Source organism: Caretta caretta, chromosome 1 (assembly GCF_965140235.1).
Source record: "Caretta caretta isolate rCarCar2 chromosome 1, rCarCar1.hap1, whole genome shotgun sequence".
Lineage (NCBI taxonomy): Eukaryota > Metazoa > Chordata > Testudines > Cheloniidae > Caretta > Caretta caretta.
In genome coordinates this window covers 316,260,782-316,497,330 of record NC_134206.1, presented here as the reverse complement: position 1 = coordinate 316,497,330, position 236,549 = coordinate 316,260,782, and the positions used below count along the sequence as shown (strand labels likewise).

The following is a 236,549-nucleotide window of genomic DNA, read 5'->3' as shown; positions in this document are numbered from 1 at the left end:
TGCCAGATTTACTAAAAAGTTAGCTACAGAATCACACTTCCAAAATGTTCATCCCATCAAAGCCACAGCTCAAAATATCTGATTTATTACGAATCTTTGAGAAGTATGTGATAGTGTTGGCATTCATCCTGAAAATAATGAATATATCAACAGAGAGAGGTTGGGGGGAGGTGGGGCAAGGAAAGAGGAATCCTAAATATAATTTGTTAAAATCTGAAGAAACTACAATTCTCTATGCAAGTATGATTCAATTTCTAATGAATTCCTCCAGGATTTCAGTATGTTAATATATAATTCCATACAAAACAGTGTTTTGTATAATCATACTTATTATTTCTCCAGTAATAGTATCATAGGTTTATTCAAAACTATTTGATTATTCACCCACTCCCATCCTCTTTAAATCTCTATTATTCTACTCTGTTTCTCTTTCCAGGAGCAAGCCAGCATGGTGCACAATTCAGTGGAAACAGGATGTAAGGGCAGATCAATAAGCGATATCAACTCGTGTTACGAGAGCTAAGTGAATTTAGCATCTGTCCCATCAAGGCTTCAGCACACTGATATTTCTCAATGTCAAATGACATCTAAGGAAAATTTACATCAACTTGATGAAGATGCAAATGGAAGCTCATTTGGCACTCTGTAAAGCATGTGGAATTGAATCTTCTAAAGAAGGATTTTCTAGTAGACAGTGTATGATACATACCAGTATATCACTATTCCCTATTGTATTTAAATCAAAATTTAAAAAGGACAATGGGTATGTGCTGAAAGGTGCCCAGACACTTCATTCTCACATGGGGAGCAACATACCAGCCTTATCTATCCTGAAGCAGATTAGGTTAGTACAATATATAGCATGGAGTAGCTTCTCAGCAGCTACTCCATAGAGCTCTATCAGCTCATGTAAACATGTCCGTTGACTTATGGAAGTGACCTGAAGGGCCTATTCCCCATTTCAACCTCTCTGCAGGGAAGATTAAGGAAAACTGAGGAGCCCAATTCCCTCTTCCCAACACAGTTTCTTTAAGGAACAATCTGCAAGTTTCACTCCAGTTGCCTACTAGTTCTGCCCAACGGGTCATCTGATCTTCTCTGGAGCCTTCAAGGGGTTTACTTCAGACATGCTTCTTCTCCAGTCCTCTTAGAGAGACGCTTTTAGTGACAACTGGATGGCCTCCTCTGCCGCAGCATAAAGATCAGACTGGAAATAAGGTGTACATTTTTAACAGTGAGGGCAATTAACCATCAGAACAGGGTTGTGACAGATTATCACTGGCCATTTTTAAATCAAGATTGGATTTTGTTTCCTAAAAGATACACTCTAGGAATTATTTTGGGTAAGTCAGACTAGATGCTCACAATAGCCTTCTCACCTTGGAATCGATTAATCTAGGGCAGTACCGGAGGCAGAATCCCTCCCATAGGATCCATACCCACAGCTTTTGCAAAACTGAACTACTTTTCTTCCGAGTGTAAATATAGGGCAAAAAGATGAAAAGTTACCAGCTTTACAAGATTTACAGTTTAGTTTTCCCTTCTCTGTGGCACATACTCAAAAGAGCAGCCTCGTCAACCCAATCCACATCTTGCTTCCACATTTATACATTCAGTTGTGCTGTGATTTTACGTGGCAGCTATAATTCCTGAATTGATTGCAAAATATGCATTCCTACTTCTGAGTGTATCGATTTCATTTTATAATACATGCCATGCTCTAGATTGTTTTCCTTGCACATGGTACTGATGCCAAAACATTACATTAATTATAACTAAGAACCCAGTGCTGGGAAGTGTTGAGCACCAAGTGGGTGGTATTGAATGCCATCAGCTTTTGTTGACTTCAATGAGAGTTCAGGGCATTCAGTAAATTGTAGCACTGGGCCCAGTAGCAGGTAGGGTGACCAGATGTCCAGATTTTATAGGTACAGTCCTGATATTTGGGGCTTTTTCTGATATATGCTCTTATTACCCCCAACCCCATCCTGATTTTTCACACTTACTATGTGGTCACCTTAGTAGCAGGAATGGTAGAGACCACCACAGTCAAGGTTACACAACAGTTCTCATTCTAACCCTTCTTTCAATTGCCTATGACTTTGTGCAACTTTCACATAAGGGGCTATAATTTTCCATGCCTTCCTTTTGTCTCAGACTCGTTTTTGGAAAGTTTGACCACAAACAGACACGCTGGTTTTGAATAGGAAAGTGAAAAAAAAAAAGCATACTTTACTCCATTATGTAAAAAAAAATAAATTATCTTTCTCTGCACATTCCTAGAGCCAAACTGCTGAGGATTGGAAGGTGAGAATTTTGACATGAAAACAACCCAAACTAAAGGAGTGATCTGGAGTGGAGTTACTTCCATTTACACCAGCTCAGGATCTGGCCCAAGTGAAGTAACTTGTTCCAAAGAAAACTGGTTTGGGATTTCACAGACTTCTGAGCCCCTGAAAAAGAGCAGTGGATTCTGCCCTCCCGCCTTCCCGGTCCCAGTACTTATGAAGTGCACAGCTAAGGATTCTCTGGGAAAGTACATGTGGTGGTCTCAGTTGCACAGCTAACAGTGCCGTAGAATACGGTGCTGCAACTCAATACGGACATCTCAGGCTGAGTAAAGGGATCCTCATTCACGTTGTAAGAGGATCTGCATGGATATAGAAGATGATTTGGCTCTTTGTATGAGAGTCTTAGAAGCTCTGCAAGTGGCAGACTCACTGTGGCAAACACTGGCAGTAGAGCCCACAGGACCTAGTCACAAATGTCAAGATTGGCCAGGTTGCCCTACAAAGCCAAGCCCCAAGGACAAGGTGGTGGTGCTGACTCAGGCTCAAGCGGAGGTGAGGGTGTAAGAGTGTCTGGGGTGGATCTGAAAAATGAATCAACTCACTTGGGCCCACATGGGCTTGTGCTCAGATACGGCTTTAAAATTAGACCCAAGCAGACCTCTAATCAAAAGTGTTTGTTAATTAATATTGATCTGGATTCCATGCTGACAGTAAATTTGTCTTCAAATGTTACACTAATAATACCAATAGGACCTTATTAGAGGGATAAGGCAAAATGCTGTGTTTATTGTAAATACAACAGAAAAATCAGCAAATGCAATCACTGTCATATCACTATTCACTCATACAAACATTCACACAAGTTCTGCAAAGTTGTTATAGTTACCAGCCTAAAGGTTGCTCATGTCAAGTCACTGGCCAGGTGGCCTGGACACGAGGGCAGAGCCGAGTTGTTGTCAGATGTGCATCCGATGCTCCTGGAGGGTGGTCGCAGATCCAGACTCAAAGAACCCAGTCCCTTGGTTCTGTTTTTATAGGTCTTTGGCCCAATACAAGTCTATGGAGGTTGCTTCATCATGCTGATGTTGCATTCGAGATTACCATTAATCAGTTCAATCAGCAGATGGTACATTCATGATGGCTCCATGATGGCTGGGTGTTATCTTCAGTTCTTCTAACCTTCCTTGACGTGCTTGGGTGGATTCCGGTTTTCCCTTCCGGGGGTCATCTGGTTATCTCCACTCTGCATTCTCTTCGGCCCATCGATACTAGAGTTATAATTCTTAGGCTGGCACAATCAACCAGGGTTGGCTCTAGGATTTTTGCCGCCCCAAGCAAAAAAAATTTTGGCTGCCCCCGATTTTTTTTCGTGCCTCCCCCGGCTCCACCCCAACTCTGCCCCTTTCCCACCCCTTCCCCAAATCCCTGGCCCCACCTCCTCCCCTGGGCATGCCAGATTCCCCCCCCCCCCAAATTGCTTCCTGCGGCAGTACGTTCAGGGGAGCAGGCAGAGCGCAGGTGAGTGGGGGGGAGCTCAGGGAGTAATGGGGGGGTAGAGGAACTGCTCCCAGCTCACCTCTGCCCCACCACCACCACCACCTCCCCCGAGCGCGCCACCGCTCAGCTTCTCCTCTCTCCCTCCCAGGCTTGCCACGCAAAACAGCTGTTCCGCACGCAGCAAACCTGGGACGGAGGGGGAGAAGCGGAGCGGTGGCGGCGAGCTCAGGGGAGCAGACGAAGGCGGAGCAGAGGTGAGCTGGGGTGATGGGGGCACATTTCTGGGGGCGGTGTGGCCGGCACTGGAATGCCACCCCTAGAAATATACCGCCCAAGCACCTGCTTGTTTTGCTGATGCCTAGAGCCGGCCCTGCCATCAACTAATCAATTACCTGTTTCATACACTCATGATTCTTTCATTTTAAATGCAATTTCATGACTTTCAGGGTGTAACAAATTCAATCCAATTCCCTTACCCTCTCGTTATATAAAAATCTACATAAACATGATACAGCACCCAAGGGGTGAGAGCATCAGTTTGTTGCTTCAAAGAACAGCATTGTTTTCCTCAAAGTTCTCATCACTCCTTGGTACAGACTCTGTCTTGTAACAGCCATTCTTATCACTTTCTAACACAAACTTTAACTCAGTCCCTGTAACAGCCTAAAATAATTAGCGCTTTGGCCTTATGATTCTTACAGGGGCAAGCTCAAAACGAGAATACAGTTTGTGCAGGGAGAGAATAAGAAAGAAAGAAAGTTCTTATAATATATATCAAATTAAGTCCTACCACTACTTATTTATAAATCCAACATAATTCCTTACCGAAAGCAAACAAAAAGCGACGAGCAGTCACATTTACTTGATAATTTTAACACATATTTGTGGAAAATAAGTTGCAGAATTTGCTAGGTTCTAATGAAATCTCACTTCCAAACTTTTAAACTACATTTTAGAATGTGTTTTAACAGCATCATTTAATTGCAGATAGGAGACAGGAAAAAAGCACATGAAAATCATACTAGGAGTCTCCAAAAACCTCCATTTTAGCCACTGCAAAAAGGTTTTCCAAGAACTCGTCTGTAACTATAAATTTTTCCAGTGGAGAGCATGTGTCCTAAATACATATTTACACTATCAACTACAACAGTTCTAAAGAGCCACTTACATTTCACAGAGTGATAGTGTCTAAGTGTGGGCACGTACTTATCTAAGAGAACAAAATGCCTACTTAAAAAGCCGTTCCAGCTGACTGGTTATGTATGCACATACTACGAAATTCCCTGACTACTCTAACATGTTTAGAATCTGTTCCAGTCTGCTGGGTAAACCACTGTTAGGATCTGTTAGGTGCATAAATGCAGATCAATCAACTAAATATATATTTACCCAGTATATAAATAATATAATTTAATTTTCCAGTAAGACAGGAAAATTCCTCCCAAGTTGATTCAGTCTCTCAAGTCTAGGAATATAGAATGTGCTGTATTATATCAGACTTACGCTCCATCTAGTCCAGTATCCTAAGTTAGACAGTGACCAACCACAGTTGCTTCAGTGGAAGTAACCTTACGGTAGACAGTTATGGGACAATGTGCCCCCTGGGGAAAATTTCCTCCTAACTGGAATCTAGGTACTAGGTTTTACATGAGGGTATAGATCCTTTCCAAAGCTCTTAATGCTACTGTTCAACTCTGCAGATTAGGAGTGATCTAAAGAGTTATTTATTCAGTTCCATGGAACACTCTGCATAGAACCTTAAAAAAAAAAAAACCACACACCACACCAGAGTCCACTGATTGACCAAGCCGTGAAGCCTTTTGGGAACATAATGTCATTATTATTCAATGGACCTCAAAGTCATTTTGAAAATTTTTGTATGTTTGGGGAGTTCGTTTTACTTAGCTGAGAGAGTAATGGTGTTCAGAACAGATATGGTTTCCCCCCCTCTTCCAAATTGAGACAGGTCTTAGTGATATTCCAGTTCTATTCCCAGTTCACATGCATGAGCATCAACTGACTCTGGAAATCTATGTTCACTCTTTACCTTGTGCTCCTTAAGCATACAGTATTTAATAGAGGGGAAAGAATGGTTACTAACCTGTCCGGTCACTGCTGTTCAATACATGTTGCACATGTCCATTCCACTTCAGGTCCGTGCATGCCCAGTGCACTGCTGTTGGAGATTTTTCCCTTAATGGTACCCACTGGGACGGTGCACATGCTGTGCGATGGTATAAGGGTAGAGCCCATCCCAGCTCCCCTTAATTCCTTCTTAACAGACAAATTTTGACAGAGGGAAAAGAGGGTGGATCATGGAATGCACATGTGCAACACATCTGGAAGAACAACAATTACAGAACAGGTTAATAAACTGTTTTTTCTTCTTTTAGTGATAACACATGTAGTGTTGCTGTAGCTTTGTTGGTCCCAGGATTTTAGAGAGACAAGATGAGTGCAGTAATATCTTTGCTTGGACCAACTTCTGCTGGTGAGACACAAGCTTTGGAGTTTACACAGAGCTCTTCTTCAGGTCTGAGAAAGGTACTCAGAGCATTGCAGCTAAATACAAGCTGGAATAGATTGTTTAGTATAAGTAATTAACAACATATTTCAAGGGACCATGCAAGGTGAAATTGCATGTTAACACCTCTCCAGGCATAGTGGGGAATTTTCATCCTTTGAACAGACAACCTAAACTGCCTTGTAGATTTCCACCACAACTTCAACAATCACCACCAGATACTAGACATTTTTTGGCTGCTCTATTTTGTGTGAGGCATACAGCATTAAAAAGCGCTGCCCAGCCACCATTAGCTAAAGCAGGGGAAGACTAAAATTTGGGCCTAATCAAACAAGCAGAATAGAGTGGTGATAGTGAATCATAATGTTAAGACCCACATAAGAGCACAGGTTTCAGAGTAGCAGCCGTGTTAGTCTGTATTTGCAAAAAGAAAAGGAGTATTAGGGGCACCTTAAACACTAACCAATTTATTTGAGCATAAGCTTTCGTGAGCTACAGCTCACTTCATTGGATGCATTTGCTTTACAGTTATAAGGATTTAATAGTTAATAAAGATGGTTTATTTATTGACCCAAGACAACAGTACTCCTCTTTAAACAGTACTCCTCTTTAAAAGGTCATCTGACAGTAGAAAGAGTGATAGTAATACAAAATTAACAGTTTGCATAATGTACCTCATCTGAATACTTTGCAATGCCCAGTATGTAACTAAGCTAAGGGGAGCCTACCAAAGAAAAGGAAAAGAAAGCTGAATTTTATATATAAATATAAATCACCACTACTGATTGTGTTATTTGTGTTCATATATTTATTTTTGTCAGCAGATTCCATTTTTAAAATTGCCATGAATCTGCCACACCAGAGTGCCAAAGAAACTAAAGGGCCATGCCGCAGAATTTGCATCCAGCTCACCAGAATGCATAGTTCTCGTATCTTGTCTTAAACTAGATAATGAGCAATTTAGGACAAGGTCTTTTCTCCTATTACTTCAGAATTGCCAACCCCCAAAAAAGCACAAAACTCATGAGTTCCACTCCTGAAAATCATGATTGAAAAGAAAAATGTTTGACCTGTCTAATTTTTCAACTCCTCCACCTGATTAGTATTGCCAATTTATAGTGAGAACAATGATTTTGGTGACTGCATCCCTACATCAATCACAAGTGGTGTATCTGCACTGCTACAAGAAGTTCTTTATACCCAGCATCCTTCATTGACATAGGCCTGGAGAGAGGACAGCGCCAAGGGAGTTCGCCTCTCCCTATTCTCAGGGTGGATGGTATAGGGAAAGAAAAGAGGAGACGAGAAGGGGAAAAGAGAGAAGCCATTTTTTTTTTGCAAGAGAGGAGGGAGGAAGAGGGTGCAGAGCTATCCTGATCTCCAAACCCCCCCTCTCCCCCCCCCATGACAATGGTATTAGCTGCTCCCTCTATCCCTTCTCTTAGCCAAAAACTTCTCTCTGCTCCTCAGGGGTTGGTAGAGCCCTGGCTGCCTCCTACAGCAGCAGCTCTTCCACAGGAGACAGGGAAGTAGGGAAAGCAACCAATCAGATGGGGTTTTCCCCTGGGCAGTCCAAAATCTCATGAAAAGTTGGAGTTTCTCAGGTCAACACAAGACTGGATCAAGTGAGCCAGCATTTGTTACTTTTAAAAAAGTGCTACCACAGTGGGTCTTAGATTTGGATTGGGGCCTCTGGCCCAATCATAATAGGTTACTACCTTGGTATAGCGAGGCGAGACTCACCAGTGAAGCACGTCCTGCTGGCTGTCTTGGGAATTAGCTCTTCCAGCCCGGAGTACCCTCTGCAGGCCAGCGTCTTGCCTACCTCTAGGCCCTGTGTCCCTCCCAGACCCTGGTGCCCCTTTACCTTGGGGTGCTGCCCCCTGGCAGTGACCCCACACTCTGGGTCTCCCCTCCCAGGGGAACCCCCAACCCTCTATCCCCTCCTTGCCTCAGTGGCAACTGCCAGTCACCATCTAGACCCTGCTCACTGGGGCCAACTGCAGTCTGTAAACCACTCATCACAGACAACAGGGTTTGGACCAGCTGCCTCTGCCTAACCCCAGGCTATAACTTTTTAGCCCCAGTATCTCTGTAGGCCTTGCACAAGGCCTGCAGCCTGTGGAGTTACCAGTCTAGAGCTCCCCAGTTCCTCTTGCCTTTCCCCAGCACTACTCTACTCAGGTAACCTACTCAGCTCCCAGACAGCCAGATCCTTCTCTCTCTACAGCTAGAGAGAGACTGACTGAGCTTGTGGCTCACAGCCCTTTTATCAGCCTGGGTGTGGCCCCAGCTGTGGCTGCTGCCCCAATCAGCCTAGCCTTTTCTCTCAGCCGCAACCCTCTCTAAGGGCTGGCTTTTAACCCCTTCTGAGCTGGAGCGGGGTGACTGCCCCGCTACACTTGGGCTCAAATATTTCACCAGTGAAAACTGCACAAATACGTAAGTAAGTAACTACACTTTCAATGTAAACATGGCCTTTGCTACTTTATACCCAGTTCAGACTAACACCGGCCATCAGAAGCTCCTTTTGGGAAATGTTTTCCAGCTACAAAATACTTAGTGATCATTCACAAACATTTACTGAACCTCGTAAGAGTACAGCCTTGAACCTTCAGAATGAGAAGCCCAGATTTTGAATGGTGATATATTACCTATTCTGTAAGATGAGCATTCTCGCCATATCAGCACACTCACTGTTGTAAAGTGCTGAAGAGAATTGACTACAATTAATCTTTTCTAATATTCTGGGATCCCTGATGTGATGGAAGACAGACAGTGTTTCCTCAGCAAAGACACACATGGTATGAGGACTCATAGCTCTGAATCTTAGGCATCTGTCCTTGATGACCCCCCTCTGATGACAGCTAGGAAAATTGAACTCCGCCATCAACAGGCATTTTAATAGACAGAAGCATGTGCCCTTGGAAATAATTTTTAAAAAGTCCTACTGGCACCTATAGGTAAAGCACAAGTATCAATTTGTTTAGTTAGAAAAATGAAAATGAGCTCAAGTTGTCTATCTAAAATGCCTAGTCTCATGTTAAATAAAAATTGAATGTTTTTCGGGAAAGGGGTAGGGGATGGATGAGCTAAATTTATAAATACTTCTCTGCTACGTGATCTTAGATAAATCAAATACCATTATCCATAATTTTACAGTTTTCAAAATAATAAAGTGCATTCTAATTTAAATAAGAAACAATAAGGAGAGGAAGAAGTGAGTAGCATTTACAACATATCTCTTTGTAATTCATGATTATATAAAACATGCAAATCCATTTCAAAGAATGAATATTAAATCAATATTAGTGTTAGGCTCAGACTGCAAAATTCAAAAATGAATGCAGACTCTGAATACTCAGGCTTTGAAGAAGAGGAGGGTGTTTGAATCTACCAATCAAAAAGTTGAGGGCCAAGAGTTAGATTAGGATTGTGATTCCAAACCTCCCGCTCAGAACTGGAGTTTTGGTTCAGCCCCATTTCTACCTGTTACACACGCCATAACCAGCTAGGGATACCATAGATCCTAAAATCAGAGACCAGATCCCTCAAATCTTTTGGTTTTCCCTTTGAAGAGATTGTAATTCTCTCCCAGCTAGCAAAGTCTCAGATAAATGAGTGATATCAGCAGTAAGTTCAGTGTACTACCTATTTCCAATTTCTTACGGTAACCCTTATGCCAGTCCGAGTTGATAGCAGCAAGGGCCGGGTTCAGTACACAGGGGTTCCCTCTCAACAAAGTAAATGCAAAACTGACTTGAGCCCCCACCCAGTGACATGGGAAAATCTTACAAACACCCCTGGGCACCTCAAAGAGGCAATACTTCCCCTCTCACAAGCACAGAGTCTTGGTGTAGCAGAAAATCTTTAATAACATGAGGTAAACAACATCAGCATTAAATTGGGAAAACACCACAACTAGGGTTCATCAACCAAACCATGAGCAAAGACCCACCCCAGCAGATTGGGCCATGTCCTTTCCCTCTGGTTCTTGATTCCAGCAACCCAAACGTCTTGAGTCCAGCAACCCAACGATCACCCAAAGTCCAACAACCCAAAAGCCCAGCCCCAGAGTTCAAAAGTTCATCTGCAGAGTGTTACTCCCCAGTCTGGGTGAGAGAGAGAGTGTTTGTGTAAGAGGTAAGGGGCACCTTACATGATCCAAAGCGGACTGCCCCGCTGCTCCAGAGGGCTTCACTCTGAGACGCTCCACTCTGCCAGCCATCCCACGAGCCGCTCTGCTCTGCCCCACTCCACCAGCCATCCCGTGAGCCACTCCCGCCATCCCATGAACAGCTCCGCTCCATTCCACTTGCCGTCCCGCAAGCAGCTCCCACTGTCCCGTGAACTGCTCTACCAGCCGGTCCATGGGCAGCTCCAGCCATCCCACGAACTGCTCCGCTCCGCACCCAGCAATATATCTTCAGGCTCCCCACTACTTAACACGGTGCTCAGTAATTTTAGCTCTTTAGTGATTTCAGCTTGTACTCGTAGGAGCCTCAGTGCTGGTACACCATAAGCCCAAAGCAAATTCAGCTCAGCACTCATAGCTAGACTCTTAAGAGACCCAAAATTAGCTCTGATATTCCACAGTGGAGCAAGGAGGTGATGCAACTGATGTTTCAGGCCCACACCTCCAGATACTAATACCTATCCCCAGCCTCTCTCTCAATTTACTAAGTTTTGGAACCCATGTCCCTTGCCTCGCAAGTGCTACTTAGTTGATGGCAAGTCCCTCCATCATAACAAAAGGCCAAGTACAGTTCCACTGTCCTTGATTCACATAATCAGGATAACAACAATTTATTCTTCCTGCCCCAATAACAGAGAAACTGGGGATCCCACAGCAGCCAAAGTGACCATTTGGGCAGCTATGGGCTCATGCTAGGCAGGGTGGGTGTGCCTAAGCAAATGAGATCAGCCCCTGAAGTTCTTTTCCACAACTTGCCACAACTCACCACTAGATGTCAGGGTGGAGCTCATCCTGACTCTGCTTACATTCCTGTAGATCTCAGTGCAGGAGTTCTCAGCAAGAACCACTTAGATCATTCAGGCCCTTCATGAGATTAGAGTCATGCAGTCCAAAGAAGGGATATCCTAGTATCATATTTATTCTCCTTCCAACTTTTTAATATGACAACAAAGACCTACCAACTCAAACCAAGGCCTAACTGTAGCGAGTCTTTGGCCATCTAGGGTATGCGTATACTGCAATAAAAACCCCTGGCTGGTCTGTGCCAGCTGACTCAGCCTCATGGGGGTTGGGCTAAGGAGCTGTTTAATTATAGTGTAGATGTTCAGGTTCGGACTAGAGCCCGGGCAGTTCTGATTCTACTGACTGAAGGGCAGAGGTAGACAAAACATTTTAGCCAGTTTGGTATAAGCTCTAGCCTGAAAAGTACCAGCTAGTCACCAGAATAGTTTCTTATCTAAGCTCCATTTATTTCAGTGACATTGTACCTGTTTACACCAAAAAATGAATTTGTCCCGGTCTCCAAACTGCCAGGTCATCTCTTGCTGAAAAGCTAGCTACTGAAAGAAACTATTGCAAACTGCTCAGATACTACAGAGTACAGGACAGGTATTTTGGTTTTTTGTCTGCCTGAAAAGGACATCCTATACATTCTAATACATTAGCAAGTTTCATTTATTTTAAACATTCCTGTAGGTCCAATAAATGTGAACAAATATAATCCTGAATTCCTCTAGGTCCAAAGGATTGACTTCATAAAATGTCATCAGTTTAAAACATATGGAACAAAGTAGAACACATACATCAGTTTCAGATTAGAGAAGGGAAAACTACACTTTCAAACCTTTCTGCTTTATCCACCAGCCATTGAGCCGCTAAGTGAATGGAGCTGCTGCTTTGAGGACTTTATTCCTATTTTAAGAATAGGACAGATTCATAATTATTATTGGCAAGATTGCAGATTGGCATAATGACAACGTTCAATGGATATAAATGTATATTTCTGTAGAGGGGTACCCACTAAAAACCCATGCAAGCAAAACAGTATAACCTAGCTGTAAGCAGATATAAAAGTTTTACAGTCAATTTTATTTCAACCTCTGGAATGTGTGTGTTGATCATGCCTTGGTTCAGTGGGTATCAAACCAAAGAATTAAGCCTATGACATTTACAGAATTTTTATGTGTATGCACACAAATCAACAGAGCATGGAAGCTTGGGAATGTAGCACCTTCAAATCTGTTTGTTTTTTTTTAATCCTTTTCAGAAGAAAGTTGGCAAAACTGAGTTGAATAAAGTCCAAACAATCCAAAGCTAATTTATGTATTTGAAGGATCAATGTATCAAATACAATCTTTTTAAATTATTGATATCTTGAATGTTTAAGACAATCCTGCTGTTGTATTACAAAAATAACCGCTACATAGAGTCTGCTTTACAACTACTGCTGCAGGCAAACTAACACTTCAGGAAAGAAAACCAGTATCAGCACCTACTGCTTACTCTGGGAATTGTTTAAAATTTGGGTTTTGAAAATACAGCCGAGCTTCAATGGGAACCACAGGTGCTCTGCAACCCTAAAAATCAGCCCTCTTATATAGTGGTGTAAATATGGATTTTAGGACCCAAATTTAGGCAGACAGGCCTAGTGTTCTTAACGTCAGCCTTTATATTTATAGTTTTTTAAATTAATTTCATCCTTTAATTTCAATTCCAGTCAGAGACTGAGCCCCTTTGTGTTAACTACCATAGATTCACACAAAATAGAAAGCATATGACAGACTACCTCAATTTGAAATAAGCATGGTTTTACTAGCAACAGAGACAAGGCAAGGCTAAAGGGAAGTATACAAGAGTTTGAAAACTAGTTATTTGAAAAGGAGTAAGAGGAGGGTTGGTGGAGCTAAAATAACAGAACAGAGCCTAAACACTCAGGTAAATGAACAGCTATCATTAAATAAGCACTTACAGAATTTCTGCTGAGAAAAGAAGACTCAACAATGGAATAAATATTTTAATTATTCTCAAAAAGATCTGCACATAAGGAGCAATTTCCTTTTAAAGAAGCATCCTCTCTGCTGTGATGAGAGAAGCCACTGTACCCCTCTCTATTTATTAATACTTTTTGTAGCAAGTCTCTCAGATGACCAGTGATACTCAATTTACAGTAGGAAGTAGTGTTGTGTAATGTAATATTGTTGTGAAAAAGTAAAATTATGTACAGTAAGTTATACATAAAGAAGGCTATAGCAAGACTCTGCATTTAGAATCATCTTTTTACCCTGGCTTACTCCCTTGACATTTCAATTCAGAGGAAGATGTAGACATTTGTTCTGGCTTCTTGACTAATGAAACATTTTAAGGACAGGAAATTTGTGCTGAAAGTGAAGCTCTGTTCAGTAGATGTGTGTTGGTTAGATAATTCATAGCAAATCGAATAGATTCCATTAGAGGAGTCACTGTGGACAGAATAGGTCATCTGTAAAACCCTCAATGGATGTCAAGGCAGGAGGGGAGCAGGCTGGGGGGAGGGTTGCAGGAAGAATTCTGATTTCCCCTAGCCAAGGCTTTTAATTTGGGGGGATGGGGAGGCAGAGTGTACTATCAATAAGCTGAAAGTCTGCAGTTAGATGTCTTAAAGCATCATGAGAAATAATTTAGTTCTTTAGATGATCTTGGCATTAACAGGTGAATTAGTCTGTTTAAAAAAAAATAATATTGTTACATGAATAACTACCCCAAAGTTTTTCTTATGTGATGATGCCAGAGTGCTTCTCAACCAGCTGAATTCAGGCTTGCTGCAGAGGACAACATGCCTGCCATAAGCACAATGCCTTCAGCAGTTCCCACTGAGATAGCAAGATACCAGACACTGCAGTCTGTGGTTTTAAGCCAGTATCTAACCCTAAACATTTTGACGAATATCACAGAGTAGACTGTGGACTTGCTGTACTCAAAACAAGTGGTGATAGGTTATTTACTGAGATACTGTGAAATTACTAAAACTCTATAGGGTAACATCTACTTGGATTCCAGTGCAAACAATGGGCATGCCTGTAATGACTAAAATATAAAAATAAGGTACTGCCAGGATAGTCACTACTGGTGGCAGAAACACTGACTAGTGTACTACTGACTTCAGAGTACAGCACAGATGACTCTGTGGAACAGGTGATGGAGTCTATCAACAGGCTACCATAACTTCACATCTCTGATGGGAGGTTCCAGGCAATCCAACACAACACTGAACAGATTGGGGTGCTACAGACAGAAAAACAATTCCAGGGTTAGCCAGATCGAAAAGAGCAAGTGCCGCAGGAGACTACTCCCCCCCGCCCCCCCCCCCCCCCGCTCCCACCAGTAGGTGAGGGATGAGCTGTGGGCACACACAAATTGGGATTTTGTTTCAACAGGACAAAGCAATATTTGCAGCAGATTTAAGGGCTGACATCACGAGACAGATAGATGCTTCATATCTGGGGACAAAAGCAAGCCAGGGGTTATATCTCTAGCCAGATATGAATGCCCAACTGAGAGCTTACACGGAACAGTGCAAGGTATACAATGTATGGTGATCAACAACAGAAGTATGGTGATCAACAACAGAAGGAGTCTGCACTGCCTCATGAAATCCCAGTCCTACCCTGGGAAAAGGTAGACCTGTTCTCTTTTAATGACAAGAACTACATGACCCAGTGGATTAGTGCTCCAGTTTCTGGGAGGTGAACTATCTGAGATACACTCAGGAAAGATCTGTGTTCAGGAAACTGAAGTCACATTTTGCATGTTATAGCATACACTATCATGCTATACTCAGACAATGGGCTGCAATACAGTGCAGCGAAATCCAAATGATTCTGCACCAAATGGGAATTTGAGCACAAGATATCTTCCCGTGGGTACCCATAAAACAATGGTAAGGCAGAGTTGGCAGTAAAGAAAGCCAAGAGACTAATGGCAAAAAGGCAAACGGGAAGGGCTCCGCTATCTATCAAGGTTGGACCACTGCAATACACCCTCCCTGGGACTAGTCCAGCACATGGGCTGGAGAACCAAGACTCTGCTTCAGCCCAGCAGAGTAGTCTGCTGCAGACCAGCAAGGGAACAACATATAGGACATAGAAGCAGTTATGAGAAAGCCAAGAGAAGCAGGCAGCCCACTATAAACAGAGGAGACAAGTACCTGAGGCCACTATGCACAGATGAGAAAGTCTTGATCCAACCATCAAATAGTCATTGCTAAGGATCCGATTCTGTCACTTCAATGAACCCCCATGACAACTTTGACTTCAGCCCGCCAGAGCAGCGGCCACCACCCCAGGAGCAGCGGCTGAGGCAGGGTCAGCCCCCAGGGCCAGAGCAGCAGCCACTGCGACTGGAGCAGGAACATCGGTTGGGCCCACAAGAGAGGCCTGGGGCTGCAGCACCGGAGCAGCAGCTGCCAGGGCCAGGTGAGCCCCCACGGCCATGGCCACAGGGGCCAAAGCAGGGGCCGCCCAGGCCAAAACAGGAGCAGCCACTGCTAGGGCCAGGGGTCAGCTCCCACGACAGGAGCAGCAGCCAGGCTGGGTCAACGCCATAGGAGGAGCAGTGGGGCTGGAGCAGCAGCCAGTCAGCCAGCCCCTGGGGTTATTTCCCCCTCTCCGAGCGTATTTTTTGGAAACATTAAGGACAGGTTGCAGGCTTCCGTGAATTTTTGGATATTGCCCGTGACCTGTCCGTGACATTTACGGAAAATACCCATGACAAAATCTTAACCTTAGTCATTGCCAATAGCAATGGCAAAAAGCAACAGGTTGCATGAGGTAGCTACACACTTAGGGCAGTGGTGGAGACAAGATCACCAAAGACAGCTGAGAAGTAGCAGCGGACAGGTGGCACACCCTGACATACAGGGTCAAAGTGAAATGTAGAAGGACATAGAAAGAGCCTCAGCCATCAGCTAGTCTAATGTAGGAAAATCAAAGCAAACAACATGCATGAGCAACATAGAGGATCAAAAGGATGCCATCCAACTGAAAGAAGGCAGCAACGGGTGAAAAAAATCCCTCACCAACAGTGATAACACAAACAAAAAGTGAGAGACTGATATGAAGACCAGCATATTTGAAGGACTATGAGGTGGTAAAGGCCATGTCCCTAGGGATGGCTACAGACTAGTAACCTCTAGCCTCATCAAGTCAGCAAACACTTACACAGAAGACCCAACAAAAATTGTTAAAAGGAAAGATGTAGCGATCTGCATGGAATTTATGGTGTTTAATTGCTGTGTAGACATATCCCTAGAGGAAGAAGCACAGGTTGCAGGAGGGAAGAGTTTGGAAGTGGCACCAGGAAGCCAGTCTGAGCACACATGGTTGGAAAACTAGCTGCACCTCTGTAAATAGTTCTCTGAATAAAGAACCAATTTAATTTTAGAAACATGGACTTCTCATATTATCACCCAGAATGCAGTACATGAAACAATTTATGTACTGTACTAGACAAACTATGACTTTCACACAGTTTAAGTTAATTTTAAAGAGGCAGAATTGTTCATTGGTTTGTTGCAATAGGAACTGGAAAGTTGTATCACTCCCACAAGACTCTGTCCTCTCCTGGTCTCCCTAGTGATATTAATCCACATATCTTAGGTGATGCTATTAGGAAGAGGGATACACTTTGAAGAACTTGTCTCCTCTGTAACATCTTGCATAAAGGAAGGCAACTGCCATCTGATAATTTTGTCTTCAGCCTTAAGATCCTTTTGGACTCCTCTCTATCACTGGTTGCCAGATAGCCATGGCAGCCAAACAGGCCCATTTCCATCTATGAATGACCACAGTGGCACCCCCTGTCTGGCTCAAACCTGACCACAGTTACTAACTTTGAAGATTGCAGATCCAACACGCTGTTTTTCATTTAAGGACTAATACTCCCTAGGAAGGGATCAAGGTTAGCATATCTTGAGGGGACATCCTTGTGACCGGGTGCCTGGAATGCATTACACTGAGAATGCCACACTCAGGGCAGACTGCAAGAATCAGGGCAGACAGTCCCCCAAAACTGGTGGTTTACTCTATAATTACATTCACCAAAGAAGTAAGAAAAGAGCTTCTGCAGTACCACACTGGTTACCCAGAAGCGAAACACTGTTTCCTTTAGGCATCCCTGCCCTTAGCTACCATCCAGGCAACCCAATCTAATATAGTGAGAGGTTATTGAAAACCCATTTCACCATATGTGAGGATCTTCCTAATCCCAAAGGATCAGACATGTATCCCCAGGTCAATTTGAATCTCAGATCTTACCCAAATATCACATTGTCACCCAATCCTTAGTAAACTAGCTAAAGATTTAATAAGAAAAAAGAAAAGAAAAGAAAAGAAAAGAAAAGAGTTATAAATGGTTAATAGATCCTATGCATACAAATGATTGCAAAGTCCTTATAGCAGGTTTGTAGCAGTGAGGGAATATACTGTTGGCTTGTAAAGTCTCTGGTAACTTCCAAAAGATTGGAAGGTCCTCAGTGCATAGTTCAAGATGCTACTTTTAGGTGTAAATCCTCGGTCCAGAGAATTTGAGCAGGAAAGAGGCAACATGAAGATGTCTCAGGTGTCTTTTTTATATTCTCTGCCATGTGCATGGAAAATTACTGTCCCACTGCCTCTGTGTGTGGAAAGTTACTGTCCCAGGATGGAGTCCAGGGTCATATGAGTATATCACATGTCCTTGCATTGCTTACTGAATCTCAGGGAGTGGCCATTGGCTCTTTGCTGTCTGAGACATCCTCACAAAGAGCTATCTGGACAGGATGAGTTTTTTACAGCTGTCTAGCCCTAATGTAAATTCTATCTGGGAGGTATCACCCAGGAATACAACACAGGTTTAAGATACAAATACATAACCAATATTCATAACTTCAGATACAAAGATGATACATGGATTTAACCAGGATAATCATAATTGATAGACTGTAACTTTTCCATTGACATCTTACATGATATACTTTGTACAGGAATATAAAAACATAAGAACGGCCATACTGGGTCAGACCAAAGGTCCACCTTTCCCAGTATCCAGTCTTCTGACAGTGACCAGTGCCAGGTGCCCCAGAGGGAATGAATAGATAGAACACGTAATCATCAAGTGATTCATCCCCTGTCACCCATTCCCAGCTTTTGGCAAACAGAGGCTAGGGACACCATCCCTGCCCATCCTGGCTAATAGCCATTGATGGACCTATCTTCCATTAATTTATCTGTCTTTTTTTAACCTTGTTTTAGTCTTGGCCTTCACAACATCCTCTGGCAAGGAGTTCCACAGGTTGACTTTGGATTTATAGTAATTGTATAGGAGTAGTAATATCAATAATATACATGGCCCTCTTTAATCATACAGCATCACAGTCCTACTGAATGCAGTAGTACATCTGTCTCCTCAAATGAGAGTACAAGCAGTTAAGTTTTTCACTTTAGCTTGGAATACCACATGCTTCTATGAATGTGATTCTGAAAAGAATGAAGTAACTGTGATAATCTGAAGTGAAAAGTTTGAATAAGTTAATTATAGCCTCTCTTTTACTGAGAGATATTTGACAGTATTAGGGCTGATTTTTGAAATGCTTATGTTTTTTCAAATTTATGAGATTCATATTTGCTCATGATGAGCATTAGATCTCAGTTAGAAAAACAGACACAAGAAATGTATATTGGAGTGAATTTACAATGTGGACATGTTGTTCCAAAACCTATAAATAGAACAAAGAATTTACTATGAAATGAAACTCACTACCCTAATCAGCAAGCCACTTCAAACTCAATTTCAGAATAAAATGCACTGTCAATCTTTTGATGTTCAGCTGATAAAAAACACATTTTTTTAATCTTTTTATTTCCTGAATTTCTAATCCACAACTGAGTTTTAAATATTTAAACAATAGCTAAATGACACTGATATGAGCTGATGGGGGATGAATATTAGCTTTTGGGAATTGGCATCTTTGTTAATCAATGATGGCTTCCGCATTGAATCACCAGTCTTCCAAGACATAAAACTTTAATCAACTTCAAAGCAGTTTACTGCACACTAACATACATTCTAAGCAGCAGCAGCAGGCCACAGTCCCACTTCAGGAATATACAATTACTGAATTATCACTGCATGCAAACCATCTGTGGATAATCCAAATTACCATTGTTTAGTGACAGGGTGATCTGCTAAAGTCCACTTACATCTGTATCATGGCCATTTCTTTTCATCACATTCTCATTCCATCAGGCTGACTTTATGACATAAGAAACATAACATGATTATCTGGCATAGCCAGACAGCTCTCTCGGGTTCTCAAATAAAAGGCTGTGTCAGAGCACACTTGTCAGTACCATTTGCTTACATATCAATGATAAGCTCTTATTTTGTAAAGCACCTTGAGATTCCTTGAGTAAGATATTGGTGCTATTGAAAATCAGAGTCTATCCTGCAAGAGGTCATAAGGGTAAAAATGAAAGTTTCTTCTCTTGAATACTGTTAGCTATTGCCACAGTGAACAAGGACAGTGCTTGATCTGAATTTGCTTGAAATCACACACTGAGAAATACATGGCTGCAAGTATGCAGTGTTGTTGTAGCCATGTCGGTTCCAGGATATTAGAGAGACAAGGTGGGAGAGGTCATATCTTTTATTGGACCAACTTTGGTTGGTCAGAGAACTTAGCCCAATAAAAGATATGACCTTTCCTACTTTGTCTCTTTAATAGCTGCAAGTAGCATTCATGGGCAATATCCTCATTCTTTTAAAATATAATTACTTGTAATTCAAAGCAGTACACATCCCTGCCAATTTCATCGCATCTTTCAGCAGCCTTTGATCATGGAGGTGCTGTTGATGTGCTTATGGGTCCTGCTAAGCCTGGATGGGATCACGTTACAGTAGGTTGTTCACTCCTTTTGGGGAAAGTCCAGAAGGTTGTTATGGCCAGTTGCTTATTCTCCCAAAAGGCTCTCCTAAGTGGGGTCTTGCTCTATTCTAGTCACACCTCCTGTTCAATATGTATGTGAAGCCGCAAGAAACTCATTGTGAGACACTGGGGCTGCAGTCCATTAGCATGCGTGTTAAATTCAGCTCTACATTTTCTTCTTATTGAGCCAGGATTCTGCAGTCTACTTGCTTCCACAGTGTCTAGCTGAGATAGAATCTTAGATGAAAGACAGATGATTTATGTTTAATCCAAAGAAAATTATGGTGGTGGACAGGGAAAGGAATCTTTTGAAACAGACAGATATGATGATCATTCCTGATACTGATGATGGGTGGGAGGTCAGAGATCTCAGCAATTTATAATATTGTCATTTTATAAGATAGGTGATTCTCCTAAATTCCCACATACTCCAGTGGTAACAAATGCCTATCTTTTGCTGGCTAAGTGATTGTGATTCTTCTCTGATGAGGGTATCATGGCAGTTGTCCACACTGGTTGTTATAAGACTAGATTACTGTTTTGCACATTACATATGAAGATACCTGGAAGCGTTAGAGAAGAGGCAGGCAATGCATTCTGCAATAGCCTATCCTTTGTGGTTTACATGAACTCAAAAATATATATCTGTTTAAGAGAGCAGTGAAAGTTGGCTAGATTGTCGGGCTCGACGGATAGTGATCAATGGCTCCATGTCTAGTTGGCAGCCGGTATCAAGTGGAGTGCCCCAAGGGTCGGTCCTCGGGCCGCTTTTGTTCAATATCGTCATAAATGATCTGGAGGATGGTGTGGATTGCACCCTCAACAAGTTTGCAGATTACACAAAACTGGGAGGAGAGGTAGATACGCTGGAGGGTAGAGATAGGATACAGAGGGCCCTAGACAAATTAGAGGATTGGGCCAAAAGAAATCTGATGAGGTTCAACAAGGACAAGTGCAGAGTCCTGCACTTAGGGTGGAAGAATCCCATGCACAGCTACAGACTAGGGACCAAATGGCTCGGCAGCAGTTCTGCAGAAAAGGACCTAGGGGTTACAGTGAACGAGAAGCTGGGTATGAGTCAACAGTGTGCCCTTGTTGCCAAGAAGGCCAATGGCATTTTGGGATGTATATGTAGGGGCATTGCCAGCAGATCGAGGGACGTGATCGTTCCCCTCTATTCGACATTGGTGAGGCCTCATCTGGAGTACTGTGTCCAGTTCTGGGCCCCACACTACAAGAAGGATGTGGAAAAATTGGAAAGAGTCCAGCGGAGGGCAACAAAAATGATTAGGGGACTGGAACACATGACTTATGAGGAGAGGCTGAGGGAACTGGGAGTGTTTAGTCTGCGGAAGAGAAGAAGGAGGGGGGATTTGATAGCTGCTTTCAATACCTGAAGGGGGCTTCCAAAGAGGATGGATCTAGACTGTTCTCAGTGGTAGCTGATGACAGGACAAGGAGTAATGGTCTCAAGTTGCAGTGGGGGAGGTTTAGATTGGATATTAGGAAAAACTTTTTCACTAAGAGGGTGGTGAAACACTGGAATGCGTTACCTAGGGAGGTGGTGGAATCTCCTTCCTTAGATATTTTTAAGGTCAGGCTTGACAAAGCCCTGGCTGGGATGATTTAGTTGGGGATTGGTCCTGCTTTGAGCAGGGGGTTGGACTAGATGACCTCCTGAGGTCCCTTCCAACCCTGATATTCTATGATTCTATTAAAGGTGCTGGTTGACACAGCCTGGGTCCCGTCCATTTTGGAAATTAAACTTGTAGCTCTTTAAATGGCACTCTTAACATCCCCATCCAAATTATGTTCTTGTGAATTACAGAATTAAGGGATACTGTCATTTTCTATACAACATAATTTGCATGGGTTGTAAGTTGTGATCAAGTCTCATTGTGATAAGGTTCATTATTATTTATGCAATAAAAATATATAATATAAGAATGTCAAATGTGAGAAAGGATTGGATGCTTACACACTTTTGGAAGAGACCACACAAAATTAGAGCTCTTTACAAGGATTCTTAATAAAATGCAGACTATGTATGTGGAGGATTCTTGGGCTCAATAGGATTAATATAAAATGGCAAATGCTATATCCCAAGGATGTCCCTATATATCCACTGAATAATGTACTTAAAAATAAGGGGCCAGATCATCAGCTGGGATAAACTGGTGTAATTCCATTGACTTCAATGAAGCTGATTACATACAACAGATTACATAACAGGCACACTCCTTTATTTTCCCTGTAGCAATTTGACTTTTATTCCTAGCGTTGTTTCCTTCTGGAGAGGAGGATTAAAGATGACTTTGAATAAAAGTCATTTTAAATACATGAAGTTATTAAACAGATTTTTTTTTTATTTAGAGAACAAGGATTGTATGTCTTATCTTCTAAGCAAATAGCAACAATGTACTATTCTGGGATTCATTTTGGTAGTTTCAGTGGTGCCCCTATATACAGTGTTTACCTGGCATACAAGTGTTTGCTGAATAGATTTAAGGCTTGAAGGTACTCCTGGCATCTATTATGATTCTCGGTCAAGAGTAGATGCATCTTTAAGGAAATCATACAGGAAACAATTAAAGGCAGATACAGGGACTTCCAAACAAAGTGATGCTTGTATGGGGTATAAGCTCTTCCTCTTCCATCCACCATTATAAATTGTAAGTTAACATTGCAAACTGTTATGCTTTGACAATATGTCTTGTTTGTTTGCATATACTCTTTTGTTTGTGTAGCTTGTAGGCAGCAGCTCTACCTAAACAGAAATTAAGAAAAGGTTTGCCTTCACTAGAAAGTTAGGTTCTGTTAGTTAAAAAACAACTCAAGGTTGTATTCTAACACAACGTTAAACACAACTTCAGTCAGCACAAGTGTCACAAGCACAAGTCATGTTTAATATGTCAGCAGCTGGTCAAAGCTTTGTTTCCAGTATAGTTCCAGACTGTAAAGTTCTGTTTATCATTGTGTTAGTTAACAGCTCCTCAAGCTTGTGTTCTAACACCACCAAATTGTACAGTGAAGACAAGCCCATAAATACCTCATGCAGAAAAAGATTCACACAGAGAACCAACTTTAAGTGAATCACAGCTGACAAGCAGTTCTCCAAGACTGAACTCCTATATGTTTAGAAAACATAACCAGCAAGAAGCATTGCAATAGATCTTTCTGGTATTGCCATTAATTGTAGATGGGGCTGGTAGCTCCACCTGTTAAAGTTGCCCAGCACTTCAAATTTTAAGACACTGTTTTCAGTTGTTTATAACTTTGCTAAATGTTAACTGTTTGGGCTGGACTTTTCCATGAGGGGTGTCTGCCTTAGGCCGATTTTCAAAAAAAAAAAAAAAAGTCGGTCAAAACAGTTCAACTTTTTCCAAGAACGAGGCTATGTGAAAATACATTGTTTTGCCCATGTTAAAACATCCTGGTGATTTTTTTAAAGCTCTAGAACTCCCTCCTCCACCTGTGGCCACTTTGGATCAGGGACTTATAATTTGGCCAGGAGTGACCTTTTTGTCAAGGATGTGCTTGTGGTCCTCCCAGTGAAAATTTGCCCAAATTATAAGCCTATGAAATATTGCCAATCACACATGCTCTGTACAGACTTTTAATAGCTAAAGTCTCTGAAGATTTCATCCTGACTGAGCATGCTTCAGCCTCACAGCTCCTAGCACTGACCAGTCTGAGCATTCAGCATCCCACAGAGCTATTGAGCATTTTCCAGCCCATGGCTATAGGGGTGCTCTATACTTATTTCTTTAAATAATGGCTGCTCCAAGTCAAAGTTGGCCTGGGCACACACTGGAACTGAGACCAGGGAGCTGTTGTATCCTGTGCTCTCAGTCAGCCTCTATCTCCCACTGTTTGTGCCCAGGCAGTGTGGAAGAGGAAACCATCTAATTCGAACGTAGAGAGGACAAAAGCCTGACCAGGAGGGTGGGAAAGGAGTAGATTGGGACAAGGAGTCTGGTAAGACGGGGGTTGTGCGGAGAAACTGTGACTGGAAGCTAGTGGGGAGAGGAGGCTGACACTGGCTGGACAAGAAGGCTGCGACTCTGACCCAGGAGTAGGGAGACTGGTAGCCAGTGGGAAGAGGGACAGATTGGACAATAAGTTGAAGTGTGACAGAGAAAACTGGAATTGGCTGTGCCTGTGCAACCTATATTCAACCCCCTTGTGTGTACGCATTATGACAGTCTTTAATTATATGATCATAGACAGTACTATTTTTTCCTCCTCATCATAATGCATATGCACAAATGGGCCGAATTTAAGTTGCACAGGCAACCCTAATTCAGGTATTTCCTAATCTTTCAGTGCTCGACTTCACAATCTTAAAACACAGACAAATGACAAAACATAGACGACAAAACACAGACAAAAAAACAATATTACTTTAAGGGAAAGATTGCTGTTAGTTTTGCACCCCTTTTTTCTTCTGTACAGAGCCTGTCACGGGATTCACTCACTGCTAATGGCACCTCCTACTGGCCATCCTGGGAATTAGCTCTACTAGGCTTGTGCTGTCCCTCCTGTGATGTCTTCCCCGTCCTGTCTCACTCTGTGGCCTCACTTGCTCTTAAATCTGCAGCCTCCTCTTTGTGGCTTGGCCCTCCAGTCAGGTCACTAAGGTCCTCCCTTTCCAGGGAATTCAAAGTCCTTCCAGACCTACAGTCTGGCTGTCATCTCCAACACCCTGCACCACTTCCCAGTGGCTGGTAGGAGACTCAGGTCCACCCTCTACACTTGGTTCCAGACCAGGGACCCGATAACAAACAGCCACAGTTCCTGTAAAGTCCAACTCCTTGCTGCTGTTTCCCTGGGCTGCTTCCTACACATCTGGCTTCCCCTCTCTGGGCTTGCTAGCCTCCCAACTCCCTCCACTCAGGGAGTAACTGCAGCCAACTTCCCTGCCTTCCCACAGGCAGTTTGTTAGTTCCCTCCCTCCCACCTCCATCATCTGTAGCCAGCTTCCTAGCTTTACAGGCCCCACCTGTTCCTGCAAAGGTGGGCCTGTGTGCAATCAATTAGTTTCCTGCTCCATGGCTCCAGGTGCAACCTGCCTGAGGAGTTAATTAGCCAACCTGGCCATCTTAACCCCTTCCAATCCCGTGTAGGGTGGACACAGGGCCAGACGTATTTTGCATCCTTTGCGCTCGAGTGCACTAGCTTCTCCAAAATCTATTTCTCCCTCTCCCGCTGCACTATCCAGCAAACTAAGTTGAAAGGAGGTAGTCACTAGAATGAGTCATAATTGCATTAAGATGACAGAAGCTGGTCTAGCCTAGGTCTGTGACTCCCACATTTTATTTCCTTGTCTCTATCACTGCAAAAAAAACCCAAGCTAATGTCATTAGATTTAATATTACTTAACTCAAATATTATATAATCATTTGTGTGTGTGTGTATATATATATATACACACACACACACACACACTCCTTATAACTGCTATGAGAATAATAGAACCAGATTAATGTAACTAGGTTAAACCACCATGCCATTATTCATCTTTGGTGTAACTTCATTAACATCATTGGAAAATACACCAGGGATAAATTTGGCCCCGACACACAACTTCCAGTAAATATGAATCGGTTTGTAACTAGAGATCTTTGATGTATGAATGGAAAAGCAGGGCAGAAACAACAAGGCAAATGCAATGCAAGAATAAAGAGTGGAGTCAGCTCTATCCGTTACTCAACTAAACAGAGAACAACCTGGGATCAAAATAACCTAATGTACATAAGGAATATGATTAATATGAGAGGAAAGGACAAATATGTAGAAAATGGGATGACTAAAATGGAAAACAAAGTTTTCCCTGAAGTTCAGCAGCATGGACAAGGCCTTGACTTCTCTAAAGAACCTAATTCATGAGTAGCCAGCTAGGTTTCTATTCTCAACGAACACCCTTCATGCAAATTATTATTATGCGCTACTATGATTTCTCTAGCACCTTAGGCATACATGATACTTTCAAGAGACAGGTTCCCAACCTGGGAAATTTATCACCTTGAAGGAGTGCCCTCCTTTATTCTCAGTGTAAGGGGTTGGCACACCCATCTCCAATTGACTTCAATGGGAGACAAGGGTATCAGCCTGTCCCAGGAGGCACACACACCTTGCAGAGCTGGGCCCTAAATTAGAAAAGAAGTGTGGTGGGAAGGGTGGGTGAGGTCAAAGGTTACAGTAAATTTTATTATATATAAATCCATCTTGATGGCACCCTTTTTCTAAAGTTTATAAAGGATTAGGGACTGGAATGCCTGAAAGCTCTCTAAGCACTAATATGTGACTTCTCCAAATTAAATTATTCAATATATATAAAAATAGTGGAGAATGTAGAGTAGGGGAGAATGGTAGTAAAATATTTAATACAGTTACCTTTTTTTTTAAGTTAGAGATTTCAATAAAATACCCATAAGATCTTTAACAGTGTATTTTGGAAGTGAGAGAGGTAGACTTAGGTTCCTGACCCTTCCTTCTGTTCCCAAGAAATAGAAACCATAAAAGCAAAGGAACACACAGAAATAAATCCAGATATTTATAAAGCCTTCATCATCACAGTGACTATGTAAATTGTGGGCTAAAAAATCTATTTAAAAAACAGCTAACAAGGAATCTAGCTTTCCAGATTAACTTTCCTTAACATAAATTAGACAAGTAACTAAATCCAGAACAGGTAAAAACAATCATAACAATATTGGATCCTTAACTGGAGATCTGACACTGAAAATTCTTACTTGTACGATTAGTCCAAATTCTTAACTTGTACAAATCAGCATAGCTCCATTGACTTCACTGGAGCTGTATTGGTTTCCAGAGCAGGGCCTTGCTATCCTATATTAAGAAAGTCTTTAAAAGTTTCAACTACTTCTGTAATCTACCAGGAGGGACATACTTGTGAACTGGTTCTTAGATTGTGAACTGGTTCTTAGGTTCTTATATCCAAGCCCGAGCAATCCATCCAAACCTTGCCAAATTCCAGTGGCCTTACTAGTTCAGAATACTGCCAACAAAAAAGCAAATTTTAAAAAGCAACTAAAAAGCAAAAGCCTACATCACTGGTAGTTATTATGCCACATGGCCAACTAGATATCCTGTGTCACCTTCTGGAATTAATCTCACAACTACTAATGTTAATAATAAATAATGCATTTTTAATTTAAGTGCTAATGGCTTAAAGATGTCTAGGCAGCAAATGAAAGACAATTATTACTGTCTGGTGTGGTGGTACTCTGTGAGTCGCCTCCTATAAGTCCATATGGTGCAAGCAGGGGATTGCCTTGTAGGGCAAAGTATGGTGGTGAGCTCTGCTATCCAAGCTGCTATGCTATCCATGAAGGACTACAGGGTTTTACTCCAGAACACCCTGGCTAATGGGATTCTGGCCAGGCAGACTACATTCGTTATTCTGGGCAAATGGTCTAAGAGAAGGTCACTCCAAAAATAAACCTGCAGCCTGCAAGTCTTTCAGTTGTCTCAGGCCTCTTGTTGTGCAAAAGAGAGAATGAGAGTTGCTGAGCAACTGCTCATCCACTTCAAACAAAATCCTCACACATTCTCACAAATTTGACAATCCAACAAACCCCACGGCAATGGCGGAAACGGTGAAGGTAATAGGCAATGGACATTGCTGGGAATCATAGTCATGAACCTGCCTGCGGGCAGGTCAAGACTTTGCTCACTCTGCATTGACCTGGGGAGACACCGTAGCCTGGCAGCATTTTGCTTGACTCAGTTGCTCTATTCCAGTACAGCACAAATGACCTCAATCTAAAAAAGGAGCTAGAAAAGGTGCCCTAAAAAATGCTCATCCTGAAAAGCCTGGACCATGGCTAGAGGGTGTCCCCTCATGCAGTCAAAATTCAAACAAGCCTTGAAAATCTTACTTTTGTCTCAGTGTTGTGACGTGAAATGTTCGTACACTCCTGGATCATCCAAAGCAAACTGATTGTCCTGAAAGGTGAAGTGCTCCAGTTGCTCCAGAGCTGGGCAGATACCGTATTGACACTGTGACAACGAGCAAGATTTGACTTGCTGAAGAGAGTCAACTGACTGGGGAAAGTGTTGGGTATCCTTTCTTCTGGAAGGGACACCCACAAACATGGGTGGTGGGTATAATAGGCCAGGGGAGACTAAGCCTCCCCAAACAGTCAGGCTTTGGCCCCACCCATGCTCCGCCCCGAGCCTCCTCTTCCCGCCCTCACTCTGCCTCTCCCTCAAAGCAAGTGAGGGTTTGGACGGGTCAGCCGGCGGCCTGGGACTCAGGCCAGCTGGGGTGGGCAGGCCAGGGCTTGAGACAGCCAGCGGGCCAGGGCTCGAGACAGCCAGCGGGCCTTGGCTCATGGTGGCTCTGGCCATCCAGGGCCCGGTGTGGGGCTTTGGCTGGCCAGGGGCCTGGGACTCAGGGCAGCTGGGGGTGGGTGGGCTGGGGCTCAGGCTGGCTGGTGGGCCAGGGTTCAGGGCTGAGGATGGCTGGGGCGGGCAGGCGGGCTGGGGCAGCTGGGGCCAGCTTGCAGTCCAGGACTGCAGGCAGGTGGGATGGGTAGGCAGGCCAGGGCTTGGGTGCAAGGAGCAAGGCAGGGGGCTAGCCTCCCTAAATGGGAGGTTAACGTAACGCTCATGCCTACAAAACAAGCCAAGTGGCACAGGAGTCAGCTTTGCAATCAGAAAATTCTTGTCTCTTGTTTGAAGAGCCTATCCAGTGGTGTAGATCAGTGGTTCTCAAAGCTGGTCCGCCGCTTGTTCAGGGTAAGCCCCCTGGCGGGCCGGGCCGGTTTGTTTACCTGCCGCGTCCACAGGTTAGGCCAGTCGTGGCTCCCACTGGCTGCGGTTTGCCGCTCCAGGCCAATGGGGGCTGCAGGAAGCGGCATAGGCCGAGGGATTTGCTGGCCGTCCTTCCCGCAGCCCCCATTGGCCTGGAGCGGTGAACCGTGGCCAGTGGGAGCCGCGATTGGCTGAACCTGCAGATGCGGCAGGTAAACAAACCAACGATCCTGGACTTCAGGAAAGCAGACTTCGACTCCCTCAGGGAACGGATGGCCAGGATCCCCTGGGGGACTAACTTGAAGGGGAAAGGAGTCCAGGAGAGCTGGCTGTATTTCAAGGAATCCCTGTTGAGGTTACAGGGACAAACCATCCCGATGAGTCGAAAGAATAGTAAATATGGCAGGCGACCAGCTTGGCTTAATGGTGAAATCCTAGCGGATCTTAAACATAAAAAAGAAGCTTACAAGAAGTGGAAGGTTGGACATATGACCAGGGAAGAGTATAAAAATATTGCTCTGGCATGTAGGAATGATATCAGGAGGGCCAAATCGCACCTGGAGCTGCAGCTAGCCAGAGATGTCAAGAGTAACAAGAAGGGTTTCTTCAGGTATGCTGGTAACAAGAAGAAAGCCAAGGAAAGTGTGGGCCCCTTACTGAATGAGGGAGGCAACCTAGTAACAGAGGATGTGGAAAAAGCTAATGTACTCAATGCTTTTTTTGCCTCTGTTTTCACTAAAAAGATCAGCTCCCAGACTGCTGCGCTGGGCATCGCAAAATGGGGAAGAGATGGCCAGCCCTCTGTGGAGATAGAGGTGGTTAGGGATTATTTAGAAAAGCTGGACGTGCACAAGTCCATGGGGCCGGACGAGTTGCATCCGAGAGTGCTGAAGGAATTGGCGGCTGTGATTGCAGAGCCATTGTCCATTATCTTTGAAAACTCGTGGCGAACGGGGGAAGTCCCGGATGACTGGAAAAAGGCTAATGTAGTGCCAATCTTTAAAAAAGGGAAGAAGGAGGATCCTGGGAACTACAGGCCAGTCAGCCTCACCTCAGTCCCTGGAAAAATCATGGAGCAGGTCCTCAAAGAATCAATCCTGAAGCACTTGCATGAGAGGAAAGTGATCAGGAACAGCCAGCATGGATTCACCAAGGGAAGGTCATGCCTGACTAATCTAATCGCCTTCTATGATGAGATTACTGGTTCTGTGGATGAAGGGAAAGCAGTGGATGTATTGTTTCTTGACTTTAGCAAAGCTTTTGACACGGTCTCCCACAGTATTCTTGTCAGCAAGTTAAGGAAGTATGGGCTGGATGAATGCACTATAAGGTGGGTAGAAAGCTGGCTAGATTGTTGGGCTCAACGGGTAGTGATCAATGATTCCATGTCTAGTTGGCAGCCGGTATCAAGTGGAGTGCCCCAAGGGTCGGTCCTGGGGCCGGTTTTGTTCAATATCTTCATAAATGATCTGGAGGATGGTGTGGATTGCACTCTCAGCAAATTTGCGGATGATACTAAACTGGGAGGAGTGGTAGATACGCTGGAGGGGAGGGATAGGATACAGAAGGACCTAGACAAATTGGAGGATTGGGCCAAAAGAAATCTGATGAGGTTCAATAAGGATAAGTGCAGGGTCCTGCACTTAGGACAGAAGAACCCAATGCACAGCTACAGACTAGGGACCGAATGGCTAGGCAGCAGTTCTGCGGAAAAGGACCTAGGGGTGACAGTGGACGAGAAGCTGGATATGAGTCAGCAGTGTGCCCTTGTTGCCAAGAAGGCCAATGGCATTTTGGGATGTATAAGTAGGGGCATAGCGAGCAGATCGAGGGACGTGATCGTTCCCCTCTATTCGACATTGGTGAGGCCTCATCTGGAGTACTGTGTCCAGTTTTGGGCCCCACACTTCAAGAAGGATGTGGATAAATTGGAGAGAGTCCAGCGAAGGGCAACAAAAATGATTAGGGGTCTGGAACACATGACTTATGAGGAGAGGCTGAGGGAGCTGGGATTGTTTAGCCTGCAGAAGAGAAGAATGAGGGGGGATTTGATAGCTGCTTTCAACTACCTGAAAGGGGGTTCCAAAGAGGATGGCTCTAGACTGTTCTCAATGGTAGCAGATGACAGAACGAGGAGTAATGGTCTCAAGTTGCAGTGGGGGAGGTTTAGATTGGATATTAGGAAAAACTTTTTCACTAAGGGGGTGGAGAAACACTGGAATGCGTTACCTAGGGAGGTGGTAGAATCTCCTTCCTTAGAGGTTTTTAAGGTCAGGCTTGACAAAGCCCTGGCTGGGATGATTTAACTGGGAATTGGTCCTGCTTCGAGCAGGGGGTTGGACTAGATGACCTTCTGGGGTCCCTTCCAACCCTGATATTCTATGATTCTATGATTCTATGATCCCGGCTTTGAGAAACACTAGTGTAAATGACACACTGATGAAGCTCTGACTGCCACTTAGAGATGGACATTATGCTTCACTGATCAGTGCTTAGGCACCAACAGTGACTAACCTGATGATGGTAAGGAGCAATTTTATTCTGAACTAAATGATCTGATTCTATTGTCTCCCTGTGAAGACAAGTTCATTATTTTAGATGACTAACACTCATGTTGGCCGTAACAATCCATATAAAATCATGAATGATGTGGAGAAAGTGAAGAAGGAAGTGTTATTTACCACTTCACATAACACAAGAACCAGGGGTCACCCAATGAAATTATTAGGCAGCAGGTTTAAAACAAACATAAGGAAGAACTTCACAAAATGCAGTCAGCCTGTGGAACTTGTTGCAAGGGGATGTTGTGAAGGCCAAAAATATAACTGGGTTCAAAACATAATTACATAAGTTCATGGAGGATAGGTCCATCAAAGGCTATAAGCCAAGATGGTTTGGGATGCAACCCCATGCTCTGGGTGTCCCTAAATCTCTTCCAGAAGCTGGGACTGGACAACAGGGGATGCATCATCTGACTATTGCCCTCTGAAGCATCTGGCCTGGGTCAATGTTGAAAGACAGGATACTGGGCTAGATGGTCCATTTATCTGACTCAGTATGGACATTCTTATGTTCTTATTCTGTGTGGCGTGGCATACTTGGCACACATGATGTCAGCCAGATGAACAGTAACAGCCTACTTCTGCTGAGCACCAGCCAGTTATTACAAACACTGTCTTCCAACTCCCTCAATCACATCACTGGCATCTGATCGACGATGTGTTGGTCCGACAGTGCAGTCTACAAGATATGCATACAACTCAGATATTACACACAGCTTATTGTTGGACTGACCACTGATCAAATTTTTCACTCTCTATTCAACCAAAAAATGCACGAAAACCAAGCAGGTAAGTGTGTAAATATTGCCCAGCTGAAATATCTGTCAATTGCTGAACAATCTTCAATACAGCTAACTACTGTTTTAGAAACTCTTCCAACAATCAGTGGTAACTTATCTGCTGACTGTTACCCAGGGTTCTTTCAAACCAAAGCTCCTGGTAACTTTTACTCTGTGCGAGATGGTGTCAGGAAATAAATCAGGGGAGACACGACCGTCCGACCAATAGATGGCTGGCACAAACAGGACAACACAAGAGTGCTTTCACTTAAAGCTAAACTTTACTTAGTCTCAAGCACTTACACATGTCCACAACAGGTTAGTAAAACACCCCCAACCCTTGATAATTACCAAAGCTGAGTGTGGCTCTCAAGTGACACAGCAGCAGGTTTCCAGTGGCCAAATCTTCCGTCTGCTTGGGGACTGCAAGATGTATCCAAAGGGAGAGTCCAAAAAGAGTCCAACTACCTCAAACTTTTTCCCCTTATTTATACATTAGTAATAGAATGACATGTCTCTTAAAGAAAACTTGTTAAGTAAGCAGTTTCAGTGGTCAAGCAAGAGGTTCCTTCTAATTATTGATTAACCAGGTGTGGGTTTTTCCAGAGTTTGCAGCCTTGAGGCCCCCAATAGACATTCCTGGGGCACATCCTGCTCTTCTAAAATGTATGTATCAGCAACTTCAACACAGTTCTTATCAGGAAGGACGCGAGTCAAGCTGCCCTTTCCCATCCACCAACAGTGGCATAAACACTGCTTAATCATTTATCTACTGTTTCTGATGAGTTGCTGGATAATGTCCACAAATTGGTCACATCTAATGCACCTCCAGTCCACCCACATGAAGGTGTTGAAGGCTGCCCTAGTAATGAAAAATGACAAATCTCCTGGTCCTGATGCCATTGCAGCTGAAGTTTTCAAACATGGAGGAAATCTTATCCTTGAATGGCCTTTTGAATTTTTCTTACACGTCTTGCTTCAAGAAATCATACCACGAAAACTGCAAGATGACAACATCGTATCTATCTACAACTGTAAAGGCTCAAAGAGCAACCATGGTAATTACTGTTGTATCTCTTTGCTCTCCATTACCAGCAAGATTCTTGCATGGATCTTCCTGACCCAAATCATCTACAACATCCTATCTGAGTCACAATGCAGCTTTCATGCTCAGCGGAGCACTATTGACATGATTACAGGGAAAATTACAGCACCAACCTTTGTTCTTTGTGTTTCTTGATCTAACCAAAGCACTCAACACTGTCAATCGCACTGGTGTCTGGAAATTACTCACTAAATTTGGATGTCCAGAAAAATTCCATGAAGCTATTCCATGAAGGCATGGCTGGAAGAGTTAGCCTTGATGGTGATTTAACAGACCCATTTCCAATCATGAAAGGGGTGAAGCATGGATGTGTCCTCATTCCTAGCCTTTGTTATCTATTTGCTCTGACACTAGAGGAAGCCCTTCGTGGCTCTTCAAATGACATCTTTATATGCTTCCACATGGGTAAGCTCTTTAGTCATTCCTATCTAAGTGCAAACACCAAAGTGAGAAAAGCATTGACCCAGGAACTGCTCTACATGGATGATTGTGCCTTGATGCTGCACACTGAATCACCGCTTACAAGATCTTACAAACTGCTTTACTTTGGTGACTCATAACTTTGGCCTCACCATCAATTGAACAAAAACCAAAGTTAGGTACCAGCCAGCTCCTCAGCAACTTTACCAAGACACATCAATAAGGTTGGAAGGTATTATGCTCCAAGCTGTGAAACAGTTTCCATATCTTGGCAGCATGTTGAACAAAAAGCTACAATCAACTACAAAGTGGATGTGAGAATTAAGAAAGCCAGTGCTGCATATTGTCTCCTCCAACACTGAACTTTGAAGTAATGTGGAATCTATCTGGAGACAAAAATCCAAGTGTATAACACTGTTATCCTCATGACATTACTCTGTGGGTGTGAAACATGGTGTTTTTGATAATAGGACATTGAAAAGCTTGATGGTTTCCACTTGGCCCCACCTACAACGATTGCTGGGCATGAAACGGCAGGACCAGATTTCCAACACGGAAGTCCTGGTGAAAGCTGGTTTGGTCAGCATCAAGGCTCATTTGATCAGTGCCCAAATGAGACAGACTGGACATGTAATTCATATGCCTGAGACCCATTTTTCAAAATGGGTCTTATATTCTGAATTAAGATCCTCATAAGCATGGGGGTCAGATGAAACACTTCAAAGACATCCTAAAACAAACTGCAAAACAAATATTTCTGACTCAACTTTTGAGCAACTGCCACAGAAACAACATGCAGCTCAATCAACACAACTAGATAAATGATTCTGTGGCCAGTGCAATAAACTTTTTTCTTCCCAACTTGGTCTATGGAGTCACACAAAGACTCATTAGTATAAACTATGATTGTCAATGTTGTCCTTGAAATCGAGGTCACTAGCATCATCGTTACTCTTAGAGTCGCTGTGATGGCTCCTTGGAAGCCTCAAGAAGTTACATAGTCACTGTCTGCATTTTACCATGATGGTTTGGCAAAAAACATATCTGTGCTCCACGCACCATACTGCCTGCCAGGCAGGTTTCTGGTCAAATTCAAGATGCTATTGATATACAGAGCCCTTCAGTGGTCTGGCCCAGCTTCTACAGAGACTGCCTTCCCCTCTGACCCACCACATGAAATGTATTCACTCAAAATGCTTAGGATAATTCTCCTAAGAGAGGGGGGACACAGGTGGAAGAGGCAAGCAGGTTGCTTTTGCCTTGACAGTTAGCTCTTACTGGAAATTCAGCTAAGCTACTGCATGGTCATATTCAGGAAAGTTTGTAAGAGGACCCTCTTTTCTCCATGCTTTCCACTAACCATCAGCTCTAGAAACCCTAACATCCAGCCTACCAGTAGGTTGGTTCTTATTTGTGTCCTTTAAAGTTGCAGTATCAGAAGGCAATCGTGGACCATTTGCTCACTATACCTGGGAAATGTTTACTAGGGAACAAGTAAGGGGCTCAGAGCTATTAACATCAGTTCTCCTGTTTATCCTATTCAGGGAAAGTTAATATAGGGACTTTGACACTTATAGTCCTAACTTATTTCAATGCATTGCAATATAAGACTGAAATTCTAGTTGCTGTTGAACTGCTTAGAGTTAAATTTCATGACTCCAAATACAGTCCTTATATTGTAGAATTGATCATGTACTACTGTAATATACCTATTTATATTTCTACTTTGGTTTTCTGTATTGCAATGAGCTATCCATCTGTGATGTCTCTTTGTACTTTGTAAAGAATTTAAGAAACTGCACTAAAAGGTCCAAGTTTAAAGAGTGAAGTTTGTCCCATAAGTTATTACCAGCCGATCAGTTTCTTATTTTCTCTCTTTTTAAACACTAATAAAAAAGTACTATTATCCTGAACTGTCAGCCCAAAATATTTCATCTTCTCACTGGAAAAAATTCATATCTTAGCTCTGCTTATTTGCCCCTGGTGTTAGATTTTACAAAGACGGATACATGCAAAATGAATATAAAAGAAAAAGATTTAGTAAGAACCATTTCCTCAAAATAAAAATGAATTATTTCTTTGTGGTAATCACCATGAAGTATATTACATTACACAAAAAATTGGTGCTTCTTTGAACATGATAAACAACAACCATCTGTTCAGGAATGACAGATGTTCCGTAGTGTAATTCCTCTTGTAAAGTAATACAAAAGTTTATGCAGCCCACTTTATGTGTACAAGATGGGAAATAGCACCCTCAATGCATCACAAGTACATCAACTAGCAACCCTGACTCAAAGTGGTAGATAGCATCATACACACCAAGTTTTTCACTTCTGTGACATGAACCAATTGTTATGAAAATAACCTGATTTTGAAATCTAACTTCAGGTCCCATTGTGTCAATATGAATTTTACACAAATATGAACAGACCTCAAGAGAAGAGAATTTAAGAAACATCTCTCCTTCATACATTTAAAAATTATATAATACAGAATAATCCCCAAGTGTAGTAGTTGGTGAACAAGGGTTTGGGTGAATTGATGGGATTAAGGGAGGGGAGAGGCAGAAGGGAAAAATAGTAGGTCAAAATCTAGATTTGGGGGGGCGAGGGAATAGAAGAAAAGAATAAGAGGGACTAAAGGGATAATACAGGTTTTCCCCATCATGCCCCTTTCCTGTAAGGTGTCATAGTTTCTCGTTCTGAAAGGAAGAAGGGATGGGAAGAGTACTTCTCCCATCTCTGTAACAGCCCTGACTATTAGATGCAGTTTTCATTTTAAAAAACATGATCATCCTGCAGGGTGTAAAAAGGGGACAAGAAGTATGGGAAAGTTTCTTCCTTAAGTCCCACTGGTTATTTTGGATAACCAAATCCACCACTGATATGGGACAGGCATTGTATAAAAAACCTATGCAGACATCTGAGTTCATCAGGAATGCTGGAGCTACCAGGCTCCTCTGAGGGCCATAGCTATGGGCGCCTCTTCAACCAGTGGTCAGAATGAGCATGGGTTTAATTTTCAGAATTGCATGAGACCACCTAGAGCAGTGGTCCCCAAACTGTGGGGCGTGTTCCCTTGGGGGGGTGCAGAGGAAATTCCAGGGGGTGCAGCAGTAGGCCTGGGCCAGCCCCCCGGGGGGCAGAGAGGGAGCGCCATCCAGCCTCACTCTGCCCCCAGTTCCCCTCTGGCCACAGCCACCTGGACACTAAATGTCTGGTTATCCACAGTAACTGGCCTCCGCCCCTGGGAGGGCGGAAAGAGCAGCAGCTGCTGCTGGAGCCTGGAGGAGCACTCAGGGATAGCTCCAGCAAGAGAGGTATCAACGGTCCCCTATCCTGCCCTGAGAGCAGCTCCCCCTCCCCTGCCCTGTCCCAATCATCCCTCCACCCCCGACGCCCGGCTCCACCTCTCTCGTCCTGCCCCACTCATCCTCACCCCCACCCTGGCTCCTGGGGGGGACACAGACTGGGTAAGGGGGATGGGCGATTGAAAAAGTTTGGGAACCACTGACCTAGAGTGTCAATTGTTCAGGGTAAGAGCCATCTGTGTTATGTCTTTGCACCATCCCAAGCACAACTAGGTCCTGGCCTCTAGCCTACCACGATATAAAAACCCACTTCACCACAACACAAATACCCTCTTCACATGATAAATATGACACAAAAATATATTGAGATGATCTGCAAGAACATTTTGCTTGCATGACAATAACTCTTTTAGTGACCTGTCCAACTTTTTCTCCCCTACTAAATATCTGTGGTTTGCATTATTTTCCCCCCAGATGAGTTAATCATTTTTCTAAGATGAACACAGATGTTTGTGATCAGAGAAAATGGGGGATGTGGTTTGATTTTTAACTTTAGATAGAAAAAAAAATCAATCAATTTGGTCATTACCACTTATTCAAGTACGGAAATACTTCCTTCTGTTTTAGGTAAGTTTTAACATTAACATATTCAAGAAGTTGGTTCAGGTGCCTATAGCTTTGTTTTAAACTTGACAGGCCAGAAGCTCAGCTGGTGTATATCAGCATAGTTCCCCTGCTGCTTCTACATGCATTCTCTCTTTTTGTTGTTGTTGCCAGTTGGGATTCAGGGTCTTCACACACAGACAGACAACGAGCCTCTCCGCTTATGAGAAATAGTTTGCCTCTATCCTGTCTCACTTCCATTTCCTCAGCCCCAGTACTCTCAGACTGCTTCACTGGTGTCTTTTGCTCACTGAGAGGTTTTATCCTCCTGAAGAAATGGCTTCGCAAGTCTGAAGAACGATTGTTCATGTCTTCATTTCCTGGACTGTGCTACCCAGTCTCTTTTACATCACTAGAATCTTGCAGGCTAGGACCTTCTCTTTATGGATTGACCAGGAGATAGAGGGGGAAAGCTGCCTTCTCTCCTTCTGTAATCAGTAGGGTAATGCTGAGGCAATATTGTGTGTAACTCTATTGTACCACCCTTCTTCCCACACCTCAGCTTAATTTGTTGCTGAAGCACAGGCCAGAGGTCTGTCTTTTCAAAAAGCATTACACAGAGTTAAACCTCAGGGCTATGATATGTAGAATCCTAATACACAGGTGTTAACAGTTCCCAATCAGCTTCAAAGAGAGCATACCATGCAGTTTTAGTAAAGAAACATTTACTGCACACGGAAGACACTGTATATAGTATTAGGAATTACTATGAACAACTATTAAACAAAAGTTGCTAGGCAGTAGTCTACTGATGTTCCTCATACAGACACCCCCCTTCCCCTACCCATGGCTGTTACGTATTTAAATTCAAAGGTGAGGTTTCAACATAACATTCACACTGCTATACTTTAGCACACACATAAAACCCATTCCCCTCTGATCTTCTTTTCGAGATGATTTCTCACTCTTTGTAGTGTGACAATAATATGTAACATGTGCCACCTGGACTCGTCAGAGCTTGAGAAGAATGGGAGCATCTCAGCTCCTTTCCGAACACTTCAGAACCCTACCAGCAAACAGAGAGTCTGGGATTCTCTACAGCCAGCAGCATTCCAGCTCTTGGGTTAACAGAGAAGTGGCAGTCAGGTGGTGGTGAAATAAATCTGTAGCCTGTACTCCTAAGTGGCACAGGTATTGGGACCCAGCCCACATCCCTTGATCCTGTATGAATCAGCTGCTGAGTCTAAAGGGCTGTCTGTAACTCCTAGGGTGACCAGATAGCAACTATGAAAAAACAGGACAGGGGGTGGGGGGTAATAGGTGCCTATATAAGAAAAAGTCCCAAAAAACGGGACTGTCCCTATAAAAATGGGACATCTGGTCACGCTAGTAACACCTCTCTTTGTAACCTTCCCCTCCTCCACACCCAAGTTCCAATTGTCTCAGCTCTAAGAGGGTGACTGAGTGTGGATTGTTAGAGCCCTGCGTGGGTACAAAATGTATATCCATGGACGCAGATGTCCAGGGATATAAAGGGGATATCCATGGAGCTGCAGGGCTTTACCAGGACCTGCAGCAGCGAAAGCAGCCGCATGTTAGGCTGCCACACACAGGAGTCAGCGCCCAGCCCTGGCAGTTCCTCCGGCGTGGCTGTACTGCCCCCAGCCCTGCGCACTGGGGCGGGTACCAGGCTCACTGGCAGCTGTCCCTGCTCATGTTTGTGTGTGCAAGGGGCTTGCACGTTCCCGGACAGGAGTCCCTTCCACGCAGCAGTGTGCATTCTCTCCTGGAGTGTGAGAGCCACTTGCACACACTAGTGTGACCAGGGGCAGCTCCCAGTGAGCCTGGTGCCCGCCGCAGTGGGCAGGGCTGGGCACTGGCTCCTGTGAGTGTCAGCCCGACATGCAGCTGCTTTTACCGCTGCAGTTCCTGGTGGAGCCCTGCAGCCCCGTGGATATCTGCTTTATATCCGTGGATATCCACATCTGCAGATATACATTTTGTATCCGCTCCAGGCTCTATGGATTGTCCACAATGAAACTTCCTTTACAGGTATTAAGCATGGCCAGTAACTGCCATACCCTATTCTGGACATTTTTGGGGCTGTCTTCTAGCTGAAATGCCCTGCCCTGCCCCGTACATGTGTGCAGAGAGCGTATCCAAGTAAAATCCATGTCTCCTCCTCCCTTTCTTTGAGCCAAACAAAGTCAAATGCTGCCGTATAAACATGTGGGTTACACTTTTTTTCCAGGTATATTATTTTCTCTACTTTGAAACTGCTATTCTTAGGGAGTCTCAATATTTCAGGATAATTGATGGCTTAGCTTTCTCTTTGGTCGTACAGTGCTGCCATCCTCCGGCTCAAGGTTCTTTTGAGTTTCTTATTCATGGGACCTCTCATTATATTGCTAGAGCTCTATGTCAAGATACACCTGCTAGATAATACTGTGTGTAATGGCACATCTGCTTTGGGAAATCACAGATACACAGCAATCAGGGACTAATGGAATGGCCAGTGTATGTAGTACACTGGGTTTTCCAAGGATCATCCCTTTTTGGGGGGTGACTGTTCTGGGAAATCTGTAAGGGTGCTCAGTACACGCTGCCCGCTGTCCAGTTTTATGGGCTCAGGTTAATTTCAGATGCCCTGTTTTTTTGTATCTCAGAGTGGCAATTATAGTATGTAGAATTTATTCTCTGCTAGCTATATGCTCACAGCACCTTTCTCCAAAAGATGAGTACATGAGGCAGGTTATTAAAGTGCTGTATGACAGCATGGCTAGGTACTTCCTAACTAGCCTTCATCTTAACGAACAGCCTTTGTTTTCAACCCAGATCTAACCCCATGCAACAAAAAGGTTGTCTCCCGGTTGTAAATAATTTACATGAAAAGTGCTAAAACACGAAGAGGGAGCTATAGGAGATGTTACTTTCTTGTATGCTGTTTAGCTTATTCTGCCAACTTTTAAGGTTCTGTCTGTATTAGTTAAACTGCAGAAATTTAGTGTCATTATCCCATGAGTTTTGTTGACAGGGTGAGATGCACTGTATGGATTGGTAGCCTTTTGAATAGCTAACAAGATTTCAACTCCAACCCCATTTGCTCTATCATCTGGACTACTGTGTGCAGCATTGATTACCCCCAACTTAAATGAAGGATACTGCAGAGTTGGAGAGGGGTCAGGAGAATGATTAGGGACATGGAAACAAACTCATGACAAGACTGTGATCATTTACCTTAGAAAGGAGACATGATGAAAGCATAGAATATAATGAATGGTACAGAAAAGGTAAGGAGGGATAACAAAAGCTCAGAGTCTCAACACAAAAACAAGAGGACATTCAATCAAATTAAAATGATGACAAATTCAAGATAAGGAGAAGACACTTTTTCACACAACACTGAGTTAGACTTTAGAATTCCTTGACATGGGAGGTCATTGTGGCCAAGAACCCAAGCAAGATGCAAAAAAGGATTGGACATTTATGTGGATAAGAATAACCAGAGTTATAGTAATTAATATAATAAATTTTGGAAGGGAGATTAAACTGCATGCATCAGGGTTTAAGCCAGTCTCTCACTACGAGGAATTAGGTGGTTCTCCTGAAAGATCTGGTGATGGCCACAGTCAGACACATGGTACTAAACGAGGTGGTCTGTTCCAGTAGCAATTCCTACTTTCTATCCACTTAAAGAGTAGGAATTTGAAGCTATTAGGCTTAAGCATGGAACATTTGACCTTTGCCTTCTTAGGTACAGAACCAGTCAAACTAGAAAAGGATTCACTGTTTCAACACATTCTTATCTCTACTACCCTACCATCAGTAGAGTCAGGAATTGCATTTTTCCACTTAAATTACTATATCATTTCAATCATAAAGAAATGCAATAGTGACGAACTTAAATAATTCAAGGTCAAAAATAGATTTAGCATGCTGAAAAAGATGCATAGCTTCACCTGCTGAAACTAAACCAATTTTTCTCTCATTCTGTAATTAAGTCAGAGTCGTAATATTGTACTTTCATTAGGAATCTGAGAATATGTATGGGAGTTAAAAGGGGTCATAAATGCAGTGTTCTTAAAAATGAGATCTGGTTGGTCTGAGCAAATCAACCATTTGTTATCCATATTAAGAGCTGGAGGGACATCTAGTGGACTCAAAAAGAAAAGGAGTACTAGTGGCACCTTACAGACTAACCAATTTATTTGAGCATAAGCTTTCATGAGCTACAGATCAGGCTGGCCCTTTGCTTTCATTTTAATGCACTATTTCATATCAGTTAATTTTGTTAATGTTAGTCTTTCTACTCAATGATGAGCATATAGGGTGACCAGACAGCAAGTGTGAAAAATCAGAACAGGGGGTGGGAAGTAATAGGAGCCTATATAAGAAAAAGACCCCAAAATCGGGACTGTCCCTATAACATCGGGACATCTGGTCACCCTATGAGCACAGAAGGTGCTGGGTGTGATCGAATGCACCCCTGTATTCTGACCCTACATGCTATTGTAATAATCTTTGTACAAAATATGCCTTGTGAGGTATCATTTGAAAAATAATAACTCACTGGTCAATATCATGGTGAAATGTGTGTAGCAACATTATATGTAAAGTTTTGGACATAAACACACTTCAGTCATGACTTCAGCTTATCAGCAACTCTGAGGAGTGGGTAAACCTGTTTCTCAAAGACAAAATACAAACTGATGCCTCTAGCTAAGTGTCAAAGCTGACAAGGAATCACCTATAAAGTGGCCATTCCTGGGCAAGGAAGGGGGGCAGGCACAAACAGATCTGCATCTTAGCAAACAACAGCAAGCTGTAAGCAAACCCTTTCACCAGTGACTCCTTGACTCTGTTCTCACTGTGGGAATGAACTTTATCTAGGGATAACCCTCCAGAAAATGCATTTCAAAAGGTGATTGAACCATAAAAAGTGAGGAGCAAAAGAACAGAAGTTCTCGCTTCCTATCCATCTCTCTCTCTCTTTCATCTAAGAAGACAAAAAAAAACAACCTTTGGGAGCAGATCCTGGCCTCCAATTTTGGTCGCCAGTGTTACTGGAAACATGTGGTAAGGGACTTCACTTTGAACCAAGTCTAGTTTGTTAAGTTTTAGTATTAGGAAGGGTTTTATCTTTATTTCTCTTGTAACCATTTCTGACTTTAGTGCTTTATGCTTGTATTCACTTAAACCTGTCTCCTTGTAATAATATAAACTTGTTTTATTGTTTAATTAAAACTAATCCAGTGTTGTGAATTGTTTGCGTGACTCCATCTGAGGTAGCAGACTGTTGTACATAGATTCCCTAAGAGGAGCAAAGATCCTCATATATCTGGAATGCCTAGGGTTGCCAGGTTTCCAGTTTTCTATTGGAACGCCTGGTTGAAAAGGGACCCTGGCGGTTCTGGTCGGCACCACTGACCAGGCCATTAAAAGTCCAGTCAGCAGCGCAGCAGAATCCTGGGGCTAAGGCAGACTCCCTGCATGCCCTAGCTCTGCACGGCTCCCAGAAGCAGCCACTAGGTCCCTGTGGCCCCCAGGGGCATGGGCGGCCAGGGAGGCTCGGAATGCTGCCTGCTCCCCGAGTACCGGATAAGCAGCTCCCATTGGCCAAGAACTGCAACCAATGGGAGCTGCAGGGGTGGCACGAGCGCAGTGTGCGGAGCCTCCCTGGCTGCCGGTGTGTCTAGGGGCACAGGGACCCCGCACCCAGCCCTGAGCCCCCTCCTTTACCCCAGACTCCTCACCCCCAGCTCCACCCCGGAGCCCACACCCCCTGCCGGAGTCCTCACCCCCTCACACCTCAACTCCTGCCCCAGCCCTGAGCCCCCTACTGCGCCACAAACCCCTCATGCCTACACACTCACCAACTAGACCATGACAACCATACAAAGCTGTAACAGCGGCTTATCTGGTCTGGCATCAGGATGCATCCTCTGCCTCAATTCCCGTCCCTGCTCTCAGACTGCTGAGTGATTGTAACACTTGGCTGCAGAGCCAAAGCACTAAATCACAACAAAGCAAGAGCCATCTTCTTCCTGGTTCAATCAAAATCCAAAACAGATCTAGCATATCCTTAGTCCTCCAGGGGCTGCAACCTTCACCTCTCAACACACAGCTTCACAAACTGACAGTGTTGCTCCCCAGGTTAGTTAAATATTCCTTCCACCACAGTACAGGGCTCTCCAAGCACTTCACCCTCAGTCACAGGGGTTTTTGCACCACCTCTCCTTGTGGCACTGTTGGGGGATCCGTACCTTCCCTAAACCATAAGGTCCCAGGGTTCAGACCATAACCAGAAAAGGGGCTGTCTGCCCTCCACAGCTTCCCCATTTCCCAGGGCCACTTCCTATGTTACTGGTCTCCCATCCCACCCCCACACCTTCCCAGACTGCTTTACTGCAGCTCTCCTGGACTCCTTCCTGGAGTTCTCGTCACCTAGGCCACTTCTCTGGGCTCAAAACAAACCCCTCCCAGGCCTTTTGCCCAGAGCAATCTCTGACACTTGCCACTACAACTCCCTCCCCAGTTCTCTTAATGGAGAGCTGCACACCAACTGTTGACTTAACTTGAATCTCCCAGACTGAGCACAGAGTTGCCTTATATTGTCCTGCCATCGTTTCCCATCAGAGCTTTCTTTCAGCTTGCTGTTGCACTATCTTTCAGGGGAACTACAAGTCCCAGAATGCATAAGCTTAAAGGGCCAGAACTTGGATCAGGGATGGGCTGGCCACAGATCTGCCCCTAAAGGGACAGCCTATTCTGTGACAAAGACAAAACATGGAGAAGACAGGAGGGGACTTTTATCAGAATAAACCTAATTTTACTTCAAGGTAGTAAAAAATGCATTTCAGATCACTATTAGAATAATTCTCTATCCCACACCCAATCCCCATTCTTAACATTGCCTCTGAAATAAATGCCTAGAAAAAAAAACATGGGATTACAGAGATTTCTTTTTTAGGATTATTAAGCATAGCTTCTAGGTGATAACTAAGTAAAAACCATCCTGATTAAAAGTCAAAAGTGAGCATATAAGGTTCTCATTTGAAAATTTTAGAATATCTTCAGTTATTTCATACCAAATACAGCTGTGGCATAATTACATGGGCATACAGTGAGAATACAAATCTTGTATGTATTATTCATAGGAGAAAAAAAAATCCAATGTCAAAAGAGATACCTGCCTTAAAGAAAATACCAGCTTCAGATTGTATCTGGAGTACCTGGAGAAAAATGCTCACTTCATTTTAGTCTGCCATGCGTGAATAATAGACGTCCATAACCCAAATGCAGTCTACTGCTCATCCTCCCATAACCACTCCCTTCAGCAGATCCAGCGTAACAGAATGTTAAACTGTATTATACTGTTCAGCCACTGGGTGGCGCAGCGTGTAACATATTTTATGTAAGCTGGAAAAGCCATTCCAAAGAGAACCTACTTTTTTAAACAATAACTAAAATCAAAATGCATCTGTCCCAAAGTCCTCCAAATACTTAAAACATACAAACTAAAATGAACTTTTAAAAGGTGTCATGAACAAAAAATAAAGAGCAATTACTCAAGTGGTCATGAGCTATCAGCGATTTGGACCAACCTAAAGGAGACAAAAAGAAAAGGAAAGCTTAGGCCCAAAAAAATGGGTTAGTCTCTAAGGTGCCACAAGTCCTCCTTTTCCTTTTGCGGATACAGATGAACATGGCTGCTCCTCTGACACCTAAAGGAGACAATGACCAAGCCAACTTCCAATATCACTGTAGAAGATTAATTAGTACCAGAACACAACACAGTTCACATCAGTTTTAATCTTCTAACAAGAATAACCCTTGCAGGGCTTGTGTTCAGTCTATCTGGCTGATAAATGAAAGCATCACAACCCTGAGCTACATTGACCAGGAATTTCTCAGATGCATACTCAAGTCAAATCAATAACAAACAAAGGTAAGCAAAACTCATATTTGTTCAGCCTTTAGCAGTCAGCCAGGAAAACCTTTTCCCCAGCCACACTCTTTTCTTTCTTTTCCTTTTTAGAAGAGGCCAAGCTCTTGGTTTAACTCCTCCTTTCCCAGGCGGAGTTCTGGTAAATGCCAGCTATTTCCCATTATCCCATCATTAGAGCAGAGGAAGGAAGCTAGCAATCCCTAGCTAGAGGCTTTTGTTTTCTGATACCCTATGTGAGTTTGGTTATTTTGGTTTGAGAAATGGGCGCTGGGTGTTATTGGCCCACAATAGTTTTTATTGTGCCTTCAATATTGTGCACAATAAATGGTTTTTATTGTGCCTTCAACTACCTGAAAGGGGGTTCCAAAGAGGATGGATCTAGGCTGTTCTCAGTGGTAGCAGATGACAGAACAAGGAGTAGTGATCTCAAGTTGCAGGGGGGAGGTTTAGGTTGGATATTAGGAAAAACTTTTTCACTACGAGGGTGGTGAAGCATTGGAATAGGTTACCTAGGGAGGTGGTGGAATCTCCTTCCTTAGAGGTTTTTAAGGTCAGGCTTGACAAAGCCCTGGCTGGGATGATTTAGTTGGGGATTGGTCCTGTTTTGAGCAGGGGGTTGGATTCTATGATTCATTCTATGATCTATGAGCTTCATGTCCTAGACCATCTTATCAGGGATTTTAGCTTTAATAATCACTGACCAGAAACAAGGACTCTGAGTGTAGATAACCATTTTTTTATGTTAGAAGAGAAGGATAAAATAGCTTCTAGGACCTTTTAAACAAATCTACACCCCCCTCTAACTTTCCCTTGGATCTGGCATCATTTCCCCTGCTTAGTGAGTGAGGTTATAGTTTCAGTGAGGTTACAGATCCAGTGCCCCTCCCTTGACTAGGGTATATTAAGTACAATTCTGATGATCTTTGGTCATACAATAAGAATAACATTATTTCATTTCCCCTTCTTCCAAGACATAAGTGAATTTTAACCTGAAACAGCCAAACTTGATTACTTTGGCAAAGCAAATATGTCTGCTGATCACCTAGGCAAAGTAGGTTTGTCTCTGCAAATACAGTGTGCTTAGAAGGTCTTTTCCTCAAGTTCATCAGTAGATGGCAGGGGAGAGACCACTGGCTTACACAAGTAAGTCTACATAGTGATTACTAAATACATATCATCAATGTGACATTCAGAACTGAGGATCCATGCTTCCAAGCATGACCTCTTACAGAAATGTCCTACCGTATGGAGTACCTATGTCATTCTATAGCAAAGTTAGAGTCTGTTGGTTAGCAAGTTAACCTGGGCTATAGGAAACCTAAGTTCAATTCCCTGGGCTACCACAAACTTCCTGTGTGGCCTTGGACAAATCTCTCTCGGTGGGATCTACGTAGGGGCTTAGATGTTGCAATACTGAGGGCTAGTCTGCACTTACCAGGGGATCAACACCCGGTGATGGATGCATCGGCGGTCGATTTAGCTGGTCTAGTGAAAACTCCTGATTACTCTCCTGTCAACTCCTGTACTCCACCTGAACAAGAAGCACAAGCGGAGTCGACAAGAGAGTGTCTCCAGTCGACATAGCGTAGTGTGGACCCCGTGGTAACTAGATCTAAGTACATCGACTTCAGCTTCATTATTCACGTAGAACTTAGATCGATCTCCCCCTGTAGTGTAGACAAGGCCTGGGTGTCACCATACCTAGACAATCAGAGGAGCAACAGAGCAGTCCATAAAGCTGAATGTGATGCTTAGGCTTCCTATACAATTATTGGGGAGAGAATGCAATCCACAGAAGCCAGCAGGCTCGGCAGGGAGTTACCGAAGCTAGCCAATGGGAGATGCTGATAGGAGGGTTTGTCTAAGCCCTACCTTCTCACAGAGATAGGTGCCTAAATCCAGGTTGCAGGGAGATGCACCGTGTGATCCACAACAGGAACCCACCAACTGGAGTTACACACCTAAGCTTGTGCTTGCGGGAATGAAGTAGGCACCTGCCTCACTCCACACAAAATAGGAGGAAGGGGAGGTGCCTACCTTATAACCCATACAGTGGTTAGATGACTTGCCTGTGATGTAAGAGACCCAAGTTCAATTCCCACCTCTCTGCCAGAGGGGGAGAAATGGTTTGAACTAGGATCTCCCACTTCTCAGTACTCTAATCACTGAGCTAAGGGGTAGTCTGATATGGGACTCTCTCAGTCCCTCCTGTTGAAGCTGTTCTAGTATGGCTAAATTATGAAAGAGTAATTGGAGCAAGAGAACTAGACCTAGGGTCTCCCACCTCCCAGGTTGGTGCCCTGACCACTGGACTACAGAATCATTCTCTCTCTGTCTCTCAGGCCCAATGACTAGTTAAGTCCTTCTCCTCCACCACCAGGCAGACTTTGGATGGGTCCTGATCTGGTAGGCATGCTCAGAGGCCACCTATGCGACTTAAGCAGCCAGATGCCTGACTTCCCTGGGTTGATGAATCACTCTGGGCCTTCGACACGGGATAGGTGTGTGGATGCCTAGAGTAGGGCAACAGTGCACATGCGCCAAAGTCTAAAACTTAGGTGGCTAGGGAACGTTTATAGCAGAAAGTCAGGCACAGAGTGAATTTAGGCACCTGTTGCGTTAGGCCGCAGCCAGGGAGAGTTTTCATGGACCACAGTGGTGCCATGCATAGGGACATAGGTACCTAACGCTTGAGTTTAGCTGTCTAGATTGCTTTGTGGATTGCACCCTTGGTGCCTCAGTTTTGCATCTGTAAAATGGGATAACAATGCTTCCCTATCTCACAGGGATGTTTGTGAAGATAAATACATTTAAGATTGTGAGGTGCTTAGATACTGCAGTAATGGGGGCCATATAGTCCATATATAGGATAAACCAGTAATTCTCTATTAAATGATGTAGGTGGTTCAAAAATCTATAGGAAAGGTATGATTTTCCTGCTAAGAATTCTGTTGGATGGTCTAGAACAGGAGTTCTCAAACTTTTTTTTGCTGAGTCCCCTTTGAAAGTATTTCAGGCTGTGATGACCCCCACAAAAAAGTGAAGACCCCTCCATACCAGGCCACCCTTACTTGGATGATGCTGCTGCCAGTGTCACTGCCTTCAGAGCTGGACATCTGGCCAGCAGCCACCACTCTCCGGTCATCCAGCTCTGAAGGCAGTGAAGGAATAGGGGTGGCAATACCACGACCCCCTCTACAATAGCCTTTTGGGTCAGGATCCCCAGTTTGAGAAACACCAGTCTATAATATAATCTATCAAAGATAAAATGCTCTACTAAGTTCTGTAGGATTTTATTCGTAGAGAACACTATTGGTTAAATTCCTGTTAAATTCCATGGCACTTTTCCATAAAGGAAGCTGCAAGATCAGAAATTTCCCAGTACAGGGCAGCTGCTTTGTACCACACCCCTGGCAGAACTGTGTAGTAAATCAAATGGAACCAGCCTAGGCAGGATCATCCCAGTGCAAAGATAATCCTCCAGGGGTGTACCTCTGACAAAGCAATTCTTACACCACTCCTGCCACTTGCATAGCATTGAATGGAGGCATGGCCAGAGATTACCCTTACAGCATACTAGGTCCTGGCTGCAGTTTCGGCCCCTTGTTTGCAGCTGACATAAAATCAAGCAGCCCTCATGATTGGGTTCACTAGTTCTTTGTAACTGGAAGTGGGACTCATGGCCATATTGGAAAATACCATGTGACTTACCTTTTGTGACTTTTCCCTGCAAAGATAATTCAAAGTCAAGATTCACCAATGAGCAGCAGCCTCACAATACTGGTGAATGTTCAAATAGAGGGCGGGGGGAAAAAAAATCACACAGACATCTCAACAAGTAGCTCATGATCATGAAGAAAGTTGTAACAAATCCCTGCTAGTTTGCAGCTCAGATTCAAAATAAGGCTGATTTTTTAAACAATTCTGTGGTCTGAGTGAAACATTTCACACCATTATACCTGAGATTTTTTCCTATTTCTTCATACGCTGAGTCCCATTGTTGTACAACCAATGGGTATGAATTGCTATGTGCACGTACTAGGTGGAATTAGCCAGTTTGCTGGAAGCTATTCTGAGGGGGTTGGGTTGGCTGATTCTGCTCTCTTCCAGAGGTTGCTGTAGTTAAATCATTTTCATTACTAAAGTGACTTATTACTTAAATTCTATACACTTAGAACTGCTAGTCACAACCAGGTATAATGAGGCTTGATCCTGACTGAACCTTCTGTATGCCAGTCTAAGATAAACATTAATAATATTTATTAATTAAATAATTAATTATTATAATATTCTGAATAGCTTTGAAGGCATTCTTCTGTCTAACCACTAGATGGCAGGGCAGTGTTATTATAATGCATATCCCTGAGCAAACTGACAAATTTCACGCAAAGGATGAGGTGCTGTGATTTTGAAAACTTGGCTTATAATTTCCCTACAACATATGGAAACAGACTTTCATTAACTTTAATAGGCTTTAGATCAGGCTTTGAGAGATAAATATTTATACTAAGGATTGTTTAATTTTACCAGATTAGCATATGTAACATTTCATACCATTACACTGGTTATTTTAACTGCCGACACATCATTCATCATTCTTCAAGTATTTGAACATGTTAATAATAAGGAGGGACTGTTTGGTTTATTTAAAGAGGTCTATGGAGGGGAAGGAACAGCGGGACAATGGTGGTGCTGAATAATATCATTGGCCCATTCAATCTGGCATTCAGTCCCTATACCAAGCTGCCTCTCAGGGCTTTGTATTTCACTGAACAGTTTCCCAGTGGCACTAAAGATAACAGGAGTGACATTTTTAGCATGTGAAGCAGTAGTATACGTCAAGCTGCTAAGCTTCACTGGAGAATATAGGTCCACCCATCTGAGGTGCTGAGTCCCCCCTTGAAAATGTTAAGAACGATCAAATACCATTGGGAATTGAAAAGCTGAGTGCCTCCAAGGAGACAATCATCATGTCTCATGGCCAGAATTAGATGGTCTGCAGAATTTTCAAATATAAGCCTGATAACAGTTAACTAAATTTGCTAGTCTCTAAGGTGCCACAAGTACTCCTGTTCTTTTTAGTTATCTCTTTTGTGATTTTCCCTTTAAATTATGTTCAACGGAACTATGTTTTGGGGGTGAGACTGCAGCAAGTCTTACCAGAGATAGAAGACAGAAATGTGTGACAAGGTTTGTTCTAATAGTACATGAAACCCTGGAATAAAACCCATTTTCAAATTCCCCCGGACGAGGTCAGAGCAATCCCATTTGAGACACACCCTGAATCAGAAGAAGCCTTCTAAGATTTGAAGGAGAGGCTCTAAGGAATAGGAAGTCTGCTGCTAGTGGGTCAAGTTGTGAAGTGGAGTTTATTCAAGGAAATGGTGAGAGCAGGGTTCAACATATCAGGCTTGCGAGGATGTTGATTCAGAAATGATTTTATATCATTTCTCTAAGGCAGTACAATTAGCTGCCTTTGTGGTGGCCCACTTCAGAGTAATAGCTCTCTCTTCTCAAAAAGAGAGTATCTAAAAGGAGAATAGAAACTAGAGAAGTTAGCTGGCTTCCTAATCTCTGGTGTTGATTCTTTCTGTTCAGTCTTACTGGCAAGAGCAGATGAAATCCTAGAAGGTGTATGCTATTTCATGCTGCTGCCAAATAGTACTGAGCAAGTCAAAATGTGGTAATGACTCATGACAGATTAGGATTATCTTTAAGGTAAAATTCTGAAAAGGTTTGTAGGTTTCGGTAAACAGCAAATTTGATTATTTTTTCCCTACAGACTATTCATAGTAAGGGTATGTCTATACTACCCACCGGATTGGCGGGCAGTGATCGATCCAGCGGGGGTCAATTTATCGTGTCTAGTCTAGACGTAATAAATCAACCCACGAGTGCTCTCCCATCAACTCCTGTACTCCAGCACCGCAAGATGCTCAGACAGAGTCGACAGGGGAGCGGCAGCACTCGACTCACCGTAGTGAAGACACTGCGGTGAGTAGGTCTAAGTACGTCGACTTCAGCTACATTATTCACGTAGCTAAAGTTGCTTAATTTAGATCAATTCCCCTCGCAGTGTAGACCAGGCCTAAGAATAATTAATGAAAAAGATTTTATATTTCTTTTTAAACCAGCCTTCCTAGCAAGGACCCATTTACCACTTACATGTGGCTGTTTCATCCCTAGATTTCAAAGCAAAAGGATAGACAAGCCTTGTTCTTTGATGAAATAGCCCCATGTTACAATGTCACTTCCTATTTTTGTATTTACCAGTTCCTCAGAATTGTCCCAGGACAAAAATTGCACGTAGGGCTTCAGAGTTGACTTCCAAAGCAGCTTGAGAAATACCAATTTTTCTATTAAAACTCAAGTTCTTCCGGTTAGATGACACCATTCCCGCAGTCAGCACTGCAGCATTTCGCTTCAGGGCACACCAAGCGAGAAAGAATGATATGCTTGGAGCTAGATTCTGCCCTATGGCACACGGACGCCATTCCCATTTACTGCAATGTCAATTGCACCAGTGTCCCTCAGAGAAAGTGACCCCATGAGTACAGTATAGGAAAATGTTGGGTCGGATGAGCACTATGCTCACTGTACTGTGCCACAAGATAGGAACATCATTCTGTGATCGGGTCATGGGGCAGCAGCTGACATCAGTATGTTTGTTAAGGCAGGACACATTACACTGAAATAGATTTAACATCAGCTGAAGACAGCCCAGGGGATCTGCAGTGACACAGATCAGAGCAGCGGCCCTAGTACTCTATATAGTATATATGAAGTGTCAGTGGCCATTCTTACAGCCTGTAAGCTGGGTAGTACATCAGAAGGGATCACTCTGCAACCACATGGCCTATCCCAGGCTATTCCATCCCCCAGATTCCACTTAACATCCTGCACAAAGCGTAACTAATCAGGTTTGAGGTAGAGAAAGTGAATTCACACCAAATATATACATACCATAAAATATATATTAGATACATAATTATATATGCCCTCTGGCTGTGCATGGGCAGTCCCAGATTAAGACATTGGAGTTGCTACAGGTTTAACTACAAGTTAAATTTGCCACAAAAACCTTTGTAGCTGGTGATATGCAAGCCAGAAGATTCATAGAATGCCCTTCCAATTCCAGATGGAGGCCACATGCTCAGCAGGTAGAAAAGCCATCTTCTTACTTGCAAACTGAGTGAGCTGGATTTGAAAATCAGTGAGAAACAAACACAGGAGCTTGCACTGCCATTGTTAAAGTCAGTCCTTCACCTTAGCCTTGCACATGTAGCCTTAATCTTTGCATTTCCTAACCTTGGGGAGCTTAACTTTGCATCTTTAGCATTGCAACAACAGTTGGGGGGGGGAGGGTTCTGCATAAAACTATAATTTTAAACTGCATAGGAAAGATGCCAAAAGAAACAGGTTAACTAAAAATACTAGAAGTTATTAAGAGGTCTCTTGTAACCTCTGCCCTTCTGCTTGTCACAGGTAACTCCCAATGACAAACTTCTCTGAAAATGTGTCCTTCCCCTCACTACTTCCTTTTTACGGGAATTACACTGCATTGTTTTGATCAATAACTGTCACATTCACGTTAGCATGTGTTTAAGCTTTCCCTATCTTCTGCAAAGGGCACAATAAACATCCACTTGCTATTTCATTATGATTGTGTCAAGGTATCGCGTGTTTGATTAAACATCCCTTCTGTTGCAGTTATATAATTTCTGACATAGCATAGACATTGACAAAGAAATACTCCAGGCTAGTTCTTCCATTTTCTTCATTAGGTTAGCTGAACTATCAGACACATCTTCAATATTTTCCCATTAACTCCCATTTGGAATAGACAAAAATATCCTGCCTGAGAAAGGCTTTGGAGAGTCAGGGGGAATTAGCCTTAGTCCACTCTAATTATTACTATTTAGCAGACCAGTTAATGGCTGTTCATACTGTGAAAGTGAAATCCTTGTCATTTATTCCCAAACTCTGAATAAGGGGCTTTCACTCAGATTTATGCTATTTGTGCTAATATACTCAGAATTTTAAAGGAAATTGAAAGCCCTTCCCTTCCATTACTGAGAACCAAGCAAAAACCGTTATGCCTACACTGGTCAAATGGTGTAACAACATTTGGAAACTTTTAGCCATAGAAAAATGACTAGCCTAAATGATCGTACATATGACAGGTTCTACCCACTTAACTACACTTCATCACTTGTACTGGAAGAAGAAGTTGGATCAGGAAGCCAGCTTATCTGTCAAACTTCTCTTTTTCTTAAACTATATTGCTTTAGTATTATTATTCTGATTCATTTTTCCCCTTTTTGAATAAAAATGATTAAAATGTTCTTGGTTTATCCCATGTGACTTACTCTGTATCTTGGTACCTAAAGTACTTATAAACGAGAAGGATTTCTATCACTCACTTGTGACCAGCCTAGGGGGAAAACATTCTGATCATTTCTCCATGAACATTTGAAACTTCATGGTTAGCTTTCCATCAAGATGACATGTTTCCGTTAATTCTGGGGCCATGGCCTCATTCTTTCAGATAAATCAACCCTAAATATGATGACTCCTGTGATTAGCTAAAGCCTTCCTCTGCATTCTGCTTCTTCTGGTTTGGACTCTTGTTCCTTATGTTTACTATAGTGTAACTCTCCCTTCATCTTAGATGTTTAGTTTTTCTTCTTTTAATATAAATTAAAATGCTACTGTCACCACCAGTCTGAGGCTGCAAGTCAGAAGTGAGATGACAGTTATTTCTTTCAAATCCAAGGAGAAAAATCTCATCAATAAATGACATATGCATTAGGTCTAACTGGTTTGAAATCCAGAATAGCACTATGCTAGTCCTCTGCTAGCACTGCTTGTTGTTGCAGTTGAGCCCTCACTGTGACTATCCACAAATATGCTTTTTCCCAGCTCCTCCTTTGAACCGCTACACAATAGGCTGGAAAGCAGCTACATTTGGCCACTTACTTATCTCTGCATCATTTACATATCTCTGCCTGCTTTGCTGCATATGCATCTGTGGTCTTGTTTGATTTAAGTTTAGTGTGGAAAACCCCTGTTCTACCACTACAGTGCTGCAGGACGAGAACAATAGCCTGTATGCTCCAGGTGGGCCGATCTGTTCTTGGCGCAAGCCCAGATAGAGAGACAAAGGCGACACTACGCCACCTTTACAGCTTCTCAATCTTGGGCTGGCAGGCACCGGCACCAACCCCTGGCACAAAAAAAGAGCAGCCTAAAGGCTTCTCTTTCTTCTACTGGCTACCATTCCTGCATCCAGGGCCATTCCTGCATCCAAGGAACAGTTTCTCCTGACAAAACCTTATATTAGGGCTTGGAACAGTGTAAGAACTGCTATGCTGCCCCTACATCACCAGGATATTCCCCACTTTGGGAGAATCCCCAATTAGCCCTTTAAGCCAGGTTTAAATCTGTTTGGCTATACAAAGCCAATGGAACAGGACCAAGGATTTGGCGCAGTATTTCCACCATTAGGAATATATCCCAAAAGGCAGGTGGCCTGGTGGTTAAAAGTTCTGTGAAATATGCATGTGCAGTGTCATTTGTGGACTTGATGGTATTTCAGGGGCAACCGCTAATGTAGGGCATTCTCCCCTTCCTCCTCACGGACTATCTGTGCTTTGCTCAGCCCCTCCTTCTTCCACCTCTTCCCTCTGAATGGCAGTTCACTGCTTTTGGTCTGCTCAACTCCTTCACCACCACCACACAGAGGCAGTTCAGTTCCCACTCATCCCCAACCAGCTGGGTAATGCCGCTACACCTGATGACCCTCCGCCTACTCCCAGCTTCCCCTAGTGTCTTCTTCTGGCAGCTAATACAGCTGACACTTTGACTAGCTCAGATAGCATTTCTGCTTGCTCCAGGATTCTGGGCAATAGGATATTCCCAACCACTATGTCACCCTAATTAAAATATTCTGAAATGTTTCGTATGTATGTAAATGTTTTGACATTTCCAAATAGAATTTTTTTGGAATTTGGATTCTGTGAAAAATTTCAACATTTCTACTTTTTGACCAAAGAGTAAATGTTGAAATTTCCCATGGGACTGAAATTCAGAATTTCAGTCAGCTTTGCTGATAATACCGTGATTTCAGTTAACCAGGTCTCAAAACTATGCACCAAGGAATTCCAAAAGAGGCATCTACTGTATTCAAATGACTTTGTAGCTTTTTCATTGTGTAACTGGCACTAAAGAGTCATGGCATTAACTGCAGCAAAAGACTCCTTGTGCTAATCGAAGCAGATTCAGGGATTCCCCAAAGTTTGGAGGTTCAGCTCAAATGGACCCTTCATCCAAGCCACAGTTGGCTTTAATTTTATGCAACCAAACCTTACCAATGAAGATTTGGAAAGCCAAAACAAAGCCTCTTCGGCTCACCTCTTTTTATTACCACCAATTTAAGGGGACTCTGAACATACAATTTTATGCAAAAACTGGTAACTTAAAACCTTCAATGCTGCATCAGAAGCCATTCAATTTTGCCTAAGTTTACTGCTTTAATCTTTGAAACAACACTGTTGCAGGGTAAGAGGGAACATTTGCAGATGAAATGAGACCATCATCTGTTTTACAGTGATCTATTACAACAGTGCCTCGTACAGAGCCACTATAATAAAGGATTTATTAGTGTCTGCTATCAAAACTCCTTATCTTGACCATAAAATTAATTCTCAGGCCCAAGCTTCAAAACAGCATTGCTACTCAGCAGCATGATTTTATATTTTTGGCAGGAGTGAATGGAGTATATTTAAATTAATATTGATTTAACATGTTTGGGTTAGTCATTTTTAAGTTGAGAGTTTCCACATGCAATATAGAAGGTTTATAGATTTAGATTTTTAAAAAAGAGCATTCAGAAAAGTCAGTATGTCAAAAAGTGTTTTTCTCAATGAAAGTTTTCTGGATCGGCAATGTGTGATATGGACCAGTACCTCATGTCCAAATAGAAAGCATGTCATTTCCATTTTTCGGCAGCATTGTAACCATCATCCTTACTGTAACCATCACCCTTTTCGGAAGTCCAGGGCACAACTGCTACAGGATTAGTAGCAGCAGCAGCATTAGCCAATTACACCAATTATCGAGTGGGAAACACCCTGGCAGCAGATGGTAGCCCACACAGCCAGACTGTGAGAGAGACATATAAAAGGCTGTGTGGGCTACCATCTGCAGAGAAACATACTGGACAGAGAGAAGTGATAAACTAATTCATTGTGTGTGGTCATTTTATAGAGTGCCTGATGAAATAGCTAATATAATGGCTGCAGAGATTAAAGTTGTTGCAGAGGCATTGGGATCACGTATGAACAATAACTAGTTTGGCAGAGCTAATGCTCAGTTATTAAAATAAAGGCTAAGGAGGCCAGTTTCTAGGAAGGAATCATATTCCAAAGATTTGGAATACAAGTCATCAAAATGGGTTTGGAGGGTGGTCACTGCCCTACTCAAGAACTATTTGAAACTGGACTTGAAAAGCCAGCCAGTAGGAAAGCAAAGGGAGTAACTCACATGAACTGTCTCTCACAGGGAGATAGACAAAACAGGAGCTGAGTGAGACCAAAAAGGAGGGATCTGGCTGACCACAGGATGCAAGTTTTTCAAGTTGTATTGGTAATCCCTCTCTGCCTTCCCACCGCCCACACACACACAGAAAGCCTTTCCACCACAGACTCCTATTGTGATATCTTCTGGATGAACCTTTGTGATTTACTTTTATTATCACTGACTCCCTCTATTTTCCATTGTTATTATTTAAGCTAAATCATAGTTATTGACTAGAGCTGGTTTAGTTTTTCTCCAATTTCTCTCCCATTTCAAAGTTTTCAATATGGAAATAGGGTTTCTTTTTGTTTTTCAAAATTTGTCATGGTTTCCGAAAAACAAAAATTGTTGGTTTTTGGACTGGAAAGAAAGTGAAAATAGCATGTCAGCCATCGTGCCTGAACCCCAGTAGTGAAGAATGGAAGGATCTCAGGGAGAGGAGAAAAAGGAGGACAAAATAACCATGGGAGAGGAGAAAGGGGAAGATTTTCCCATACATACTGCATGCATACACAGCCTCTTCACCAAATAGTCATTCATGAGCAATTGCCAGCTGCAGTATAGTTCCTCACGATTCCCAGCTCCAGATAGAGACAGGAAAATAGGAATGTAGCAATTGTTTACCTGAGGCCAACCCACAAAATGAGACACACGGTTATGGGAAGCAGAAGGAAGTGTTCCTCAGGAATGATAGCCACATGCGATGACTGGGTGCCTCAGACATGCATCTATAATTGCGATTTACAGAGTTTCTCTCCAGACATTTCTCTTTCACTTTACAATTTCTTTACTGATGACTTTTCTGGAATAGGTATATCTTTCCTGGTTACATGTAGGCACAAGCACAATTAATTGTACAAATGCCCACTCTTATTACTACTTAACTCTTTAAATGCTAGGTAAATAATTTAGATATTAGCTCTTTCCTCTTGTTTTCTTAGTAATAGGCTCAGTGAAGCTGAACCTGGTCTCTCCAGAGTTCAGTAGTCCAATTTCTTTATGAACTAGTAGTTTCTCATATTTAATCTTTTCTACATAACCCTGGTTATCAAACACTTACATAGACTATGTGCTTACATTGGTCATAGAGTATGAATATATGTTTTTCTCTTAATTTTATTTTTCCTTTTTAATGTCTTTCACATTTGTTAAGCCTTTATTAAAAATGGGGGAAGGGGGAGAATCAGGAAAGGTCAATGAGAAAAAGAAGAAATTCTCACTTCTTTCACAACAGCATAAACAAAAGTTTCCAATTACCAGACTAGATCAGAGCCAAATTCCATCTAAGCCACTGTCCTGTGTCTGACAGTGGCCAGGATCAGACACTTCAGAGGAAAGTGTAAGAACCCCATAGTAGGCAGGTGTGGCATAATCCCCCTCAAAAATCTCATCCTAATTCCTCATAGTTAGAGATTGCCATTAACCTGAAGCATGAGATTTTTATATCACTTCCAAAACTATACATTTGGTATTCACTATTATAACTCTGGATATTCATGTTATCTAAATAAATGGCTATCTTTGAATCTTGAATCTTTGAATTGTGCTAAATTATTGATATCAATATTATCTTGTGGCAATGAGTTCCACTGTCTAATTACATGTTGAATGGGGGGGGAAATCACATTTTATCACATCAAGATTTGTCCCCTTGTTTTTGTGTTATTAGACTGAAAACAGAAGCTCACACCCTTCTCTAGGCCATTCATTTTATATACTTTTATCATGTTCCCTCATTTGTCTCTTTTCCAAGGAAAACAATCTCAGTCTGTTCAATCTCTTCATATTAGTGATTTTCCAAGGTCTCTAATCATTCTCCTCACCTTTCTCTGAACTCCCTTTAATTTTGCAACATCTGTTTTGAGATAGGGTGACCAGCATTGCACACAGTATTTCAGGTAAGACTGCACCATTGGTTTGTACAACAGTACTGTAATATTCCCATATTATTCTCCATCCTCTTCCTTATGTATCATTATGTTTTCTTTTTTTACCTCAGCTGGACATTGAGTAGAGGTTTTGATTGAGTTGTCCTTACTGATGCTTCATTCCTTTTTCCTGTGTGGATAGTTACTTTAGAACCCTGTCAGGTATATTAGTAGTTTATATTTCACTCCAAAGTTACTTACTTAGCAATACAATGTCAGATAAAGTTCAGTGCAGGTCAATGCAATTTCACCTAGCCATATTACTTCTATTTGAAGTTCTTTGCAGTCTTTGCTGGATTAGACTCACCTAAATTATGTCATCTGAAAATTGTCACCCCATTGCCAACCCCTTCTTCAGAGGATGAATTATTAAATACCAGACCTTATAGAGAACCTCAAGGTATTCCAGTGTTCACCTTTTGCCACAACGAAAGTCCTGCACTTTGTTTCCTGTTTCTTGGCCCACTTTTTAGCCATGACAATACACTGCCTATCACTCCATGACTACTTAGTTTCTTTAGTAGCTTCTTGGGAGGGACTTGGTCAAAGACCTTTTGAATGGCTAAATAAGTTAGGCAACTGGCTATCCTCCATCCACTATATTACTGACACATTAAAAATTCTAACAGATTTCAGAGATGTGATAATCCTTTCAAGATACCATGACAGTTAGATTTTATCAGATCATAATCTCCCAGGTGTTTTACTGTTCTATTCTTAACGATCATTTCCACCAGTTCTGCAAGTTCAGATGTAAGATTTACAGGTCTGTATTTCCCTGGATCACCCTTAGAGCCTTTTAAAAATATAGGAACAACATTTGCTACCCTGACTCCTCAAGTACAGTACATGAACAAGGAAATTTGTCTGGCAGGTGTGTGACAGGTGAAGTAGCCACCTGAAAAGAGTAAAAGGATCCCTGACTATCACTACATAGGGCAGGATATCCAAAGGAAGAGGAGAGTCTAGGGGATAGAGTATGTTCTCTTTCCACTGGCTGGTGGAGGCAAGGGAAATGTCTCCAGGGACTGCAACCTGCATTTGTCAGTTCAGCGGTTTTATTCTGTTATTTATGTCTTGTTTTCAAAGAAGACATTGTACCGTGAGGCAAGGGCCTTACCAGGACTTGGGTGTGGTGTTTGCTTCCCTTCTCTGGTATGGTGAAACAGCCCACCAGCTTACACAGTGCATGTAATAACTTATTTCTCTTCCCCTCTTTACTCACACTCATCTTTCCTCTTAAGAATTTTTTTTTTTTTTGGTAATTTCAAAAAATCATTGACTAATAAGACATATTTTTCCTTAGGGTTTGTAAATACTCCATTTTGGCTCTTGTACTTGCAGTAAACAGGCACCCATGTGCTAAAATTGCCGTGTGAAGGAAAAGAAAAAGAAGTGATGCATCAGTTCAACAGCCAGGCTCTTACAAAAGAGAAACAGCAGCAACAACATTGAAACCTACATTTAAAAATTCGAGTGAGAGAAAGACAGAGCCACAGCAAAGCCTGTGGGGCACACACAGCCAGTCGGCCAAAATGCAATGTTTGTTATTTCAGGTGTGAAAATAGAAGGCAGACAAGGGATGAGATGGCCCCTCTCCTCTCTTTGTCTGTGGTCCCCCACTGAAAAAAAAAAATCAGACATTTGATTTGGTTTCCGTGATGCACAACCTGTATTCCAGAGTAGTCAATGAGGTTAGTTACTTGGAATGCTGGGTCTGGTACAGGCAGGAGTGTATGGAGGAAACTGGTGAATAAATTCACCCACCAGAGCTGAAATATCCCCTCCATGCATCCCTGCTCTTCTTTACCCATGGGCTGCTGTTCATCAGGAAAGCAGCTAGCAACCACGTGCTCTGGTGTAGTGTCTTGCCTGGGCAACAGGTATCCATTCATCTTTATGAATGAAAGTCTCTCCACACACCTTGTAGAGCAGCAAGTGCACCTGTCACTATTGCACGTGCTGTGCTGAACAGGTGTTCTGAGTTGACACAGCCAGCTGGCACAGAGCTAGCCAAGTATCCCTCTTCAGCTGACAATACAGGAGAGAGTAGAATTGTATACACCACATGAGATTATGGCAGCACACCTCCACTATACTCTGTGCTTTCACAGCAGCAGATTGCTCATGATGCAAGTCCATAGTCATCCAGGCTGCCCTGCAAATATTCTTGCTGTCTAGGTCAGTGCAAAAGATGTTTTGTCTCTATAGCGGAGAGAGACTCAACAGCGCAGCACCTCCCGCTGGTCATCCAGGGAATTAGCTCAACTCCAGCTTCAGAGCACCCTCTGCTGGCCAGTGTCTCACCTGCCTTAGGCCCCCATGTCCTTTCTGGACCACGGCACCCCTTTACCGTAGGGATCTGCCACCAGCATTAACCCACAGTCTGGGTCTCCCCTCCCAGGGGAACCCCCAACCCTTTATCCCCACCTTGCATCAGTGGCTACTGCCGGTCATCATCTAGCCCCCGCTCACTGGGGCAGACTGCAGTGTAATGGCCACTCATCATTGGCAAGGGGTTAGGACCAGCTGCCTCTGCCTATTCCCAGGCTGCACCTCTGTAGCCCCAGTACCTCTTCATAGGCCTTCACCAAGGCCTGCAGCCTGAGGGTTTACCAGGCTGAAGCTCCCCTTTTGCCCCAGCACTGCTCTACGCATGGTACCCTGCTCCCAGGTAGCCAGGTCCTTCTCTCTCCACAGCTAGAGAGAGTCACCCAGCTCCTCCCCGAGCCCTTATAACAGGGCCAGGTGTGGCCTGATTGGTGTGTGGCCCCAGCTGTGGCTGCTTCCCCATCAGCCTAGCCTTAACCCCTGTTATCCAGGAGTGGGGCAGTTGCCCCACTACAGTCCCAAGTGCTGCTGAACTGGCATGGCTTGTGCTTCCGCACACCATGCAGACTGACAAAATTCCATGGCACCTAATTCTATGTAAAAATTCCCCCCCATGCAGCAGGCCAGCACAAACCCTACTGGCTGAAACAGGTCTGGAGCAATGGGCAGACCTTGTGCTGGCTATTTGCACAGAGGTAACTTTTGCGGTTAGCATTTATTGTTGTCAAGATTTTTCAAATGAACTTGACCCTTTTCAGGTGATCCCACATCAACATCACTACTAGAGTTGGTCAAAAAATGCACACAAACAAGGAAAATTTAACTCGGGGGAAAACATTTTTGCACATTTTCCTCCAAAATTTGAATTTTTGATGAAATTTGTATGCTATTTTCATTAGCTTTATAGTGGTTCAAAACACAGAAAAAATGTCCAAAACTTCACCAATGTTTTTCATCTAAATTTGGAATTTTGTCAAAAACTTGACTTTTAGAAAATTTAGGACATGTTTAACAAGTCCTGTAGACCCTACTGATAATTATTTTTTGCAAAAGACATCAGACAATAAAGTAGTTGACTCAATTAGTGGATACTCTTTTAATCCCTAGGATTATAAAATCTGTTCAGTGAATATGTGAAAGCTGAAATGCTCACTGGAAAGAGGAAGTTGTATTTCTTATCACCTTTGCTTTGCTCGTGCTAATCATGCTTCCGTATTAACTTAGAGTTTGTGTTAAGTATTTTCATAACTCAAGTCAGCTTGTCATCACTTAGTAACCTGACACAAACTAGACTGCTGGGGAGTATTAAACTAACCACTAAAACATATAGAGCATAGCCATTCCGTAGTGGATAAAATGAGCATGAAGTTCTCTCCTTTTAAAGGGCATAGCTACAGAGCAAGTTACTGCATGGCAAGTCACGGTATGAATCTACAGCTCAGCAGTTTGCCACACAGCATCTGGCCATGTGGACCTGCTACAGCACAGTGAAAGTCCTAATGTGGCTTTGCATACTATGTTTTTAAAATCATGGTTAGTGCTCTCTCTTTCTCTCCTTGTTTTTTTTACTATGTCTCATTAAAAACAAAAAGGGCCAGTTCATCCCCGCCACCCTCACATGCAGTAGATATGAAAAGCCGTGAGGTGTAGAATGGGTGCAGGGTGACTGCTAGCTCTGCGGCCTGATCCCAGCTCTCCAGCACTCCCATAGAAGCTTCTCTGGAGCTCTGTGATAGCAGAGTGTTATGGCACTTTGGGGGTAGGATGTAGGCTCAGTGACTCCCTGTGCCCTTGGATATCCATTTGGAACTCCAAGTAGGCAGCAATGATGGGCTGGTTCCCTGATAGGACTGCTATTGCACAGCCCTTTTGGGGGAAGTCTGCCAATTTTTGCATGGCTCCTGCAGAAGGCAGGCTGCTGGAGGGAGCAGACCCCAGCAACTAGAGACTAGACTAGGATAAAGTTGAAGCCTGTTTCCCCAGAAATCCCAGGGATCCATGGAGTTGGGTTTGCTTTACCTCTGCTGCAGGTAACATGAAGGAAATTCTGCAAAGTAAATCTTGCAGTTTGCAGTACTCCATGGGCCTTTCTGTGGATGTATCCACGGGAGGAGATGGTGTGACTGTGTTTTTACAATGTAAAGTAATTATTTAAGAGGCTGGGAGCAGTATACTTATGACCATGAGCAGCAACGTGACAGGTTTGCCTATTTAATACAACCTCTAGTACTATAGGGTTCTTCCATAACTATATGACTTTTAAATTATAAAACAGATTGGTTGAAAACATTCAGATGTGCTGTTTTAACCTCTGACACCCAAGAATAATGAAAACTCCCTCGGCAAGCGTGGAATTATACTACAATTTGTTCAATATTATCTGCAGAGGCTCCAAGGGGCTTTCTCAGAATCATTCTCATGTGTCCCAGAAAACCCACGACCTGCTTGGAAGAGGAAGTTGCACTTCCTCACACACCCACATGGAAAATGACTGACATCAATGACATTTGTCGTATTGTTTGTGCTTTTCTCTTAATGACATTACGTTGCTCTGTGGTTCTGTCAGGTGTTCCCAGAATTGGCTGGCCAGCTTTTATGATTCATATATTATGGGAAGCACTTTCTGATGGAGGATAGGTTAATTTACAGTGCCCTTTAGAGGAAACATTGTTACCTTTATTGGTCTGACGTTCATAATTACTTGTTAAATGGCGTTTCTTAACTTTGAACCAATCATCCAGACTATATTCTACTTCACGGCAAATGAAGGCGTAGCAGGTTTCTATTAAGCTTTCTTAAAGAGAACTGGAAATTGGTTGTGCTTTTGTCATTACATTATTAGCGGTTTTACTTTATATGAGCCATCATCTTCTGCAATGAAGCAGTGGCATAGCTAGGAGTGGAAATTTGGGTGGGCCCCAAATTTCAGCTGGACAGGCAAGGACAGACTGTGCTAGCTCAGCTTCTCCCCCAGCGCCACAGCCTCTTCCTAGCCCTGGTGCCCCCAGACACAGGGCTTCACCTGCCGAGCTGGGTACGCCCAAGCCTCACCTTGGGCAATCACTACCAGCCGCTCCTTCTCCAACAGATTCAGCTCACCTCTCCTGGTGGGTGCCACGGCGCCTCCTCCTCCCCCCCATGCTCGCAGACGTGGTGCTGCGTGTTGTTGAACCCGTCAGGGACCCGACGCAGCACCCCCGTGTACCGTGACCCCCCTCCCATCAGAGCAGCTGCCGATGGGGGCCCAACCATTCCCCCTCCAGGGGCCGGGGGTAGACATGGCAGCCACCCCTCACGCGTTTAATTTCCCAGCACAAACAGCCCATGCTGTGTTTTGCATGGGGGAGGTCCCAGGCCTCGCATTCTGTGCATAGGGTGGTGGTTCCCGTCCCCTCCTTTTCAATCCTCCTGCTTCCCCACCACCACATATCCCCGATGGTATGGCCGGGAGGAGGGGGGGCAGGGCAGCAGAACAGCTGGGGCACTAATATGTCTCTTCGGCGCTGTCCTTCACCACTTCATTGTGCGTGGCTGCTGCATACCCTGCTCAGATTTGGGTGGGCCTGGCTGCTAAGTGGGTGGGCTCCGGCCCACCCAGGCCCACCTGTGGCTACACCCCTGAAATGAAGTAGAATACAAGTCAAAACTTAATGCCAATGCGAGGGTCAAGTATAATAAACTTTGAAACTGTATGCATAACAAACCCCTATATAGGTTAGCAGCAATGTTTTTGACCTCAGGACCTGCAGCTCCATGACACAGACGCCTACCACTTGAGCTAAGGAAGTAACTCCATTCGTTGTTAGCAGTAGTATGCTATTATCCTTTAGTAGATCAGCCATAGCAGGGAACATGACAGACATTGCTTGTATCAATTACATAGAAAGTATTTGACACGACTCTCTTGCCCCAAATAAACTATTTTGGAAGAGAGTTTGAAACCTAACAGACCATACCAAGCATCCTCCTTATACATTTAACTATTTGACTTGGATGTCAAGACTTTCCATAGCTAAAAACAAAATGTCAGTCTAAGCTACAATTAATATAAAAGATAATTTGTGAGTCTTAGATTTTAAAGTAGTCTATGAACTTAGCCTGAAGCTAACACAGTTACAGATGCTAATTACAACTTTATGGGGAGTTTTTTGGATTGTGATGTTTGTGTTGAAAAGCAAAGATATAAAATAAGTAAAAAAAATAATAATATAAAAAAGAACTGAAACAACTTTTGGATTCCAGAAAATTTTAAAAGTGCAGGATTAAGGGAAAGAAAATACAATTGATCAGGAATTTTTCAACAAAATGGGTTCTCATTAGAAACTTTTCACAAGAACATGGCAGTTTCAACAAAACTTTCAGTGGCAAATGGTCCAGGTCCAAGATGGAATTCCTGGTCAAAATGAGATAGACAGATGCCCTACCCAAGCAACTGGTGATTAGGGCGCTCAGTTGAGAAGTGTTAAATCCATGTTCAACCTGTTCTGGAATAGGGACTTGAGATGGGTCTCCTACATTCCATGTGAGTGCCATAACCAACAGGCTATTAGTTACCCTGGGATGGAGGGCATCCTCTGTTGTTTTCTTTCATTGGAAGGTCTCAGTTTCATCTCAGTGAGGAATAGGAATATTTTTTAAAATCTCAAAAATTTTCATGGCACTGGAAACCATTTTCCTCCCAGCTCTAAAAGTGCAACAAAGTTGTGCTGGGAGCAGGTTCTGCAACTTGGTTTATATTTTCATATTCCTCTCTGATTACAAAAGAGTCTTGCAAGATGACTTCGGATGAAATGAAATCCACATTAAAGTCAAATCATTGAAATCAACATGCCCCTTAGATACACAGTGTCATATTATATTGACCAGGTTTCAGAAAAATGGAATACGGAGGGCGGGGGACGTGGCTAAAACTAAAATTTGATGATTTTTAAGAAAATAATGCAATAGCTACTTAATAAATCTTTATATAGTGCCATTACTTTGGTGCTCTACAGAGAGTTCTTTAACAGCCAGTTTCCACCCCAAAGTGTATATAATGTAAATCTTGAAAACTCTCAGACAAAAGAAGTGAGGAAAAGGGACAAGAGTTAGAACAAACAAGAATAGAGAGCAATCCAATGTAATAATTCCTCATAGTGTCCATACAGAGTGAGACAGGAGAAAAGGGGAAGAATAGACAGCAAAGGACTGAAGTCAGTAGTATTAAACGCGGTGGATTTTGAGCGGATTGAAGGTGCTTGCCATAGAGTGGGGATGATATAATTCCACCTGTAGGGAGCAGCTTTACTAACAGTAACTCATACAATCCCCATTTTGCAGATGAAGAAACTGAGGCAGTAAAGTCAAGTGACTCTCAGAACCAGGACTGAAATTCACACATTTCTGACTCCTTGGACCACACCAACATTCTTTGGGCCTTAGCAGAGAATGGCTTTCAAGCAGCTATGTATATCCTGTACACAACCTCATATGAAAAACTAAATTATAATGATAATGTTTAAAAGCCTAGATTCCTCTGTTACCAGATTTGCCCGTTACTTTGGGGTATGCTCATTTATTAGGGTTACTCTTCTGGCGAGGAGGGGAGCGTGTTCTGTAATTCTATCAATGTACTGCTTGCGTCACTTGTGTTCTCATACGGAGCTCTACTTCTCCCTTCTCCAAGTTCCCTCCCAACAGAGCTATGCTGCAGGACCTAGGATCCCCAGGGCTGGGTTCCTCCAGCCCCAGAATCAAACCAACACACACACACACACTCATTAACAGAGCACGTCTGAGAGGACCGGGTTAATCAGCACTCCCGAGCTGACTGGCTCAAGTAGCACTTCCAAGCTGCCACCCTCATATGTCCCAGGTTCATCACATCCCTATCCCCACTTTCCCGTTACAATTGTTATGATAGTAACCCACTTGATGAGCAAACCCCACAGGATTTTGGGGCACTCCATGAAGCTTGACTTGATCGGGGGTCCCAGATGGTGGTGGTAGCTGAGGGTCCAGAATGCTGGAGTCAGGTAGAGACCCCAGCATGATAAGTCAGGAGAAGATGAAGTCCCAATGGAACTGCTGCAGATTTTGAATCGAGGCATCAGAACACTTACCTGAACATGGGTAGGGGTTTTTGGCTCAAGGGAGAACACTAGATTTGTTTATGGATAAACTGATGGCTCAAGGGAGTATACCAAAGTTGTTTTGTTCAGGCTAGGCAACAGGAACTGATCATTCCTGGCTATTGGCAGTGTTCCTTGGAGGCAGCTCACAATGCAATTAGGGAGCGTCACTATTTTGGATACCAATAAAGGATTTATTACTAGAATTGGTCTGATAACTACTGACGTGGGTGTGTGCAGGTATGGGTTCATTAACATCTGGAGCAGAGATCCCCCATCATTCAGTGCTTCCCTGCTTTTCAGGTCCCAGAGTTTCGTGTGGTTCTTGCCTTGGAATCTTTGTTCTCCATTCTGTATGCTAGTGGAGATGCCTCCTTTTCCCATATTCAAAGCAAATGAGGCTAGGGGAGTTTCCTTAATCCTGTCACCCTTGTGCCAGGGATTTAGGTGTGTCTCCCACTGCCTTTTCATTGCTTTTTGTAAGTCTTTCTTTTGATCGGTTTTGGTTCAAGCAGAGGCTGGGGTTGGAAGGTCTTTTGTGAGTCTGGCCACTGTGCCCTGGTTCCCCAAGAACACAGAGCTGATAGGCAACACCTCCTCTATATCATCAGCTAGAGACTATGTGCACCAAATTAAGCATAGGCTGCACCTTCCTCCTCTTTCCTTATTCTCTCTCTTATCCCTTGTTTTAGTTTACATTCTTTAGTCTCCACCTGAAACTACGTAGAATTGTGATTTCATAGCAAGATGGCTAATAAATTTTCATGTGCTATCTCAGTCTTCTCTCTCTGAAGTGGATGGATTTCTCTTGCAGTCTATGTTCCCTGTCGCTGCATTAAAAACAAACATAGGTTCATAAGTAAACTACAAGTTAACCCTAACCCTAAATTAAAAGTTAATTACAAATTAAACAGGTTAGTGACTGAAGTGCATAGTAACACCAGAGATTTTTTAAAAATCCCCTATTAGTCAAGTCATAAATCCAGGTCCTTGGAAAGATGCACTACCATGAGCTTATTTCCTCTCTAGAATCTAAAGCTGGAGTAACTCTACTGACGTCAGAAGACCTGCACTAGTGTAAAAGTAAAATCAGGCCCCACAGCTATTATAGACAAAACCACCTCTGCCTTTTGTGAAGACATTAATTAATTATGGGCAATGCATCTACCGTGAATGCCTGCTAGCTTTAGTTAATCAGGTGCTAGTTCCATTTATCAAACTCTCATCTGGGAGTAAGAGGAACCCAGGTGAAGTGCCCCACCTTGGTCTTCTCCTGGAAATGCTTATATTAATTGGTGTTGCATGAATGCATTGTTATTTCATTTGGTGCATGTTGCAACAAGAAGATAAGGCCCTTCATTTATACCACCACCTGGCCTTCTCCCACACACAGCAGAATTATTTAGAAACATGCTCCTGGAACACCTGGGGTTTTCTCAGGAGCATGCCCCAGATTACCCCATGGCTGGATTTTAATGACACACAGCATGTGGTAAGAATCTTCCTCTCCTCACCTGGTTTGTCATTCACTCACCTGTAGATACTATTCTGTCTTAACAAATATGACTACACAGTCAATTGCTCAGCTTCCTGCTGAGAGTGGACTTCTCTCCTCTGTACCTGCTGGTGCCATGCAAACCACAGGCTTTTCAGTTCAGAATGGTGCTCATGAACTGAACCCTGCAGATCCATTTGCAGGGGGTTAGCCACAGTCCACTCCCCTTCAGACTGGCTTTGAACCTCAAGGTATTCAGGTCTCCAAAGGGAATTCACATTACCATTGGCCACTCCTCATCAAATCCTAAGACTCCTTGTTTATATTTGCCAGGAAATTGGAGATCTCCTTCCCTCTCCTACTCTCTGGTGGGCCCTGTCAGTGCTGTGGAGGGGTGCGCTAATCTAGATGTGGGGAGGGAGCATTAGACAAGGTCATTTTTTCCCCTACAAGAAAGTGTTGTTAGAAAGCACCTTGTAGGTCAGGAGGAGAGGAAATCCCTCCTCTCATTGTGTTTGGGGCTATGCCTCAGGATGCAGCTATGGCCTAATACTATAGCTTGGGAACTAACTGCATGCTTCCAATAATGGGACTTCACTTTCTATCATAGAAGCTTGTAGAAAAACTCCACCACTCAAGACCTTACAATATACAACCAACCCCTAAGACTCAGTTCATAACTTCCAAGGCCAGAAGGGACCATTTTGATCATCTAGTCTGCCCTCCTGTTACAGCAGGAGAGAGAGGGTTTCCCTGACCCATCCTCTGCCACCGCCCTGTCAAGGAGAGGGTGAGTCAGGCTGCTTATGAGAGCCCCCACAAGGGCCTTAAGATTATGGAGGACAGTAGCCACCCAAGAGGTATGTCTGAGTGGCCTGTCAGTGCCTCATGAAGACTCAGCAGGCAGTGGGGAGGTGGTGGGCTACAGGACAGTCCAGAAGATGGAATGAATAAATAAGGGGTGTCAGGTCTTGGCCAGAGAAGCTGGCTGTGCAACTCTGGGAAAAATCTTTGAATGGGAAAGCAAATTTCATCACAGGGTAAAATTCCTCCTCTCAGGCACCTGAAATGCAGCAAACCTTGAACCCAGACTCAGTGTGTTTTTTGTTGGCTACTTTCCAAACATCTCCCACAGCTCTAGCTGGGTTTGGTTGTGGTGTTAAATGTTTCATGTTTAATCAACTAAGTGTTCAGCTCCCGCAGCTGCCAGAAAACACCTGATAGAAACTGCAACTGAAAAGATGAAGGGGGATGATTCATCCAAAGCAAACAGTACTTTGCATAATTTAAGGAAATAATTATCAAGTGACATGTTAAAGAATAAATGTTACTGAACACTTCCCTTTGGAGCACATTATGGAATGAATGACTGGTTGAATTCAGTGACATATTCCAGCCCTTAGCTTTATTTAATGTCACCAGTTGTATTATTCAGCAATACATAGGGAGACAAGAATAATTACAGGTGCAGTAAGTTGTGGACAGGAAGGGGACATGCAGGCCAAGAAAATAACAATTTTGGTTAAATGTTATAAAAATAGGTACATTGCATTGATACAAATAAAGGGCTAGATTGTGTCATTGCGGGACAGCCTTGTGTGGGGAGATATGGGGTGTGGAAGAGCTCTGTTAGTAGTAGGGAGGTACCAGTGGAATTCTGCCCTCTGTACCTAGCAACCTCCTGTGGACAATGGGGGGGAGTGGGGGCCACAAAGGCTATGACTCAACCCCTTTCAGATGGCTAGCACTTCCCGGGAAGACAGCAGAGAGCCCATAGGCTTATAAAGCCTTATCTAAATTCTAGCATGTGTCTTGCCTTTACAAGGGGAGGATCCTTGAGTCCTCTCCCTTTCTTGCACACCCATAAAGGCAGTAGCAAACCTAGCTAAAACCTGATTGGTTGACAAGCTGGTCCTTATGTTGCGTAGCCAAGGGACTACACGGCATTATAATTACTGGGAAATGAGTACTGAATTTCCCAGGAATTTGTCCTTTCAGGAAATAATTTGTGGCACACATTGTCAAGTAAATTAGCATAAAAACACATTTAATTCCAATTATTGTGAACTACCAATTACTACTAATGAATTGCTGAATAGGTATATTCTTTTCCTGAGCCTAATGAGGTCTGGCCTTCTTCATGACATAATTTAGGGGGTAGTGGAATATCCTCTCTAGGAGATACATGCACTGTTGATCGCAAGCTGCAGCTGAAGGGGCAATGTCTACAAGACAGAATGTGTTTTGCTGAAATTTTTCTTTCACTCAAACAGACATGACCCGGACCTCGCTCCCCCTCCTATAAGACTGGGGTTTGACGTTATCTGATAAAATATGACCATGTAAATCATTGTTGCTAACACTGTTATATAATTGCAACAAATCTTGTACAAAGTATGTTGAGTAAAGTGTCTAGGGAAAGGTTATGATTTGCTGAATATGATTATGCTATTTGTATGCATGTATCATTTTTGTATTTGAAGTTATGAGTATTGGCTCTATACCTGTACTTCAAATATGTTTGCTCCTGTGGCAATGCCCACAAGGTATTTAGCTTGCACATCTTGAAGGGACTATTCAAGTTAAATGACTCACTGAGGAACACTTAACTCACAATGGGCCATGGAAGATGCCTATCTACACTTAATAGCCTTTCCTGCGGTGACCTCTGCTAATACTAAGCGAAATCATGCGTGGACATATGACTCCAAGCACCATCTTGTTACCTGTAATTTTCCACAGTGAGACAGTGGTTTCCCTTCACTTGGCAGAAGCTATAAAAGGCTCTGGAAACAGCTCCATTTTGCTTTTTCCTGCTCAAACCTCTGAACTATGAACTTATACTAATGGGAGCATTCTAACCAAGGGACTCAGGATATTCCAATGATTCGGAAGCCAGCAGTTTATTCCATGTAGAGGAGTGATCACCCTGCTCCTGCCCTGAAGGGGTTAAAGCAGTCCTGGAGAGGGCTGTGGCTGCGTAAAAGGGATTAAGAACAGCTGGGGAAGCTGAGTGAGTAGCTGCCCACAGCTGTGGCTAGCTCAATCAGGGCCCAGCTGGCCCTTATAAGAGGGCTGTGGGCCAGAAGTAGAGGAGTCTCACTCTAGCCCTAAAGGGAGAAAGGCTGGCTACCTAGGAGCTGAAGGTTCCTGAGTGGAGCAGGGCAGGGGTTTAGGGCAAAGTGAGCTGGGGAGCTCTAGCCTGGTAAACTCCTAGGCTGAAGGCCTTGGTAAAGGGCCCAGATAGGTACTGGGGCTGTAGAAGGGCAGCTTGGGAATAAGCAGAGGCAGCTGGTCCTAACCCCTTGCTAATGACGAGTGGCTATTACATTGCAGTCTGCCCTAGTGAAAAGGGGCTAGATGGTGACTGGCATTAGCCACTGAGGCAAGGTGGGGATAAAGGGTTGTGGGTTCCCCTGGATGGGGAGACCCAGAGTGGGGATACTGCTGGGGCAGACCCCCAAGGTAAAGGGGCACTGGGGTCCAGGAGGTACATGGGGGGGCCAGCAGCAAACGAGACATTGGCCTGCAGTGGGTGCTCTGGGCTGGAAAGACTTAATTCCCAAGATGACCAGCAGTGAGTCTTTGCTCCTCTACATTCCATCACTCCCATAAGCTTAAACCAAGAACTTTGTAATTAGTGTATATATTTGATTCCTTTAACCAATTTTAACACTCACCTTTCTTTCTATAAACAAACTCAGATTTTTAGATACTAAAGGTTTGGCAACAGCATGATTATTGGGTAAGATCCGAGTTGCATATTGACCTGGGTATGTGGCTGGCCCTTTGGGATCAGAAGAACCTTTTAGTTTGATCAAATTGGTTTTAAAGAACCACTTATCTTTAAGTCTAGTGGCTGGGTGTTGACTACAGGACTGAAATGCCTAAGGAGACTGCTTTTCTGGCTTCTTGTTAGCTAGTGTGGTGAAGCAGAAATTTACTTTTCTTGCTGGTTTGGTATATCTTATGGGAGAATAACCACCAGTTTTGGGGTGTGTCCGTCCTATTTCTCAGCAGTTTGTCCTGAATTTGGTATTCTCAGTTGTGACCCACAAAGGCACGGTGACATGGGGATAGGAGAGAAATTCTGTGCACAACATTTTAGGCCCGCTCCAATTTTTGCTGTGTTTTTCTAAAAGCCATCAATTCTAAATTTTCATTTTAAAAAATCTCTCTGCAGCTATTACAATGAATGCTGCTGCCTTTTTAACCCAGCCTTCCAGAACTCTGCCTCTGGGAAAGCACAGCACCAACAATGGGAACTGTCACAGACCCATCAGCCCATCATTTGCCTTTCTGAGCAGGGAGGTAACAGAAGAGTGTGGGTGGGTTTTGTGAAGGATCAGCAGGGCGACCTCCCATATGCTTTTGAGGATCCCATCCATCAACTGAGAAGAGCTAAGCAGCCAGAAATGCAGGCGCTGATTCGGTTTAACCAAAGCATAAGTCCCGCAAGTGGTTGGCCCTCTCCTACTGCAGTTACTATATCTCCTCTGCAGAGGGCACTGACTGCTGCTGAGCATGGCTGGTGCTTTAGGGTCACTCTAATAGTTGGCCACCCCTCTGGTAGCAGCATGATAGCAGCTGTTCTGGTGCAATCATTTCCCACCAGGCATTGTGAGCTTGTCTACATGGCCCCACAGTGCAGACTGCAGGCAGCGGGGGGGGAAATGAACTGCAGTGCACACGGAGTGTAGAGCCGTAACTGCCCCATGTAGACCCTCCTACCACAAACGAAAAAGTGCCTAGTTTGCATGAACATAGCCCCATTTACAGTTGGTTCTGGCAGGTTCTATGTGGGGCAGTTACAGCTCAACACTTCAGTGGGCATTGCAGCTCACACTGCAAGGCCAGGTAGACAAGCCCTATGTCTCTAGCAAGCATCCAGGATCAGCTGATAGCAGGCTACTCACAAAGTAAAATGCCAAACATTTACTAATCAAGGAAAATAATGAAACAGCCAAGAACTTCATAGTTCCCCCATGGCTTGAGAGCAGATGTAATATGGACTTCCAAACTAATCTTCTCTGAATTGTCCCAGTCTCAGTTCTAGTTTCCTCATCCAGTTTTTATAGCAACTGGAACACATTATCTAAGCATCTTGGGAGCGCTTGCCTCTCCACAGGATTCCTTAGCTCTAGCTGGTCCTAATTGAAAATGCAGCCTCTTCAGGTCTCGGAATACAGAAAAGAGGGTCTAGATGAACCCGAATGAAACAAAGACAAAAGAAAAGGGAAGCTTCTGAATGTGTGCTGGGGTGAACAGGTGACAGAGAGGAAAGGAGAGACATTCATTCCTACTTCATAGAATATCAGGGTTGGAAGGGACCCCAGAAGGTCATCTAGTCCAACCCCCTGCTTGAAGCAGGACCAATTCCCAGTTAAATCATCCCAGCCAGGGCTTTGTCAAGCCTGACCTTAAAAACCTCTAAGGAAGGAGATTCTACCACCTCCCTAGGTAACACATTCCAGTGTTTCACCACCCTCTTAGTGAAAAAGTTTTTCCTAATATCCAATCTAAACCTCCCCCACTGCAACTTGAGACCATTACTCCTTGTTCTGTCATCTGCTACCATTGAGAACAGTCTACATCCATCCTCTTTGGAACCCCCTTTCAGGTAGTTGAAAGCAGCTATCAAATCCCCCCTCATTCTTCTCTTCTGCAGGCTAAACAATCCCAGCTCCCTCAGCCTCTCCTCATAACTCATGTGTTCCAGACCCCTAATCATTTTTGTTGCCCTTCGCTGGACTCTCTCCAATTTATCCACATCCTTCTTGAAGTGTGGGGCCCAAAACTGGACACAGTACTCCAGATGAGGCCTCACCAATGTCGAATAGAGGGGAACGATCACGTCCCTCGATCTGCTCGCTATGCCCCTACTTATACATCCCAAAATGCCATTGGCCTTCTTGGCAACAAGGGCACACTGCTGACTCATATCCAGCTTCTCGTCCACTGTCACCCCTAGGTCCTTTTCCGCAGAACTGCTGCCTAGCCATTCGGTCCCTAGTCTGTAGCGGTGCATTGGGTTCTTCCGTCCTAAGTGCAGGACCCTGCACTTATCCTTATTGAACCTCATCAGATTTCTTTTGGCCCAATCCTCCAATTTGTCTAGGTCCTTCTGTATCCTATCCCTCCCCTCCAGCGTATCTACCACTCCTCCCAGTTTAGTATCATCCGCAAATTTGCTGAGAGTGCAATCCACACCATCCTCCAGATCATTTAGGAAGATATTGAACAAAACCGGCCCCAGGACCGACCCTTGGGGCACTCCACTTGATACCGGCTGCCAACTAGACATGGAGCCATTGATCACTACCCGTTGAGCCCGACAATCTAGCCAGCTTTCTACCCACCTTATAGTGCATTCATCCAGCCCATACTTCCTTAACTTGCTGACAAGAATACTGTGGGAGACCGTGTCAAAAGCTTTGCTAAAGTCAAGAAACAATACATCCACTGCTTTCCCTTCATCCACAGAACCAGTAATCTCATCATAGAAGGCGATTAGATTAGTCAGGCATGACCTTCCCTTGGTGAATCCATGCTGGCTGTTCCTGATCACTTTCCTCTCATGCAAGTGCTTCAGGATTGATTCTTTGAGGACCTGCTCCATGATTTTTCCAGGGACTGAGGTGAGGCTGACTGGCCTGTAGTTCCCAGGATCCTCCTTCTTCCCTTTTTTAAAGATTGGCACTACATTAGCCTTTTTCCAGTCATCCGGGACTTCCCCGGTTCGCCACGAGTTTTCAAAGATAATGGACAATGGCTCTGCAATCACAGCCGCCAATTCCTTCAGCACTCTCGGATGCAACTCGTCCGGCCCCATGGACTTGTGCACGTCCAGCTTTTCTAAATAGTCCCTAACCACCTCTATCTCCACAGAGGGCTGGCCATCTCTTCCCCATTTTGTGATGCCCAGCGCAGCAGTCTGGGAGCTGACCTTGTTAGTGAAAACAGAGGCAAAAAAAGCATTGAGTACATTAGCTTTTTCCACATCCTCTGTCACTAGGTTGCCTCCCTCATTCAGTAAGGGGCCCACACTTTCCTTGGCTTTCTTCTTGTTGCCAACATACCTGAAGAAACCCTTCTTGTTACTCTTAACATCTCTGGCTAGCTGCAGCTCCAGGTGTGATTTGGCCCTCCTGATATCATTCCTACATACCCGAGCAATATTTTTATACTCTTCCCTGGTCATATGTCCAACCTTACACTTCTTGTAAGCTTCTTTTTTATGTTTAAGATCCGCTAGGATTTCACCATTAAGCCAAGCTGTTCGCCTGCCATATTTACTATTCTTTCGACTCATCAACTGTTACTTCATTCATAGCAGAACAGATTCCCAAAGCAGAAAAGGGGCCCATCCCCAGGCTACTGAAAAAAGAAAGGACTAGACTCTTGTCCTTCCCCTCCAGGACCACTACTTTCAGTGTAGTCAAGGAAGGGTGGTCTACTGGTTGGGAATGACCATGGGGTTTGGGTAACACAGGTTCAGGTCCCTGCTTTGCCTCAGACTTCATGCATGATGTTGGACAAATCATCTAGGGCCAGATTTTCAAGGGTATTTAGGTATTGAAAGAAGCAGACAGGCACCTCGTGTGGTTTTTCAAATGTGCGTAGAATTCATACTTCAGTTAAATGCAACCTGAATAGTCCATCACTTTAGGCTGAACTCCCTGTCACGCAGTGGTGGAAGCAAAGCCTTTGCAGAAGGGGAGCCACAACTATTCTTCAGGAGAGAGATGTTCAGGAAAAGGCTGAAGGCTCTTCCCCAGAAGTAGCAGAATCAGCTACTGTAGATTTTTCCTAAATCTAGGACTTCTTTGGGGCAGGCCCTTGAGATGAACCCTCAACAGCATGATGAGCTTCTGGGAATCCCCAGATTGCAAGAAGTCTTTCCTTTCTCGCTGAAACTGCTAATCGCACATGGACAAAAATCTCATATGCTTTAGGCACATCATCACAATTGGTACTGTGGGGCCCAACTCACTAGGGAAACCCCAAAGTGACCTCTAAGTGCAAAGAAGCAATAATGGGTTTAGCAGACAGACTGCTGGATTTCACTGGCAGATCTTCAAAGGTGGTTGAGAGAGGCTGTCAGGGTTCCTTCCCCACTCTGAACTCTAGGGTACAGATGTGGAGACTCGCATGAAGGACCCCCTAAGCTTATTCTTACCAGCTTAGGTTAAAAACTTCCCCAAGGTACAAACTTTGCCTTGTCCTTGAACAATATGCTGCCACCACCAAGCATTTTAAATAAAGAACAGGGAAAGAGACCACTTGGAGATGTCTTTCCCCCAAAACATCCCCCCAAGCCCTACACACACCCTTTCCTGGGGAGGCTTGAGAATAATATCCTAACCAATTTGTTACAAAAATCATCAAAGACCCAAACCCCTGGATCTTGGAACAATGGAAAAATCAGTCAGGTTCTTAAAAGGATTTTATTTTAAAAAAAGAAAGGTAAAAATCACCTCTGTAAAATCAGGGTGGAAAATACTTTACAGGGTATTCAGATTCAAAACACAGAGAGTCCCCCTCTGGGCAAAACCTTAAAGTTACAGAAGACAGGAATAAACCTCCCTCTTAACACAGACCCAGGAAGGTGGAAGCTGTGTGAGCTTTGTGTCCCAAAGATAGGCTGCTCACAGGATTCTGTAACAGGGTTCCCCTGGGGATTGTAGTGAGCAGTCCCAGGGGCAGAGGAATCTACAGCTCGACCCTGGCAAAGAGGTGGTGACCTCGAGAAGGGCTGGCGCACTAGGGGTTCTCCCTGGAAACCGTGGGGAGCTGAGAGCACACAGGCCTGTGAGTCCACAGCAACTTGGGAAGAGCGGAGTGATGGCCTGGCACCATCTCCTTAAGAAGGACATTGTAACCCTGCGCAGAAAGAGAGGGTTGAGCAGTGGAAAGTTCACCAAAGCATAGTTAATCGTGCAGCTGGAGGAGGATGATCACTCTAAGGAGCAGATTCCTGACCCCAGATGGGGCTATAGCAGGATCTGGGTGAGGCCTCATCTGGAGTACTGTGTCCAGTTTTGGGCCCCACACTTCAAGAAGGATGTGGATAAATTGGAGAGAGTCCAGCGAAGGGCAACAAAAATGATTAGGGGTCTGGAACACATGAGTTATGAGGAGAGGCTGAGGGAGCTGGGATTGTTTAGCCTGCAGAAGAGAAGAATGAGGGGGGATTTGATAGCTGTTTTCAACTACCTGAAAGGGGGTTCCAAAGAGGATGGCTCTAGACTGTTCTCAATGGTATCAGATGACAGAACGAGGAGTAATGGTCTCAAGCTGCAGTGGGGGAGGTTTAGATTGGATATTAGGAAAAACTTTTTCACTATGAGGGTGGTGAAACACTGGAATGCGTTACCTAGGGAGGTGGTAGAATCTCCTTCCTTAGAGGTTTTTAAGGTCAGGCTTGACAAAGCCCTGGCTGGGATGATTTAACTGGGAATTGGTCCTGCTTTGAGCAGGGGGTTGGACTAGATGACCTTCTGGGGTCCCTTCCAACCCTTATATTCTATGATTCTATGATTCTATGGGAGCAGCTGGAGTGGTAGCAAGGCACCGCCAGGACTCCTGTCCCCAACCAGAATTAGTTCTAGAAAAGGGTGTAGTTTTGATCCAGTTCTTATTTTGCTTTAGCCATTATTAGCCAGTAAGGAGCTGCGTAGTGTCATCTGGTTAAGTCTCCTAAACCAGCTGTAACTGGCAGCATTAGTAAACTGTTATCCTTTATGTGGACCAGTTATTAAAAGGGTGTGGGGACATAGCATTCCTCTACTTCCAGGAAATAGCTGTGAAAAATACTGGAAAACTGAGACTGAGGACTCCTGGGTCCCATTCTAGGTTCTGGAGGACAGTGTTCTATAGTGGTTATAGACCCTTCCGCCTCTGCAGCCCCCGCCTGCCTCTGTCCCCTTCTATTCCTATCCCACCCCTCCAGCTCCTGCCCGAATCCCTCTCTGCTCCTGTTCAATGCTCCCACTCCCTCTCCCCCTTCCTCCTTTGCTGCTATCCCCTTTCTCTTCTGCTCCTCCCCATCCTCTGACTTTTGCAACCTGTTCCCCCAAGCCCTCATTTCTCACTACTCTGCATTCCTACATAACTAATTCCACTTTCTCCTTCTCCTCCCTGCTCTCACTTCCGGTACTTGCTGCCACAGCAGCCCCTGGCTGCTGGGAGAAGCAATTGCAGGGGAAGTATGGCTTAGCTTCTTCAAAGAATTTAGCTGCTAAACTCTAACATCTCTAGTGAGCATGTACCAAGTGGAGTTTTCCAAAGGCTCATAGCTTGGCCATGTTGTGCAGCTTTTCATAGGGATAGCAAAAGGCACATCCCTGACAGTAGGGATGGTTAAAGTTTGAAAAAAATTATAGGCAAATGAAAACAGGGTCATAAATTGGGAAGTGTCAGGCAACCTTAACTATAGGCATAGCCATCAACTCTCCCTCTCAGAAACTAGTAATTGGAGGCTACATTTTCTGTAGTTACACCCATGTAAATCCATCTTAATTCCATTAAGTTCAGTGCAGTTTTACACAAGCACAGGGGCCAGATTCCACCACATTTACTCATAGTGAGAAACCCCAATTCAATTTCAGTTTGAAGGGTGACAGGGTCACATTGTAGGCTAAGATGTTATTGCAACAAAGCACATTGGACCCAGTCCTTCCTTCCTAGTGAACAGGTTTTGGCTTTGGGTAGGGGTTCTCTGCTGGGGACAGATGAAGAGAATACTAACCCATATACCCAGATTGTGACACACCACTGAGAAGTGGGAGGAGCCAGGATTTGGTCCAATATGAGCAAAGAACTGTAAAATATCAGGAGGGTATTTATCTCCACTGTCCTGCATTGATTCTGATAGAAGTGTGTATACAGTTATAGGGGGAAAGAGATATGTAAATTAACCAGTGCTTCAATTATAAATCCATTTCATAGTGCAAAGCTCCACACTTTCAGCTAACTGGAGGGTTTAGAGAGGCTATCTGTGCCCCCCTGCTCCTTGAGCTCCAGTCCTGCATAAGGCAGACCTTCCCCAACCCCAATCCTCCCTACCATCTCAGTAAAATGCACATTTGGTGTAATAGGCTTTAACATCAAAGAAGCCAAGAATTTTTTTTCCTCCCTCAGGCTCCTAGCGAACCATATGTTTCAGCTCGGCAAACATGTCTTCAATTGACACACTTTTTTCTTTTCTTTTTTAAATTGCCCCTGGAGGATCCTAAAACAAAAAGGCATGCAGATGGAAAATATATTTTATTGATCAAACACTTGTTCCACTCCCTCCTTCCCTCCCCTGCTCCCAACCTCCCATAATCAATCCCACATGGGTTTCAGGCATCAACATTGTTCATGTCTTTGTTAATGTCACTTCCTTATTACACAAAAGGAATTAACAATGTTTGATAGGAGTTTGGAGAGTTTTAAAAGAAATAAATGACAAACACTAAACATTTTGTATCGTATGTGGTATTATTTTCAGTTGCAAGTATAAATAGTAGCATTATAATACAAGACAAACACTTCAGTTCATTATTTTGACAAAATACTTTTCTTAAGAACTGTATTTCATGTAAAAGTTTTAAACAACCAAGAAACCAGAAGCCTGATCTGCTTCTCTTTGAAGTCAATGGGGGTTTTCCCATTAACTTAATGGGAGGAGGATCTAGTTCCCTAGAGAGGAAATGTCATTTTAATTTGGAATTATTTAACAAAGCTGTAAAGTTGTTTCCAGAAAAGAAAACAGGAAAAATGCCTTTGACTCAAAGAAATACAATACATAAAATACTGAATGCAGTTATGAGATAGACCTGAGAAGAATTTCAGGGATACAGGTCTGTCTATGGCAAGATTTGCCACAGTGCTCTAAAGTTATCAGAAAGGCTCTAGAAAATAAAGAAAGCTACGGTTCAGTTCACTAGAGGGAAGTAAATGTATTAACATTGATAAGAAATCTCTTCCATTCCATAACTTAGTAATTTAGGTTTATGGTTCTAAAAGGAAGATTAGAAATGTGTAATTCTTGAAGTACCCATAATACGGCAACTAGAGTGCAAAACTTGCCCATTTCTGGCATCTTAAATAAACCATTCAATTCACAGGAAAATGTGGGACAGATTCTCTGCCTATATCTCAAGAACAGTAAACGTTGGTTAGATCATGTGGGTAAACAGACTGATACTCCCTCATCTGAAGATGTAAAATGTTACACTCTGCACTTGTAAAGCCTTTTACACTTGTGAATAGTCCTATCAAAGTCGGTTTGCATGAGAGTGGACTATTCATGTGAGCAAGTAACATGTAAAGTCAACCTGATATTGAGAAGGACGCTGAGGATCTTGAAAGAGTTCTGCTAAATTCACCAGCCACCATCATCAATGCAAGGAAGAGGTACTCTTCGCTCTAGTGGAGAAACTAAACAGGACAGGAGATTGGCATTTCCCCTCATTTGGAACAGTCTATTGCAACAGTATAGCATTAGGATTTATACAGTTCTAAGCCCTTCTCAGCAACTCAGGGACTTGGCTGCTTGAGTGCACAGGTGTCCAAAAGAAAGAAATTATTACACTTCATGCTAAGTGGCATAGTTTTCCTTCTGGAAAGGCAGCGATTGGCATGGTGTGAGAATGGGGGCACCCTCTCAGCTGAGCAATGATCCCTCCACATCAAGCTTAAAGTATATTTTTTTCCTCTTCCCTGACTGTTTCCCTCTCTCCCCCTGCCCTCCTTTGCCTCCCTCTTTGGGCTGGGCCTTTTCAGTTTGAGAGCTTGAGGTGCTCTCTATCTCTGTTCATCTCACCTCTTCTGGGGGAGGGTCCAGAGCTTCCTTCTACTCTTATTATGGAGAAGTCTACTTTCCCCTCTTTCTCTTCCTTTATTCATTTATTCTTTCCTTTCCCTGCAATGGTACCCAGTCAGTTCTGACATCATGAGGTGCAGGCAGGAACCCAAAGAGAAACATGTGCTTCCAGCAGGGGCAAGAGTTTTATCAATGACAGAGAAATATCGGGACCACTTCCAGGTATAATGGGATCTACAATACTAACTCCAGTACAGATATTACAAAGCCATTGCCTCTGCTTTGTGGACAGAGGGTTTTACCAAGGCTTCTTCAGGACTGTCAATCCCACATCTCTCACGAACATTAAAAAACTGACATGCTGTACACTGAAGAGAATAGCTGACTACCTCTGCCTTATGATCTGTGCTGGACTTCTGCCTTCATGTTTCTTTCTGTGAAAAACTGAGAAATAAATCATAATGTAAGATGCCATTTTATTTTCACTTTAATTCATACATTTATTTTTGCAGTAGCTGATTGGAAATATTCATATCCCTTAAATTGCAGAGGGGAAAGCAAACAGCGGTCAAATGGAAAAGAATGTATAAATTAGAGAAGCCTTGTGTCTTAGGCAATGCTTTTAAAAATGAGGGTCTGACTACCCAGTTCCTTAAGCTCTGTTGCTTCAGAGGGAAAGTCATGCTGAATACAAATTTCAATGTCTGATGAAAAAAATATAATGTATTAAATATGCCAGTTGGACACCTTGCCTTGAATTTGGAAATAGATTAACCTTCATGAGCATGAACTAATTTTACCTCTGATATAAGGGTTTTGTAATTATTGGATGCTGAATTTCTGGCAGAAAAATAGAGTGGAAACATTAAAACCATTTTGAGAGGACTGCTGCTGGATGATGCTTTTACAGATGTACATGATAATTTCATTGTAAAGACATGCAATATATCTGGTATAAAACTATAAAGATGATCTTTTCTTCTCAATCCCATGCCACAGCAAACCAGGAAAAATCATTTACAAATATTTGCACAGTGATCTGATTGGGAAAGGGTCGGATAGTCATTCTAGCACCATGAGTCACAACTGAAAAATAGCATGGCCGCTGACTGTTACCAGCGAGAAAGCGCAGTGTTAATGGGGGAGTTTGAAGTATCTACTTTGACTAAAGTTTTTTATCTCTTTGTATGGTTTTGCACCCCTTACATAGCTCCAACAGTACTTATACTGATCATTACAACAGCCACCCTCTGCATGAAAACCTCGGTTACAATGTAGGACAAATCCTACTCTTACCCAGTAAAAAAAACGTGAGATGAAGTATGAATGCTGAGGGCCAGATTTTGATACCTAAACTCATGCTCAGAGTATTTTCTACAGTTTTTACTCCACTTTCTCTGCCCTGTATTGACTGGCTGTTTTCTCCAACCCCATCCTGCTCTCTCCCAGTCTCCTCACCTCTGCCTCATTCCTCCCCTTCCCCTCACACACTTCTCTCTCTCCTCAAGGTCTTTACTGCCCTGTCCCCCTCAGTCACCTCTTCTCTTCACTGTTCCCTCTCCCTTCCCTTGTTGTGCTGTTTGGCTAATCCCCTCCAACTAAGCCCCATCCCCCACCCATGAGAGAGAGAGAGAGAGAGAGATTATGGAATTAACAGGATATTTGCAGGCCATCACACTGATTACTCTGTGTATGCTATTTCCCTTTCCCCCACTCTTTGCCTGTCTTATCTAGTTAGGCCATGTCTACCCAAGCACTTATGTCAGCAAAACTTTGTCACTCAGGGGTGTGGAAAACACACACACACACCCCTGAGCGACATGTTTTGCCGGCATAAGTGCTCATGTGCACAGCGTTATGTTGGCAGGAGATGCTCTCCCACCACTCATTAAGCTGGTTTTATTATATCAATGGGAGAGCTCTCTGCACGAGCACTCTTAGGTCACGTCTACACTACCCGCCGGATCAGCGTGTAGTGATCGATCTATCGGGGATCGATTTATCGTGTCTAGTGTAGATGCGATAAATCAATCCCTGATCGCTCTGCCATCGACTCCAGAACTCCACCAGGGCGAGAGGTGGAAGCAGAGTTGATGGGGGAGCGGCGGCCATTGATCCACGCCGCGAGGACGCAAAGTAAGTGATTCTAAGTCGATCTAAGATTCAGCTATGCTATTCTCATAGCTGAAGTTGCATATCTTAGATCAATCCCTCCCTCCCCCCCAGTGTAGACCAAGCCTTACAGCAGCACAGCTGTATCGGTACAGCTGTGCCACTAAGTTTTTACGTGTAGACATTGCCTTAGACTACAAGTTCTTTAGGGAAGGGATTGTCTATTACACCATATTTGTACTGTGCCTAGCACAATGGGGCCTAATTTTGGTTGATCCCTAGGCACTACCATAATAAATAATAAAATGCTGATTAGCACCTTGCTTCACAAATAGTACCATTGAAATCAATAGGTCAACTCTTGGAGTAAGGCACTATTCAAGGTGATTAAGGATTCCAGAATCTGGCTGGGAGTAAATGAAGTCTAATTGTCCTGATGTTTTGCAGACATAAACTTCTTGGTACATACTTGGGAGCAAGTTTTGTTTAAGCTAGCTGCTTGAGAGACTGCCTCTCTCTCTGTGCAATACCCTGGCACCCATGACCATCGCAGAGACTTCAGCAAGCAGTCCCCTTGTTTAAGAAGAAAGGGATTAGCAAGAGGACATTGTCAGTTGCAGGCCCTGAGCTTTGGCATTAACTTCCTCTCCCTTAGTTCACCAGAGCCCAGATCTAGAGACCCTCAGCAGATGCTACAAAACATGCCTCTTCTCCCAGGGTTTTATCTGGGGCAGGAGTCCAGGGTACTGTGTGAATGATCAGGTGGGGCATCTGGGCATGGATAATGAGGAAAGCTTCATTCTGGAGGCTAGGGAAGGATTTTTAACTATTTTTCCACTATATACCATTAATGTCCATTTGTTTTTAAATCTATATTCCAGATTGTCAAGAAAATATGGACTGATTCTCCAATTAACATTCCCTTGATTATGTACCTGTTAAAATTTTATGTCCAAGGAGAGCCATCATTGTCACCAGGATTAAAATTATTGCTGTCAGGGACATGATCCTTATGGAGTTTTCATCATCTTCTTGACTCTCGGAAGATAATGCTGGGAAAAATGTATTTGTTGTTATGGAAAATGCACATCTGAGAATAAATAATTTCTAAATAGTGACTCTATTCACTAAAAACATAACACTTGCTGCAGACCACAAAGTGCATTTCTTTTAGCCTCCAAACAAATAGCTGGAACTAGGCACCCATACTGGATCACAGTGAGGTCCATCAAGTCCAGTATCTTGCCTCTGAAGTAGACAGTTTCAGTTGCTTCAGAGGAAGGTATGTGAACATTGCAGTAGGCAAATGTGGGATAATCTGCATGACACATTAGATCTTATCTTGATCTCTAATAGTTAGAGATTGGCTTAGCCTTAAAACCTAAAGCATGAGGTTTTGTAGTCCCTCTACAAAATTTTAATTAGCTTTAATTATAACTGGATATTCTCAATATTCATATATGTGTCCAATGCCTTTTTTTAATCTTGTTGAGTCCTTTGTCCAAAAAACTTCCTATGGCAAGGAGTTCCACAGTTTAGTCACATTATGGGGGAGAATATTTCCTTTTATCAGTTTTTAATTTCCTACCTTTCAATTTAATTAAATGTCTCCTTGTTCTTATGTTATAAAAGACAGAGCAGAATCTCCCAGTCCACCTTTTCTAACCTTTCATTATTTTATATGCTTTTATCATGTCCTGGAAAGTTATATCCTGATAACCTCAACTGTAGTGATGAATGTGTTTAAGTATTTGACTTCATGCGGTATTGTATTTTTCAAAGAAAATGAGTTACCAAGTCCCATACAAGCACTCCCTCAGAGCTCTGCCACCAGGATACAATTATAGGCCCCAACGTTTTTAGAGCCAGGCTTCTTAAAGTGAACTGTGAAGAGCTTTTATGGTACAACCAAAATGTGTACTAGGAATTATATCTCTAAAGCTATGTTTTTCAAAGGGCCTTATGAGCAGGTGATTTTCGCATCTGCTTTTAACACTCCATAGACCATGTATGGTCTCAACCCTCACTCCCTTCCTGTGATTTGATTTGATTTATTACAGCAACTGAACAATAAGATGACCAAGTGCAATTGGAGTCTTCTTCCCAGCTTGACTGCACCTAGAGTTCTCAGTTCAGCGCTTCTCCTATTGTGCCTTAGATCCAAAATCCCTGTCTCAGGGCTATCCCTGCTGTGAGCCCTGATCTGACCTCACTATTGCTTATTGCTAGGACTTAAACTTAAACACAGTTGAGCCCATCATTGTATCTGAGAACTTTTCAAACCATTAATTAATTTATCCTTGCAATACCTCCATGAGGTAGGGAAGTGCTATTATCCCCTTTGTACAAATGGGGAACTGAGTCACAGAGGGATTAAATGACTTGCCCAGAGTCACACAGAAAGTCTGTGGCAGTGCTGGGAATTTACCCTTGAAGGTTTACTGAGTTCCAGTTCCGTGTCTTAGTCACAATGTCACCCTTCCTCCTTTACTTACGGAGTAAAGAGATCAGGATTTGACTCTGAAATCTGCAGCCCAGAAGGATGGGGATTGTTGTGTCAGTCCCAGGAGACCCTAATTCTGCTGTCAAACCCATCTCATCTTCTATCTCAATCTTTCATGTGACACATTATTAGTACTTACTGCATTGGATATCGCAGATCTGTAGTGGAACAGAATAATCTACATCTGTCCTCCCCACCTTTTATAAAAGAAAGAAAAAAATGGTTATATCCCTCTCAACAATATTGTTTATGATCATTTGTTTTGGCAAAATAAACATTGCCTTGTTAGTTTACTGAAATGAATGCAGATTTAAAAAACAAACAAACATCTGTTTAATGGTTTAGCTTATACTTGTGTCACTCTTAGTCACTTTCACAGTTACAGAAGATGTAGCTACCAGGGAATTTTCTGCTGGAATGATTTTCTGATGGAAAATAAGGGTTCCCTAGTTGCCTTTCTAGATGGCCCTTGTCACTTTCACTTTCTGACTAAAGACAGAAAGTGACAACAGCCTTCCAGGCCAGCTGCCAGAAGAAGAGCACCAGAAGAACTTTCTACCTCCCCATGCCTCCAAGCCCATCTGACTCTGGATGTTTAGTTTTAAAAAAAGTGATTTTTGTTTTCCAGTGTGCCTAGCATACTTTTGGGTGCTATACAATAATAAAAATAGTTCTAAGTTTCTGGTGAAAATACTCATAAAAAACAAATGTAACACTCACTTTCCAGGTGGAATCAGACCTTGGAGTTTTAAATTCATTTTCTATGAACATATCTGTTAGTAAAACTCAGTTCTACAGATATGTGCTGGCATTTTTGCATATTATTTGCCCAGCTCTGTTTCAATAATAGTCATTTAAATATGTATCAGTACACTTAGTATGCTGCATGTCTCCTTGTTTAATATTGTATACATATGCCTGAATGCGCTAAAGTCCTTAGACTTGTTTTTTAGAAAATGTTAATACATTTGTTACTTCCCTCTGCCCTTCTGACTCCAATCTTTTCATCATAAGAGGTTTTATAGATGGAGGGGTTAATTTAATAGCCCTTAATATTCCACTGTTGCCATCTACAAAAATAAGAGATCAAGAATGGACCTTAAATAATTAATACAAGCTCAGCAAGGGACAACAGCAGCACATTCAAACTATTAATAATGCTCTTTGCAACCTACAAGTGGGTCATGGTCAGATTTGGATGGGAGGAGGCAGCTGCGACACTGCCCACAGTTTCTTATTTCCATGCCAGCTTGTTTATTTAGTGCAGAGTATATCTACAAATCAGCAGACCTACCTGAATGCAAACTTCTGAGCCACATATTTCACCTGAAATATTGACAGATGTGGGCTGAGAGTCACCCTGATGAAAACAAAGTGGAAAGCTGTTAACTTCAGAGCTTGTGGGCAACCAAAATGCATAGTCTCCCTCCAGCTCTTTGGCTCTTTTGTCAGTAATGTTATGTATTTAACTACCTTAAAATATGTGGCAGATTGTTTTCATTATTGAAGGTTCTTTTCCTTTTAAGGACTTCCCTCCCTCGGGGGTACGGAACGCCGTGAGCACAGTGCAGCCAGTTTGGTTCAGGAGGTGCAGGATTTGAGGAACCCATGAAGAGGGCCCATATCCCAGCACATTATGGAGCACAGCACTGTGTCGAAGTGCATAAGGTGGATTGGGGGGTGGACCAGGAAGGGAGACTGGGTAATGATCCACTTTCCATTTCCCCCACACTCCCAGAAGGGGAGGATGCCAGTTGTGGAGGTTGCTAAAGATGGGAGGCTATGGCAGAAGCCATCGAAGGCTTCTACTTGTACTCCATGGCCTAGCTGGGCCAGAGGGGAGAGCCCTGTGTGCTGCAGATCTCCCCATCCCACAGCCAGCTACTCAGGCTGTGTTCTGAGAAAGGATTACCCTGATAGTAAATTTCAGAGTAGCAACCGTGTTAGTCTGTATTCGCAAAAAAAAAAGGAAGACTTGTGGCACCTTAGAGACTAACCAATTTATTTGAGCATAAGCTTTCGTGAGCTACAGCTCACTTCATCACGAAAGCTTATTTGAGCTTATGCTCAAATAAATTGGTTAGTCTCTAAGGTGCCACAAGTACTCCTTTTCTTTTTGCAAATACAGACTAACACGGCTACTACTCTGAAACCTGTCATTGTGCAAGGCACTGAATTTAGCTGTATGGAGTGGAAATCTATCAACTTCATGAAAAAACTTGCACCTGATGGTAAAGTTACCCTAAAAAAATTGTTCTGCTGCTTAAAATAGTTATTTGTGGCTTGTGCGCAAAAAGGAAAATGACTATTTCTCTGGAACTATGGGCCCTGTACTGCTTTTCTTTCCTCAACAAAGCTCCTGAAGACGACAGGGATAAATTAGGTAAATATGGCCTTAACCCAAAACTATTGTGAATACATTAATATTGAGGCTATGAACAATTGTTTATGAGAACAATAGCTCAGTGTTAAGTCATCATGAGACCCTGGTGGAAATTGCTCATGGTCTTGGGGCAGGGAACCATGTGTAATCTACGCGAGTTCCCATTCTATCGTCACTAAAGAGACCAGGTCAATCTCTACCACAGGACAATGGAAACAATGGACATTTCTGAACAGACTGGCACCCTGTTTGATATGTCCAGTTTCACAATAATATCTGGCTCGGATCCAATCCTACTTAGCCCTGGTCTACACTATGAGTTTAGGTCAAATTTAGCAGCATTAGATCGCTTTGACCCTGCACCCATCCACACAACAAAGCCATTTTTGTCAACTTAATGGGCTCCTAAAATCGACTAATATCCGACGAGGGGATTAGCGCTGAAATAGACATCGCCAGGTTGAATTTGGGTTAGTGTGGACGCAATTAAACTGTATTGGACTCCAGGAGCTATCCAACAATGGTCCATTGTGACCGCTCTGGACAGCACTCTGAACTTGGATGCACTGGCCAGGTAGACAGGAAAACCCCTGCGAACTTTTGAATTTCATTTCCTGTTTGGCCAGTGTGGAAAGCTGATCAGCACAGATGACCGTGCAGATATCAGCAAAGGTGACCATGGAGTCCCAGAATTGCAAAAGAGCTCCGGCATGAACCGAATGGGAAGTACTGGATCTGATCACTGTATGGGGAGACGATTGCGTGCTATCAGAACTCTGTTCCAAGAGATGAAATGCCAAAATATTTGAAAAAAAAAAAAATCTCCAAGGGCATGAAGGACAGAGGCTATCACAGGGACCCACAGCAGTGCCACGTGAAACTTAAGGAACTTAGGCAAGCCTACCAAAAAACCCAAGAGGCAAAAGCCTGCTTGGGGTCAGAGCCCCAGACATGCTGCTTCTAGGATGAGCTACATGCAATTCTAGGGGGTGCCCCTACCACTGTAGGTGCCCCACCCCTATACATGAACTCCTGCAAGGGTGGGGAGTCTCACGCAACAGGGACGAGGATTTTGGGGATGAGGAAGATGAGGGGGAGGTTGAAGATCGCTTGCCTGGTGTGCACTGAGAAGCCATTCTCCCTGACAGCCAGGAGCTGTTTATCACCCGAGATCCAATACCCCTCCCAATCTGGGCTCCCAGACCTTGAAGGCAGAGAAGGCAGCTCTGGTGAGTGTACCTTTATAAATATAATACACGGTTTAAAAGCAAGCGTGTTAGTGATTACTTTGCCCTGAAGACTTGGGATGTATTCGTGGCCAGCACAGCTACTGGAAAAGTCTGTTAATGTGTCTGGGGTTGGGGCGGAAATCTTCCAGGGACATCTCAATGAAGCTGTCCTGGAGGTACTCCCAAAGCCTTTGCAAAAGGTTTCTGGGGAGGACAGCCTTATTGCGTCCTCCACGGTAGGACACTTTACCACACCAGGCCAGTAGCATGTAGTCTGGAATCATTGCATAAGAAAGCATGGCAGCATGTGGTCCCGGTGTTTGCTGGCATTCAAGCAACATCCGTTCTTTATCTCTCTGTGTTATCCTCAGGAGAGTGATATCATTCATAGTCACCTAGTTGAAATAGGGGAGTTTTATTCAGGGAACATTCAGAGGTGGCCGTTCCTGTTTGGCTGTTTGCCTGTGGCTGAAAAGAAATCATCCCTGCTGTTAGCCACGGGGTCGGGGGAGGGGTGAAGCGATCATCTCAGAGAATTGGGGGGGGGAGTAGTTGTGTTTGTGCTGCACATTAACCCGAAAACATCAGCCCTTCCTTTTAAATGGCCAATGTGTCTTTTTCAATTTTAATCTCCCTTTTTTCCTCCCACAGCTGCAAATGTTTCAACGCTGGGACTAGCATCTCTGTCCCAGAGGCTAGCACAGATAAGAAGGTGAAAAAAAACGCACTCGCGATGAAGTGTTCTGAGCTCATGCAGTCCACCCAAACTGAAAGAGCCCAGCAGAATGAGTGGAGGCAGACAATGGCAGAGGCCAGGAAAGCACAAAATGAATGAGGACAGCAGGGATGCACGAGAGGATAGATGGCTGGAGCAACAGGAGAGGTGGCAGCAGCATGATGAGAGGAGGCAGGATGCAATGCTGAGGCTACTGGAGGATCAAACTGATATGCTCTGGCATATGGTTGATGTGCAGGAAAGGCACAGACTGCCACTGCAGCCCCTGTGTAATCAACCGCCCTCCTCCCCAAGTACCATTGCCTCCTCACCCAGACACCCAAGAACATGGCGGGGCCTCTGGGCACCCAACCACTCCACCCCATAGGACTGCCCAAGCAACAGAAGGCTGGCATTCAATAAGTTTTGAAGTGCTGTGTGGCCTTGTCCTTCCCTCCTCCCCTACCCCACCTGGTGCTTCCCTCACCCCTCCCGGGCTACCTCGGCAGTTATCCCCCTATTTATGTGACAAATTAAGAATGTTTCAAATTCATGCAATGACTTTATTGTCTCTGGAAGCGGTGATTGAAGTAGGGAGGGAAGGGTGGTTGGCTTACAGAGAAGTAGATGGAACCCAGGGGGTGGGTTTTCCTCAAGGAGAAACAAACAGAACTGTCACACTGTAGCCTGGTCAGCCATGAAACTGGTTTTCAAAGCTTCTCTGATGCGCAGGGCGCCCTGCTGTGCTCTAACTGCCCTGGTGTCTGGCTGCGTGTAATCAGCAGCCAGGTGATTTACCTCAACTTCCACCCCACCATAAATGTCTCCCCCCTTACTCTCAGATATTGTGGAGCGCACAGCAAGCAGTAATAACAGTGGGAATATTGGTTTCGCTGAGGTCTAAGCGAGTCAGTAAACTGCGCCAGTGCGCCTTTAAACGTCCAAATGCACATTCTACCACCATTCTGCACTTGCTCAGCCTGTAGTTGAACAGCTCCTGACTACTGTCCAGGCTGCCTGCGTACGGCTTCATGAGCCATGGCATTAAGGGGTAGGCTGGGTCCCCAAGAATAACTATTGGCATTTCAACATCCCCAACGGTTATTTTCTGGTCTGGAAAGTAAATCCCTTCCTGCAGCTTTTGAAACAGACCAGAGTTCCTGAAGATGCGAGCATCATGCACCTTTCCTGGTCATCTCACATTGATGTTGGTGAAAGGTCCCTGGTGATTCACCAGTGCTTGCAGCACCATTGAAAAGTACCCCTTTTGGTTTATGTACTGGCTGCCTTGGTGTTCCAGTCCCAAGACAGGGATGTGTGTTCCGTCTATCGCCCCACCACAGTTAGGGAATCCCATTGCAGCAAAGCCATCCACTATAACCCACACATTTCCCAGAGTCACTACCCTTGGTAGCAGCAGCTCAGTGATTGCGTTGGCAACTTGGATCACAGCAGCCCCCACAGTAAATTTGCCCACTCCAAATTGATTCCCGACTGACCGGTAGCTGTTGCAAGCTTCCAGAGGGCTATTGCCACTCACTTGTGAGCTATGAGGGCTGCTCTCATCTTGGTATTCTTGAGCTTCAGGGCAGGGGAAAGCAAGTCAAAGTTCCATGAAAGTACCCTTACGCATGCGAAAGTTTTGCAGCCACTGGGAATCATCCCAGACTTGCAACACTATGCGGTCCCACCAGTCTGTGCTTGTTTCACAGGGCCCACAATCTGCATTCCACAGCATGAGCCTGCCCCATTGCCACCAGGATGGCCAAATTGCCTGGGCCCGAGAAGTCTGTGTCCTTGTCCTCATCACTCTCGTCACCGCGCTGCCATCACCTCCTCGTCTGTTTTTGCAGGCTCTGGTTCTGCATATACTGCATGATAATGCCCAAGGTGTTTACAATGCTCATAACTGTCGAGGTGATCTGAGCGGGCTCCATGCTTGCCGTGGTATGGCGTCTGCAGGAGAGCAGAGTGGCAGCGGAAGCGGTCGTTCAGTGACGATGGATTGCAGACCTACTGCACCGTCTGCTGCCAGGACACAACAGCTGAGCGGGCTGCACACTTGCCGTTTTATGGCGAGACAAGAGCAGCGAGCATAGTTGCAGCGGAAGCGGCCCTGCGAGACCACCAGGAGAGCCAGAGAGCAGAGTGGAAGTGGAAGCAGTGGCTGATGACCTGCGAGATGGATTCAGGAGAGTAGAGTTGCAGTGGAAGTGGGAGCCCATGAGACAAAACATGGAGAAATTCGCTATCGAGACAAGAGCAGGAAAGCAGAGTGGCAGCGGAAGTGGTGGTTCGATGACAGTTAGCAGTCCTACTGCACCATCTGCTGAAAGATCAGCAAGGATTTCACTGTTAAGCCAAGCTGGTCGTCTGCCGTATTTACTAGTTTTTCTACGCATCGGGATGGTTTGTCCCTGTAACCTCAATAAGGATTCTTTAAAATATAGCCAGCTCTCCTGGACTCCTTTCCCCCTCATGTTATTCTCCCAGGGGATCCTGCCCATCAGTTCCCTGAGGGAGTCAAAGTCTGCTTTTCTGAAGTCCAGGGTCCGTATTCTGCTGCTCTCCTTTCTTCTCCTGGGCCCAGGTGCTGGGTTCAGGGAACCCAGCCTCACTCTCTTCTTCTCTCTCCTCCATCCTCCTGAGGAGTTGGGGGTGCTCAAGCCCAATGTGGGTTGCCCGAGGGGCAAAGATACGCCTCTGGGTCCCAGAGAAGTCCAGCCTGATTCCTGCCCCATGTGGTGCCCCCAGACCAGACCAGACCAGCTCTCTCCTCTCCCCCACCCAAAACATCTGCTCTATGAGCTCCCAGGACAGTGTCTGCTGCTGATGCTGTGCTGGTAGCAACATGAGGCCAGCCATAGAATGTTTGTGTATAATTATTATTTTGATATGCTGCCAAAACTTCCTGAGGAATGTAAGGGAGAGGAGAGGAGAAACAGCAATTTTTAATCTCAGCAAAAGCTGATCAGAATGCCATGGGACAGGAAGAGGCACTTTGCTAGCCAAGGGCATTCTCCCTGCAGAACAACAAAGGCCTGCTAGAAAGGAAGGCCATGAGAGCGTCTCAAAAAAAGGTTGCAAGAATCCTTTACAATGGAAATTTAAATATAGGGATCGCTAACAGTTTCCCCATAGCAATGCAGAAATGAATACATATATGGCCAAGTGCATCCAGGATCAATGCTTAGCTACCAAGATAGGTGCCTTAGTAATAATAATAAAATAATGGACTTTAGATAACAGAAAATTCACTGATAAAGAGAATATTTTCCTATTTGAATATAGCCAAATACGAATGTGAAACTAGGCATTCCACACAGAGTAGGTTTAGAAACACGCATTGAGCGCTCTAGCCTAATAGGAATATGAGTAAACTACATGGAGTGCCTGTCAGAAGACTGCAAGCATATTCCCCTAGTCTGCTGATGAATTAACCACAAGCTATTATTTCCATAACCATAAACAATGGCTTGCAGCCACAATAACTGAGTGTAACATGTTAACAAGTATAGGTAGTCAGGAATTTTCCAACAAAAATGGTTTTTCCATTGGAAAATGCCAATTCATCAAAAACTGAATGTTGTTTCTAAATGAAACTGTTCAGAATTTCCTTCCTGCAAGAAATTTCAAAACGTCTCATTTCCATTCCAAATCAGAACAAAAGCATTTTTCAAAATGTCGGAATTTCCCACAGAACAGAAATTCTGAGTTACAACCAGCTCTATAAAAATACTGTTGGCTTGAGGATATTCCCGCAATTCTCTCATTGTACTTGTATAACATGCAGTGCATGTTTCTCAGTGACACTAAGGCATCTTTACACCAAACTGGCAAAGAAAGGGGCCTTAACTAGGGTGTTTGGGGGGGGATAATATATGTCCATTTTAACGTTCCTTTACACTGGTGTAAAGATGTCTTAGTGTAAGTGAGAATGAGGCCCACAGTGCTTGCTAATTCTTCAAGAAAATAAGGGTCAAAAATAGCCAGCTGTGTCCATGGAGTTCAAGGATAGGCTGTACAGTGGTACTGCATCCACAAAGCAGTCTATTCCCTCAGGTGTCCTATGAAAAGCCCAGCAGAGCATAAAGCTGCCCTCCCTATCAGAAACCTCAAAGGAGGTCAGACGTGGGATCCACTGTATGGCCCTGTCTTGTGTAAACTGCCTGCAGCACAGCAAATCAAGCTGGCACAGGGAGGTATAGCTCTGGAACATCCCTGCACCAGTGGTAATGAATTGGGCCTATGAAGTGCACATATTTATAATAGTACAACAACAAAACATTAAAAGAACATTCAAGTTACAAAGTCAAGCACTCAAAAGTCACTTCCACTGGTGTGACTCACTTAATTTCAGTGGTTACTCCTGTCTTACATCAGGGTGAGATCAGAACTAGGACTAAATGCTTTAACTATGGATATTGTTCCAAAGTGCGTGTGCCTGGCTTTTGCTAGTTTTGTCCAGGCATCAGAGTTATGGATGGCAATAAATTCAAATTAAACATGTTGAAGCTGCCTTATTGATAGCAACTTCTGATAAATAACGCATACCAACCGCTGAGACTGAGTGGCGTATCCCAACAGAGTCACATGAAGACAGCTGTGCCTTGTTACACACCAGCACTGAAAATTTTGCCTTGGTTTGCGACATGAAGGAGACTTGTATCTGTTCTGCCCGGGCAGCAATTCTCATTTTCCAAGCTTTGAAAATGGGGAGAAAGGCTGTTATTTTGAAATGTAATCACTCACACAATGAATGACATATGAGATACTATAACAGTAGATACCATGCTGTGCTAAAATAAAACCATTATCAGCTTGAATACCGTCAACTGTTATATCAATGGCTATCTTGATTTTGAACAGGTTATTATTTATCTTTACAAATACTTGATTAACTGTGGGAGCTTACAAATGGAAAACCTGCACTGTTAAATATTATTGATGCAATTCAGAGGATATAACAAGACCACAAGCTTTACTCGATGAGAGAGGTTGTAGTCTAGTGGTTAATTTAATTTAATATAATTATTAATGTGTCATTTTAATTTAATAAAATAAAGTTATTTACCTGGGAAATTCCCTTGAGCAAATGGGCATCGAACCCAAGAGCCTTGCTTGGTTGTAAACTGAAAATAAAGAAAGCTGTTAGAAGAACAGAATTTTGAAGTTTGAACTTGTGGCTATAGATCCAGCTAAAGCCAGCCACTGAATTCCAGAAAGCAGCAAAAGAATTATTCACAGCTTACCTCCCACGTTATGCTCCAAGCTCTGATACTCACTAAGGGCCAAATTCTGCAAACATTTATGCAAGTGTTTAACTTTACGTTCCTATGCAGTCCCACTGACTTAAAAAATCCGTTGCTTAAAAGCATTTTAAAAACAACAATAGGGAGCCCTATACTGACTTCATTGGCTATTTTGCCTGAACAGCAGCAGTATGATTTGGTCCAGGGATGCATAGCACAAGTATTCAAAGAATTCACCATTACTCAAGTACATAAAGTTAAACACATGCTTGAGTGCTTGCAGCATGAGGGCATAAAACGTTCTATTCTGCTTTTTTGTATTGTCAGCTTAAAGCTGTGCCGTAACCATTCCTATCTCTTAGGGAACAGTAACTATCCTGATTTCTTCCCCTTAATGAATATTGTTTTGTTTTTATCTTGAGTCATATTTCTTTTATTGGCTGTTAGTTTTATTATTCTATTTTATGGCCTTGATACTATCAAACATTAAAGCTGCATATGGTAAATGTTCATGATGATACTGGAAACATGTCAAATCGCACCTCATTTTGTATTTCACTGCAAACTCAAAAGTCAGACCAGGTCCACTATTAGGACTGGAAACTTTTCCAGTGTGGATGTAGAATCCAACAAAGCCACACTTGGGTGTGGACTCAGGTGAACACTAGGCAAATATTCATATGATTTAATGTAATTTGGTTCAGCTTTACCTATGAAATTCTTATGAGGGTTGGAGAGACACCGAGTCTGGAGTTTTGGTATTTTTCAGTGTCTCAAGTGCTATTTCTCTCATCTGCAGTTGAACACTTGGAATACTGGCTTTGAGGACCTGATTCTGACCTCCCTTCCATTACTTTGATATTGGTGTATTTCCACTGATTCCCATAGGGTTACTTCCAGTTTGCACCAGCATGAATGAGAGGAGTCTTGAATTCTGTGTGCTTGATTTTCCATAGCTTTCTACCTTGCCTAGCGATTTACATCTGTGTAAAGTCTGTATAAAATACTACCCAAACAGAAGCACAGAGCTGCACACCCACTTTGCCCAGGTGTCCATAACTACACACTGCAATGGAGAATCAGGCCCTGAATTTTAATTTCAGTTCTGGTGGCAGGAATAGGTACTAAAGTCCTTCTTTGTAACAGCAGGGAAAACAGAACAAATGAATGGCAATATACATTGCTTTTTATCTACATCTTCTCATTCTCAAATTTGCCGTATTGTAAAAGCACATTTCTATTAGCCATGTTATGCCATCAGCTTTAAAGCCCATTAAAATAAAAAAATTGATGCCAGAATATGGTCCCATATGAGCCATTTTTCATATCTGACATTTTATTGACTTCCTTAACACAACATCCTCCTATTCTAATATTTCATATTAAATATTTCTAAATATTTCTAATATTCTAATATTTCTTATTCCTATTTTCTTTTCATGGGTTATATGGTAAGGAGTATTCTTCCAAAAGATTAATGATGCAACTTTTGTAGCTGATACCTGAAAATGAGGAGGGATGGTGTAAATGGTTAATCTACAAAAAAAGCAATTTACCTTCATGCAAAGTCTTGGATGAGTGTCTACACGGGAATATTTTACCTGCTTGAAAAGAGAGTGCACAGAATTAGTCAGCTTTACAAACCAGTATCAACAGAAAGAACAAACCACTGAGCTGCAAACACTTGTACAATTGATGTATTAGAAAAGGAACTGAAGGTGTTCTCTTTTTTTAAAATGTGTCAATCAGTTAATCACATAAAGCAATTTAATTATAATGGACCAATCACTACCTTCAGTGGGAGTTTTCACTGAATACAAAGGTACCAGGATTTAATCTGGTTACCTAGCATGAGTATAGCATGTCTCATTTTCAAATCACATTACAAACAACTAATTAATTTTGAAGTGAAATGTAGTTAATTTTTTTATAGTATGTTTTATACAATGGGTCATACTCTACCCTCTTAATTAAATAGGAATTCCTATGATGTCAATGGGAGATTTGTGCAAACACGAGAATATGACCCATTGAATCTAAACCTAATTGATTTGGTCATGACTTGCTTTCTTTAATTCAATAACAAACCGATTACACAGCTCTTGTTGTTTCAAGCATGTGCTGAAGTCCCGCTGACTTCAGTTAGGACTTCACACATGCTTAAAGTTCAGCATGCGCTTAAGTACCCTTCCAGAAAAGGTTGTTTTTCAGAATCGAGGCCTCAGTTTTTTTTAAAAAGGGGCCACATCTTTCAAAGACTCATTCAAGTGAGTGACCCTTACTCATGTAAGTAATCCTATTGAAACGAGTGGAAGTGCTCGTGTAGTAAGGGCTTTGTGCCCAGGTAACAGCTTGCAGTGCCATGACCTAAGTTTGATTTCTATGCCGTAGACAGTTTGAGGACAATGTGAAGAATGTCATTGGCTGCACTTCTGTACCCAGACCATGTCCACAACTCAGCTCAAATCCCTTTATAAAGAAAAGAGAAAGAGAAAAAAAAAAAGTGGGGGGGGGAACGCACCCTGCGTTTGAACACTAAAATTAGCCCAATAGCAACAATGGGGAAAGCGTTAAGTGAAAATACAAAATTCACTAGGGCATTTTTATTTTAATATTTATCTTCTGGTGGCAAATCCATTGTCCGTTTGAATGCTGGGTAATTTTACATGACAATTGCCAAGCATAGCAAACTTAGGCCTTTATTCTGTAAAAACTTGTACTGTAAGCACACAAGAAGTCCCACTGGGACCACTGACATGTGTGACATTAAGCATGCATGTGTTTGTGGATCAGGGCTTTATTAAAAGCTAGACATCAGGACAATTGTAAAGGCTGAATAATCACTAACGACCCGGCCAGGATATCATACGATTGGCTTAACAATTATGAGACTTATAAATTAAGAATTTGTGGTTCTTTTTATTTGCCTTCTGGTGTTACAGTCTTTAGGTGTCACATTTTCAATCTTTTCTCCACAACCATCAGAGATAGAACCTTACTTTTTTTTAAAAAAATGAAAGCTGAGATTCTTGTCTAACCATATGAATCCAGAATCTGGGGCTTTAGGAAAAGCACTCAGTATCACAAGACTCATGATTAAATCACAAGAGTTGGCAACACTGCTGAGTTATAAATTCTCTTAGTTCTGAAAATAACTTTTCAGAAAGGATCAAGCCACCCACAATTTCAAGGAGACTGATTCTTATTTACACTAAGGCTCTTTACACCAGTCTGGGAGTGCAACTGTACCTTAAAGTGGGTACAAATGCTAAGGTGCCATAACACTTTCAGTGTGAAGGTTTCAGAGTAACAGCCGTGTTAGTCTGTATTAGCAAAAAGAAAAGGAGTACTTTTGGCACCTTAGAGACTAACCAATTTATTTGAGCATAAGCTTTCGTGAGCTACTTAAGTGAGCTGTAGCTCACGAAAGCTTATGCTCAAATAAATTGGTTAGTCTCTAAGGTGCCACAAGTACTCTTTTTTTTTTTTTTTTTTTTTTTTACTTTCAGTGTGGTGTAAAGGGGCTTTGCTGTACATGAAAATCAAGCCACAGTTATTTTAGGAAACAAAAAAAATTGTTTTCAGCAAAAATTTCTAGGTTCACAAGAATTTCTGCCATGAACCATTTTATCAACAGCATGTATTCAGTTCTCTGAATAACTCATGCTGTTATTATACAATAACAAACTGGCTGCTGTATAAGAACCTGTGTAGATAGAACAGAAACAAGTATTTGCAACTGCCCTTATTCCATATCCTAGCTACTTATGTTATGCATTGGATTTAGGATATCACCCTTAGTCTTACAGTCCTAATGACACTAAATAATGCTTACTTTCTCTGGAGCTGTAGTTGATGCGTTTTGTAGATCTACACATTGGTCATTCGACTGTGTTAACCTGCATAGGTTAACAGTGACGTGCACGGGACAGGCTGGTTTCCAGGCCAGTGTTTGTGTGGCTGAATTATATACAATGTTATCCCACAGTGCCTTTGTATCTATGCACAAACAGTAGAAGCATTTTTTGAGATCAATTAAATGAATCTAAATGGTATTGAAACAAAAAAAATTCATGCATCAGCACTTAAAATAAAACCTAAGGACCAGCTTCTCCTTTCCCTGGCCCCTTGGGTAATCATTTCCACCCATGCAACCTTGGCTCAATCAGAATGGAAGACTTTTTCACGCACTTTAACTGTAAATGACTATGTAAGAGGACATGGTAGTGGTAAATTAGACTCACTCTATAGAGAGCAAATAAACTCAGAGGTGGAGTTCTAGGGCTCTGAATAATGATTAGAGATAAGTGAATAATTCACACAAGTAAACTGATCTGCATAATTAGCTTCTTTTTCTCTTCCCTGAGCATCACAAGCAGACTGCAATTTCACAGATTTATTCAACTTATTTTCGGGGGAGGGGGAAGGTGTGCGTGCTTTCTGGTTTGCAAACAGTGTACTGAACACTCACTGTTGAAAACTGGAGCTGTCTTAATTATTTGCGATTGGTTTTGTTCCCTGATTGGATGAATGTGGAAGAATTTCCAGCATGCAAATTTAAAATTGTAATTCTGCAAATATTCATGTAAGCAACTTGGAAATTTGGATTTGTCTAATACCTAATAAGAGGAAAATATATTTCTGCAAGTAGGTACATCAGTAAAACTAGGTCCTTTGAATGTTCACAAAAAAGTGAACACAAGCATGACCAGCATCATGGGAGATGTGATCTACAATTGGGGATTGGTCCTGCTTTGAGCAGCGGGTTGGACTAGATGACCTCCTGAGGTCCCTTCCAACCCTGATATTCTATGATTCTATGATCTAGCTGAGAAGCCCAGCCTATAGGGGACAATAGGGGGCATGAGGTATCTGAACTACAACTTCCCATGAATCATAGAATATCAGGGTTGGAAGGGACCTCAGGAGGTCATCTAGTCCAACCCCCTGCTCAAAGCAGGGCCAATCCTCAATTTTTGCCCCAGATCCCTAAATGGCCCCCTCAAGGATTGCACTCACAACCCTGGGTTTAGCAGGCCAATGCTCAAACCACTGAGCTATCCCTTCCCCCAGCAGTGCCTGAGGAGTACACAGTTTAATGCTGAATTGACTCAGAACAAAAAAATTTTGATATTTCCTAATCAAAACCTTTCAGAACTGTTTGTTCTGCCAAGAGTTTTGGTATTCTGACTTTTTGTCCTGGTTTGAGATAAAAGCGTATGTTGAAGTATGAGAATTTCCTGCAGGTCAGAAACCCTTCACCACACAAAATAATAAAAACCTATTTCATTTTCAGTTGTTACCACTCCCGCAAGCCAGATTGTGACTTCAGTGGAAGCACCTGTGTGAGTAACTGCTCACCCAAGGAAGAGGTTTGCAATCAGGCTCACAGTCTGCAAATAATTTTACATTTATTATCGGCTTCCTATTTGTTAATGCACCAGATTCAAGCTCTACATGCTTTAAACCGCTACACGTTTTCCTTCACATCATCTCCTACTCCCACTCAGGTTTCCTCTGCTCCTCCCTATTAACTCCTCCCACACTCAGTTCGTCCTCTTCCTTTATCCACCCTTTACATTTGCAACAGCCTCCTCCTTCTTGTCTGCCAGGCCCCTGCCTTCAAATACTTCCTTAAAGCCAACTTTCTTCATGAACCCTTCCCAAAGCTGAGCTCCAAGCTGTTTCATTCTGGCCTCCTTGTGCTTGAATTAGGAAACAAAAATTATATTAGTAGAGCCAAATTCTGCTCCCATTTACACAATTTTGATATCAATAGAGTAACTTAGCATTTATGATGGCGTGAACTGAGAGCACAATTTGGCCTATTAGAAAAAAATAGGACGAAAAATATACATAGTAATACCTCATTTTAAAAATTATTTTCTATATTACAAATAAAAACTGTCACTGCTTAAAATGGAGCAATCCAAGCAGTGTCATTTTATGTACAAGCACATTTAAGGAGATGGTACATGTCAGGAACTGACTAATAATACTCTGCCATGCAATAATTACAATCTACTTGCCATTTTTAAAAGGGCAAAGTTGTGTCCTCCTTGCATCTGGGATCGCCGACCAACCCTGCAACCCAAAGAATTGCCATTAGCTAGTCAATTATATTCTCAAATCTGCTATTTTTGAGGCAGTTCAACCCACATATTCAAAGTCAGAACACATCAAAACATCCCAGCCAAAGATGTGTCACAATAGCTGTTGGATTATTCTGGTTTTCTTTCATATTTTCCATAATTGAATGTCTATGTTTGGATTTTCATTTAATTTACTTGACATTCCAATTTAAGTTTTATTAGTAGCAAACTCTTTTAAATTCCTGAAGTGACACAATATCATTTCTAATATGTAACACTGTTGATTTATAAATTTTGGGTCCCAAGCCTACTCACGTTTAAGGCAATGGGTGTTTTGCCATTGATTTCAATGAGTTTAGGACAGACCCTAGACCTTTTTACTGATAACCAATTGAACACTTATATCCTGATCCTGCGAACACATATGCATGTGCGTAGTTCCACTGGCTTCATTATTTAAGCATGTGCACAAGCTGAAACTATGCAATTGCAGACTGGAAATAAGGCATACATTGTTAACATGAGGATAATTAACCACTGGCCAATTTACCAAGGGCAGTGATGGATTCTTCAGCACTTACAATTATTAAATCAAGATTGGATGTTTCTTCTAAAAGACCTGCTATAGGAGTTATCTGGGGAAAGTTCTATGGCCCGTGTTATACAGGAGGTCAGATGAGAATGATCTCAGTGGTCCTTTCTGACCTTGGAATCTATGAATATAAGTGTCTGCAGGCTCACGGACATAGAATCCAATCGCTGCAGTTTCTAAGCACCTAAGTTTCTAAGTTTCTCACTGATTTGCTAAGCCTGGCTCAGAATCTGGCCATTCATACTACAGAATTTGCTGTAAAGAGATTGGCAGGAATAATGCACTTTTGGTGATCGCCTTTATTTAAGGCTGAGATAGATGCTGAAGGTTATCAAAATATTTTACCTCAATGCAGAGACAAGGCAGTAACTGGGAATATTGCAAAGAAGTTGACTTCAAAGACTCCTTCCTTTTTATCTGAAATTAAATAGAATTACTGGACTCACCATCTTCTATGCAGTAGCTGGCTTTCAATGAAACTACATATAAAAAGATTAGGCCAGATCGTACAAACACATAAATACGAGTAACATTACTCATGTTACTCATTACTCAGAGTAGTCCCACTAAATTCAAACGAGAAAATACTCCCAGCCTGTAATAAATTCTTACTCACCGAAGCAAATGACCCCACGTCTTCACAGGTAAACCATTTGTGACATAAACGAACATAATAGTCTTGGTCTTGAAGAAAGTCTGATACATTCACAGATATGGTTTTCCTCGCCCTGTCCACATTATAATCCAACTTCCCAGCTGAGATAAGAACAAAATAAACACATTAAATTATTATACATAGGTTCCTAGTTACGTTGTCAATCACTGATTTTTTGTGTTTATTCCCCCTCATATTGATACATTTGATTTCATTCAATGTATATTTAAGTCCTCACAAATATGCTCTTCTTTTATGCTACTTAATGATTTTCATGAGATTGAAGTTCAGAGCCATCCAGTGTTAGTTAAAAAAAAAATTAAACTAACAGTTATCAGGCCAAGATAGCTGTTACTGTCCCTTAACAGTGTTTCCATCTGTAAATTCTAGAACTTGAAGAATCTAGTCATGGGTTATTCCCCCTGCCTGTCTCTCCCGAAACTGATTATGGCTAGAAAATATTAAATTTAAAAAAGATGTGCAGCTTTCTCTTAGACCAAAAGCATGTTTTACTTTCTGAACAAAATCTTTTATTGCCAAGCCTCCACGGGCCAGGATAGCTGGCTGTTGGGTAAGTTAATTTCAGTCTAGCTGTGGGGTCCTCTATGGTGGTCTAACTAGGAATCTTCCCAGCCCTTGCAACTATGGTCCAAGATGCACAGAAGTCTGGGTTTTTTTAATATATATTTGCAAATATTAGCATATGAGTGGGAGCATAGTGAGCAGAGTGGTGGCACAAGTAACTTTTTCCCGATACTCAGTCTAAAAATGTCTTTGAATAACAACTCCTATGTATACTTCTTGTGGTCTTTGTCAAAGCTGCACACATCATTGAGAAAAGAAATATTTGTTGTAGCAGCATCAATCTGCTACATGGCTTGAGGGATGAGGATTTTGCACAATGGCTCAGCTCTGGCACTAGAATGTGCTTGTCTGATTTCTTGGATGATAGTACAGTCTATCAACTGAAATAGGGCTTAGATTCCTCTGTAGAACCTTTGCAGCTTGTAGTTTGGCACTAGAGCTGAAAAATTAGGCAACAATTAGGCAAAAATGCAGTTTTCACAAAATCCAAATTTTCCCATGAGAAAATTACTACAAAAAATTGTCAGGAAAATATAAATGAAATATTTTGATTTGGGTCAGTTGGACCCAAATCAGAATATTTTGTTTTGTTGAACTGACCTGAAACATTTAGTTTCAAATCAGTTCAACAAAACATTGAACTACATTTTCGTATCAGCACACTGCCTTATGAGAGTTATCTCTCTTATGGGCTGGGCTCCCCAGAAGAATTCATCTCCCATAATGCAATGCAGATTTCTCTCTGACTGAGCTGCCTGGTACATCAGAGGAGTCACAGGACTCTAGGTGCATCATGGGAGGGATAGCCAGGGAGCCTTGCCCATAGGAAAGAATGAGGCATCAGGCTCCCAAACAACGACTGCCATGAGGCAATGCGCCACTATATGCTTCTTCAGTTCAATAAACTAACACAAAACATTTCAATTTTGGGAATGTAAATAATGTTTTCTTTTGATCAAAAATATCAAAATGAAACAGTTTTGATAGTTTCAGATCAGTTTTTCAGAATTTCTGTTCTGCAAACAAAATTTATTTGTTCACAAGGACAAAAACAAATGTTGAAATGTCTGGCTTTCTGGCTGGACAGACATTCCAAATTTTGCTTAGCTATAGTTGGGGCATAGGGACTTTGTTGGTTGCATCAGGAACCAGGTATATTAGAATTTAACAAGGACATCCTACCTGCTGCTTTTAATTATTCATTGTGTTACATTGTTCAGCGTAAAGTTGGAGCTTTGGTCTTCCAATCATTTGTGTCCATTCATTCATTTAAAGAATGGTATTGATAAACTCCACATTGTCCACTATACATTCTACAAGAAGCTGACCACCTAGTGAAAATACTGCATGTCTCTGAGGGGAACATAAAACTTTTTGGTGGTGATGGAGGGCTATGGAGGTGGAAATTAATAGACACACGTCAAAGGATAAAAATTTAAAAAACAGGTCTATCCTCAATAGGGTTGTTTTTTAAGGCTATCAGCCTTGACACTGCCCCTTGAAGCCCTCTCTCTTTAAAATTACACTTTGAAGCAAATGGGTATTGTTGGCACATGTGATTTTCATTAAACTTTATTCACTGTGCACACATGATTAACTTTCCATTGCCCTTTAAGGAGCAAGCATATGCTAAACTCTTGCCCCCCTTTTTGTTGGTAATGGCATTATATGGTAAGTTCTTTGTTTACATGATCATATAGCACTTGACACAGGGTTATGCCATGTAGGAAATAGTTATTTTATAAACATGCATTAACCACGCTGAAAGTATAGAACAATTTAATATACTAACTGTAGTAGATAAATATGCAAGAGATCCCTTGTCGTGTGGATCTACCATAAGACTTTACGGGGAGTTGCGGGTGCTCATTTTTTAAAATGTGTTTCTTTCCCCTGTTGCTGTGTGAAAGACCCACACCAACAACAGGAGAAACTGACTGATTGACAATATAGAGGAAATTGTGAACCTAGCTGTATACAAAGTTCTGTCAAATGTTCAAACTGCAAAATCACCGAAAATGCTGGGTTTTCCTCTAAGCTCTTCCAGTTATAACCATCCTAAGTGTTACTTGTAAGAATAGTAGGTAGAAAAATATTCAGCATGATTTTTTAAATTGGCCATATCCCTTTAAATAGAAAGGAACCTTTCCTGTAGTCTGTACACTCCAGCAATAGTCACTATAAATTTAACTGATGTCAGTAGGAATACTCCCATGCTAGTTAAAGTCTGCAGCAGAGGTCCCTGAGTGTATACCTGGAGGCCAAACCTGTGTGTGTAAGATTTAATATTAAACAAAGTGTTAACCCCACTTTATCTACAGTTTCCAAGTCAATGTGCCCAAACCCTTACATTTGGCAGAATACCCCATGCTCTACCAATTGTATAATTTTTGTTGATAACAGTTGGAAATGCAGAAAATATTATAGATATACAGGTATAGACATAACAGGGAATGGTCCATTGGAATATTTGGCAGCTGTAAAATATTTATCCATCTTGATTGCTTGACTGTATGCAACTGTACAAGCACAATGACAATGTGATGCATGTGTTTTATGTCCAGTGACGCTCAGCTCACCAAAACAGACTGGAATATGTTTTCCCACATCATTGTTCCTGCAATCTGCAAAATATAGAACAAGAGTTTTCAGCAGTGTTGAGATAACTATATACCTATAAGAAATCTATCTGGTATTTATGGGGCTTTCATCACCATAGTCCTGAGCACCTCCTAGAAGGAAATTGCTCTAATGCACTTGAGGATCATCCCCCTGTTCTGTTTGTTGGTTTGTTTTTGAAGGCAGAACATGTATGTCCAGTACAAAAAGTCATAGAAGATAATGGCACATAGAAAGTGCTTCCTTCCTTCTCACGCACTGATCACTTCACACTAGTATTAAGGAAGTTCTCGCCAGTTTGGGCTCTCTCTCTCTCACTACAAATGTTCATGAGAACCTTAAACAAATTTGCAATCTGGGCTGTTACACCACATTTCTTTATCCATTGTTACCTGCAATTAATTTAAGACATTCCTCCCTAGTTTCCCAACATAATTTATCTTATACAAATGTTTGTGAACATTTTTCATGCTGCTTTCCTCTTAGGTTTATTGTTATGAGAAATGAAACTTCCTAGGAAGTTTGCCCAACATAAAGGTCAATTTAGACCCTGAGCCACATGCAGCTCTTCAGAAGTTAATATGCGGCTCCTTGTATAGGCACCGACTCCGGGACTGGAGCTACAGGCGCCAACTTTCCAGTGTGCCGGGGGGTGCTCACTGCTCAACCCCTGACTCTGCCACAGGACCTGCCCCCACTCCACTCCTTCCTGTCCCCTCCCCTGAGCTTACCATGCCCTTGCTCCTCCCACCCCCCAGAGCCTTCTGCATGCCACAAAAGAACTGATCAGGAGGTGTGGGGAGGAATGGGGAGGCACTGATCAGCAAGGCTGCCAGTGGGCAGGAGGTGCTGGGAGCTGATGGGGGCAGGGGGATGCTGACATATTACTGTGGCTTTTCATCAATGTACATTTGTAAATTCTGGCTCCTTCTCAGACTGAGGTTGGCCACCCCTGATTTAGACCCTGGCAGATAGGACTAATTTCTGACAGCATGTTAAGGATTGATTTAAACATGCACTTAACTAACTCTATACATCTAGACTTAACTTTTTTGGCTAAATCAATACTGGAGCAGGCTTTTGTTTTCTTTTTCCCCATACAATGCCAGGAGCAATTTTCCAGTGTATATCTTTGTTCCTTCTTCCATGTAATGTGGTATAAATGAAAAGCAGGTTTTTAGAAAGTCCAATTTGATGTTACACACTATATTTCTCATGCAATAAAAAGTGAGGTAATGTAACATGAAATTGAAATGTTTGCTAAACATCAAGGTTTTATATTTATGGTAGGGCTGTCAAGCGATTAAAAAAATTGTGATTAATTACATGATTAATTGCACTGATAGCTCATAACGGAATACCATTTATTTAAATATTTTTGAAGGTTTTCTGCATTTTGAAATATATTTATTTCAATACAGAATACAAAGCGTACAATGCTCACTTTATATTTATTTTTTATTACCAATTTGTAAAAAACAAGACATACTATTTTTCAGTTCACCTCACGCACATACTGTAGTGCAATCTCTATTGTGAAAGTTGAACTTACAAATGTAGAATTATGTACAAAAAATAACTGCATTCAAAAACAAAACAAAGTAAAACTTTAGAGCCTACAAGTCCACTCAGTCCTACTTCTTCTCCAGCCAATCACTCAGACAAACAAGTTTGTTTACATTTGCAGGAGATAATGCTGCCCACTTCTTGTTTACAATGTCACCTGAAAGTGAGAACAGATGTTTGCATGGCACTGTTGTAGCAGGCGTTGCAAGATATTTACATGCCAGATGCGCTAAAGACAGGGCTGGCCTTACCATGAGGCAGCCGCCTCAGATGCCAGACTGTGGAGGGGCGCCACTAGGACCCAGAGTGTAGAAAATTGTGTCTGCTGCTGGTGTGTATGCATTCTCTCTGCTCTAGATGCACAGAGATGGTGGAGTGCTGTGCTGGAGGAGGGCACAAGAGACATAACAGGCAGGCAGGAGAAAAGAAGAGAGAATAACAAAGCAGCAGGAGCTGCAAGGAGAGAGAGGAGGAGGAGCCTTTTATATACCTCTCTAGCACCCCCAGGAGCCTGGACTGATTAACACCAGCTTCTCAGGGAGTTCCTGTTTCCTGCTGCTTCCCTGAACCCACTTGAGGAGAACAGGCAGTCAACTGAAGTAGTAGGAGCCAGTTAGGTCCTTAAGACGCTGACATCTTCCCTCACTCAGGACCTGCCACCAGCCTGCTTATTTGTCCCCTTCAACTGAGTGTTGAGAGCCACTCTAGCTGGCACAGAACAGCTGTCATGAGTGAAAGAAGAAAATGCCCCTCTGGGGCAGCATTCAGAAAAAGAAAAAGCAAAGGAAACTTTTCTATCTAAGCAGGAAGGAGCTCTCCTGAGAGACATAGACACAAATGTTCATGGTGAGCCTTACATCCTCACTGAGGCTGGGAGTGGTGAGGAGATGACTGATCTTCCAGATAGTACAGGTGACCTGGCAGCTACTGCAGCATCCATATCTCCATCTCAGAAGGATGTAACCATGCACATTCCTGAAGAAAAGTGTAGATCAGAGAAGAGAGTGTGGTGGAGGTGCAAGAAACAGCTGCTGCTGCATTTAGTTCCTTAAGTCTAGATGATCCAGGATTGTGGACCCACTTGAGCAGTAACCTGAGGGACTTCCTTGTACAGAATGAGCCACAGCAAGTGAAAAACTTCATGTTCCCCAAAGACAATAAAATAGAAGTTTCCATCCAACACATTACTGGTGTGAAATCCCCAATGGTGACAAAGTGGAGAGGCCATGGCTTATGTACTCAAAAAACCCAGAATGCTGCATACTGTTTTTGTTGCAAACTCTTCCAGTCTAACGTTCCAGAAACATTGGGTTCTACAGGAACAAGGGACTGGAAAAAATCTGGCTAGAAATCTGGCATGCCATAAGAAGGCAGCAAAAATCACTAGAGAGCATTCCATAGGTGGAAAGAGCTTGAGATGAGACTAACATTAAAGGCCACCATAGATGATCAGCATCAAGAGAAGATTGCATCAGAGTTTCTTTACTGGCAAAATGTTTTGAAAAGGCTCATTGCCATTGTGAGAATGCTTGCTACCAAAACCTAGCACTGCGTGGCACTTCAGATCAGCTGTATGTGCCAAACAATGGAAACGTCCTTAAAATTGTGGAGCTAATGGCTGAGTTTGATGCTGTACTCCAGGAGCATCTAAGAAGAGTCACCACCCAAGAAATGTACACACACACCACTACATTGGAAAAACAATTCAAAATGAGATCATACAGTTACTGGCAACAAAAGTCAAACTGAAGATTGTGGCAGATCTGAAGTCAGCACAATATTTCTCTGTTATTCTGGACTGCACACCTGACATCAACCATACGGAACAAATTACTTTAATGGTGCATTTTGTAACAGAACCTAGTGAAAATGTCCCTGCAATGGTGACTGTCAGAGAGTATTTTCTAGAATTTATTGACATTGACGATACTACAGGAGCTGGTATGACAAATGTGCTTCTTAAAAAGCTGGAAGATACAGGAATTGCGATGGCTAACATGAGAGGTCAGGGCTATGATAACGGTGCCAAAATGAAAGGAAAGGACAGAGGATCTGAGAGTTAAACCCTCGACTTTTTTTTTGTCCCATGCAGTTCTCCTTCATTTAACTTGGTGGTCAGTGATGCAGCATCAGCTTCTAGTGATGCTGCTGAATTTTTTAATGTAATTCAAAGCATCTATGTATTCTCTGCATCAATTCATCGATGGCAAATTTTGAAGCAACAACATCTGGGAACATCCCCTCTGACACTGAAACCACTGAATGCCACACGATGGGAAAGTTGAGTGGAGGCGATAAAGCCTAACACACACCAAATTGGGAAGATAGATGATGCCATAGTTGCTATTAGGGAGGATAATGCTATAACAGGAACTGTTCCTGGGAGAACAGCGGCAGAGGGAAATGGAATCACCAGAAACATACGTAACTTCAAATTTCTATGTGGCTTAGTGTTGTGGCATGACATACTGTTTGAAATAAGTGTTGTAAGCAACAGACTCCAAGGTGTTGACCTTGATATATCTGGAGCAATGGAACAACTGGACAAAGCAAAGTTAGACCTACAGTCTTACCGGTCAGATGAGGGATTTCAAAACATTCTGAAGAGTGCACAGAAGCTATTTTTCCACCTATTCAAGAATACAAGAGGCACCAAAGAAGAAGACATTTTGATTACGAGGCACAGGATAATCCCATAAGAGACCCCAAACAACAATTCAAAGTTGAATTCTTTAACCAGGTGCTAGATTGTGCAATACAGTCAGTTGAAGGACGTTTCATGCAGCTCGAGGAACACAGCAGTATATTTGGGATGTTGTATGATATTCCAAAACTCCTCACTATACCTGAAGAAGACCTACACCAGCAATGCAGGGCACTAGAGACAGTGTTGACACATGATGACATGCGTGATATTGATGCGAGTGATTTAGGTGACGAACTGAAAGCCCTTTTGAGATACATTTCAACAGGATCAACTCCAAAGGCTGTTCTGGAATATATGTGCACAAATAAGATGACCGTCCTCTTTCCAAATGTTTTTGTTGCTCTGTGCATACTTCTAATACTTCCTGTAACAGTTGCCAGTGGAGAACGCAGCTTCTCCAAACTGAAGTTAATAAAAACACATCTACGCTCCACAATGACACAGGAGAGGCTGGTTGGCCTTGCAACCATCTCAATAGGCATGAGCTGGCCCAGACTGTGGACCTTCTGGAAGCAGTTCAAATCTTTGCAACCAAGAAGGCACAGAAAGCACCACTTCGATTATTAAAACAGATAAAAATGCCAGTGTTTGCTATACAGACAAGAAAAGTTACATTTGCTGTTCAGGCGTTTGAAAGTTAAGTGTTACTTAAAAGTTTTGAACAAGGCATTTTAAGTTGTTAGTTCTCCTTTATTGGGGTAGGTAGCAGAGCAGTACCATTGTTGGATCATATTAAAGAAGTTCTGTATTAAAATCACAAATGAGTTTGATTCCCCAGAGTTTAAATTCCAGGGTATTACTAATTAAGAGGTCTCTTGGTTTTTGGTACTGTTTCTCTCCCTCTATGTGTGAAACTTGCAAGCTGCTGATTGCGTTAGTACATTCTAGGACAGAGTCTGTTCTCAGAGCAATTCACAGAGAGAGAGAGACTCAAAGCAATACTCTGTAACAACAGAAACAGCACCCAGAGACTTCCCACCCTTTTGTTGTATTAACAATTGTGATTAAAATAGAGATAGAGGATGAATGTGGATGGATGCTTGGTGTGGATAATAACTGAATGATCAGGGAGGTGCCAGCCTAAGAATCCCGTGTCCATCGGCTGAAGAAGGCATCAAGTGGAAATAACCAGAGGACCCCCAAACCCGGGAGGGCAGACTGGAATCCACCCAACAGCCTCAAGAATGGGAGCACCAAAGAACAAGATAACATCTAGCAGCACGGAGCCGTCAGGAATGTGCTATCTGCTGACTGATTCAGCAACAGCATGATCAAGCAATTCCCACAGACTGGCATAGGAAGAAATTCCTATAAAAATAGACTCTAGAAAGTGAGAACTTTGGGGGGTCTGATTCTGCAAACCAACTTCCAGGAGCATCAGATGAGCATCTGACAAGGCCCTGCTCCCTCCTCATGTCCAGGCCACCTGGGCAGTGGCTTGGCATGAGCAACTCTAAGGCTGGTAACTATGATAACAACCTTGCAGAACCTGTGTGTGTGTGTGTGAATGAATGTGTGAATAAATATGAAATTGAATGGAATGTTATAGCTATAACTAACTGCTTACTATGATTCTTTCTGTATTCACAATAAATGTGGTATTTTGCCTTTTCCCCTTTAATAAGATCCTGCTGGTTTTTAATTTATTGGCATAACACCATGAGAGCAGTAGAACAGGAAGAAGGCAGAACTGAGACCTTTCAAAGTTTTGGCCCAAGCAAGGGGTCATGGGGGCATCATTTGAGCTCCCTGCCTCAGGTGCCAAAAATGTTGTGGGCCGGCCCTGACTAAAGATTCAGATGTCCCTTCGTCATTCCAGAGGACATGCATCCATGCTGAAGATGGGTTCTGCTTGATAATAATCCGAAGCAGTGCAGACCGACACATGTTCACTTTCATCATCTGAGTCAGATGCCACCAGCAAAAGGTTGATTTTCTTTTTTGATGGTTCAGGTTCTGTAGTTTCCGCATGAGAATGTTGCTCTTTTAAGACTTCTGATAGCATGCGCCACACCTAGTCCCTTTCAAATTTCGGAAGGCACTTCAGATTCTTAAACCTTGGGTCAAGTGCTGTAGCTATCTTTAGAAATCGCACATTGGTACCTTCTTTGCGTTTTGTCAAATCTGCAGTGAAAGTGTTCTTAAACCGATCAGCATGTGCTCGGTCATCATCCGAGACTGCTCTAATAAGAATGGCAGAATGCGGGTAAAACACAGAGCAGGAGACATATTATTCTCCCCCAAGGAGTTCAGTCAAAATTTAATTAACGCATTTTTTTCTAATGAGCATCATCAACATGAAAACATGTCCCCTGGAATGGTAGCCAAAGCTTGAAGAGGTATGCGAATGTTTAGCATATCTGGCACGTAAACACCTTGCACTGCCGCTACAAAAGTGCCATGTGAACGCCTGTTCTCACTTTCAGGTGACATTATAAATAAGAAGCCGGCAGCATTATCTCCCGTGTCAATGTAAACAAACTTGTTTGTCTTAGCAATTGGCAGAATAACAGGATTTGTAGGCTCTAAAGTTTTGTATTGTTTTGTTTTTGAGTGCCGTTATGTAACAAAAAAAAATCTACATTTGTAAATTGCACTTTCACAATAAAGAGATTGCATTATGGTACTTGTATGAGGTGGCATGAAAAATACTATTTCTTTTGTTTATCATTTTTACAGTGCAAATATTTGAAATTAAAATATAAAGTGAGCACTGTACACTTTGTATTCTGTGTTGTAATTTAAATCAATATATTTGAGAATGTAGAAAAACTTCCAAAAATAGTTAATAAATTTCGATTGGTATTTTATCGTTTAAGAGTGCGATTAAAACTGCGATTAATCGAGATTAGTTTTTTTTAATTGCGATTAATTTTTTTTTAAGTCAATTGCATGAGTTAACTGCCATTAATCAACAGCGCTAATTTATGGCAACACGTAACAGGATATAATAAAAATCTGTGAAATGTCATTTAACCAGTTTTATAGACAAGTGTCATGCACTGTGCTTTAAATAGTTTAGAACTGTTATCATCAACCTGTATACAAAGAAACAAGTAGTAGATCAGAACACTAATTGAAAACAAAAAGCTTCCCTAGAAAGCCCTGTGCATTTTTTCTGAATTTCTACGTACAATCTCCCAAAAGGGCTTATTCTAATCTTTGAATATATTTGTTCGAAACTGTTTACATCTAATGTAAAAAATTACTCTTTGAGCCAAACTTTCAAAAGGTACCAGAGTCCCAGGTCAAGGTGCAGAGCAGTTGTGTAACAGCCCCCTCAGGACTGAACTTGAAATAGGGTAACTGCAAATTCAAAAACAAGGAGTCCAGTGGCACCCTAAAGACAAACAGATTTACTTGGGCATAAGCTTTCATGGGTAAAAACCACTTCTTCAGCATCTGTTGTGGCTGCAGACTAACATGGCTACCCCCTGACACTTGCACATTCAAAGACAATTTAACTAGCACAATTGCATTTCTTGCAGATACATTTGTGGTTGCAGTTTCGCAAACACACTTGTGTGTGAACCTTGAGACTCCATTTTGCGCACACCTAACAAAATCATTAAAATAACGGCCGAACGGATCCTCAGCTGTTGTAAATCATCCCAGGCACACTGACTCAGATGAGACTAGGCTGACTTATACCAGCAGAAGGTCTGGCCTTAGTCATTGTTATTTTTCTGATACATCACTTTAAAGATCGTTTCCTACCTTCAACATAGTACTGCTGACTCAACTGGACTTCACAGTAATTTGGTATTGTTTTCATGGTCACATAGATGTGTTGTGCTACATTGACTTCAAAGCAATTAAACTGCACATGCACCTGTTTAAAACATGTATTTAAAATCAAGTTTTTCCATAACTTCCAGAACACAAGGTACATGACATCACAGGTCTAAGCAATGAGTCACTTTTGCTCAAACGGGCTTCTGTTTACAACACCACTATACATTCTTAGAGATCATATGATTGTTTGTTTGTTTGTTTGTTTTTACATTCTTCTCAGACATTTTCAGAAGGGATTTCCAAGAGTTTCTGAATTTCTGATCCAAACTCAGCTAGATTTTGACATTGGATACATAGATCTGGTACAAGTCATTGCTGGCAGAACAAATTCCAATGTGAAATCTGACCTTTTCCCAAAGGATTCCCAAAGATGAGGTCTCTAAAAGGTCATCAGTTGTTTCTCAGATTTCAGAGTCTCTTACATGTGTATTAGAGGTAATAATTTACAATAATTACATTAATTTCATCCAGGAATTATTCATTTTCAGTCTGTGGCATGGAATTGAGGGAAGTAAGGATCAACTGAGGTCACCAGTTCTGTTTACTGGATGTAAGCCAAGACAAGCTGCTGGGAAGTGCACATGAAATTTACCTCAATTTCAATGTTACAGGCAGTTCATGGCCAACTGAATGCTGCACTAGGGTACATTTGATCACAGGATAATATTACAGCGATAGAGGCAAAACACTAACCTGATCAAAGAGACCTCATTTCACCCATCATGAGGCAATATGGTCCTTTCATAACATATACACAAGCACAAAAAACAACATGCTTGAGATATTAATAAAAAGCTATAATCTATCAGTCATTAAAATAAAAAAAAACATCTTGTTTTCCCACATACTAGGTCAGATTTTTCAAAGACACTAATTCTGGATTTAGTCTGCCCCTGCGATATATTTTGCAGTTAAAATTACCACCACCTGACCACCTAAGGTAAGTAGTGAATACACACATACTTAGCTGTCTAAATGACGTGGTCCATAAGCAAGTGCAGGTTCAAAACAGCACACACAGGCACAAAATGAAAGGTCATGTTGAGGCTGGTTTGAAAACTAGGCTCTATAAAGCACACTAGCTCTTGCAAAAGGACAAATGAAGCAAGTATTAAAGGTGGTAAAGAAGGAAGTCTGTAATCGGCGAGACTCACCCCTGTGGCACCTCCTCTCGGTCATCCTGGGAATTAGCTCTTTTGACCTGGAGCACCCTCTGCAGGCTGGTGCCTCGCTGCCGCTGGCCCCCTTGTGTCCCTCCTGGACCCGGTGCCCCTTGTCCTTGGGCCCTGCCACCGGTAGTACACCCGCTTTCTGGGTCTCCCCACCCACCCACTATCCCCACCTCACCTCAGTGGCTACTGCCAGTCACCATCTAGCCCCCTTTCACTGGAGCCAACTGCAGTCTGTATAAGCCAATCATCCCAGGCAAGGGGGGGGTTGGACCGACTCCCTCTGCCTACCCTGGGCTGCGCCCTTGCACCTTTCTGGCCTTTGACAAGGCCGCAGCCTGGGGCTTTTCCGGGCGGGAGCTCCCCAGCCCTATTCCTCAGCCCTGCTCCCCTCAGGTACTCTGTTCAGCTTCCCAGCAGCCAGGCCCTTCTCCCTCTAGAGAGAGACTGTCTGTTCCTGGCCCACTGCCCTCTTCTAAGAACCAGCTGGGCCCTGATTGGGGCATGGCCACAGCTGAGGCTGCTTCTCCATTCAGCCTTCCCCAGCCACAGTCCTCCCTTAGGGCTGCTTTTAAGCCCTCCGGGCAGAAGCGGAGTGACCACCCCACTACAGAGTCTATATGTCATAAAGAAGTGATGCAATTTGAGTTATATTCTCCTATCAGCAGGTTTTCAGGTAACATAATAGAAGTATAATCATCACGTACACACTTTGGCAAAGTCAGTGGTGGGATGAAGAAAAGAGAGGCATTAAATGTATTCTTGTTTTTTTTCCTCCAAAGGCTCACAATATTTTTATGCTAAGCAAATCAAAAAGAGGGAACCTACCTTCCTTCCACCAAGCTTGTTGCTTGTTTTTCTAGAAAATCTCACATTCACACACTGAGACTGCTGCGTGTCCACTGACAGAGAACAGATTTCGAGACCACGAATATTTTCTGAAATTAATTTTAAATATGTTTTAAAAGGATGATCCTCCAACATCTTAACAAAACATAAACTAAACTACAAAACTTGCAGTGCATTCATAGGTTTCCTTCCATGTGCAAGATACAGAGATTTTTCTGAATGTCAAAATAAGGTCATACATATATATGTTCTTATTTTCATAGGGTATAACTATTGCTAGAGATTAAAGCATTGATCCTGCAAACCCTTATGCACATGCTTAACTTTAAGCAGATGAGTAGTCCCATTAACTTTGTTAATCACAAGATTTTGCAGGAGTGGTACCTAAATAAATGCATTAATAAAAGAGGAGGGATATTAGATTAACAATACCTCAAAAATAGCTATGATACTGAACTCCTTTTTTATACATGCTTCACTAAGAAAAATAAAGAAAATACATCTCAGCAACTAGGACCTGTGGAAAAACTTATATTTATGAATCTGCCAGACTTGACAATATACAGCCTGGAATATTAAGAGAATTAGCATATTAATATGTCATTGACAATTATTTTGTCATAAAATAGGGCAGTATTGTCTTGAAGGACTGGAGAAAGTAAATTTACTTCAAAAAAGTAAAGAAGAGTGATCCTGGCAATTACTATCCCATCAGTTTAACTCCCTCCCTAGCACAAAAAAACCTGGAACACAGAATTCAAATCCAAGGTCTTGACTCTGGAAAGTCACAGAGGTGCTTAAAGTTACGCACTTGACTTTAATCAGGCTACTCACAGTTTGCAAAGTTAAGCATGTGAATAAGCCTTTGTTAGGTCAGGTTTCATATTTGGATCTGAATGCACACCACTCCAAAGGTCAGAGGGCTTGGACCCAATGTTCTGGTTGGAATGCATCTTTATCCATGGGGAAATAAAGGAGCAAGTCATGAGAGAAAAAAAAATAATGAAATAGCTAGAAGGTCAGAGAATTGTCCACATAAAGAAGCAAGGTCTTACAAAGAATAGCTCATGCCAAAAAGCTTGATTACTCTTATTTTATTTTTAGACAGAATTACAACTCCAGTGTGGGTGGACTGTTGGGCCATCATGAAGTCAATAGAGTGTCAGACAGGCACAAAGATATACCTATAGAAAGGCAGCCATAGGTTCAAGACTTTAGTGGAAGAATCATAGAATATCAGGGTTGGAAGGGACCTCAGGAGGTCATCTAGTCCAACCCCCTGCTCAAAGCAGGACTAATCCCCAATTTTTGCCCCAAATCCCTAAATGGCCCCTTCAAGGATTGAACTCACAACCCTGGGTTTAGCAGGCCAATGATTATTGTAATATACTTGGGGTGCAATCCTTGTTCCACTGAAGTCAATGGCAAAATTCCCGTTGACTTCCATAGGGCCAGGATTTCACTTCTGGATTTTAGTAAAGCAGTAGATACGCTGTTCCATAAAATCTTACTGATATAGTTAATTCAACTCATCTTGGATATGAACACTGCAATACGGAACAAAATCTGGCTGAAGGACCATAAACAAACAGCAAAACAAACCCCAAAATGGTTTAGTAACAAATCTGCTGGCCTACCATCAAGAGTCAGTGTCGCTTTGATGCTTAAGTGAAGAGAGCATTGGCTTCCCTGTACACACTTCATCACAGTTGAGAGCTTCATGCTTTTCAATACAGTAGAAGATAAAGAGGCAGGAGCATCACGGCAGAAACTGTTAAAAATACCAGCTGTGAATGTCAAAAATACATATAGATATATATAAATCCAGCTGGCCATATGGCATTTTAAAGAAGATCACAAACATGGCCAAAAAAATCCAAAGGTGAAATCCTGGGCCTACTGAAGTCAATGGGAAATTTTGCGGTGACTTCAATGGAGCCTGGATTTCACCCCAATGCTTCTATGAGAAGAATCATGAGTAAAACAGAAGATCAAAGGCCTGAATAGCAAATCATTTGAATTGGTTGTACATTTGGGTGGTGTCGCAGCTTCGGAAGGAAATATCCACCAGTCACAGTTCAGGGACAAATTGCCCAGCTCAAGAGAAGAAAAGGAGGTTCCTACCCACAGTTGCAGTCGCCGAACATGACTGCACTGTCAGTGCTTTTAGGCTTTCTCACAACAATTAAGTGCATTGTTTTGTGATCAGAGGCACTCTTGGGTTTAGTATTTAATTCCATGAGGGCTAGGGGACCGTCTGGGTGGCTAATAAATGTCATTTTTACACAGGGGGGCACCGTTGCTTCCCTATTCATGGGCAAACATTTCATACCTATAGGATTTTCTTTGCCCTTCGGCCCACGAAGCTCACAATCAGTGATAAGTGTGGGGCATATTTATCATGGCTGAGGTTTTGTTCGTGATGTAGATAGTGGTTCATTTCTACATCCAAAACATATTGACTATTTCTTCCTTTATTTTCCTTCTCAGAGTTGTGCATCTCCTACACGTCACTGCTTGGGTCTCCATGCCAATCCTATGTGAGACTATTGTGGAAAGCAAAGAGGGGTTGAGTGGTGGTCGTGTGGCCCCAAAATCCCATGCAACTTGCTGGGCTTCAGCAGCTCTTTGCCACCTCTTCAACTCCCCTAGCCCCCACCACATAGAGCATGATTATTCAGGATTTGTGCAGGCAGAGTTGGTTTCACCCCTCATGTATTTGTTATGCTTTTCTGTCTAAAAGATGTTGTCTTGCAATCATGGGTGAAGAATATCTGATTAATCGGGCTTTGGTATAGATCTGTAATTACATGGGTAGTGTTCTGAAGTGAGGAATTTTAACACATACCCACCTAGAGGTTGTTTGAATGAGTTGCTGGGCTGCATTTGCTGAAATCTCCATTGCAATACATTGGCTTTGCCACATACAGTACAGCACCACTTCATTTTAGCTGTGTTAGTACATAGCAATGCAATGATTACTAATATTAATCATTTCTGCAGAACTACAGGAGTGCATGGCACTGGCCATACAAATAAAAGACAAGGTGCCTGCCCCAAACAGTTTACAATCTAAGGGCTAAAATGTGTCCTTTGGGTATGTGGCCAAGAATAGCTTCCACACATGGATGTCTGTTTGCTCACATGGAAGGTGAATAAGCCATATCCACAACACTAACCCTACAGAGGGAGGTGAGGGGTGAAGGGAGAAAGACATGGGCACATCATCTTCCCACCAATGATGCAGAGAATCACTGATATATTAATACTCAGAGGCATTATCATCTCCTGAGCACAGTCCCCACTAATCTGTGGGGTTCTCACTTTAAGAGGGAGTTTCAGCAGCTGCTGTTGGCAGGTGAACCCCATCATAATAGATCCACAAGAGGCCAAACTGACACCTGATGCAAATGTGTGCATCTCTGTTGATTTCAGTGGAGTACCCCCCACTTACATTGAGTCTGAATTTGACCCCAAACAGAAGAGAGCTATATATCAAATGCAACCACAATACATAAACATTATGGCCCTGATTCTCTACTCCTTTACTCTGATTTTATGCACTTGGAACTCCACTGAACTCAATGGAGATACACTAACGTAAAACCAGTGGAAAAGAGTGGAAAATCAGGCCCTTTTACCCTAGTTCATACAATTTCAGAGCTACCTAGTATTTAACAATATGAATCCTAGATAGCATTCAGCTTTAGTTGCAGCTCTTCAATTAGAAAAAATTGCTGCAAAATCCCGAGATCTTTTCTTGAACAGCATTGTCTGACATGTGATGGTTCATATTCTGTCACGGCAGCCCAGAGTAACCAGGCTGCACTGTTTTCATATGAGCAAATTATTAAACAATGAGTCAAATAATTAATTTTTAGGCACGTGGAGGATAATAGGGTTATAAGTAAGGCTACAGTATTCTCATGGAGGTCGCGGAAGTCATGGAATCCATGACTTCCAAAGACCCCTGTGACTTCAGCCCTGGTGGCTGGGAGCTACAGGGTCCCGCTGCCTCCCGCAGCAGCAGGGAGCTGTGAGGTACCCCCGCTGCCTGAGGCAACAGGCCCCCAAGCTCTCAGACACCATGGGCTGTGGGGGTACCCTGCAGCTCCGAGCAGCGGCAGGCAGGGGGGGTACCCTGCAGCTCCTAGCTGCTGCCAGAGAAAAGGGGATCCCTGCAGGTCCCCACCAGTAGCGATGGCAGGGGGACCCCCACAGGTTCCAGGCCACCGCCACGGGGCAGGAGGACACTGGAAGCTCCCCACCACTGCCGCAGGGCAGGGGGCCCCTGCCACTTCCCACAGCACCCCACTGCTATGGTGGGGCAGGGGGATCCCCGCAGCTCCCCAGACACGCCATGGGGCAGGGGGATCCTGGAAGCTCCCCGCAGCTGTGGCAGGACAGGGTGACCTCCACAGCTCTCCACTGCCATAGCAGGGCTGAGGGACCCCGCAGCTCCCACCATGGTGACAGGAGGGGGACACTGGCAGCTCCTCGCTGCAGCTGTGGGGTAGGGAAACCCTCACAGCTCCCTGCTGCCATGGCAAGGCAAGGGGAGTCCCGCAGGTCTCCGCTGCTGCAGTGGGGCAGGGGGAAACCCACAGCTCCCTGCTGCCATGGTAGGGCATGGGGAACCCTCCACGACCTGTCCGTGGCTTTTACTAAAAATATCCAAGATGAAATCTTAGCCTTAGTTGTAAGAAATAGTCACCATGGATTTGTCAAGAACAAATCATGCCAAACCAACTTCATTTCCTTCTTTGATACGATTACTGACCTAGTGTATAGGGGGAAAGCAGTAGATGTGATATTCCTTGATTTTAGTAAGGCTTTTGACATGGTTCTGCAAGACATTCTCATAAGCAAACTAGGGAAATGTGCTCTAGATTAATTTATTAAAAGGTGGATGCACAACTGATTGAAAGACTATACTCAAAGAGTAGTTTTCAATGGTTTGCTGTCAAATTGAGAGGGCAATAGTGGAACTAGTGGGGTTCCGCAGGGGTCAGTCCTGAGTCCGGTACTAGTCAATATTTTCATTAATGACTTGGATAATGGAGTAGAGTGTTTGCTTACAAAATCTGCAGATGACACCAAGCTGGGAGGGATTGCAAGCATTCAAAATGATCTTGATAAATTGTAGAATTAGTTTGAATTCAACAAGAAGAAATTCAATAAAGAAAAGTGCAAATTACTTCACTGAGGAAGGAAAAATCAAATGCACAACTACAAAACGGGGAATAACTGTCTAGGTGGTAGTACTGCTGAAAAGGATTTGGGGGTTATAGTGGACCACAAACAATGAGTCCTCAATGTGATGCAGCTGCAAAAAAGGCTAATATGATTCCAGGGCATATTAACAGGAGTATTCTATGTAAGACACAGAAGGCAATTGTCCCACTCTAAGTGGCACTGGTGAGGCCCCAGCTGGAGTATTGTGTCCAGTTCTGGGCACCACAGTTTAGGAAAGATGTGGACAAATTGGAAAGAGCCCAGAGGAGAGCAACAAAAATTATAAAAGGTTTAGAAAACCTCAGCTATGAGGAAATGTTGAAAAAAACTGGACATATTTAGTCTTGAAAAAAGAAGACTGAGGGAAAACCTGAAAGTCTCCCAATATGTTAAAGGCTTTTATAAAGAGGATGGTGATCAATTGTTCTCCATATCCACTGAAAGTAGGACAAGAAGTAAAGGGAGATTTAGGTTAGATATTAGGAAAAACTTTCTAACTATAAGGGTAGTTAAGCTCTGGAACAGGCTTCCAAGGAAGGTTGTGGAGTCCCCGTCTTTGGAAGTGTTTAAAAAACAAGTTGGACAAACACTTATCAAGGATGGACTAGGTTTACTTGGTCCTGCTACAGAGCAGCGGACTGGACTTGATGACATCTCAAAGACCCTTCCATCCCTACATTTCTATGATTCTATGAATATAAATGGCAACCAGAAGCAATAACATCTGCATTAAGTCTCCAGGAAATGCTACATGCTTGTTGTACAATATTGCTTTTTCTCATATTTGATTATAGTTAATTTTAGGGAAGATCTATGCATAGTCTATTAAATGGAACAAACACAGAAGAATCTTTATCTTGAAAATTCATATATCTTACAAATATTCCGTTTGGGTGGATTCAACAATATCTCCTTCTGAGTTTCAGTTGGCATTGTTATCACCTTAATTTAATTTGGCCTTTTGCTATATCATCTTGGGGTTTGATATTATTGGATCCCAGAATTTAGATCCCGGGGTTAAAGGCCTATTCCGCAGCTGCATGGGAGAATTTCAGGCAATGCATAGCTGATATGCATTCTTCCCTTTGGCTCAGCATTTGACAATTGCCCAAGAGTGGTTCTAGGGATCAATATTGCGGAAGATGTTCCTTCAGATCAGATCTAAAACTAAGATCTTGACCATTAGTAGTCACTAAAGAGTCATATTTTATGGCTATAAGGGTGATAACTGTAGTGTAGAGGCCAAAATCCAACTTTATTTTACTCTCAGATCCCACTCCATCACAGCTGTCCCTAATAATGGCTATTACATTCAACCCAAGAAGTGGTAGGAAAAGCAAAGTACTGCGTAAAAGTGAAGTGATCCCTTCACATTAGTTTTTTTCAGTTCTATAAAACTGTTTGTAAACAAATAAATAATAATTTTAAATACCTCATAGCATGGATTTTGCATGACTACATATATTTTGTTTCAGAACAAATGGTCAGTAGAGGGAAGAGATGACAGAAGAAAAGAAGAATTCCCTCCTGTAAATGTTCTCAGACACTCCTGAAATCAGAACTATGAGACTGACAGTATCTGCCCTATTTATTTCTGACTAATTCTTCAACATCATAAGTGCTATCTTTATCACCTTTGTTATTTTTCCCCCTCATTAGACAGTTACCTTTAGAAAGTACACACACTTCTTTACATTCCTGATTAGTAATTGAACCTACACTAAAGGACAGCTGTAAGATACACTTTTCTCCACAGTGCAGGTGCAACCTACATTTGGCCTGAACATGAAATATAACTATAATTATGGTTATAATCCCTCTATCCTAGTGTTTTGTTAATAGAAATATTGCTAATTATGGACACCCGTAATTTGGTGGTCTGTCAGACATCTGCAAGGGCTTGCTTTTCAGCATGAACACAATTTCCATGTGGTTTTGCCACCAGTCCAGCCACAGCTGATTCTTTGTTATATGATGCAGCAAGCAAAAAAGAAATGTATGATATCTGGTAGCTTGGAACAACTCAACCCTTTCCAAGTTGGACTGAAGAAACTATGGTTGTGAGGTGAATAAGGAATGGACATATATTATTTCAATCATTTGAAGCCTGGGGCAAGAAGCTCAAATTAGACAATAACCTTAATCAGAGGACATACAAGGTAAATGAATCACAGATACAATCTAGATTCAGATTAGATTCAGATACATCCTAGCATAGTTCTAATTATTTTTAACCTGAAATGTCACCCTTATAAGTGTTTTAAAGTATTGAGTATACTTGCAGTATATCTCCAAATATATCTAAAGGTATACTAAAACTGCTTCACAGGAATATGAACCCATAAAGCCATTTTGCATAGCACTTGTAAATTTACCCCAACATCTTCTGGATCAATTTATTATGATGATTCAACACACTTCCAAATCAACTTGTTATACTCCCACATGAAGACAACTGAAGTTCAACTTGTGGTTAATGAATAGCAAAACATACTTGCTACATACATCAGTTCTGAAGTTAACTAGATTTTCAAGTTGACAAAGTCCGTTTAAAATAGATATCACCATGTAGTAAATTCTGAAAAGTTTGCACTCATGTTTTCATGAATTCATAGATTCCAAGGTTAGAAGGGACCATTGTGATCATCTAATCTGGCCTCCTGTATAACACATGCCTTAGAACTTCCCCAAAATAATACTTAGAACATAGCTTTTAGAAAAACTTCCAATCTTGATGTCAAAATTGTCAGTGATGGAGAATGCTCCACGACCTTTGGCAAACTGTTCCAATGGTAATTAACCTCACTGTTAAAAAATTATGCCTTGTTTCCAGTCTGAATGAGTCCAGCTGTTGGATCGTGTTATACTTTTGTCTTCTATGTTGAAGAGCCCATTATCAAATATTTGTTTCCCATATAAGTACTTATAGACTATGATCAAGTCACCCCTTAACTGTTTCTTTGTTAAGGTAAACAGGTTGAGCTCATAAGAACTTAAGAATGGCCATACTGGGTCAGACCAAAGGTCCATCTAGCCCTGTATCCTGTCTGCTGACAATGGCCAATGCCAGGTGCACCAGAGGGAGTGAACCTAACAGGTAATGATCAAGTGATCGCTCTCCTGCCATCCATCTCCATCATCTGACAAACAGAGGCTTGGGACACCATTCCTTACCCATCCCAGCTAATAGCCATTAATGGACTTAACCTCCATGAATTTATCTAGTTCTCTTTTAAACCCTGTTATAGTCCTAGCCTTCACAACCTCCTCAGGCAAGGAGTTCCACAGGTTGACTGTGCACTGAGTGAAGAACTTCCTTTTATTTGTTTTAAACCTGCTACCCATTAATTTCATTTGGTGGCCCCTAGTTCTTATATTATGGTAACAAGTAAATAACTTTTCCTTATTCACTTTCTCCACACCACTCATGATTTTATATACCTCTATCATATCCCGCCTTAGTCTCCTCTTTTCCAAGCTGAAAAGTCCTAGCCTCTTTAATCTCTCCTCATATGGAACCCGTTCCAAACCCCTAATCATTTTAGTTACCCTTCTCCAAACCTTTTCCAATGCCAGTATATCTTTTTTGACATGAGGAGACCACATCTGTATGCAGTATTCAAGATGTGGGCGTACCATGGATTTATATAAGGGCAATAAGATATTCTCCGTCTTATTCTCTATCCCTTTTTAATGATTCCTAACATCCCGTTTGCTTTTTTGAATGCCGCTGCACACTGCGTGGATGTCTTCAGAGAACTATCCACGATGACTCCAAGATCTCTTTCCTGATTAGTTGTAGCTAAATTAGCCCCCATCATATTGTATGTATAGTTGGGGTTATTTTTTCCAATGTGCATTACTTTACATTTATCCATATTAAATTTCATTTGCCAGTTTGTTGCCCAATCACTTAGTTTTGTGAGATCTTTTTGAAGTTCTTCACAGTCTGCTTTGGTCTTAACTATCTTGAGCAGTTTAGTATCGTCTGCAAACTTTGCCACCTCATTGTTTACCCCTTTCTCCAGATCATTTATGAGTAAGTTGAATAGGATTGGTCCCAGGACTGACCCTTGGGGAACACCATTAGTTACCCCTCTCCATTCTGAAAATTTACCATTTATTCCTACCCTTTGTTCCCTGTCTTTTAACCAGTTCTCAATCCATGAAAGGATCTTCCCTCTTATCCCATGACAACTTAATTTATGTAAGAGCCTTTGGTGAGGGACCTTGTCAAAGGCTTTCTGGAAATCTAAATACACTATATCCACTGGATCCTCCTTGTCCACATGTTTGTTGACCCCTTCAAGCTCCTTAAATGTATCACTATAGGGCACGTTTCCTAATCTTTTAATCATTTATGTGGCTCTCCTTTGAACCCTCTCCAATTTATCAGCACCCTTTCTGAGTTGTGGACACCAGAATTGGACACAGTATTTCAGCAGCAGCTGCATAGTGCCAAATACAGACATAAAATAACCTCTCTCTCCTCCTTGAGAGTTTCCTGTGTATGGGTCAAGCATAGCATTAGCCTTTTGGCCACAGTGTTGCACTGGGAGCTCATATTCAGCTGATCAGCCACCATTACTCCCAAATCTTTGTCTCACTGCTTCCAAGGACAGAGTCTCTCATCCAGTAGGTATGGCCTACATTCTTTGTTCCTAGATGCATACATTCAAATTTTGCCAAAAAATGCATATTGGTTGCTTGTGCCCAGCATACAAAGAGATCCAGATTGCTCACTCTACATGACTTGTCCTCTTCATTATTTATCTCACCTCCAATGTTCGTGTCATCTGCAAACTTTATCAGTGATTCTTTTATGTTTTCTTCCAAGTCAACAAAAAAATGGTAAATGGCATAGGACCAAGATATCACACCCCATTTTAAACTTTCCAGAATATGGGATTACATAGCGATGCACAGATGCCAAACCCTTTTTCTGACAAAAATCTGATTTTATAGACATTGTTATTGAATGGACACCATCAAGTTGAAATCTAATCAGTTTTTAAAAAATGAATTAAAAGTAATTTCATCTATTACACTTGTTCCTAAATCCTCTTGAGCCCCAATTTTTATGGGGATTTTACTATCACATTTTCTTATTTATAAACAGTATTTTCTCTCTCCAGTTGCTGACAAAAGACGCACATAAAAAAAGGGGAAACGAAGACCTCAATCCTGAGAACATTTACACATCTGATTAATTTTACTCACGTGAGAAGTCCCACTGAAGACAATAGGATGTCTCATGCAGTTACAATTAAGTGCATGGTTGATTTTTTGCAAAATTGGTGCTCAAGATTGCAACCTCTGTGAGACAGGGCCCATCTTTTGGCTATGTATGAGTACAGTGTGTTGTACCTTAGGGCTCTAGTACCTGACTGGGGCCATTTTAAGTGTTTTTACAATATAAATAATATATAATAATAATAAATGACTGACTAGACGGGGGAACAGTAGAAATGACAGTACACAAAATGCTGTCAGATGCACAAATGAAATACAATGAGGACAAAGAGAAAAGTTATTTTCTAATCTCTTTCGCTTCTAGCCACCCTTGTGTGTCTTGTAATAATGATAGTGGGTACAAATTTTCAGACAAAAGTGTGATATAGGCCCGATCCTGCTACTGGCTCTGCTTGGCTGGACCCTCACATCCAAACGGAATTCCTTGCAGAACTGGGCCTTCAGTTCAGTGACAGTATCTACCTCTGTGTTTATACAGTATCTAGCACAATCCGGACCCAATTCTAATTCTGGGAACAAACAAACTAAATAAATGTTACAAGTGACCTTCCCTTTAAGGCCAAAACATCATGCTAAAGGGCTTCCTCAGCCTGCCCCAAGAAAGGATAATATGGCTTGCTTTAGCCAAGGCAGAGTACAGGGTCAAAGCCCCCGCTTCTTCTATCAGGTCCTGCACTTCCTTCTGTGAGAGCTACAGAATTCAGTCTTCAGGGAATCGATACCTAATCCCATAGGTGCTAGAACTAGGGTTGCTGGGGGTGCTACTGCACTCCCTGGCTTGAAGTGGCTTCCATCATATGGTTTAGAGTTTGGTTCAATGGTTCTCAGCACCCCCACTATGCAAATTGTTCCAACACCCCTCCCTTATCCTAAGTGAGACTCACTGGTACCTGCCACAAGAACCTGACAGTCCATTCATGCTGGTCAGCAACATGCTGCAAGAATGTTTGGCTGTTTGAGAAGGCAGATGTTTTAACCCCATCCCTTTCAAAGCTTTGCAGATTCTCTTCACTCTATCCTAGAAATCATAGAATATCAGGGTTGGAAGGGACCTCAGGAGGTCATCTAGCCCAACCCCCTGCTCAAAGCAGGACCAGTCCCCAATATTTGTCCCAGATCCCTAAATGGCCCCCTCAAGGATTGAACTCACAACCCTGGGTTTAGCAATGCTCAAACCACTGAGCTATCCCTCCCCCCCAATCTATCTATCACATAGTAGTAGTAGTTGTTGTTGCTATAGATTATTATTAATTATTATTATTATTATTTTACAGCTAATAATAATAATAATAATGATTGTAGGTCATTAAAACCACATTTGGGTGGGGTGGCTGAAGAAATCTTAGCAATGATTATACTAGGTAAGGAAAATTACAAAGCAATAAAGCACAAAATTCAAGAACATAAGAACGGCCATACTGGGTTAGACCAAATGACCATCTAGACCAGTATCCTGTTGTCCAACAGTGGCCAATAAGAACTATTATCCTAACATTTATTGTAACCCATCAGTTTTTAAAATGTTTTACTTTAGGGAAAAATTCTGTGAAACTGGTTTTAAATACCATGTCAAATGATCACGCTGCCCTGATGTGGCCTTGGAGGGGATTTATTACTTGTAGAGATCTTTTTTTTTTGTCCATAATTTAAGAATAACACAAAATGGAATAGCTTATACTTACTGGAAGGTTTGCTTTTACAATGAAAGCCCTGCAAATAAAAATAAGGATAATTAAAAATACTGTTTTGAGGAAAAAAGATGCTTCAAAGTTAGTGTACAAGTAAATATAAACATAGTTTAACAAATAGTCCCCATATTCGCTCATTCGATAAATCATTTTTAAAACTGAAGCATGACTTACCTTTAACAACGCAACGATAGAAACATGCACAATGCTAAGACATAAGGGCCTGAGTCAACCCCCGCAGAGTCAATGAGGCCAATTTGATCAATTTACAATCTGTGTATTAAAGTTCTTTACAAGAACTACATTATAACAATTCCACCAAACCATATCCCTTCACATAACACAAGAACTCCAGGTCACCCAATAAATTAATAGGCAGCAGATTTAATAACAAAGAAAACAAAGTACTTCTTTATGCAACACATAGTTAACCTGCGGATGCTGGAAGGCCAAAAGTATAACTGGGTTCAAAAAAGAATTAGATACGTTCATGGAGGGTAGGTCCATTGTAATGTGCCTCATACCAGCACAGAAGGAGTTAACTCACCTTGTTGGGCTCTGCTAACCCCAACAAGTATAAGAAGTATAAGAACAGAGCTCTGCAGCTCAGTTGGAGCCAGATATCTTTCCTAGAAAGCCAAACTGCCCATGGAGCCCACAACCAGCTTGGCGGGTGACGACTTCCTGAGCCAGCCTGGAGACAAGGCCAGCCACTGCCCCAGGAGACTGAGGAACCCAAAGAGGAAGCAGAGAGTGAGCCACACATCAGGGTCACTGGGTACCAGGCCACAGTGGCCACAGAGCAACCTAACCTGATACCAATAGGAAGCAGCCCAGGGGAATGAGACAGTTGATCCTGTTGTGTTGCCGGGAGGCAAGGCAGCAATCTAACGTTTCCAAACCAACCTAGTGACAGAATCACCCATCCCTTCAAGGTACCTGGGCTAGGACATGGTGGAGCAGGGTAGGCCCAGGTCCCCCTATACTGGGCCCCACACTCATGGCTGGACGAGCGCTAACCCCCACATCCAAGAGGCCTGAGCTATTGCTCATTTGGTTGCCTCACCACAAGCCATGATGCTCACAGATCTGGTGTGGTTGCTGAGTTCCCAGCACTGCCAAAGGAGGCGCCCTGACCCTGAGACGCAGGAATCTTACATCCACCAATGGCTATTAGCCAAGATGGTCAGGGACACAACGCATGCTCCGGGTGTCCCTAAATCTCCAACTGCCAAAAGCTAGAACTGTACGACAAGGGATGGATCACTTGAAATTGCCCTGTTCTGTTCATTCCCTCTGAAGCACCTGGCACTGGCCATTGTCAGAAGACAGGATACTGGGCTAGATGGACCCTTGATCTGACCACTATGGTCATTCTTATGTTCTCATACAACTATGATTTAATAAATTGGCAATGATATTTACTGTGTCAAAGAGTATATTAGACTGTCTGCATTTCCAATACAAGCCGATTGTGCAGGGATCTTGTCCTATTTGTGCTACCCTCCATACACTTTTGGAGCTATATATATCATAATTGATAATATTAACATTAGTCAAATAATTTTTAAAGAGGATTTATGTATATGACAAGTCAAATCAATCACCTCCAAATCAATAAGACTTGCTTTTTTATTTAAGAGTATTCAGGCCCCAATCCCACAAATGGGATTAATCAAGTGGATAAGTGTTTGCAAGGATTTGGGTATAAAACAGTAGGGAGAGGGGGCCTGATTTTCCACTGCCTTCCTCCAGGTATAGTCATCTACCTCAGGGAAAAGCCAGTACAAAGAAGGTGTTAAATGCTACCACTGGTCTGAACAGAGAATTCAGATCTGATAGAATTTTACACCCACTTCACAGAAAAAAGAAAAATCTTAAACTAAATACATGCAAAAGTGGGAGGAAGTGATACCAGAATTGCAGGATGAGATTTCCGAACTCTGCTTGTAAATTTATTTAATTTTTTTTTAAAAATACATGGCAAAGATAGTGAACAAATCTATGGCGCCTGTCCTGCAAATCTATATGCATGCTTAACTTTATGCAGATATCTGAGTAGTAGCCATGTTAGTCTGTATTCGCAAAAAAAAAAAAAAAAAAAGGAGTACTTGTGGCACCTTAGAGACTAACAAATTTATTTGAGCATAAGCTTTCATGAGCTATAGCTCACTTCATCGGATGCATGCAGTGGAAAATACAGTGGGGAGATTTATTTACACAGAGAACATGAAACAATGGGTGTTACCATACACATTGTAACAAGAGTGATCAGGTAAGGTGAGCTATTACCAGTAGGAGAGAAAAAAAACCTTTTGTCATGAATATCAAAGTGGGCCATTTCCAGCAGTTGACAAGAACCTGTGTGGAACAGTAAGGGGGGCGGGAAATAAACATGGGGAAATAGTTTTACTTTGTGTAATGACACATCCACTCCCAGTCTTTATTCAAGTTGAGTGGGAGTGGATATGTCATTACTCAAAGACTGGGAGTGGATGTGTCATTATACAAAGTAAAACTATTTCCCCATGTTTATTTCTGCCCCCCCTACTGTTCCTCCCACGTTCTTGTCAACTGCTGGAAATGGCCCACCTTGATTATCACTACAAAAGGTTTTTTTTCTCTCCTGCAGGTAATAGCTCACCTTACCTGATCATTCTCGTTACAGTCTGTATGGTAACACCCATTGTTTCATGTTCTCTGTGTCTATAAAATCTCGCCACTGTATTGTCCACTGCATGCATCCGATGAAGTGAGCTGTAGCTCATGAAAGCTTATGCGCAAATAAATTTGTTAGTCTCTAATGTGCCACAAGTATTCCTGTTCTTTTTATGCACATAGTAGTCCATTGACGACACTCATGTATCTAATGTTAAGCTCATGAATAAAAGTGTTTGCAGGACCGAGACTAAGAAAATAGCAAGTTTAATGCTCTAAAACAAAACCATTTTTAGTTATCTGAGCACCGAGGAGCATCTGAGAAACCTCTTTACAAGCGAAAACTGATACCCCAAAACAGCTTAAAAGATTTGTATGAAATTTAAAAGAAATCTTTTGAGGAAGTTATAAGCACCTAAAAATAGAAGATTTGAATGGCAAATAATGCATTGAGCAGGGCAGAACCTCTGAGCGAATGGGGGAATAGAAGGGGGAGGGAGGTGAGCTGAGCCCTGAGGGGAGGGAGGGAGGCTCCAGGCTGGGGAAGGGCATCCCAGTAATTCCTACTGCCGCTTCTATGGCAGTTACTTGGTGGGTAGAGCCCAGTGTCCCCACCTGACCAAGTGCTGGCGCCCTATCCCGTCCCTTCCTATACCCCATACGGGCAGCTGGCACACGAGCTCCTGCCCCTCCTTGGGCCAGGTGTCTCCGCTGGGACCCACAGTGACTGTAGGGTGGGACTGGGCTAGGCTGGGGAGTCCCACCTCCTCTCTGATGGTAGGATTGCCAACATTGTATTTCAAACATAAGGGACTGTTTTCTTAGCACCCCTGCCTCCTGCCTCCTCCCAATATTATCATTATTATTAATAATTAATTAATAATAAGCAGTACTCACCTACATTTGCCAGTTGTATTTCTTGCTGCTTTTTGCAGCACTCAGCAACTCCTGATCTTGTTGTACAAAGATGAAGAAATCTTTTCAGGATACTGGAAGTTTATGCAAATTTGGAGTTCGCTTTTAATTAAATCTACAATGCATCTGTTTCGTACGTCAAACTATTTATTCCCCATTAATGAAAAAATCCTCTCTACAAATGCGTTTGATTCTGGCACACTAAGTACAAACAACACAATTGGGAACAAGTTTCTCAAGTTTTCTTTTCCACACTTCTGAAACACGTACACCCATTTTTCACTGATCGATTTGGAAATGTCATTTCTTGATGTTTCGATCACATCTTGACTAGTGCAGAATTCCTCATAGAGCTGGTCCATGTTTACAATTTCCCTCATTTTGATTGCGCCTGTTACATTCTCAAGATCTGAGAGACTAAATTTCTCAGAGAGACTAATGAGTTTCAGCTTCATCACTGCATTGTCAGTAGAGAAATCAAACCATTTATCACTGTACAAAAACACAGAGTCATAAAATTTAATGAAGTCTTCTTTAACTTTACGTTTTGTTGTGGAAGTGGCTTTTCCATCAGTTGTTTGGCTTGGAATAAAAAAAAAAAACACACAATCCTCTTTCTGACTTAGTACCTTCATCTTAAATTGGCAACATTTCAAGTTGCAGTGGGGGAGGTTTAGGTTGGATATTAGGAAAAACTTTTTCACTAGGAGGGTGGTGAAACACTGGAATGCGTTGCCTAGGGAGGTGGTGGAATCTCCTTCCTTAGAAGTTTTTAAGGTCAGGCTTGACAAAGCCCTGGCTGGGATGATTTAATTGGGAATTGGTCCTGCTTTTGAGCAGGGGGTTGGACTAGATGACCTCCTGAGGTCCCTTCCAACCCTGATATTCTATGATTCTATGATCTCTGTGTACATGTCAGTAATGCATAACTTTGATTCCTCCAACTTTCTTACAAATACATCAAAGATACAAGCCACGTTGTGGGAAAAACACATGTAGGTTTCCATAATACAGGCATACTCGCCATCTTCTGCAAAAATATTCTTTAATGCTACTGGACAAGCCTCCCCTAGTGACTTGAAGTAGGCTGTAATTGCTGACCAGTTTCTCAAAAATCGATCGACTGCTGAGTTAAGGGATAGTCATCTTGTATTCACATGTTGCAGTACTTCTTTCTATTCAATGTCAACAAACTCAAAAAAACTTCAGAGTTCTTTTCTGTGTATTGCAGACATAAAAAACGGTTGTAAATTTTCAACACAATTGTTTCTATGTCAACCGACAGAGGATCACTCGCATGTTTGCAAGTATTGTTGACTATGTGTGCAGGTTTCAGAGTAGCAGCCAGGTTAGTCTGTATCCGCAAAAAGAAAAGGAGGACTTGTGGCACCTTAGAGACTAACAAATTTATTTGAGCATGTGTGCAGGGCATTTCACCTTCAAATTGCAGTCATTTTCATAACATCATAACTGATACACCGAACTGTGTTTCCCATAGTTCACATTTGCATTATCAGCAGAGTATGCAGTAAGACAATTAACATGAAGATGGTGTTTCTCTAGGCAGTTTGTTACAGCATGATGAATGCCTTTTGCAGAGTCATCACTGTCTTCATAAAAATCAAGCAGCTTGCACTGAATGCCAGCTGATATGGTGAAATATTGTAGGCACATTGGAAGCATCTTCCTATTCCCCTTATTTGAAGCATCGGTCACTACAGAGAAATACATATGCTGTTATAGTGGCGATGGTAATAAATCCCATAAACAATCCCCCACAGACTTTGGGGCCAAAATATTGGTCACTAATAGCTCTGCTCTGGTACTTCCACAACACAATTGGTTTGCAATATTTGAATCACAAAACTTGATTTGAATCACTGGCAAGCTTATTATCACAATCCTTGCTGTTGTAACATAGGCTGTGTTTTTCTGTGTGGTAAACTGTTGCAATTTCCCATGCCGCAATTCTGTGACTTTCAGTGTTTGAAGAGACAAAGAATTTGCTAATATTTGTCATACCTTTGGCCTGAGTGTTTTTCTTACATTCATTGGCTACTGCGTGCTGCTTCAGGTCAGTTTCACCTCCATGCCTGAAAGGGAATTCACACCAGCACAAAGTACAAAAGGCCCAGTTGTATTTTTTCTTCTCACCGACTTTTATATCTACACAGTCTCCTCATTTTTGTCTCTTTAAGTCTAAGAGACCTGCCTGGTGTTCCCACTACTTCACTCATATGATTAGCCACTAATTATATGATTTACAAATATTAGTTCCGCTATAGCCGGAGGTTCCCAAACTATGGGTTGTAGCCCCCAAAGGGGGCACGATAAGGTTATCAGGGAGGCACAAAGACCTGGGGCCATGCTCAAAGGCAGGAGGGGGCTCTGTCCAGCAGGGGAAGCGGACAGGTCTCTGCAGAGGTGGTCTCTGCTGCCAGAACCAGGCTCCCTGCCCACCTCATTCCCCCCACCGCTGCAGCTGCAGCAGCCAGCCACCAACCAGCAGTTATGATCCTCTGCTGGGGATGTTGGCAGAGACTCTGCAAGTGAGTAGGTTACAGCCCAGAAGTACTGACCCTCTGCCAGACAGAGCCCCTTTCTGACCCTGGCCCTTCAGCACAGCTCCAGGGCACACAGCCCTGTCCACTTGCCCTGCCTGCAGAACCTGCACAGGGAAAGCAGACAGCCCGCACTCTGGGGCTGGAGTCAGCAGGGGGCCCTGTCCAGCAGGGGTCAGTACTTAAACGTGCATCTTTCCACTTCCCACCTGACCCTGGCCCCAGAGCACGACCCTGTCTACTTTCACTGCTCAGCATTAAAGGGCCAGAGTCTGGAGGAGAGTGGAAAGATGCACCCATGAGCGCTGGCCCCCTGCTGTTGAAATACGCGATAAAAGGCATCCTGTATAGTATGGGACAGGCAATTTTCTATTTAAATAAGGGATATCCCTTGTAAGATGGGACTGTTGGCAACCCTACGTTGTGGCCATCCCTATCTCATGCACCACCGTGGCCACTCCAGCCCCTCCTCTGGGTCCCACTCTTGTCTTTGCCCCTCATTCCCGCAACGCACATGTGCATAACATAGCTGGGGCCCACTCTTGCCTCCACAAGATATTGCGGGGGCAGAATCCATTGGGGAGGCGGAAAATAGACCCATCCTCCCAATACTTCCATTGCAGGGGCACACCGTGTTGCAGTGCCATTCGGGTTTGGCCCCGCCACCCCTCTGTCATGAGTGGATTTGCAACATGGCACACAGGGTCACAGCACCACTTGATCCTGTGCAGTATGTCACAATGCCCCAAGCGGGGAGTTGGGCCCAGCCCCACAGGACAGGAGCCACGACTACTGGGTGAGTCTGGAGCAAGCTCACTCTCAAGACCTGTATGAAAAGGTGCCACACATACCCCTAAAGGCCACTGGGGGGGAGGGGGAGGGGAGGAGGCAGCTTCCCTATTAGCTCCGCTACTGGCTTGAGGTAGGCCATCACCTTTGCCATGGGAGTAAGTCAAAAGTGAACCATAAAACCAGACATGCCCGAATAGTTGTGTTTCAAATACACTTTCATCAATGATCAAAAGAAACAGGTGGCCACGAATTTTCATGGGCTAAAAATTTAATCAAAATTTCTCACAGACTGACACTTCTCACAAATTTCTGTTGGCTAGCCAGGGCCTACGCAGTGTAAGTTCCGTGCAAAGGCAGGTACCACCTTTATAAAATACATCAATGTCACCTAATAAAGAACACCTAAGGAAAACCAATCTTACTTTACACAATTGCTACTCGATTGGAATATATCTAAGTCAAAATATTTCAAGTGACTGACATCACTGGGATTTGTGGCTGCCCTGGACCTTTGAAACCCAGATCATGGGAGAATGAAATGAATGCACATATTGGAACATGTGAGATCTTATGTACAAAACCATGTAAAATCATTTCTACTCAGAGAGCATTTTTGCATAACAAAAATTCTTAAACAATATCATCCAATTTCCTTATTTGTATTTCCCAACACAGTATAGTCAGTAGAAAGAAAACTATTACTTTCTCTGAAAAAATGCAATGCAATAGTAAACTTTAAAAAAGCAGAAATGGAACAAGTCATCCAATATAAAGTTCACTCTCTAATTTTAGCTGCTGTTACATATATCTATTTTTAATCCATTTCTTTACTGGACTCTGCAGCTCTATGCAGAAGGACAAGTTTCACTAATTGAATTTCTGGATGTACTTGAAGAATTGCAACTGACTACCTGCAAAATTGACTCAAGCCCCTGATAGGTGTAAAAATTAAGTGGGTGAATTGGGATGTTGGCTTCCTTGGTCAGAGTTCTCAGCAAGATGTTTAAGGCAACTGTTGTTCAAGGGCCGAGCAACTGATCACTGGGGAAGCACTCTCTCTTGCTGCTGACAATCTTGCAAATTACATCCCTGTTTCTAACCTCCCATTTTAGGGTCAGGCTATTGACAAGGCTGTGGTTAAGCAGCTCTGGAGACTTCCCTGACACCTGTCAATATTGTCCAAGAGACGATCACTAGAATAGTTAACTATTTTTCACTATCTATGCTTCCTTTTTGTTTGTTTGTTTGTTTGTTGTGGGGGAGAAGGGCTTAAGATTATTGAGAAGGTTATAGTGCAAAATCTCCCTGGTGAAATCCTGGCTCCACTGAAGTCGATAGCAAAAATCCCATTGACTTCAGTGGAGCCAGATTTTCATCCTCAGAGTGATTAGATGCCTCAGATCTCCTATTAATGGTACCTAGATCACACAAACCATACAGTGATGAGCATGTTATGGCCTTGAACCTATGATGAGAACCTTGCAGGCAGATCCTTGCACCTGCACAGGGAACCAATCACTTCAGTAGGGTTCCCTGCAGATGCAGAGCTCCTCAGACATGGAGCTCTTGCAGAAAATCCTTAGCTAATCAGACAGATTTTCACAAATACCAGACAGTTACAGTGAGCACTTGGTTGCAATTTCTTGTTTTCGTACCTGATTTTTTTCCCCATTATATGGGAGCTGGGTTTTTTCCCCTTCATACACATTTTGACAGAGTCATAGAGACCATTTGCCAAAGAAGAAATCACATACATTAAAGAAGTTCATCTTCCACTTTCTATGTCTTTGTTTCAGGAAATATCTAAACTGAAGCCGATGAAAAAACCCACACATTAATTCAGGAATCTGAATTCTTCTTCCTCTTTCAAAAACACTTTCTGAAAAAGGAAGTGCATTACAGTGTTCTTATACCTATAAAATCTCTGATTCATATCTGTCTTGGCAAAAAGCCTAAGCAAAAAATACTTACGCAACACAGAAACAGTTAGGGGGTTTCCTGTTTCTCTAGGGTTTCCCCCATTTATGCAATTGACCTATTGTAGATAGAGGTTATCTAAACAGATACAGCCAAATCCAGTCTTCTGAATAGAGGGTGCGGGGCAAATAGACTCCTTTTTAGCTAGCACAGCAGGTTCTCAGAGAACGGAGGCTATGTTGACAAGTTTACTTTTTTTGTGGTAGGGAGGGAGTGCAGAAGGCAAAGCGGGATCAGGAGGAGAATGCTTACATTTTTGGGTGGTTTATTTTTTGAATGAAACTGGCAGAGAAAAGAAGAGGCAGAAACGTTCCCCTTTCTGCCGAATGCCCAGAGGAATTGGGGGCAAGAGAAGAAGAGGTGAGGCAGTAGAATGTGCCTTCTGACATGTGACAATGGCAAAGAATCAAAGTAAGACTCAGGCTCAGATCCTCAAAGGTATTTAGGCTCCTATCTTCTATTGAAATCAATGGAAGTCAGGAGCCTAAACACCTCTGAGGAGCTGGCCCTCAGTTTCATGTAACTTTGACCAGCTTCCTTTTGCAGGGGGTGTGTCCAGCTCACAGGTGAAGGTGGCATACTAGAATTCTTAGCAACTTCAGGTCAGTGGGATAGTTGTGTGTGTGTCAGAGGCAGACTTTGAAACTTGCTAAAAAATAATGATTTTTAAAAGATCATGGGCTTGATCTTGGGCCATTCTCTGGTCACTTTACATTGATCCATTAGTGTGGCGGCTTTCAACCTGTGGTTCACGGACCCTTGGGGCTCCACAGACTATATATAAGGGGTCCACGAAAGGTTGCCATTACCATAGAACAATGGTTTTCAGCCCGCGATCTGCAGATGCCTGGGAGTCAGCAAACTATGTCTAAGATTTCCAAAGGGGTCTGCACCTCCATTTGAAATTTTTTAGGGGTCTGCAAATGAAAAAAGGTTGAAAACCACTGCACTGGTGCAAACAGCCCCAAAGTCAAGTGGTCTGGAAACAGAAGTTCTTTGCTATATTGGCAGATCTTTGGGTGAAATAGAGCCACCATAGCAGTTATCACACTACTACCCGCAATGCAGACTGCCAATGTAGAAGGTGTGGCCAGAAAAAAAGGCTTCCCTCCATTCTGGCAATTGCAAATTCCTATGACTGCCCTTTGGGGCAGCTTTACAGCAACCTTTGGGCTATTCTAAATCTGCACACTGGCCAAATGCAGTGACCCCAGAATGTGGGGTGCATAAAGGACACCTTTAAGTTTTCCCTTTCTCCCCAGAGCTGCACCAAAAGCTTCTTGGCTACAACTGATCTTGCCCTTTATATTGTAACTAAGTCTGTCGTTTAATCGCAGTTAACTCACGTGATAACTCAAAAAAATTAATTGCAATTAAATAAATTAATTGCGATTCATTGTAGTTTTAATTGCCCTGTTAAACAATAGAATACCAATTGAAATTTATTAAATATTTTTGGATGTTCTTCTACATTCTCAAATACAGTGATTTAAATTAAAATAACAAACACAAAGTGTACAGTGCTCACTTTATATTTACTTTTGATCACAAATATGTGCACTGTAAAATGATAAACTAAAGAAATAGTATTTTTTCAATTCACCTCATACAAGTACCATAATGCAATCTCTTTATCATAAAAGTTCAACTTACAAAGGTAGATTTTTTTGGTTACATAACTGCACTGAAAAACAAAACAATGTAAAACTTTAGAGCCTACAAGTTCACTCAGTCCTACTTCTTATTCTGCCAATTGCTAAGACAAACAAGTTTGTTTACATTGACGGGAGATGATGCTGCTGGCTTCTTATTTACAATGTCACCAGAAAGTGAGAACAGGCGTTCACATGGCACTTTTGTAGCCGGCAGTGCAAAGTATTTATGTGCCAGATATGCTAAACGTTCGTATGCCCCTTCAGGCTTCGGCTACCATTCCAGGGAACATGCTTCCATGCTGATGACGCTTGTTAAAAAAATAATGCATTAATTAAATTTTGACTGAACTCCTTGAGGGAGAACAGTATGTCTCCTGCTCTGTTTTACCCATATTCTGCCATGTATTTTATATTCTAGCAGTCTTGGATGATGACCCAGCACACGTTGATCATTTTAAGAACACATTCACTGCAGATTTGACAAAACGCAAAGAAGGTACCAATGTGAGAAGTCTAAAGATAGCTACAGCACTCAGCCCAAGGTTTAAGAATCTGAAGCGCCTTCCAAAATCTGAGAGGGACGAGGTGTGGAGCATGCTTTCAGAAGTCTTAAAAGAGCAACACTCTGATGCGGAAACTACAGAAACTGAACCATCAAAAAAGAAAATCAACCTTCTGCTGGTGGCATCTGACTCAGAGGATGAAAGTGAACATGCGTCGGTCTGCTCTGCTTTGGATCGTTATTGAGCAGAATCCATCATCAGCATGGATGCATGTCCTTTCAAACAGTGGTTGAAAATGAAGGCACATATGAATCTTTAGTGCATCTGGCACATAAATATTTAGCAATGCCGGCTACAACAGTGACATGCAAACATCTGTTCTCACTTTCAGGTGACATTGTAAACAAGAAGCGGGCAGCATTATTTCCTGCAAATGTAAACAAACTCGTTTGTCTGAGTGACTGGCTGAACAAGAAGTAGGACTGAGTGGCCCTGCAGGCTCTAAAGTTTTACATTGTTTTATTTTTGAATGTAGTTTTTTTTTTACATAATTCTACATTTGTAAGTTCAGCTTTCATGATAAAGAGGTTGCACTACAGTACTTGTATGAGGTGACTTGAAAAATACTATTTCTTTTTTTTTACAGCACAAATATTTGTAATAAAAAATAAATATAAAGTGAGCATTATACACTTTGTAGTCTGTGCAGTGATTGAAATCAATATATTTGAAAATGTAGAAAATATCCAAAAATATTTAAATAAATGGTATTCTATTATTATTTAACAGTGCGATTAATCCTACAATTAATTGTGATGAATTTTTTTAAATCTCGCAATTTATTGTGATTAAATTTTTTAATTGCTTGACATCCCTAACTGTAACCAAAAATGAGAAACACCACCACATAAATCGCTCCTGGGGCTGAGAACGATGATCCTGAGCCTTCTTCATACAACTGCAACTGCGCGCATTCTAAGAGGAAGAGTGCTTGTGAAAGAGTGTAAAAGTACAGTAATTATACCTCTGGCATTTCTTTGCTGTGTTGCATATTTGTCACACAAATGAAACACCAGTCAAAGCAATTTTGCGTTCAGGCATCACACCCAGGAGGGATATTTTTCCCCTTGCGTTTTTTCAAATGCACTGAATATATGTTGTGATGATAATATTGTGATACAAACACAAAAAAGGGCACTGATAGACACTGTGTCTTAAATTCAGACAGAGTGATGCTGATTTGGAGTGAGGATCTGGCCCGTTGTAGTGTGCCCATAGCTGCTGATGGGACAGAGGTTTGTCTGCAGTGACAGCATGTGCCAACCTCTTTTTCTAAGCATTTGAGTTGATATTTTAGGAAACATGACACCAGTAATGACAGACAAAACAGAATCATATACTATGCACAAAATGCAGCCAAAATGCTCTTAATTGGCCAGATACTCAGCTGGTATAAATCAATGTCACGCCATATCTGGAATGTCAAAAAATTTTACCAGCTCACCCATTTGACAGGCACAACTAGTCTCTCTCTAAGCAACATTTTCATCAGCATTGCTTGTATACTGATGAGACCAGTGCACTTTAATACAGCATTACTAGCTATTTGAATTTGCCACTTTCCACTATGAATGACTGAAATTGTCTCAGATGGAAGGTATCTAGTACTCTGGTGTTACAACGGCCTCTGTACCACACAAATGGGCGCCAAGCACTACTATACAGTACAGTTTGGCCTTCGTAAAAACCAAACACCATGTTGTTTTCACTCATGCTTCTCTAGCTGATTAAGTGTTGAATCCAAAGACCACTGATATCCGTGGAATTCTTTCTTTGGATTAGGCCCCGAATGCAGAACTAGCTTTTTGCCTCTGTTAATTTAACTCACCTGTTAGAACACTGTTACTAATGGCATGAACAAGGCAAATTCTGTAGGTGCATTTAGTATTGCACCAGCAGTGGCTGGTAGATTGTGACACGTCAATCGTAAAACCAAAGTTTGCAATCAGTTGTAAACTGAGATTAAATCAGCTCCAGGTTTTAGACTATAACCCGGAATGGAAAGCAAACTTTAATACTTTCCCTATATTTTTGTTAACCAAAGAACCTAAAACCTGTATTAAGACAAATTATTATTAAGTCAGTTAAACAGTAGGTGACTTCAGAGAGAAGAAGATGGTAAATTCAGGAAATTAGAGATTGTGAAATGGATCCGTGCTCTAGGCATTTATGTTTGGAGACCTAACTTCAAGTTCTCTTTTCATCAAGGAAACTGAATTTGCTGGGCTCATCCCAACTCTTCTGGTGCTTATCACAGAACCACACCTAAATTTGACACTGCAAAGCGCAGCTGGCAATTTCTCAACATAAATACCAGGGATGCTGCATGTCAGGGCTGAGATACATTGGCAGAGCTGTGCAGGGGAATTTTCACAGCACATGCATACACTATTCATGGTTCAATAATTATAGGTCTTCTGCACCCTCAAACAGGGAAAAATATCACCTAACTTATATAGCCTTTGAACCATCACTTACTACTACAATTCCTTCAACTCAGAACTGCACGAAAGTATTTGTTTTTCCCCTAAAGTGCTTTTACAAACTAAACGCTATTCAGATTTTTAAGGACAAGATTGCAACTTCCTTTTAAGTTGCTGCACAGGGAAATAGAAAGGGGTTTTAAGCACGTGGCTTGCCGGGAGCGCTGATCCAGAAGTGGGGTTACACAGTAGGCTGAGCAGGACTGCTACTCCCCACCATGTGCAAATGGACAGAGAAGGGGTGGAGCCAGCATGGTGGGGGAAGTAACCTACATTCTGTGAAGACCTACAGTAAATTACTTCCACTCAGCAACAAGGACGGAGGTGCAACTTTTTGAAGCACAGCTCCTTCCCAGGGCTGTTCCTGGGGTGTCATAACAAAAAGTTGTCCCTTACACAACACAAGAAGTAAAATCTCAGACTTACCCTAAGAGCAAGATTCTGCCTCTCTTACTCACCTTGAGTGGTAATTTACTCTGCAGTTAATCCCATTGGCTCTACTTGTGGCTGCACTTTCAATCTATTGGGAAGCTAATGCTTGTGCAGAAGGTGGCAGCCAGCTTGATAAGCAAATGTCCTGGTAATAGCTTATTCAAACAGTGCTTCCTGCTTTGAACTGGCTGCCTGTGGGTTTCCAGGTGGAGTACGATTTTGATCTCTAAAAATGATCTACACGGGCAATTTAAGATAGACCCATCTCAGTCTGACAGGGTTTCTGAAGAATATTCTCCATATTGGTCTCTTTTGTTAGGAATGTACTCTCTCCTTGATCCACAGCAGCCTGCATTTGTTGACCTTCATGGCACACAGCAAAGCAGACTCTCTCCAAGAAGGTTTCAGAGGAACAGCCGTGTTAGTCTGTATTCGCAAAAAGAAAAGGAGTACTTGTGGCACCTTAGAGACTAACCAATTTATTTGAGCGCTCAAATAAATTGGTTAGTCTCTAAGGTGCCACAAGTACTCCTTTTCTTCTCTCCAAGAAGGCTCTTAAAGAAGTGAATATCACTTAAGGGACAGGCAGAGGGAAAGTGGGGAATTTGTCTTATTTTTGTTTCATGGTTACTTGTTGATTAGCATTTTGTTTGTGGGGCTGCTGGTTATTTTTCTTTTTGACATATTCATCTTTTGTATTATAATTCAGTGTCATAGGTGCCTTGAGCATTAAGATTGGTGCCTCATTGTTATTTCAAACAGCCAGATAAATACACAACAGGCAACTGGCTCAACATAAGGGAGGCCCTAAATATCAAGGTTGGGTGAATGCCCCACTATTCAGTTTTACTGTATATGTGGAGCCACTGGCTCTACCCAATGGATGACATTAAGGACTACTGGAAGGACCTGTTGTGAAAATAATTGAGCTAAAAGCTGAAGAGACGTAAGTCACATCAAGTGTAGTCTAAATCTACCTATTGATTAGCTGGAATGTTTTAGTGAGAATTTAAAACCTTCCTCTGTCTCCTACCTCTGAACACAAAGCTTGTTCTTTTGTATATGCACATTTTCCAAGTTACTATTCAGAAATATTTTACAAAATACAGGGCACCTACTGCTTGAGTAAAACAAGGAAGCAATGAATTCACAGTAGGATATAATGAGAAATACTAAAACAAAGGCTATAAAATGCATAAAAGAGTTTCAAAACAGAGATATGACAATTAAAAACTGTTGCAAATAATGAGTCTGTAGAAAGACGTAACTGCAATAACAGGAGGGAGAACAGCAGGTCAGGGAGGGGAAGAAGCTGGAAAAAAAAACAAGGAAGTTTGCATGTTTAGGGATAAAAGGGGAAAACAAATTGAAGAGAGTATAAAGTATTTAGTGAAATAAATTCTACTTCCTCAATGTTTTTCAAGAGAAGACAATGAATGTACAGAAAGTGCTGTGAAATATTGCCCCGGTGATTCATACTTTCTGGAAAAGGGAAGGCAAGTAGGGGCAACTTCAAATAATCACAGGTTTCAGAGTAGCAGCCGTGTTAGTCTGTATCCGCAAAAAGAAAAGGAGTACTTGTGGCACCTTAGAGACTAACCAATTTATTTGAGCATAAGCTTTCGTGAGCTACAGCTCACTTCATCAGTATGCTCAAATAAATTTGTTAATCTCTAAGGTGCCACAAGTACTCCTTTTCTTTTTCCAGATAATCAGTTTTCCAAAACTAGTTGAAGGTTATCACAGAGAGTTCAAGGCAACTAGACAGAAACCTTTTCCTTCAAGTTAGACAATTGTAGATCATTTGCAGAGTATGAATTAAGCTCTAGATGATTAAGGGGACTGAGAGGATTTTTTATTGTTTCTAGCCATGCCTATCTTAAGTGGGTGTATGTCTCCTACACAGCTCAAAGGGTGAGTACTTTGGCCTATGCTGAAAGGTCAGAATATAGTCAGCCAGATACTCAGCCTTCTTATGTCTGCCTTGAAATGCTCCAGCAGCATGAAGCAGACTTAAATATGGCTTGAATGACCGTCTCATCATTCTACTCTAAGGATATGCCCAGATGATCCGTGAAGATGACTCCAATCCCTTTTAAATCCCTCTTCAGAGATGACTAGAGAATTTGGTCCAATGGATTCACGCTGGTGTAAATCCAAGGTCAGAACCATAATCTCATAATCTAAGTGGAGTGGTTAAATGGAATGTTCCAACACACATTATTGTATCAGTTCAGTGATCGGCTTTAGCCACAAAGTTCCAGTCCAGTTTGGATCTTCCTCAGCATTTCAGGGGATATGTTTTAGCCATAACTTTATGTAAGTGCAGTGTACTCGATTATGGAGAGACTACAGGGTTTTTTCGTATTTAAAGCCTTGATTCTGCAATTAGATACACACAAGCAGACAGCTGAGTCCACCCAGAGCATCACTGAAGTTTCCACCACCGAAGAGGACAAAAACATACAAATTTTCGAACAAAACTATTTTCCAACAGAAAATGACACACACACAAACCATATTCATAAAAAAATTGGGGTTTCGTCAAGAATCAAAACTCTAAAACATTTTCAATTTTTTGACAAAAGCTGGGTAAAGGCTGAGGGAAAAAAATGTTTCATGAGAAAAACAATAATTTTCCATCCAGTTCTAATACTAAAAGATATTATCTTTCTCAAAGCTGATGTATAAAATTGTGTGCAAGCTCTTTGGACATGAACAGCTCTATGTGTGATTGCGTACCTTAAAGACAGGTACCTGGTCCTGCACTGCCTGGACCCTAGTAGTATGGCATCCTGGGACTTGTTTCTTACAACTACAATACCCACCTGCAGAAGTAAAGAAACAGATTGATAGAGCCAGAAGAGTTCCCAGAAGTTACCTACTACAGGACAGGCCTAACGAAGAAAATAACAGAACGCCACTAGCGGTCACCTTCAGCCCCCAACTAAAACCCCTCCAACGCATTATTAAGGATCTACAACCTATCCTAAAGGATGACCCAACACTCTCACAAGTCTTGGGAGACAGGCCAGTCCTTGCCTACAGACAGCCCCACAACCTGAAGCAAATACTCACCAACAACCACATACCACACAACAGAACCACTAACCCAGGAACTTATCCTTGCAACAAAGCCCGTTGCCAATTGTGCCCACATATCTATTCAGGGGACACCATCACAGGGCCTAATAACATCAGCCACACTATCAGAGGCTCGTTCACCTGCACATCCACCAATGTGATATATGCCATCATGTGCCAGCAATGCCCCTCTGCCATGTACATTGGTCAAACTGGACAGTCTCTACGTAAAAGAATAAATGGACACAAATCAGATGTCAAGAATTATAACATTCATAAACCAGTCGGAGAACACTTCAATCTCTCTGGTCACGCAATCACAGACATGAAGGTCGCTATCTTAAAACAAAAAAACTTCAAATCCAGACTCCAGCGAGAAACTGCTGAATTGGAATTCATTTGCAAATTGGATACTATTAATTTAGGCTTAAATAGAGACTGGGAGTGGCTAAGTCATTATGCAAGGTAGCCTGTTTCCTCTTGTTTTTTCCTACCCCCCACCCCCAGATGTTCTGGTTTAACTTGGATTTAAACTTGGAGAGTGGTCAGTTTAGATGAGCTATTACCAGCAGGAGAGTGAGTTTGTGTGTGTATGGGGGTGGGGGGGATGTGAGAAAACCTGGATCTATGCAGGAAATAGCCCGACTTGATTATGTAAAGAGTTGTCACTTTGGATGGGCTATCACCAGCAGGAGAGTGAATTTGTGTGTGGGGGTGGAGGGTGAGAAAACCTGGATTTGTGCTGGAAATGGCCCACCTGTTGATCACTTTACATAAGCTATTACCAGCAGGACAGTGGGGTGGGAGGAGGTATTGTTTCATATTCTCTGTGTGTATATAAAGTCTGCTGCAGTTTCCACGGTATACATCTGATGAAGTGAGCTGTAGCTCACGAAAGCTCATGCTCAAATAAATTGGTTAGTCTCTAAGGTGCCACAAGTACTCCTTTTCTTTTTTCAGAGATCAAGTGACTTTCAAGGAAGAGACATACCCCCTTTGACTTCCCTATTGATATCAGGGATTCAGTTTTGTCTTAATCCACTGAGGACTGCCAGCCTCAAAATTGAAAATTCATGAGTCAGACTTCACAAAATCTTGAGATTGGTCCCAAAACCAAGAGAGGTTTTTTTTAAAAAAAAGATTAAATTGTGTTTTTTTGGCCTGTCTTCTGATTTTTGAAACCCACTTCCCACCTCCAATGTACATATATGAAAGCATTACAGTTACTAATGCTTACAAATGTATAGAATCAAGCTATTCTGACCCCCGTTGCAGCAACTCCAGCTAGACGACACAACTGAGATCAGATTACACCAATGTGTGTAATGCTCAGCATTGTAAACCTCACGAGATCAAAAACCATGAGTCAGAACCCTGAAAATTATGAGATTGGCCCAAAAAACCATGAACTTTTTTTTAAAAAAAAGCTCTATTGTGAGGGTTTTTTGGTCTGTCTTTAGATTTTTGAACTACCCCGCCCGTCTCCAGTGTGTGTGTGCAACAGTTAGTGTCACCCACTATCCCAAAAGCATTAGGTAAGGCGATTTTTGCCCCTTCTGCAGGAGCTCTCACCCCCACATCTGCCCATTCCCTACCCAGCAATTAATCCTGTCCCCCAAGTCCCCCTCAATTCTGTCCACACCCAGCCTCCTCATCAGTTCAGCCTCTCCTTCCCCCATCAACCCCACCCCCTTCAGTCCAGCCCCCACCAGCAGCGCTACTCACAAGCCCCCATCCCCATCAGCTCAGCCCCCACCATCAGTTTAGCCCCCCCCGCACTTCCTCAATTCAGTCCCCACTTCAGTTCACCTACGCACTATGGTCGGCAACATTGTATTTCAAAAATACTGGACAAGCCTCAGATGTCCCCAGTCTTGACTTGAGCCTTTGGGGGCAAGTGCCTTCTTCTCCCCACTTCTCCTAGGGGTTCTTTCTCCCCAGGTCCGGGTGCTGTGCCTGGCAGCCGCTGCAGCTCCTCTTTATGTTCCGTGCAGATGCCGGGAGCTGAGTCAGAACCTCTGGCATGACGGAGGGGAACCTGAGTCAAATTTGAATGGCATCGCAACCCTGTGCACCAGGTCACAACACCACTCACATTTAGTCTGGCTACCCCTCCACCAGCAACGCCACTCACATTTTGTCCAGATGCCTCTCCACCTGGCATGGAGGGGTGCCCAGGCCAAATTTCAGTGGTGGTGCGACCCTGTGCACCAGGTTGAAATACAGGAGAAAAGGCACCCCATACTGATTTAGCAAGGGACAGGCACTTTTTTATTTAAATAAGGGACATCCCTTATATCAAGGGACTGTTGGCAAACTTCCCTCCCACCTCCATCAACTTCCAGCACACTCACCACTGCTCCTGATGGAGTTCCCCATCCTCCTCTCCCAGGCCTGGGGGTGCTGTAGCACGATCACCTTTTCCCCTTTCCCAAGCTGGGAAAAGAAGCTCCCAGGAGCTCTTCACCACGCTCTGGCCAGGGCAGGATTTAGGGGCAGGTGACCCAGGTGACCACCTGGGGTGCTGGGCTTGGGGGGCACCGGGTTCAGGGTGCTGTTTTTGTTGATAGCAACACTTTTCCTAAAGTGCGGGTAGCTTTGAGGATCCCACTTGTGGTGCTGGTCACAATCGCGAGTGGCGAGTGCAGCTTTTCAAAGCTCAGGCTCATTAAAACGTATCTTCAGTCAATGATGGCCGACGACAGACTGACATCGCTTGCTATTTTATCGCTTGAAAATGCCATTGGCCAGTCTTTGGATCTCTCTGACGCTGGGCTTCAGCTCGCGAGGGCAAAGGCGAGAAAAGCGACCTTTTGAACTACAGGACTACTGTTAACATTCTAAGGTTGTCACCTACGGTCACACTATTTAATACTGGTCCGCCCGATGGTCGAGCACAGTTCAATTTCTGGATGTTAGTACATTTCAGTTATTCTTAAAATTAAAAAGTTTCTGTAAGCTTAGAGGAAACATTTATTTTATTTGCTTATATATAGCATAAATACAGATTTACAGATCCTCGTGTGCAAATTTATCATCTTATATGACAGGGATGAATCATGCATGCAAATCGTGCATAAAAGTCATGAAATGGGCTACAAATACAATAAAAAATAAGGTATTCAAAAGTTTAACAAATGGAAGGGGAGTGCCAAAGATGATCCTCACCTGGGGCACCATTTGGCCTCGGGCTGGCCCTGACTCCGTCTGTTCCCAAGCTGGATGCTGCAGGGGAGTGGGCACTGTCTAATCCAGGTTTCTCACAGGAGGGGAGGGGGGAGGAGAGAGCAGAGCTGTCGTGAGCGGCTGGGTTCTTTGCTCACCCTCCTCCTTCTCCTTCCATGAGAACAGCAAGCAGAAGAGAGAGATTTTGTTGACTTCCAGCAGGGCCGAACTTCACTAGGAGGCTGAAGCTTCTTGTGTCATCACGAGATGGGCTGCAGAACCCTCTGAAATCCCACCACTCCCGAAAACACCATGAGAGTTGGCAATGCTGCATGCCACCTGATGGGAGACAACTTCCAGCTTCGCCCAAAACCGACAAACAATTAATTTTACCCCAACTCCGAGATGCCCAGCCCCACATCAGTTAATTTGTATGCCCAGCCCCCAGTCCCACAGGAACTCTGCACACCCACCCCCAGACATACATCAATTCTGTGTCCAGCCCCACATTTCCCCTTTTCCCCCAGTGCACTGCTGCACCTCCTGCAACTGTTGAGATGCATTACCTCCAAGGTCTTCCCAGCTTCCAGGAACAGCTTGGGGGACCGCTCTTCTCCTCCTCCTCCAGTCGGAGAGGTTGCAAGATAAAGGGTGGGCAGGGGGAGAAGCAGGGAGCAGCTGACTCATATTTCACAAGAGAGGCAAGAGCAACTGAGCAGCCCTCAGCTTCTGGGCTCTTTCTGCTCCTTCCTCTACTCTACTGCAAAAATGGTATCAGCTGCTCCGTGTCCCTCTCCCTGCCCAAACACCTCTCTCAATTCCTGGGGAGGAGGGGAGAGCTCTGCCTGCCTTCTGCAGCAGCTGTGATTGACTGTTTTTCCCCAGGCAGCAGGGAAATGGGGAAGACAAAAAAGCAGCGCTGCTGAGAAAGGCTGGAAATGTTGTGAAGATTAGAGCTTCTTGTGCTGTCATCCCCAGACTGGCTGCAGCAGAGCCCAAACTCCTGCTACTCGTGATGAAATTATGAGAGGTTAACAACAGCACCTGTGCGAGAAGCAGGGATGTGGCTAGCCAAGCATGTGGCCAGAACTCAGAATTGGGCCTTCTGTCTGCTCACTGGGTTTTCTTGCACTCTGGTGGCTGGACCAGCCAGTTCATTAAATTGGGGCCCCACTACCTGGACGGAGCAAAGGCCCAGGTCAGTGTACAATGAGGCTGGATTGATAATATTGATCTATGTGACTCAGTGAGGACAAAGATTGTTTCACTGGACTGTCTTGGACCCTGGAAGGGGTGGATTTTATGACATGGCCGGAGAACCAAGTCACCTAAACCCACTAAACTTCAAAACACTGAGCTGCCAGACAGAAATGGTGTCACCACAAGAAAGGAAACCGAGGAAACTAACACAAACCACTGAGATAAGGTTTCACCAGAGAAAGTATTTTAAGTGAAATGACTCCTCCAAATATCAGACTTTACACACAAAAAAGCATGCACTGAATAGTCCCCATGTTCCTTTCATTCCATGCTGCCGTAAGTCTCCCCACATAAGTCTCTGATCCCTGGCCTACATTTTTAATGTCTAAGATTGATTTTCAGAAGTGTAGATTTTTGTTAGAGAACAGCTGAACTGTTAGGGAATGTAATTCGTTATGTATGTTACCCTCGCTTCTCATTTCCATTCCTTTTAATGGTTAGGGGTTTAAAGGCTTTTTTAAAAAAATGTTGATTACTTATTATAGCAAACAATGGAGTTATGCCCACTTATACCATCTGAAGATCTGGCTCGAGGGCTGTATTATGGTATTTGTACAACACTGATTTGATTAGAGGGGCTGACCTTGTTCCAGGAAGGCACACAGTGTCACTAAAAAGAAAAGGAGTACTTGTGGCACCTTAGAGACTAACGAATTTATTTGAGCATGAGCTTTCGTGAGCTACAGCTCACTTCATCAGATGTTTACCGTGGAAACTGCAGCAGACTTTATATACACACAGAGAATATGAAACAATACCTCCTCCCACCCCACTGTCCTGCTGGTAATAGCTTATCTAAAGTGATCAACAGGTGGGCCATTTCCAGCACAAATCCAGGTTTTCTCACCCTCCACCCCCCACACAAATTCACTCTCCTGCTGGTGCTAGCCCATCCAAAGTGACAACTCTTTGCATAATCAAGTCGGGCTATTTCCTGCATAGATCAAGGTAAAGTAAACTTTGCATGAGGTTAACAGGCTGTAGCAGTATCAGATAAGTAAAGAACTCACTCCTGATTCATTGGCTATCACTTAACCTTTATCATTGCAGGGAAATCCCAAAGTGGAATTTAAAGCTTCCTCCTTTATTCCTTCTCCCTGTGAACTTTTGGACACATCACTGCAACTCACTTGCGTCAACACAAACATGATTTCAAATTTTTCAGTTTTTAGTATCTTTTTAATGTAACACTCCTGATTCTTACCAACTGTGGAGCAGAATTTGGCAAAAGTCTAATTCTCTGTGTGCAGTTTTCAGACACTGTCCATTGCAAGATTACTGAGGCGTGGACACAATTACAATCACAGTCTGGGATTCCCCTATGACTTTCACAGTTGAAGCATATTAGATAACAATATGAACTATTATCATACACATGCAGGGCAGGGCCATTGTGTTTATCCTTCAAGTGCCAGAAAGTCATGTGAACTGAGAAGCCAAACTATTTTACACAAGGGAGGAAAGAGCATTCATAATATACCACAAAAACCTACTTGTTCCTTTATCTAGCAGGAAGCCCACAGCTGAGCATTTTCATTATGTTTTTTAAGAGTTCATGTAACTATAATTACTCTGCACCCCAAACCTAGGATGCCAGGAGTGTGCCAGGTTTACTGTGTCTCGGAGGCAACCACTGTAGGTGCTACAGCGGCTAGGCCTTGTAGGCGCTAGCCCTGGTGGGTCCCAATAACCACTCAGACACATGGCTAAGGGAAAGGGCTGGCCAGAAAGGGGAAAGGCATAGGTGTTGGAACTACGAGTGTGGGGAGTGCTGGAGCACCGCCTGGCTTGAAGTGGTTTCCATTATATGAAATGTTTACAGTTTGGTTCAATGGCTCTCAGCACCCCCACTATAAAAATTGTTCCAGCAACCCTGGGGAAAGGTTGCAAATACTCCAAGAACAAGAGCTTTAACAGTTACAATTCAACGTGAGCAATGACGGTTCCTGTTTGGGTTCCTAGGGCAGTCCAATGGAGAGCCAGGGCTCTTCTGGCCTACCACCTTTGGCACTCTCTCCTGTCCAGTCTCTATTCAAGCAAACAGTATTTGTGGCAAGTCAGGCTTAGTTAGTGTTTCTCTTTGGGGCCTCTTTGCACTGGGTCCCTGCCCAGCCACGGCTGTTCCCCCATAAATCCCACATAGACCTGCACCCAGTTGTGATGTCCGGCACTCACAGCCTGTTCCACATGCAGCTCTGTCCACAGTTCCTGGGACTCCTCTGCAGCTCCCTGCTGCCATATGGCTCCCACTCCCCAACACAACGTAGCCACTTCCTGAGCAGGGACCTTTCCCCTTACCACCAGGGAAAAGGGATGTGCTGTGATAAAGGGGCTGATGGGAAACGTGGTCCCTGCTTAGCCCAGAGTAAGGGGCTGTGCCAAGGGAAGGAGGGTACTGGGAGTTATAATCCCCTGCTATGCACATCTCTCACCTCACATTTGAAAAATATGCAATGTCCTTTTACATTTATATTTCTGGGATCCAGATGGCATACAGCATTTTTAATATGACACAGTAATTATGAAACATGGAATATATCCAACAATGGGTGGTGCCTTATATCTATTGTAAAAGGATAGTGATTAAATAAATGGTAATAAAATCAAAATCCAAAACTGCCATTACAGTGTATTTTCAGCATCACTTACCTCAAAACAGATAATTGTCATATCCCTCTTAATAAGTAAAAACAATACTTTGCTCTTTTGCCATATCTCCCAAAGGATCTCAGAACAGCTTAGAAATATTTCAGAGACATAGTCACACTGAAATCTAGTCAACTACCAAAACTACTGAAAAGTAGTTTCAGGTTCCTGAATCCCCCTGCCAATTTTTGTGGTTTTGCAATTGCATTTTTGTATTTTTTTAAAATGCTTTTCCCTTCCCTGTTGCTTGTGAAAGATCCACACAAACATCAGGGGAAGAAACTATCCATACCGAGGAAACAGTGAAACTAATCATAATAAATGGTGTCAAATGCACATAGAGAAAAAACAATATTTTTCCATAATCTTAGTTCTCGTCATCTTGGCAAATTGGTAGGTATTCAGCAGGATGAACTTCAGTAAAGACAAGTGCGAAGTACTTCACTTAGGAAGGAAAAATCAAATGCCCATCTACAAAATGGGGAATAGCTGGTTAGGTAATTGGACTGCTGAAAAAGATCTGGGTGTTATAGTGGATCACAAATTGAATATGATGCAGCTGCGAAAAAAGCTAATATCATTTTGAGGTGTATTAATAGGAGTTTGGTATGTGACACACCAGAAGAAATTGTTCTGCTCTCTGTGGCACTGGTGAGGTCTCAGCTGGCGTACTGCTTCCAGTTATGGGCACTTCACTTTAGGAAATGTGGACAAATAGGAGAAAGTCCAGAGAGCAGAAAAAATGACAAAAGGTTTAGAAAGCCTGACTTATGAGGAAAGATTAAACAAACTGGGCAGGTTTAGTCTTGAGAAAAAAAAAACTGAAGGGAGATCTGATAACAATCTTCAGATATGTTAAGGGCTCTTATAAAGAAGGATGGTGATCAATTGTTCTCCATGTCCACTGAAGGTAGGACAAGAAGTAATGGGCTTAATCTGCAGCAAGGGAGAATTAGGTTAGATATGAGAAAAAGCTTTCTGACTATAAGGGTAGATAAGCTCTGGAATAGGCTTCCAAGGGATGTTATGGAATCCCCATCTTTGAAGGTTTTTAAGGACAGGTTGGACAAACACCTATCAGGGATATTCTAGGTTTACTTGATCCAGCCTCAGCCCCCGGGGCTGGACTTAATGACTTCTCAAAGTCCCTTCCAGTCTGCATTTCCATGATTCTATGGATGCTACTTCTAACAATAGCAGGTTAAAAAAATGTACAGATGTGGATTTTTAATCGATGGTGTCTGATTAAGGGCCTGATCCTGCAAATTGCTAGCCTCAAAGGCCAAGTCCCACATGGCCTTTTTTAAATTCACTAGTTTGTGGCATAATTAACAGCACGGGTGGTGGGTATAATAAACCAGGGACGGCCTTGCCTTCCCTGGAGCTGCCGCCGACCTGCTGCTGGACACCTGGGCTGCAGTGGCCCCGGCCCTTCTCTGAGACCCCCACCGCCTTCTCCACTCCACACGTCCACCCCGTCCCTGCTGATCACCACGTCCCTCCTCCTTGGGACAGGGGAGTGAGGAGGGACGTGGAGAGCCAGCGGCTGGTGGACTGAGCAGGCTTGGCCAGGTGCTGGGGCCGGTGGCTTGGCAAGGGGGCAGGGCCTTCAGGGGCAAGAGGAGCTGGCGCTAGGGGGATGGCGGTTCAACTTGGCCCGACTCTGGCGGGAGGGCCAGCAGCTCGGCCCTGCCCGGCATTAGGGGAGGCAGACGGCTCAGCCTTGCCTGGCGCTGGGCGGAGGGAGGCTGTCAGGGGAGGGGAGGTCGGTGGCTCAGCCTAGCACTCCCGGGGGGAGGCGGTGGGTTGGGGAGCAGCGGCAGCAACTTGGCCTGATATGGCTGGGGCGGGCAGGGCAGGGAGGCCGGGGCTCCTTCGGTCGTGGGGGGGCCCCTCAGAGTCAGGGTTTCTCCTTTTACATGGTGGGAAGGGGGTTCTGTCCTGTGGGCGGGGGGGGCGGGGCCTTGGGTGGAAGGGGCAGGGCTCGCGAGCTTGCCTCCCCAAAGTGGGGATTCACCTTCTACCCATGATTAGCTGCCATGGAGGGAGGTGCTGAGCTGAACCTTGGACCTGCTCGTAGATTCAAGGGTGTATGTTATCCCCCCGTAAGTGTCCCATGTAAAGCCAGTTTACTCAGGTTTCCACAGGAGGGAACTTGCTCCCATTTAAGGCAATGCCAGTGGAAGTGTGTTTGTGTCAGAAAAAATATTCAAATGAAAAGAGCAAGAGGATTTGGTCTAACAAGATGCTCAGGAAACTTTCCAACATCAGTGTGCATCCTGCAGCAAAAACTCCTTGCAGCAGGTTGAAAATGCTACATAAGCTTTACACTATAGGAGAAAGTCTGGGCCAATTGGTCCTACTGGGATAATTATCTTTCACAGAAAGAAAACATCTTTCTGTTGAAATTAATTGATGAATTCAGGATTCTACTAAATACAGCAGAAAAATTACATGCAGAACATGTACACAGTCATATTTTTAAGCATTTCAGGTTACTTTACAGTTGGTTCTGTTATATCAGAGTAAACTATTTTAGTATGCATAATTAACAAAAGTATACTCTATATTTTAAAAATTATCCTAGCCTTCAGAACTAGAAAACGTTTGGATAATATTTTGAAGACGAAGTGCTATTATTATTATACATACCATGGATCTGATTCTCATTTATACTCGGGCAGGGTAAAAGTCTTAAAGTGAGTGCAAAATATCAGTGTAATTTACACCCACTTTAAGGTATCTTTACTCCGCCAGAGATATGTAAACGAGCCTTAGTGTAAAGGAAAATCAGGCCTCCCATATGATTTTTAAAATATTTTGATAGGCTTTAAATATATAAAACTTCATGAACGCATGGACAAAATATAGCAAGGGTTCTTCTCTTTCCAGAACAATAAAACACAGTGGTAAAATAATATTTAAGCACATCGGAATCACATATGATCTGAATTCATGAACACAAAACACATGAAAATGTAAATATACCTTTTTATTATTTTACTCCTAACAAAATATTTAATCTTCCAGGCATTTCTATGTTGCTCATCTCTTTAGTATTGATATAGTCTACTGTATAGTCAGCCTATCAAAATTTAAAACAAACTACTGTGGCATACATTTAATATATATAAGCAGTGGTGAGCTAGACCCGGTTTGCACCGGTTCACTGGAACCGGTTGTTAAATTTAGAAGCCCTTTTAGAACCTATTGTTCCACGAGGAACAACCAGTTCTAAAAGGGCTTCTAAATTTAACAACCGGCCAAAAGTGGCGCCTTAGGCGCCGACTCAATGGGTGCTCCAGGGCTGGAGCACCCAAGGTGAAAATTTGGTGGGTGCAGAGCACCCACCAGCAGCTCCCTGGCCCACCCCAAACAGCTGATTCGCGGGAAGCAGCGGGGGCGCGGCAAAGCAGAGCGGGCCAGTGCATTCGGGGTGGAGGCAGAGCGGAGGTGAGGTGAGCCGGGGCCGGGCGCAGAGGGGGGGGGGAGCTGCCGGTGCGTGCTCTGCACCCACCAAATTTTCCCCCTGGGTGCTCCAGCCCCGGAGCATCCACAGAGTCGGCGCCTAAGGCACCACTTTTGATGTGATCAGTGGGGGGAGCGGCCGCTCCGCCTGCTGCCCCCCAGCTACGCTTCCCCGCCCCTAGGAGCCAGAGGGACCTGCCGGATGCTTCCTGGGAGCTGCCCCAGGTAAGCACCGCCAGGACTCCCCACCTCGCCCCCCGGCAGGTCCCTCTGGCTCTTAGGGGCAGGGTGGGCACCCACTACAGTGACCCACGAGACCCTCCTGCCCAGTTCTGGGGGCAGTCAGGGGACAGGGGAGGGGGTCCTGGGGAAGGGGAACGTCAAGAAACGTGGGGGGTTGGATGGGGCAGGAGTTCCCGGGGGTGGGGGGGGTGGGCCATGACCCCTTCATGGGATGAGGAGGGAACCGGTTGTTAAGATTTTGGCAGCTCATCATGGTACACAAGCCCATGCTTTTGTAATATCTGTACAGTTCAGCCACATCGAAGCAGCTTTTTAGGATATGTCTCAATCCAGCCCCTAAGGGCTTCACAATCCCATGACATTCTCAAGCAGAACTCTGTACATGTAGCCAAACTGTTGTTTCATACCATCACTTCCACTTCTTAATAGCAGCTAAATATTTCATGTCAAGACTGACTTCTATTAAGATAGCAAAATCACAGCATCCTTATTTTTGAATTTTTTTTTAGTTTAAACTTTAGATAAGTTATTCAGTGATTTGTTTTATTATTTCTGTTATTAGTTGTCAGGAATTATTATAAACCAGAACATCTCTATACTGCCCCCATGTGGGAATATATGAAAAAGTACAAAATTCAATTCCCTTTAAGAAATGTCGTGGTTCATTCTCTCTTCTGTGCACACATGTAACTCATGAAAATTAGGAGTTACATTTGCACCTCCTAGCAAACAGGTTTTACTCTTCATCTTCAAACTTTCCAATTCATCACAAGTCAATGGAATTTGTGCTCCGAAGATATTTAGACACTTGAATATCGCACCACCCTCAGTTCTTGTAAAACTTGCAGTTATAGTAAGAATTTAATCCCCAAAATAATGGCCACAAATAAAATACTTTTTATTTCTGACCTCCAAATACATAAGATAAAGTTTCTTTCTGATGTATTCCTATATACTGTCATCTTTGTCATATCGTATTGTTTTACTCATTCCAAAATTACAGCAATATAAAAGTGATGTCTAAGGAAGGCTTGAACATTTTAATTCCTGTTTTGATACTATGAATACTCAAAGACAAACCACGCAAATAAATACAAATGTCATTTATAAATATTGTAGTGGCATATAACTATTACATTCATAGATAACAGCTACAAACAAATTGTAGTTTACCTGAGAACATGAGAGTCGACATTCTTCAATCCTGGGGATTATCTGGCAATCAGAAGTCCCCAAAATTATTACAAGAAGAATCTGAATATCAACTGCTAGCATCTTAAATTGAAAAAAAACCCACCCTCACTCTTCAATTTATCCTTTAGAAATAGACCTTCTACTCTGACAACTCTCTCTCATGCCAAAACTTAAATACTGTGATATGAATTAGTCCCACCCACAGTACCTCTGAGCTAAGATCCTCCTCCTCCTGCAAATCAACATTTCAAAGTGTTTCTAATGTAGTGAAATGTGCTGGTTGTCTATGAAGTAAGCTTTACTCACAATTAGAAACTTATGTTCTTTAGTGAAAGCTAGTGAAATACACTTTCAGATCTGGATAATCACAGCAAACACCTTCCTTCTGGATTTCAGTATCTTACATTTGAATGAGTATTGGAAAATTTGTTCCTTGTAGAATGTGTGTGTAAATAAATATGATACTCATGAAAATTAAGGACTAACATCAGCTACTGACAGACAGAATGTGGGATGTCACTGTGCAAGGTCACTGTTAATACAATGCCATCCTGACCTGCAACACTCTTTCCTATTCTATTCTTGAGTTTTCCATGAGCAGAGACTTCCAATGTGTAGAAATCAGAGAAACAGGGTAGTTAGACAATCCCTCCGATAGTCTGATTCCTCAAGTGACATAGCACAATGGAACAATAGCATCACAAGACTGATTCTTGCTTCCCTTCATTGGGAAAGACAGACCTTTTTTCACCAAAGAAATGTGAGCTTTGAATTTAGTGTAAGTACTATTTGCCCTTAGTAGAAACGTTTTATTCTACCTTCTGTGTTCAACATTTCTGGTTTTACACAAAATTAGGAGGTGCACCCACTTCCCCAACTCTGAAAGCAGATCTTAGGTGAGTCATGATGCCTAAATAGTGCTTCAGTTTAACAAAGGGCGCAGGAACGCCTTTCTAGGCACTGCTGTGCAGTGAGGGCAAGCTGAATGGAAGCAGGGTCATCAGGATGACAGTGGCACTGTTTGGAAAACTTTTCTGATGCTAAGTGTACCTTCACTGCAGGGGAGCAGCAGGACAGCGACACCACATGCAAAAGATCAAGTTTCCCTACAAAGCTGGCCAAAGTGGCAGATTTAAAGTTAATACCTGCCCATGTATCTACAAGGACAACAGCAGAGATGCCCCTGGATAAGGAAGCCTGTTCAATAGGGTTGCCAAGTCCTTGCATTCTGTTTTGGGCCACTGGTTAAGGTGCATAACACCTCAGTGGCCCTTTTAAAATGTAATTGAGAGCAATATAGCCTCCCTTAATTTCCTACCATGTGCCCCAATAGGAGAGCTTAGTGGGTGAGGTCGCTGACATCCACCAACACTCAGACTAAGCTTTAGAGCTGGGATTAATTTTGTCAGAAGGTTTACTAGAGCTCAGCTACAGCCATTTATGCTGTACACACTACCCGGCCTTCATACCCAAAGGGGAGGTTTAGTTTTGAGAGAAAAAGCCTCTGTTCTAGTAAGATACCTATCCCAGTTCAAAAATATAGGGCATGACCAGCACTGGGTGTGGGATGGCCTTTGGTGCAAGTAATAAATAGTGAGGGCTGCTTCCTCAGAGGATAGTTATAGTCCAGTGGCACTAGCCTGGGAATTGGGAGACCTGGATTAAATTCCCTACTCTGCCACAGACTTCCTGTGTGACCTTGGGCAAATTAATTAGTCTCTCTGTGCCTCAGTTCCCTATTCGTTTAAAACAAAAAATTGGATTAATAGCACTACCCTACCTGACAGGGCTGTTGTGAGGATATGGACATTAAAGATTGAGAATGCTCAGATACTATGGTGATGAGTGCCATATAAGTACTTAAGACAAACAGATGTTGTCACCTGCAGGTCTGGTAGGCTGCAGGACTCTAGGTTTGATCAAGAAAAGCTCAAGGACATTCCCTACACTGGGAAACCTCTTTAGAGAGGCCTCTATTGCTCAAAGAAGGCAATGGAGACAGAGGTCACTTTGTGTTCTCACAGCTTTAGTGTAGACCAGCCCTGAAAGTCAACCTAAGTTACGCTACTTCAGTTACATAGGTTATAACTGTTATGTAACTGAAGTTGACGTAACTTAGGTCGACTTACAGCAGGGTCTACACCATGCTATGTCGATGGGCGACGCTCTCTTACCTACTTACCTTATGTTTCCGGGGAGGTGGAGTACAGAAGTCAACAGGAGAGTGCTCTGCCATGAACTTAGCTTGTCTTCACCAGACCCACTAAAATCGACACATCTGCAGCAGTACCAATTTAGCTATAAGTATAGACAAGCCCTCAGTTCCCTTCCATAAGCGAAGAAAGGGGAAACTTCTGCTTCAACAGCCAGGTTTCTCAATGATGGCTGGCTTCAAGAGAGCTCAGTACCTCCCCTGCATAGGGCACTTGCCTTCCACATCAACAGAAGCTGAGGAGTTCTATGGCCCCATTCAACAAGCACGAGAAACTGAGTCATTCCAATGCATATAGTCAGCTAACCACTTTCTGTAGCTTGCCCAAGGCAAGATTTAATTTTCCCCTTTGTACATAGGAGCAGTCATGTATTGGTGCCAGTGTGGACTCGTGGCTCTTCCAGGAATGGGGTGCATGTCACAGATCTGATCAGGCACCCCCTGCTGGCCACCCATCAGACTACTGCTGTGAGGTGAATACAAGCCTCGGTATCCCTAGATCCCCCCAAGGTGTTTTCGCCTTTGGAGCCTGAACAAAGTCCAACTACTGCCCTATTGTTGGGGTCTTGAGGTGCAGACCTGCCATCTAACACTGCTTTCTGAGAGCTAGAGTCCATAGTGCTGCTGCCAAGCCCCTGGGTGCAATGGTTTCCTGCAGATTTGCTCACATTCAAACACACCTCTCCCAGAGCTCCACCCTAAGGTGTAAGCTTTGTGGTTTACTGTTTAGCTCTCTTGGAGGGCTGTGATAATTCTGAAGCATATAAAACACTCACACACACTTCACAAAGATTCTAAGAACCTAATTTTCCTTTACTTAATCAAATGAAGCATGAGAGAGTACAGATAATTTAGAAAACAAACATTTTTGATGCAGTGCCCCTCACTACCTTATTCTTCCCTTGGAAGACCATGTGGATTGAGGAAAGCAGGTAAGGTCCCCTGCCTCATGAAGCTGCTACATGCTGGATTGCTGCTTCATCATGGAGACTTCTTACCCATCCTCTGTGACCATCCTCTCACCTGCCCAATGTGGCTCTCCTTATTTATACACCCTCACTTCCAACACCTGGACCTTTGGTTCTGTCTTTTGGTAACTTCCCACCACTCTCCTCTCCTCCCACCTCACCCCCCCTTCAGACAGATCAGTGTCTTCAGATTTTCTCTTCAGATCAGTGGTTCTTACTCATAACCATTGTGGTCAAAGCAAAATCATTAAATATTAAGTCCCTTCTCATTGTCCTCAGTCTGGAGTGTACCTGCTGCACATCCTCTCAGCAATGGTGGATCTACACATATACAGGCTTTTCATAACACAGTAATTTTATGTTGGCAATTAATTGATCTTCGACTATTAGCGGTAGATATGCCCAATGGCCTGTGATGGGATGTTAGATGGGGAGGGATCTGAGTTACTACAGAGAATTCTTTCCTGGGTGTCTGGCTGGTGAGTCTTGCCCACATGCTCAGGGTTTAGCTGATCACCATATTTGGGGTCGGGAAGGAATTTTCCTCCAGGGCAGATTGGCAGAGGACATGGGGGTTTTTCGCCTTCCTCTGCAGCGTGGGACATGGGTCACTTGCTGGAGGATTCTCTGCACCCTGAAGTCTTTAAACCATGATTTGAGGACTTCAATAGCTCAGACATAAGTTAGGGGTTTGTTACAGGAGTTGGTGGGTGAGATTCTGTGGCCTGCGTTGTGCAGGAGGTCAGACTAGATGATCTTAATGGTCCCTTCTGACCTTAAAATCTATGATTCTAGAATATCATTCAGAATTCATAAGTTGTATAGAGCCCCCAACTTGTCACAGGCCACAATAAATGCAAATTAGGACTTACATGTGATATACATAATGCTCTACTGGTATAATACTGGCAATGTGCGTTTACTGGAATCCTTATGATCTGGGCAGTGGATTTTCATTACTGAGTGTGGGGAAACTGTCAGAGAGATCTGTTTCTGAACCAGTCTTTTGGATATGATCTTTCTTCCCTTTGTCTTGCTAATAGACTTATACTTTTTCATTTCCATGTGTTCATATTTCAAATTAGACAACACATGTCCATCAATAAAAACACCATCGCAGAGCTGACAGTACACCAAAAATATTCTGGGTGCAATGTAGGACTTGCAGCCCAGAGGCAGGGGGAGCTAAGCTGGTTTGCAGTCACCTTTGTGCCCTCCCAATCCTGGACTGTTTTGTGGGATGGAGACCTCCCACCCCCAGCATAATTTAAATAATCCTACGAGCTTGTCTAAATTACAGCAGCACCTCAGGGTCCTATGATCCACTGCACTGCCTAGAACCTTTGCAGCACCATGTGCTGTGGCCCCTAAGCAAGGGTTTGCAAGTCAGAAGGCAGCCTTACACAGAGCTTGTGCAGGGGGAATCCTCCCTAGCTGGATATGTGGCTTTTAGGACCCCCTTATGCCACTCCAGCCCTTTTACATGGTGTAAAAGGGGCCTGAGTGGGAGGTGATCATCTAACCTCATATAAAAACACTGCAGGCGGTTTTGGTGCACATTTCAATCCTAGTCAGCTGACCATATTTTGTACCATTCTGGTCGATCATTTACATATTACAGTATAGCGAGGCACACTCTGGGCCCCTCTGATTTTGGCCCCTGTTGCCCTCTCTGATCAGTCAGGAAAGCCTCAGCTTGATGCAACACCAGTGTTCTTTATTTACAGTTGTTTTCCCACCACCACTTTCCACCTATGTACAGGTTTTGCAGCCAACTTTGCCAAATGTAGGCCTGGCCAGCAACAGACCAGAAGGCTCCTGGCTCCCACCTCCCTCTGTGCCTGACCTTTCTCTTCCCCACTTCCTGTGGCTTCCTCCCAACCTGTATAGCCCTGGCTAATGAGGCTGACAGGCGCTGCCTGTTACCAGGCAGACACAGGGCTATCCAACCATTCCCCTTGATAGGGGCTGATTAAGTGCTTCTCACTCAGCATCTTGTCACATACAGGATACTCTCTTTACTGGGTTTCAAGATTACCATTCTCATATTTATTAATGCAGTCTGTTTGCATGTCTCTTCTGATATCAGGTGATCTTAAAGGATGTCTGTACTTGGTAAATTGGGATCATTCACATCGGCTCAAATTATGGTTCCCAGATGATTTGCTTGGTCTTGGACATTTCTATAGCATGTCTTATACATAGGCTCTCTTTTCCCTGCAGTCCCACCCAGTATCTGCTGCTTTTATTGCAAATACAAGTTGTTTTCATTAAAGACTAGCATTTATCATCTTCTATTCACCCCTGCTTGCTTTTTTGCATGAAAAGGGTGAATCTGGCACCTTCAATAGTTTGGGTAGGAAAAAAAAAAGTCTCTAGAGGAGGTCAGTATTTCACAACCTGGAATGTGTAAACACAAATCAGATTGCCAGCATTTTTCAAGGGCCTTGTGAGCCTCCCCCCACACATTCTCTGTCTCAGACAGTTAACTGAAATAGATTTATTCAGCCATTTGCAACTTGATCCTAACTGTATGAGCAGCCACTAGAGTCAGAACATACTGACCCTGCTGGGTGATAGGAATAAAACTTCCTGTAACGCTGGGCTATGTCACGACTGACAGTTAATAAAGATCAGTCATAGTCAAGTGGGCTGTACCCTTGTCACTCAAACAAGGTTCCAGAACTATCACAAAAACCACTGGACCTATTCTTGGGGGTAGTGGTGGAATCAACCCCTCCTGACTTTTAAAACAGATTGAACAAAACACTAGAAAATGTACTGGAATAACAAACCCTGCAGTAGCAGCAAGATGAATTGATTGGTATAACAGGCAGTTACTATCCCGTACGTTTTACATTTTGATTATATGAAGTTCTTTGCTCCTCCTGAGGTTTGGAGATGTAGAGGCTAATTCTGATTTTAAGCCCCTAGTTCTGGAATACCTTCTTAGGAATTCTGCACTGGCTATTCCCGACAAAGTGGGAACTGGATTCTGACAGGTATTGTAGAGAAACTCCCTGAGGAATCCCCAAGACGCTCTACATATAGGGTGGATTCTTTCCTGACTGACAAATGGAACAGGCGTCTGTCAGCTAGACATCTTTAAAGGGTCCACAGCCCACCATTGGAAGATAGGTTATTCTATGGATCACATATGAGGTCCATTCCTTGGTCAATTCAGGAAGAAAAGCTAAGAATATAGAATCATTTTGCCACTAATAGTAAATGGCAGGTTTAACTGGTTCACCTTGGCTGACTTATCAGACATGTGGACCATGGAAGAGCACTAAAGCACCATAGCCCAAAGTATGGGGTGGGTGGGGGGATATCCTGAGAATATATTTTGTAACAAGGTACTGACCATAAGCAATCTTCCTTCCTTCCCCACATCTCTCTCCAAGAAAATGATATCACAATGAGATTTTTTTACATTACATTATGTGACAGTGGATAGGTTGGCAAGCCCTTCCACTCCCATTCACTGATAGACAAGAGTTTTTACAGTTTATGAAACTCTTGTTGACAAGATGGCCATCATACAGGGGATTGCAGATGCAAAAATGGAGGGAGTACTCCATGACATAAAAAGAGAGCTCACTGTATTTCTATGAACTTTCCGCACAGTTGGGACCAGCATATTGGCCACAGAGCTGCTGTAATAGTAAACTTTGTTAATTGGCTTCAGTATAATCAGTTAGTCTCCTATGCAGCCATGGTTTACAAAAATTTCCACCTCTTGCAGCCCAGAGCCTTTAAATATTATCTTTGAGTTACTCATGGCAAATAATTTTTCTTCAACATCTGCTTATGCAAGGCTTGTACAGTTCTATTGTTGTTCAAAAACGCTTTTAAAAGACTGGAGTACTCAGAATGGACTCATATATTTTTAGGGAAGACATTGCTATGAACAGTTTTCTTGTTGCTGGTCACCTTCTTTTCAGGGATAGAACAATCATTCATAGGTAAATATGAACTTCCTTGCAGTACTGTTGCACAAAAGGAGCTGCAGCATTTACAGGTTTTCTCCAACTGGAAAGTGTCTCCACAAATTAAGCATGGAATTTTCTTGTTGCTGTTTTGCAAACCTTTAAAAAAAGAAGGCAGTCATTAATTAACCCACATTTCAACTGAAGTCCATATTTTAAAAGTCCTTGTTATGCAAAATCATAATAAACTCTTCAAAAACTGCATTCAGTTATACTATATAGTACTTTTTCAATAGTAAAACAGGGCTACATGGAAACTGTGTGCCTCAGGTATTAATACAAAACCTGTTAATACATTAAAAGGACTCTGTATATACACCACAACCACTTATAGACCATTCTATAAGTGTTGGATGTGTGTGTAAGCCTTTAGGCAAGAGATTTCAGGTGACAGTGAAATATGCCCATTCGTTCCAACTCTTGGCAAACTGAACACCATATACCACATCCTTAAGTTATGTTTTTAAAAACACACTTGGCAGTATCAGTAGGAAGAGGATCCCTTGTGGGAAATCCCCCCAAAATGATGATGGTGGTGATGATGATACTTAGCAGATAAATAACACATAACATCTGCAGCATACTCTACAAACAATGGAAATTTTTCTTTAACTTTTTAGTGAATTTAATACTTATGAAATGTTAGGGCTTATAGGCCTTTAAACTGAAATCCTCTTCTTATCCACAGAACAGGTACAGACGACAGCAGCTGCAGCACCCATTGCCCTGATGACGTTTCAAAATTGACCTGGAGAACTATCCAAGTTCAGTATCCATGTTTGCTTAATCTTTGACCTCTCTGCCAATTAGGTTCCAGTTTGTGCTAAAAGATGGTGATTTTGTAATGAGAATAACAGTCCACTGGAACTGGTCCGTAGTCCCCACATAGCCAGCAGACACAAATTATGGTCACTTCTGACCTGGATTACATGTGAACTAGTGATACAGAGGTGAAAGTCTCTGTGTTCCAGTGCCAATCTCTTGAGCCATCCAGAGACAATAGGAGGTTGCATGAGAATAGCCAGCTATCACTAGCAGAAATAATAAGGACTTGTGACCTCTACACAGAAGAAAAAGGAGTTGGGCATTAATGTGGATAGCTTAATAAAAACTTGTGCTCAGTAGGCAGTGGCAATCCAAAAAGCAAACAAGATGTATGCTGTATAAAAAATGCAATCGAAAATAATCTTCAAAATATGGTATGCCATTATATTATATATACAAATGGTATGCCCTCACCCAGAATACCATATCCCAAAAACAATATAACAGAAATACAGGGGATTCAGAGGCAAGCAGCAAAACTTATTAGAGGCATGGAGAAACTTCCAAAGGAAAGGCTGAAAAGTTTGGGACTATTTATATTAGAAAGACAAATAACATGGAATATAATACTAGTAGACAAATAACTAGCTAAGCAATCCAAAAACTTATACTGTATACCTAACTTCTACTTTCCCTCTAAAATGTATTTTTATGTAATTTATAGTGAAATAATGCTAAACAACAGATATTACCTGATATTTTGGAAGGCTGAAGTAAAGGCCAGTCCAAGGGATTCATATTTTGAAAGGTAGGGGCGGTCTGATTTACTCTGTGAAAGCTTGAATCTGTTATTCCTTTTGCCTTGTTTATATACTGCACATGTTTCATCTCTGTGATGCTTTCTGTAGGTTGTAAAACTAAGCTGGGGAAATCTATGTGCCCAGTGGATTTCATGTGTGCATCCCTTACTTTACAACTTTTCCCTGGTGGCTTCTTGAGAGGCTTAGGTAAAGTGCAAAAAATAGCCTTTTCAATTTTCATTTTGATGTTTTGCTTGTTATTTACAGTTCCTATTGATTCTCCTTGTTTTTCATGATTGGCTGAGGTGCACTGAATTGTCTGTGGTATTCTTGTTAATGTGTCAAGAAAATTAAAATTAGCGATGGGAGCAGCTTTCTGCCTTGATCTCTTAATACCAACTCCTTCCACAAAAAGGTCCGTAACATGGAACGGCGGCAGTTCCAAAAGAGGCTTGAGAGACACAAAAAAGAAATTAAATTTTTCAACAGACTCATGCACTACTAAATTATAAATGAAGACACTACTGCTCCATGGGTTACATCTACTCATAAAATGGGTTCATACAGCACTTTGTGTGACGAAGGATTCCACACCACTGTGACAAAAACTGCATAATTTAGAACTTACTAAGGCTACTAATTTCTACATGGTGTTTATTTTTCCACTTTATACAATGGGCCTAACACGGTGACCAAGGAAGATGAACAAAATAATAATGTCAGGTTTCAGAGTAGCAGCTGTGTTAGTCTGTATTCACAAAAAGAAAAGGAGTACTTGTGGCACCTTAGAGACTAACCAATTTATTTGAGCATAAGCTTTCGTGAGCTACAGCTTACAAGGAGAGTGATCACTTTAGATAAGCTATTACCAGCAGGAGAGTGGGGTGGGGGGGAGAAAACCTTTTGAAGTGATAAACACCCATTTTTTCATGGTCTGTGTGTATAAAAACATCCTCACTGCATTTTCCACTTTTATGCATTAGATGAAGTGAGCTGTAGCTCACGAAAGCTTATGCTCAAATAAATTGGTTAGTCTCTAAAATAATAATGGAAAACTACTGAGACTTCTGCTTTTATACTAAACTCTGTTTTATGATTACTTCAGTCTATCAAACCCGTCACTCCTCTTTGTCTATATCATCCAGCTGTTGTACCTGTCTGACACCTAAATTGTAAACTCGCTGGGCGAGAGTCCCTCTTCTTTGATACTTGTCTCTGTGGTGCCTAGCACAACAGAGCCCTGACCCTTGATTGGGGCTCCTTGGTGCTACGGTATTGTAAATAATAAATTACAATAACAATTATGATCAATGAGGTGAAAGAAACTTTTCAACACAATTAAAATCCTCCCCATTCAACTGAAAAAACTGGGGTAAAAAACATAAGCCTTACAGCATGCCTTGTGGGTTGAAATTAAGAATAACAGACTATGTCCAGGACCGGCCCCTGAGAATGCCTGCTCCAAACACAGTACCCAACTCTAGGGACTGTCAGCTTGAACATCCCAGCTGATCTCTACTTTCAGGGTAAAACACAGTCTCTAAGAAACACAAGACTTACAAAAGCCACAAAAGGAGCTTAACAGCTCAAAATCAACATCCTGAACTGTACCCAGAAACAAAGCCAGGACACGTGTAATATGCTTCCACAGGAAAATAATGCTAAGAAAGTAGGTATTTATTAGAGCTGGTCAAAAATTTAAAAATAAAAATATGAGGGGAAAGTCAGCATATTTAAAAGGGTTTTAATTGCATTGCTTTTGTAACAGTCCTTTTTTTGTTTTCTGAATTCTCCCAGAATGTTTCTTTTAAACTCAATTTTTGGTGATGAAATCAAAATTTTTCTAAACTTAGTTTTTTTCTATTTCATAAAACATCACCCTGTGACTAAACTGACCAATCAAAATTGGCAATACCAAAAACTGGATTTGTGTGTGGTGGACAAAGCACGGCCTGAGAAGCCAATCGATTAACTGATTCTGCACGTCTGTTGCAGCCTCCACTGCAACCACCATAGATTAAAACGATCCTCTAAACACTTATGCACATGATTAATTTTATACACATGGGAGTACTCATATGCATAAGTGTTTGCAGGATCAGAGCCTGAAGTCATACCTGACCGGTTCAAGTCTCAGAGACAGCAGACAGTAAAACTGCCATCTGCTCTCCGACAAGTACGTTCCCCGCTGGGGCACAGCAGGCCTGAACTTGCATCATATTCACTCTTGGGGCTGCAAACATCTTATTTAATTTGTTTTAACTGAATAACTAATTTATTGTGCTCTCTTTTTCTTCACTTCAGATATATCAATCAGCATAAAAAAGAGAACACTAAAATAATTTACTAATTAATATGAAGATTAACATTGGCCTCAGTCAGTTGCAATATGACTCTAGAATATAGCATCCTGTTCCTTCCACGGTAAGAACTGTGAACCAGATTAGCACACTGTATAGTTACCAACTGACCAATCAGTATGAAGCAATAAAGTTATAGCCATTACTGATTAAAGGTGGCTAACATTGGGAAAGGAAGTGTTTTGTTTAAATGGCCTCAAACACACACAGGCCCAAAATTCAATGGAGAGATAAATGAGCCCTGAAAATATCCAACACTGAAACATAACTTAAGGATGCTATTGACATAGCTTGCACTCCTGTAGAATGAGCTCATGCCCATAGAGGGGGCATAGGCGAAGCCACTTCATATCCAGTCTTGATGCAGGAAGTTATCCACTTATAGATCATCTGTGAGGACTGCCTGTCCTTTCATATGGTCTGCATATGACACAAACAAACAAGAGGAAGCCCGAAAGGATTTAGTCCTGCCCAGCTATCGTCTGACATCCAATGTGTGAAGATGATGCTCCTCTGGCAATGAATGCAGCTTACGAAAAAACACAGGCAAATATGCCGCCTGGTTTAAATGAAATTGAAAGACCACTTTCGACAAAAATGTCAAGTGCAGCTGCAATGTCACTTTGTCTTTGGAGAATTGTGTGTAAGGAAGCTCTGCCGTCAAAGCCTGCAACTCAAACACTCTGCTCACAGATGTTATCACCATGAGGCATGCAGTTTTTTGACATGAGAGGAAAGGAGCAGGATGCCAGAGGCTCGAACGGAGGTCTCATGAGAGCCACTCAGACTGTGTTAACGTGTCACAAAGAAGCTAGTTCATCACGGGCAGATGGAGACAAAAGACTTCTTTCAAGAATCTCGCCACCATGGCACTGGAAAACACCGATCTTCCAAGAATGGGAGAATGAAAAGGTGAGATTGCCACCAGGTGCACCCTCAACGAGCTAAGCATTAAGATACGATGATTGAAGATGCAGCAAATACTCCAAGATGTCTTGGATACTAGCCAGCGTTGGCTGAACTCCACAGGCCAATGACCACATTGAAAAACTCTTCCACTTTGCCAAATAGGCCATTCTGGCAGAGGATTTTCTACTACTGAGCAGGACATCATGAACAGCCGCTGAGCATTGCTCTTCCTCCTCATTCAACCATGCAGCAGTCATGCCATGAGATGCAGAGAACTGATTGCAGGATGCAGAGTGCAACTGTGATTCTGTGTGAGCAAGTCAGGAAGGAGAGGAAGGGATATGGGAGGCTGAATCAACACCGTGAGAAGGTCAGAAAACCAGCACTGCCTCAGCCATGCCAGGGCGATGAGGATGAGCTTTGCCTCATCTGCTTTCAACTTGAGGATGACCTGTGGAATAGTTGGGATTGGAGGAAAAGCATACAGGAGAGCCGACTTCCAGTTGAGGTGGAGGGAGTTGGGCAGGGAGCCTAGACTGAGGCCCCCTTGAGAGTTGAACAGTCGGCATTTCCTGTTGTCCCTTGTAGCAAACAGGCTGATTGTCAGGATGCCCCATATTGCAAAGATAACTTGCAGAACACTGGACTTCAGCGACCACTCATGGTTCAAGGAAAAATTCCTGCTGAGATGGTCCACAAGATGATTCTGGACCCCAGGCAAGTAAACGGAGAACAGAGTGATACTCTCGTTGAGCCAGAACAGCCACAGCTTGATTGCCTTTTGGGAGAGCACCTTGGAGTGTGCTCCCCCTTGCCTGTTCCCATAATACATCACGTTGGCAAGTATGGGAACTACTGAACCCTTGATGCGGTCTAGGAAACAGAGATAGACATTGTAGATGGCCCAAAGCTCCTAGTCACTGATATGCAGTGGAGCTTCTTGCTCTGACCCCAGGCCCTGAACTTTCAGCAACCCCAGATGCGCTCCCCAACCTATCAAGGAGTTGTTCGTGACAACAGTCCTGGTTGGTAAGGGCCAGATGAAGGGAATGCCTTGACATCATTCCTGAACCGTCTACCACTGCAAGGAGTCCAGGATTGACGGAGGTAGGAAGTCTAACCTGTCCAGGGGTGAAGGGTTGGATGGAAAACAGTCCTGAGCCACATTTGCAGAGGGTATTGGCACAACCTTGTGACTGGAACCACAGGTATGCATGTAGACATGTGGCCTAAGAGCCTCAGGCACATGTGAACTGTCATGGAAGGCTGGGACTGCAGACTGAGAGAAAGGCTACAAATGGTCTAGAAATGGTTAATTGGCAGGAATGCTCCTTGAACTCGTAGAGTCTATTAGGGCCCCAATTAAATCGTTTTTCTGAGTGGGGACCAATGTTGACTTTCCTGTGTTTAGGATGAAACCCAGGCAGTCGAGTAAGTGCAGTGTGATGCATGCATGAGAAAGAACTTCTTCCCTTGACCTGCCCCAGAGCAGCGTGTCATCCATTCAGGAAAACATGGATTCCCTTCTTCTTGATGTACATGGTCACCACAACCATACATTTGGTAAAAACCCTAGGGGTGGATGACAGCCCAAAGGGAAGGACTGTGTACTGAAAATGGTGGTTCACCACAACAAACCAGAGAAATCTGTGGCTCAGGAGAATCGCCATATGGGTGTAAGCATCCTGAAGGTCCAGAGCAGCAAGCCAGTTGTTCTGAGTCAATGTGGGGAGGATAGTTAATAGGGTGACCATATGGAACCTCACGTATCTGATATATATGTTGAGGTTGTGGAGCTCGAGAATAGGTTTTACTCCTCCCTTGGATTTGGGAACCAGGAGGTACCAGGAGTAGAAGCTCTGACCCTGGTGTTCCAGAGGAACTTCCAGCACCACTCCCATGGCCAGTAAAGAGAAGCCTGCTTGAGGAGCAGTATCTCATAAGAGGGGGCCCTGAAGAGGGATGGGAAGGGCAGATGGGTGCGGGGAAGGAGTGGAGAGGAACTGGATAGTTTAGCTCAATTTGATGATGCTAGGACCCAGCTTGTACTCTAGCCCCAAACATCGTAAAAGCGAGCTAGCCTGTCCCCAAACAGAGGCAGAGTAAAGGGAGTGATGACTGGACCACTGCTCTGGTCCAAGGAGTCAAAATGGGCATTTGGGGAGTGCCAGGGGAGGGCGTGTTGACTGGCTGAAACCCAGACCCAACTGCCTGCACCTCTGGGATCTATGCCCCTTTCTGGGATAATCCAACTGTTTTGAGAGACAGAAGGCTGCCAAAAGGTGCATTGTGGACAGTATTGTTGCTGTCTGCACTGATGGTGTATACATCCCCAAGGAACACAGGGTGGGCCCTATAATCCTTGAAGGTGTGCAGGGTCTTGTCCATCTTGTCTGAAAACCAACACCCAGCACCGAAGGGCAAATCCTCTATAGCCTGCTGCACATAAGGAGCAATGCCCAAATTCTGCAGCCAGGACGCCCTTCTCATGGTCACCACAAAGGACAAAACTCTGGCCAAAGTATCCACGATGTTCAATACAGAATGCAAACGACATCTTGGCCACTAAACAGCCTTCACTGACAAACTCCCAAAATTGCTCTCTGGAGGTATCAGGCAGCTGGCCCACTAACTTAGACATATCTGTCCAATTTACAAAGTCATACCTGGACAATGTCTGCTCGTTCGTGATCTGCATTTGCAGGGTGGAGATCCTCCTGCCCCTTAAATCCATCCTTTTGGAGTCCTTATCCTTAAGAGTGGACTTAAACCTGCCCTGTTGGGCTCTGTCATTCACTCCAGCTACGACTAGAGAGTTTGAGGCCACATGGGAGTAAAAACCCTCAAATCCCTGCACTGGGATGAAACAGCATTTCACCGAGCACTTTGCAGTAGGCAGTACTGAAGCCAGGGTGCTCAGGAGGACTTTTGTAGGCTCTAGGAATGCATCATTAGTAGGGAGGGCTACTCTCCCAGGAGCAGATGGCTGCAGGATATCCACTAACTTATGGGAGTTCTCCTGCAGGAACCCTGCATGAATGCCAGGGAAGTGACCATGCACCACAAAATGTCCTGACAGGCCTTGAAATCCTCTGGTATTGGAGGAGAGGAAGAACCAGGCACTGATGAATCATCTGCAGACGAAGAAGAGGTGGTTAACTGCATCAAGGCTGGCTCCCGTTCCTGGACTCGCAAAGCTGGAAAGACAGCTCAATGGGCTCTGCACAGGGAAGGCTCACTGGTGACTGAACCTGCTGTGGGTCCACAGATCCTGCCACTGATCTGCCTGGCAACCTTGCCATAGAGCAAGCTGAGGAGTGCACCCTCTGCGACTGAGGAGCACGCCATGGATTCCCTGGAAGCTACTGATAAGGGTATGGCCAGTAGGCGCCCCATACCAACCGCAAGAAGAGTGCCAATCTTGGTGCCCATAATGCTCCATGAATGGTCCCCGATGTGGGTTGGGTGAGGGAAAGCGGGAGGAGGAAGATCCCGACCTCAATGCCGAGAAGCCTTGGGTTTCCAGGGATAAAGGTGGAGCCAGTCCTGAGGGAGCAAGTGATTGGTTTGACTCCTCCGTTGCCCAAAATAAGGCCGGGACCAGCATGAATGATGGAAGAGGTACCACCAGCAGCGAGTACGCTGATGCCAGAAGTGGTGTTGACCCCGAAGTCAGCAGCAGTACAAACCAGCTGACAGTGCCAAAGTGAGGGGTAGTGAAAGTAGCCACAGTAACATCCACGGTGCCAACTGCAATGGAGTTTCCTGGTGCTGAGATCCCAGGTACCAAGCCCAGTATTGGCTCTGCTTCCAAAGAGTGAGGAAGGGATGCAGTGCCAACAAACCCAAGGGTTCAGCAGTCCTTCCAGTCAACGGGGCTATTAATGACACAGCCCTGACCAAGTCCCGGGCCAAAGGAGAGGTCACGATGGAAAGTTGGAAAGATGGAAAGCATACCACCGATGTATGCTGCCGATGTCAGAACAGTTGGTGCTGGTGTCACCCTCATCGGTACCGGACTCAACGAACGCCCTGGGGCAAGAAATGGAGTCGATGGTACAGGGTCTATAGCCCCCATGCTCGGTACTGGGAAATGGTTAGAGGCACCCACGTCATCCTGCGCACCAGCACTAACCCCATGCCATTCCACGCTCTTCCTGGAGAGACAGGAGAGTCCCCATGAGACCTGGAGCAGTCTCAATTGGTCTTATACAACCTTTTCCTCAGCACGCCACGTGGGGAACAGCTCCTCAGTCTCTTTGGAGAGATTCCTGCTCCAGAGTTCAAGGCAGAAGGACTCTTGGAACCTGAGGGCAACCCCTGATCCAATGAGGGTCTCGGTGCTGAAACAGGCCACATGGCCTGTTCAAGCAGGGGCTATTTTAGGCAACGGTCGTTTGCAACTTGAGTCAATTTAATGAACATCTACTCACTGAATACCATTCCTTGCCTCACCCAAGCATAGCTAGCACCACGCGTGGGAATTGCTGTTAGGGATTGTTCCCCAACACAACGGACAATGTTTAAACAATGGTGAGGGCATCACAGGGGAATATTTCACTAAACATAAGTAGCATTAAGGGTATTACAAAGCATACACAGCTAGAAAAAACACTGAACTAGTGATGGAATGTGAATTTAAGACCACACAGAGCTCCGACTCCCGCCACGGGTAGTAAGAAGGAACTGAGGAGGTTCAGGGCGGTGCTGCCTCATATAGCCAAGGGAGGGGCTATGGCCACAAAGTGCAAGTGCTACTTTTCTACAGGTCCTGCTAGGGAAAATTCTCCAGCTAATTCTCCACACACTGAAGTTGAATACACAGCTGTACCCACTCAAAGAATGTTAATTAGATTTTAAAACAATCGCCAAACTAAATTCCATCTGATTAGTGAATGATGCAGAATTATTCATACCTGCCTCCAGAGAAGTTCAAATTTTCCAGTGTCCCAGTTTTTGTCACGTTTCTTCTCAGTAACTACCTTAATCGTGTCTTCTTGTACCTGGGCACATAGCTCTGCTGTGACCGGTGTAGAAGGGAACATTGTTGGGCTAGTATTGATTTCAATCAACCATGGTTTAAAGTCCTCTCCAAGAATAAAGTCTGCCCCATACAGCTCAAAACTGCTCTTCCGGGCTTCAACGCTCTCTTGAGCCATCCTCATGGTGTAGGTAATGGCTTTTTTCATGGATGGATAGATAACATTTCGCCACATATTGCCTCGACCTCTCTTTTGTAAGTACTCCTGAAATTTGGTGCTTGTCCACATATTGTGCCATGGCAATAGAGGATTCCGGTCTGCAGCATTTTTGTATTGTTTCTGGATAGAATTATTGCAAAGATGAATGGAGCTGTGGAGAGAGGACACCACAACTATAGCAGGCAGCAAGCTACACATAATTGTACAATGCTACTCAACTGAAAAAATGCAAGAAACATATTACATTAGAACAAATTATCTTCATATTAAAATCTCAGGGTTTTGATTCTTAAACCTATTTTCAGTTTCCTTCATTAATTCCCCTCTAATGTAAGACAAAGGATGGTCTTATGGTTAAAACACTGGCCTGGGCTCAGGAAAACTGGGTTCAGGTCTCAGCTCTGTCACACTCACATTTTGTGCCCTGGGGCAAGTCACTTAAGTTCTCCATGCCCCAGTTCCCTGTCTATAAAATGGGGATAATAATGCTTCCCTATCTCAAAGGAGTGTTGTGAAGATACATTTGTTAATGTTCATGAGGCATTGTGATGGGTACCATGTAAGTGCTGATGCTGATAGAGCATCTACAATGGGTTAATTTACCAGATATCCTGCCACTCCCAATCTTTGGTATGGCCCTTGCTAAAAATATGTTCCCATGGAGATATTTAACATTGTTAAAATTGTTTTAACATTGTTCAATTTTAATAAGTTGTCCAGAATTTTCCCAAAAAACTCCCACAGTTCGCCTAGTGCTTTTCTTGAATATTTGATAAACAGACTACAGCATACATAAAAGAACAAACATCCCCTAATGTTCTAAAATGCTCTAAAATTACATTTTTCTATAATATTCATATGGATGAGGGCACAGTTAGAATCACTATTTTAAGTTATGACAACTGCTGACTGACACTAAGAGTCTAATTAAAGCACACCACCACGACCCCTGTTCACACTCTGTAACTAAATGCAACTTCAGAAATCATCAGAAAGTCAAAGCATTAGCATAGACTGGTTCATGAAATTTTAACACTACCATAATTCCACGATCAAAATTCAGGGACCTGACATACTGTAGAATTTTTCAGCCTGTTCATTCACTGTTCTGTATAGCTACATTTTTGTTTATACTTCCTTGGTTACCTGTCTAGATTGTCTAAGGAGAAACGTTGTGTAGAAAATCTCAGATAGCTTTCTTTATAGAACCATATAGTCAGAGGGTTCCAGTCAGTGACAAGAAACCACTGTCTAATATCAAATTTAGTATCATAAATTAGCAATGGTGTCTCAATGTACTTCTGTACCACCCACTTGTGGTCCTTTACTGGAAATTGATCTGTTGCTTCTACTAACTTCAGAATATCATCCAGTCTATTTTTGCACACTATTTCTGGAAGAGAAAAAAATTAAAATAATACGCATGTTAGTGTCTAATAATAATGTATGCAGGTGACAGTGTACAAAAATGAGAGATTATACACGAATGAGAATTTCCATATATCCTACTTATGCATGCAGGAACAATAGTAGAATATTGATAGATCACCAGAAAGACACCTGTTATGGTAGAATTAAAAAAATCAAACAAATAACCCCCTCCCAGGTTGCTCGCATTAATTATGTTTTTTAAACCTTCATTATTCAGACAAACAAAGACATATATTTTACCCGACCCCTGAAAGGCTTACCTGCAACCTAGCGATTATGGGCCCAATCCAGCAAAGCATTTAAGCATGTTCTCAACTTTAAGCATGTGATTAGTTCCACTGACATTAACTGAAAGGACTTTCATTGAAAATAATAAGACTACTCACATGCATGTACTTCAGCACATATTTAAAGTTCTTTGCTGGATTTGACAAGTTTTCCTTCTGCTATTCCTTCCCCAAGATACACAAAGTAACAGAGGTAAGATGTTGAAAACTGTGTAAAAATGACTCTTGCATAGAAAATGGGAAAGGTTCTGATTGGAAATGTTTATGCAGTTATGAATGGCCTGGTGGGACAAACAGCTGATGTACACAGTACATTTACAAGTTGCCTCTCCAGATGATACCCTACAACTTTGGGTAATAATAAACACTTTAAATTAAAAAAACAAAGGAAGCTCTTACCTCTGCCACGAGATTTTGCTCCTGGTTTAATAATCCAGATATTGTGGTTACCATCTATGTCTCGCTGTGGGCTTGTAGACATGATTTTGCTTAGAATCTTTTGACACTGTGTAATGTAATTATGTGCACTACAAATGACAGCACCTTCACTACAAAAAAAACAAAATTTTAAAAGGTAATACTTTATGCATAACTATTTTAGAAGAAGCATTTTATGAACTTAGTTTATACAGCTGTCAATATTGCTTTTTTCCCCCTAAAGTACAGTATGAAGCGTTTCTTGCTACAGTGATAGAAATTATTAGATTATGGATTTACAGAAATAAGTCTCACAGGTTACTGAGCTCATTTATTTTGGGTATTGTGTCAGGAAAGTTCTGTTATTAAGGAAATAATCTGCTTATAAAAACTTGCAATAATGGGGTAACGTGAATTATGAAAAGCACAGGAGTGAGGTTAATTGCAGGCTGAAAGAAGGGGGATTTTTTTCTTTAAACAACAAATAGAGGGGTTAGATCCAACATCTAGACAGCCCTGGGCAGGCAGGGCAGCATGAGAAGAATTGGCACCCAGTATCTGAACACTAGGAAAGTCAAGGCTAGTCTCACCTTTCTTTTCTAGACCTCTTAATTGCATAGACAGCATAAAACATAAAGGAATATATGTCTTCTCAAACTGTCTCTCATCAAAATCATAGAATATGAACTCTTCAAGGTAGGGACTGTGTCTTTGTTGTGTGTGTATGGTACCCAGCATACTTTTGGATGGTTAATGAATAAATAGTAATACTGTTATTTATTATCTATATTGTGATAGTGCTTTGGGACACCAATCATAAACCAAGAACCCTCTGTGCTAGGTACAAAGACAGAACAAAAAGAGTACTTGAGAATGTAATCTAGGTAATCCTTGGCCCGTGTGCATGTGTATTGAGTTATCTGAGCTCCTTCTCCCTGTAAACACTTCTGATCCTGTATGCTCTCCTGATCCTGCAAGGTGCTAAGTGCGTACCGAATGGTGCTCACTCCACTCAACTCATGCTTAAATAAAATGCGAGTTGAGGGAGGGTGGATGCTTCTCGAGAGGTCTCAGCATCTTGCAGGATCAGAATCTATATTTGTTAATTGCTTAGTTATCAAGGTGATGGCTAGGGTAAGATCATAGCTGCTGTATACAAACATTTAAAAACATCAAATCTTACAAATATAGATAAGTTGTGGTTTCAGCCATTTGAGAATATTAGCCTTCACATTCTGGGGGAGAGGAGGAAAAGAAGGTAAATAATCTTTATGTCTGGCAACCGGCTTTGTGCCACTCTGTGCTGTGAACCTGTCATACCTCATCTACCTCAGCAGTGTCAGGCTCAATCAGTACTTAGATGGTAGGCCTTCAGACACCTTGATACTGTTGGAAGAAGACGTTGTACAGATACCCCTCCAAACCAGTTCTAAAACAATGCACCCAATATGGTTTAGGAAGCACTGTGTTGCTGGAAGTATCATCTAATAGGTGAGATTTAAAACCAAGATGTCAGTCTCCTGAACACTAACGATCACATCATTATGGCAGTGGTCAGAGACCTTCTATTGTTCAGGCAACAAGAAAGACCAATTATCCTGATCCGACCATGATGACTTACAGATTCCAATGAATTTCAAAGTCTGCTAAAAGACCCAACCCACAGAACAAGGAGTCAAGGACCTGGTGAATCATTACCATTCTATACTGTCTGCAGCCATTAACACGCTGCCCCCAAAACAGTCCCTTTCTCCCCATCAACACACAGTTCTCCTTGGTTTTCTGATACCCTATGCTGGATGAAGACAAGAGTGGAAAACTGAGTGACAGTGGAAGAAAACAAAGGCTGATTCAGACAGGGTGACATATAATGAATTCCTCAAAGCCTATGCTGAGCTGTATTACAGACCAGGAGAACCTTCCTATCAACCTCCACTGAGGCTGCCAAATCCCACCCCAAGGAGCTATCCAGGGTGATAAACTGCCACATCAATCCTGAATGTCTGCAACCTTTATCAGAGCCAAGTACTAAGCATTCTTAAGAACTATCATCCTACTTAACTGAATATCACACCCATTTGAGAAGTCTTCTCAAACAGGATGGATCTGCTCTACTTCCACCAACCAAGAGCTCACTTGCATTCCCAGTGTTCAGGACACTCACTCAGTAGGAAGTTATGGACACCCTAAAGGAGTCTTGACTCAAGACTTGTGAATCTGACCCATGCCCTTCATGGCTTGTGAAAGAGTGTCATGAACAACTGGTACCACTCCAACTGAATGAACCAATGCCTCATTCAGAGAAGGAATCTTTCCTTCCTCCTTCAAACATGGAATAGTCCAACCTACACTGAAGAAACCCACTTGCATAGTTTAGTCTTAGCCAACTACCACCCATCGTCAATCCTCCTATTCCTGAGCAGTTCATAGAGAAGCTACCAAAAGGCCAAAAATGAGCTCCTCCGATTGAGGGTAACATTCTAGCCCTGGATGAATCTGGATTCAGGCCAGGACACGGAACTGAACCCACTTTCGTGGATGATCTGTCAAAGGATAGAGGACAGACATCTACTCTCATTCTTCTGGGCCTCTGTGCAGCATTCAACACTGCTGACACTGAGACAGGTGGCAGGGATCCAGGGTAATATGCTAAAATGGTTTAATTCCTTTCTGAAAGGATGATCCCAACAAGTAGTGAGTGATGGGAAACTGCACCTCCTCAACTAGACCCCTGACTTGTGGGGTTCCACAAGGATCAATTCGCTCTCTGATCTTTTTCAAAATCTATATGCAACCACTAGATGAACCGGTCAGATGACACGGACTCATGTGCCGGCAATATGTAGATGACACACAGGTCTTCCGATCAGTCACCACATACAACCGCAATGCTACCACCAGAGCTTGGTTGAGTTCAGCTCTTGGATGAAGCTGAACGTAAGACAGACAAAGGTGATGCTGGTGGGCAGAGGAAAGCATTTTAGAACATAAAACGAGCATAAGAACAGCCATACTGAGTCAGACCAAAGTTCCATCTAGCCCAGTATCCTGTCTTCTGATAGCGGCCAATGCCAGGTGCCCCAGAGAGAACAAACAGAACAGATAATCATCCAGTGATCCATTCCGTGACCCATTCCCATGTTTTGGCAAACAGAGGCTAGGGACTTCATCCCTGCCCATCCTGGCTAATAGCCATTGATGGACCTATCTTCCATGAATGTATCTGTCTTTTTTTAACCCTTTTATAGTCTTGGCCTCCACAACGTCCTCTGGCAAAGAGTTCCACAGGTTGACTGTGCGTTGTGTGAAGAAATATTTCCTTTTGTTTGTTTTAAACCGGGTGCCTATTAATCTCATTTAGTGATCCCTAGTTCTTGTGTTATGAGGAGGAGTAAATAACACTGCCTTATTTACTTTCTCCATACCAGTCATGATTTTATAGACCTCTATCATATCCCCCCCTTAGTTGTCTCTTTTCTAAGATGAAAAGTCCCAGTCTTATTAACCTTTCCTCATATGGAAGCTGTTCCGTGCCCCTAATCATTTTGTTGCCCTTTTCTGAACCTTTTCCAATTCCAATATATCTTTTTTGAGATGGGGCGACCACATCTGCATGCGGTATTCAAGATGTGGCACAGCATGGATTTATATAGAGGCAAGATGATATTTTCTGTCTTATTATCTATCCCTTTCTTAATGATTCCCTATATTCTGTTATCTTTGAAGATCTTACAGCCACAGTGCAGTCCACATTGGTTGAAGATACACACCCACAATTGGTCAATTCAGTGTATACTCTTGGATTCCTTGCTGACACGGAGCTCTCACATAGCATTATCCACTAGTAACACTTTCTACCATCTTTTGCTTGGCTAGGAAACACTGTCCCATCCTGGCAGACAAAGACCTAGCCTCAGTTATTCAGCCTGCATCATCTCTTGGCTGGATTACAGCAGTGCAATGTATCTGGGCGCAAAGCCATTAGTATTTAGGAAACTTCAACTAGTACAGAATGCTACAGCATTTCTCCTCAGCAACACAGGCTACTGGGAACATATCAAACCTGTCCTCCAATCCCGATACTGGCTTCCCATAGAATAATGAATCTGGTTCAAGATCCTGGACTTTATTCTATGCCCAGGATATCTAAAAGACCATTTAAAACTCCAGGATGAAGACTGTGATCCACAACTATGCTCCTCTGGAACAATGGAATTCTCAACAGTAAAACTTGTCTGTGTGGGAGACAGAACTTTCCCTTGGGACTGTCCAAGAATGTGGTATGAACTCCCCCAGGCACTAAGGACTATCATAAACCTTTCCACTTTCTGCTCTATATCAAAGGCACAGTTCATTGACCTTGCCTTCTCTAATATGAACACATAGCAACAGGCATATTTATTTATTTTTTTAAAAAGGACACACACAATCAAAACAAGGTACTCTGCTGTGCACACTTTTCCCTCTGAGAGTAGATGAGAGAACAAACATCACATGAAAGATGTATAATCTTATAGTTTACTGGAAGGCACTCAGACACTATGGTATAAGTGGCCCCATAAGAACTTGAATAGAATAATCCCATTGCACTTTTTGACAGGTTTCAGAGTAGCAGCCGTGTTAGTCTGTATTCGCAAAAAGAAAAGGAGTACTTGTGGCACCTTAGAGACTAACCAATTTATTTGAGCATAAGCTTTCATGAGCTACAGCTCACTTCATCGGATGCATTCAGTGGAAAATACAGTGAGGAGATTTAAATACACACAGAACGTGAAAAAATGGGTGTTTATCATGCACACTGTAAGGAGAGTGATCACTTAAGATGAGCTATTACCAGCAGGAGGGGGGGGGGGGAGAAAACCCTTTGTAGTGATAATCAAGGTGGGCCATTTCCAGCAATTAACAAGAACGTCTGAGGAACGGGGGGGAATAAACAAGGGGAAATAGTTTTACTTAGTGTAATGACTCAACCACTCCCAGACTCTATTCAAGCCTAAGTTAATTGTATCCAATTTGCAAATTAATTCCAATTCAGCAGTCTCTCGTTGGAGTCTGTTTCTGAAGTCTTTTTGTTGAAGAATTGCCACTTTTAGGTCAGAAATCGAGTGACCAGAGAGATTGAAGTGTTCTCCGATTGGTTTATGAATGCTATAATTCTTGACATCTGATTTGTGTCCATTTAGTCTTTTATGTAGAGACTGTCCAGTCTGACCAATGTACATGGCAGAGGGGCACTGCTGGCACATGATGGCATATATCACATTGGTAGATGTGTAGGTGAACGAGCCTCTGATAGTGTGGCTGATGTGATTAGGCCCTATGATGGTGTCCCCTGAATAGATATGTGGACACAGTTGGCAACGGGCTTTGTTGCAAGGATAGTGTGCATGATAAACACCTATTTTTCATGTTCTGTGTGTATATAAATCTCCTCACTGTATTTTCCATTGAATGCATCCGATGAAGTGAGCTGTAGCTCATGAAAGCTTATGCTCAAATAAATTGGTTAGTCTCTAAGGTGCCAAAAGTACTCTTTTTCTTATTCACTTTTTGTAAGAATACGCATGTTAAAACCCAACTGTCCTGGCCAGAGTGTACCTCAGATAATTCTATATTGCCTACATAAGTACTCTCTGTAGTTTCAAATGTAAACAGTGTCCTGTCCTTCCATCTTGAACTGTTTTGTAGTACAGCTGTGCACTGCTAAGCCGTGTGCTATGGTAGACCTTCCATGTGGTAAGTTTAGTAACTTCATTAAAATCAGTATACACTGATTTACACCAGCTGAGGATCTGACCCTATATATTTGTATCGTGCTTTGAGTTCCTTTGATGAATAGAGCTATATATCAGAAGGGTAGCCGTGTTAGTCTGTATCCACAAAAACAACAAGGAATCCGGTGGCATCTTAAAGACTAACAGATTTCATGATGACTACAGCACCTCCTTCGTCAGGCCCTTTAATTATAATGTCAGAGTTATTTTTGAGGCTGTGGATGGCATTAAGTTCTGTACGGCTGAGGTTATGGGGCAAGTGATGCTGTTTGTATACAATTTCAGCCCGTGCACGTCTGCGGAAGCACTCTATGTAGAAGTCCAGTCTGTCATTTCAACCATCAGGAGGAGTCCACGCAGAATTATTCTTCTTGTAATGTTGGTAGGATCAGTGCGCTGTTCAGTGGTGTGTTGAATATATTCCTTGAGTCGGAGATGGCGAAAGTAGGCTTCTAGAGCTATAGATGTGCAACATATTACGAAAACAACGAGGAGTCCAGTGGCACCTTAAAGGCTAACAGATTTATTTGGGCATAAGCTTTCATGGGTAAAAACCCACTTCTTCAGATGAATGGAGTGAAAATTACAAATACAGGCATAGATATACTAGCACATGAAGAGTTACTTTCAAGTGGAGAACCAGTGATAACAAGGCCAATTCAGTCAGGGTGGATGTGGCCCACTCCCAGTAATTGATGAGGAGGTGTCAATACCAAATTGGAAAATTGCTTTTATAGTGAGCCAGCCACTCATCTCAGGCATTGGCACTCTTACAGCAGGACCCATCCAGAAGTCACCTACTACAGGACAGACCCAACAAGGAAAATAACAGAACACCGCTGGCCATCACGTACAGCCCCCAGCTAAAACCTCTCCAGCACATCATCAATGCTCTACAACCTATCCTGGAAAACGATCCCTCACTCACAGACCTTGGGAGACAGGCCAGTCCTCGCTTACAGACAGCCTCCCAACCTGAAGCAAATACTCACCGGCAACTACACACCACACCAGAGAAACACTAACCCAGGAATCAATCTCTGTAACAAACCCTGTTGCCTACTCTGTCCCCAAATCTACTTTAGCGACACCATCATAGGACCCAACCACATCAGCCACGCCATCAGGGGCTCGTTCACCTGTACATCTACTAACATGATATATGACATCATGTGCCAGCAATGCCCCTCTGCCGTGTACACTGGCCAAACCGGACAGTCTCTATGTAAAATAATAAATGGACACAAATCAGACATCAGGAATAGTAACATACAAAAGCCAAGAGGAGAACACTTCAATCTCCCTGGACATTCAATAACAGATTTAAAAGCAGCCATACTTCAACAAAAAAACTTCAAAAACAGACTTCAAAGAGAAACTGCAGAGCTACAATTCATTTGCAAACTTCACATCATTCATGTGGGCTTGAATAGGGAGTGGGAGTGGCTGGCTCATTACAAAAGCAATTTTCCAATTTGGTATTGACTCCTCCTCATCAGTTCTTGGAAGGGGACCACATCCACCCTGACTGAATTGGCCTTGTCAGCACTGGTTCTCCGCTTGTAAGGTAACTCCCTTCTCTTCATGTGCCAGTATATTTATGCCTGTATCTGTACTTTTCACTCCTTGCATCTGAAGAAGTGGGTTTTTTACCCACAAAAGCTTATGCCCAAACAAAACTGTTAGTTTTTAAGATGCCACCAGACTCCCCATTGTTTTTGTGGATACAGACTAACACGGCTACCCCTCTGATACTTGACAACATATTGGGGGTTGGACTGGATGATCTCCTGAGATCTCCTCCATCCTGGATGACCTCCTCTCCTCATCTTCTATGATTCTACGATTACAGTATTTCTTATTGGAATTACGGGTTTATTTCTAATCTGAATTTACATTTAGGGCCAAAATGTGATACATTTACTCACAATGAAGATTATCTTACACCCTTTACAATAGGGCTATTTGTGGGGTAAAGTACTATTCATTGTGAGTAAGGGAATTATAACCTAACCCTTAATCAGGACTTTAATTCAAAACAGTTAATTGGAGTTGTGAAATCTTACTGAATGAGACAGTAGTACTGTTCAATTAAGTCTTTCCATTCCTCCTCACTAAGAATTGCAGACGCGTCCATTGCTGTGTCAATGTCCTCATGTTCCATCTGCCCAAGGTAGGTTTCACACACCTGGCAAGCCATGTCTATTAGTTTTCCAGGAAGTTGCTTGATTTCCTTTTCATCAGAATCTACAGGAGTTAAAAAAGCACGTGATTTAGGACATGTCAGTGAGGTAAGTACATTTCTGGAACATATGTACAATTAGAGAAGCAAGTCTTCCCCAAAGTATGGGGAACCTCTCACATTCGATGGCTTTCTTCTGGCTGCAATAGATTTCTTTTTTCAGTTTGAGAGTTTTTATTGTTTTGTACGACAGAAATAAAATGAGAAAGGAAAAATGAATACATTCAGAATGTGTTTGCAAATGACTCCCTAGTTGAAGTTACATTGGGACTGCCACTTAAAGCAGGACTAAAAGCCCAGTGTGAGGGTGACAGGACCCCTGCCAAAAAGAGACAGTGGTGCTCTAGTCTAGTCCATCATGGTTACTCCTGAGGGCATTCTGCGCCAAAAAATTAAAAATTTTGTGCACAGTATTTTAAAATTCTGCAAAATTCTGCAAGTTTTATTTGTCAATAAATAAATGCAGAGGCTCTAACATGGCAGTGGGGAGCACAGGCCACTGGCTGCACAAAGGTGGGAGATCACCCTGCAGCCTCCCCACCCTGGGGACACAGACTCAGTGGTCAGGCTGCACCCGATCCTGACATAGCACAAGGCCTGGGCCTGCCCCATAAACACCCTGAGGCCCTGCCCCTCTGCGCGAGGCACACCTGGTGTGGGACAGGCAGGCTCAACCAGGCAGGATCCAAGTGTGGAGGGGCTTACTGTGGGGGGATCCAGGTGTGGGATGAGAGGATTCTGTGTGGGACAATCTGGGTGCAGGCAGTTCAGTCTAGGTGTGGGGGGATCTGGAGGCACAGAGGCTCACTGTGGAAGGGGGGTCCAGGTGCAGAGGCAATGGGACTCTGCAGGGGCTGCTAGGTGAAAGTGGTTGGGGTTCAGTGGGGGGGTCTGGGCACTGGGGTAAGGAGGCTTGGTGGGGTGGGAGTCTGGGTGCAGCTAATTGGGGGTCAGTGGCGTGGGGGTCTGAATGTAGGGGCTCAGGGTGGTGCAAGGGGTGGGGTTCGTCAGGGTGGGGGTTTGAGTGCAGGGAGCTCAGCAGGAGGTTGGGCTGAGTTCAGGGATGAGGATCCAGAGGCAGGGGATCTGTGTGCAGGGGGCTCCAGATTCAGGGGTTGAGGTTCAATTGGGTAGGGTTTGGGTATGGAGGGCGAGGGGGGTTCTGGGTGTACAGGATGAGACTTGGCAGGGGTGTCTGAGTATGCGAGGTCCAGATGCATGGGGGTTGGGCGGATGGGGGAGCAGCTCCCGTACAGTGACCCCTCCCTCCACAGCTGAGGAGCGATGGGGGCAAGAAGCAGGGGAGGATGCTGAGCTTCCTGCAGCTGGGGGAGGTTTCTGGGGGTGGATCTGACACAGCCTCAGCCATTCCCTGCAGGAGAAGAGGAAGTCCTGTCCTCTCCTGCCTCCAGTCCAGCCAGGACTAGCAGCTGATCCTCGCTCAGGGTACGAGCCACTGCTGAGGTATCCCCAGCCCAACCTCTCAGTCAGCTGCTCCGGGTGCCTGAAACGATGTACCAGTGCAGTTATGGAATGGTGCATGACTTCTCTTGAAGCTTCCCTTTACTTCCCTGTCAGAAAGTCATTTTTCTGCAGGGAAGCAAAGAAATCTGTGGGGGATATGAATTCTGCGCACACGCAGTGGCACAGAATTCCCCCAGGAGTAATCATGCAAGAAGGCTACCCATCAGATAGGGCAACTTGATATCACTCTTATGAGCTACATGTGCATGGGGATGTACCCTATTGCACTGTTATATTGCTAGCAACTTACAAATGTATCTCTCCCATCTGCTACTGCTGATGCCCCCACCCTGGGTCAATGACTATTAGTGGAGTGTATCAGATGTGCAACTTACTGTGTATTCATATTTTCAACTCCACAGGTGGAAGACACAGCATTTACAGCTGTCAATCCTCTTTTCCATTTCCAGTGTAAGGCAGAAGCCTTGCAATATGAACAGGATGACATGGATGTTTAGCTCCATGACTAGGTCCCACGCCGTCTGAGTGTATTTAATGTGACAGGGCTGGGACTGTGTCTGGTTTTCTCATATTTTTCTTCTGTCTGTACTTCCTCCTTACACTTTTATTAGATAAACAGCACTTTAGCTTTCCACACCTTTATCTGCTTTCCCATAGATTAACATTCTTTCTTCCTTCAGTATGTATTTTTTGCAGTTCCCCGAACTTAGCCTCTGGGGCACTGACCAGCACTAAGGAGCAACCCAGGCCAGTGTCTACCCACTCATACCTGGGATGGCCTGACTTTTCAGCTCCAGCCTCACCATTGTGGAAATCTTTGTATGGCATTTAATTCCTGGCCTTTCCCAAAATGCTCCCAAATGTTTAACTTCCCCCAAAGCACACAGCCACCTTGCAGCAGGCTCAGCTGCCTTTATGAAAGTTCCATGGGCAGATCTATTAACCATGCATATCTGGTTAGATGCATAACTCCATAGTTGCATGTCTATTCAACCCTGAAAGCCCAGCCACCACACCTGAGCTAACTCACTCAAGTCAATGACAAAAACCTCCCACTGACATCAGATGGAGCAGGATCGAGCCCCAGAACTATCCGCACAAAACCTTGTTAATAACTTTGCTTAATTACAACCTATTTTCAGTGCATAAGCTTTGGAGGAGATTTAGATATTTGTAAAAATTGAAGGGGAATTTATAAGCTACTTTTGAGGGACACACAGAAGCATTAGACAAAAATAAAATTTTCCTGCACTCTCAGATGCATAAAGTTCTATTGATTCCAGTAGAGAACAAGGCCTTTTAAAACTGTCGTTTAACAGATCCTATCCATCGCAGATCTACAGGTATCAGAAATAAATATGGTCTCTCAGATACCATTGGGATAACTGTTGATAAATATTGACTTTTTAAATGGTGACCACTGTAGTTATTGAAGTAAAATGCTAATATTTATCCTCTAAAAATATACAGATTAATTAAAGATGAACAAGATATTCCTCAGCCCTTTTTCCACACCAATAATTTTGTAATATTAACACTGATATTTAAGAAATACCTTTCTTTTGGCCTACATCTTCTTTATTAGCTTTTCCTTTAGACTTCTGTGTTTTTTTATCACAGGCATTAAGACTGATGACCCATTTGAGTATGCTACATGCTGCTGTATTCCTGAAGTCCTCTAAAACAAATAACATATTATTTTAGATTCTGTTCCACGAAACAGAATGCCCACAAAGGGATAAACCTGTTAAAGGAATGTGGTTTTCATAAGCAAAAATACTATTTTCCACTCCACACATCAGTCTTTTATAAAAAGTAGAAAGCCTAGTACAGTAACTCCTTGCTTAACGTTGTAGTTATGTTCCTGAAAAATGCTATTTTAAGTGAAATGATGTTAAGCGAATCCAATTTCCGCATAAGAATTAATGTAAATAGGCAGGGTTAGGTTCCAGGGAAATTTTTTTTGCCAGATAAAATACTATATTTTATATATGCATACACACACACACACACACACAGTATAAGTTTTAAACAAACAATTTAATACTGTACACAGCAATGATGATTCTGAAGCTTGGTTCTGAAGTCAGAGGGTGGGATATTTCCCAGGGAATGACTTACTGCTAAATGATGAACTAGCAATGGGCTGAGCCCTCAAGGGTTAACACATTGTTGTTAATGTAGCCTCACGCTCTACAAGGCAGCATGAATGCAGGGAGGGGAGACAGCATGGCAGAGAGAGACAGAGACACACGCTGTGTGTGTAAGAGAGAGAGAAAGAGACACACATTGCCCCTTTAAGTACGCTGACCCCACTCTAAGTACACTGCCTTTTTAAGTAGATCAGCACGTTGAGACAGCAGCTGCTGCCAGCAAGCTCCCTCAGTCCTGAGCCCTGTCGTGTCCTCCCTCTGCTCTGTGGAGATGGGGTAAAGGAGCGGGGGGAGGGGGACACCCTGACATTAGCACCCTTCTTTCTCCCCTCCCTGCACAGCAAGCAGGAGGCTCCCGGGAGCATCTCCAAGGCAAAGGGCAGGAGCAGCACACAGCAGTGGGGGGAGGGACAGCTGAACTGCCTGGCAATTGATAGCCTGCTGGGCAACTGCCGCAGAGGGAACTTAAGGAAGTGGATGGGGGGCTGCCAGCCCACCCTGGTTCCAAGCCCCCACCAGCTACTCCAACGGGCTGCTCTTTCTGCAAGCAGTGGACAAAGCAGGCGGCTGCCATACAACGTTATAAGGGAGCATTGCACAACTTTAAATGAGCATGTTCTCTAATTGATCAGCAATGTAACAACGAAACAACGTTAATCAGGACGATGTTAAGTGAGCAGAAAAATTGTTCTTGTTTACCTCTGAGGATAGGAGAAAAAGCAATGGATTTAAATAGCAACAAAGGCAGTTTAGGTTGGACATTAGGAAAAGCTTCCTGTCAGGGTGGTTAAGCACTGGAATAAATTGCCTAGGGAGGTTGTGGAATCTTCACCACTGGAGATTTTTAAGAGCAGGTTAGACAAACACCTGTCAAGGATGGTTTAGATAAGACTTAGTCTTGCCATGAGTGCAGGGGACTGGGTTAGATGACCTCTTGAGGTCACTTCCAGTCCTACAATTCTGCGATTCCAGCACATTTATCTGTGGCTTTCTGAGATATGGATGTTGTGAAAGAATATTGATGCTGGTGCGACACTTCACCCCATATTCTTCATAACGATATTATTTGATATGATTATAGCATAAGTATGATGTATTTTATGCAAGATAAGTCATGTGAGGTGTCATTGGAAAAATTATGATTTGCTTAATATGATTATCCTATTTATGTACATGTATCATTTTTGTATCTAAAGTTATAAATACTATGTATCTGTACTTCAAAGGTAGTTACACCTGGTAACACCCACTAGACAAGATGCTTTTAGTCTAGATAGCTGGTTGGGAAGGGCCTATTCAGGACAATAAGCCATTAGGAAAAACAAGAGGCCTTAGGAGAAGCTTATCCCCCACCTGGTGAGCCTTCCTGAGGACACTACAGACAGGCTGTAAGTAATGGCTGCTAGGACTCTACAAGGACATATGACCAGGTCACACGATTCTGGACTCCATCTTGGGATGTCAGTATTTCTCCACAAACCGGTCTGGGAACCAAGTTTTGAAACAAAGGATTCCCGCCATATGCTAAAGCTATATAAGGCAGGGATACATCATCTGTAGTGCTTCACTCCCAACACAAGAAGACTCCTGGAAACACCTGAGGAACAAAGACTGAACTGTGGGAAGTGCTGCACCCAGGCTAAAGGGATTTCAAGCCTATGTATGAAGACCTGAGAAATCCAAGCTGTACAGCTAATGCAGCTTGTGCCTAAAGATCTACAAGTCTGCCTGTACCATCAGTTTGGGTGAAAATCTGCTATTCATATCCAGTCTGTCTAGTATATCAAGCTTAGGTTGCGTTTTTGTTTATTTGCTAGATAATCTGCTTCGATCTGTTTGCTATCACTTATCACTTAAAATCTATCTTTTGTAGTGAATACATTTATTTTATGTTTCTTTGACTGGAGTGGTTGGAGAAAATCTCTGCTTGGTTACCATAAGTGGGCATTGTTCTCCTCACATTGAGGGAGAGGCTAAGTGGGATTTAAATGCATATACTGGCCAGATTTGACCAAGGCAGGACAGTACTGCTCTGAGGTCCTAGGCTGGGAAGCTGGTAGTTTGAGAGCCTCTGTGTAACTTCAGCTGGGTGTGTCCCTACCTGTGTGAATGCTAGTGAAAGTGCCGGCTGGAGGGCTTTGCAGGTTGTCACAACAGTACAGTGTGAGAGGGAGCCCAGGCTTGTGGGTCAGAAGCCCCAGTGGTACCCCAGTTCCAGGTGGCACCCCGGGGGGAACCCATCACAGCTGCATCCACAGCATACAATGTGCTATTTAGAAATCCTCATTCTGTCATTTATTGGACTATAAAGTGTCCCCCTCACACAGCACTATAGAGTTGAAAGGGACAGCAGCATGTGACCAGCAAAATATTTCTGGGTAATACTTAAGAAAAGTAGGATGGGTTTTGTCAAGCTGCCAGCCCACAGAAGATTGTCAGCACCAGGAATTTGAGGGGGTAGCAAGCAACGTGGTCAGCCCTCAAACAGAGGATCCAGCGGGACATCTGACTGACCCCAATGAAATCCCAGGGAACAACAAAATAGCTGCATTGTCCCAGAATACCCTATAGGGGTGAAAGAACCAAGTTGCAGTCCCTTCAAAGAGAAATAATGAGACTCGCTAATCCCCTTAATAAACCTGAAAGTAGTCTACTGCCTGTTTGCCATGTAAAGAGAAGACGGAGTAGAAGATTGTCAGACCTCTTCTACAAAGACAACCTATAACGAGGCAAAAGAAAGCCAGGACCAGTAGTGGTCAGGAGGCTGTGTGTGTACTGAAGAATGTGGTTTGTGTGGGCAGGGCTTAGAAAGTTCAGATAAATTTACACTAACACCTAGATTTTGTGGATTTTATCTGAACTGAACTTAACCACACATCAGAATCTTATGAAGTTTGCCCATCACAGTATCAACCACCTTTCATCCATCTGAAATAGCTCATTAAAAGATGGTAGAATATTACCAACAAATTTTAAAATGCATCCTGAAAGTCTGAAAACTCACTATAAAAATGTTCTTGATAATTTGTGGTTTTACACATTTGCATATACAAAATATATGCTCAAATACATACATTTACTGTTCTTTCTACGGTGTATTGTATAATGTCATCTATTTTAAGAGGCTTGGCATTAAAAATTAACAGAGCAGGAACTTTGCCTTTGAAGTAATACATTCAATGAAAGGACTCATTACTCCACACCAAAATTATTTTCTGTAAAAAGAACAGGTCATATGTAGTGGTGAGCTGGAGCCAGTTCGCGCGAACTGGTTGTTAAATTTTGAAGCCGGCTTAGAACCAGTTGTTAAAGGGGTGGGCAAACTCCGGCCCGCGGGCCGCATCTGGCCCACAAGAGCATCCTGTCCGGCCCGCCTGAGCTCCCGGCTGGGGAGGCTCCCCTGGCTGAGAATCCCTTTTTAATTTTTACTCACTGGTGGCGCTCCGGGTCTTCGGCAGTGGGTCCTTCACTCGCTCCAGGTCTTTGGCGGTGGGTCCTTCAGTGCCACCGAAAACCCAGAGCGAGTGAAGGAACCGGTTCTTCAGATTTTGGCAGCTCATCACTGGTCATATGCACATCCTTACTCAGATTCTTCCATGCACTGTGACCACTTTATACTGTACCACCAATGCAAAGCCGATTTCAATCCAAAATATCTGCCCTCAGATCACCCCAGTTTTCAGGAATCCTCTGGTGGTATATAGTTGTGGTTGGCTATGGCCAAGGATTTCATGAACACCAACTGTTTTACCAGTCACTTTGGGCAATTGGTAGCAAATATAATAAAGCAGCCTTCAGGCCAGGCCCTTGACTGGCATCACGAAGTGGGGAGCACAAGAGTCACCTTTAAATCCTTCCACCTCCTCCCAGCTGCCCTGTACATTCCATAGTTATAGTCAAGTATTGAGATCCCTTTTAGATCACTCTGTAATATACCACCACTTTAAATTTACTTCATAGCATTAAACGAAAATACAATTTTTGTTACATCACTTATTTATAATGCTTGAAATATTTGGCTCTCAAGAGCCGTTTATAACGACTGCAGGGTGTTTCTGATGCCTTGAAAATTTGTAGACACTTTGTTTTCAATTTGTATTGCAGTCATGCAACATACAATTTTCAGTGGAGTGAAGAAAGAATGATGAACCTTCACAAAACAATAGATATTTTCCTGTTTTCAAACAAACAGCTCATAAACTAGACCTGACACCAACCCACACATCTCTAAAAGACTTTAAAAAAAAATTCTAGCAGTATTAGATTTAGGTGAATTTAGTTTGAATTTCATTAACAGAAGCTCAATTTAAAAAGCAACAAAGAAATTATTTCATTAATCCTCTTCTTTCATGCAGCAGGAAGGTTTAAAAATTGCTTTCAGGCAGAACTCCTCAGCTATGAAAATTATGTCTTAATTGCGAAAACCTGACAGAAGAATGATTAATTGATCTACTTCAGGTTTCTGAAAGATTCAGGTAATAAATTATCTACCTTAGGGTAAAAATCCTTGCGTTCCTCCTATTATCGAATAATGCGGCTATACTGCATTTACACCAGTGTAACTGGGAGCAGAGTAGTTTTAGTTCATACATATTTTCAAACTAAAGGCTTGTCTATACTGTGCTTTAGTTTGCACTCCAAGAGTGTAAATTCTAGTGCACAATAGGGTGCCCTACACTAACTCGCCTGTGTGGACACTGCTGAAGTGCACTAAAAGTTCCCTAGTCTGCATTTAGTGTGGTCCTTTCTCAAACAGTACCACCATTAATATACACTAAGGAACGTGCCAGCAGGGTCCACATGGGCCAGTTAGTGCATGACACTAGCCCTTAATTTGAAAATATGTATGAACTAAAACTACTCAGCAAGGATGTTTCGCTCAGACAAGCTGTGAGGCTCTTTGGGACCTGAGTGGGAGTAATCTGCAGGCAGAATTTGGCTCTGTTTGGACTTAGTACTGCCAGGTACTGAATACTCTAGCTCTGATCCAGCAAAACACAAGCACAAGTTTTAACTTGAAGCATGTGAGTTGTCCTATCGACTTCAGTTGGACTCCTGACATGTTTAAAGTACTGTAGCGTGTACTTAAGTGGTTTGCTGGATGCAGGCCACACTGCTTAGACCCTGGCTTTCAAGATCAAGTTATCAGTATAGAGAAATGCCTGAGACTGAACATGGAAGCTACTCAAATGACTTACCTATAAAATCATGTTTCTCATCATCCATGCAAATACCATAGCAGCGGGGGAAAAAGGTATTTGGATTTGCTGGAACATACCATGGCAAATTTCTCAGATTCAAACAAAGTCCAATCTTAAAAAGAATAAGGAAGAGATCAGATGATGGTTTGGCATTTTCTCTGATACACTGATAGAGAGGACAGATAGCACAGTCTTGGCCTCTATTGAAAATTGTGTATTTATTCCTTCTGTTTATAAAGGGATGTAATTCCATTAACAGATGCTCATCCTGCATTGCAGTTAACATTTGCAACCACACATCATTCTTCAACATAACAAATAATAGGTTGCTCACTCCATTACAGATACATAGCTATCCCCACCATGCCCTCCTGATCCTAATAATAAATACTCTTCTCCCTCAAATGAACCCCACCTTGAGGCCCAGCAAACCATTCCTAATCAGGAAAGCACTTAAGCGCTTGGGTAATGTTAAACAAGCGCTTATGTCCAATGCTTAAATACCATTAAAGTATCTGCTTAAAATTTAAGCACATACTTAACTGCTTTCCTTAACGGAGGTGGACTTAAGCATGTATTTAAGTATCTTGCTGAACTGGAGCCTAAATGCCTGGATGAAAAAGCAAGCTTTCCTGCCTGACAGGAAGGTCAACAGAACTGAGCTCTGATAAATTAAGGAGGCAAGTTTGAGAGCTGAGGGTCCTTTATGGAGAACATCTGGCCCCCGACCTATCCTTAAAGAAAAAAAGGGAGCTCAAAGCTCTAGCACCTTTGCTGGTTGGAAGTGTAGCAGTATGGCACAGGGTGGGAAGCTGTTTCTCAAGTAACCAAGTCCCAAGCCAGTTAGAACTTTAAAATCTATAGCTAACCCCTCAAAATCTACCTCTCCCTATCTATCCTCCTCTTTCTTCCCCTACTATTGCCACGTGAACAGCTCTTTGCTGGGTAGTGCAACTGTGACCCAAGAGAACGGGTGGGAAGGTGTACAGTAGGTGGTCTGCCCACAAGAGCAGGAAGGCAACGGAGAGGGAGCCCATGCTGTGCCTGTGCAGCAAACAGAACTGATGGTATTTCCTGTTTTGTCTGGTGGCGAACAGGTCCCTCTGGGGAGGCCCCCACCTCTGGAAGATGACACTGATGACCTCCGGGTGAAGAAACCACTTGTGGCGAGAGGAAAAGGATCTGCTGAGGCAATCCGCCAGTGTGTTTCAGGCTCCCGGGAGATGTGACACCTCAAGGTGAATGGCGTGTTTCATGCCGAAGTCCCATAGCTGGAGGGCCTCCTGGCACAGGGCTGAAGACTGAGCCCCTCCCTGCTTGTTGATGTAAAACGTTGATGCAGTGTTGTCCATCAGGACCTGCACCACTTTGCTTAAGATCTGGGGAAGGAACACCTGGCAAGCCAAGCGTACTGCCCTGAGTTCCCTGACATTTATATGCAGGGAGAGTTCTTCCTGGGACCAGAGGTCCGGGGTCCTGAGATTGCTGTGGTGGGCTCCCCGAGACTAGGGTTATCAATGGTTCAGGGTCAGCAAAGGGTATCCCTTCAATGACAGATCCTGGGTCTCACCACCAGGTCAGCCAAGTGAGGACCAGAGGCAGAATCGTGAGTATTGAGTCCAGATGGTGTCTGCTTGGGAAGTAGACTGACGCCAGCCACATCTGGAGGGGTTTGAGGAGTAGCCTTGCGAACTGCACCACGTAGGTACATGCCACCATGTGTCACCATAGTTTAAGGCAGACCCAAGCAGTCATTATTGGGTGGATTATGACCTTGGAAATCAGGTCCAACATAGCTCGGAATCGGGCTTCTGGTAGGGAGGCTTTGGCCTGGGTCAATTCAAGCACTGCCCCGATAAATTCTATTCTCTGAACCAGAACAAGGGTTGACTTCTGCTTGTTTATCAACAGACCCAGCACCTGGAAGGTGGCTCAGACTGTACTGATGCTGGGCTGCACCTAAGCCTGCAACTGACCTTTGATCAGCCAGTCATCGAGGTATGGGTAGACTTGTATGCTTTGATGCCTGAGGAAGGCCGCTACCACCACCATGCACTTCGTGATGACCCGTGAGGCAGCCAACAGACCGAAGGGAAGAGTGGTGAATTGGTAGAAGAGTTGACCCACTACAAACCTGAGAAATCTTCTGTTCCCATGGAAGACAGAGATTTGGAAATAAGCATTCTTTAAGTCGAGGGCGGCATACCAGTCTTCTGGATCCCAGGAAGGAATGATGGAGGCCAGGGAGGGCAGGTGGAACCTAAGTTTCTTGTGATATTTGTTGAGACGACGCAGGTCCAGGATGGGCCGTAGACTGCCCTTGGCCTTCAGGATTAAGAAATATCATAAATAAAACCCCTTCCCTCTCAAGTCTCGAAGAACTTCCTCTATGGCCCCACACGTAGGAGGGCTTGCACCTTCTGGACAAGAAACTGCTCATGAGAAGGGTCCCTGAAGAGGGACAGGGGTGGAGGGTTGGAGGGAGGGGTGAATGAAAATTGGAGGGTGTAAGCAATTGTTACTGTACTCAGTACCCAATGGTCCGATGTTATATATAACTACGCTGGGCTGAAAGGTGACAGGCGGTCCAAAAACAAAGGGGGGGGATGGATCTGGTGTCGAGACTGGTATATTGCCCTTGGACAGACCTTCAAAAGCCTGCCAGGCCCTTCCAGGATATCTATGAGAGCCTGACTGGGAAGCTGAGGTAGGAGGCGGGGGGTTGGCGTTGCTTAAAACCCTTCTCTTTTCTTTTGTAGGGCTCCTGCCTGGAAGGCACCACAAACCTGGAGGTGGAAGGGGGGGGTGGCTGCTGAGGCCCAAAGTGCTTCTTGAAAGCTGGAACCGTGTAAAGGCCCAAGAAACAAATAGTGGCCCTTGAGCCCCTGAAGCTTCGAGTTCATCTGTTCCGAGAACAGGGAGGTGCCCTCCAAGGGGGAGTCCTGGATGGATTGCCGAACTTCGTGATGGAGGCCAGAGGAATGGAGCCACGAACAGCGCCTCATGGTGGCTGCCGATGCCATAGTCCTGGCTGCTGAGTTGGCTGCATCCAGAGTCAGCTGGAGGGAGGTCCTGGCCACAGTCCTGCCCTCCTCTAAGATGGCCATGAACTCCTGTCTTGACTACTGCGGCAGGGAATTCTTAAATTTGGACAATGAGTCCCACAGATTAAAATCGTATCTCCCCAGCAGGACCTGCTAGTTGGAGATACGTAACTGGAGACTGCCCATCAAATAAACCTTATGTCCAAACAAGTCCTGTCTCTTGGCCTTTTTATTTTTGGGATAGCATTCGACTGTCCCTTTCTGTCCCACTCATTTGTCACCAACACTACCAGGGACCCCAGCAATAGGGGTGTGAGTAAAACTACTCAAATCCACTGGCTGGGACATAGTATTTCTTCTCTGCCCTTTTTTATGTGGGGGGAGGCAGAGAAGGAGTCTACTACAGTGTTCTGATGAGGCCCATCACCACTTCGTTAACAGGCAAGGCCACTCTGAAGGGAGGAGCTGCAGCCAGGATGTTGATTAGGCTGCAGCTGTGTCCTGACTCCTTAAGCTCCTCAACTTCCAAGCCCAAGTTCGCAGTTCACCTTTTCAGAAGCTCTTGGTGGGCCCTGAAGTCATCCTGAGGGAGTGGGTTACTAGGGCCTGCAACCGCCTTGTCCAGGGATGATGATGAGGAGGCCTGAGCCAGAGGTGGCGCTCCCTCCTCCTCTACTTCCACCACGTCCTTTGGGGCCATTTCCTGGACATCGGCACTGAGGTCAGTACCAGAATTAGGGTCTGGTGCTGGATGGGAAGAGACGATAGCTCACCTTTCTGACACCACTGAGTATGAACAATGGTAAGGGGGGGCCAGGTGACAGGGGAAACCCCCAAGGACTCTGGTGGCCAGGCACTGGCAGAAGGGCTGGTACAGTAGTCTGGTGTGTAGGCTGGGTACCGGTAGGTTTTGGGTGGAGCAAAGGATTCCACTTCTGACTCTGAAGAGGAATCTTCCCCTGAAGATCATGGCAGTGCAGTACCTGCTTCTGCGATACTAGGGAACTGGGGACCGCTGCATCGGAACCATGGAGGGCTTGCCCCTGGATGGCGCTGCAGTGGTCAGTGCCATGGTGGAGCTCACCACACCTTGCTCCCTTCTGTTCCCAGTTGCCTTGGCTGACGAGGGGAGTTGAGGGATCGGTGGGATCGGAAGGGACAGAAGGTCCTTTGCCACCTGGAAAGCCTCCTGGGTTCAAAGGGGCCAGCAGACACCTGACCCCATGGCTGCTCTGGGGAGTCAGTGGTGGGTCCTGTATCGGACCCAGCTATCTAGGCAGAGTCAGTGGCGCAGTCAGAGGCTCAGGGAGGATGAGTGGCCCAATATGGGTCTGACTACGCTAGGCACTCCCCGCTTGTCCCTCTTCTGTATGAGAATGGCCTTCAGCCGAATATCCCTATCCTTTCTCGTGTGAGGTCTGAAGTCCCTGCAGATCTGGCACTTCTCTTTAACAGCAGACTTGCCCAGACACATTAGATAGCTAGAGTGCAGGTCTCTCACTGGCATCGGCTTGCCTCATGGGGCACACGGCTTGAAGCCCAGGGACTGGGGCATGCCAAGCCCCTGGGGCAAAAAGTCCCTCAACGACAGAGTCAACTACTAACACCATTCTGACTCTATCTAAGAGCTATATATACTAACTACAATAACTATACAAAATATGGACAGAGAAAGTCCAAACCACAGGGAAAGAAGGGTCATTCCAGCAACTGTCACAGAAGGAACTGAGAGGGCGCAGGGCCAGCGGCACCCCTTATACTGATGCATGTGTGGAACACCAGAGGGCGCTAGAGCCGGCCCAATGGATACCACCAAGGGGAAAATCTCCAGCAACTGTGCGTGTGGCGCACACACCCCTAGCATGGAATGGACACAAGGAAGCACTCGAAAAAGAACAGCAAAGCCTTTCATTGGGGTTTAATTCACTAATTTAAACAGGTTGAGAATTATATTAATTATAGCACAACAATCTATTTAGATGCTAAAAATATTAATATAACAAAACGGTACCACACCTATCTTAAAAGCCCTAGGTGCTTTTGACATAAGATCACAAAAACAAATAATAAATAGTAGCTAATAACTAGCTTTCCCTCAACCCTTCCCCACCACCACCTACAAAAAAATCAATCACTCAATATACTTAGCAAGCACACAAACCATACAGCTCACTCGGGCTCTACAGTAGGATCCACACAGACAGAGTCTTGTATGCCACATAGAACACCAATGAAATCAACAGGGCTTCACATGCGTGCAAGGGTCTACACATGTGGATCTGATTGCCAAGTTGGGGACTCACACATTTAGAGCTGAGAACATGGATATTGTTCCTTTAGAATTTCAAAAAAAAAAAAAAAAAAATCCACCATGCCCCTCTGGTTACATAACAATAGAAAAACAAATTCATCCTCCTGAATAACCTGGGATGAATTTGCTCCCATATATGTAAAGTCTTTAGCTTTGACTTCTTATATCAGTTACTGTTGGTCACATTAATATGGAAATAAATTTAAAAAACCCACTAACACTCACTAACCCTTCACCTTGTATAATCTGTTCATGAAACCTAATACCAATAATGTTCCCCATGTGGGAACAGCACCAAAGGCCAAGTGATTTTAACTATCTACTTACTTTAGTTGTAAAGGAGCCAGTTTTTGCATAATGATTCAGCATCTGATCACAATGTAGGTTATGGTAATTAATTGCATCCTTTTTTATAGTCCAAAAAAAGGATGTCTCTTCATTTCTTACCAACCTAGACTGGCACAAAAAAGACCCTGTATTATGATTCCACAGATTTAAGATCAAGGAAAGTTTTATTAATATATCCAATACCAACTGCTCATTTTCTGCAGTATATCAAAGTTATACCCACGACTTCACTTTGTGGGCACAGGAAGCTGTGCACTGGCATAGCTGTGATAACTTAGTTGGGAGAACATGTACAGTCACAGAGCCTTTTAATTCTATCTGCTCCTTAGAGCATTTCCAAAGTGAATTCCTCTGAATAACAAATAAGGGCTTGTTGATGTCTGTACGCACGTATGCTCTTCTGCCTGCAGGACCAGTGGAATGTTAAGGCTCCAGGACATATGTATATATTTTTGAGAAACTCCCGGTCCCAAAGAAAATAGTAAAAATGACAGTTGCTTTGGAGGCTCTCGTGTCATCTGCTCAAGCCCCATTTTTTAATCAGGTGACTGACTGGCTCATGGGGTGATTTTCTAGACTGCTCATTTGTTCACGGGGTAGCATCACTAATATCTTGAGCATCCATTCACACAGAGACATATGTGAGCTGCTGTAGAGACAGTCATCCTTGTCTTCCAGAACTATATGATCAGTGAAAGTGCAACACAATAGATGGCCAAAATAACTTGGTGAAGCTTTGGTATGGGTAGGTAGTAATGGCCACGTAACCTATCATATATGTGCTCTCTTCTGGACTAGGATAAACTTAATGAAATGTTGGTTGTACAATATCAGTGAGTTATAAGTGACTAAACTAGATGGCAAATAATACCCTGACAAGTATAAGATTCTTTCGTAAGCCCCATGGGGCCATCTTCCTACTTCAGTCAAAGGAACGACTGCCAGTGGCTTCACTCAGTATGCTACTGGATTAAGTACATGCAATAAGTTGTTGGTGTGTGTGGTTTGTAAATGCAAATGATTAACTAAATGATTAACTAATAAATCAGTCAAGCAACTTCCCTGAATAGCAAGACCACAGATCTGGTAATCAAGTAATAGACTGGCCAGTGCACAGTTAGTTTAATGTACAGTAAAATACAAATTACTTCAGTAGGGGCTGCATATACATTTGATGGGTACTGCATACCAATCTGCTAGACCAAAAATACATCCCATGCTGTTACTGGGCCAAATTCTTCCTACTGTAGATGCACTTTAGCTGGCATTTCCTTCCGCTATCCAGCAGGCAAATTTTTGCCTTGCGTAACTCCATTGAATCCAGGCAGAAATTGGCCCACTGTGGCTGGACAGTAAAAGGAAGTGAATTAAATGAGACAAAAAAATCAAAACTTATTTTACACATATTTTTTAAAATATACTTCAGGAAAAACAATAAGTACATATGTAATCCTACCATTACATCATGAATGTCATCTGAACTGTCAAGGCCAGAAACTTCTTCACACAAGACACTTCTTTTGCCTTTAAAAAAATCATGTAACAATAATACAACATAGATAAATATATTGTTTTAAAGCCCACAGAAGTTTTGAGCAATAGGGAGTTACATCTACAGAGTGCTAGCAGTAGACAAGAGCCCCCAGTCCCAGATAGATTTTGTGAGAGGAGCTATGTGCCCTATAAAAGATGCTCTACATTTATTTGATCTCCCACGACCTGTAGGCTGAGAACATTAGCAACCATAAATTAATTTTTCTTTAGTAAATATGAATATTACACACAAAACCATGTAAAAAGAACATTAAGTTTGCAAAATCAAACACTAAAAAGTTAGGAAATGCCAGCATTAAGGCTGCCCATGCAACCCTAATTCTGCCCATTGTGCATATGCATTACGATGCAGTCTTTAATTACATGATAACATACTATTTTTTCCAGAGAACCGGGTTAGATGGTGCTCACAAACTGAGCAGCTATACAATATTTTGTTTTATCCTCATTGTTAAGTGACTCCATGCTATCTGTACTGCATGCTACTCAAATCCTGCTCTGAAGCCAGAATTATCGATTTCCTTGTGGGCTTTTCTACAGTACTCATCGCTATAGCATCTGACTGCTTCACAAATATTACTTTATTTTCACAACACTCCTGTGAGATGAGCGGGTATTCCTAGAGGATTGCACTTGCACACTTTCTAACTTTTGTGGGTGGAATTTATTACACATGCTAGGGCTCTTGCATTCCTCTATTCCACCCCACAAGCTCCCTGTGTATCACCCTTCTATCTCCCTCTATGTCAGGGACTCCCTGCCTCTCCCTGCAATCTCCTCCCTGATATGGGTTCTGAGTGTTCCACATTGTCCCCGCCACCCATACCAGCGTCCCCCCTCCAGATACACTGTAAGACTTTAATGGGAGCCATCAACCAGTTGTTCTATCTCCAGACAACTGCAGAGCTGCTTGAAGCTGTGGTTGTGCTAACCAGATAGCAGGGTCTCCAGGTGTCCCTCTTTCCATTTTCTAACTTTCCTCAAAATCAATAGGTTTCTGTCCACTGATGCCTATTGGAAGTGGCATTCACAAATTATCACATTTCAGACAGACAGACACAAAAATGCCATCAAGTTGAGTGTAAGGCCGTCACAAGTGTGGCCATTTATTCCAATTTTAGCAATAGGGAACTGAGGCACAGAGAAATTAAAGTCACAAGTATCCACTAACTTTGGGTGCCTAATTTCAGACACCTAAGACCTGATTTTTCAGAGTGTTTAGCATTATATAGCACAGCTCCCGCTGACTTCAGCCACAGCCGAGTGCTCAGCACTTCTTTGCAAGTTCGACACCAGTGTATCAAGTTGGGCACTCAGAAATGAGGAACACACAATTAGTGACCATCTGTGAAAAGTCGGGTGTAGGTGACTTGCTCAGCATCACATGGGAACTCTGTGGTTGAGGCAAGAATAGAATCCAGTTTTCCAGTGCACCCTCATATTGACTTTACCATGAGACCATCCTATTTCTTCTGCAGTTTCCTGCCTCATTTATTAGACAGCTTCCAACTTCTACAAAAAATGAGGTAGGGGCCCTACAGACAACAGACTCATTCACTACACAACCCACTGGCTCCCAGTGCCAATTTTCCTCCCTGGGTTCTTCATACAATTTCAGTCTCCCCCTTCCTATGGCTCCTTGTTCAAGCTTCTTTGCCCAGCCAGTTCCAATTCTCCCCATTCATGACAGCTCCCTATCGGATCTGTCTACCCTACCCCCGCCACTGTTCCTCGCAGGTCTCAGTCTCCTTGACCAACTACTCCCAGTCTCCCCATCATCTCTAAGAAGTCTCTCCTGAGCATGTCAGAACTGCAACTTTTCAAAGGGTTGGAACTTGGCCAGATATGGGCAGATTTTCATAGGGACAGCACAAGGCACATCCCTGATACAAAGGCCACCACCTTGCCAAATTTCAAGTCTCTGTCCCAAACCATAGGGATGCTAGACCCTCTCAAAGAAAAGGTCACCAGAATGTTTTTAAGATGGACAAAACCATTGTTTCCCCAACCTTGTTCTCAGAAATGGCCTAATCATTTTAGCTGAAACTCTCCTCCAAAAATGCAGCCTGAGGCAGACACCTGGCATGGAAAATTTCAGCCTAAACAATTAAAGTTTTGAAAAGTTACATACTGAAAACAGGGCCTTATAATGGGAAGTGAAGGGCAGCCTTAATTATTGGTGCTATTACTGGTGCCACTTATAATATTCTGTGCCAGGAATCATGCCTCTTCACTGGTTGTTTGCAATTGGCCTACTTGAGATATTAATGCAGAGAAAGTACTGTCTGTTGGCCAGAGCAAAAGACAGATTCCTGGGTTCTGTTCCTGGCTCTATCACTGACTTGCTATGTTACTATTTACCATTACTAACTGCTTGGGTTTATATATGAACTTCCCCCCTAGACATACTATAACCTAACTGTCCATTAGGAAGTATTTTATACCTACCTCTGAAGCAACTGATACGAAAACTGTTACAGACAGCGTAACTTGCTAAATAGACCTCTGGCCTGATCTAGTCCGATAATTTCTATGTTCCTATCACCTTGTGAAGTCACTTAACTGCTATGTGACTCAGTTTCCCCAACTGTATAATGGGAATAATTATGCTCACCTGCCTCCAGCAGTGTTGAGGCTTAGTATATTATTATTTGTAAATAGCTTTATGTTTGTTGGAAGAAAGGTGCTACAGATGCAGGGGGTTAGACTAGATGATCTCCTGAGGTCCCTTCCAACCCTGATATTCTATGATAATATGATTAATGATGTCAGGTCAGGCTATGCCTGCTACAGTAATGAGAGTAGATGGTACTACCTGAGGCTCATCAAACCCACTGCCTTGTAGGAGGGCATAAGGCTAAGGAAGCAACCCCTGACAGAAAAGCCCTACTGCCTTGTGGGTGAATTCAGGAGAATGTAAGGCTAGGAGAGCAAACTCAGACAGAAAATCAGTAGTGGAGGCCCTAAACTGTCAGGTACTAATATTTTAGTATCTTTCCGGCAACTCCTGCAGTGGATCGGGTACAAGATGTATTGGTTCTGCCTCTCCTCTGGATTTTACCAGTGACGCCGAGAGGGGGGTCCTGATGCATGGGCAACTCAGGGCCTCCATATCATCTGCCCAGGCTTGTGCCTTGGAGAAATATTCCAGCTTCACCTCAAGTGTCGACACAACATGGGAGGCAGTAGTCACCGGTTCCAAGCTCTTACTTGACTGGCGTAGAGTTGAGCGCCAGGGGCTGTCTCCGATGATGGGAGAGATCATTGTATCTCACTGGATAACAACCGCCCACCATAAAACTGAGCAGCACCCAGACAACAGGGTGTTGTCCTGCCACAGTCTGCCTTCAATGGGTGCTGAGAGCTTAGACTTTTATAACTTGACAAGTGGACTGTAACCAACGCACCAGGCAAATCAAGAAAAAGAAAGAAAACATCCTTAAAGATAGGGTGCTAGAACGTTTGCACCATGACAACTGGATTATCTGAGGACCTTCAACAAATCAATGATGCATGTAAAACTGCTGCGATCAATGACAAGCTGAAACGACAATGTGGATATCGCATCCCTCCAAGAAACATGGCTCCCATCAAGCGGATCTCTAAGGGGAAAAAAAGACTACACATTTTTCTGGCAGGCGAAAAACGCTGAAGAAACACAAGAGCATGGAGTAGGATTTGCCAGCAAGAACTCACTTCTATGGATGATTTGTTATACCAATAAATTAAAAACCAGCAGGATCTTATTAAAGGGAAAAAGGCAAAATACCACATTTATTGTGAATACAGAAAGAATCATAGTAAGCAGTTAGTTACAGCTATAACATTCCATTCAATCTCATATTTATTCACACATTCATGCATTCATACACACACACAGGTTCTGCAAGGTTGTTATCATAGTTACCAGCCTTAGAGTTGCTCATGCGAAGCCACTGGCCAGGTGGCCTGGACATGAGGAGGGAGCAGAGCCTTGTCAGATGCTCATCTGATGCTCCTGGAAGTTGGTATGCAGAATCAGACCCCAAAGTTCTCACTTTTTAGAGTCTATTTTTATAGGAATTTCTTCCTATGCCAGTCTGTGGGAATTGCTTCATCATGCTGTTGCTGAATCAATCAGCAAATAGCACATTCCTGACGGCTCCGTGCTGCTAGATGTTATCTTGTTCTTTGGTGCTCCCATTCTTGAGGCTGTTGGGTGGATTCCAGTCTGCCCTTCGGGGGTCCTCTGGTTATTTCCACTTGACGCCTTCTTCAGCCGATGGACACTGGATTCTTAGGCTGGCACCTCCCTGATCATTCAGTTATTATCCACACCAAGCATCCATCTACATACATCCTCTCTCTCTATTTTAATCACAATTGTTAATACAACAAAAGGGCGGGGAGTCTCTGGGTGCTGTTTCTGTTGTAAGAGTATTGCTTTGAGTCTGTCTCTCTGTGAATTGCTTTGAGAACAGACTCTGTCTTAGAATGTACTAACACAATTAGCAGCTTGCAAGTTTCACACATAGAGGGAGAGAAACAGTACCAAAAACCAAGAGACCTCTTAAATTAGTAATACCCTGGAATTTAAACTATGGGGAACCAAACGCATTTGTGATTTTAATACAGAACGTCTTTAATATGATCCAACAGATTGAGCCACGTATAAATGGATCAGAAAGAATTTTGGCATCATGCTTGTTCACATCTGAGGGCCAAGTCAACCTTGTGAGTGTGTATGCCCCAACGCTCTCCTCATCATTGGACATCAAGGACCAATTCTATGACCAGTTGAACAGCACCATCAGCAGGATTCCAAAACATGAATATGTTTTCCTGCTAGGTGATTTCAACGCAAGGGGAGGAGCTGATCATGAAAATGGACCAACTGTCTTGGTCAACACAGAACTGATAAGATAAATGGAAATGGTCAGAGAGTGCTAGAATTTTGTTCCTACTACGACCTTCATTCTTCCACTCAAAGCCGCAACACAAAGTATCTTGGAAACATCCCTGATCTGGCCACTGACACCAACTGGATCTTATCACCACAAGGCATACCAACCTTATGTAATCCTTTGCCAGGTGGAGCCAGTAGCAACCAGGGCCGGGTTCAATACCTTTTCAACAATACAACACAGAACCAGCTCAAGTTCCCACCCAGTAACCTGGGAAAATTACACACCATCCCTGGGTACCTGAGAGGCAATACTTCCCCACTCACAAGCACAGAGTCTGAGTGTAGAAAAGAAACTTTTAATGAAAGGAGGGAAGTCACCTGACATTAATTAGGGAAAATGCCACAAGCAGGATTCATAATCATAAAACTGTGAGCAGGACACCCACCCCAGAGTGCATGGGGCAGTGTCTTCTGCCTCGTGTTCTTGAGTCCTACAACCAAAAGTTCCTTTTCTGTGCCCCTCTCTGCTCCCTCGCCATACCCCACTCACAGTGGTTGTCTTTGGTCAGTGAGGACCAAGGGTTCAGAGGTGCATCTGTGGGAGTTCACCTCCCACGCAGGGAAGAAGGCACCTTGCTTGCTCGACCATCTGAGAACTCGCCAGCCGCAGTTCCTCTCCGCTGGCCACCCTGCCAGCCATCATTCCTCTCTGCTGGCCACCCTGCCAGCCACTGTTCCTCTCTGCTGGCAACATCAGAAACATGTATGATGGGCTCAAAAAAGCTTTGGGTCCAATTTCAAAGAAGACAGCCTGAGTCATCCTGAACAGACTTCAGACCCTTGCAGACTTCAGACCCTTGCAGACAGCATCTATCCTGAATCACAGTACAGCTTCAGAACAGAACTGAAAGATCTACTATCAGCGTGACCTTTTGCTGAGAAAACTACAAGAGAAATGCAGAGAACAAAAAAAGCCCCTTTACATAGCCTTCATCGATCTTACAAAGGCTTCTGACCTTGTCAGTAGAAGTGGACTATTTGCACTTCTAGAAAAGATTGGATGTCCCCCACAAGCTCTTAAGTATGATTCGGTTCTTCCACGAAAACATGTATGGGACAGTCCAATATGACAGCTCAGTCTCCGAGGCTTTCCAGATTCATAGCCGGGTCAAGCAAGGCTGTGTACTTGCCCCAACTCTGTTTGGGATCTTCTTCTCCTTGCTACTGGAACCAGCTTTTGGTTCCTCAACTGAGGGAATCTACTTGTAGACAAGATGAAAAGCTTTCTGATGGAAAGCTGTTCTATCTTGCAAGACTTAGATCTAAAACCAAGACACGGGGGACCCTCAATCAGCACCTCCTCTTTGCTGATGATGCAGCCGTGACAACTCACACAGAAGCCCATCTCCAAAACCTCACAAACAGTTTTTCCAAAAGCCTGCCAAGACTTCAGGCTTACGAGAAGCCTAAAAAAGATGAACATAATGTACCAAGGAGTTGAAGAAGCACGCTTCATCAAAATCAACCACTATGAACTCAAAACGGTGAACAAGTTCATATATCTGAAGGCCTCTATCGCAGCCAACCTCTCACATGAAACAGTTGTTTCTGAGGCTGTGGATGGCATCATGTTCTGCATGGCTGAGGTTATGGGGCAAGTGACTCATAAAACTCTCATAAAAAAGCAACCTTCCACACAAACTTCCTCGTGGCTGGACTTTATAAAAACTAGACAAGCCATTTACAACATACACTTTGCTTCTCTACAGAGGAAAAACGACATTAAACTATCTAAACTGCTACATGCCACAAGGGGCCATAACAGTGGTTCCCTTAACTCACCCAACAATATTGTTAATCTATCCAGCTATACTCTTAGCCCGGCAGAAGAGTCTGTCCTATCTCGGGGCCTCTCCTTCTCCCCCATCACACCCACAGACATGACACAGTTCTGCAGTGACCTAGAATCCTACTTTCGATGTCTCCGACTCAAGGAATATTTCCAACACACCACTGAATAGCACACTAACCCACAGAAAGCTTCCTACCAACACTACAAAAAGAAGGATTCTGGGTGGACTCCTCCTGAAGGTTGAAACAACAGACTGGACTTCTACATAGAGTGCTTCCGCCGACATGCACAGGCTGAAATTGTGGAAAAGCAGCATCACTTGCCCCACAACCTCAGCCGTGCAGAACACAACGCCATCCACAGCCTCAGAAACAACTCTGACATCATAATCAAAAGGGCTGACAAAGGAGGTGCTGTCGTCATCATGAATAGGTCAGAATATGAACAAGAGGCTGCTAGGCAGGTCTCCAACACCACATTCTACAAGCCATTATCCTCTGATCCCATTGAGGGTTACCAAAAGAAACTACACCATCTGCTCAAGAAACTCTCTGAAGAAGCACAGGAACAAATCTACACTGACACACCCCTAGAGCCACGACCCAAAATCCATAAACCTGGGAATCCTGGATGCCCCATCATCTCAGGCATTGACACCCTAACAGCAGGATTGTCTGGCTATGTAGACTCTCTCCTCAGGCCCTACGCTACCAGCACTCACAGCTATCTTCAAAACACAACTGACTTCCTGAGGAAACTACAAACCTTTGGTGATCTTCCAGAAAACACCATCCTAGCCACTATGGATGTAGAAGCCCTCTACACCAACATTCCACACAAAGATGGACTACAAGCTGTCAGGAATAGTATCCCCGATAATGTCACGGCAAACCTGGTGGCTGAACTTTGTGACTTTGTCCTCACCCATAACTATTTCACATTTGGGGACAATTTATACCTTCAAATCAGCGGGACAGCTGTGGGTACCCACATGGCCCCACAGTATGCCAACATTTTTATGGCTGACTTAGAACAACGCTTCCTTAGCTCTCGTCCCCTAATGGCCCTACTCTACTTGCGCTACATTGATGACATCTTCATCATCTGGACCCATGGGAAGGAGGCCCTTGAGAAATTCCACCAGGATTTCAACAATTTCCACCCCACCATCCACCTCAACCTGGACCAGTCCACACAAGAGATCCACTTCCTAGACACTACAGTACTAATAAACGATGGTCACATAAACAACACCCTATACCGGAAACCTACTGGCCGCTATACTTACCTACATGCCTCCAGCTTTCATCCAGACCACATCACATGATCCATTGTCTACAGCCAAGCTCTAAAATACAACTGCATTTGCTCCAGTCCTTCAGACAGAGACAAACACCTACAGGATCTCTATCAAGCATTCTTACAACTACAATACCCACCTGCTGAAGTGAAAAAACAGATGACAGAGCCAGAAGTGTACCCAGAGGTCACCTACTACAAGACAAGCCCAACAAAAAAGTAACAGAATGCCACTAGCCGTGACCTATAGCCCCCAACTAAAACCTTTCCAGCGCATCATCAAGGATCTACAACCTATCCTGAAGGACGATCCCTTACTCTCACAGACCTTGGGAGACAGGTCAGTCCTTGCTTACAGAGAGCCCCTCTAATCTGAAGCAAATACACACTAGCAATTACACACCACAACAAAAACACTAACCCAGGAATCAAACCCTGCAACAAACCCTGATGCCAACTCTGTCCGCATATCTGTTCAAGGGACACCATCATAGGACCTAACCACATCAGCCACACCATCAGGCGCTCGTTCACCTTCACATCTACCAATGTGATATGTGCCATCATGTGCTAGCAATGCCCCTCTGTCATGTACATTGGCCAAACTGGACATCTCTATGTAAAAGAATAAATGGACACAAACCTGACATCAGGAATTATAAAATTCAAAAACCAGTAGGAGAACACTTCAATCTCCCTGGTCACTCAATAACAGACTTAAAAGTGGCAATTCTTCAACAACAACAAAAAAAAAACTTCAAAACCAGACTCCAACGTGAAACTGCAGAACTGGAATTAATTTGCAAACTGGATACCAACAAATTAGGCCTGAATAAAGACTGGGAGTGGATGGGTCATTACAAAAACTAATTTCTCCATACTAATTTCCCCCTACTGTTACTCACACCTTCTTGTCAACTGTTTGAAATGAGTTACCCTCATCACCACAAAAGTGATTTTTCCTCCCTTGATATTCTACTGTTAATTGAATTGTCTCATTAGACTGACCCCACACTTGGTAAGGCAACTCCCACCTTTTCATGTACCATAAATACACATACACACCAGCTACTGTATTTTCCACTCCATGCATCTGATGAAGTGGGTTCTAGCTCACGAAAGCTTATGCCCAAATACATTTGTTAGTCTCTAAGGTGCCACAAGGACTCCTTGTTGTTTTTGCTGATACAGACTAACACGGCTACCATTCTGAAACCTGTCATCAGGAAAAGAGGCTCAACAGCTTTCATATGCGTTGCCTTCATTGAATCTTTGGAATCTCTGGGAGGGACAGAGTCACCAACACTGAGGTGCTCAAGCAGGCCAGCATACCCAGCATGCAAACACTCCTCAGAGATGCCATTGCTGGCTTGGGCATGTGTGCCAAATGAATGATGGGTGCATCTCAAAGGACATCCTCTACGGCAAATTGACATCTAGAAAAAGAGCCAAAGGGTGCCCAAAATTGTATTTCAATGATGTGTGCAAGCGAGACCTCAAAGAAATGGACATGGATGTGGATAACTGGGAAGGTCACACTCAGGACCACAGCCTTTGGAAAGAAGAGCTCAATAAAGGTCTCTGGAGTCACGAGGAAGCGGTTCAGCTTAGCAGAGAAAAGAGCTCACAGAAGGCAGAGCCCAAAGGGACGAAACATCACCTTTAAATGTGACAGATATGGCAGAGATTGTCTCTCTCGAGTGGGTCTCTTCAGCCACAACCACGGCTGCCATAAAACCAATTAAGTAAATTCTTTACCTCTCAGGAGCGCATACCCATAGTCTTTAGAGACTGAAGGATGCCTAATACTACTATATGAATGCTTTTATAATAACTTTCTTGTATTAAATTAATCCTCTACTTACCAGTTATTTAACTACATAGGCATCTTTAAGTGTTACTAAATGTTCTTAACAACTAGGGATTGGGAATCAGGATGAGTACAAGCACAATGGTTGTGATTACAGGATGAGTACAAGCACAATGGCAGCTAGCCAGAGATGTCAAGAGTAACAAGAAGGGTTTCTTCAGGTATGTTGGCAACAAGAAGAAAGCCAAGGAGTGTGTGGGCCCCTTACTGAATGAGGGAGGCAAACTAGTGACAGAGGATGTGGAAAAAGCTAATGTACTCAATGCTTTTTTTGCCTCTGTTTTCACGAACAAGGTCAGCTCCCAGACTGCTACGCTGGGCATCACAAAATGGGGAAGAGATGGACAGCCCTCTGTGGAGATAGAGGTGGTTAGGGACTATTTAGAAAAGCTGGACGTGCACAAGTCCATGGGGCCGGACGAGTTGCATCCGAGAGTGCTGAAGGAACTGGCAGCTGTGATTGCAGAGCCATTGGCCATTATCTTTGAAAACTCGTGGCGAACCGGGGAAGTCCCGGATGACTGGAAAAAGGCTAATGTAGTGCCAATCTTTAAAAAAGGGAAGAAGGAGGATCCTGGGAACTACAGGCCAGTCAGCCTCACTTCAGTCCCTGGAAAAATCATGGAGCAGGTCCTCAAAGAATCAATCCTGAAGCACTTGCATGAGAGGAAAGTGATCAGGAACAGCCAGCATGGATTCACCAAGGGAAGGTCATGCCTGACTAATCTAATCGCCTTCTATGATGAGATTACTGGTTCTGTGGATGAAGGGAAAGCAGTGGATGTATTGTTTCTTGACTTTAGCAAAGCTTTTGACACGGTCTCCCACAGTATTCTTGTCAGCAAGTTAAGGAAGTATGGGCTGGATGAATGCACTACAAGGTGGGTAGAAAGCTGGCTAGATTGTCGGGCTCAACGGGTAGTTATCAATGGCTCCATGTCTAGTTGGCAGCCGGTATCAAGTGGAGTGCCCCAAGGGTTGGTCCTGGGGCCGGTTTTGTTCAATATCTTCATAAATGATCTGGAGGATGGTGTGGATTGCACTCGCAGCAAATTTGCGGATGATACTAAACTGGGAGGAGTGGTAGATACGCTGGAGGGGAGGGATAGGATACAGAAGGACCTAGACAAATTGGAGGATTGGGCCAAAAGAAATCTGATGAGGTTCAATAAGGATAAGTGCAGGGTCCTGCACTTAGGACGGAAGAACCCAATGCACAGCTACAGACTAGGGACCGAATGGCTAGGCAGCAGTTCTGCGGAAAAGGACCTAGGGGTGACAGTGGACGAGAAGCTGGATATGAGTCAGCAGTGTGCCCTTGTTGCCAAGAAGGCCAATGGCATTTTGGGATGTATAAGTAGGGGCATAGCGAGCAGATCGAGGGACGTGATCGTTCCCCTCTATTCGACATTAGTGAGGCCTCATCTGGAGTACTGTGTCCAGTTTTGGGCCCCACACTTCAAGAAGGATGTGGATAAATTGGAGAGAGTCCAGCGAAGGGCAACAAAAATGATTAGGGGTCTGGAACACATGAGTGATGAGGAGAGGCTGAGGGAGCTGGGATTGTTTAGCCTGCAGAAGAGAAGAATGAGGGGGGATTTGATAGCTGCTTTCAACTACCTGAAAGGGGGTTCCAAAGAGGATGGCTCTAGACTGTTCTCAATGGTATCAGATGACAGAACGAGGAGTAATGGTCTCAAGCTGCAGTGGGGGAGGTTTAGATTGGATATTAGGAAAAACTTTTTCACTAAGAGGGTGGTGAAACACTGGAATGCGTTACCTAGGGAGGTGGTAGAATCTCCTTCCTTAGAGGTTTTTAAGGTCAGGCTTGACAAAGCCCTGGCTGGGATGATTTAACTGGGAATTGGTCCTGCTTCGAGCAGGGGGTTGGACTAGATGACCTTCTGGGGTCCCTTCCAACCCTTATATTCTATGATTCTATGATTATCCATACAATGGCTTCATTGAAACAAATGAGGAGAGGAGTTCATCGGTAATACAAATTGGACTGTGCAGGAAGGGATGCTGTTTACATTACAGCAAATGTTCCTGAAGCTGAAAGAATGGGACCCCTCATTTTGCTTGTGCTGGGGTTAGAATCACTAGCAAGGAAGTAGCACTTCCCTCCCTTTAGGACAAACTCAGATCCATGTCATAGAAGAATCCAGACTCAGCTTTTCTGCTTTACTCTCTGGATTTCCTTCTGTATGATCAAAAAATGGCATAGTAGGCTTGCATGTTTGTTGTCCTTCAGAGACTCTAGATAACATGTTCAGGTTACAGGAAAAAGAAGATTTATTTCCTAACAGCCAGACCTGCAAACTTAACCTACTTACCAGCAAGAGGCTCATCTGGCCCTCAGTATTACAGCCCCTGTAAACCCCTTTTCCTCTTTTCTCAAAATCAGAGACAGAAAGTGAAAATCTGCATGACTAGTTCTGATCATTTTGTGTTGATTATTGTTATGAGAACTACAAACATTTAAAACATGATAGGACATTTGACATAAAAGCAGAAAGCTATTTAGGTACTTTACCATTCTTCCCACCATCTTCACAATCAGCATCACACTCGTCATCTTTATTGTCCTGTAAGTCATTTCTTATGGAAAGCTTTCTCTCCACCCATCCTTTTTTCCTTAAACTTCTACGAATTACTGGGTAGGGTCCACAGATGGTAAAAATGTTCTTTTCCTAAGATTGCAAGCAGATACTTTTAAATGAAAACACAGACACTGCCAAAATATTATGGTTTATCTTTAACAAGTAAGGTCTACATCAACACTAGTGCAATGCCTTTGAAGTTGCGAGCACTACATTTTGAAAACAAGAGGGGAAACACTGAAGACGTATTCATTAGATTTCAGTGGCACCTACAACATGTTAGGAGCTGTCCACACACACAGGAACACAATCTTTGTCCTGAAAGCAATCCCGCTGATTATTCCACAATAGTATTAAGCAATTTCCCTCCAGTAACAAATGGCTGGTTAGCACAGTGGGAATACATATCACCCAGTCACTTTGGGACAGCCAAATTAATGAAGGTGAACTTCAATGTTACAAATGAAATTTTGCCATATAGACAGACAGACATGTTTTATAGCATGAAATCACCATCTTATCTAGGTCAAATGGATTTATGTCTATATCTATTCTCTGTCGCAGGGTTTGTTCCCCTCAGCCTGTAAACCCCCGCAGAACTCAGCAATAACAAATTCCAGTAAGAGAAGAGCAAATGTATCGTAGTTCAGTGTGAGAATGATGTGTACTGACAAAGCTCTGGCACGGGGGCAGTCTTTGTACAGTGCTATCTGCACTATAGCCCTGTCTAAACAAGAGGGAGGCTATTTTTAAAAAATACCAACACAGTTTTAAAAACCATTTAGCAAACAGGGTTTAACAACTTAAAAAAACTATTAGCTCATTATGATCAACTTCCAGCTGACCCCCAGGAAAAATATCATTGTTAGAAAACAGTATTGTAAATGGAAAAACAAACCACTAAAATCTATTGTCAACACACATACCCTGATTGCCTTGTCAGCTAAAAATCTTGCCAGCTTATATTTGTCCAGTTTGGGGGAGAGAGGCAACTCTTCTGCAATTCTCTGGTTTAGCTCTAAAAAAGAAAATAAAGCTATCATGCAACAGGAACTGTAACCAAAGGAGCAATTAATACATAGAAATAGAGGCCCATCTTTTGCAGTGCTCAGTCATTTCTAGTAGTGCCCGCAATGTGCCTAGGCACTGTATAAACATATCAGTATGTACCTAAAAGCTTACAAACTAAAGCCCTTATCCTGCAAGTTGATCCATATTGCCACCAGAAGTCAGTGGAACATCATATGCGCATAGGGACTTATCTAAGCTACTCATCTGGCCCCCATCACCAGAGCACCTTATAATCTTTAATATATTTACACTCATAACACCCCTGTGAGGTAGGCCAGTGCTATTATCCCCATTTTACAGATGGGAACAGAGAGGCAAAGTGACTTGCCCAAGGTGTCATACGAAGTCTGTGGTGGAGCAGGGAATTGAATCTGGACCTCTCAAATCATAGACAAGTACCCTAACCACTGCATCACCCTTCCTCTTTTCCTGCCCATGTGGATCAGTTTGCAGGATCAGATCCTGAAAGGACTGTGGGATTGGGTCCCAGAGCTCCCTCAGTGTACCATATAAGGAAAAATCATTGGGATTTCTCATGACTGCATCTTGGAGTGCTGAGAACACTAACATGCATGGTACGTAAGATGCTCATGGATCTCAACCTCATTTACTAGTAAACGTATTAAATTGTTCTGCATTTTATTTTCAAAGAAGTGGCATCCTTGTTGGATTATTTATCATAGGGCCAAATCCTGTTCATCACATGGGTGATCACTCTGATCTCAGTAGGACTACCCATGAAAGTAAAATAATTAACATTATGGCTCACTTTTACTGTCCTGGTAATTTGTTAGGGGAGCATGACATCTATAGAAAGGATACAGATATGGACATTGACCCAGATCTACACCCTGAAATACTCAGCACCACGATGCCTAACCTCTAGAAAATCCCTCAAACAATAACGTGATCCACAAAGCTTGAGTTAGGCTCCCCATACAATGCAGGGGAGAGATAGCACCTAAGAATGTGATCTGCAAAAGTCAGCATGCTAAGCAGCGAGCCACCTAAGCTAGCCAATGGGAGACGCAGAGGAGAGGGTGTGTGCTAAGCCCCACCCCCTCATGCAATTCAGCACCTAAATCTGGGCTGCAGAAAGGGGACTCTCTCTGCTAGCGAACCACAGCTGGGAACTCCTCTCCTAGAGACAAGTGGCTTAGGTGCCTAAGCTGTTTATTGTGAGAATGAGTTATGCTCCTGCCTTACCCCACACAAAATGAACAGAGGTGGGGATCAGAGTCAGTGGACCAGAGAGACTCTAGCCTGGTGCTTATGGCACCCACCTGAGAAGTGGGAGACCCAGGGTCCAGTCCCCCTGCTCCAATAATGATTTAAGTATTTACCCAAAATGAAACAGCTTCAACAGGACAGAGTGAGAGAGCTCCACATCAGAATATCCCATGGCTTAGTAGTTAGAGCACTGTCCTAAAAGGAGGGAGACCCTCTCTTCAAATCCTTTCTCCCCCTCAGGCAGAGTGTGGAACTGAACCCACATCTCCCACACACCAGATGAATGGTCTAACCACTAGGCTAAAAGCTATAAAGGGATGGGGGCACCTCCACCATTGGCCAGATCTTGAGTGGAATGTGAGCACTCCTACCAGATCAGACCCTGCAGGCAAGATAAGTGCTTTTTCCCTGGTTCATGGATCGCTCTAGGGCTTAGGCAGAACAGGTTTCTGGGCACCTAGAGTGAGGTAGCAGCAGGCATGTCCATAGGCAGAAACTTAGGTTCCTAGGAAACTTTTACCCTGAAAGCTTAGGCACTGCCTATGGGGTTAAGTGGCAGCCAACTCTGGGTTTTGTGGATCACAGTGGAGTCTAAAAATGGGACTTGGGCACCTAAGCCCCAGAATTAGGCACCTAACTACCTTTGTAGATCTGATCCCTTATCAAACATTTGCTGGTGGTAGACAGACACTAATCCTTACCTAGCTCCTAAATAAAGGCCCAATCCAGCAAACACTTAGGGTATGCCCTCACTACCCACCGGATCGGCAGGCAGCGATCAATCCAGCGGGGATCAATTGATTGCGTCTAGACTAGACGCAATCAATCGATCCCTGAGAGCTCTCCTGTCGACTCCTGTACTCCAGCACCGCGAGAGGCGCAGGCAGAGTTGACGGGGGAGTGGCACCAGTCAACTCACTGTGGTGGAGACACCACGGTAAGTCAATCTAAGTACGTTGACTTCAGCTACGTTATTCACGTAGCTGAAGTTGCGTAACTCAGATCAATCCCCCACTAGTGTAGACCAGGGCTTAAGCACATGTGTAAGTTTAGTCATCTCAGTAAAGTTACACATGTGCTTAAGTGTACATAGGAATAAGGCTAACCTTTGTTTTCTAACTATTATAAATAAAGTACCAACTATCTCCATTTGCCCCTCAACCTAGCCATCATTCATTGGCTGATCTTTTTTTTTTTTACAGCTATTGTGGCAGAAGTGAGACTTAAGGAGAGATCTGAGGAAAGAGTGGGTAGTGGCCTTATGGATCAATTCAGGAAAGGATTTCCACATCTAAAGGGCTACATAGAAGAAGGTGTACAGACACTGTGCAAGAAGCTGTCAGGTGGACAAAGCTGGCATTGCTGGCAGAAGGGAAGGGGGCGTGGGGGGGGGGGCAATGCAATCCAAAAAAGAGCGGAAACGTATGGAGGAAACAAGCTACAAAGGGAACCTGAATTTGATACAATGAAATGGGGAAATCAATGAAGCTATTAAAAGAGGAGGAGGATATAGTCAAAGAGATGGGCAAGAAAGGTGGCCTTAGCAGCAATATTTTGAATGGAGTGGCAGTGGTAATGGGAGCATTAGGGAGGCCAGAGAGGAGGTGGTTATAATTGTTAGGGTGGTAGATGATGAGGGCCTGAATGAGACTTTTAGCTTTCTGGACAGAAAGAAAAGGATGGGTTTTAGAAATATTTTGCAGGAAGAAGCTTCAAGAGAAGCTGCTATGGACAGGACATTCCTTTGCACAGAAAAATATTATTATGGAAAAAGTAAAGACTAATGAGCTTTCTGATTAGTCAGATGATTACACCTCAGCAAAGCTTCCTTTTTCCACCAGTTCCTGCAGAAAGAGTAACTTCCTGTGAAAGCTACTTTTCCATATGAAGTCTACGAAGAAAGAAAGTAAATTGAACATGAAATGACAAAACAGACCCCCCCACACCATTGTCAAGTATAATGGAAAGTATGGTTATTCAAGGTCTGATCATGCAACCAGAACTGCATTAATTGCACCATTCTCCCCATACAGAGCCCTTTTGGCTTCAGTAGGATTCTGCATGGTCCACCCACATACATGCAATCACTGGATTGACTCCAAATGGAAAGTTACCTCTGTTGAAACGTTGCCAAGGTAGACTACCTCAAACTAAACAAGTTTCCACTGGATAGGATTCCATGCTATCAGCAGCTAGGGAATTTAGGAAATGCCTTGGCCTTTTTAAATAGCTTTAAAAGTCTGGACCTTAAGTCCAGATCCCAAACACAATAATCTCTATGGGAGTCTTTCAACTGATTTCTATGAGATTTGGATCAGGCTTTTAATTAGAAGAAAGTACTGCATTTTTATATATACCCATTTGTTTTAATGATCTTGTGCAAGTACTCAGTCATAATATTACTTTCAGAAATCTTTAATGCCGTTTGTAGTTATTTTTGCTAAAAATTCTAGCATTTTCATTAATAAAACATAGTATAGTGTGAATTTAGTCAGCTGAGAATCAGCTTGCTGTACATAGGTAAATGATTATCCATACCAAATGTGTGTGAAAATGTTTAAATTAGGAAATACCAACATTAAGGTACTGACCAGCCAGAGACTTACCAGGAAGCAATCCCAGGTGGCAGCAAGCTGTGGGAAAACATTTGTTCACAACAACTTTTGGAACCTTCTGCGGAGGGAGGTTGGTTCTTATCATTCCTATCAAAGAGAAGAGACAGTTTCCAAAATACAGAACTAGAGAAGTTATCTGAAATTGATAAGACTAGATGTTATAAGTGAGTTAATAACAAAAATAGCCATAGAGTCAAGGAAGAAATAGTTAAAAGCTCAAATTATGATACAAGCTTTCTAATGAAAATGAAATGAAGCTGATACTAGAAACCATTGGTGGAACCAATTTCTTCTATGATTCCAATTACCCATTTCCATCAATGGCAGAAACTGGTCAATTAATATATATGAATTTATTTCACGGTGGGAAAAAATAATTTTCTCTATAGATTAATAAACTCTTTTAATTTAGGTATATAAATTATATCCATAAGACATTACTCAAAGGAGATGTATTAAAGACAGTTAGTTCTCAAGGACCTGATTCTGAAAAGTAGTGAGAGCCAAATGCAGTTAATGCAGAATTAAGGGTATTTATATTCTACTAGAAATGAGCAAAAATGCATGTGAGTTAAGGAAGGAAGGAAAACTGGCTCACCAGCAAGTTCCCTTTTCTCCTAACCCTGCAGCAGCCTCTCCCTTGGGAATCCACATTAGCAGAGAGGTTGGGTTGAAGGTAGACATAGGATGACTGGTGGCTCTCCACCAGATTTTCCACACAAAAATCCCACAGGCTAGATTTAGTAGATTATTCCTTTGCACTATGGAATTCCTCACCTCGGTGGTATATTTCTGGACAAACATAGTTGGAGGAGATTGTAACAACACATCCCCTGCAGGAACCTAAATATGCTTTCCAGGGACTGCAACAAACCAGAAGTGCAAGACGGCAGTGCGTAGCCAAGGTGTGGATGGCTCTTGTGCCTAATGGATCCCTGAGCTCTGCATATGTCTTGGGAGATCTGAGAGTTTAAGAGTAAAACTTCCAGTCTCTTCCACGAAGGGACAAACTCTGTCACATCTCTACTGCTCTAACACCCCTCCCCCACCTCCTCCTCCTCCTCAACCCCAAACTGGAAGAAGTCCATGGACTCTCCAACAGTTGAAGATTTCAGAGTTTCCACCTCCCTAATCACAAATAACCAGAGCAGAGAAGAATGGGACCCTAAATGTATCATGTGACTGAAATCTCACTCTGTGTCTGTTGCTCTGGGCTACTGCTGGTTTGAAATCTCTATATAACGATGTCTTTGCATTAGGAATGATGTCATATATAATTTTGTAGACTTTAAAAACTCAGGAGACTTCCAAACATACAGCAATGATCCAGTGAAACAAATGTGTAGTTTTAATTAGGCATTGAAATTAAATCATTAACAAATTCCAGCTATACATTTTTCTCTCCTAAAAGCTATAGTATAGAAACATTACATCCTGATCATTAGAGACCACATCATCACAACTTTCGACTTATCTTTTTTAAAGAACATAAGTTGTCCCATAAGTAGAAAGTCTAGATAGGCAATGGACATTGAAAAGACACTGTGCAGGGTAATTCATCTCTGAACGAACGCTAGCTAGGGACATGTCCTATTCTCAGACTAAGGGATCTTTTGTTAGAGAGAGAGAGAGTGTCTGAAAAAAGATGATTAATTATATATTGATATTTTATAGCTCTCATGTGACTTTAGCAAAAGTTTGATTAAAAAATCATTTGCAAATACAAACTGTTTTCTTCTTCTTTTCTTTCTGCATCACTTAAACCCAATGGGAGTGGTCTTCTTTCTGCATGAATCTGATTCATCATGATATATTAAGCTAGGTCATCGTTACTTCACTCTTTGGCTATTTGCCCTGCAAACTGAGAGGGAGAAGATAATTCAATTTGTCATATGCTTCCATGCTACATTTTCCTCTATCTCTTATTATTTTTAAATATTAAAAGGACAAAATCAAAACTTTAAAACACACACTTCTTTTTGAGGATGCTTTCCCTACCATAGTATTGTTCACTGTAGGTAAGTGATGGGAAATGGCTATAGAAATTATGCCAAACCAAAAGTATGCAATCGATATGCAGTCCTCCTAACTGGCATGGAAGAAAGATACTTTGGGTGTATAAAGAGGTCAGAGTTTCTGTAACAACACAGGCAGTTTCAGCGATGGTCTCCCAAAATACACGTATGCCCCTCCATGACTAGACCTATATGGCCTGTCTCTGAACTGCACTGTCTCCCTGTGAAGACTAGGAGCTACTAGGGGCAGGGTACAGTGTTTTCCCCAGGAATTGAAATGGGGGGGAGGGGTCAGGGCCAATGAGGGGTGAGACCGTGAAAGTGAAGGTGGACTGTATGGCACCATAGTAAAAACTGAAAAAATGTTTCATGACTATTCTCTTAGATCTAACTCGTTTTAAAATCATCACACAAATTAAAGTTGGCTACTCAAGCCTTCTATGAAGCACTACATCTATATCCTTCTTGGTTTCTTGTTATAATTTTGCACAACTCTTAATGAACTTCTTGAATGCAATGTGTTCATCTTCGGTGGCTTCTCGTGTGTCCAGCGCTTCCATTCCTTCAATTGATATGCTCATTAGTTCATTCACATGATCAGGCAGAAGGTGACTTCTTTCAGAACACAACGTTCTATTCAATGATGAAAAAGAAACCTCAACTGTACATGTTGTGACTGGGAATAGCAAGAGATGAATTCCTACTTCTTTCATCCTAGGAAACATAGCACAAAAATCTATTTGAGCCCCTAGTGATGATAAAAAAAGAAGTTGAAGTCAAATCTTCATTCATTCGTCATATAATATTTCACTCTGTGTTCAAATTCTCTATTTTGTCCTGAGCACAAGGCAGCCCCATTGCTGGTAGAGCCTTATTCCGCTCAACTGTCGGTGTTTTATAGGACAGGGATCTGTAAAAGCTATGTGGAGGTTGAGTAGAATCTAGAAGTCGCTGTTGTAGATATTTAAGAATCAAGTCTATGTACTTTTTCAGTTGTCTTAACAAACACTTCTTGTCCTCTTCACTTAAGGATTCAATATAAATGCCTTCATTAGTCAACTTCTGAAGTCAACTGAAGTCTTTTGCTTCGTCCAGTACTTTTTCGATGGATAGCTCTCCGATTGATCCAAATGTAGCTTCTCTTGCTGGACAAAGATCTATTACTGTTGTAGCAGATGCCTGGATGGCATTGTTTAATGACCCAAGTGGTTTCAACAGTAGACTTACAAGAGAGAACAGCAACAGTTTTCTCTGAATGTAGTAGCAAAAGTAATCCACCAGCCTCACTACTTAGATCCATCCCATCTTGGTAGATACTTTCCAAAGCCAGTAATAATGGCTGGAGTAATTTTAAGACAACAGCCAAGGATCGCTCATGAGAAAGCCAGAGGGTTTTCCCAGGTTGGATTAATTTGAACTTCAGTCCCACTCTATCTTCTATATTTTCCAAGATATTCAGTCTTTTTGGACTCTTGCTGAAAAAAGAATATAACGAAGACATTAAATTTATAAAAAGAAAAGGAGTACTTGTGGCACCTTAGAGACTAACCAATTTATTTGAGCATGAAATAATAATAAATAAATTGGTTAGTCTCTAAGGTGCCACAAGTACTCCTTTTCTTTTTGCGAATACAGACTAACACGGCTGTTCCTCTGAAACCTGTCATTAAATTTATAGATTTTTTAATGTCTTTTGAAGTCTGCAGCTCATACTAACGCTAGTTGGAATAGATGGCCTCTGCGATGAGTATAGGAGAGATTAGGGTTACACTTTTCTCTGAGCAAAACTTTTACCCCACCATGTCTTCCAGAGCAGCTTGCAGCCCCATCAAATGCACAAGCAGCCATCTGTTTGGGGTCCAATTGACAAGCATTTAACTTTTCTAAGATGTGGGTTGTCACAGCTGCAGCCGATGTGTCTTCTATAACTTGAACATCTAGAAATACATCTACTGGCCTACCACTGACATCAAGATAACGTACACAATGACTTAACATTTGCATGGGTGCATTCATCAGCCATATATGCAATTTTTTTTAACGTGGTGAGAGAGTTCTTCACTTATTCAACTGTTGAGTCTTTCACTGTTACACCACATGCTTCTCGCCAGTTAGTTGAGTTTCTTGCAGAAAGATAGTGAGCATTTGCTGGTCTTGTTCGGAACCAGTGTTCAACTTCAGGATGAACAAGTGACAATGAACTTAACATTGGCCTCCAGTTTGTAGTGTGTGGTATCTCTTGCTTAAATAGAAAGTATGATGCCACAGCCAAGTTTGTTCGCATGAACTGTGTTGTGTCTCCAGCATCCTTAACAGCCTCATTAACACTCACTGGTGTTGTCCTTAGTCAGTGGAGACTCAGAGGTGCTTCTATATGAGTTCATCTCCCAGGTGGAGGGGGGGGGGCAAGAAGGCACCTTGCTCATTCCTCCAGCTGCTCACTGTTCACTCTGGCCACTATTGTTCGTTGTACCACCGTTCACTCCATCACTCTGTTGCCAATAGCCCTGCGCCGTCACCTTCTGCTGCCACCTGCCACTATAACCCCTGTGAGTTGGTTTCTTGAGGTTTCACCCAGCTCTCAGTGATTTCAGCTGAGCCCTCAGTGGTAGAACCTCACTGCTAGTGCAGACTGGGCCATCTCATCCACAGAAACACTGTCCCACAGCAGCTCTAAGCACTTAGACCTGATTATCAGTGTTTTCAGCTGCAGCGGTCACTTAACAAAACAAAAGACTATCTATGGAGCCTAATCAGCTCTGTCTTTAAACAGTGGAGAGAGGCAGGTCAAATAGTACTTGTGACTCAGGCAGACCACCATGCAAAACACCTGTCCCCACCCTCTCTCTTGATTCCCTCAATCAGCACAGGCTAAATAGTTCTACTCCCTTTACTCATACAGTAAGAATAACATTTCATTACCCCACCCCACCCCCGCATTCAAGTGATTTGTAACCCAACCCCAGTCAAAATCTATCACTGGGGCAACACAGCTCTGTTTGCTGGATACCTAGGTAGATTAGGTGTGAATGTAAATACAATCTGGTCCTGAAGCTTTTTCCCCCCAACCCCCAGCTCATCACTAGCTGTCAGGGAGAGCTCATTTACACTTTGCTTACCAATCATAATTTGAAATTATTAGGTTGGCCAACATCACCAAAATGAATGCACTGACACTGTCATAAAAGACAACAGTTGTATAAGGAAGTTAGTCTATGCTCATACCTTTCAAATCTATTATACTTTTTCAGATACACATATTTTATCATACATTTTATGTGCTTTTAAAGTGTGTATTAATATTTCAATTTCAATTCAAATGTCCAAACAATCATTAAATTGGCAACGCTGCATGTAACTAGTTCACAAAACTGTGGGGGGGGGGGGGGGGGCGTGTTGTGGAAATTCAGGAGGGGTGTAGGGAAATCCCGCAGGGACTTGACCTTTAGCTGATCCGAGATATGAAGAGCATCAGTGAGGGCAAGACACCCCTTATGGAGGGGGCAGAGGGAGTTTCCAGGCCAGGCTGCGCACACTAGGTGGCCTGTTTAACCAGCCTTTGGGGTTGTCTCTGGCAGAGAGAGCGGGACCGACCCAGGCGGTTCTAAGGGGCAACCTGGAGACAGAAGTAACTTCCGTGGCCCGGCGAGCCCACCCACCTTACCCTCTGGGAGCAGCTTCTTTCCCCGGGGCTGCAGGCCCGGCCCTTCCCTCCCCTGGTTGCCAGCGCGGCACGCTCCGCGCGCGCCCATTGTGACCTTCGCGGGCAGCGCGGGCGCTGTGAGTCACTCTGGACAAGGGCGGCGGTGGGAAGCCGCGGCCCCAGCGCCCCCGGGAGGGCCACAAAGGGTCGCTCCCCGGCTCAACCAGCTGCTTGGCTGTTACTGAGCATGCGTCAGCTGCCTGGGCTTGCCCCCAGGGACGTGGGCTGTCGCTGGTGGCCTACGGCCTCTCGGGTGGCTGCCCCTCTGACTTGCGGTTGCAGAGCGAGCCCTGCTGCGAACCGGGCTGCGCGGGGCAGGGCTGGGCCGAGTGTGTTGCAAACTGACTGCACGGAAGGACCACACACGTGGAGGCAGGGGACGGAGGGAGGCAGATCAGCAAAATCAGGAGTGACCCCCTCCGTCCCCAGTCCCTCACACTTTGTTACCCCTGAACCAGTCACCAGAGGCGGGGAGAGGTGGCAAGGCAGCAAGAGAGAATACTTGCTCCTGGCAGCAAAGCGTGCAGGGAGCGGTTTGGTAGCGCCACGCTGCTCACAGTGCCACCGCCACAGCAACCAGCTCCTCCTCCACTGGGCTGGAAACTCACTCCGCCCACAGGGGTCTTGGAGCTGCGGCTTGGGATCGCTAGCACCGGGAGCAGCCAGAGGTGTTAGTGGGAAGGGGACCGGGACTCAGCCTGGCAAGGAAGGATGAACAGTGACGCTGGGGATAGAAGGGGCTTTTAGATTTACAGGAGTATATTCCCACCTGAGTCGGGTTTGTAGTAAAGGCAGTCTGGGTGAGGCTCAGCTGCCTGGCCACGATTTCCGTATTAAAATAGCCTGATCGCTTAGCTTGATATTCTGAACTGTTTTGATGGAATTGAACAAACTTCCAGAGCTGCAGCATTAATTGCGTCAACGTTGCTGGATTTACTAGGCGTGTGGGGGTAAATGCAGGTAAACTGCTTGCCCCGGCGCCCCTTTGAAGTTGAATGGCAAATCAGTACATCAAAGGAACACTGCTGCCTTCTCCGACTCCACAGGGGTTGAGAGGATGGCAGGCAGGAAAAGAGGTAAACACCTTGGCTGAGTAGAACTGAGTCCTAAAGACTGGTGACTCCTTTCTGCTTTATTTTTTACTTGCTCCTGTTCCTCCCATCAAAGCGCGATCATCAATTTAAAGCAGTGGTTCTCAAACCCATTGCCCAGTCAGGACACAGCTGCAGCCCATGTGACATCAAGCCCATGTGACAGGTAGTATATATATTGTGTGGATTCAGCCTGCCATAACACATGGAGAGGTGCTACTGCATATGTGGCCCACAATGGTAACTAGGTTGGGAACCACTGATCTAAAGTTGATGGAGAAATTTTAAACTGGATTTGTTGACATTTTAAAATGTCTCCCACTGTCACCTCAGTGTCTTAATCCAAATTCTAACTCAGATCATTTTACTTGTCTTACTGAAATTCTCCCTGCCTTTCAGCTGAATACAGTATTTTTTCACTTCTTGTTGAAACTTTTCTTTAAGTTTGTAGTATGCTGTTAACCAGCTGACAATTCTACCTTTAAGGCAGTTAAACTTCAGTGATGGGTGAAGTGACCAGTGTTTTAAGTCCTTGAGGTCCCCTGGTGAAACACATGACATTATGCCATTGTCATATCATTGGCTTGTCCCCTACTATTCCTGAACATCAAAAGTTAACTTACCTGCCACAAAGGAAATGTCTAAATCAATGGATTCTCTACAGGGCTATTACTGTTTGGTGCAGAATACCTCAATTTTTCAAATTAATGCTGATGTCAATGGAAGTTGAGGGCTCTCAGCATCTTATTGGTTTGGGCTATATAAGAGAATTAAGCCCTCAAGAGGACATGATGGTCTCTTTTTTATTTCTTTTCCCTCTTCAAGCCCAGTGATAAAATTATAGTCTGTTTCTTTGTGTCTCATGTGTTGAAAGGCCTTGGTCAATCGTAAATTTGAGGAGAGGCAACTTCTTGGAGACGAGGATTTAGTTTTACAACTGGCAAGTATGTTACCATATAAAAGAAATAGAAAACAACCAGTTAAAGTACACTCAAAGTACTTTACATACCCAACCCTACCCACACAATGGTACACGCAAACCAGTTAAACAAAATACCTAAACCCTGACGGGATGATGTTTTCAACCTATCAGTTCTCATTCCATCCATGATGTTTAAAAGTTGTTCCAGTGGTTTTTGCTTTATTTTTGTAAAGACAACATTCCTTTCTGCCCCAGTGAACCCAACAAAACCATTCTTGTTTCTACTTGAACGTAAGTTGGGAGTGAACTTTTTCCAAATTTTAAAGATACAACATTTTTGGAGACCACCAGGGTCTTCTGCTGCCTTTCTTGAAAGAGTTAGCACGCAAGAATACCTCCCAAGACATTGGAAGCTTTTGGTGAAGGATGGCTGTGTCAACCTTTGAATGGTAATATCTAAGACAGAAAGCATCAGCTTTCAATATGGGAGCAAAAGTCTCTGGTAACCTCCAGTGAAGGGTAGATTAGCTGGCGATAAGCTGCTGCACCAAATACATCCAAAATCTTAGGGGAATGGAGAGGGTATTTTCCCTTTTTTACCAGTTGCATAAATGTTTTTAAAGTGGTTCTTGAAAACTGTTAGAGCCTTTGGCATATATTAAAAATGCAAAAATAAATGAAGCTCCCCAAAAGCAGAAAAGAAAAAGTCCCAAAGTAGCTGCAAATCTCCACCCTCGTTATATGTATGCTGACATTTGGCTTATTCCTTTCTCCTCAAAAGTCTGGGAAAAGACATACGGCTTGCAGTGTGCCCTTAACATCAACTGATTTGGGTTATTTCAGACTAAAAGAGGGAATGAATTCCAAAGTCTAGGGCCCATCATGGAAAATGCCCTGTCAGCAGGGAAAAATGCCTCTCAAGGGTCTCCAGTTGTCATGGAAATGCTTATGCTGTCACAAATTCATCTGACTTTGAGACAGATATATGATAAAGTAGGAGGAATAGATAAGACTTTGAGGGAGAAACACTTAATTTAAACATGATGTATTTTATAACTATCAAAAGTTGTTAGCAAAATAGAAATATGAAAAGGGGAAAAAATCATTTTTTAGGAAGGATACATTTTCATATGTGAAAGAGCAAACAGATTCCAGTAAAGCAAGGCATTCAGCCCAGCAGTCATCCCACGTAATAATATTATTTGTTTTGTTTTTTTCATTCTGATTAAGTTACAGGGTGAGTCAGTAGATTTTGTGCCAAGCACTTAGAGTTTCGTGACTTTTCAAGGCTGATGTAAACTAAGGGCTGTTACTCCTTTTTCGCAGTCCATAAATTTGTTACAAAAAATATTTTAAAGAATTGTATGTTTTCATCTATGCAAACTGGACTTCAATCCACACCTAGACTCCTTGTGATAAAGACCTTTATTTTATACAAAAGTAATGAGATGCAAAACACCTTTACAACTCCTACAAAAGTGAAGTATAAGCAAAAATATCAATTATGACCTGTACTCATAACTTTACAAAAGCATTTACCAGTGAAATTGACTGCATAATTGCAGTTATATTAGGCTCTTGCAAACAAATGAGACCTACTGTGTATTGCCATATTTATTTCAAAAATCATATCTCCATAACCCATAAGTAATTTATGACCTTGTTTCCAAAGGGATTTTTTAAAGCAACAAAACACTAAACATTTAGATACTATCAGCAACCTACCATCAAATAATATCCTCACACAAAATATAAAGCTGCATTAAGAAATTTCACCTATATATTTCAAATTTATTAGAAAGGTACAGTATTTACCTTGAAAATAAATTTTGTTATTCCTTGGTCCCTACAGCTGGAGCTATAGCACTGTCTACAAACTGCTACAGTTAAGAAGCTTTAAATAGAATAGTTGATTTATTGTATTATATTCTACTTGCTGAATCCACCTTACTGAGCCATCTGTACCACAACAGCTTTCCACGCTTTGTCTTTGTCAAAATCCTTTATGGTATTATTGGAAACCTAGAAGCAAACAGGTTTCAAACAGTGTTTTAGTTAATTATTAAAGTAAGTAAATATGCAGGAGAACACAGAAATAAGAATGTGGGCTGATTTATTAAAATATATCATAAAAATGTTTTCTATTTTGCATTTAATTAGTGGCTTTTATCCTGAAGAATCCTAAAACTCTTCAGAAATCATAACCCTACAGCATCACTGAAATGAAGCCACACTAGAGTCAAGGGCATCAACTTGCTGATGCACAACACATTGCGAAGAGTGGCCAATATGGAAATTCTGGCTAAGGACACTGGGCCAAATCCCTATTTTTACTGAAGTGCCATAGGATCTTTAATATCCATGCACACAGATTCATGGGTTCCAAAGCCAGAAGGATCCACTGTAATATCTAATCTGACCTCTCATGTAACATAGGCCGTAGAACAGGGGTGGGCAAACTTTTTGTCCCAAGGGCCACATCTGGATATGGAAATTGTATGGTGGGCCATGAATGCTCACGAAATTGGGGGTTGAGGTGCGGGTTCTGGCTCGGGGTGCGGGCTCTGGAGTGGGGCCAGAAATGAGGAGTTCAGGGTGTGGGAGGGGCTCTGGGCTGGGGCAGAGGGTTGGGGTGCAAGGAGGTGAGGGCTCCAGCTGCGGGTGCGGGCTCTGAGCTGGGGATGAGGGGTTGGGGGTGCAGGAGGGTGCTCCAGGCTGGGACTGAGGTGTTCGGAGGGTGGGAGGGCGATCAGGGTTGGGGCAGGGGGTTGGGACACGAGAGGGGGTCAGGAGCGCAGGCTCTGGGCAGCACTTACCTCAAGCAGCTCCCAGAAGCAGCAGCATGTCTCCCCTCTGGCTCCTACGTGGAGGCGCAGCCAGGCGGCTCTGCACGCTGCCCTGTCCACAGGCGCTTGGAGAAGGGGCAGCATGTGAAGCCCCCTGGCTGACCCTACATGTAGGAGCCGAAGGGGGAACAGGCTGCTGCTTCTGGGAGCCATGCAGAGTGGGGCAAGCCCCAGACCCCGCTCCCCAGCTGGAGTTGATGGGGCTGGATTAAAACATCTGGAGGGCCGGATGCAGCTCCCGGGCCATAATTTGCCCACCCCTGCCGTAGAACTTCCCCAGAATAATTTCTTTTGAACTTGAGTATATATTTTTTTTAAAATCCAATCTTGATTTAAAAATTGCCAATGATGGAATCCTCTATGACTCTTGGTAAATTGTTCCAATGGCTAATTACCCTCATTGTTAAACATTTACATCTTATTTCCAGTCTGAATTTGTCTACCTTCAACTTTCAGCCACTGGATCCTGTTATACCTTTGTTTCCTAGATTGAAGAGCCCCTATCCAATATCAAATATTGATCCCCATGTAGGTACTTACAGACTGTAGTCAAGTCACCACTTAAAACCTTTTTGTTAAGCTAAATAGATTGAGCTATTTTAGTCTATCACTATAAGGCACATTTTCTAACCTTTTAATCATTCTCAGGCTCTTCTTTGAACACTCTCAAATTTATCAGCATCCTTCCTGAATTTTGGATACCAGAACTGGACACAGCTTTCCAGCAGCCGTCAGACTAATGCCGAATACAGAGGTAAAATAATCTTTCTACCTTTACTTAAGACCTCGCTGTTTATGATCATATTAGCCCTTTTGATCATATTAGCCCTTTTGGCCACCACACTGCACTGGGTGCTCATGTTTAGCTGATTATTAACCATGACCCCCAAATCTTTTCAGAGTCACTGCTTCCTAGGATAGAGTCCCCCATCCTGTAAGTATGGTCTACATTCTTTGTTCCCAGTGTATACATTTACATTTAGCCATATTAAAATACATATTGGTTGTATGTGCCCAGTTTACCAAACGATCCTGATTGCTCTGTATCAGTGACCCGACCTTTTCATTATTTATCACTCCCCCCAATTTTTGTGTCATCTGAAAACTTTATCAGTGATGAATTTATGTTGTCTTCCAGATCATTGATAAAAATGTTAAATAAAGTAAGGCCAGGAGTCGATCCATGCAGGAACCCACTAGAAACACCAGCTCAGTGTTGATTCCCTGTTTACAATTACATTGAGATATATGCAAAAAGAAAAGGAGTACTTGTGGCACCTTAGAGACTAACAAATTTATTTGAGCATAAGCTTTCGTGAGCTACGGCTCATTTCATCGCATGCATTCACGAAAGCTTATGCTCAAATAAATTTGTCAATTTCTAAGGTGCCACAAGTATTCCTTTTCTTTTTGCGAATACAAACTAACACGGCTGTTACTCTGAAACCTGTCATTGAGATATATGTTAACCAGTTTTCAATCCATTTAATCCATTTAATGTGTGCCATAGTAATTTTATATTATTTTAGTTTTTTAATCAAAATGTCATGTGTGTACCAAGTCAAATACTTTACAGAAGTGTAAGTATATTACATCAGCACTATTACCTTTATCAACCAAACTTTTCATCTCATAAAAAAACATATCAAGTCAGTTTGACTGAGTCTATTTGCCATAAACCTATGTTGATTGGCTTTAATTATACTACCCTCCTTTAATTCATAAAGTAGGACTTTGGTTTTTAAGATTTCAGCTGAAAACCCTACACAAAGAAATAAACACTTTGAAGCAGGGCTTCTTCTGTGTTTGTACAGTACCTAGCACAATGGGACCCTGATCCACGACTGGGGCTCTTAGGTGCTATTGCAATACAAATAATAATAACTATAAAAGACAACTCAGTTTACTTAATTTGAAAAGATGATGAAGCTTACTCAGCCTGGCTAAGATTCAAATGTATTGTTCCAGGGAATTTGGGAATATTAACTCATATATATATATATATAAAATATGATTATATGTTGTATTTTGAAAGTTTTGCTATATATATGTATATATATATAGTTATTTTTGCAATATAGAGATATAGATATAGATACAACATTTTCAAAATAAAATAATTGAATAATCTGACATTTTAAAAATAATAATTAAAGCAGGTTATAGCTATTATGAAAAGTTCTAAACATCTTTAATATAGTTTTACTTCTGTCCTTAACATTTTTCTTTTACAAATATTTTTTATAAAAAAGACTCCATAAGCACTTCAGTGCTGCCTCCTGTAGCTGGTATGGGGAACAAATCACACCTTCAAAGCTGCCACCTGTACTAAGTAGTTAGACAGGGAAGAGGCAGTGTTCCACTGGAGCAGAAGTGGGTGCTGCTGAGTGACGTGTTAACAGCTATAGGAAAAAGAGTGTAGTCCTTAGTGTTTGGAAGACATGAACGGAGGTTGGACTTGGATAGAGACATTTTTAATTCTGATGACTGTGCTTGTGTTTGTATCCAGGGAGGCTCCTCACCAAGAGACCAAGCAGCAGCAACTTTAAATCAGTTCAACCACAATGAAACCTCTGTGTTGTTGACCACCTCAGAAGTTGCTTGGGAACTAGACATTCAGGGACTATTGCATGTGCTGAACACATGCTCCAAAATATGGAGTAAGATATCCACCGTATTAATTACTTAAAACGCACACAATGGAGCCCAAGGCCTGGTGATGTCATACTGAGGACAAGAACACGGTCAAGAATGTAGTAGACTTGCCGACTGCAGCTGAATAGGAAGTGCTCCCCTGGCTTCATGACATGACCAGCTGTTAGCCATTGTCGAACCTATCTTTCAGTGAAGGTCAGCTCTGGCAGGGGAAGGTGTGTCACAAGGATGGCCGTTTATGGGGAGTTAGATACCCAGCCAACCTCAGCTGCAAGGAGGTGCTTGGGAGGTGGCAGTGCCCCTTCTACACTATCCTTCAGAGAATGTCCATTAGAGGCTTCAGTGGGAACCTGCAGCATGTGATTAATAATAAAACATCTTTATTAATGAAATCGCTATTACCTATTTTATACATAATGGGTCAGATCCCATTTATTCAGGAAAATATACATCACTGAGCCAACCAAGTCATCAGATGAGGAGTTCAGTAGACCTTAGGACAAACTTCAGAGCTTGCAGAATCCAATGGGACTCACCATTCACTATTGTTCTCCAAAAAGGCTTGTATGTATATAGTCCTTCTACACTAATTTTGTATTAGCACCAAATTCTCATAAATATATTGGCTCACTCTTAATTTTACTAAGTCCTGATATATTTCCATAATATTTTTTTCTGAATAGAAACAGCCAGCAAAAGAGGACATTTACCTTTTTCTTTTAAATTAGTTTAATGAATTTGCTTGTGAAAGGTGCAAAATGGACAGAATTGAAGATTACTGTACATTTCCACAGAACTGACACAGGACTAGCAAATGCAGTTCAAGATTCCTCACACTGTTTAATATCCTCAACCCTAACCTTGAGTGACCAGAGCATAGATTTAGTCACAGACTGATTTGATCCTTGGCTTCTTTGCTGATACTTCTAACGAGGATGGCAGTAGGTGGTTTGGGTTTTTTTGTTTGGTTTGGGGGGTCTTTTGGCTGGCACACTTGTCTGCTCGGAACTGATCAGGAGTAACAGTGCATTCTCCATCACTGGCAATTTTTAAATCAAGGGTGGATGTTTTTCTAAAAGATATTCTCTAGTTCAACCACAGCTATCGTATTTGAAGCAGGAATTAACTCAGGGAAGTCCTATGGCCTGTGTTATGCAGATCAGACTAGATGATCACAAAGTTCTTTTCTGGTCTTAAAATCTATGAAGGTGTCACGGAGTCCCTGCACGATGCTCTGGAACTGCTCCCCATGAAGCCAGTCAGGACTTTGGGGCAGTCGCCTTCCTGTGAGCAGCTTGTCTTTAGGACACACAGCTTCCACCTTCCTGGGTATGACCTTGGAGCATTCAGCATCCTCTGCCCCTCCGTGCGTTTCCCACAGCAAGTCCGCTCAGGCGGGGCTCCTGGGGAAGCCAGAGGGTCCTGCACCCCAACTTCGCAGTCAGACGTGACTCTCAGCCAGCCAGTAAAACAGAGGTTTATTAGATGACAGGAACATGGTCTAAAACAGAGCTTGCAGGTGCAGAGAACAGGACCCCTCAGCTGGGTCCATTATGGGGGGCAGTGAGCCAGACAACCACGTCTGCCCTTCACTCCATGTCCCAGCCAGCCCCAAACTGAAACTCCCTCCAGCCCCTCCTCCTCTGGGCTTTGTCCCTTTTCCGGGCCAGGAGGTCACCTGATTCCTTTGTTCTCCAACCCTTTAGCTCTCACCTTGAAGGGGGGAAGGGCCCCGGCCATCAGTTGCCAGGAAACAGCATGTCGCCCATTCTCTGTGTCCAGACCCCTGCACACACCTGCCCTCTAGGGCTCTGTAATGATCGTACACCTTTCCCCCACCACCTAGATACTTAAGAACTGCATAGGGGAAACTGAGGCACCCCCACACTATTCAGAGGAAACATTAAGAACAGTCCCACTTTGTCACAGAAGGTCACACAGAAAATCTATGACCTAGGCAGGAATAGACCCCAGATCTTGATTTTAGTAATGGGCTTCAATCTCAAGACCTTTCTTCCTCTCAAGCAAATAGCTGGCCTTACCCACAGAAGAAATGTGCAGGGCTGGTGGCTAGAAATAACAAGCATTTTACTGATAAACTGAACAGTTCATTCTGGAAGTAATTGAGAAACAATAAACCTAGCAAATCATTTTTACAGTCACTCTTCATAAGTGTTACCACTCTTTAAGGGTTCCATGTCCCATTACCAGTCTGTTATACCACAGAATATCTCAAGTCAACTAAGAAAACTATTACTGTACTGGTTTCAGAGTAGCAGCTGTGTTAGTCTGTATTCGCAAAAAGAAAAGGAGTACTTGTGGCATCTTAGAGACTAACAAATTTATCCGATGAAGTGAGCTGTAGCTCACAAAAGCTTATACTCAAATAAATTTGTTAGTCTCTAAGGTGCCACAAGTACTCCTTTTCTGATTACTCTACTGAGTATCTAATTTAACCAGGAAAATAAGTCATTCAGGGTGAAATTCCACCTTAGCATGAATAAATACATCCCTTACATTTTTAAGGGCAATTTTAGGTGATAATTGGGAATAAATAATTCAAATATTACAGAAAATCCATTCATAAACTATAGATATTATCAAATTATAGTCAGATATTAGACGCTTACCTCCATTGTTTTGTACTCCTGTTTACTAATCTGTGGCATTGCCCAAGATGAATCATGCAGCTTCATTTTTGTCTTGTAACTTACACACTGGATGACAGTGCCAATGGTAAGCATTGCCTGAATTAACAGCATCAGCATCAGAAGTAACAGGAGTATATCATAAGATTGCTAAAAGTAAAAATGTATATAAGTTGTTAGATGTTTATCATACCTGTCTTTTCTGCCTTCTCTCACTTCATATTTTCTGGAGTTCTCCCACAGTTTACATGTTTCAGTATGACACCTCATTTTTTTCTCTCGCTGACTGATCAAACACTTTGTTCTTTTGGAAAACTAAACTGCATTGAAAAGCCTTGAACAGAGCTGGGTGAAATTTGTTAGTTTTGGTTTGGTTTTGGTTTGGTGTAAATCATTCGTTTTCTATTCACATATCTTTGACTACCTGGGCATAAAGCCCTCAGGAAACTTGAGCTGGTGTAGAATGTGGTAGTACATTTCCTCAGCAACACAAGCTACTGGGATCTGCAAACTCTATTAATCTTTTCCCCAAACCAAGCTTTGAATGAATCCAAGTGTTTACAAGTGAACATTTAGCACTCTATCCCACTGTGCCACTTACTGATAGGCATCCTAGGAAACAATTTGAAAGAAATTATTCTTCATGTAAGGTTTAGAACTTTGAAGATTGTTCGCCACAATTTTATGAACACTTAGAATCATAGAATATCAGGATTGGAAGGGACCTCAGGAGGTCATCTAGTCCAACTCCCTGCTCAAAGCAGGACCAATCCCCAACTAAATCATCCCAGCCAGGGCTTTGTCAAGCCTGACTTTAAAAACCTCTAAGAAAGGACATTCCACCACCGCCCTAGGTAACCCATTCCAGTGCTTCACCACCCTCCTAGTGAAAAAGTTTTTCCTAATATCCAACCTAAACTTCCCGCCACTGCAACTTGAGACCAATACTCCTTGTTCTGTCATCTGCAATCACTGAGAACAGACTAGATCCATCCTCTTTGGAACCCCTTTTCAGGTAGTTGAAAGCAGCTGTCAAATCCCCCCTCATTCTTCTCTTCTGCAGACTAAATAATCCCACTTGCTGAGCTGTTATGGAAAAGTTCTGTGGAATTTAAATAAAAAATGATTACCTTGTTATAGGTTATTTTTAACCATTCTATAGAATTTGATGGAGAACTATAACCCTGTTATAGTCTTCTATATGATGGTTCAAAATAACTATAGAAAGAATAGTTTTAGAATGTGTGACAGGGTCAGGCCAGATGGCTACAAAAGAGTGGTCGAAGGTAGATACATTAGTTCCAGGTTAAGCAGGTCCCTTTTCCCTGGGTAAAATAACAGGGACTATTCCAGAACACTCAGGAACTTTCTAGAACTATTTAAGGCAGGCAGGCTAATTAGGACACCTGTAGCCAATTGGGAAGCTGCTAGAATTAATTAAGGCTAATCAGGACACCTGGGTTAAAAAGGCTCTCACTTCAGTTAATGAGGTGTGCGCAAGGAGCTGAGAGTGAGAGGGCGTGCTGCTGGAGGACTGAGGAGTACAAATGCTATCTGGAATCAGGAGGAAGATCCTGTAGTGAGGATACAGAAGGTGTTGGGAGGAGGCCATGGAGAAGTAGCCCAGGGAGTTGTAGCTGTCACACAGGTGTTACACAAAACACTATAGACAGCTGTGATCCACAGGGCCCTAGGCTGGAACCTGGAGTAG

General features: G+C 43.0%; 3 protein-coding genes across 12 annotated transcripts in view; all 3 read right to left on the bottom strand.

Annotated features, from left to right (window-relative positions):
* Positions 1–80,425: 80,425 nt before the first annotated feature.
* Positions 80,426–164,303, bottom strand: IL17REL (interleukin 17 receptor E like). 4 transcript variants are annotated; one of them, XM_048836830.2, is made up of 18 exons: positions 158,062–164,303; positions 128,981–129,008; positions 118,448–118,597; positions 116,790–116,899; positions 114,715–114,829; positions 106,685–106,729; positions 103,482–103,621; positions 103,211–103,282; positions 102,211–102,265; positions 100,017–100,180; positions 97,738–97,785; positions 96,004–96,061; positions 95,488–95,633; positions 87,897–87,962; positions 86,742–86,799; positions 85,035–85,151; positions 82,377–82,431; positions 80,426–81,602 (listed from the first exon to the last, which is right to left on the bottom strand). In XM_048836830.2, exons 1-18 carry the CDS (start codon positions 158,161–158,163, stop codon positions 81,563–81,565), a joined length of 1,569 nt encoding a protein of 522 aa, XP_048692787.1. In that variant the 5' UTR covers positions 158,164–164,303; the 3' UTR covers positions 80,426–81,562. The 4 variants fall into 4 exon arrangements, with proteins under 4 accessions (XP_048692787.1, XP_048692788.1, XP_048692792.1 ...); XM_048836831.2 differs by having other exon boundaries at positions 97,738–97,782; XM_048836835.2 differs by having other exon boundaries at positions 118,448–118,581; positions 158,062–158,122.
* An 86-nt stretch (positions 164,304–164,389) lies between these two features.
* Positions 164,390–224,838, bottom strand: TTLL8 (tubulin tyrosine ligase like 8). 2 transcript variants are annotated; one of them, XM_048836829.2, is made up of 15 exons: positions 224,638–224,838; positions 220,687–220,819; positions 218,950–219,045; positions 214,969–215,060; positions 213,976–214,132; positions 201,436–201,503; positions 199,959–200,087; positions 194,274–194,388; positions 188,478–188,600; positions 185,262–185,442; positions 177,404–177,552; positions 176,433–176,679; positions 175,002–175,437; positions 166,769–167,267; positions 164,390–165,350 (listed from the first exon to the last, which is right to left on the bottom strand). In XM_048836829.2, the coding sequence occupies exons 2-15, from the start codon at positions 220,763–220,765 to the stop codon at positions 165,142–165,144; spliced, it is 2,580 nt and encodes an 859-aa protein (XP_048692786.1). In that variant the 5' UTR covers positions 220,766–220,819; positions 224,638–224,838; the 3' UTR covers positions 164,390–165,141. The 2 variants fall into 2 exon arrangements, with proteins under 2 accessions (XP_048692786.1, XP_074980573.1); XM_075124472.1 differs by having other exon boundaries at positions 176,601–176,679.
* Positions 224,839–228,096: 3,258 nt separating this feature from the next.
* Positions 228,097–236,549, bottom strand: part of MLC1 (modulator of VRAC current 1) — a 39,123-nt gene continuing 30,670 nt past the window's right edge. For 5 of the 6 annotated variants that reach the window (XM_048836838.2, XM_048836837.2, XM_048836836.2 and 2 more), the window contains 2 exons: positions 234,821–234,988; positions 230,155–230,271 (listed from right to left, as the gene is read on the bottom strand). In XM_048836838.2, coding sequence (XP_048692795.2) covers positions 230,170–230,271; positions 234,821–234,988 — 270 coding nt within the window. In that variant the 3' untranslated portion in view covers positions 230,155–230,169. Of the gene's footprint in view, positions 228,712–230,154; positions 230,272–234,820; positions 234,989–236,549 lie in introns of those variants that run through there. The other variant, XM_048836839.1, reaches the window with a different exon arrangement.

Excerpts from the sequence above, each read along its gene's own strand:
- IL17REL (XM_048836830.2), bottom strand. The coding sequence starts at position 158,163 with ATGCTAGCAGTTGATATTCAGATTCTTCTTGTAATAATTTTGGGGACT. Across the intron at positions 103,283-103,481 it reads ACGTGGGGTCATTTGCTTCG|ATAAAAAGGAAGGAGTCTTT; the intron begins GTGAGTAAGAAT and ends ATTTAATTTCAG. Across the intron at positions 102,266-103,210 it reads TGCCTTGTCTCTGCATTGAG|GGTTGGTCGGCGATCCCAGA; the intron begins GTAAAATATTTT and ends TTTGGGTTGCAG.
- TTLL8 (XM_048836829.2), bottom strand. The coding sequence starts at position 220,765 with ATGATGAATCAGATTCATGCAGAAAGAAGACCACTCCCATTGGGTTTA. Across the intron at positions 194,389-199,958 it reads CTGGCTCCTTTACAACTAAA|ATTGGACTTTGTTTGAATCT; the intron begins GTAAGTAGATAG and ends ATTCTTTTTAAG. Across the intron at positions 188,601-194,273 it reads TGAGAAACATGATTTTATAG|AGGACTTCAGGAATACAGCA; the intron begins GTAAGTCATTTG and ends TATTTGTTTTAG.